The sequence below is a fragment of the Schistocerca gregaria genome, chromosome 2 (genome assembly GCF_023897955.1).
Source record: "Schistocerca gregaria isolate iqSchGreg1 chromosome 2, iqSchGreg1.2, whole genome shotgun sequence".
NCBI lineage: Eukaryota > Metazoa > Arthropoda > Insecta > Orthoptera > Acrididae > Schistocerca > Schistocerca gregaria.
This window is the reverse complement of record NC_064921.1, coordinates 580782231-581070588: the sequence shown is the minus strand read 5'-3', so window position 1 is coordinate 581070588 and position 288358 is coordinate 580782231. Positions and strand designations below refer to the sequence as shown.

At 41.7% G+C, this 288358-nt stretch overlaps 1 protein-coding gene and 1 non-coding gene across 2 annotated transcripts; one reads left to right on the top strand and one right to left on the bottom strand.

The window, feature by feature from the left end:
• Positions 1 to 2299: 2299 nt before the first annotated feature.
• Trnas-cga (transfer RNA serine (anticodon CGA)) lies at positions 2300 to 2373 on the bottom strand. Its single transcript has one exon. It is a non-coding gene; the product is annotated as a tRNA-Ser (tRNA).
• A 43940-nt stretch (positions 2374 to 46313) lies between these two features.
• LOC126333259 (uncharacterized) lies at positions 46314 to 268936 on the top strand. The gene is made up of 3 exons (XM_049996725.1): positions 46314 to 46431; positions 141277 to 141612; positions 264140 to 268936. The coding sequence occupies exon 3, from the start codon at positions 264154 to 264156 to the stop codon at positions 267025 to 267027; it is 2874 nt and encodes a 957-aa protein (XP_049852682.1). The 5' UTR covers positions 46314 to 46431; positions 141277 to 141612; positions 264140 to 264153; the 3' UTR covers positions 267028 to 268936.
• Positions 268937 to 288358: the final 19422 nt, after the last annotated feature.

Sequence of the window (288358 nt, the reverse complement as noted above, 5' to 3'; positions counted from 1 at the left end):
AATTTCCTATCTCGAAGCCCATTCTTTCTAATATCTTCATCCTCCCGACGTATAATAACTGCATCATATGCTGCAATTTTGACAACTGTAGCAGATGCAGAAGTGTTTTTAGAGACTCATTTGGATTTTGGGTTTTGCCATGAAGACATTTAGAGATTCATTTGGATTTTGGGTTTTGCCACGGACACACTTTTTGAGAAGTACAGGATCGGCCATAGATGATCTATAAAACCAAAGAGTATGTATCACGGCCTTCTAGATGTATCTCGCACACGTTTGGTTGAAAGTAATGCACCAAATCGTTGTTCACTGAGCTGGTACTGAAGTACTGCTTCAAAACGTGGGCACGGTAGGGAGGCCGCGTCACACTTTTAATTAATTTTTAGGCACTTCGGATGCTATTTCAACATTGAAACTTTGGAAACTTATTGTCCATGAGTTGAACTAACAAATAAAAAATAAATCGAATATTGACATTTTTGGTCAATTTCATCAATGTACCCCCCTAAACGTCTCTATGAAGCGTTTAGTAGACTGAGGGCAGCACACCTTACACTAAGTGCGGAGAAATGCCATTTCGCTGAGACACAAGTAACTTATCTTTGGCGTAATTTCAGTCAAGATGCACTGAGTACGGATCCTCGACTTACTTCCGTCGTACGTTATTTATTAACAGCACAAACTACTAAACAGTTAGAGCCATTCGTTGGGTTACGCAAGCGTTATCGCAAGTTCACTTTAAGGCGTACGCGGAAAGTGCACGACCATTAATAAACTGGTATGAAAAAGCGTTAGTTTTCAGTGGACGTCACAACGCCAAAAAGCGTTTGAGAAACTCAAGGAGATATTAATATCAGATTCTGGGTTAATATTTCCTGACGTTGAACAGGATTTCATACTTGCATGTGATGCAGGCACCAACGCTTTGGACTGTGTTCTAAGTCAGAATGTTGATGGAAAAGAATATCTGGTGGTATATGCGTCCAGACAATTGAGTAAGGTAGAAACTAATTATTCAGCAGCTGAAAAAGGAATATTATCAGTTATACACAGGATCTCTTATTTTCATTGCTACTTGTACGGTCGTAAATTCGAAGTAGGTACAGACTACGTATCTTTAAAACGGTTATTAAGGTTAAAGCCAGACAGACTGGATACAGGCACAAGAAGCTGACTGTGAAAGTCAATCGTTTCGAACACAGCCTCAGTTTGAAGCGCACGAAGGCTCGCTATGCAGATCCACAAAGTGCGGACCTCACACTGTAGTGCTGAGACTGGAAGTATTAAGTCCAGCACACGACCGTATATTATAGGGTCACGGAGGAAAAAGAACAACTGACAGATGTGTAGCTGAAAGATATTGGTGGAAAACGCGTCACAGTGATGTAGAACAATATGTAAGGAACTTCATCCCATTTGCACAACGAGCATATTTGAGTCATCAGAAAATTCATTTACAACAACTATCAGAAGCTGACAAACCATTATCTTTGTGAAACATCCTCGGACCTTTTAATAGAACACAAGCGGGTAATAAATATGCTCTTACGATATTAGATCATTTTTCACGGTGTTTACTTATGGTAGCCTTTCCTGATCAAAAGGCAAGTACAGTAGCACAGGCTATTGTAAACAACTAGTTATTAAATTTAGTGTGCTATACACCATTATTATGGACCGACGCAGTAATTTTTCATCAGTCATAATGAAACAGCTATATTGCTTATTAAAAATTAAGAAGTTACACAACAGCCCATTCCATCCTCAAATAAATGAACAGACAGAATGCGTCCACCATATGTTATCCAAAATCATAAGACATTATGTGGATATTATTGGAATATATATTTAAGTTTTGTCGTCTGAGCATATAATTCAAAATTTCATACCGGAACTGGCCTCTCGCCGTATGGGGTGGTGTTGGGGCGAAAAATGCCATCATCTTCTTGATATAGTTCAACTTAAACTGGGTCCACACGGCGAATCAAAGAAGAATTTTGGAAATAAGTTGAAAGAAATTTGGCAAAGAGTAAAGTGTGCCAATACTAAATCTTTAAGAAGCAAGAAGGTATTAGGCAACGGGAGAGCAAACTGCACAATACAGGATAGGACACTGGGTATTACTACTAATCCGTACACCCCAAAGGGCAAAACGAAAATTTTTTAACGAAATACCATAGGCCTTAACAAGTTATCGAAATGACTTCGCCAGTCGAGGTCAAATCCCAGTTGCCAACTAGAACTTCTATAGTACCTGTAAGGAGAGTCAGACCGAAACTTCCTGGCAGATTAATACTGTGTGCCGGGCCGAGACTCGAACTCGGGACCTTTGCCTTTCGCGGGCAAGTGCTCTACCACTGAGCTACCCAAGCACGACTCACGCCAGTTCCTCACAGCACTTACCCGCAAAAGGCAAAGGTCCCGAGCACGAGTCTCGCTCCGGCACACAGCTTTAATCTGCCAGGAAGTTTCATATCAGCGCACACTCCGCTGCAGAGTGGATATACTCATTCTGAGAGTCAGGCCGTTTAAAGCTGAGATTGAGGCAGTGCCACAGATTCCTTCAACCCTTGCGGAAAAAGCAGAAATACAAAGGAAACAGATACATCAGAGAAACATATGTTACGCACTTGGATCTAGAAGTAAATAGCGTACGTTTTGGGATAAAATGCACATACTGTATTTGGTTATTACATAGGTTAATCATAATTTTCTTTACTTGTCATGTTCTGTGTCTATTTCTTTGTATAAAAGATGGAGACGATTTATGGTTCTTCCCTGTGTCTCTGGTGTCGTGCCGAGATGCTGACCAGGAAACTTACTCTGAGCATAGTGCTAGTTGCAGAGGTGATGTGATGCGGAATCAGCCGCTATACGACGGAATTTTATTTTAGAGGCAATCAGATGTTCTTCTAAGAGTCACAGACGGACAGACGCGTTTACATTTAGCATTTGGCAAGTAAGGAAAGGTGTATGAAGACTGCAAGATAGGTTTACAGCTTTACAAAAGGAAGTAGAGGCAGGAGGCTTTTTTGTAAGGTAAACAGAACGATTATCAGGAGTTAAAACTGTCATACAAGAAACTGAGGACTCAGCTGCAGCAGATAACAGAAATTGTAATACAAACTTTAACACGTAAAAACGTGGTTGGTTAGATGCAGGAGGGAAACTGTTAAAAACTGTGTTCGCAACAGCGGATAACGAGGATCCCAAGAATTTAAAGAGTTCGACTGAAAATAAACAAGAGCTAGCAGAAGGTACAAAAGCAAAAGAAGATTATCACACAACACGTATACGGAACATGAAGCAAGGAATACTCATTTTACTAAAGCAATGCGAAACTTAACAACAGAATTAGAACAATATGCGCATAACACCAGTAATGTCTTAAATAAGTGATCTAGAAAATATACAAACACCTGAAGTATTGTTAGTTTCTAGATGGGGAGATGCTCATGTCGCCGTGTCTGTAGCAGATTTCAAAGATTGTATAGGAGAAAGTGTTATTATTTTTCTAACAAGAGTGATACAGGCGAACAACCAATCATGTGAAATACAGTAGCTTTTGGGGAAAATGGAAGCAGGACAGTGAGAGAAAATAGTCTTAGCGCCTCGGACAAAACTTCATAAAATGGGGATCACTGGTTGTAATCCATATTTTCACCAGAAACGCCATAATCACTTTCTATAGAAACGAGAAACTAACTGAGATAGTGAAACTAGAATTACAAGACAATAGATTGTTAATTAATAGAACTACGTGTGAGATAGCAGGAAGGCAATTTCACCTTCCACCTACCATCATGGGCACAACAATGATTAATGTCTGCTGATCAGTGTTGTATTGACCGGAAGAACCACCACATATCTTATCTAATCAAAACCTAACTTTTGTTAACGATACCTTACATTCAGCTCTGCGAAAATCAATAGACGAATTAATAACTTCAGAAAAAGGACAAATTTCAGTCAAATATTGCAATCCCGTGAAACAATATCACGATAAATGTAGACAAAGCACAATTAACGACAGTTTACTAAGGACAAGCATAATATTGGTTCTAGTATTAATTTGTGCAACTTAATTTTGTGAAAAGCGTATGATATCTCATTCAAATGAGGCAACCAGTCATCAGATACATGTAGAGTGGATATGTACCAAAAATAAGTACTAGAAGAAGAAAATGTAAATAAAGTAGTTAGCCAGAGGAATAATACAAAATATATTAATGAAGTTAACTAAGGTCCAGGACTCTGGTTGTGAAGCAACACAGGAAACAGTTTTAAACTAGAATGAGACATCATTCTGGAAACATACCCCATCTTTACGAAGTAAATAACATATTATTAATGCAAATTATGTTTGAGTGATGTCCTTAGGTTAGATAGGTTTAAGTAGTTCTAAGTTCTGGGGACTGATGACCATAGATTTTAAGTCCCATAGTGCTCAGAGCCATTTGAACAATGCTCTGTTTGACGCAATGCCCAGGCGTATCAATGCCGTTATTACGGCCAGAGGTGGTTGTTCCGGGTACTGATTTCTCAGGATCTATGCACCCAAATTGCGTGAAAATGTAATCACATGTCAGTTCTAGTATAATATATTTCTCGAATGAATACCCGTTTGTCATCTGCATTTCTTCTTGGTGTAGCAATTTTAATGGCCAGGACTGTATAAGGCAGGTATCAGCTAAGTAGCAATAAGTGAAACAGATAAAATTCGGGGCTAATTTTCTTAAAGAGGAGGGATGTGTTATGGCACAGAATAGTAAGGGGCTGAAAATTAGAATATTTTATAAGACGCATCCACGTTGCCACAAGAAAGTGTGGTCGCACTAGAGGCGGAGACAGATCCAGATCCGGCCGAAGTGGCCGAGCGGTTCTAGGCGCTTCAGTCTAGAACCGCGCGACCGAAACGGTCGCAGGTTCGAATCCTGCCTCTGGCATGGATGTGTGTGATATCCTTAGGTTAGTTAGGTTTTAAGTAGTTCTAACTTCTAGGGGACTGATGACCTCAGAAGTTAAGTCCCATAGTGCTCAGAGCCATCTGAACCATTTTTCAACTAACTGACCATGAGGAAAAATCTGATGTTTCGATACTAGTGGACGTAATTTATAAATAGCCTTTAATTTTGGCTATCAATAACTGAATTTGCTTCAGCAAGCACTTTTACCACACGTACCCTCAGCCCCTCAATTACACTGCAAACACAATCAAGCTGCTTCGCCACAACGAAGTAGCTAAAGCACGCACGTGATCTGTCCTTATTAAAGAAAGGTAATCCGGAGTGTACAGGGAACAACACGTCAGCTTCACTGCTGTGAGCGTTCACAAAAATATTGAATCAATCATGACGGATAGACTAACACACTACATGAATACATACAACCTTATAAAAAGAAGCACAGTTTTTGTTTCCAAGTGGCTGAGGTTTTGTTTTTCCAAGTGGCTGAGGTGCAATACCGGTCATTACGGAATATTTGCGGGCATGTGTAGAGGTGAGAAATGCATGTATGTGAGACAGAGACGAATGGGGTACGTATCTAGCGACAATACGGGCCCATGGTGACTGGCAACGGCGAAGATCATGGGCTGTTGAACATCTTACGGAAAGAACTGAAGGACGGTAAAACGAAAACAAGGTGATGCACGTCCACACCTCATTAAAGACCGTGGAGGTCGGGGATTTTCCCGCTCTGTGAAGCGGCATACGAGGAGATCTGTGGCGGGTTTGACGAAAGAGTGCAGTGTTGGTGCAGACACAAGTGTTTCGGAGCACAGCTTCAGCGTGTACCGTTGATCACGGGTTTGCGCAGCAAACTACTCCTCCATGTTCCCAAGCTGGCCCAACGATATCGTCATTTACGATAGCGGCGGGCACGACGGTGGATCAATGGAAAAGCCTCGCCTGCATCACTTTTTGATTGCAACCATGTACGTGATTGTGTCCTGCTGCGTCGTCATCCAGCTGGAAGGGCGATCGAAACATGCACCGCACCACGACACAAGCCGGTGAGGGCAATGAGGATATTCGCTTAATCTTCCATGGTGTAACAGAAGGCGCCCTGGCAACTTTGAACAGCGTAAACATTATCGTGGACCATCGGCATCCCTTCATGCTTGTTAACTTCTCGGACGGCAATGGAATCTTCCAGTATACACTCCTGGAAATTGAAATAAGAACACCGTGAATTCATTGTCCCAGGAAGGGGAAACTTTATTGACACATTCCTGGGGTCACATACATCACATGATCACACTGACAGAACCACAGGCACATAGACACAGGCAACAGAGCATGCACAATGTCGGCACTAGTACAGTGTATATCCACCTTTCGCAGCAATGCAGGCTGCTATTCTCCCATGGAGACGATCATAGAGATGCTGGATGTAGTCCTGTGGAACGGCTTGCCATGCCATTTCCACCTGGCGCCTCAGTTGGACCAGCGTTCGTGCTGGACGTGCAGACCGCGTGAGACGACGCTTCATCCAGTCCCAAACATGCTCAATGGGGGACAGATCCGGAGATCTTGCTGGCCAGGGTAGTTGACTTACACCTTCTAGAGCACGTTGGGTGGCACGGGATACATGCGGACGTGCATGGTCCTGTTGGAACAGCAAGTTCCCTTGCCGGTCTAGGAATGGTAGAACGATGGGTTCGATGACGGTTTGGATGTACCGTGCACTATTCAGTGTCCCCTCGGCGATCACCAGAGGTGTACGGCCAGTGTAGGAGATCTCTCCCCACACCATGATGCCGGGTGTTGGCCCTGTGTGCCTCGGTCGTATGCAGTCCTGTTTGTGGCGCTCACCTGCACGGCGCCAAACACGCATACGACCATCATTGGCACCAAGGCAGAAGCGACTCTCATCGCTGAAGACGACACGTCTCCATTCGTCCCTCCATTCACGCCTGTCGCGACACCACTGGAGGCGGGCTGCACGATGTTGGGGCGTGAGCTGAAGACGGGCTATCGGTGTGCAGGACCGTAGCGCAGCTTCATGGAGACGGTTGCGAATGGTCCTCGCCGATACCCCAGGAGCAACAGTGTCCCTAATTTGCTGGGAAGTGGCGGTGCGGTCCCCTACGGCACTGCGTAGGATCCTACGGTCTTGGCGTGCATCCGTACGTCGCTGCGGTCCGGTCCCAGGTCGACGGGCACGTGCACCTTCCGCCGACCACTGGTGACAACATCGATGTACTGTGGAGACCTCACGCCCCACGTGTTGAGCAATTCGGCGGTACGTCCACCCGGCCTCCCGCATGCCCACTATACGCCCTCGCTCAAAGTCCGTCAACTGCACATACGGTTCACGTCCACGCTGTCGCGGCATGCTACCAGTGTTAAAGACTGCGATGGAGCTCCGTATGCCACGGCAAACTGGTTGACACTGACGGCGGCGGTGCACAAATGCTGCGCAGCTAGCGCCATTCGACGGCCAACACCGCGGTTCCTGGTGTGTCCGCTGTGCCGTGCGTGTGATCATTGCTTGTACAGCCCTCTCGCAGTGTCCGGAGCAAGTATGGTGGGTCTGACACACCGGTGTCAATGTGTTCTTTTTTCCATTTCCAGGAGTGTAACTTGCCCCGTCAGAAGGTTGGTTCAAATGGCTATGAGCACTATGGGACTTAACTTCTGACGTCATCAGTTCAAAAATAGCTCTGAACACTATGGGACTTAACATATATGGTCATTAGTCCCCTAGAACTTAGAACTACTTAAACCTAACTAACCTAAGGACATCACACACATCCATGCCCGAGGCAGGATTCGAACCAGCGACCATAGCAGTCCCGCGATTCCGAACTGCAGCGCCTAGAACCGCAAGACCACCGCGGCCAGCCTAGACGTGTCACTAGTCATAAAATGTTTCCTGTCTGTATGTATTGAAGAAATCGCCAGGTCCTACAACTTATGCAACTGAAAGCCTCCGTAACGATTAATAAGATCTTCCGCTGTTCGTATTTCCACCGATTCCTTACTAATTGAATCCTAGAATGACCTGTTCGAGACCAAGACATTCGTGACAGAATATTCCATTTAATGTTCTGTGGAGTTACAAAGCTAACTTACTGAACTGCGAAAGGCGAGTGTAGCGATCATATTCAACGCATGCTTGACGCACAACGCGGGTCGTCCGACCAATGTAGTCTTTGCCACTCTGGTAAGGTATGCTGTGGATTCCACCCTTCCATTGTCTCAAACCGTCCTTTACCGAACCAATTATTTTGACATGACATTTCCTTCAGATTCTGCCTAATTTCGGCGAAATATGGCCGGCATATGGAGGGATCACCCTGGACTTGAACAGCTCCTTCTCCTCTTGATCTTGAGGCTGGTCACGCTTCTTCCTCCGCAAAACTGTGCTGGTCTGATGTGGAGACTATCCATTATCTTTGAACACAGATTGTAATTGTTCCAGCTCCTTTTTAAGGCTGTCACCATCAGACACAACATGTGCCGGTGCACAAACGTTCGAAGGACGCATATAGGTTGAGATGCGTGGCAGACACATGCATACAAATACAGATCTGTTTGTGGTGGACCAGTGGTAAAGGTAATGCCCTTATGATCCACCACTTTCCGACTGACCAAGACACTCTGAAACGGCCAACAACGGCCCTTCTTCCCTTCTGCATTACATTTATGTTTTCGTCTTCTTTAAAGGCAAAGTGAGAAGATGAAGCGGTAGGCCATCATAGAGCCTATGCCCACAGTCATGTATTTTTTGACTTTCAGTTGTTAAAAAACAGAGGATTTTTTCTGGAACCAGTAGGAGGAAGGAAGAATTCGCGCTCCGCTAGTGAACGAGTGAGAAGCACGCCATTTTTAGCGAGTAATTGTAGACCGCCATTTTGGGGTCGCTATGAATAAGTGAGGAGTATGTAGTTCATATGTGCACCGTTTAGAAAAATACAGTGTTGTTTTATTAACAGAAAGGTCGTGTGAGTTGTTATTTCAAATAGTACAATAATTACAAGAAGTGAAGCCCACCTGTGTACTTTGGAAAATTACGAAGATCCGATAAGCTTAATGGGAACACGGCCAAGACTTCAAAGGTGAACACGGTGACCAAACGTAGCATTATAAAGAATGGTAAGCACAAATCTACAGCGGAGAAAGAAATACTTCGCCCTGCAAAATAATATGAACTAATACGAACTTATTTCCAGGCATAGCTCAGCTTATTGTGCTTGTCACTCATGCCGAAATATTAATCTCATTAATTCAATACATTTTAAAAAGCCACGCATTTCAACATTTTATTATTAACTATTCCATTATTTTGTTATATTATAAAGTGGCGACAGGTGACAGGAACGATACGTATGGGCAAAAATGTGAGTACAAGTATTGTTAGGAAAATGAATATACATGTATGTTAACAATTTCTTTATGTACGCTGATGACGTGACGGAGACGGTGTTGTGATATTGAAGAAATACTATCGAAAGGAAATAATAAATACAGTAGAGGGAAGAAGGCGACAATGCCAAGAGCACACAACAAAGCTCAATAGAGGAAGTACCATTTACAAGACAACAATCAGGTAGGACCGCGCACTGCATATAGAGACTGCGTTGCCTGTAGACCTATTAGAAGATCCATCCACCTATTCCCTAAAATCCAGAACCTAAAGCTTCAGAGATTAACGCTATTGTAGTCAAGTAGAGATAATGACATTTCATTATTAGTACGGAAAATATATTGATTGAAGAACAGTTGAGACTACAATTACATACAACTGTATATGCATTTTTTCGCGTGAGAAGTAGCACGGAAGTAAAAACTTAAAAAAGAAAATTTTTATTTTGATAACTGCAGTGGTATAAAGATTTCTATAATGGAGGGTCAAAACAATAAGGAAATGTCATTCCAAAATCAGAATGCCAATGTAGTGGACATACATTTGCAAAATGCAACAATGAGTGGTTTGGAACCGTTTAGCGGTGATTATTTGGATGCTGGGCGCGACATTCCATTGTAGCATTCGACGCCCGTGAATACAGAACATCTAATTACAAGCAATACGTTAATTACAGTAGACTAACTAATGGCACCTCGAGGCAAGAGAATATTTTAAATGAGAGCAGTACGCGTAGTACGGACGCAGATGCTGACAGGCGTAGGCCGGAAGTGAATAGGGAAGATATGCAAGCATTATTTCGAGCCTTAACAGAAACCATACAAACAAGCGCGAATGCAATGGAAGCAGACATAAATTCAAAAATATCGGGTTTAGAGACTAAAATGTCAAGTTTACAAACGAAACAAGCAGACATGACCACAGTAAAGTCCGAGATCGGGAAGGTTAATACAAACATGACACACATTTCAGACGAAGTTCACACAGCAGATTTCACAAATCTCCACGGAGGTGGATAGGAAAATTAATGAACAAGTATAAATTTCGGTTCACGATATGGGTGAGAAATTAAAAGGCATAATGGGCGAAAAATTTGAAACAGTAACACACACGTATCGACAAGCGCTATATGGAATTAGAGAATCCCAAGAGAATTTACAGGCAATGCAAAAGAATACGCAGGTCAACTTAGACAATGTACAATCAGAAGTAGCGAAACTACATTCTTGCTGTGACGACCTGCCAGAAAATGTAGAAAAAAAATCACATTGGAGGTAGGATTACTCAAGTTAGAACACAAGAGGATCAACTCTGACATTGTGCAGCTTTATGAATCAGTAAAGAACAATGAAAAGGACGATAATATGACGTTCGCAGAAAAATGCGTACGTGAACAGCGTACCTATGTGGAAGCGGTAAAGGAAGTAATGGGGGGGGGGGGGGGGGGGACAAGGAAGAAGAAATCTTAAAACGCGTAGGACTTGATATCAGACAGTTAGAACAACGGTTAAGACACGAAATAGTTAAACAAACTACGGTAATATCATCGCCGGGGGCGGTAAATGGAGCTATAAACAGCCATACGCCGGTGAGAGAAATCAGTGGCGCGGACAACAATGCCCAACCTATGCCGTGCGACCGCATGTCGATGCGCGACGCGAGCAGCGGGCAAATCTTTGCTGAAAGTAATATACCATCACCGCAAGGAAATGCTGTTTCGCTGTGCTGGACAGCGCTGTTAATGGATGCGAGGTTAATAAAACATTGACAGTTTCCCGTATTCTCAAATGAGAAAAAGCGAACGCACCAGATAGTGTTTGTCCGAGCCTTTAGAAATGTACTGCCCAGGACTTGGACAGAAGCTCAAAAGATTAAATACACTCCTGGAAATTGAAATAAGAACACCGTGAATTCATTGTCCCAGGAAGGGGAAACTTTATTGACACATTCCTGGGGTCACATACATCACATGATCACACTGATAGAACCACAGGCACATAGACACAGGCAACAGAGCATGCACAATGTCGGCACTAGTACAGTGTATATCCACCTTTTGCAGCAATGCAGGCTGCTATTCTCCAATGGAGACAATCGTAGAGATGCTGGATGTAGTCCTGTGGAACGGCTTGCCATGCCATTTCCACCTGGCGCCTCAGTTGGACCAGCGTTCGTGCTGGACGTGCAGACCGCGTGAGACGACGCTTCATCCAGTCCCAAACATGCTCAATGGGGGACAGATCCGGAGCTCTTGCTGGCCAGGGTAGTTGACTTACATCTTCTAGAGCACGTTGGGTGGCACGGGATACATGCGGACGTGCATGGTCCTGTTGGAACAGCAAGTTCCCTTGCCGGTCTAGGAATGGTAGAACGATGGGTTCGATGACGGTTTGGATGTACCGTGCACTATTCAGTGTCCCCTCGACGATCACCAGAGGTGTACGGCCAGTGTAGGAGATCGCTCCCCACACCATGATGCCGGGTGTTGGCCCTGTGTGCCTCGGTCGTATGCAGTCCTGTTTGTGGCGCTCACCTGCACGGTGCCAAACACGCATACGACCATCATTGGCACCAAGGCAGAAGCGACTCTCATAGCTGAAGACGACACGTCACCATTCGTACCTCCATTCACGCCTGTCGCGACACCACTGGAGGCGGGCTGCATGATGTTGGGGCGTGAGCGGAAGACGGCCTAACAGTGTGCGGGACCGTAGCCCAGCTTCATGGAGACGGTTGCGAATGGTCCTCGCCGATACCCCAGGAGCAACAGTGTCCCTAATTTGCTGGGAAGTGACGGTGCGGTCCCCTACGGCACTGCGTAGGATCCTACGGTCTTGGCGTGCATCCGTACGTCGCTGCGGTCCGGTCCCAGGTCGACGGGCACGTGCACCTTCCGCCGACCACTGGCGACAACATCGATGTACTGTGGAGACCTCACGCCCTACGTGTTGAGCAATTCGGCGGTACGTCCACCCGGCCTCCCGCATGTCCACTATACGCCCTCGCTCAAAGTCCGTCAACTGCACATACGGTTCACGTCCACGCTGTCGCGGCATGCTACCAGTGTTAAAGACTGCGATGGAGCTACGTATGCCACGGCAAACTGGTTGACACTGACGGCGGCGGTGCACAAATGCTGCGCAGCTAGCGCCATTCGACGGCCAACACCGCGGTTCCTGGTGTGTCCGCTGTGCCGTGCGTGTGATCATTGCTTGCACAGCCCTCTCGCAGTGTCCGGAGCAAGTATGGTGGGTTTGACACACCGGTGTCAATGTGTTCTTTTTTCCATTTCCAGGAGTGTATGTAGTTGGACACACCGAGGGTGGTGCCCTTTTGTGGATTACGGAGATGTCAGAACTTTGCGATACATATGATCAGTTTGAGAATGCATTTTTAGATAAATACTGGTCAACAGCTATCCAGGAGAGGTTATGACTAGAGGTATTTAATCCAGTAGCATATCATTCAAAATTCTGGGGGCTAAGAAGCTATTTTGAAAAATACCTAAACAAGACCCGTTACTGGAATAATCCGATATCTCATGTCGATGTACTGAGAATTTTAAAGAACAAAGTACCTGCAAATGTTAGGGAAAAATTAATAACTGTTCCCGAATATGATCTCGAGTATTTTCTTTCAGTGCTCGACTCAATAGATCTGATTCATGAGGATGGGCAAGCCACGCCTCGTTATCGTAACGGTAATGGGCACAACCCAAACGGTAACGGCAATTGCTTTGGAAATTATAACGGTCGTGTGCGTATGAATGAATGGCATCCGTATGCACCGCAGCGCCACAACGGAAATCCGTACAATCGGTCTACCCATCAGCCACAGGGTGACCGACGGTACGAAACTAAATATCAGCCCCATAGGTATGGTAATGGCCGAACAATAGAAATTCGAGGGAAAACTTCGACAATAGGCGACAAGGAAATGCAAATTTCCAGGAACGGAATATGCAACACAGGGATCCGAGAGATAACAGGCAGCCCGTACAGTCAAAACGAAACAACAGGAACACGAACTGGCGAGCACGCGAACATACGGTAAACATAATAGAAGTGACGGCATAAAATGAAACAATACCTTTACCGGCCCCAGGAAATAATAATCGAGCGTGACTAGAGGAAGAAGGTAATGAACTGCCAGTGTGCCACAGTACTAATATGAGCGACTTAAACACTAAAACGAACCGATACGGGAAGGAGGAAGCAGACACTGACCTACACATACAGCATATCCAGAATCTATTTGTAAGGTATGATAAGGACGCAGAAATGAAAGAAGACTTGTTTATCGAAGAGAAAGAAACAACACGCAAGGTAAGTGAAATTATTCAAGCAACAATAAAGGTAAAGGTGGGACACATAGATGTACTAGTTGTTTTGGATACTGGCGCGTCGACAAACCTAATGTCTACTAGCTTGTTCAAAGAGATAGCGAGGGAAGTAAATGTTCCCACACTACCTGTAGAGAACTGTGAGATCGTAACGGCGATGGGAAGTAAATCTAAAGTTATAAAATTACAGGCCAGTATACCCATTAGCATATGTGGTGTGATTTTGCAGTGTCTTTTCTTGTTGGTAGATAAACTTATAGTGAACTGTTCATTATTATTTTACCGCACACTTGGTATGAAGTTGTCAAGAAGGTAGGAGGTTTGTCGCTCTTTGACAAGTAAACCGACTGGCTCTCGGTTCCTCTCCAGCTAGAGGGTACAATATTTATATTTCCGGTGCCCTCTCCCTCTTCTACTATCCTGTTTAGCCAATAAGAAATGTTCAATCTTCTTCTACTATCTAACATGCAGAGAGTGAGATGCAGCCTAGTGAAAAGAAATTTTCCTTGTATTTTGATATTGATTTAATTCACTGCGCGCGAGCTTTAAGCGAGAGGCATCAGCGATGAAGTGTACTGAGCCGTGCTGCCGCGCTTAAAGCAGAGCGTACTTCAACAATTATATACGAAGCGGCTAACAGCTGATCGTAGGGGCCAAGTAGGCAAAAAGTTTAGAAGCGTAGATACACTGCTCACAGCGACGGAAACCATTTTAGAATTTAAGCAAATCGGCATTCACGACGCGTAACCAACTGGACAAAATAGGAGCTATAGGGAATGGAGTACCTATCAGCTAATTAATGTGACGTAAATCAAACACACACACATGACTTAACAGACATTTATTCCAAAGTCATAGGCTATACTCTAAGGAGCTCTACGTTTAAGAGTGTATCATTAGTTTAAGCATACGTAGTTTTAAGAAAATGAGCGCTTTACCGCAACTAAACTATAAGGAGCGTAGAATACGCTAAATTTTTGAACTTAAGATATGCTATTGAATGTACTTAGCAAGAAATAAGTATAAGTATTCAAAGTAGAAGAGAATGTACAAAGGAAATGACTCACTGATGTTACTTGCTATTAATTACACGACACCTTATAGTATAAGCAGCAAAATAAAGCTGTGAACGTGGATTGAACAACACGCGGGAGATAAGCTAAGTAAATACATAAACCAACCAATACGCACAAAACGTAATTACATAAACTTAAAACAAAATAACTGAGCTAAGTATTGCATGTTCAAAAAAGCTATGTGGAGAAATAAATGAAATTTCACTGCTGTATAATATTTTGAAGTACAGAGAGTGTGATAGGTTTTATTAGATTCGATTGACGGTATTAATTAGTTAATCTACGTTTGTGGTGACGTACCGTGCATGGAGTGAATCTAGGAAGAGAGTGAAAGTGTATTAGAGTAATATGAGTTTATTTATATTTGCGGGTATAAATAAATAGGGCAGTGGTTCTAGTGTGAGAACTCTGTAGGTAGTACATGAGTACACACTCCTGGAAATGGAAAAAAGAACACATTGACACCGGTGTGTCAGACCCACCATACCTGCTCCGGACATTGCGAGAGGGCTGTACAAGCAATGATCACACGCACGGCACAGCGGACACATCAGGAACCGCGGTGTTGGCCGTCGAATGGCGCTAGCTGCGCAGCATTTGTGCACCGCCGCCGTCAGTGTCAGCCAGTTTGCCGTGGCATACGGAGCTCCATCGCAGTCTTTAACACTGGTAGCATGCCGCGACAGCGTGGACGTGAACCGTATGTGCAGTTGACGGACTTTGAGCGAGGGCGTATAGTGGGCATGCGGGAGGCCGGGTGGACGTACCGCCGAATTGCTCAACACGTGGGGCGTGAGGTCTCCACAGTACATCGATGTTGTCACCAGTGGTCGGCGGAAGGTGCACGTGCCCGTCGACCTGGGACCGGACCGCAGCGACGCACGGATGCACGCCAAGACCGTAGGATCTTACGCAGTGCCGTAGGGGACCGCACCGCCACTTCCCAGCAAATTAGGGACACTGTTGCTCCTGGGGTATCGGCGAGGACCATTCGCAACCGTCTCCATGAAGCTGGGCTACGGTCCCGCACACCGTTAGGCCGTCTTCCGCTCACGCCCCAACATCGTGCAGCCCGCCTCCAGTGGTGTCGCGACAGGCGTGAATGGAGGGACGAATGGAGACGTGTCGTCTTCAGCCATGAGAGTCGCTTCTGCCTTGGTGCCAATGATGGTCGTATGCGTGTTTGGCGCCGTGCAGGTGAGCGCCACAATCAGGGCTGCATACGACCGAGGCACACAGGGCCAACACCCGGCATCATGGTGTGGGGAGCGATCTCCTACACTGGCCGTACACCTCTGGTGACCGTCGAGGGGACACTGAATAGTGCACGGTACACCCAAACCGTCATCGAACCCATCGTTCTACCATTCCTAGACCGGCAAGGGAACTTGCTGTTCCAACAGGACAATGCACGTCCGCATGTATCCCGTGCCACCCAACGTGCTCTAGAAGGTGTAAGTCAACTACCCTGGCCAGCAAGATCTCCGGATCTGTCCCCCATTGAGCATGTTTGGGACTGGATGAAGCGTCGTCTCACGCGGTCTGCACGTCCAGCACGAACGCTGGTCCAACTGAGGCGCCAGGTGGAAATGGCACGGCAAGCCGTTCCACAGGACTACATCCAGCATCTCTACGGTCGTCTCCGTGAGAGAATAGCAGCCTGCATTGCTGCGAAAGGTGGATATACACTGTACTAGTGCCGACATTGTGCATGCTCTGTTGCCTGTGTCTATGTGCCTGTGATTCTGTCAGTGTGATCATGTGATGTATGTGACCCCAGGAATGTGTCAATAAAGTTTCCCCTTCCTGGGACAATGAATTCACGGTGTTCTTAATTCAATTTCCAGGAGTGTAAATGGCGATTTATGTGGAATATTTTTAATGAATAATTATATGGGTATACGGCGATGAATATGAAGATTAATATTACAAGGGTACCTAGGAAAGGGCCACGAAGCCGACGTAAGAAAGAATACACTCATCATCATCATCATCATCATCATCATTTAAGACGGATTATGCCTTTCAGCGTTCAGTCTGGAGCATAGCCCCCTTATAAAATTCCTCCATGTTCCCCTATTCAATGCTGACATTGGTGCCTCTTCTGATGTTAAACCTATTACTTCAAAATCATTCTTAACCGAATCCAGGTACCTTCTCCTTGGTCTGCCCCGACTCCTCCTATCTTCTACTGCTGAACCCATGAGTCTCTTGGGTAACCTTGCTTCTCGCATGCGTGTAACATGACCCCACCATCTAAGCCTGTTCGCCCTGACTGCTACATCTATAGAGTTCATTCCCAGTTTTTCTTTGATTTCCTCATTGTGGACACCCTCCTGCCATTGTTCCCATCTACTAGTACCTGCAATCATCCTAGCTACTTTCATATCCGTAACCTCAACATTGTTGATAAGGTAACCTGAATCCACCCAGCTTTCGCTCCCATAAAACAAAGTTGGTCGAAAGATTGATCGGTGCACAGATAACGTAGTCTTTGTACTGACTTCCTTCTTGCAGAAGAGAGTAGATCGTAGCTGAGCGCTCACTGCATTGGCTATGCTACATCTCGCTTCCAGTTCTTTCACTATGTTGCCATCCTGTGAGAAAATGTATCGTAAGTACTTGAAACCGTCCACCTGTTCTATCTTTGTTCCTCCTGTTTGGCACTCAATCCGTTTATATTTCTTTCCCACTGACATTACTTTCGTTTTGGAGATGCTAATCTTCATACCATAGTCCTTACATTTCTGATCTAGCTCTGAAATATTTCTTTGCAAACTTTCAATCGAATCTGCCATCACAACTAAGTCATCCGCAAATGCACGACTGCATATTTTGTGTTCACATATCTTAATCTCACCCAGCCAGTCTATTGTTTTCAACATATGATCCATATATAATATGAACAATAGTGGAGACAGGTTGCAGCCTTGTCTTACCCCTGAAACTACTCTGAACCATGAACCCAATTTACCGTCAACTCTAACTGCTGCCTGACTCTGACTATCCATGTAAAGACCTTTAATTGCTTGCAAAAGTTTGCCTCCTATTCCATAATCTCGTAGAACAGACAATAACTTCCTCCTAGGAACCCGGTCATATGCCTTTTCTAGATCTATAAAGCATAGATACAATTCCCTGTTCCACTCATAACACTTCTCCATTATTTGCCGTAAGCTAAAGATCTGGTCCTGACAACCTCTAAGAGGCCTCAACCCACATTGATTTTCATCCAATTGGTCCTCAACTAATACTCGCACTTTCCTTTCAACAATACCTGAGAAGATTTTACCCACAACGCTGATAAAAGAAATAGCTCTGTAGTTACAGTCTTTTCTGTTTCCATGTTTACAGATTGGTGTGATTACTGCTTTTGTCCAGTCTGATGGAACCTGTCCCGACTCCCAGGCCATTTCAATTATCCTGTGTAGCCATTTAAGACCTGCCATTCCACTGTATTTGATGAGTTCTGACTTAATTTCATCCACCCCAGCTGCTTTATTGCACTACAATCTATTGACCATTTTCTCCACTTCCTCAAATGTGACCCTATTTCCGTCATCATTCCTATCCCATTCTACCTAGAAATTTGAAACATTACTGATCGTATTTTCACCTACATTGAGCAACTCTTCAAAATATTCCCTCCATCTGCCCAAGGCATCCACAGGATTCACCAGCAGTTTTCCTGTCCTGTCCAAAATACTTGTCATTTCCTTCTTACCTCCCTTTCGAAGACTGCTAATTACACTCCAGAATGGTTTTCCAGCATCTTGACCCATAGTCTCCAACCTGTTTCCAAAGTCTTCCCAAGATTTATTCTTGGCTGCTGCAATTATCTGTTTGGCTTTGTTTCTTTCTTCAACGTAACTTTCTCTGTCTACCTGAGTTCTAGTATGTAGATACGCCTTCTTTTTCCTTTTACAGGGTTCCTTGACTGTGTCATTCCACCATGCTGTTTGCTTCATCCTACTTTTACACGCTACTGTTCCAAGACATTCTTTAGCCACTTCTAATACTGTGTCCCTGTACCTTGTCCATTCCTTTTCCAAAGACTCTAATTGACTACATTCAACTAACTGGTACCTTCCTGAGATCGCTGTCATGTACTTGTGCCTGATTTCCTTATCCTTAAGTTTCTCCACTCTTATCCTCCTACACATGGACCTCACCTCCTGCACTTTCGGTCTCACAATCCCAATTTCACTGAAGATTAAATAATGATCAGTGTCATCAAAGAATCCCCTGAATACACGTGTGTCCCTCACAGCCTTCCTGAATTCCTGATCTGTTATTATGTAGTCAATGACAGATTTGGTTCCCCTGCCTTCCCAAGTATACCGGTGAATGTTCTTATGTTTAAAAAAGGAGTTTGTGATTACTAAGCCCATACTGGCACAGAAATCCAAGAGTTACTTCTCGTTCCTATTGGCCTCCATATCCTCTCCAAATTTACCCATAACCTTTTCATACCCTTCTGTTCGATTTCCAATCCTGGCATTAAAATCCCCCATGAGCAGAACACTGTCCTTGTCCTTTACACTAACAACTACATCACTGAGTGCCTCATAAAAACTATCGATCGTATCTTGATCTGTCCCTTCACAATGCGAATATACTGACACAATCCTAATTTTCTTGCTAGGCACTGTCAAATCTATCCACATCAGTCGTTCGTTTACATACCTTATTGCAACTACGCTGGGTTCCATTTATTTCCTGATGTAAAGCCCTACACCCCATTGTGCTATTCCTGCTTTGACTCCTGACAGGTACACCTTGTATTCTCCCACTTCCTCTTCTTTGACACCCCTTACCCGAATGTCACTAACAGCTAAAACGTCCAGCCCCATCTTACTTGCAGCCTCTGCCAGCTCTACCTTCTTCCCTGAGTAGCTCTCATTGATATTAATAGCTCCCGATCTCATTACCATTTGTTTGCCAAGTCGTATCTTAGGAGTCCCTGGTTTGTCAGTTAGAGGTGGGACTCCGTCACCTACCAAAGGTCCGAGGCATTTTGCTCTGATTGTTGCCAGCATCATATTTAAAGTACCAGGGAAGCAGGTTGCTAGCCTTACTTGCCCCGAGTCCCATTGGGTTTTACCCCCAACGGTTGAGGGACTAACCGGTGGATTTGGTAGTCTTTGCCGTATGAGCACAAAGGTGACCACGACTCAGAATATGTCCGAGATGCCCAGCCTTCTTCCAAAGTAACTGGTATCCCGACTGTCAGGACCACATACTTAGCCACTCATACGTTGCCCGTGGTTCATGAACTAGGACATGACTACAGGAACCCACACCATGAACCACTAATACACTATATAGTTTTAAGTCTTAGAATGAACGGTTGTATGAGTGTGGAAAGCAAAGTATGATGATGTATCAGTCATGTATTTTTTTGACTTTCAGTTGTTAAAAAACAACGGATTTTTCTGGTACCATTAGGAGGAAGGAAGGATTCGCGCTCAGCTAGTGAACGAGAGAGAAGCACGCCATTTTTAGCGAGTAGTTGTAGACCGCCATTTTGGGGTCGCTATGGATAAGTGAGGAGTATGTAGTTCATATGTGCACCGTTTAGAAAAATACAGTATTGTTTTATTAACAGAATGGTCGTGTGAGTTGTTATTTCAAATAGTACAATAATTACAAGAAGTGAAGCCCACCTGTGTACTTTGGAAAATTACGAAGATCCGATAAGCTTAATGGGAACACGGCCAAGACTTCAAAGGTGAACACGGCGACCAAACGTAGCATTATAAAGAATGGTAAGCACAAATCTACAGCGGAGAAATAAACTACTTCACCCTGCAAAATAATATGAACTAATACGAACTTATTTCCAGGCATAGCTCAGCTTATTGTGCTTGTCATTCATGCCGAAAAATTAATCTCATTAATTCAATACATTTTAAAAAGCCACACATTTCAACATTTTATTATCATCTATTCCATTATTTTATTATATTATACTTCCCACGTAAATTTGATATTTTCGTGGACTGAATGTAGGTACTGCAGAAAGCGCTACAGTTCGTTGTCACCATGGGACCACATTACGAAAGTATCATCTACACATCGCCAGATGACTTTTGGTTTAAATTCTACCGAAGCAGGTGCCCTCTCCTCAAAGTTTTCAATATAAAAGTTTGTTACCAGATGGGAGAGAGGATTACCCGTGGCAGCACCATCAATTCGTTCAAAAATCCACTGTTGCGTAAAAAGTAGGTTAAGAAATTGGCGTGACGAATAGGTAGCTACAGGCAATAAGTGGAGAATGCCATTAATCTGCATCTACATATATCATCTATGTGCTTCACAAGTCAATGCATAACGTCTTAGCTCCAATGTCCTGCGTTAAATATTAAACCTCTCTTCAGTGTCTCATCAAGTAGGGCACATGACACTGTTGATGATGGTTCGTACGTCAGATGGGAATGTTAACCTCGGCAGCCTCCATGGTGCTCTCCGAGAGGAATAGGTTATGTGCCATCACCAGGTTTCATACCCTTCCTTCTCTCATCACCATCACCGTCATCATCATCATCAACATCATCATCATCGTGACCACAGAACACAAACAGAACACTACCCTATACACGTATTCATTACGTTCTCCTTCACTCCACAACTTTTCTTACGATACAACTGCCACATATCTGCACGTGGTGGAACCAATGTGTGCAGAGGAAGAACACACTTTGTGATAGTCGTCTGAACCCACCCCGTCGGATTACCAGCCAGCAATGCCATACGAACCGGTGCGTGGAATGTCGGAAATTTGAGCGCGGTAGGGAAGCCAGAGATCTGAAAGGGAAATGCTAAGGCTCAATCTAGATATAGTGAAGGTGAGTGAAATGAAATCGAAAGAAGAAAGGATGTCTGATCAGATAAGTACAGAGTAACAACAACAGCAGCAGGAAATGGTATAATAAGAGTAGGATTCGTTATGAATAGGAGGGTAAGGCAGAGAATGAGTTACTGTCAACCTTTCAGAGATACGATCGTTCTCATCAGAATCGACAGCAGACCAACACCGACAGTAATAGTTGAGGAGCACATGTCGACTTCACAAGCATAAGATGAAGAGATAGAAAAAGTATAAGAGAATATTGACTGGGTAATCCATTACGTAAAGGGAGAGGAAAATCTAATAGTCGTAGAGGATTGGAATGCGGTTGTAGGGGAAGGAGTAGAAGAAATGGTTACACGAGAATATAGGCTTGGTAGCAGATTTGAGAGAGGAGGAAAACTAATTGAGTTCTGCAATAAATTTGAGCTGGTAATAGCGAATATTCTTTTCAAGAATCACGAGAGAAGCTGTTACACTTGGAAAAGGCAGGGAGATACGAGAACATTTCAGTTAGATTACATCATGGTCGGGCAGAGAGTCTGAAGTCAAATATTGCGCTGTAGCAGATACAGACTCACATCGGAATTTAGTAATGGTAAAGATAAGGTTGAAGTCTGAGAGAGTAGTCAGAGAGAATCAGTGCTCACAGAAATGAATACGGAAATATCAAAGAATGAAGAGATACACTTGAAGTTCTCTGAGGCTATAAGTACTGCGATAACGAATAGTTCAGTAGGCAGGTGAGATAAAGAGGAACGGAGATCTCTATAACGGGCATACGCAGAACTTGGAAAGAGAAAATAGGTACAAGTAAGGTAAATGCAAACAAACCATTGGTAACGGAAGAAATACTTCGGCTGATCGACAACAAACGGAAGTACAAAAATGTTCAAAGAAATTCAAGTATAGAGAAATACAAGTCATTTAGGAATGAAATAAATAGGAAGTGCAGGGCAGCTGCAGGTTGTAAGGCGAAATGGCTGCACGAAAAAGAGGGAAGAAATCGAAAACAAATTATTGTGGGAAGGACTGACACAGCATTTAGAAAAGTCGAACTACCATCGGTGAAATTAAAAGCAAAGATGGTAACATTAAGAGCGCAATGAGAATTCCACTGGTAAATGCAGAGGAGAGAGCGAATAGTTGGAAGCGATACACTGAAGCCCTCTATGAAGAGGAGGACGTGTCAGATGATGTGATTAAAAAAGAACCAGTAGTCGATAGGAAAGAGACAGGGGATCCTGTATTAGCACCAAAATTTAAAAAAAAGCGTTGGAAGACTTCAGATCAAATTATATAGGTAGATAACATTCCATCGAAATTTCTAAAATCATTGAGGGAACTAGTCACAAAAGAACTATTCACGTCGGTATGGAGAATATATGAGACTGGCGAGATACCATCAGACATTTGGAAAACCATCAACCTCACAATTCTGAAGATTGCAAGAGCTGACAACTGTGAGAATTATTGCACAATCAGCTTAAAAGATCATGTATACAAGTTGCTGACGAGAACAACATGCGGAAGAAGAGGAAAGAAAACTGAGGATCTGTTAAATGAAGATCAGTTTTCCTTTACGAAAGGTAGAGCCATCAGAGAGTCAGTTTTACCGTTGCGGTTGATGATAGAAGCAAGACTGAAGAAAAATAGAAATACATGCCCAGGCTTTGTTGACCTGGAAAGCGCGTTCGACCATGTAAATTGGTGCAAGATGTTTGAAATTCTGAGGACAACATGGGTAAGCTATAGGGAAAGACAGATGATGTGCAATACGTGCAAGAACCAAGAGTGAAAAATAAGAATGGAATCCAAGAATGAAGTCATCTGATTAAAAAGGCTGTGGGACAGGGATATAGCCTTTTACCCTTACTGTTCAGTCTGTACGGCGTAGAAACAATGACGGAAATAAAAGAAAGGTTTACGAGAGGGGTTAAAATTCAAGGTGAAAGGATATCAATGATAAGATTCTCTGATTACGTTGCTATCTTCAGTGAAAGTGAAGAAGAATTACAGGACCTGTTGAACGAAATGAGCTGTCTTTTGAGAGTGGAATTTGGTTTGAGAGTAAATCAAAGAAAGACGAAAGTAATAAGAAGTAGTAGGAATGAGAACAACGAAAAGCTTAACATCACAACTGGTTATCACGAAGTACATGAAGTTAAGGAATTCTGCTACCTAGGCAACAAAATAACTCATGACGGGCAGAGCAGTGAGGAGACAGAGAGAATTCTACAAGTATCAAACCTCGGCCATAATTTGAGGAAGAAATTTCTGAGAACGTATGTTTGGAGCACAGAATTGTATGGTAGTGAAACATATGGGAAAACTGAGAATCGATGCACTTAGGATGTGGTGTTACAGTAGTATATTGAAAATTAGGTGGACTGATACGGTAAGGAATGAGGAGGTTGTTCGCAGAATAGGCGAAAAGAGAAATATATAGAAAACCGACAAGAAGAAGGGACAGTGTGATAGGACATCTGTTCAGACTTCAGAGAATAACTTCCACGATACTAGAACGAGCTGCAGACGGTAAAAACTGTAGAAGAAGACGGAGATTGGAATACATGCATCAAATAGTTGAGGACGTAGAGGAATCTTTACCAATTTCTTTAATGAATTTTTCGCGCGAAGGTTTCTAAATGACTATTATTTAACAAGGGTAGTTAGATATAGAGGGACAATTGTTTCAGGGTTGAAGAAAGAAACTTTTAAACCAAAGTGTGAGATTTTCAAACTTGGTGGTGATATCATTCTGGTTACCTGTATGGCAGTTACGATTTCATCAAGTAATGGGGAAAGTTAACAAAGCAAGTTCGAAAGTAGACGTGCACAAGAATTTCAGTAAGATTAAAATAAAGTATAGTCAAAATGTCGAAAAGGAATTTGTGTAAGTTAACTATGACGTCATAGAACCAGTTGAGTTTCGTGTTCACTGCAATTAAAAACAATGACTCGACAGCCGTAAAGAATGCAAACAGAAGAATAAATAAGTCCTGGACAGCTGTTAGTAAACTAGGAAGCGGTATTGAGTTCCCACCACAATGTATTACTGCCAAAAGACATGGACTATCAACGCGAAAACTATTCAGAAACTGAAGCAAGCAGTGGGAGATGTGTGATGTGAGTTAGTGACCTCATGCCCTCATCACCGCATCCAACGCCGCCATTAACAAAGGATGAGACGGTGGTCGGTCGGGTCCGATTGGCCTGTCTGAGGCCAGAACGCCGAACTTCGCCTTTGTCTTAGCAGTCGATTGGGAAATATACGGTTACCCTCATTTCTTACGCAGTGAACTTATATTCTGTCTCCGAATTTAAACTGTTTTGTATTCCTGAAATCCTGATTATAATGTCACTTGTTTACGCTAAAGAATTGTAAAGTTGTCGAGGGTACGGAGAAAACACTCACTGTGCATAAGTAGTTCTTCTGAACAACACAAGCACTGCAATATCATATTAATGCACCGACACCAGGCAGCGACTTTCAGTTAAAATATCCTCCTTGTACGGGAACTAAAAATGTGTGTGAGAGTTCAGATCATGACACAGGAACAACAAAATATGGAAGTTAGGATCTGGCCGTGAGTCATGCACGGATAGCCCAAATAGTTTAGGCGAACGCTCGCGTAAAGTGGGAAATCGGGTTAGAGCCCAGGTCCATCACAAATTTTCATTGTCGTCATTCAGCTATACACCTGATGTTTGTACGTTTTCACATATTCGAGCACATTTCATAGAAGTAAAAAAGGTTTTCGCTTCAGGTACTCACATACTTAGGTGCAATCTTGACGAGCATTAGTTCCTGCTACCGATACGTGGAGCCCGGACGACGACAATTCGTTCGTTTTGGCTGGCTTAATCTTGACGTGAAAGTGAGAAAAACAAAAAATCGAACGATGAACCGTGATGTGTGAGATAAAGAATCATTAATGAAAGGGAAAACTTATCCCATATTGAGCTACACTACGAGTTGAGTATATACGAGGTTTGTCCAGGAAGTAAGTTCCGAGCAGTCGCGAAATAGAAACCACTGGGAAAATCCGGTAAAGCTTTGCACAGATGAGTTGAGCAGTGTCTCTAGTATGCCCGTCTACCGTGTCGAGTCGCTATTTTCAGTTTTGAGTGAACAGTGAGCACGTAAAGATGCGTAGGGAATAGCGTCTCCCGCCAAGTATGAGGGCCTGGTTAGAGATTTCGCCTGTGTCATGCAGCCCACATAACACAACTGTCGAGCAGTTTCTTCATGCTAATTCTTGGCCGCACACTACAGGGGCAATGAAGAAGTTCCTGCAGCGTTTCCGATGGGAAGTGTTTGATCACTCACAATACAGTCCGTAATTGGTTACCCCTGAGTCTCATCTCTGCCCACAAGAACCGCTGGCTATGAAGACAAAATTTTTCCACACACAATGAGCTGCAGACCAGTGCAGATAACTAGCCAAAAGCATAGGGGGCTGCTTTCTATGACGAGGATATTGGAAAATTGATATAACACTACGACAAAACTCGAGGTTGGTGCGGCGACTATGTAGAGAAGTTGGTGGAAGGTATATCTAACCGTTGCAAATAAAACGTTTCTGGTTTTCACTGTGGTTTCCATTTCGCGACCGATCGGAAGTTACTTTCTGGGCAACCCTCGTATTTACACGTTTGGTATAATTATTTCAGGATCAATGGAGAAACGTATTTATCACTCGACACACCATTTATTACAAGCAGGATACAATTACAGGAGAAGCTATATTACATCACACCAAAAACTGACAGAAATATTGTGGTTGCTCAGGAGTTGAAGGGGCTACGAAATTCTCCATCACACACCTGTAATATGCGAGTGTTGACCCATGAACGTATCTTCATCCTGACCCTGATTAACAAATACCTTCCATTTCTTTACTTCTTGTAGTTGGGTCGGTGAGAAATGGCCTTAGGTTAGTTAGGTTTAAGTAGTTCTAAGTCTAGGGGACTGATGACCTCAGACGTTAAGTCCCATGGTGCTTAGTGCCATTTGAATTTCAATGTTTTTGAAACAAGGTATTTTCACATACTCGAATAAACACTTCAAGCCATTTGCAAACGAATATCTTCGCATCGCTCGACTGTGAGTCACTACGAAGATTTCCTCAGAAATGTCGTTTCCTTGTGCAAACCAGAAAATTGTCAGTACACTTATTCAAGCAGGTGGACAATAGTATGCTTGCATCATCTTGTATAACTGAAAAACGATCAAACCTCGAAAATTATGAAAACTCCTAACGCTTGTATGAGTTTAACCTCCACCAAAGTGCTTTATTAGGCATGTTTATCAAAATTGTTGTTACGTGTGTGCTTACCTTTATGTTGGATTATATTGTAGCTCACTGATTAATTTAACAGATGTTTACTATTCATATTTTACGAATCCACTATCTTAACAATACCTTTTACAGCGATTTGTAAAATATACTGAGTTTTCGTCCGTTAGCAGTATACATTGCTAACCGCCTAATCCGATTATGCTTCATGGCTCGTGGTTCGTACCCTGTTACTGGATGCCTATTTAACGGCTTCCACGGGCAACAAAAATTTGATATTAAATATGTACTATTATATAAATAGAAGTCACTGTTTAATGTTCTTACCTAAAATCTCAAAAATTTCTCATGTATGTACGTGTGTATGTCCGGGATCTCCCCTCAAAACAAATTTGGCACAGAAACAAAATTAGGCCTCACGTGCATAACACTTTGGGAGTAGTATTCCCCTGCTTCATTGATATGTATTGCAGGGGCAACACATATCGATGAGTGCGGCGGGGGGCAGGTTGAGATGGATGGACAAAGAGAGGGGAGGAGAAAATAGACAGAGAGAGGGGACGGGATGATGTAATGAATGTAACGAAATGCACTGACAGCCGGGAGGCCCCATTCGGGGAAGTTCGTCCGCTGGGTTGCAAGTCTTATTTCAGGTGACGTCACTTTTGGCGACTTGCGCGTCGGCGATAGTGAGATTATGATGACAACACAACAAGCTGTCCACTGTCAGAGGAAATCACCTACCCGACCAGGAAAAGAACCTGGGCCCGCTACATGGTAGGCAAACACTTTACCATGTAAGACGTGTATATTTCTATTGTCTATTGTCAAACCACAACTTATGAAAGATGTTTATATTTTATTAATAGGATTAAGTAGGAATAATTAATATTGGTCATGTGGGAAATAATTGTGGTAGCAGGGAATATTTGCACCAAAGTATTGTTGATATAATTTTAAAAAGGGCGGGGGAAACCGCGTACGGCTACATTTTAAGAAAAGAGAGGGAAAGACCGCGCATTGATACATTTTGTAATGGTAGTAGGGATTGTCTGCACCAGAAAGCATTGTTGGCAATAGAGACCGCACTTTAGCGTTCGTAGGAAGTCAGTAGTAGGAGAGAAGTGAAGCGAGTCGGTAGTAGTTCTGAAGCGAGAGGTTGAGAGGAGCGGTGTGCCTGCCAGCCACAAGCTATGATTTACAAGAGATTATAAACGGATGTACAGAGACATCAGCTAACTATTATAATAAGAGGAACTAATATTATTGAATTAATTATTTGAGAAACTCAAGTCTACTGATGGTATGTTTGCGCATCGCTAGTTGTAAGATTATTGTATAAAGTAAGTCTCATTTGAACGTTTGTAAAATCATTTCATTCAGAATATAATTAACTTTTGCCAGCAATATTGCATTTCTAATTATAATCCATCCCAAAAACCATAGACGTAAAACTCTGCAAAATTTTATTGTTGTCAAGAAAAATTTTAACTATAAATTACGTAACTTCAGTCAAATTAATTAAAGAATGACGTCAGCTTCGCTATTAAAGAATATCGTCAGGTTTGGTAATAAATACAGCCACTTATTATGAAAGCCCACCAGCAGCTAATAGAGTCTTGTAAAACAGAGTAAGTATATTCATGTCGCAGTTCGATGTAGCACTCAGATGGCGATCCAGTAACAGTAAAAAAGGTAAGGAACAGTTTTGGGTTATTGCAGATAACGTCTGAGGGCCACACGACGACGACACATTCTATGTTTCGTCGAAATAATCCGAAAATCACTTTTAAAAAGCAGCAATTAAATTTGTATGTGAAGATTGAGAAACAGAATAAATTTCAAAGGGAAGATTTCATTTGTTATTATTAAGCAAGAGATAGAAATCCTAAGGGAAGGTTTCATAGTTTATTGTAAAAGGGAAGGTTATCATCAACAAAAGAGGTATAGAGGAGACGGGACGGTTTCAACCACTCAGATAGAGATAGGCCGGGGGGGGGGGGGGGGGGGGGGTATAGGAGCGTAACGGACAGGTGGAAAAGGAAGATGGGGAGACAGTGGTGGAATCAGAGAAGAGGGGCAGGGAGAGGAGATGAAGAGACAGAGAGAGTGTCGAGGAGCAGACACACAGATAGAGGTGGTAGGACGAGGTTCATAGGCAACAAGGACGAAATTAGCTATTTGCGCTCCTAGGCAGAGAAACATAATTCTGCCCCTCATTTCGACATTACTTACTTCTGTACGTAACTGAATACTGCGACTGCTGCTGCTGCTGATAATACTAATAACTAAAAATACATGCGTTTTGGATGCACCATACTCAAGTGAGGCAAAGCTGTTTATGTAGTGCTTTCTTTGGAGCAAATTCGTCAATCACATCTTTATAGTATAGTTGCTGTATTCTGTACGAATTCATGGAGAGGAAGGCAAGACTGTGGACTCTGTCCTGTGACGTGGATGACCGCAAATAATTCTTGGGTCGAAACCTCCTGGCAGATTAAAACTGTGTGCCGGACCGAGACTCCAACTCGGGACCTTTGCCTTTCGGGGGCAAGTGCTCTACCATCTGAACTACCCAAGCACGACTAACGCCCCATCCTCACAGCTTTTACTTCTGTCAGTACCTCGTCTCCTACCTTGCCCACGAAAGGCAAAGGTCGCGAATTCGAGCCTCGGTCCGGCACACAGTTTTAATCTGCCAGGAAGTTTCATATCAGCGCACACTCCGCTGCAGAGTGAAAATTTCATTCTGGAAACATCCCGAGGCTGTGGCTAAGCCAAGTCTCCGCAATATCCCTTCTTTCAGGAGTGCTAGTTCTGCAAGGTTCGCAAGAGAGCTTCTGTAAAGTTTGGAAGCTAGGAGACGAGGTACTGGCAGAAGTAAAGCTGTGAGGATGGGGCGTTAGTCGTGCTTGGGTAGCTCAGTTGGTAGAGCACCTGCCCGCGAAAGGCAAAGGTGCCGAGTTCGAGTCTCGGTCCGGCACACAGTTTTAATCTGCCAGGAAGTTTCAAATCAGCGCACACTCCACTGCAGAGTGAAAATCTCATTCTGGGAATTCTTGAGTCTTTTGAGGAGTGGGAAAGACTGTTCGGTTACAGCGGACGACAAAAGTATTCTTAATGTAATCCTAGGAAACAGTTCTTGAACGTGGTTTTCACACAACACTATGCTTATGGAGGGTTTTGTTTCGTTGCTCTTCACATATGCTTTAAAATGAATAATATCATTACTGAAAAATTCTGATAACTCGTCTTCGTAATGCTGTTGTAGTTCTGTATCTCACATCAATAGTTCAGTCTTGTCTCGTCCCAAAAAATTAGTTAGAAACTAAAGTTGCTATAAAACTCTTCCAACGATTTTTTTTTCTTTTCCCTAATTCAGATCTCCATCTGTCTACAATAACCAGAAATGTATTCGCCCAAAAATCTTCCTTTCCTTCAAAAGTAGGATGAAGCTCGGCTGCTTCGTAAACTTCCAGTTTTCTTGACTTTTTCCTTTTAGTGACTGTTTTGTGCTTATTTATCTTACTCTTTTTGATATCAGCGTTTTCATATGTATCGTAATAGACCGTCCCAGCATGACTAGGCGTTGTGTGATGTCCTTAGGTTACTTAGGTTTAAGTAGTTCTAAGTTCTAGGGGACTGATGACCATAGATGTTAAGTCCCATAGTGCTCAGAGCCAAAAGACCGTCCCAGCGTCAGTGTCAACACTTTCCAATAGTTCATTTGTAGCATTAACTCTCTTCGACATCGTTGACCAAAAAGTTACCACCTTACATATTGGTGAAGGCTTTTAAGTTTCATCATCCTGAATAACTTCCAAAGCTGATATTATTTCTAACCACTTGTCATTGAGACTATAGGAGGCATTGTAACGCCCTGACCAGCGTCTTTCTGCAGGTCGTTTTACGGAGGGTGAACTGTTTAATTTCGAGAGCAAAATATACCAAAGGCTTGTAGGACCAGAGAAGAAAGTGTAAATTTGTTGAAGAAACAGAGAAACGAAGCCACTTGAGGGAAACAATCCCACACGCAATCCTGTTAAGGAAGTGAGCTGCACACGGAATGCACACAGAAAGAGGGTTGATTTGTTTTGCTTGGAGACCAAAGCAAGTAGCAGCCGTATTGCTGGAAGTGTCGTATGACTGGCCGCTGCATAACTAAATATCCAAATCATATGTACTTAATACACTTAGTAGTGAATCATCTAATTCTCCTGATTTGTGCCTTGAATATACACCTTTAAGGGGAAATACATGTTTTTAAATACCTTGTAACAAAAGACAGATGATCCACATGGGTCCACATGGGTCTTTCTCTTCATCTACGGGATACTTCACTACTTCTGTCAGAACTAATATAAACTCTTCACAAGTTTGAAAAGAAGGGAATGATGTGCTCCCTTTTCCTTTCTTTCCTAAAATTTCGATGTGTTTTGCTAGAAAAGCATCGAATTCCACTATCAGCTTTAGTGTTATCTCGAAAATTCCGCAATGTGTTGATCCAAACCTATAGATGTGACCAACCTCCGATCTACGATATTTCCGAATCGGGGCAAGAACTTCATAGTGGCGGCCCCACGCCCTCGAGCTTTTGAGATAGGACGTCAAAAGTAGAAATTAAAACATTTTTCAAAAATGTTCATTTTATAGCGCACATCTTTCCGACCAGTACATATATGTTCCAGGAAATCCAGGAAATGTTGCTTGTTTGGTTGGTTTGGGGGATCGGACCAAACAGCGAGGTCATTGGTCCCATCGGATTAGCGAAGGAAGTCGGCCATGCCCTTTCAAAGGAACCATCCCAGCATGCGTATGAAACGATTCAGGGAAATCACGGAAAACTTAAATCAGGATGGCTGGACGCAGGTTTAAACCGTCGTCCTCCCGAATACGAGTCCAGTGTGCTAACCACGGCGCCACGTCACTCAGTTAATGAAATGTAAGACATATTATTCAGTCTTAAGTGTAGCAAAGTGCAGTGCCACGCCTCTTCACACAGCATTCTTCTATCACATGTCATTGTATTTCGCTCTGTGGAATTCAAACGTATATATTTTGTGATAAAAGCCATCAAATCTCTATGTAGGACAGTGGAAATTAAAATGTCCTGTGATGCCTCTCCTGCTCCCAGTCGGCCGGTTGACGTCCTATCCCCACCTTTAAAAAAAAAAAAAAAAAAACTTACAATTAATACTGGATGGGGTTATTTGTGACCGGGAGAATAGGAACTCTTCACAAAATTTGTACTCATTATTGCCTATTAGCTAATAACTTTCTCTTTTATGTGACATAAAATTAAATATAGAAAACCTAAAACCAGTAAAGCTAATAGACAAACAAGCAAGACAGTACACATTTCTTCATTCCTTACGTCGCAGCATTTTTTTCTCTCAAATCTTGCTGCAGCTTTACACGGAGTGCTTTCCTTTCTGCGAAAGAATCTTTTACCTCATCAAAATTCGTCAAACGTTTTGCTATATGAAAAATTAAAATGTCCTTGTCTACTAGTGATAAAGCTGTTAATACGAATAGTACCCAAGACTGGTGTGGTTTCTGGTTTTGGTTACGTGTATTTTTCACTGTCTGCAAGATAAAACGAAACAGGCCTTTCTAATATTGCAGCAATTGTAGCTCACGCCAAATAAGCGAGATTGTTTTGGCACAAATGGTCATTTTTATGTACCTCATTTTCACAAATAACACGACAGAACTTAATTCACGAAGTAGAAATATCAAATGCCCGTTAGGACTACTATAAGCAAGAAGTTTTATGTCAGGAAATTGTTTCACATTTCATTCGTACGCTCCAATTTGTAAAGCATGAGATAGAAACGTAATACAAATTTTAAATCGTCATTTTCTTCAAAGTAATTTGTGTGATATCCCTATGTCTTCTCCTTCCTCGTTCCAACAAACAGTCTTGTCATCACTAATTCTGTAACTTATCCTCCGATTAACTTCACTAACCCTTCCAGAATCACAGGTACAGTTATCCCGCGTTTATTCTCCGGTTAGGCGTTATGATGTGTTCGTACAACGCGTTTTCTACGCTGTTCCGAGAATAGAACAGCGGCTACTAACTTGGGACTGTACAATTGCCCCTTATTAGTGTAGCAATCTGGAAAAAAAATTTCTGTCAAAATTTCATTTTCTTGGATACACAGAAAAGATAATAAGTAATCTTTCTTATCTGTTGTTCCTTTTATTATTTTATTTCCACTCTGGCAATCTGAATCTATAGATTTCGCTAATAATTATAACAACGCTGATCATTTGGGCAACCAGTCAACTATTACATAAACGAACACCGATTGTCGTTCAGCCGCAAACAGCGATTGGCATTCTCCCTTTCGGATTTATTCGTCTCACCTCGCATAGTCCCGACTCCTTCCATCTGCGCTAAACTTTATTATTTATAAATGCGATGGGGATTCCCCTAGCACAGACATCACGTACCTATGCACGCATTCAAAAATCAGCTTATGATTCGTTCAGAAATCAACTTACAATGTGTTCAAAAACCAACTGGAATACGTTTTAAAATCATATGAATAATCGAGACCGACGTGCGATGGATGCTAGGCGCTTTGTAAAACAAGGTTTTTTTCCTTCAATAATATGAATTTGATGCCCCCTGAAATAGCCGCCTGGGGCAGATATCCCGGTCTGCTCTCACCCCCTCCCCCCCCCCCCCCCTCACACCTAGATCCGGGCCTAGATGTGATCGTAAATGTAAAGAAAGATATAGAAAAGTTCTTGAACACTGAAGCTACTCGTTTTAGAACGTCTCTCTCATATTTTAGTTCTGTATCAAGTTGAGATGTTAGTTTCTTTTCTATTCTCCCTCTGGTTTCAAAAGTTAACACACGTTTTCTCTGTTCAGGCAAAATTTCATGGACAGTACATAGAGACTTACCGTTTTTACACTACTTAATCCCTCATTAGGGTTCGCAAACTGTGATTTTCCATTAAACAATAAACATGGGACACAAAGTACAACAGCCTTGCTATGAGAGCTTGTTGTTTCTCGCCATGTCTCATGGTTCTGAAAAAGAACGTTATTTAAGTTCCTCGGCAAGTCTGTATATTGCATGCATGAATTACTGAATCACAATCCATATTCTGTGCCACATAATATCTTTTAGCTATCTGTTCGCGTAGGAATTAATGTATTACACAGTTCGTACGATCGTCAGAAACTGGATCACTAGTATTATTCGCTTTTTATGCGGCATGTGAGTCCACTGAAATGACTAATTCTACTCCTTGATTATTCTTTGTAATCCCGGAAATGCTTGGCTTAGATAAACCACACGCTGCACTGCTTTTGGTTCAGTTCACTACATTATTTCAATCTGATGTTTTTAGACTGTAAACTTGCTGACTGTGTTTGATTTTTAAATAGCGCATCTATTTTTGCACCCTTTTCGCAATTTCCTCTTTCCTTATTGCTTTCTCTTTCGGGAGTTTCCGTTATTTAGAAGCGCTTTAACCTTCTTCTAGGCTCGCTCATTTTAATTAATATTGAAATACACATAGCTGTCTAAGTACTAAACAAATCAAACTGAACTGCCAGCCAGTCGGGAGTCAACTAGAACAACTGGCAATTTCTGTACGTAGTGGGGAGCGGGCGTGGCAATTACGATAAGAAATGAAATGATAGTATAGCATTATTGCCCGGGAGGCCCCATGCGGGGAAGTTCGGCCGCCGTATCGCAAGTTCTTTTTACTTGACGCCACTTCAGCGACTTGGGTGCGTCAATGATGATGAAGAACACTCAACACCCAGTCATAACGAGACAGAGAAAATCCCTGACCCCGCCGGCAATCGAACCCGGGATGCCGTGCGCGGGAAGCGAGGACGCTATTGCAAGACCACGAGCTGCGGACGTAATTACGATGATAAATAATCACTCGCGCTTCCGTCACTTACTGTGAATACTTTTATTCTAGTAGCGTATGCACAATGCATGTAGCATAGAGCGCGTACTATAGAGAACTGATCTGGCACAGCTGTTCTTGCTGCGGGAGGGCAGCGATATTAGATATTATTAGGGAGGGGGGGGGGGGGGGGGGGGGGAGAGCCAGTGGTTCTACGTCCCCACATTTTCTTTAATTTGACGGGGCATTGTTGAGTGTCGACACTGGCTACTTCTATGACAGTGTTAGCGGCGTCTCCCGTCAAAAGCTGAATAGCGAGCAGCAAGATTTACCTTCATAACGCAGACCACATGAAAGGCCACGACACTGAATAAAGTGACCAATGGTCACACTGGCTTGACGTAGTGTCATTTCTAAAATAAAACCTGTCCTTTCTCGTTGACTGACCGCATCGTTCACGAAATTTAAACCGCTTGTTACCACTGTTATTCATATCCTTTTCATTGTGAATAAAGCTATCATTCTCTTTTCAGGGTTTGTTAACAAAATGTTTTAAGAAAACAGTGGCAGCTCAGGCTGCGTCCACAATGGACGCCACTTCGCACGGCGTGTTCTTGACCGATTCACTTCTAATTTTTACACCAGGTTCTAATAGACATTTGGACACACGTGGGATTTTTTTAAACAACAACTTAGAAGTTTTTCTGTTAAAACCGTCTGCGAAGAAGAAAATTCTGTGCTGTGCTCTGAAAATGCCAGGTTTAGTTTTCTTTCCCACAGTCACTCTTAACCACGTTATCAGGGTATTTGAACCATTAGACAAATGGTTTCTGCCATATATATTCTTTCTTATCACGTATAATTTTGTACAAAAATTTCGTACAGAAGAACGTACAGAACAAAGTAGGAAAGTTGTGTCAAGCGCTTATTGGCTTATGGTCAGGTACTACTGTGGAATATGCATCATCTGAAACTTTTTAATCCAACCCATTCGCAGATTACGATCAGAAAAATTACTGTTAATATTCTTACATATCCAGCAGCTTGAGAGGTCTCCCTCAAACTCTTACGCCGATGATCCCAATCGATTTACCTACTCATTTTAAGCTACTTCAATTTCCTGTCAAGTTTTGTTTGCAATAACAATAAACAAGGCTTTATACACTCCTGGAAATTGAAATAAGAACACCGTGAATTCATTGTCCCAGGAAGGGGAAATTTTATTGACACATTCCTGGGGTCACATACATCACATGATCACACTGACAGAACCACAGGCACATAGACACAGGCAACAGAGCATGCACAATGTCGGCACTAGTACAGTGTATATCCACCTTCCGCAGCAATGCAGGCTGCTATTCTCCCATGGAGACGATCGTAGAGATGCTGGATGTAGTCCTGTGGAACGGCTTGCCATGCCATTTCCACCTGGCGCCTCAGTTGGACCAGCGTTCGTGCTGGACGTGCAGACCACGTGAGACGACGCTTCATCCAGTCCCAAACATGCTCAATGGGGGACAGATCCGGAGATCTTGCTGGCCAGGGTAGTTGACTTACACCTTCTAGAGGACGTTGGGTGGCACGGGATACATGCGGACGTGCATTGTCCTGTTGGAACGGCAAGTTCCCTTGCCGGCCTGGGAATGGTAGAACGATGGTTCGATGACGGTTTGGATGTACCTTGCACTATTCAGTGTCCCCTCGACGATCACCAGAGGTGTACGGCCAGTGTAGGAGATCGCTCTCCACACCATGATGCCGGGTGTTGGCCCTGTGTGCCTCGGTCGTATGCAGTCCTGATTGTGGCGCTCACCTGCACGGCGCCAAACACGCATACGACCATCATTGGCACCAAGACAGAAGCGACTCTCATCGCTGAAGACGACACGTCTCCATTCGTCCCTCCATTCACGCCTGTCGCGACACCACTGGAGGCGGGCTGCACGATGTTGGGGCGTGAGCGGAAGACGGCCTAACGGTGTGCGGGACCTTAGCCCAGCTTCATGGAGACGGTTGCGAATGGTCCTCGCCGATACCCCAGGAGCAACAGTGTCCCTAATTTGCTGGGAAGTGGCGGTGCGGTCCCCTACGGCACTGCGTAGGATCCTACGGTCTTGGCGTGCATCCGTGCGTCGCTGCGGTCCGGTCCCAGGTCGACCGACACGTGCACTTTCTGCCGACCACTGGCGACAACATCGATGTACTGTGGAGACCTCACTCCCCACGTGTTGAGCAATTCGGCGGTACGCCCACCCGGCCTCCCGCATGCCCACTATACGCCCTCGCTCAAAGTCCGTCAACTGCACATACGGTTCACGTCCACGCTGTCGCGGCATGCTACCAGTGTTAAAGACTGCGATGGAGCTCCGTATGCCACGGCAAACTGGTTGACACTGACGGCGGCGGTGCACAAATGCTGCGCAGCTAGCGCCATTCGACGGCCAACACCTCGGTTCCTGGTGTGTCCGCTGTGCCGTGCGTGTGATCATTGCTTGTACAGCCCTCTCGCAGTGTCCGGAGCAAGTATGGTGGGTCTGACACACCGGTGTCAATGTGTTCTTTTTTCCATTTCCAGGAGTGTATCAGAGAGAGGGGAAGAGGAAATGGACAGAGAGGGGGTAGAGACAGAAGGTGGACAGAGAGGGACGGAAGGAGGTGATTAAAAGAGAGAGAGGGAGAAGGCGAAGATGGACAAAGAGAGGAGAAGGAGGAGGTGGACAAAGAAAAAGGAGTGGGAGACAGATAAAGAGAGAGGGAGAAGGAGAAAGGGTATATCCAACTCCAATACATATTTAACAATAATTTTGAAGCATTGCCGAGTTCTCTAGTATTCCTAGTAATTTTTCACTAATGAGGAGAACATGTCGCCTTGAAGATAACAGCGATCCAAAGTCAGACGGTGTGTAGAAGTCAAAAGAGTCTATGATCGCAAATATTAGTTTTGTTCAGTGGCAGAGCTTAGTCGTTATCATCTTCTTCAGATTGATATTCACACCAGAGCCCCCATAATGAAATAGACTTTACTGAGGATACTGGTGCACCAGTCTCGAGACAATCATAACGACTCAAACTGGTCACTGAATAAAATAACATTTTTTAAATCTTAGAATGTTTGGTGTTTACATATTACTGACGGAATTTAAAAATTTAATATTCTGTCATGATCTACTCAGTGAGAGATATAATCTTATGTTCAAGGTTGAACAAAGGAAGACAAGAATTAGAAACTGTTTATCTGTCCTCGAGCAGCACAGCTCACTACGCTAATTACCCCGACTATATTAATCCAGTATTTGAGAATGATAGCATTCAGCGATTTCCAACACACTTTAAAGGTAATTTCAAGCCTTTATGACACTTACTTTCGTTGACATCCTACACAAAATTACGAAAGGAAGGAAACCTTATCACTTAACACATTTTCGCTGTTCTTGCAGTAAATTTCAGCATTGACCATGACGTTTTAATTTACAACTTCTTTACTACTGACTATTCACAACACATTTTGTTAATGGTATCCACATATACTACTGAATGTACACGCAAAGCATATCATTGCACTAGACACAGTTCAGGAAATACGACGTCGTAAACATTGAGCTGCGGGAAAAACTAGCTTTTGCTTAATAAGGACTTAAGCATCAGCCACGACCTTGTAATTTATTACACATATACCAATAATTCTTAGATGGGTAGATCACATAACTAATGAGGAAGTAATGAACAGGATTGGGGAGAAGAGAAGTTTGTGGCACAACTTGACCAGAAGAAGGGATCGGTTGGTAGGACATCAAGGGATCACCAATTTAGTATTGGAGGGCAGCGTGAAGGGTAAAAATCGTAGAGGGAGACCAAGAGATGAATACACTAAGCAGATTCAGAAGGATGTCGGTTGCAGTAGGTACTGGGAGATGAAGAAGCTTGCACAGGATAGAGTAGCATGGAGAGCTGCATCAAACCAGTCTCAGGACTGAAGACAACAACAACAACAACTAATAATTCTACGGAAAACACACTTTGCAGATAGTATATACTGTATATATTACTGTAAAAGTAATATAATTGGTAAATCGCAGACTTAACTTCTTTACTACTGACTATTCACAACACATTTTGTTAATGGTATCCACATATACTACTGAATGTACACGCAAAGCATATCATTGCACTAGACACAGTTCAGGAAATACGACGTCGTAAACATTGAGCTGCGGGAAAAACTAGCTTTTGCTTTATAAGGATTTAAGCATCAGCCTAAGATTTACCATCACGGTGTGGTGAAAGTCCGAAATTTCCATTATATGCATAGATTTCGAACTTTTACCAAGAAACAATGATCAATCTTACGATTTACCAATGTACCGGGTGATCAAAACGTCAGTATAAATTTGAAAAACTTAATAAACCACGGAATAATGTAGATAGAGACACACATGCTTGGATTGACATGGGGTTTTATTAGAACAAACAAAAAAGCTCACAAAATGTCCGACAGATGGAGCTGGACAGCAAAACGTCAGTACTGCGCATAACAATCGTGTATAAGAGGAGCTGTAATGAGAGAGCCAGATGCGCCATCAGTCGCAGCATGTTAACGTTACCTGAAAAGGCGCTTTTAGTGAAGCTGTATTATCAGAATGGGGAATGTGCTAGTTCAGCGTTACGATCCTATCGCCAGAGGAAGGCGATTCGAACGGGTAAAGGTCCGTTGACAAATGCAGCTCTGGCGAGAATGATTTCGAAGTTCGAAGCCACGGGTTGTTTAGACGATAGACCCCGTAGACAGTACAGGAAGAAATGGAGACTGTAGCGGGTTCGTCTATGCACGGGGAAGTCAGCGCTCGTGCAGTCGCACGTCGCACCGGCATTCCATACACTACTGTTTGATTGGCACTTAGGCACTATCCGTACAAAATCCATCGGCATCATGAATTGTTACCTGGCGACTTAGTGAACCGGACGGAATTTGTGGTGTGGGCGTTTCAAAAGATGGCGGAAGATGACGACTGGTTGAGTAACGTGCTGTGGACCGACGAAGCTCATTTTACGCTTCGAGGGTCTGTCAACGTCCACAACCGCAGAATTTGGGCTACCGAAAATCCTAGAACTGTCGTGGAAACTCCATTGCACGACGAGAAAGTCACGGTATGGGTTGGATTTACCACATCTACCGTTATCGGGCCTTTTTTCTTCGAGGAAATGCGTGATTCCGGTTTTGTAACTGCTACCGTGGCCGGTGAGAGGTACGCCGATATGTTACAGAGTCGCATCATCCCCAGCCTGGCTGATGAACACCTACTGGAACGTACGATGTTTATGCAGGATGGCGCTCCACCCCATATTGCTAGACGTGTGAAAGATCTCTTGCGCGCGTCGCTCTGCCGCCACTTTCGTCATGCTTCGCCTCAGTCGGTGCGATTATTGGCTTTGGGGTTACCTGAAGTCGCAAGTGTATCGTGATCGACCGACATCTTTAGGGATGCTGAAAGACAACATCCGACGCCAATGCCTCACCATAACTCCGGACATGCTTTACAGTGCTGTTCACAACATTATTCCTCGACTACAGCTCTTGCTGAGGAATGATGGTGGACATATTGATCATTTCCTGTAACGAACATCATCTTTGCTTTGTCTTACTTTGTTATGCTAATTATTGCTATTCTGATCAGATGAAGCGCCATCTGTTGGACATTTTTAGAACTTTTGTATTTTTTTGGTTCTAATAAAACCCCATGTCATTCCAAGCATGTGCGTCGCTTTGTACTTCTCTATCTACATTATTCCGTGATTTATTCAGTTTTAAAATTTATACTGACTTTTTGATCAACCGGTATACTGGTAAACGCTGGATCGAAGGCTCCCACCTCCGTCGTGCAGGTTCAAACAAGTTTCATCGTTACCAGTTTTGTGCTCAGATAAGTTACTTTGATGGCAGTTGTGAGTTCTCAGTCCGCCCACCGCTGTGCAGTATCAGTCAGTGTCGATCATCGTGCTTATGGTCTATTTGCGACTCGTTTGAGTGGTGTTCCTTCTTCAGCTTTTAATCAGAATGAGTGATGTTATGCGTAACAGATCGTACGAACTTTCAAATGAATCAGTGAATAACAAGAAGGGCAACAATTTTTATGTAACTGCTGAGCAATATAATATCTGTTAATTGAAGTGAAAAATGCAAACATCGTTTCCAATAAAAAAAATCTGTTCATTACAGACGTCTGAAGCGATATGATGTTCTCAACATCGGAGGTGAAGAGAAACTCATAGCGCCAGTGTCTGCTCGAAAAGAAGACATTCATTATTACTTTCGTTTTGATGAACTATTTAAATACTGCATGAGACCTACATTGCTATAGGCCATGGCGGCCGAGGCTCATGATTTGAACTGAATCATAAGTACAAGAATGTGACTGTTGAATCAATCGTTACTTATTTGAGATTATGTGAACCATGCCAGAAAAAGCAAAAAACATTGAAAAGTGGTGTTGCACTGAAACCAATCATACACTATGAAGTGAATACATTGTGACAAATTGACTTAATCGACATGCATGCAAAACCAGACAATAGGTAAAAGTTCGTACTTCTATACCAAGATAATTTGATAAAATTTGTTGTCCTCAACACACTAACTTCGAAAAGGGCTAATGAAGTAGTATATCATCTTTTGGCCATTTTTACCACCTTTGGTGCCGTATGTGTCCTTCATTCTGATAATGGTAGACAGTTTCGTAACCAAGTCATTCAAAGATTATGAAGGTTGTGGAGTGATATAAAGATACTCCATGGGAAGCCGAGGCACAGCCGGTCTCAGGGATCAGTCGAGAAAGCAAGTCAAGACGTCGAAAATACGTTATCAACTTGGATGGAAAGAGATGAAAGTTCAGAATGGTCTGAATGGCAAGCAATGAAAAAATAGGGCTTATCATGAAGGGATCAGGTGTTTACCTTACGAAGCCATGTTTGGGGTTCCAATGAAAATGAGCATTGTGACCGCAGTTTTTCCATGTAATTTAATAAAAAATATAAACACTGAAGAAGACTTCTAAACAATGTTAAACGCCACTTCCACTGACGCACAGAAAATTGAAAATAACGGCCAAGGAACTGATGCCGGTGGATCAAGTACTAGAACAGAAGGAACGGAGGTAGAAAGTGAGCCTGCAGCAGGTGAGGAAGCACCAGACACACAGGATTTAACGACAGTTAACGAGACACTGGCAGCAGCTGATGGTTGTGACGAGAGGCTGACAAACTCCAACAGTGTTAATAAAGTGAAACGGATCCGAGAAGCTGCCAAACAAGGTCTTCAATTGCAGGCAAAGAAAATGAAAGCAGCCTCGTGTAACAAAATTCCTAAACCTTTAGTTGGACAGAATGTGAGAATTAAAGTACCAGATGTAGACAGGGCAAAAATTGACGAAAGATCTAAAGAAGCAGTAGTGATAAATATTCATATGACGAATTTTATCAACTTGGTACCAAAGCTGGTAAACTGAAGTTATTGGGCACTAGGAATCAATTTACATTGTGCAAGGAAAATTTTATCAACATTGAAGAAGTAGCGAGAGAAGAAATTAGTCTACGAGAAGTGGTTGCCAAACAATCTTTTGTTGGTGGACAAGGGTTCAAAAAGTGCAGTTGCTTAAAAAAGTTTTCAACTAAAAATGCTTGTATAAATCTTCCTCTATATTATGTAATTCGAAATGCCACAATAGTGAGCCTTCTTCTAACAAAAATTAACGTTCACAAGGTTACATTTTTTGCAACATTTTTCACTACTATGGAATATTGCTCATTATAATCACATTTGAATGCAAGAATGATTAAAATGCATAAATTTACAATAAATACAAACGATTTCAGTAAACTGCCAAGCTGATTTTTTTAATGGATATGGTTTACCATACCAACTTAATGGGTACATCCTAAGATTTACCAACGTCTCTTGGTAAAAGTTCTAAATCTATTCATGTAATAAGACAATTCGAACTTTGGTAAGTCTTAGGTTTCACCAGTTAATTCTATGATTTACCAATATTCTTACTTTTACAGTAACATATACATACACAACTGAATGTACCTCAAAAATGATAGTACTGTACGGCACATAGTTCTACAGATGTGACGTAATAAACTCTAAGATGTGTGAAAAACTAGCTTTTACTTAAAAAGGAATGCAAATTAGATGGTCTTTATCATTCAATGTCTCATAACGAGAGCAGAACTTGCAATAGACTTTAAACATAATTTCAAACCTTCATGAAACTGTTTCTTGTTACTCGTTAACACCCCCCCCCACCCCCGACCCCCCCCCCCACCCCCACCCCCACCCCCCACACACGCACACACAAAATGATGAAAAGAAACAATTATCTCTAATTATACTTTCGCTGTCCTTGGATCGAAACTTCAGCATCAGGCATGGCGTTTTAATTTATTACTCCTTCTCCGCTAACTACATTCGGAACATTTGCGGACGGTATCCCCACACATCACAGAATGTACCTCTAGTATGATATCATTGTACGACGCGTACTTCCCGGCCGAGGTGGCCGAGCGGTTATAGCCGGCACGGTAACTCAGCGTGTTCGGTCAGAGGCTTAACCGACCTCTGTAATAAAAGAAAAAAACTGAGTTAATGGATCAACGACGAAATGAAACGTGTGTCTTGCGACGTCCGCCCCGAGCAGATACAAAGAACGAAGACGAACAAAATCAGATTAAAAAAAAAAACAAAAAAGGTTCTAGGAGCTTCAGTCCTGCTACGGTCGCAGGTTCGAATCTGCCTCGGGCATGGATGTGCGTGATGTCCTTAGGTTAGTTAGGTTTAGGTAGTTCTAAGTCTAGGGGACTAATAACCTCAGATGTCCCATAGTGCTCGGAGCCATTTTAACCACTTTTTTACGCGTACTTCAGGATATATTTACGTTGTAAAAGGGGAATGCACGAAAAACTAGCTTTTTCTTAATATGGAGCACATATTATGTAGACAATATTAATCCAGCGCTACCGACTTCCAACAAAGTCTATACGTGACTTCAGATCTTTTTTAAATCTTGACTTACTTGCATGCTAGCCGTCAAATGTTTCTATGTTTCGATACAGTGTATCGATACGTGGAACTTTTTCATTGTTTCTGAACTGCTGTGGTTCACTGATTCGAAACAGTGGTGTTTCATTCCGCCCCTGTTTCGCATAACCGCACCAAATTCGATCTCGAGCCAGACACAGAAACTGTATCGTTGTTTCAAAATAAGGCTGTATCAGTCCATCTGCGCTTGGAACGAACTAATTGTATCGAAACAGTGATGTTTGATTCCGCTCTGTGTCGTAAGAGATTCGGGCTCGGCACAGATACTGAAACACAACATAACACTTCATGAAACACTTTCAAGAGTGCCAAAATCGTTTTGACAAGCAATAGAATGAAGCTTAAGACATCCGAAAATAAGGCTTCGTTTCTAGCTGACTGTCCTGTTACGAAATGGTGTAACATCTGCTTTATAAACACTAACCAAACAATAAAACAACGCCTACTAATCACATTCAAAATAATAAATATGTGTAAAACATTCAATTAAATTACACTTTTTTATAACATACGCTTCTCTTTTCATGTACAGTAATTTTATTAAGAAACGCAAGTCAGCCTACAACATTTTGAATAAAAAAAGGCGTAGAGTGACAGTTATTAGATATATACATAAATTTGATCTAGGTATAATTGCAAGCAATCTGTTTGACATGTCACTGATAGTGTAAAGTACATAGAATGTTGTTTTAATAAAGGACAAAAAAATAGTGTAATGGTGAACGGCAAGGGCTGGGAAGCATGGTGACTTTATAGTAACGGTTCGAAACACCTTGAAAGACAAAATTTTTTCTGTTATATTTTGTTATTTATTCGAATTATTTGGCGTTATTTATGAGTCTATGGTCACTGTGCCCATTATCCACAGTGATTCCCTTTGTGTGCATGGAAATTAGCAGGATACTAACGGAATGTGGTAATCACAGTAGCACATCCGTTGTATCTGCAGTTTGCTCCTACCTCCAGTTCCGTTCGTGCTATGGCTGTCCTCAGCCAATTGAAAAGTATGAAAGTCACACAACATGAAAGCAGCGCATTTGCTGCAGGAAATACGAAACTACCAAGACGCCCAAGTGATAGTTTCATACTATCTGCGAAATGATTAGCGCTCTCGCACCTCATTTGTGTTTATATGGACATAGATGGCAGTCATAAGAGTCGAGGGGCATGAAAGGGAAGCAGTGTTTGGGAAAGGAGTGAGACAGGGTTGTAGCCTCTCCCCGATGTTATTCAATCTGTATATTGAGCAAGCAGTAAAGGAAACAAAAGAAAAATTTGGAGTAGGTATTAAAATTCATGGAGAAGAAGTAAAAACTTTGAGGTTCGCCGATGACATTGTAACAGAGACGGCAAAGGACTTGGAAGAGCAGTTGAACGGAATGGACAGTGTCTTGAAAGGAGGATATAAGATGAACATCAACAAAAGCAAAACGAGGATAATGGAATGTAGTCAAATTAAATCGGGTGATGCTGAGGGAATTAGATTAGGAAATGAGACACTTAAAGTAGTAAAGGAGTTTTGCTATTTAGGAAGTAAAATAACTGATGATGGTCGAAGTAGAGAGGATATAAAATGTAGACTGGCAATGGGAAGGAAAGCGTTTCTGAAGAAGAGAAATTTGTTAACATCGAATATAGATTTAAGTGTCAGGAAGTCATTTCTGAAAATATTTGTTTGGAGTGTAGCCATGTATGGAAGTGAAACATGGATGATAACTAGTTTGGACAAGAAGAGAATAGAAGCTTTCGAAATGTGGTGCTACAGAAGAATACTGAAGATAAGGTGGATAGATCACGTAACTAATGAGGAGGTATTGAATAGGATTGGGGAGAAGAGAAGTTTGTGGCACAACTTGACTAGAAGAAGGGATCGGTTGGTAGGACATGTTTTGAGGCATCAAGGGATCACAAATTTAGCATTGGAGGGCAGTGTGGAGGGTAAAAATCGTAGAGGGAGACCGAGAGATGAGTACACTAAGCAGATTCAGAAGGATGTAGGTTGCAGTAGGTACTGGGAGATGAAGAAGCTTGCACAGGATAGAGTAGCATGGAGAGCTGCATCAAACCAGTCTCAGGACTGAAGACCACAACAACAACAATAACAACCTATACAGTAGACATTCAAGACGATAAAATTTGTAGGTTTATTAGATTACAAAACACAAACTGTTTCACTGTTTCGAAACAGCGTATCGAAACATTACATTGTAGTGTTTCATTTGTTTCGAAACAGTTAAGTGTTTCAGTTTGCCCATCTCTACCCACCACTGTTGCTTTCATGGAAGTTCCTTTTCTGCGCTACAGATGGCAGCACTCCGACAGTAGCGCCTCTTGCAGCGCTGTGAGGAATCACGACGATCTGAATCTCCGTGTGCGGCTGAGAAGCGTCACTTGCCGACGGCAGCTGGGCCAAGAAGCAGGCGTGTGTAACGTCCATCCAAACACCTATTCCGAAGCTCGAGAACAACTCTGAGCAGAGAGGAGCGCGTCTGCATCCCTACTGTGAGGTAGGTTGCGGCACGCTCTACGTACAGTAAGTTGTTTTGTGGGAGTTGAGCGAAAAAACCACGTATTTTACCGCGTTTTTTTCAATAAGCATACAGAGACAGTATTTTCATAACAAAGCACTTCTTGAAACATATGGTGCATTATACGTTTTCGCTATAAGTGTTTTTAAACAACTTGACAAAAATCTTTCAGATATGTTGATAGTACAGCTTAAAATTAGTTGTCACTATTTACTATTACAGCAAAAATGTTAATTAAAAATAACTTAAAACCTAAGTGACAAAAATAATGTTGTCAAAGGCAGCGACGCGGTGAAAAACTGGATTCATTGTGTTGGAAGTACGTTTCTGAGAGGCACTTTCATTGAATCCATTGATCTCTGCGTTCTAATACTGGCATTTAACACACTATGATAGTAATGGATTTTACTAGGTAACTTCCATGGCTGGCAATTTAGATGTTATCAACAACATGGTGACTTCTGAAAAATAAATTGTAGCAAAGTAAAGAATAATTTCTGTCTTGTGAATGTATATATGTTTTCAGATACTGCAATAAAGTGTTTATTTGTGCACAGGTGAATACTAATCCATCCTGTTTATTTGATCTTACAACTGTGCAACTGTGTCACGACTATATTATCGAAAATTTCTTGCACATTATTGCAATGTTCGCTATAAGTACTTCCCAGTACCAGTCCACTACCTGTAAAAAGATGCACCCCAGTATTTTCGGGCAAAATGCACTTCAGACATACACTTAGTGGTGATGGGAATGGTGAACCTCACTTTTCACGAAATCTGTTGAGAACCGAAATTTAAACGAAACGATGATAGAAAAATAAACTTTTTTCACTGAGTTATGAAAGCTTATCATATTTTATTCATATTTGGTGTAAAATGCAAGAGACCTAGTAATTGTGAAATTATTACTTGCACGTCATTTTAAGGCGAAGATGACTACAGCTTCGAAATATTTTGAAAAGCTATGATTTGGTTCAGTAGCTGTAGGTCATTTTATTAAAATTACGCTTCGACCAAACGACAGACAATCATCAGGCACGAAAAAAACAAAATGAAAAACGACATGTACTATAATTAATGGATGCAATTTCTTGCAATTAGTGTCAGTTTTTAATACTTGACAGTGGTTTGTTTGACCGTAACTGGTAGTTTTAATAAAATGACATTCAGGTATTGTACTAAATCATGATTTTCTCAAAAAATATTATGTATGAAAATTGTTTTCCTAAGAAGTTGTTTGGTCTGTTGAACTGATTATAGCAACAAGTTGAATGCCTCTTATGGAGAGAAACTGTGACTCAGTGCAGTGCTTAAAATACCTTTTACAGTTGTAAGGAGAAAAGAAAAATCTCTTCTTACACTTCATATTTAAAAGGCAAGTGTTTTTTTTTTTGTAAATGTAGCATTAAAAAGCTTATTTTACATTATAACCAAATTTTTGTTTAGAATTTCAAAAAAATTACATTTTTATCTGTTTTCGCCATTTTATAAATGATTTACTTTTTCTTTGTGATCAGCTGTAATTTAAAATTTTTCATTGCCAGCTAGAAGAATGGTACTTCAACTGACTCGCCAAGAGTCTTTTGGGAATGCACGATTATCAAAACTGCCCTAGGTACTGCAATAAAGTGGGAGGTCGTATTCAGTAAGCCTGCCGTCGCATGTTGAGCATATTTTACAGCAAACCAAAAGCATAGAGCTAAGTATATCAAGTACGCTGCAAAATATTTGTTTCTTCCCTTACGAGTTTCTGAAGTCGTTCTGAGAGGTCTGTTCAAATACACACTGGACAATTTCCGTTTCGTCAAATTAAAACTCTCTTCGTTTTCTGTGGCTTCAGATTCACAATTAAGTTAGTCCATATAGCTAATTTTCCCCCAAAAAACTCTGATGCAACTTCTTCCCGAAAGATGCCTGTATATTAGACCTGTCATTATAGATATGTTACAAGTTGAACACAGTACGCAAAAAATAGGATTATTCAAAGATATGTCAATTTCTATGGCACTTGCCACCAAGCAGTAACTTGTCGTCTGTGACACGTTTCCATACTTTACATGTAACACAGCGAGCTGTCCTCTGCAAAGTCTCCTGTTTTATCCGTCGTCTCTAAACATACGATGAGCCACTAGATTGCAAATAAAACGTATTGTCTTCAAAATAAGTTGATACTGATTTATATCTTTTGTTGTTGTTGTGGTTTAGTCCGAAAGCTAATTTGATGGAGCTCAACAAGTTACTCTATGTCTGAGTGTTGGAAGGATAGAAAAAGTAAACTGTTTATTACTTCAAATGTAAACACCATAATTGTTAATACCTATGTCCCACTATGGGACAAGACGAGCAATGCCTTCATGGAAAAATGTTTACGGTTGCGTACGGAACCTAGATTGTTTCCGGACGTGACCCTCTTTGTCCGAAGCAAATCAACGGTCACGAACATCTTTCTTGAGGGATCAATAATATATAAATCGCTAGTGAAATGATCGGGACTGCATGGAGGACGTGTAATGGCCCACATGTTGCCAAGGTTGATTCGACTACGCTGTAAAAGTTTCACTGGGAAGTCCTTACACATCCTGCATACAGTCGCGATCTCTACCCATACAATTTCCATAGTTTTGAGCCCTCAAGAAAGTCACTCGTAACCGTCGATTTGCTTCGGACAAAGAGGGGCATGCTTCAGTACTATCATGGCCTAGGCAACCGCAAACATTTCCCTATGACGGATTTGACCGTCTTTCTCAAAGTGGGGTAATGTATTAACATTTATGATGATTACGTTTGGAAAAATAAACAGGTTACTTACTTTTTCGATCTGTCTCGTTTTCATTTGACTGCCCCTAATGGATAGCAACAGCTATGCGTAGATGAGGTGACTTACATTGGATAGAGTAGTTCGTTGAGCTGCACCAAACTAGTATTCGGACTAGACCACAGATGGCCTTTGCAGTCTGGTCCCTTCAACCCTCACAAACCAACCAACCAACCAACCAACCAACCAACTAGATCATAGGAGCAATAAACAGATATAAATCAGTTTCGGAACTTCCTGTTCGTGACACTGGAGCAGATAGACTGGATGTATTTCCAGGTTAAGTATTTAAAATGCGGCATTGGGTTTATTGTGAATACGACTTTTTTCCAAGGCAATTCGTTTTATGTGCAATCTAGTGGCTCTTCGTATATCTATAAAAGATACGACGGATGAAAGAAAAGACTATGTAGATGACAGTAGCTATGTTACGTGTAAGCTATGAAAACGTGTCACAGATGACGAGTTATTGCTTGGTGCAAAGTGTCACAAAAATATTTCTGTATCCATTAATGAAAATGGGAATTTGTTATTCCTTTTGACGGCATGGTCCTTAGTGACAGTGGGACAAGAGAAGCCATTACGTCGTAGGCGTAGCTCCAAAGAACTTACAGACTTTTGGGAACGTAGATGAGGGTGTCAGCATCAGAATTTAACCCCGATACACGCGATTTATTGTCGAATGAACTAGCCCTATATCGTGCCACTGATGTACATTAAATTCACTTATCTTCCAATTACCATATTTCGATAAAGTCCCGACCTTTCCCCAACCAATTATTAGATTCACACTCGGTACAAAAAACGGTCATGCAAACGGATGTGAACACCGTAAACAAGATGCGCGACAGAGCCAATTCAGTCGATCGCCAGCGTCGCACCTGTTGCCATCGAATCAAACGGGGAACCCCACTAGTCAATAGTCTGGGAGAACATATTCGAAGTTGAAAATGCCACCAATAGAAAGCAATTAAAGGGCAAAGTTCTTTATAGACAATCACGCCAAGTGGTTGCAAATGTCTACCAATTTAAGAAGAAAGAAGTTCTGCTAGTTGCATCATTGAAACTTAAATCCACATTGAAACGAGTGGCCGAAAGAATTGGTGTATCGTTCACTTCCGTTCGGCGATTCAAGAAAGAGATGAAGAGAGCCCAGATAGGTGAATTCTCGATTCAACGACTCATAATGAAAGGTTCAGTAGATCTTGCAAGGCCAGTTTAGACAATTTTAATGAGGAAGTAGTTCGCCGCTCGGTGAATAATTTCTACGTTATAGATAAAAAGAACACCCACTGTAGAGGACAGTCGTGAAAAGGTACACAGTTCAATAACTTTTGAGGTATATATAAACGCACTTTGTAAAATACTTCTCACTCTGGATTTACACTGAATCGCCAAAGAAACTGGTGTAGGCATGCGTTTTCAAAAAAAGAGATACGTAAACTGGCAGAATACGGCGCTGCCATCGGCAACGCCTGTATACGACAAGTGTCTGGCGCAGTTGTTAGATCGGTTATTGCTGCTACAATGGCAGGTTACCAAGATGTGAGTCCGAAAGCGCTGTTAACAATCGGCACACGGACGATAGGATGCAGCGTCTCCGAGGTAGCGATGAAGTGGGGATTTTCCCGTACGATCATTATACGAATGTATCGTGAATATCAGGAATCTGGTAAAACATCAAATCTCCATCATCGCTGCAGCCGGAAATAAATCCTGCAAGAATGGGACCAACGAGGCGACTGAAGAGAATCGTTCAACGTGACAGGAGTGCAATCCTTCCGCAAATTGCTGCAGATTTCATTGCTGGGCCATCAACAAGTGTCACCTTGCGAGCCATTCAACGAAACATCGTCGATATGGGCTTTCGGAGCCGAAGGCCGACTCGTGTACGCTTGATGACTCCACGACACAAAGCTTTACGCCACGCTTTGGCCCATCAACGCCGACATTAGACTGTTGATGACTGGCAACATATTGCCTGGTCAGAAGAGTCTCGTTTCAAATTGTATCGAGCAGATCGGCGTGTACGGGTGTGGAGACAACCTCATGAATCCATGGATCCTGCATTTCAGCAGGGGACTGTTAAAGCTGGCAGAGGCTCTGTAATGGTGTGAGCTTGTGCAGTTGGAGTGATATGGGACCCCTGGTACGTCTAGATGAGACTCTGACAGGTGACACGTACGCAAGAACCCTGTCTGATCACCTGCATGCACTCATGCGTATTGTGCATTCCGACGGACTTGGACAATTCCAGCAGAACAAAGCGACAGCACACAAGTCGAGGCTTGCTACAGAGTGGATCCTGGAACACTCTTCGGAGTTTAAATTCTTCCGGTGTCGACCAGTCATGAACGCTATTGAGCCTATCTGGGATGCCTTGCAACGTTCTGTTCAGAAGAGATCTCCACCCTCTCGTACTCTTACGCATTTATGGACAGTCCTGCAGGATTCATGGTGTCAGTTCCCTCCAGCACTGCTTCAGACATTAGTCGAGTCCATGCCACGTCGTGGTGGGGCACTTCTGGGTGCGCGCGGGGGCCCTACACTATATTAGGCAGGTGTACCAATTTCTTTGGCTCCTTAGTGTAGATGGAAGAAGACAGTGAACAACCGAAAAGTTTTCCAGGAACAAAGTAGTATCAGAGCAAAACGAATTGCTTACCTAACAACTATCCTAGGGTATAGATATGAGTGTCACCCATTCGTCTCTATGGCCGAGACATATGCACAATTATTACACAGCATCGTACGTATGGAGTCATATTTCCGTACAGGGTCTGCTGAAACTTGTTTCGGAAGAACTCTGAATTATTATCGATGCTGGCAGTAAGGACGACTCTTTAGCTAACGCCTACGTCAGGTTAAATCTTGCCAGAAAGCAGAGGGTTATTAGAACGACATGGACTTCTCAAAATACGATACGTGGCTCAGGGAGAGATCAAACCTCATCTATTACCTCATGCTATTCTCGTTAGAGATAACGCCCCTTACCACAATAAGCAACTGACTCGTGCTCCATCAAACTCCACGAGGAGGAAATGATGTCCTAGTTAACAGAAAAGGGGACTCCTGTCCACAAGGACATGCTGAGACCCAGTTGTATTCATTGGTCAATAAGAACAAACCAGGGCACGTCATTTATAAAAACAGACAGTATATTAACTGAACGTGGTCATGCTGTGTTGCACGTTGCTCCATACCAGCCAGAATTGAATCCTGTAGACTGATGTGGGCAGGACTCAGAATGGTGTTTCTGAACACAATGTGGTATTCAGAATCGACACATCATTCACACTTATAGATTATCAGATTGCTGCTAATACAAAAGAAGACTCGAAGACACGCTATGAGCACGTAAATAAAACTGAAGAGCTTTATATTTCAAGAGAAGGTTTGTTTACTGGACCAAGTGCTGGAGCTGATCGTAAATGTGGGAAGTGTACAGTGTCGAATTGTGGTAGTCATAATGATAGAAGTAACAATGATTCCGCAAGTAAAGATGAGGGTGAATGAATTGACATTGCCTGGGGAAGTGGAGAGACACAGCTTCTGAAAATGAGGAAACGTAGGGTGGAGCATTTTCTAAATGTGTTTTATATGTGGAAATAATGACAGTGAAAGATCGATATGATTATGTCTAACGACGAACTGTATTATTTACAATGTGTAATTGTATCTGCTTTGGTCTTAAGATCTGTGAACGACTTCTCAACAGTGAAGCTACTACTTACGACCAAACTGTACATTTCAGATGGCCATGTTTGTAAAATAAACCTTCAAACATTTTCGTACGTATGCTCGTGACGCCTCTAAACCCTATGCTCGTACGCTACACTGCAATACTTCTTCCCCTTTGCTGCATTTCTCTTTCTGCGGACATGATTTTCCTGTGTTTCAAGAATTTAAACATGGCTGAAACAGCAACTGTTGAAATTCTTCTCGGTAAACGATAAAAGCCAGCCAGTTGCAGGATAAAGATTTATTAAAATTCTTGACCACGGTTTCGCTATATCTAAATACATCTGAACAGGAAGACACCTTAATCAGCAAAAACTTAGCATCAGAACTGAAAAAAAACTATGGCTTAAGTAACTGTAAAATTACCAGAATATTACAAGCACAAAAACTTTTATTCGCTTACTAAAAAATCACATCCTGCTGTGGAGATACATCAAAATATTGTGCCAAAGGCGTCGTCGTAGTTAAAACATCATCTCCATTTATACAACATAATTATGGACAGAGGGTTGATGCGAATACACCACAGCATCGTTACCTCGCCTGTGAACTAACGTGAAGAGGGTGTGAAAGCCACAGGGCACACAGTTTCACCGAGAGAGGGCACTTGTGGTGCTAATTCAAACCTTCTGTCTCAATAAATAAAACATATCAGAACCATTTAAAACATCTACGTAAACAGAAAATATGAAACCAATTTTACCTGTGTCCTAGTGGCAAGCAGATGAAGCTTGCGCTAAGGAACACGTCTAACGAGACAGGGCACTAGTGTTATGCGAGAGAATCTCGCGTAACTTAAAAAAAGGTAAAACACGTACCAGCGAAAACAACCAAATTGTTAAAGTAAACCGAAACCATCTGTCTTTGTGAATAAGAACATAACAGAGTCATTTAACCACACATACACATCGAAAGCCACAAACATCAAACATCAAACATCAAAAATACGTAAAATCCGAACAAGGCAGGAAAAGCGCATCTCACCAGCATAAACAGGCAAGAAAACTAACTTCTAGTCAGCCAGACTATATTACATTAGAGCAAGGACAGCTCTGAAACTATGTAAAAAAAAGTTTTTGTTTCTAAGCTGCACCTGTTCATTAAGAATAAAACCATCTTTTTGAGACAGATGCTTGAAAGTCTCTAATTCTTCGAGCAGGTCAAGTTTGTAACCCTTACTCGCTTCGTGAAGCAATTCTACGCCATCCAGTTTACGTGGCGTATGCTGTAAGAGCCATAGATGTTCAGCAAACGTCGAATTATATACGTATTCGTCATTTTTACCTAGCATGCGTTCTTTATACCTTACTTTAATAGCTCTACCTGTCTGTCCAATGTAATAATTTGGGCAGTCGTTACAAGTAATTTTGTGAACTCCGGATTTAGTGCCATGTTCTTCCCTTGCCTCAATAGTATGAATCACTCTTTGTTTCAGGCTATTATTTACGGAAAAGGCAACTCTGTAACCGTATTGTTTCTGTAGAAGTCTCCTTATCTTATATGCCCTGTGTTTGCATGAAGTGTACGTAGGTGTTGACTAGAGCATTGCCCACTTCACTCTCGGTCCTTGCGTTCTGTACTATCACGGGTTTGTGTCGTAGAACAGTGATAAATTGCAGTACAGGCAGATTTACCGACGGTGAGTCGGCCGATGTGCACCTCGCGTATAAATTTATTTAATGCAGAGGCAGCTAGAATGGGGCTCACGAACGGTGCCCTGGCACGAGTGACAGCGTTCAGTCTTACTGCACACATTCCACATCGCCACACCACGGAGTCTGAGCGCAACGGGGGGAAGGTGGAAACTGCGAATGCGCCGCATTTAAAGGGCTGTGCGGGCCCAACGCTCACGTTTTTGTTTCATATTCCACCTATCTCTACAACACAGATAACAAACAAAAGAAATTTTCAGTATTATTTATTATCTTTGGCGCATTCACAGATTTTCGCCCTCACGTTGCCGCATACTCGTGATTTATTTACTTTCATAATCGAAAAAGGTCTGTCAATCGAAATATTGTAGCACTTTTGCAACCTTATTATGGAGACGTCTAAACCGTACCTGAAGAAAGAAGTCTTGGACAGCTTTAACGTAAAAGCATTTGTATCAAAATGGGAACTACCTTACAGGTTAATCAGTTTCATCTGCACATGCACAGGGGCACTTTCAAATGAAATGGCAGACGGTCCTGGAAACAGCACGAAAACTGATATAAGTCTGGCAGTGTCCTGAAAATATTTAGGAAACTATACTTAAAATTATTTCAAGGCCACTATGAGTAATTCATCAAATCTCTCGTTTTCTTTAACGGCAGTTAGATTAGGGAAGTGGACCGTGTTTGTCAGAATGTGTCCCTTCTGTAACTCGATTTTCTTTTTAAATGCATCCCCAACAAATCAGAAAGAAGTTTTTTCTCACGTTGCAGTGTCATGTTGTGGGCTGTGTGCAGTCAAGTCCACTTAAAATACGAGATCTATAGTCCATGCTGGATGTTCAAAGTTTCTTTCCTGCACTCTTTTTTCTTTCATAAATTCAACAATACCGAGTTTTAAATCGAAAATCGTTCCAGTCATGTCCCTTGACTTAACCAACGTACTCTGCAGTAATATATAAAGTCTCCATACTCTTCGTTGAGTTTCGTCGAAAACCGTTGCAACTGACGTTGGAATAATGTATGAGATTTCAAAAAATTTGCTGTTGACACCACCAGCAAATTTAACGCTAAGTGCTTCTTGATGTACAGCAAAATGAGTGCTGTCTGTCGATCGTTCAAATTTTTCACTCTTTCATTGTCAACTAAATCTTTAAATTCTTTTTGCATCTTATTGGACTATCGTTTCATAGAAAATTTGCCGTACCTGTCGCCTATGTGACCATAATTATCGAAAATTCTCATGTCTCTCTCTTCTGTTCTTCCCAATCATTTTTAACTTTTAACTGATGAGATGAATTTTCTGTAATTGTATCTGGCACTCCAATGTTTAAACTGAGATTTAGGGGACAAAGCATTTGAAATTATTCATTTAAGTTATATAACATTTATTTTGTAATAATTTTAGTGTTGTTTAAATACTCCATGTTGATTTTATTGCACTAAATAAAGCTTGCAGTATTTTACTTATCACACAAAATCAAATATTTTTGTAGTTTTTTTAAATGGTACATATAAAGAGACTGACAAATTGTTGGAGAAGCGAACTTTACATCGTGAAAAATTATTTTATCTCTGTGGGAGATAAATTTTCACTTAAAACTAAATTACAGTATTTGAATTTGAAAATGAAAACTACACTAGATAGGACAAAAAGGAAGTCAGCAAAAAAGACGTTCACTGCTGGGATCTATATTTTCCTTTACTGCCACTCAGAACACGTTTGATGTTAACACTGTTAACACTGTTGATGTGTTTTACTGGAGAAATAAGAAGGTGCCAACACCATTGTCCTGAATTTCTTCTTCTGAATTATACTCTCGTTCGTCAGCAGACTTGTGATCAGTAGCTATTACAAAATTGTCGTCTTTTACGTCAACTTCTTGATGTATACCACTGACTTGTTCCTCTGTTCACTGATTACTAACTTCATCAAACTTAGGATCGTTAAAATTGACACATTACTGCAAAACACGTTTTGTCCAATACGAAGAAAACACATACTGTGCGTGCGCAAAATGCCGTGGCCGTTAGATGCGCAGTCGGCTGGGGAAGCGTGGGCAGAGGGCAGCAGTGGAGGAGGGTCGCTCAGAGCGCTGCAGGGAAAACGCCGATCGCTGGAGCTTAAGTGCCGTCTCAACTGAAGCCGACCGTTCCATTTTTTTCAACAAAAAAAAACGAAGGTGGCTTGAAAAGTTCTCGGGAAGGAATAGAAAAAAAGTACTTAAAACAGTGAAACATTTTATTCTTTTTCAGTCTAGTCTCCTTGTAGATTAATACACGTGGTCCAACGATGTTCCAGTGCCTTGATCCCATCTCCAAAATGAATTTCCTCCAGGCATGCAAAACATTTGTCAATTCCAGCCATCAGTTCTTCTTTTGAAGTGAATCTTCGTCCACCAAGAAAACTTTTCAGCTTTGGGAAGAGATGGAAGTCTGACGGAGCCATATCAGGTTAATAAGGCGGATGTGGCAACAATTCATACCTTAGTTCGCGTGATTTCGCCATGGCGACGGCACATGTGTGCGGGGGCGCATTGTCTTGTGGCGGCACCCATCTTGCAGATAATTTTTTCATTTCTAATTCTTCAGTTAAAATGTGATATACCCTTTCAGATGACATCTGACAAGCGTGAGTAATTTCACGCACTTTCAATCGGCGATCCTCCATGACTATTTTGTGCACTTTTGCAATTATTCCTGAAGTAGTGACACATCGTGGCCGACCACTGCGCTGATCATCTTCATTTGTCTGCTTGGGAACAGCTGATTACGAAAGAGCAGAGTTCCCCAGTGTATTCTGGAAATCGCCATGAATGTCCATTGCTTTCATACCTTTCTTTACGAAGTACTTAATCACTGCTCGAATCTCTTCTTCCATCTTCGCAAATCACTACGCGGTAATAACAACAGAGCAACGTCACGGCCACAGCTCTCTTCCAAGAACACTGACGTGGCATGTGTTTACAGGCAACGGTCCAATGAATGTCAGATTAACAACTCATTGCGCTAGCGCTTACCTCTCATGGTGACTCTGAGAACTTTTCAAACCACCCTCGTATTGAACTCTTCCAAGCCCATACTTGCATGGTGACCATTCAAATTGATCTACTGTAAACTCTTCTTTCGTTAGTATCTAAAAAGAATTCTTCCGTAAATGTAACGATTGATTTTCGCCTGGCTCGTTAACCATTTGTAACTTTCACAGAAGCGTCCTGAGTGGTGCATTTTGAGTAAAAACTACACATTTCTCTTGTAGCTATGTAAAAATTTTCTTCTTTTGCTAAAACACAGCGGAGTTTACACAGTCTCTCCTCACTAAGATGTGAAGACACAATTACAGGAGATTTCTGAAATAGTGGTTTATTAAGTTTATTGAGGAACGTAGGAAAAGTAAAGTCAGTAGCTTATGAAAAGGCATGGCCTCTGTACAAAAGAACTGTAACATCTCCACATATGTTGTTCCAAAATCCATAGCATTTTTCGTTTCACCAGCTATCAGTGGCCCTTCAAAATCACATTCTGTCGTCGAAAGAGTCTGAAGTTACTAGAATAAGACGGTAGATAAGGAAGTTTTACACAATAACAATATGGTAAAATACTCTCCTCTTTGCGTGCTATCATTTTCCAAAATCTCATTTGGAAATCTGAAACCGTTTGTGGAATATGAGCAATGTTGTGGATATTTCACTCTGGTCTTATCGTTGGCGCGGCGCGATCGCAAATAAGTGTGTTACATCATATCGGTTTTCTGGAGATGGGTGGAAATTCAATATGTTATCTAAATTTCGTACACAACATATTACGTAATATGCACCAAACGCAAACTCATAGCGATCTCTACTTCCAATTGCACACTTTTCCGAATATCGCGCGATATCTTACTTTCACGTAAATATCACAATTTCTATGACCGTTAACGAAATGATAGGAACATCATCATGAACAATAGATATAAAGCTATAAGTAAAGCAAAAGTGAATTTTTTTAACAGAATAATATCGTTTGAGAAAGATTGCAGGGTGCACGCCTTGGTTTTGTCATCGCAGAACGGCCTAAAGGTGAGAAATACTTATCGGCCTCCCCTTCCGAACAAACAAATGAACTCCCCCAGCACTTTGGACGAAAACTGCTCACTGCGTACCAGCTATCGTATACTGGGAGAGCTATAACTCACGAGCGGCGTTCTAGAGACCCCAACAAGTTTTTATGTATAATTTGTATACAAACATAATCCCTTCTATTCTGATTACAGTAGAATGATTAGCAGATATAGAGTTACTGACAGCCACCTCTTACAGAAAGAGGTTTGCATTGGATGCTTCTTGTCTTACTTACCTTACGGCCTTTCCCATTCCATTCCATAAACCTACGCCATGGACTGTAATCTCATTTTCTTCCTTTTTTAGTTTACGTAGCTGTCTGCGTGGTGTCCGCAGGAAACAAACGCGTTACGAAAACGTGGAGCCTGCGATTGAACGCCTAATTTGGACCGGAAGACCATCAAAACTTTACTCGTCATCCAGGAGGGACTGAGTAGGTGGGGCTGAGCCACTGAGGAGGCAACACGTTCTGTTTATGGGGCCAGTGAGTAATTCGACCAGCAAAATTAGGCAGGTGGAATCGGACAGCTCGGAGAAGAAACAGGATTCCTCTCTCATTCCCGTGCGGATTTACTTCGTTTCTCTCGGATGACACCCTATTTCCACGTTGAAAAACTCTGTAGAATCATAAACCAAAGGCCTAATTGGGAACAAACCACTACTTTAACATCCAGATAAACCTCCTCCTTCCTCTACACCCATAGGAAATTCAGAATATATTTCTACCAGAGTGAAACTTTTTCTTCTAGAAGACTTTTAGTCAAAAGTGACTAGAGAAATGACCACGTCCCACTACTAGAGCTAGCCATAATGATATGTCTCCAAATTTCGCTTGTCTGACGACGTTAGTACTTTACACTTTGAAATACTTGAATGCTTCCAGACAAGCAACGTGATTTTGAGTTGTCTATCCAGTTTCTTAACATACAATCCGCTCACTTACTCGCCGCATACATAAAATATTTGTGAATAATTAAATGGAACGGCTGTTTGTCTACTACAATGGTTGCAGCTGTACGCATTTACTCTTTCTCTATCCGTTTCGTTTTGATTTGATTGTCCCTTACAGCTAATGTTGTGTTGTGCTGTCAGTTAGGTCACTTACTGTTGCGACACGAATGATAAAATATATTTCCGTTCTATTGCGGAAACTACCTACAATTCAGTGAAGGAATTTTCATGAGTTGTTTAAGCATATGTGACATGTAGTCTCAGTTTTATTGACATAAACGCGTAGTACAACGTACAAAGGAATGTATGTAGTGGGTGGACTATGAGATAAATGTTTTACACATTCGTTTCGCAAGCTCTAATTCCACATCATAGTGTCACATGTTAATACTAGCATTTAAAAAGTTGTAATTATCAGTAGCTCGTGTAATTTGTATCACGATCTTACGAAATAGTGATAACAGTAATTACCTTTTAAAAATAACTTAGTTTCCTGACTGAAACACAACTGAACTCTGACGTTTTTACCCCTCACAAAATTTCATTTTACCCCTCAGGGGAACCCTTGCGTTGCACAGAGCTCAGACCTGGGTACGCTCTTGTATGAAATTATTGAGTGGAGCAACAATGGGCATGAACAAGACAGACACAACAATACAAAAACAGAAGGCGAAGACGTGTGACTTCTATCGAAGATCACGTTTCTTACGTGATCTGGGCTTCTATCCGCCTGAGGCTAGTAATTCTACGCAATTTACCTTTGATCCAGTCTCAAGCGGCACTTAAAAAGCAGCACGAGCGACGTTTCTCACAATCCAAAAGTGAAAGATATTCTCACATATATACTCTCTCCTTATTTTTCTTTTCTTCGTCTTCCCTTACGCCAGACTGCTTCTCTCATTTCATTTAACAGTTTTCATCTTTCCCTCGCATGCTCTATTTCTGTATTGTTTTGTCTGTCTTGTTATCTGTTGGATGGGAAAATTCAGTATCAAGCCTTTTCGCGGTTTTCGGAAGAGGTAGAGCACGTGCCCGAGCCTGATTTCATCCTTTTCCTTCTTTCTCTCTCTCGCTTACCGTCAACAAGACTCCTAACACTTCGTTGGAAAACAGTAATAGCAGTAACAAAACAAGACGATTATACAAAAAGGAAATTTTACGTTATTTTGACAGGTCAAGTAATTTTTATTGAATGCTGCACTACGCTTCAAGGAGACACAGATAAATAACACTAGTTTTAAACATAATCACCCAGTCTCTCTGCCATCCGGAGTGGCCGAGCGGTTCTAGGCGCTACAGTCTGGCACCGCGCGACCGTTACGGTCGCAGGTTCGAATCCTGCCTCGGGCATGGATGTGTGTGATGTCCTTAGGTTAGTTAGGTTTAAGTCCCACAGTGCTCAGAGCCATTTGAACCAGTCTCTCTAAACAACAGTTTCAGAACTTTCTACTAATCTTTTAGTTCCTCGTCGACAGAAATCTGCTCCTTGGTCGCAGAGCCATTCCAGAAGCGCTGTGTGAACGAACGTCCTCATCGTTGAAAAATTTCTTTCCCCAAGACGTTCTTTCAGCTTGCCGGAAAGACGGAAGTCGAACTGTGCAATATCTGGACTTCCTGATCAACATCACTCACGCCTGTGCGGTATTGGTCAAATTGATGGCATAGCTTCACTATGGCTATAAGACTCATTACATTTGCTCAGTATATAGCCAGAATTTCACGGTGAATCTGTGTGCAATTCAGACGTTTTCCTCACAAGAAACTAACTGTCTCGCATAATTCAGCTTTGTATACTTCTCCGGTTGTCGCGCCATTTCGCTGGCACACTGTGGTGCATCCGTTATCCATGTGTGGAATTTTGGAATTGGTCCCTAGGCTTACTCACTACTTAATCCAATTTAAACTAACTTACGCTAAGGACAACACACACACACACACACACACACACACACACACACACACACAGCGATACCCGAGGGAGGACTCCGACGGGGACAGGCGCGCGAACCGTGGCAAGGCGTCCAAGACCGCGTGGCTAGCCCGCGCGGCAACTGTCGTGAGGTCCAATGAGTGGGAACATTATGCCGTCAGTTGTCCTGTCCTTGTGAGCAAAATGTTTTTTGGCCTGCGTTGATGACCCGAAGGGGAATCGACCTGGAAGTTTTCATATTTCCTATCGCTCCAGTTTTTAGTTTTTATGTGTCAGTGAAGTCCAGTAATGTGGACAGTCCGCTGCAGTATATTGTTATAACTTATTATTTGTTACAGTCAGGGTTAAGATTTAATATAGGCGAGTACCTGTTTCGGACGTCAAGTTCCATCTTCGGACATTTTGAGCTTAGTTATAGGTTGATACGTCAACTTTATTACCATGTATCGCTGTCTGAGGATTAAGAGAGGACGACAAAGTTGATGTATCAAAATGTAACCAGTGTGAAAACATATGAAGACAGCCCTTAATCAACTACATAAAATCGGAGATGTAACTTGAAAATCATAGTTTTCCAATAGTTGCTGCTTGTCTCTATAAACATTTAGTCGAGATTGTGGTATGGACAGTAGAATGAAAATATGAATAAAAATTTTGGTATTGATTCCAAAATTCTAATGTTATTGTAAAGTATATTTAAATAACTAATTAAACCTAACTAACCTATGGACACCACACACATCCATGCGCCAGGCAGGATTCGAACCTGCGACTGTAGCGGTCGCTCGGCTCCAGACTGTAGCGCCTAGAAGCGCACGGTCACCCCGGCCGGCTCACATCAGTGATTATACACATAAACTCTAAAGCCATAAAAGGACCGACGCACTACGAAGAAATTAGCCGGATGGGACGGAAATGGGAAATTGTGAGGTACATGCACAGACGAAAAAGCGATTACAATTTCAGGAAAACCAGATGATTTATTCAAGACAAACAGCTTAAAAAATTGTCCAAGTCAGTAATGCGTTGGCCCACGTCTGTTCCTTATACAAACAGTAATTCGACTTGGCAATGATTGATAGAGTTGTTGGAAGTGCGCCTGAGGGATACCGTGCCAAACTCTGCAATTGGTCCATTAGATCATCAAAACCCGAGCTGGTTGGAAGATCCTGGCTGTATTGCTCCAAACTTTCTGGGACGAATTCCGAGGACCTTGTTGGCTGAGGCAGTGTCTGGCAAGCACGAAGACAAGCAATAGAAACTTTCGCCGTGTGCGGGTGGACATTATCTTGCTGAAAGGTAAGCTCAGGATGGCTTGTCATGATGGGCAGCAAAAGGGGGTGTAGAATATTGTCTAGGCAGCACTATGCTGGAAGGGTGCCGCGAATGCCAACCAAAGGACTCCACTACTGATTGTCGGGTTGTATATTGGGAGACAGTCTGGTTGGTATCCCACCACTGTGAGAGGAGTATCCAGACACGACTCTCCTGGTCATCAGGGTTCATTTCGAAACGAGACTCAACACTGAAGACAATTCTACTCCAGTCAATGAGATTTCAGGCCGATGACGTGCCTAGAGACGTCTCGGACAGCGGTCCGATACCAATCTGTCTGTCACCCGCCATACGGCCCCACACCCAGGAGTGATGATCTGGGGTGCCTTTTTTTTTCCATAGCAGAGCGCCTTTGGTTGTTATCCGCGCACCCTTGCAGCAGCACAGCGGTATGTCGACGATATTCTGCGCCCCGTTTTGTTGCCCTTCGTGGGAAGCAAACCTGGGCTTGCATTTCGCCAAGGTAAATCCTACCTACACACGACGAAAGTTTCCGCTGCTTGTCCCCGTGCCTGCCCAGCCCCAACTTGGACAGCGAGGTCACCGGATCTCTCCCAATTGAGAACGATTGGAGCATTATGAGCAGGGCCCTCCATCCACCTCGGAATTATGATGACCTAAAGCGCCAACTGGACAGGATTAGGCACGGTATCCCGCAGGAGGACATCCAAAGCCTATCAATCAATGGCAAGCCAAACAACCTCTTGCATAAGGGCCAAAGAGAGGCCAACGCGTTATTGACTTGGTCAACTTGTGTAGCTGTTTCTCTTGAATAATCATCTAATTTTTCTGAAATATCACAACTACCGATTTTAGTGCCAATGGGATACTTCCTTCATGGTGCTTCGTTTTTCTCCCCACCGCTGACAGTAGCATAGAGCGGCTGAATTTCAACTTTTGCTTTCTCTTCTTTGATGCCATTAATTATATCTCGCTATAATCTGAGGCAACAGTTGTGTCTTACATTTATGCGAACATTTTTATTTTTTATTTCTATTTATATTTTTATTTATTTATTAATTTTTTTTTGCTTTAGCATAAACTGTTGAGTGCAACGGCCTTGCCACAGTGGATACACCGGTTCCCGTAAGGTCACGACGTTAAGCGCTGTCGGGTGTGGTCGGCAGTTGGATGGTTGACCATTTTTCGGGGTGCACTCAGCCTCGTGATGCCAATTGAGGAGCTACTCGACCGATTAGTAGAGGCTTCGGTCAAGAATACCATCAGAACGACCGGGAGAGTGGTTTGCTGACCCCACGCCCCTCCTATCCGCATCCTCCATGAGGATGACACGGTGGTCGGATAGTCCCGATAGGCCACTCGTGGCCTGAAGACGTAGTGCTTTTTTTATAAACTGTTGAGTAGCATTATTATGAGGACTTGCTAGTACCCTTAAAAACTACCCAGCAGCATCTGGGCATATGGGGAATTGGTAGATTCGGTACTGACAGGTCTCTACAGTTGCCTGTGCCTACAGAGCTCTCTACAGCTGCTGAACAAAAGCTTAGCGGAGGAGTCACAGAGGCAACACAACTGAACTGGTTTCGTCAGTCTTCGGTTGTGTTATTAATGGGAATACCAGGATCTCTGTTTACCTGTATTTCACCAACGGCAGTGCATGACATTTTCACTGTTCTCCCCATCCAGTCACTGTCTTCAGCTGTCCTAAAGACAAAAGTTCATAAACTGTGTCTCTTACTTCATTACCAGTTTGCATTACTTCCTTTTCCATATGTTGATTTTATATTCTTTTTGCCTTATCATAATTGATTTTGAGACGTGATTGAAAATATGAAGTACTGCGTTCTTCCATTACATATATAAATAGGTGAAGAAATCGAGTAGTGTACGATTACACTATTGTGTAATGACTCTCTTACTTGAGATTTATTGCATCTCACAGCACACAATGTAGTTTTCCAGACTCTCTCGTCTAGATTATATTTCTCGTAAATTCTTAATTCGTTAAAAATAAAATATACAATATTTGCAATTACAGAGATGTATTAATATATCACAAGTTATTTCTTACACTTAAAAATTTGAAATTCGTCACTGGACAGTCGACATATTGAAGTATACCAGTGATTAACAATATTCTTTCTATTCTTTGTTATTTAATCACAGATTACGAATTTATGTTCCGCTAACAAATTCAAACGTTATGTATGATGCGGCAATTTTACACGAATCTCGTTGTTCATGATGTCATATCTCCTATACTGTAGTAGATATGTCGTTCTCACCCCCAGAGCGATTGTTGCCTAACAGTTTAGCAAGTGTGGTTGAAATCGGTCAAGTGGTTTAGGAGGCGACGTGAAACATACTCACATACGTATATCCATTTTTATAATACGTATGGACTGTGAAAAGTAATGGTCCCATAACACTCCCTTGGTATTCGGCCGAAGTTGCTTTTACGTCTGAGGATTTCTCTCCTTTGAGACTGGCATACTCTGTCCTCTTTGCTAAAACTCTTCAGGCCTATTATACAGCTGGTCTCGTATTCCCTGCGTTGATATTTCGTTCATCAGGCGGCAGTGCGGAACCGTATCGAACGCCCTCCGAAAGTCAGGGAACACGGTATCCGCCTGGGTGCCTGTACTTGCTGCTTTCGATTTCTACGTAGGAGATTTTCGGCTGCCAGAAATGTCATGACAAGTGAGCATAAAGCAAGTTCCAAAATTCTACACCGGACTGACGTCAGAGATAATAGATCTACTACCTTGTACGCCTGGTTCGACGATCCTTCTTGAAAACGGATATGATAAGCGCTTTTTTTCTATCAGTAGGAACGCTTCGCTCCTCCAGCGTCTTATCGTACACTGCCACTGGAAGAGGAGCTGATTCTTCCACGTAGACTGTGTACAATGGTATTTAACCTAAGAAAAAACTGTTTACGATTTTCTGTCAAGTCAGTGGATAGACGTTTACTTCCGAGTTCGTTGGATGCTTCCCGCGTGACTCTTCTTATAGTAACGTTTGGCTACGTTTAATTTACAGAAAAGTTCTCTTTGCTTTCATAACATTTTTCTTACATGGCTGTGGAAACATGCTATCGATTTGATGTGGAACAGGTCATTTTACACGACGAGTGTACGTGTTAGTTTTAACATCAAATAACATACTATTTTTCGAGTTGTACATGAATATGTTACTTTGCAACGACATTAAGTTTTTTTAACAGTTTACCCGTTTTTAAATAAAAAATCGTATATGGAATAGAAGATGTTGTCCAGAAGAAATGATTGTAGCTTACTTTTGAAATTTGCTTTGGTACGTGTCTGAAATTGAATGTTTTTGTACAAATGGTCAAACATTTTTGGTGATGCATATCGAACTTCTTTCTGAGCCACCGACATGTTTAAACATGGGTAATAGAAGTTATTTTTCTTTTGGTGTTGTAGTCGTGTAATATCATTGTTTTTGCCAAATTCACAGAACAGCGTAGCACAGAATTTTCTTTCTTGCACCCGTTGTAATAGAAAACCAATACATTGTTGTTTAAAAAAGTGTGGCACATTTACTTCTTTTTTTAAGCGATACTCTACATCCATATATGTTTGATAACAATCTCACACAACTACTTGTCTTTATACAGTGCTGCAGATTTTACTTATATACCATAAGTATTAAAAAATATGTGGCCCATATTTGTCCGAACGCTTATTAGCGTGTCATGTATAAATCAAAAAGATGAAGTAAATTGGTCTAGAACTTTTCGAGTTATTTACTAACAACATTATCCCTGCAAAAATTTGAACTACATCGGCAAGAACTTATCGAGATTTCTGGTAACAACGTTAAACACCGACTTGTTTTTATGTAGAAGTATACATTACAAGAATATGCTGTTATTGTTTGATTCTTGTTGGAATTTGATATGGCGTCTGTGTAAGGGTTCATCATCGCAAGGCAAACCATGTGTTCACGTTAACTACAAATCAGAGCTCACTTATGCGCTGTAACCATTCCATCACAGAGAAATTGTGCAGTAGGAACACGATACGATTGTGTAGTTCCAATGACTGGAAGAAGTAACTGCTTTTGATTAGATTAGATTAGTACTTGTTCCATAGATCATGAATACGACACTTCATAATGATGTGGAACGTGTCAGGTTAATAAAAGGTGTCTATACAAGATATTACATTACACAAAATATTAAATGACAGTTAATATTTTTAATTTTTTTGTGGGAGTCAGACTTTTGATGCTATTAGGTAAGTGACCAAAGACTTTTCTGGCAGCATAATTTTCCCCTCTTCTGAGCCAAAGTTAGATTTAACCTTGAGTAGTGAAGATCATCCTTTCTCCTAGTTTTGTAGCCATGTACACTGCTATTACTTTTGAATTCGATCGGATTGTTAATAACAAATTTCATAAGTGAATATATATATATTGTGCGGCTACAGTGAAGATCCCTAGCTCTTTAAATAAGTGTCTGCAGGATGATCTTGGATGAGCTCCAGCAATTATTCTGATTACACACTTTTGTGCAATGAACTCTCTTTTACTCAATGATGAGTTACCCCAGAATATGATGCCATAAGAAAGCAGAGAACGAAAATAGGCGTGGTAAGCAAATGAACTGAGATGTATATCGCCAAAATTTGCAATGACCCTAATAGCATAAGCAGCGGAACTCAAACGTTTCAGCAGATCTTCACTGTATTTTTTCCATTTCAACCCCTCATTAATGCATACACCTAGATATTTTGAATACTTTACCTTAGCTACCGATTTCTGATCGAAGTCTTTATTTATTAATGGTGTCTTTCCATTTACTCTGTGAAACTGTATATACTGTGTTTTGTCAAAGTTTAATAAGAGCCGATTTTCAGAGAACCACTTAAAGATTTTCTGAAAAACATCGTTTACAATTTCATCAGTTAATTCTTGTCTGTTTGGTGTGATAGCTATACTTGTATCACCGGCAAAAAGTATCAGCTTTGCATCTTCTTCGTACACTAAATTCAAGTGTCTTACTGAATCGTTACAGAAGAAATAAACAAATGCGATTTGTGCGGCGGCGTTTATTAAACACAGTATCACGGAATTAAAGTAGTTTGCTCAATGATAGCGGCACTCATTCGCGCAGCGGATCCAAATTTTGACCATGAGACGGGACAGTTTTACTATCACGGAAATCTAATGGACAAGTAAGCCCAGTTTCTTTAACAGTCAAATATCAAAAAGTGTTCTAGGCCAGAATAGTTCAGTATCTTTTTTTTGTCTACGAGTAGTTCTTTAGTAATGTGATGTCAATTTAGAAATTAATTTTAAGCTATGGTCTCCTCTCTCAAAGTACTTAGCCTGAAATGTGATGCTGTGATATTACCTGATGTACATTCAAGACACAAAAATTTTAAAAGTTTGTGAAATGTGTGGAAATTACGATTAGTTCACACACTCGTCTGGCAGTATTGGTGCCCATATAGCTTAAAAAACGTTCAAACGTCTGTGAATTCTAAGGTCCAAACTGCTGAGGTCATCGGTCACTAGACTTACACACTATTTAAACTAACTTTTACTAACAACAACACACATACCCATGCCCGAAGGAGGACTCGAACCTCCGGCGGGAGGGCCGCGCAATCCGTGACATGGCGCCTCTAACCACGTGGCCATTCCACGCGGCATATAGCTTATCACTGACATACAAATGAGAGCGATTCTATTCTCTACTTAGCTCGTGCAATTTTTTCCACTATCCCAAGAGGTATTTTAGGCAAGGAAACCTCTCTAACCCACTTAGAGTCACGCCATAGGAGTAAAATGAATAACCAACAGATCTTTCTCTGTATCCAAAGGAAGAACTACGAAAAATTTAATGATGATGACTTCATAATTTCTATGTTTAGTAGATTTGGGTATTACGCTCTACATTCCCATTTTCTTATTTTCATATAATTTTAATATACTTTCTTTAGTTGTTCTTTAACTGAAATTTTATACAGGATGTCCTGGGAGAAATGGATGACCGGATCACTGCAGATATAACACAACTCCGACACAGGAAGGATGAGATAGGTAATCAATCGTGTCATTTTCACAGGAACCATCCAAGCATTTGCCTTAATCGATATGTGGAAGCCACGGAAAACCTAAATTTGGACGGATGGACGGGGATTTCAGCTGTCGCCCTGCCGAATGCGGACCCAGTCTCGCAACCACTCTGCCATCTCAGTCAGTGTTAAGAGATACGGGCAAAGAAGCGAAAAGTGTGACGTAAGATATCATTCACGTGAAACAAGCAAGGGCTCCAAAATGCAAACCTTAAGAGGTATGAGCACTTCATCTTCGTTAGTGTGGAACAAATCTCTTCTACTGCACGCTCGTTGTTTTATATATTTTGTGAGGAGTTAGTATGGGCCAAAACCAGTAAAAAATTTCGAGTAAACATGGGCTCTGAAATGAACACATTAAGAGACTGGAGCACTTCTTCAGTATAAGAGATGTGTTTCACAGTAGGAAGATGAACAAGTCCTCGTAGCTCTTACGGCAAGTGCTTCAGAGCCCATTTTTACTAGACATTGTTGCTTCGAATGGTCGTTCCTGTCATAGCTAATTATGAAGGTGGAGTATCTGGCAGCACTTGAACTCGAATACAAAGTGATTAACTAATTGGTGACTTCTCTCAGGCTAAGCGACAAAGCCTATGCTTACTTCCTCGATAACAGGGTCTAAGATGAGCCTGAGAAAACGTCTCAGCGAGTGTTAATCTCAAAACAATAAGATTCGTGTTATCGTGCTAATAAATCCCGCGGAAAATGAACCCGGCAAAACACATTTCACACAAAAGGCTTCTCATGACGTCGCACAAAGAGTCAGCTGGTGTCAAACCTTGTGGATACGGGTGTTATCCAAGCGTTCCTACTACTCCGAAACACCTCTCGCTAATTGTTGCCATCTTAGAGTCTCAAGCAAAATTCATATTGCTGGAACGAGGTGCTCGACTGATCCTCAGGTAAACTAAGCATATCCAAAAATTACTTACATAAAACTACGGCCCCAAAAAAGATAATCATTTGTTTCTGACACATGATATCTTGGATGAAATTTGCACTCTACAGCGGAGTGTTCGCTGATATGAAACTTCCTGGCAGATTAAAACTGTGTGCCGGACCGAGACTCGAACTCGGGACCTCTGCCTTTCGCGAGCAAATTCTCTACCGACAGAGCTACTCAAGAACGACTCACGCCCCGTCCTCACAGCTTTAATTCCGCCAGTACCTCGTCTCCTATCTTCCAAACTTCACAGAAGCTCTCCTGCTAAACTTGCAGAACTAACACTCCTGGAAGAAAGGATATTGCACAGACATGGCTTAGCCACAGCCTGGGGGATGTTTCTAGAATGAAATTTTCACTCTACAGTGGAGTGTGCGCTAATATGAAAGTTCCTGGCAGATTAAAACTGTTCGAAGTTAGTAAAAGTAGTAATGCCGCAAACTATATTTAATTTTTATCTTTATCTGTAGAGTACTAAGTGCAGTAATCATCTCAGTTTATCATTTCCGAGAAAGAAAGTTAGAGAGTGGAGACTAAACTTGCTATTGTTTCTTCACAAACTGGGCAGCGAACTCTCTCTGTAAAAGTGTGAAACAAACATTAGCTTCACTTTATTACAGTTTTGGTACTTGTCGGCTTCATTTACCACTGGGAGTTGGTTTAAAATGTTTCTACACAAAACGTACGTCCCTGCAATAGGAAAGGGAAACAAGCTACAGAAGAAGGTAGAAACCCTGATCTGTAAACCACCGAGTCGTAATTTATTAATGAAACTCGTTCTGAGACCTCGGTACTGTTGTTGCTAAGATTATAGGGCAGGAAACTTCCAGAGTTGGAATTACGGATAAAAACTAGAAAAAAATGCCCAGTAAATATGAGCTCTAAAATGCTTATTTTAATGGCTATCAGCACTTGTTCAGTGGAAGAGATGTATTTCACGGTAACGAAGGTGAACAGTTATTCGTAGCATTTCGAAGCCCTCGTTTAATAGACTTTTTTTGTATGGAAAGCAAACAGCTAGCAGCAGAAGAGATGTGGTTTACAGTGCCGAAGATGAAAAAGTGCTCCTCGGTCTTAAGGAATGAATTTTAGAGCCATGATATGCAGATATTTTTTTCTTGTTTTGGCGCTTACCACTGCCTTTAAAAGCTGCTTATCCTACAATGTTAGCAACAACGGAGGTCTCAGAACGATTTTCACTCATAACTTTTGGTTCGGTCGTTTACAGAACACGGTTCCTTACCTAAAATTGATGTATTTATACTTCTTCATCATCACGGAATCACCTTACATAGTATAATTCTGGACGTTTTTTGTATTCCGTGCCAAACATCAACAAGCCTCGTATCACGGCATTTAGCCTTTTCACGAGCGGCAGTCAAATGAAAGCGAGACAAATGGAATAAGTAAGTAGGTTGTTTATTATTTCAAAAGTAAGCGTGGAAACTCATTATTTATCTCGCTGTAAGACGAGATGGTCAATGTTTGCGGTTACCTATGGAACCATGACTTTGCCCTGGCGTGCACCTCTTCTTCTGAAGCAGATCGACAGCGGGACCATATGTTGCCAAGGTTGTCTCGGCTACGTTGCAGAAGTTTCCCAGCGATACCCTTACACGTCCTCCATACAGATCCGATCTCTCCCCATGCGATTTCCATGTTGTTGGAGATGTAGATTCAAACATGTTATAGACTTACATGTATAGTCTGGCGATACACTTGATACCGATACAGGAACGCCCCCCTAAGCAAATAGTGTGTGATACTTAACGTAAACTGCTCCAACAGCACTCAATAATGAGGCTGCTCCGATGGTGTGAGTGCCAAAGCTCAAAGACAACTTAAGATCCCGCAGATACTTCAACCATGAGCAGACGCTTGGAACGCCAGTTTTAGCTGTGGTCCTGGTGTCGATGTCGTTGTGATCTTCAGTCCATATAGTGGTCTGATGCAGTTCTTCACGCTAGTCTATCCTGTCCATGTCTCTTCATCTGTCAGAATAACTATTGCAACCTACATCCCTTTGAACCTACCGACTACAGTCACTCTCGGTACCCTAAAAAAATGGCACTGAGCACTATGGGAATTAACAAAAAAATTGTTCAAATAGCTCTGAGAACTATGGGACTCAACTGCTGTGGTCATCAGTTCCCTAGAACTTAGAACTACTTAAACCTAACTAACCTAAGGACATCACACACAGCCATGCCCGAGGCAGGATTCGAACCTGCGACCGTAGCAGTCTCACGGTTCCGGACGGCGCGCCTAGAACCGCGAGTCCACCGCGGCCGGCTGGGACTAAACATCTGAGGTCATCAGTCCCCTAGACTTAGAACTACTTAAACCTAACTTAACCTAAGGACATCACACACATCCATGCCCGAGTCAGGATTCGAACTTGCGATCGTAGCAGCAGCGTGGTTCCAGACTGAAGAGCCTAGAACAGCTCGGCCAAAGCGGCTGGCTCGGTATCCTCTAAAATTTTTATTCTTCATACTTCCCTCTATTACAAAATTAACAAGCGCTTTACGCTCCAGAATGTGCCCTATCACGCGATACCTTTTTATGGTTAGGTTACACCATAAATTCCTTTTTGCCCTAATTAAGTTGACCTCCTCCTCATTAATAATTCTAATTACCCGTCTAACCTTCAGCATTTCTGTAGTAGCACATTTCAGAGGTTTCTAATCTCTTCTTACCTGATTTGTTTATCGTACATGCCCCTCTCCTGCACAAAGTTGCAGATACCTCGAAAAGGACTTCATAAATTTAAATTTATATTCGATATTAACAAATTTCTCCTTTCATAAAAGCTTTTCCATTCCGTTCACCTCTTCGAAGCCCTTTGCTGTCTTTGTCAGAATGGCAGTGTATAGGCAAACAGTTTCTGTCTTCTCCTTGAATTTTAGTCTCCTTTCCAAATTTCTCCTCCATTTTCTTTACTGGTCACTTAATGTACATATTAAATAATGTAAGGTATAGGGATCAATTCTGTCTCACTACTTTGTCAACTACTGCTTCCCTCTCGTATTCTTCGGTTCTTAGCACTTCACTCTGGTTGTTGTACAAGTTTTGAATAGCCTTACAATCAGAGTATTTTATCCATGCTATTTTCAAAATTTCAAAGAAACTGTACCAATGTACAGTGCCAAAAACATTTTTTAATCTACAAATGCTATAAGCATAGGCTTTCCTTCCTTTATCTTCTGTACTAAGACAAATCGTATGTGTTCCGGAACCCGAGTTGTATATTCTTCCACAAGGTCGGCTTCTACCACTTTTTCTAAACATCTGTATATAATGCGTTTTTGTATTTTCCAGTCATGCACTGTTAATTAGCTTCCTTTTGAACTAAAATTGTTTCTTTGCTCTTGAAATCTGCGGGTGTTTCGCCCGTATTTTCTCAGCAAGTGGAATAGTTTTGCCGTGGCTGGCTCTCCCAAGGATCTCAGATATTTTGAGGGAATGTCGTCTACTCCAGGTGCATTGGTTTGATTAGGTCTTTCAGTGCGGTTAATTAACCTCTAACGCTAGGAAAAATGCTCAGCCTCTATGTGTAGGAAAAAGAGTTGCTGACAGGCAGTTACGATATATGTATCCATTGGAAACGAGTAATGGCTGAACACCAACATACTCCAAGGACTGATTAAGTGTGTATACAAACAAGGTCTGGCAGGAACAGAGCTGTAACAGCTCTATGTACGATATAAAGTGGATAAAAGTAATTTTCATAAAATTATGTTCTACAAAAATTACATAAAATACAAATAACAGAACTAATAATACAAATGGTAATTATAAAATTTGTGACAGAATAATATGTTGTTGTTGTTGTTGTTGTTGTTGTTGTGGTCTTCAGTACTGAGACTGGTTTCCTGCAGCTCTCCATCCTACCCTATCCTGTGTACGCTTCTTCATCTCCCAGCACTTGCAGCAACCTACATCCTTCTGAATCTGCTTAGTGTATTTATCTCTTGGTCTCTCTCTACGACTTTTACCCTCCACACTGCCCTCCAATGCTACATTTGTTGATCCCTTGATGACTCAGAACATGTCCTACCACCCGATCTCTTCTTCTTGTCAAATTGTGCCACAAACTCCTCTTCTCCCCAGTTCTATTCAATACCTCCTCATTAGTCGTGTGATCCACCCATCTGATCTTCAGCATTCTTCTGTAGCACTACATTTCGAAAGCTTCAATTGTCTTCTTGTCTAAACTAGTTATCGTCCATGTTTCACTTCCATATATGGCCACACTCCATACAAATACTATCAGAAACGGCTTCCTGACACTTACATCTATACTCGGTCTTAACAAATTTCTCTTCTTCAGAAACGCTTTCCTTGCCATTGCCAGTCTACATTTTGTTCTCTACTTCGACCATCATCAGTTATTTTGCTGCACAAATAGCAAAACTCCTTTACTACTTTAAGTGTCTCATTTCCTAATCTTATTCCCTCAACATCACCCAACTTAATTCGACTACATTCCATAATATAAAAAGTATAAAAAATAAAATTTTGTATATTTTGCATTTCAGAACACCTGAGAGCATTCCAAGCGAGGGGAGTGGAAGCAACATTTTCTAGTATGGAAATCTGCTCCGACAACTTGTTCTCCATGAACTGCAGGACAATGCACAGCCAGTGGATGTCACAGGCAATGGGAGCGGCCGCGGAGAAAAGCGGCCATCCGGCGTACCAGCCGTTGCACGAACTCCGAATTCCCGTCGTGGACCACGCGTCTTCGTCACCACCGGCCGCCAGCAGTTTCCCGTCCATTGAGGACGAGGAAGCGCGCCACGGTCCCCTGAATGACTTCACTGGAGGAGCCTCACCTGCCAACAGTGAAATCCGCGCTACCTTCTCCATATTCCGCGAGTCAGTACCAAGAAACGAAGCCAGCCTCTTAGTGCGTTCACCTCGAAAAATGTCAGTGGACACAAGCTCAGATAACATCGCTCCACAAGCGGACCTCTCCTTTCAGAACACAATAGACCATAAGAGGGAGCCACCTTCTAGTCTCTATGGAGGACATGTTAGCCATCAGTTTTTCGGACTTCCTGTGCAGCCACGCCCACTGTCTAATACCGAGGCCGGCGACGTTGCAGATGTTTCTCCAGAATGCGAGAAGCCAACTGAGCCGCCCATGCCCAAAGGCAACAATGATGTCCTGAGCCACACAGATTCAGACTCAGAACTTGACGATTCTGACGACGGCGATGGCGACGGCGGCAGCACCCCTGTGCAATCGTCTAACCAGGGACGGCCAGGCTCACCCATCCGTCGTCCAACCTATACTCATTTGTCGGACGTTTCTAATGATTCAGTAGATGATGCAGGTGGGAAAAAACAACCAGCAGCTTCATACCCTAATCCCAAGACTTGGAAACCGATCGGGACTGCACATGGACAACCCTTACCTAATTTCAGCTATTTTTTTGCAAATCATCCCCGCCATACAAATGACACGCCCAGTACCGTTTCTACTGCAGTATTTGAAGAGTACGTTTTCAAGGTATTGACCCAGACACTGCCGAAAGCCAAGTTATCGAAACTCTTGTCGAGATTGCAAGCTCGACTGAACGACAATACTCCAAATATTAAATCGGGAAAGGCTTTCGTCCGTGAGCTTCACAGCTCCAACGTCGCACAGCCATCTGTCTCTCAAAAGTTCGGGAACATCAGTGAAGACAGAGGCCAATCCGTGACCAGAGAAGTAACTCGCGATGAACAGCACCTCAGAAGTCTCAACGACGAACATGAAACCGTAGATCATTCTCATGATGACGAAAAGAACGCGGGGGGATCGCAGGAGGAAAAGCAGCAGGCACCTGAGCAATCGTCACCGCCTGAGGAGCAACAGTTCCAGCAGAATGCCATCATCCAGCTACACGTCGACCAGATGCAGTCTGGAGAGCCTCGAGCGATGTATTCGCTACCAGAAAAGCCTCCTCCAATGGGCGCTGAGGCTTGCACACCTGCTGTACACAATTCTCCCAAGCCGGCAAAGGAATTAGTGTTACCAACTCATTTCAATGAAGTAGGTATGCGGTCAGCTGCATTATCAGAAGAGGCAGTCGTACAACTCCCACCACAGTCTCCCATGGAGCTCTGTTCACCTCAACCATTCTCCCATGTCCAGCATTGCAACACAGAAGAATCAGCTGAAAATGGACCATGGCCTGAGGTACCATCAGCGGAGTTAGTCTCAGGACTCCATGCACAACTGTCATCTTCCTCATATGATGATCCCATGGAGCCGATTTTTGTGGCTGAACCATCTTCGTTGTTCCCAGAACCTGTACCACAACACTCACCCCAATTGGAATCAGAGTCCATGCTGGGGACATCTCGAAGCGTGGTAGCGTTCTTCTCCCGCCAGACCCCTGCACAGCAGGATATGGGTGAAGAACATGTCAGGGCCTTCGAGAGGAAGAGCAGAGAACCATGGGACCACAAAGGTCTTCTGCGTTTTATTGCTCTCAATGCTTTTACCTTGCCTCATCATGTGTGGATTGAACGTGAAGAGGGGCAGCCAAGGCGGAGTATGCGCATTGCCATGAAGAAACAAGTCAAAACATGTGTAATACGTGAGAGACTGTCTTGAAATTCACCATCTGATCAGAGAAGTGGCTGATGATGAACTAGCATTGGCGCAGAAATCGCCAGTCATATTTTTGTCTGTAGCGTATTACCGAGATAATATGTGTGATTTGATATCAAATAATGCCAAAGAATGTAAACATGTGTTCAGATAGCTGATGTATTTACACTTAACGTTTCTAATTTAGTGGTAGACAGGTAAATGGGTAATAGCCACAATATGTGTGATGATCTGTGTGAATTAATTTTGTCACTGTTGTTTTCTAGACTTACACTGTAGCAGCTGCAGTTGTTTGCTCAGCTGCTAACTTGGAAAAAAGGAAGAAGACTTAAACGTATCATGCTTTTCATAATGTAATACACCACAGGTTATTACATTTTTAAAATGTATTGCAATTTTCTTGAGGTATATATATGTGACAATACTTATGCACAGTATTGTGTTTGATGCTATAATAATAAATATTTGTATGTTGTAAAATTGTTTTGGAATCATGTTCCCTCATTATACTCTTGTCCAGCGTAACTGTTAAGTGATCTTCTCTTTGGAAACAGTGATCTGGTGGCATCTCAGTTGTGAGGTGCTTCCACTCTACTGGAGCAGGCGTGGCAACTGATTTTGGTGTGATGGACATTTCTTTCAATCAATCATATGGTATATAACGTCTGTACAGCTTCCCGTCATCTCTTTCAAACACAACAGATATCAGAGGATTTGCTAGTCTCAAAGTTTCTCCTCCTTTTCAGTTTTTATGACAGATTACCTTCTGTCTTTTCACCTACCTGTGGAATATTTGAGGATATTGCGGATCTATGTATCTTTTCTGCTGATATCCCTGATTTCCCAAATTGTGGCTAACTTCCCGCTGTTTTATAGCCTGTGGACGGAAAGCTTCTAGTGCACAGGTACCAGAGTTCTAGGTTTCCTTGAAAATGAGCTCTGGTACTTGACCCTAACTCTTCATTTTGTGGCGTGTTTCGGTAATTGAGGAGTGTGTTTTATCTGTTGAATACATTGACAATAAACTATTGGTTGTTTGAACATACCGACCCAATTTGATAAAATTGAAATCCAATCCATCTCTCATACTGAAGTTAGGAAAATAACAAATTCACTCAAAAGTAAAAGCTCACGTGGAATTGATGACATTTCCAACAGAGTACAAAAAGCTTGTTCGCAACAGATAAGTAGGATTCTCAGCCACATACGTAGTATCTCACTGAACCAGGGCATTTTTCCATACTGAAATACGCTATTATTAAACCATTGCATAAAAATGGGGATAGGCCTGATGCTAACAGCTACCACCCAATCCCAGTTCTGACAGATTGACCCAAAATTAATAAGAAATAATGTATTTAATAGTCGCATTACATATTTGTAAAAATAATGTATTTAAGAGTCGCATTACATATTTGTAAAAATGAAGTACTAACAAAATGTCTGTCTCGTTTTCAGACAGCCTTTTCAACAGAAAATGCGGTATATGCATTCACCAATCAAATATTAAATGCTTTGAATAACTAAAAATCACCCTTTGGGATATTTTGTGATCTGTCAAAGGATTTTGACTGTGTGAATCATGAAATTCTTCTAGATAAGCTTAAGTATTGTGGTATGAGTCGGAGAGTGAGCAAATGGAGTAATTCATATTTAGCTGGAAGAATGCAGAAGGTCAAAATTAACAGTACAGATAGTCTGCAAATATCAGCAGTCCTCTAACTGGGGAGGTATAAAGAATGGTGCCTTGCAAGGTTTAGTCTTTGCCCCTTATTTTTCTTGTCATTGTTGTTGTGGTCTTCAGTCCTGAGACTGGTTTGATGCAGCTCTCCATGCTACTCTATCCTGTGCAAGCTTCTTCATCTCCCAGAACCCACTGCAACCCACATCCTTCTGAATCTGCTTAGTGTAGTCATCTCTTGGGCTCCCTCTACGATTTTTACCCTCCACGCTGCCCTCCAATACTAAATTGGTGATCCCTTGATGCCTCAGAACATGACCTACCAACCAATCCCTTCTTCTGGTCAAGTTGTGCCACAAACTTCTCTTCTCCCCAATCCTATTCAATGCTTCCTCATTAGTTATGTGATCTACCCATCTAATCTTCAGCATTCTTCTGTAGCACCACATTTCAAAAGCATCTATTCTCTTCTTGTCCAAACTATTTATCGTCCATGTTTAACTTCCATACATGGCTACACTCCATACAAATACATTCAGAACTGACTTCCTGACACTTAAATCTATACTCGATGTTAACAAATTTCTCTTCTTCAGAAACGCTTTCCTTGCCACTGCCAGTCTACATTTGTTATCCTCTCTACTTCGATTATCATCAGTTATTTTACTCCCCAAATAGTAAAACTTCTTTACTACTTTAAGTGTGTAATTTCGTAATCTAATTCCCTCAGCATCACCCGACTTAATTCGACTACATTCCATTATCCTCGTTTTGATTTTGTTGTTGTTCATCTTATATCCTCCTTTCAAGACACTATTCCAAATTTTTCTTTTGTTTCCTTTACTGCTTGCTCAATATACATATTGAATAACATCGGGGAGAGGCTACAATCCTGTCTTACTCCCTTCCCAACAACTGCTTCCCGTTCATGTCCCTCGCCTTTTATAACTGCCATCTGGTTTCTGTACAAATTGTAAATAGCCTTTCGCTCCCTGTATTTTACCCCTGTCACCTTTAGATTTTGAAAGAGAGTATTCCAGTCAACATTGTCAAAAGCTTTCTCTAAGTCTACAAATGCTAGAAACGTAGGTTTGCCTTTCCTTATTCTTTCTTCTAAGATAAGTCGTGAGGTCAGTATTGCCTCATGTGTTGCAGTATTTCAACGGAATCCAAACTGATCTTCCCTGAGGTCGACTTCTACTAGTTTTTCCATTCGTCTGTAAAGAATTTGCGTTAGTCTTTTGCAGCTGTGACTTATTAAACTAATAGTTCGGTAATTTTCACATCTGTCAACACCTGCTTTCTTTGGGATTGGAATTATTATATTCTTCTTGAAGTCTGAGGGTATTTCGCCTGTCTCATACATCTTGCTCACCACATGGTAGTTTTGTCAGGACTGGCTCTCCCAAGGCCGTCAGTAGTTCCAATGGAATGTTGTCTACTCTGTGGGCCTTATTTCGACTCAGGTCTTTCAGTGCTCTGTCAAACTCTTCATGCAGTATCGTATCTCCCATTTCATCTTCATCCACATCCTCTTCCATTTCCATAATATTGTCCTCAAGTACATCGCCCTTGTATAGACCCTCTATATACTCCTTCCACCTTTCTGCTTTCCCTTCTTTGCTTAGAACTGGGTTTCCATCTGAGATCTTGATGTTCATACAAGTGGTTCTCTTATCTCCAAAGATCTCTTTAAATTTTCCTGTTTCCAGTATCTATCTTACCCCTAGTGAGATAAGCCTCTTCATCCTTACATTTGTCCTCTAGCCATCCCTGCTTAGCCTTTCGCACTTCCTGTCGATCTCAGTTTTGAGACGTTTGTATTCCTTTTTGCCTGCTTCATTTACTGCATTTTTATATTTTCTCCTTCCATCAATTAAATTCAATATTTCTTCTGTTACGCAAGGGTTTCTACTAGTCCTCGTTTTTTTACTTATTTGACCCTCTGCTGCCTTCACTACTTCATCCCTCAAAGCTACCCATTCTTCTTCTACTGTATTTCTTTCCCCCATTCCTGTCAATTGGTTCCTCATGCTCTCCCTGAAACTCTGTATAACCTCTGGTTCTTTTAGTTTATCCATGTCCCATCTCCTTAAATTCCCACCTTTTTGCAGTTTCTTCAGTGTTAATCTACAGGTCATAAGCAATAGATTGTGATCAGAGTCCACATCTGCCCCTGGAAATGTCTTACAATTTAAAACCTGGTTCCTAAATCTCTGTCTTACCATTATATAATCTATCTGAAACCTTTTAGTATCTGCACGCTTCTTCCATGTATACAGCCTTCTTTTATGATTCTTGAACCAAGTGTTCCCTATGATTAAGTTGTGCTCTGTGTAAAATTCTACCAGACGGCTTCCTCTTTCATTTCTTTGCCCCAGTCGATATTCACCTACTACGTTTCCTTGTCTCCTTTTTCCTGCTACCGAATTCCAGTCACCCATAACTATTAAATTTTCATCTCCCTTCACTATCTGAATGATTTCTTTTATTTGATCGTACATTTCTTCAATTTCTTCGTCATCTGCAGAGCTAGTTGGCATATAAACTTGTACTACTGTAGTAGGTGTGGACTTCGTGTCTATCTTGGCCACAATAATGCGTTCACTATGCTGTTTGTAGTAGCTTACCTGCATTCCTATTTTCCTATTCATTATTAAACCTTTTCCTGCATTACCCCTATTTGATTTTGTGTTTATAGCCCTGTAGTCACCTGACCAGAAGTCATGTTCCTCCTGCCACCGAACTTCACTAATTCCCACTATATCTTACTTTTACCTATCCATTTCCCTTTTTAAATTTTCTAACCTACCTGCCCGATTAAGGGATCTGACATTCCACGCTCCGGTCTGTAGAACGCCAGTTTTCTTTCTCCTGATAATTTCTTAATATATATTAATGACTCGCCACTCTATTCACGAAGATGCAAAGCTAGTTCTGTTTGCTGATGATACAAGTTTAGTAACCACACCTAACAAACAAGAATCAGCTGAGGAAATTGTAAATAATGTCTTTCAGACTATCATTGTCATTCTCTTCAAATGAACCTTCACTATATTATGAGAAAACACAGCATATACAATTCTGTACAGTAGATGGCATAACATCATTGATAAATACAGACTAAGACTTCTTGCTAATGCAGAATACTCAAAATTTCTGGGTGTGTGCTTTGATGAGAAATTGAATTTGAAGGATCACATTGATGGTCTATTGAAATTGTTAGTTTCAGCTACTTATTCTCTTAGGGTTATTGCAAATTTTTTTATAAAGATACTAGTAAATTAGCGTACTATGCCTATTTTCATTCACGACTTTCGCATGGCATCATATTTTGGGGTAATTCATCAATAAGGGAAAAAGTTTTCATTGCAAAAAAACCTCATAATCACATCACCTGGCAGAATTTTCTTTAAGGCACTAAGGATATTCACAGTAATACCGGCCAGTGTGGCCGTGCGGTTCTAGGTGCTTCTGTCTGGATCCGCATGACCGGTATGGTCGCAGGTTCGAATCCTGCCTTGGGCATGGATGTGTGTGATTTCGTTAGGTTAGTTAGGTTTAAGTAGTTCTAAGTTCTAGGGGACTGATGACCTCAGAAATTAAGTCCTACAGTGCTCAGAACCATTTGAACCATATTCACAGTACCTTCACAATATATATATTCACACATGAAATTTGTTATTAATAACCCATCCCAATTCAAAAATAATAGTGAAGTGCATAGGTACAGTATTAGAAGAAAGAATTATCTTCACTCTTCAGGGTTACATCTGACACTGGTACAGAATATGGTGAATTATGCTGCCATAAAAGTCTTTTGTCATTTGCCAAATAGCATTAAAAGTCTGACAGATAGCCAGTCAACATTTAAAAATGACATCTCCTGAATGACACCTCCTCCAACTCAATAGATGAGTTGTTATATATGAAAAAGTAACAGTAAAAAAATTAATTATATTGTGTAAAGAAAACTTATGTTAAAGTGGCATGTTCACATCATTATGAAATGTTGTATTCATGACCTATGGAACAAGTATTAATGCAATGTAATGTATTCACCTATTTTGACAATCTTCAGATCAGGGTAGCGAGTATTATATTAAAATGTTTTATGTCCACACCTACGAGAATCATATCATATTTGGGTCTATAGAACGAAAACTAAATCTAATGTACTCTAATCAGTTCAGAAAGACCATCACTTTGAGGAAATCCAGGACTTTTAAGTCTGGTGATGAATGGTTTAAACAATTGGCTGATCCTTAAATTTCGTAGAACGGTCCTTTGTCTCTTTCAAACCTCTCAGGTATTCCAAATGAGCTGATCGAGTTACCTATTAAAAAATTCTTCAGTGGTAGTGTTCAGCATCTAACATAATTCAAAAAGTCTAGATTAACTGTACGCCATCAGTAAAGTTTCATGTTTTCAAATAAGATAAATCTGCAGGAAAAACTTGTCCCAACTAACCTTGTATTGATTTCACTATTCATGTATGTCATTTCATGAATGCAGTTGACATATATTACATCTTGATACAAAAATTCTTGATGTTATATATCACATTTTTCCAGTACACACATATTCCCTAGCTCTCTTGCAACAACTTTCTCTGCCAAGGTGTCCTTCATGGATTGATTTCATTTTCCTTTGAGTTAACTGTGCTGGTGTGAGTATCTTTTGTCCTCTGAAGAAAGTTCCAACAGCACAGCTAATCATTTCTTATGGCTCCAGGAAAGTGACAATTTTTGCGACATTTGCTCAATTGTATTTGAATATCTTTTCATTACTTGTGGTAGAAACAACTGCAATCCTTTATTTTTAAATTTAACTCCTTTCAGTTGAGTCTCGAATTGTTCACTAACTAGTAAAATCATCAGTATTTTTAGTTATACAATTTCTGCTTGATCTTCTTGGTCCTTGCAGTATCTACTTACAACATTGGATATTCATATATTGACACATATTAATACCAGATGTTGTAAGCAGAGACCCTTTAGTATAAACTAATTTAGGAGAATAGGACAAAATTTCAAAAAGTGTGAATTGTAGTCTTGCAGATACATCTTCCAGTGACTTTTTAAAATTGGTCTCCAGTGGTTTGTGGTCAGTTTCAATGTTCATCCTTTTTCCATGAGTATATTCACGAATTTTCTCATCTTCAAATTTAACTGAAATTGTCTCCTTTTCTGTTTGTGTATATAACTGTTGAGTTTTTGACAATGCATACACAACTGGTTGTTTGCCCAGAAATAGAAGAGTTCAAATAGCTCTTTGGTTACCATCAACTGGTAACTTCCCAGGTTCACTTATCACTAGCTTAGCGCACGCTGCTTCGCTGGGTTAACCTGTATGACTTGGATTGATTTTTATTTTTTTGTTGTTGTTTCGTTTCTCTTTAATCGAGTTTTTATGTTGTTCACAAATTGAAACAACTTCCAAACTTTGAACGTGAATTAAGGCCATAGAAGCATATCTATTTCGAAAGTACTTCTGACCAAAAAGCAAATCTGGTTGCTAGAGTCCAAGGTGTTTGATAAACATGCCTTTCGTGTTCTTATGGAGATATTTTGACACAAACTTTAATCCTATAACACATATTTCTTTATATCTAAGTAAGAACTGAAATACCAGCTTTCATAGATTTACCTTTAAAATTTTTTTAATGTAACGAAATTTTTTCTTAAAAAATTTCATGCTCTATTTCATTGCCTTAGGGGTTGAATTTTCATAAGCAGTGAAGCATGAATTTTTTCTGACTTATATGTTAAATTTCATATATGTAGCTTTAAAAAGTCTTTATTTGTTCATTAATAATGATTTATTTAGAAAAAAACTTTCACCAACTGCTTTAACACCTTAGTGGTTGAATTTCCACATTTTTCTTTATTTCTGATTAAGAAACCAAATATCAGTTTTCGTAGCTCTAGTTTCAAAATTGCCTTAATAGCTACATACTTGCAAAATGGCTTTGATACCCTATTTCAGCACCTTAGGGGGGAATTTCGAACAATTTCTTCGTAAATGATGTCTACAGTATAAGATCCACAACATCTCCAAATTTCGGGTTCTATCCTTAGTGGTTTAGGCTGGGCGATCATGAGTCACAAAATCAGTCTGGCCCTATTTCATGCCTTTAGGAGTTGAATTTTCAAGAACAATGAAACGTATTTTTTATGTCTCCCTGAGAAGCCGAATTCAAATTTTCATACATTTAGCTTTAGAAATGCTTTCATAGCGAAACCTTTTCACAAAACATCTCATCCCCCTATTTCCCCCCCCCCCCCCCTTATGGGCTCAAATTCGAAAAACATGAACACCCTTACCTATTTGTAACGGAGAAGTGCGATACCAGTGTTCATAGCTGTAGCTTTAAAAATACGTTACTAGTTCGTTAATAATGATATATTTTCAAAAACACATTTCACCCATTGTTTCACCCTCACAGGTATTGATTTTCCAAAATTGCTGAATCACGTATTTGTTTATTTCTGATCGAGAATCCAAATAGCAATTTTAGTAGGTGTAGCTTCAAAATGGTGTTAACAGCCGACTTTCTTCAAAAATCACTTCATCCCCACTAAAAACTTCATATTTGCCTGTTCCCAATCTTACAGAAGAGTGTGGCTTATCCGAAAACATTCGTTTGCTTGTATTACAGGTAAGTAGTTTTTTCTTGCTGAATCTGATTCTATGGTAATTGCTTCATGTGCTTTAATTCTAATTAAGACATTACATTGCACAGGTGTATCACGTTTGGATTTTGTATTATTTTTAAATAATACAGTTTCACATCAGTCCTTGTCAAAATTACTATCATTTATCAGAGCATTTATAAAAATTTAGGACTCTTTATTGGAAGATGAATTTCATTGACAGCTACATTTTTTCCTGTTTTTACTTTACTTTTTCATTTGTATACAAAATGGCCCATTTTGCAACAATTATGAAGTTTCCTTCAAAATGTGAACATTTATGAGCATGTTCAATGCTACCACACCTTGTACAATGTTTTATTATACTTACTTTTACATTAGCATACTTTTTCATCTTGTTTGTTAACGTAGCATTTATTATGTGTCTATATGTTCCGTTTCTGAGCTAATAATAGTCGTCTGCATCATGTTTTACAAATATCAATTACTTTATTTAATGTGAGAGCTGCCTGCATCAATAATATTTCTCTAATTTCATCACTACACATATTAGTGACGGTTTTGTCTCGCAGATTTTTACTCAATAAGTTGCACATTCGTAAGATTTACTTTCCTTAACGATAGTAGTGTAAAATTTGGCAAACGTTTTGCCAACTTTGTGTTGTATGGAGTTGGATAAGTACCTTTCAAACGTTACATTTACTTAAGGAATAAAGTAATCGTTGAACTTCTTCAATTCAGTATGGATGATTCATTCTTCACTGGCTCTGAATTCTAAATTATCATATACCAGCCGAAAAATGTTCGTGCCAAAGCATGAAAAGGGGAGAACCAGTTGCCTCCTTCCTCATTCCGCATTCCTTAGCAAAAGTTCTGTCACATGAACATATTTACGCTCTTTTAACACAGAATATTCTAAATTCTTTCATCCGGTCTCTATTCTTAGTAAAGCATTCATATTCAGCATTTCCCTCTCACTTCCATTGTCTATATAAGTATCTCCTACGCTCTCCTTTTTCTCCTGTTGGCATTTCATTCTGTATCTCTCTCTCCCACTGTCATTTAATCCCATTCTCTCTCTTCCTTATCACAGTCTCCTTCTACACTCTTTCTTTGTCTCCTGTCCACTGCCATTGTCTTTTTCCCATCTTTTCTCTCACACTGTCACAGCCTCTCTCTTTCTCGCTTACATTCTGCTGTCTTTCTCTTCAGTCCACCGTTGTTTCCCCTCTACAGTTTACGTAGGGATGATTTACCCAGGTTCTTGACGCCTAGACCAGGAAGCATTAACACGCTGGTATTGGGAAAGTGTAAAATTTGTTCATGTTAGTGTACACTCGCCTGGAAGGGGCAGTCCCGACCCCACCTCCCCCCCCCCCCCCCCCACTCAAATCTAAGCCTGGTCTCCGCCCTTCGCTCTTTTACAATTTCTCTGTCTCCTCTCCCTTTTGTACGCCCTGCTATCATCTCTGTCCATCTCTCTTTCTCTCTTACTGACACTCAAGAGCACACCTAGAAAGTGAACCAAACACACTGTTAGAACAGACAAGCATTTAGTGTAACAACGATAAACTAAACATATCAGCCGACAAAACAGTCTACATAATGCTTAAAGACAAACTACAAAGTAATCTCCAGATCAAACAAGACAAGACTTCCATAACACAAATAAAGACTCCTGTAGTATTCGACTAAACAGATGATAGCAAACTTCTGTAGCATGGTTCATAGTTTTAATACACTGCTGGCCACTAAAGTGGCAACGTTAAGAAGGACAGCAAATAATGAAATATTACTTACTACGTGAATAATGCAGAAAGAAGATCTTGTGGTATACAGGGTGCAACATTACTACTTAGAGCTTTTACCTCTGGCAGCAAAAATGACTAACCCAATTGGACATTGAGTTCAGCTAAGTTTGGACAACAGATTGAACACGTAATTCCATGCTGCATCAAGTCTGACTCCCAATCATCTGTAGTGGTAACGCGCTTTTCTCAGAAACTCATAATAAGATGTCTTCTGTGGTTAAGAAATCTGGAGAACGTGCTGGCCACGGCAACAATCAGTGACTCTCTGCCTCGATGTGTCCGATTCTACAGTCCCGTGGTTTGAACACACTTTCGATAGAGCGCGCAAAAAGTTTCTTACGTCAGTTCTAGCCAGTGCAGGCTTTCCACGTGACTTCCTCGATGCAGTTTTGCGCCTCTTATGTGTAGCATTATCCTATGCACTGGTAAATGGACGTACGTTGGGTCCCTTTGCCAGTCCGGCATTCGGTTCGCAAGGTAGCCAACTCTCCATGATTTTTTACGTGATCGCACTGGAACCACTATTAGGAAGGCTGAAACGCAGACATACAGGGATTACGTTCAAGGGACACACTTTTCACTGCAGAGCGTATGCCGATGACCTCCTCCTGTTGCTCCGTGCCTGAATGGGTCAAGCGTTGTGGGTTGGTGGCGAGAAGCCACATGAATGTAGCTAAGTCAGCGGCGATGAATATTGGAAGGGGACTCCAGAAGGACTGCACCCCTCTCAAAGGATGTGATCAGATAGTTGGTCATTACATTTACAAGGGACGCGCATTGCTTGGCTGCCACGAACTACAGACGTCTACTGCAGGAGATACGAAGTCTGCCAGAACCTAGTTCAACACATGGACCTCCTGCAGTTTGTCGAGTATATTAACCTTCACGTGGTTGACAAGTTGATACACGTGGCTCTTCTCCCACTACCGACAGTGATGGCACACAGACTGCAGGCAGAGTTTGGATATTACTTACTGCTGGTTCAAAAAATGGTTCAAATGGCTCTGAGCACTATGGGACTCAACTGCTGTGGTCATCAGTCTCCTAGAACTTAGAACTACTTAAACCTAACTAACCTAAGGACATCACACACTCCATGCCCGAGGCAGGATTCGAACCTGCGACCGTAGCAGTCGCACGGTTCCGGACTGCGCGCTTAGAACCGCGAGACCACCGCGGCCGGCACTTACTGCTGGATTCATATTTAAAGTCTGCTACAACACCCTCACCCTCCCTCTGCATGATGGTGGACTGGGACTCATAAGCGCATGAGTGAGGACTACAGCCTTATATTTTTGCACAATGGCAAGACTGTGGACCCATCAACATAATTATTTCCCTCATGGTCAGTCTCTTAGGAGAACTGATACTGGCATCCGTCGTGCTACTCTTATGACTGCGCACATCACACCCTCTCTTTCACACTTCTGGGCATTCATACTCGAATATATTTGTGTGCACACCGATCTCCCTCACTACTCGAGCACCGAAGATGAGAGATATCTATTGTTTGCTGCTGAATCTAGGACTCGCAATGTAATTGAGAATAAAACCCCAACCACACTACGGCCGGTGAAGTCCAAGAGTCCTTCCTGCCTACATGGGTACGAGCAATGTGGTACCATTTAGGCAACCGGAAATACGTGACGAGACACAGGCTGCACACTATCGAGCTGACGGATTCTCCGCTCTGCAAGGATTTCCACCTCCTGGACACCGATGAGCACCATTTAACATGTGGAACAGCGTTTTACGTATGGCTGCTGTTACAGAAGATCCTCCCATGTTAACCTTCGCACCCCACCTCTCACAACTGACCTCGAACTCCTATTCCCGGACGTTACCTACTTCCAGACCGGAAAAAACTCACACTCTCACATAGTTTAAAGACAGGTCTATTTACTACTCATTCCGCGGTGATGAGAAGATGGTTCTTGAATGTTGTTAACATCTCCTAAGGTAATCATAGCTCACCTAAGCACACTCCTCACTATCAACAGCCCTTCAAAAATTATTTGCGCAGCGTCTTCCTAAACCCAGGCTTGGACTTTGATACGAGGCAAAATGTTTATCGACTTGATATCAATAAACGTTGTCCGCAGATGGGGAGCGCACTTGTGATGGCGTGTAGGATTGTTTTTCATCATTATTTTGATTTCCTTTGTGGTCGTTGTTTAAGGGCTATAGCTGCAGCAATTTCCATGCTTATATGTTCTTAGATTTTTCTGAGTTCACATTTGTGTTGGAAAATGGACGCACGAAGTAAATGTGATTAAATTTTATTTCTTGCTGAGTTGATTAAAAAACGGTTGGTAGAGCGCTTTCCCACGAAAGGCAAAAGTTCATAGTTCGAGACTCGGTCTGGCACTTCAACAACAGATTTAAAAAATAGGAAAAAAGAAGGAACTAAAAAAGAATGAAAATGTGGTCAGTTGTCTGACAAGTGGGAGGTCCGGGTTCGATTGCCGACTGGGAGATTTTATCCACTTGGGGACTGGGTGTTGTGCTGTCGTTATAATCACTTCATCAACATCGACGTGCATTTCACTGAAGTGGTGTCAAATGAAAACACTTCAACTTACGCCCAAACCTCCGGATGTCAGACACTCAGATTGCTACCATACGTTGTATGCTGGCAGAGTATCAACCAAATCTCCGATTTAGTTCGTACTATGTGCTGTCGTGCACAAGAACGGGCGTAAACGTACATTAAAAGTAACACTAGAAGTACAGAGTTCAGGAAAAGCACAACTGTATGTAACTAATATGTGTAGCTTCCGTAGGGAAATTGGTAGGGCGTCGTACTAAGGGTCCTGTGTTTACACCCCCCATGTCAATCAGAACACGACCCCTATCTGTACAAATGTACTCTATACATTTGCTACTTTCAACTAACGAAGCAAAGCAGACTGTCAAAAGACGTTTGCTACAAACTCGGAAAAGTACATTTACATTTAAGGAAAATGTTCTCCCATATAACTGTTTCACGTGTGAACAGTTAAAAAAATGGTCATCAGTGGGGTTTGAAAATGGGGACTTTTGACACGGTACCTAGGCTCTACAAACTCACCCACGCAAGCTCTGCGGTACTATCATTCACAGACACGCCTTTCCTGTGCTTCGTACTTATGGTGTTACTGCTAATTACCGTTTACGCATATTCTACTGGACGACAGTACACAACATGAACTAACACAACATATGGTACCGATCTGAGTGTCAGACATCTGGAGGTTTGGGTGTTGGTTGATGTTGGGGGTCTCCTAGCCAATAATGTCTTTTGATAATTTTATTTTTGTATCTAAATACGGCAGGACAGGACGAGCAACATACGGTCTAGCACTATCTTGTTGAAAGATGACGTAACAGTGAGCTCTAAGACGGGGCCAAATTATCAACAAACCAGACGTGATGGCGTTGTACACCTAACGGTATCTTACGCCATCAGGCCAAGTGCTTGGACCATATGACATTGACAGATGCAATCTGGCAACGTTCGATGATCTCGAATCCCCTACACACGGATAATTCATCGTAATTCTGTATACAGAATTCTGAAAAAATGCTGTGTTGGGAGTCGTGTGTCCAGTGTTGACGTCAGGTACTGAGCTGTCGGCGCGGGCCCCTCTGCTACTCCACCGAGAAAAGCCGTGACTGTGCTAGCCGTGCTGTCAGTCTGTGGTGCTCCTGACGTCGTTGTACTGTAGCCGTAGATACTTGTTTTCCTACAACCAAACACCTTTCCTGACCTGAAGTTGGAGGCGTGGCGGTATGTCGACTTAACAATAAGTCTGTTTTTTGGGGTGGAATTGTATGAAGAGACTGAAATCCTAAACAAATTTTGAACTCATAATTGTAATATCAGTGATACTGTATCGTAAAGTAACAAAAACTATCAATACAGATCGCAAATGGCTTTTACTTTCATAATATGCTAACCAGCTTCAGCCTTGTAGAGACCATCATCAGACCAGTAATGTCACCATTGGCGACGTGTGGAGACGATGTGAGGAGCTGTTTTAAGTGCAAGAAGCACCTGCCGTCATTTACTCAATGAACGGGGTACATCATGTAACCAATGAGGAGGTACTGAACAGAACTGGGAAGAGAAAATTGTGGCATAACTTGACTGACGGAAGGGATTGGCTGATAGGATCCAGTAGAAGCCATCAAGGTATCACCAAATTAAAACTGGATAAAAGCCTGAGGGATAAAAGCTGTGGAGTGAGACCGTGAGATGAATACAGTGAGCGTATTCAAAACGATATAGGTTGCAGTAGTTATTCGGAGATGATGAGTCTCGCACAGGATAGACTAGCGTGAAGAACTGCATCGAACCAGTCTTCAGACTGAAGACCGCAACATTTATAGCTGTACTGTGGGATTTTACAAAGTGAGAGGTAAAGCTATGATTAAGAAAGAGTTGAAGCGCTGGGGAAAAATAGTTTTCTGCGTGAATTTCTGTACCAGGGAAAGTGCTGGAAAATTTTGTCTCGGGGGAAAATTTTTTCTCGGGGGTCGGTGAAAGTTGACAGAGGAACAGCTTCAGCCCATTTAGAGTAGTGATAGAAATCACGGTGGAATTTTTCTTCCCCGAGTGGAAGATGGATGTTTAAGTAATTACCGGTAAAAATGTAAAAGAATCAGCAGACACAATTGAATCTGGGAGAAAATTATTGCAAAGAACATTGGATAACGTAGAAGATCTACTAGTGGTTTGCAAATGTAGATGCAGATTCAAGGCTACATCCCCCATATTCAGTATTTTAATAGATTCAGTCTATTATTGCCATTTAGTAGGTTGAAGAGATAGTTAATCTCTACAACTATAACATGCTATGATTTTACTTAGAGGAAATACATGGTAATTCAAAACGGTTGGTGCAAAACAGAACAACGTTAATTCCTCCCCTGCTGAAATGAAAAAGGCAACACGTAATGCGGCACACTGACTGACGATCTCCATACGTTTGTTTCTCACATGGCTGCCGGTCACTGTATTCCTCGCTCTCTCTGCCGAAAATACAATTGCTTATTCGGATGATTATGAGGAATTGCATGTGAGCGTCATGGGTGACACGGAAAATATCTAGAAAGGCAGTCCCTTTGGTTCCAAGTGTGTGGCAACAACAAATATTCCATTGTACACGTCGAAAACATTTGAAGGTGGATGACTGAGTAGCCTCTGTGTATCATCATTCTCAGATTGGCCGTCCCAGAATTCTATTAGAATGCCGTTCAGACGTTCAGGAACATTCCTGTGGAAACAGGGCACCCATCTCATGAAATTCGGAACGAGGAACACGTACTCGGATAGGTGGAGTCAGCAACGAGACTCTCTGTAAACAATGAAGGCCGTTATTAGTCGTGTGTGCCCATCGCTCACAAGGGTTCAGTTTCTGGTGCGTCATTTAAGGAGTCCACATAAAATATGTGTAACATCCTGCTGAACAAAATCAGCGCTTTTGATAATTAGTACATTACTGCACAGATACGCATGAAACAGTTTTTATGACCATCGATCACTATGTTTCACTGGGGATCCAGTAAGTCATTTATAGTAAAGAATAAATCCACTTTAAATTTGATTAGAACTTTTAAAACAGCGCTGTGTTTGGCACTGGTTGAAGAACTGACCTAGTCCTAGTTGCATGTCAAAGGAAGCGACATTACATGACAAATATTTAAGGAAATAAATATATGTTAAGTTCTGAGGTACCGTTTGCATACCATGAAAGCCTCAGCAGCCCTCTAATGACCAAGTTTCAAAATGACAACGAGTAAGGAAGTCCTACTCACATTATCAAGTACTCCACCATTTAATGACGTGGTTTCGACATTCCTTCTAATAACGTCTGGTAACATATTTGATGGTTCGGTTTTAGTTGATAGTATGTCTCTGACTTGTACTCCTACACACGGCCGCGTTTCACAGTCTCTTACAGGTTACTAGATACTTCCAGCAAGATTTCTACGGCAATTTTAGAAAAGAGTACAATATCTGACTGGCATTGTTTCACAAAGAACTTCTTACATTTTGCTTCTTTAGCTCTCCTTAATCGTTACCAAAACTTTTTTAATCAAGATCTAGTGTAAGTGTACTAGTGTGAATCTGCAACAAATAGTCTGTTTTCGACAAAATTTCTTAAATTCCCCTCGACTGTGGTTCTGAATTCTAACCATCGCTCGTATCAATGATAAAAACAAACTAGAGTTCGGATCAAAGCTACTTAGTGGCTGTTTACCTCGTACTACATGAAATACCAAAGCTCAAAGCTTCATCACATCTTCGTGATGTAGACCCACACAACGTTATCTCAGTACTGGAAGGTCGCTTTACTATCAGACACAACGTCCATAATTTTACAATTGCATATTTATTTACTTTGCATATAACTTAAATCATTTCTAGTGATACATAATCATCTCGAAGAGTCTTTCCTTTCTTCATATCGCAAATGGGTAGAGATAGTAGATACTTACAAAGTTTCATCATGTTCATTAGTAGCCATCAGTTTCCGATCTATATTTTCAACTGCACAAATATTTATAGAAATCTACAAAAATCTCAATAGTATCTTTTTTAGATGCTATGCCATTAGACTGCATGTCTGCGTAGCTGAGTTCATTTTGTCTCGGTGAAATCATTTCTGCTCTGTTTCCTTCACTTCTTCACCTGAACTTACAAAGTTACTCAGCCCAATAAGCTATTCAGAACCTCTGCCTACGCTGAAGCTACGTATGATTTGATTCGATCTGGGAAAGCTGTCTCAAAGACATGTATGCCTTGACATTATTAGTGCTGTATCCAGACTCCTAGGGTTCAAAATGGTTCAAATGGCTCTGAGCACTATGGCACTTAACACCTGTGGTCATCAGTCCCCTAGAACTTAGAACTACTTAAACCTAACTAACCTAAGGACATCACACATATCCATTTTTTCAGGTGTGGGTGTAGCCACTAAAAAGAAACAAGTTCTAGGCTACAATGTCTGTACTGTGTTATCACTTTGGTGACACAAATGCTACTACTAAGTCCACGCTGACACACAGTTACTGACGTAAAATCAAAATAACTGCACTATGCTGTTCATTCACACAGCACATTCTCTCACTAGCCAGCGACCTGCTGTCCAAACAACCACAACTTCAGCAACCAACTAATAAACAGTTCTAAAGTCCACACGATCTTCATCAATTTAGTATACTAGAAAAATACTACACAGTTCACCACTGTATCTGAAATAGTAATTCATTGTATGCTAGGCTGAATTTTTGCTCACGGCATAAAGTCACCATTTTTACTATAAATCCAAAATCTCCCGAAAGCGTAATTTACGAAGTATCTCACCAGTATCCAAACAGTTCAAAAAAATAAAAATAAAAAAACTACTACAGCGAGAGGAATGTATGCCTTTACATTATTAGTGCTGTATCCAGACCCCTAGGGTTCAAAATGGTTCAAATGGCTCTGAGCACTATGGCACTTAACACCTGTGGTCATCAGTCCCCTAGAACTTAGAACTACTTAAACCTAACTTACCTAAGGACATCACACATATCCATGCCCGACGCAGGATTCGAACCTGCGACCGTAGCGGTCACGCGGTTCCAAACTGAAGCGCCTAGAACCTCACGGCCACACCGGCCGGCGACTCCTAGGGACAAATGCAGGCCAGACTCTCTCGCTTCCAGAAGAAGCTAACTTCAAACTCAAAACAACGCCACCTTTACTCGTCTTAAGGACAGAAGTGAAAAATTTGCTTCTAAACCAGCTAAACTGATCACTTTACAATAAGCATGTCATGTCATGTATGTGGGCTCACTGCACGATTACGCAACACGCTACATCCGCTCATTTTTCATTAATCTGTACTACGGCACTATATAAAGACGAGTTGTAGTTTAAAAATCTAGAAAAGATTTTTGAACAATACGATGATCGGACGGATCTAAGCTACACAATTTATATACACTCCTGGAAATGGAAAAAAGAACACATTGACACCGGTGTGTCAGACCCACCATACTTGCTCCGGACACTGCGAGAGGGCTGTACAAGCAATGATCACACGCACGGCACAGCGGACATACCAGGAACCGCGGTGTTGGCCGTCGAATGGCGCTAGCTGCGCAGCATTTGTGCACCGCCGCCGTCAGTGTCAGCCAGTTTGCCGTGGCATACGGAGCTCCATCGCAGTCTTTAACACTGGTAGCATGCCGCGACAGCGTGGACGTGAACCGTATGTGCAATTGACGGACTTTGAGCGAGGGCGTATAGTGGGCACGCGGGAGGCCGGGTGGACGTACCGCCGAATTGCTCAACACGTGGGGCGTGAGGTCTCCACAGTACATCGATGTTGTCGCCAGTGGTCGGCGGAAGGTGCACGTGCCCGTCGACGTGGGACCGGACCGCAGCGACGCACGGATGCACGCCAAGACCGTAGGATCCTACGCAGTGCCGTAGGGGACCGCACCGCCACTTCCCAGCAAATTAGGGACACTGTTGCTCCTGGGGTATCGGCGAGGACCATTCGCAACCGTCTCCATGAAGCTGGGCTACGGTCCCGCACACCGTTAGGCCGTCTTCCGCTCACGCCCCAACATCGTGCAGCCCGCCTCCAGTGGTGTCGCGACAGGCGTGAATGGAGGGACGAATGGAGACGTGTCGTCTTTAGCGATGAGAGTCGCTTCTGCCTTGGTGCCAATGATGGTCGTATGCGTGTTTGGCGCCGTGCAGGTGAGCGCCACAATCAGGACTGCATACGACCGAGGCACACAGGGCCAACACCCGGCATCATGGTGTGGGGAGCGATCTTCTACACTGGCCGTAAACCTCTGGTGATCGTCGAGGGGACACTGAATAATGCACGGTACATCCAAATCGTCATCGAACCCATCGTTCTACCATTCCTAGACCGGCAAGGGAACTTGCTGTTCCAACAGGACAATGCACGTCCGCATGTATCCAGTGCCACCCAACGTGCTCTAGAAGGTGTAAGTCAACTACCCTGGCCAGCAAGAACTCCGGATCTGTCCCCCATTGAGCATGTTTGGGACTGGATGAAGCGTCGTCTCACGCGGTCTGCACGTCCAGCACGAACGCTGGTCCAACTGAGGCGCCAGGTGGAAATGGCATGGCAAGCCGTTCCACAGGACTACATCCAGCATCTCTACGATCGTCTCCATGGGAGAATAGCAACCTGCATTGCTGCGAAAGGTGGATATACATTGTACTAGTGCCGACATTGTGCATGCTCTGTTGCCTGTGTCTATGTGCCTGTTGTTCTGTCAGTGTGATCATGTGATGTATCTGCCCCCAGGAATGTGTCAATAAAGTTTCCCCTTCCTGGGACTATGAATTCACGGTGTTCTTTTTTCAATTTCCAGTAGTGTAGTTTTACAAATAAAATAGTGTTGAATTAGTTATTTAGCAGCTAAGTTTTTAATTAGATTATTTCTCTGACATATTCATAAAAATAGAGCAACATATCGGGAGGCTGCTAATCTTGGGAGACAATAAATTACACTACTCGCCATTAAAATTGCTTCACCACGAAGATGACGTGCTACAGACGAAAAATTTAACCGACAGGAAGAAGATGCTGTGATATTCAAATGATTAGCTTTTCAGAGCCTTCACACAAGGTTGGCGCTGGTGGCGACACCTTTAACGTGCTGAGATGAGGAAAGTTTCCACCCGATTTCCCACACACAACCAGCCGAGCAACTGGCTTGTCACAATACGCCAGTCACTACTCTTGATGAACTGTGGTATCATGTTGAAGCTGCATGGGCTGCTGTAGCTGTACATGCCATCCAAGCTCTGTTTGACTCAATGCCTAGGCGTATCAAGACCGTTATTACGGCCAGAGGTGGTTGTTCTGGGTACTGATCTCTCAGGATCTATGCACCCAAATTGCGTGTAAATGTAATCACATGTCAGTTCTAGTGTAATATATTTGTACAATGAATACCCGTTTATCACCTGCATTTCTTCTTGGTGTAGCAATTTTAATGGCCAGTAGTGTATATCTTAGGTAGTTTGGAATATCTCCGAAATTATTTCATGTGAAGAACAAACCATTATTATTCTGAAAGATTACTTAAAATTTCATGGCGACTGGTGTACTGGAGATGATGACTTCATTAGCTCACTGGTTGGTGTGGGATTTCCCCGGTCTGCAAAGAGAGAACAGACGTGACGGGACATGCCTGCATTACGAGCTCAGGGCACGCCAGAGGGCGCACTCCAGAACGGCGAGCAGCATCTTGCAGCTTCCTGTACTCCTGCACTGCTGACAAAGCGAAAGTTACTTCCTACATTGTCGATAAAACGGAATACTTTCTTCTGTGCAATGACACGATTGTAGGGATAAAGCTACATATCTTACAAACAGAAAATTGCACAGCATGCTGGACGAAACATTAGTCGGAGATAGTGCAGTTGCAACAGAGCTATAGTGGGCAGTAACAGAACTATGATCTAAAACTAGATTTTCTTGGTCACGGTACCAGTCGGAAGCCAATAATTCCTAAACCGAAAGCGCGATGGTTTTAATTTGTGGAGCAGTGGAACGAGGTTTCGCGGAATTATCAATTAGAGCAGTTAATCTGCCATTCGGATAGATAGGTGCGAATGAGGTATGCGTCTGGCCGCTGGTATTAACATAAGTACATTGTGGCTATAATGAAAATCCGTAAATATGATGTGCTGATCTGGGTCTTTTTTGTGTTTGGTCGCTGGCAAATTTAAGTAGCTATGTACCAAAATATTTTAGGCAATACCGTTTTTCCTACATTGTGGACACAAATTGGATCATTACTTTGTTTGTATAAGGAAGGTTGTGCATTTGCTGGCATAGTCTGGCCAAGCCACAACACGACTCACACAGGGTTAACTGAGGCATAGACTACATGCCAGATAAACTCGTCCAGTAACACAGTATCAACTACTAACCATGCTATATGATAATTACAAACAATTTCACCTATAAAAGCTCCACAACCTAATGAAAAATTTTCTCTGAAGTGTGATAACATTAAGTGCAGCAAAATCAGCTGCTATGCAAGCTCCCTCCTTGTTAAGTCTGCAATCACAACACAGTTAGGACGATGAGGGGACATCATGTAGTGAAACCGCAGTGATATCTGAGAGTTCTCAAAGGATGTTTTGTAGGGCCTCTGTTGCTCTTAATCTTTATAAACGATTAAGGAGACAATCGGAAAAACCTTCTCAGATTGTTTGCAAATGACGCTGCCGTTTATCGTCTAGTACAGTCATCAGAAGGTCAACATGAACTGCAAAATTATTTAGATAAGATATTTGCAGGTATAAAAGTGACTATTGACGGTGAATAAGGAAAATGTATGATTCTGTGTACGAGTACCAAAAAGATTTCGTTAAATTTTAGTCACGCGAAAAATCATACAAATTCAAAGGTTACAAAGTCAACTAAATACCCATGCTTTATAATTATGAACAATTTAAATTGGAATCATTCAGTACAAATGTTGTGGTAAAGGCGAACCAAAATCTGCGTTTTGTTGGCAGAACGCTTAGAAGATGCAAAAATCTACTGCAGAGATCACTTGTTCGTCCTCTTCTGGAGTACTGTGGCGTAGCTGGGTAGTTTGGCACCCTTTCGGAGTTTTGACATATCATTTCCGTCCCCCCTCCCCCCCCCCCAACATCCTCGCAAAGACATGAAACAGTTTTCTGAGAGAAAGCAATTTTTTGATAGAGATGGTCAAGTAAGCAAGATATAATGTTTACTCTTCTTAACACTTTTCAAGAATGGAAACAAATAAGGGAAACGCAATTTTATAAATGGCACAGCTTAACTGATTATTAATGAAGCAGCACAAACACCAAAGATCTTCTTAATGGTAAATGGTTTTCATATGCAGCTTAGAAGCTCTTCGCTTTTAATTTTTCTGCTGCAAATTTTGAAATTACACCATCAAAATCCAGTCATCGGCAACATTATTTACAATTGATAAAATTGCCAAACTACCGAGTCGAGTTTGCCTCACAGTGGACTTAAAATAATTCTTAATTAATTTACGATTTGAAATACCCCTCTCACATGGCGCTGCTGAAACGCACAAAGTTAAGCAAAGTCGTAACGCGAAAATGAGGTTTGGAAGAGATTCAGAAAATTCATATTCAGCTCCAAATTCTAAGAATTGTGAAGATATCGGATCAAGAACTCTTCTCTTGAACTTTCGCAGCTTGCGGAAACATTCTTAGCCGCTAAGTTTCTGCAAGGATGCCACCGCAAAAAATCTCGTTGTAATTGTCAGCTATGCTTTTTAAGATCGTGGAAAGTTCCACCTCTGAGGTTTCAATGAGATTGCTAGAGTCTATAACAGCAAATCCATAATCTCTCTAATTGCAAACCCGCTCCAATGAGTGTCAGGAATGAAATGGCAGTTGAATTTTTTTTTATAACTCATACCACAGAAGAATGTCTCGTCAAAAGACCCACGAAGCCGGTAGGCGGTGCGGACCCACTCCACCCCCCCCCCACCCCCCGCCCATTTGCTATCAGTTATGTTATTGTCTTTAAGCAGATGGAAGGCATCAGATTGCTTTTTCCCATGTGCCGTTTGAGAACGGATTGCCGAGAAACATGGAAGTTAATCTGTGAACTGTGTGCCAAATACTTAAGTATGAATTACAGAGTAATCTTGTTGATGTAGATACAAATCAGGTAATTTAGTGCCACAGTGGACTGATCCATTTGAGAAAGATCTTCTGGACCTTCCTCATTTAGTCGCTACTCAAACATTTCCTTTCCTCCCTCCAGTTGATGTCAGCATCGATGCTCTCGGCAGCTGAGTTTATCACAAAAAAAGTAAAAACATAAGTGTCTCGAAACCTGGAAGAAAATCCAGAGAGATTCTGGTCGTATGCGAAGTATGTTAGTGGCAAGAAACAATCAATGCCTTCTGTGCGTGATAGCAATGCAGATACTATCGAAGACAGTGCTGCCAAAGCAGAGTTACTAAACACAGCCTTTCGAAATACCTTCACAAAAGAAGACGAATTAAATATTCCAGAATTCGAATCAGTAACAGATGCTGACATGAGTAAAGTAGAAGTAAATATCCTCGGAGTAGTGAAACAACTTAAATCACGTAATAAAACTAGTCTACTGGTCCAGCCAGTATACCAATTAGGCCCCTTTCGGAGTATGCTGATGCATTAGCTCCATACTTAAAACAATCATGTACAACCGTTCGCTCGACGAAAGATCCGTACTCAAAGACTGGAAAGTTGCGCAGTTCACACCAATTTTCCAGGAAGTTAGTAGGAGCAATCCACTTCATTACAGGCCCATGTCGATACGCAGCAGGATTTTGGAACATATATTGTGTTTGAACATTATGAATTAACTCGAAGAAAACTGTCTGTTGACATATAGTCAACATGGGTTTAGAAAGCATCGTTTTTGTAAAACACAACTAGCTCTTTATTCACATGAAGTGTTGAGTGCTATTACTAAGGGATTTAAGATCAATTCCGTATTTCTGGATTTCCGGAAGGCTTTTGACACTGTACCACACAAGCGGCTTGTAGTGAAATTGCGAGATTATGGAATATCGTCTCAGTTATGTGACTGGATCTGTGATTTCCTGTCAGAGAGGTCACAGTTCGTAGTAACTGACGGAAAGTCATCGAGTAAAACAGAAGTGATTTCTGAGGTGCCCCAAGGTAGTGTTATAGGCCCTTTGCTTTTCCTTATCTATATTAATGATGATGGCGAAAATCTGAGTAGCCGTCTTAGGTTGTTTGAAGATGACGCTGTTGTTTATCGACTAATAAAGTCATCAGAAGATCAAAACAAATTGCAAAACGATTTAGAAAAGATACCTGAATGGTGCGAAAATTGGCAGTTGACCGTAAATAACGAAAAGTTTGAGGTCATCTACATGAGTGCTGAAAGGAATCAGTTAGACTTCGGTTACACGATGAATCAGTGTAATCTAAAGGCCGTAAATTCAACTAAATACCTAGGTATTACAATTACGAACAACTTAAATTGGAAGGAACACACAGAAAATGTTGAGGGGAAGGCTAACCAAAGACTCTGTTTTATTGGCAGGACAATTAGAAAATGTAACAGATTTACTAAGGAGGCAGCGTACACTACGCTTGTCCGTCCTCTTTTAGAATACTGCTGCACAGTGTGCGATCCTTACCAGATAGGACTGACGGAGCCCATCCAAAAAGTTCAAAGAAGGGCAGCACGTTTTGTATTATCACGAAATATGGGAGAGAGTGTCACAGAAATGATACAGGATTTAGGCTGGACATCATTAAAACAAAGGCGTTTTTCGTTGGGGCAGAATCCTCTCACGAAATTTTAGTTGCCAATTTTCTCCTTCAAATCCGAAAATAAGGCGACGATCTACGTAGGGAGAAACGATTATCATAATAAAATAAGAGAAATCAGAGCCCGCACGGAAAGATATAGATGTTCGTTTCTTCCGTGCGCTGCTCGAGATTGGAATAATAGAGAATTCTTGTGAAGGTGGTTCGATGAAGCCTCTGCCAGGCACTTAAATATGATTTGCAGAGTATCGGTGTAGATGTAGGTGAACAACACACTAAGACTACCATGAAAGAATAACAGCTCCACAAAACGCTCAGGATGAACTAGGCAATCGTATACAAACAAAGCAGCAGACGCCAAGAAAGACTGGCACTGCGCGTGCGCAACTTCTGCGACTTGTCAAGTGTATCCGGAAAAAGCTATATACAAAATGTCTGTGCGACTTGTTTAAGTGGCCAGGTCTGCATACTCGTTGTGTGAACTTCTGTCTGAGATGATGTACTGCGACACGTCAAACTGACATAACGCTTATACGAGATGAGATGCATGTATTCCATTGTAAACGTACCTTTACATGTTCAACACTCATCATCCACTTTTTGGTTATTTCCCGACATTTGATGTCTTATGTGTGCGCAACTTCTGCGACTTGTCAAGTGTATCCGGAAAAAGCTATATACAAAATGTCTGTGCGAATTGTATAAGTGGCCAGGTCTGCATACACGTTGTGTGAACTTCTGTCTGAGATGATGCACTGCGACACGTCAAACTGACATAACGCTTATACGAGATGAGATGCATGTATTCCATTGTAAACGTACCTTTACATGTTCAACACTCATCATCCACTTTTTGGTTATTTCCCGACATTTGATGTCTTATAGTAAATCACCTGTCTTCATTTGCATCGCTTCGGAGATTTTTGAACGTTAACAATAATCACTCTGTAAAAGAGTTGGGCTGCAGAATCAGTTTGCAAACAAAGTGTAAACGAGCATGAAATGTCTACGGAGGTCGTTTGAAATAACTCCAAAGAGTACAGAAATTCAAAGTAATGTTCGAAGAAATAAAATGAAACTAGAGTATACCTGTAATAAACGTAATTTTCTCCATTTCCGTAGGTGTATAGTGACGTCCTAACGTACTGTGGTTCCATTGTATGACGTGTGAAGATGTTTGCTAGCTCTCCTCGCTATCACGATTACCTAACTGCCCTCAACGGACATTGTAAGACATGATGCGACATCATTTTGTCCGTTTGACATTACAGAAAACACCCCTGGTCCTAAGTGCTTACTTCAAAGCAAAAGAACTACTGTGGAATCCGTTCATTCAATCTGCAACTGCTGATAAGGATAAAAAATTTGTTGCGTTATGTGCGAAAGAGAAGTTCAATTAGTCGGGACACATTGACCGTTTTCTGTATCTTTATTATATTTTTCTTCATCAGTTGCGAAAGGTATCACGTCTGATTTCGACTTATTAGCAAATTATTATCGCATAAAGTCGAATATTCAGGTACGTCCAATCCATCCAAGTGTTCCTTACTTTTTCGTACTGAATTACATTTTGCAATTTAGAAACAGAGCATGTGATTTGAAAATTTTAAAGGATAGTTCGTACGTATTGACAATGGAAACCGAGTTGGGCGGGCATTTCTCAGACATCATCTAGACAACTTACCCATGTATCCGTGCCGAGCCGAGATTTGTATACACGTGGTAGTCGTATTCATCAACAAATATTCAAGTTAGCAATCGAATCAAATAACAGTACCAGGACTCAGTGGACCGTTAATTAACAATAATTTTGAAGATTACGTGTTACTGGCGGGATGTTAACGCCTGTGTCTGAACTTCACGAACACTCACACTTGACACTATACAGAATAAAAATAATTTTCACTAATTGATGTACGTCATTCGTGTGAATTTGGAATGAGTGGAGATTGTGTCTCAGGAAGGTGTCAAGTGAATTTTTATATGCTTTTTGGAACAGGTATACTTTTCGTTTATTTTTGGAGGATTTGGGGATTACAGTATTCCATCTCGCTACGACTACCCTGTGTTCACTAATCCCGTATCGGTTATGATGCTCGTTATTAACTCAGGATTATTTGTTGCTAAGTGGTCAAGTGTGTTTTCACAACCGTTTACTATTCACGTGGGCTCATGAACTAACTACTCGAAGTAATTTTCAGAGAATGCGTTTAGCACAATTTCGGATGATATTTTATGCGTACCTCCGAAATAAAAGATATATTTTCGCCAATATATCGAGGGTAAATTAAAGTTACCACCAACTATAATCGTATGAGTCAGGTACGTGTTTGAAATCAAACTCAAGTTTTCTTTGAACCTTTCAGCAACTGTATCATCTGAATTGGGAGGTCGGTAAAAGGATCCAATTATTATTTTATTCCGGTCGCCAACAATGACCTCTGCCCATACTAACTCACAGGAAGTATCTACTTCAATTTTGTTACAAGTTACACTACTTCTAACAGCAACAAACACGCCACCGTCAACCGTGTATAGCCTATCCTTTCGGAACGCCGTTAGGTTCTTCGCAAAAATTTCGGCTGACGTTATATCCGACTTTAGCCAGCTTTCAATATCTATATCGATTTGAGTATCAGTGGTTTCTATTAGCGCTTGGAGCTCTGGTACTTTCGCAACACAGCTACGACAATTTACAACTATTAGACCAATCGTTCCTGTAACTACGTTCTTCCTGTGTTCGGCCTGCAGCCTTTGTGACTGAAGCATTATTCGTATTGATTTTGGAAATGAGTCATCAGCAGAGATGAACTGTTGGATGAAACAGAACAGTCTTCATTTTATTGAAACAACACGCTTACATCTCGATATTTGGGATGTGAAGTCCATGGATTAGAAAATTCCCAAAAAAAGTTTGACAAATGCGAAGAGATTGCACAAGAATTTAATGTGTCTAGGAAACAGTGCAAAGATAAATGACACAACATAAAAGTCAGTACATTTGGGAGCTGGCTAAACTAAAAAGTATCAGAAGAACTGGCTGCAGTGCTAGTAATGTGTAACACTTCACTTAGTCCTCATTTTCTGAAGAACAGTTATACACCACTCTCTTATTGGAGCACTCAGGGTGTTTTATCAGTAAGTAAATTTGTTACATTATTTTGCATTTTACATTATATTGCCGCTATGTTACACAAGTACAATATTACGTAATTACAAATCTTACAATAATAGCATTACATGAAGAAATTATTTTCCGTACTGCCCTGAATACTACAGAAGAAATCAGGATATTCTTTCCTTTATCATTTAACAGTGACGTTCTTCTATCAGTCCTCTGCAGTGGTTCCTTGAAACTAGGAGTCTCCATTCAAGACCCAGGTATTAAGTTCCATTCATCTCCTTCGCTATCATATGTTCCTGGTGGTATGTAAGTTTGAGATTTACTGTTTTGAAGGAAATTGTGCATAAACACATAAGCCAGTGACACCAGCATAGCTTTTTGCGGACTAAGCAGTATTTGTTTCCTCACAATTCTGAAAACAGAGCTTATAATACCAAACACATTTTCAATAATTCTTCTTGCTCTAAACAGTCTATACTTATAAGTATGTTGCCAACTCTCTTGCAGAACTGGAAATGATTTAACGATATTTTCTTCCAAGCCAAAGGCTTGTCATGAAGGTTTATGGAACAGGCTTATTTCTGCCTGGAAGAGGAGCCCTTGGTGGTATACGTAGCGTTTTGTTCTCTGACGTACTGTAAAATGTGTGTCTTTAAGCACGCCACCATCTGAAATCCGCCCTTGCGTGCCAACATCAGCATAAATTATTTTATAATTAGTGTCAGCAATCGCTAGCAAAACGATGCTGAAGCGGTCTTCATACTTAAAATACACTGTTTCACTTCTGGGTGGTGCCAGTCTCATTGCATCTCCCATCCACAGATCCCAAACACCTGGGGAAATTCCATATTTGTTCGTACACTTCGGCAATTTTCAACCATTTCTTTTCACTAGCAGGAAACTGGAAAGAAAACTGTTACTTTTAATTTCATATGCATATGGACTCTCCCAAAAAAAGAATGCTTTAATATCTGTTGATTATAATATATGTAATGTATAGCTCGCTTTGCCTTAGAAATACGTTATATATTTGAAAGATCATCGAAGTCTCACCCACAGAAGAAGGAGGAGAAATTATTTTCCCTTTAGAAGAACATGGGGTGGGTAATTTTACATTTGAAGAAATTGTGGAAGTTGAAACAGTTCCACTTGACAGCGCAGAGAACCAGGAAATCGTACGTGCAAGTGGCAGTGCATGTGCAACTCAAAATCCAAGCGAAGTGGTAGCTCAAGTGGCCACAAAAGATCAAGAAATCAAGTGGAAGAAGACAGACAAGGTTGGATACAACTATTAAAGAAAGCGGAGAAATGTTAGCTACAGGAAACTGGACCAATTTACCATTTAGGAGAATTAGTTACCAAAAAATTAAGATTTTTGTTTGAAAATGACCATACAAGAAAAATGTCCATGTTCAAAAATAGAATATACACATGTTTGGAGGAGGAAAATGAAGAATTGATTAATGTGGTGACTGACAGTAATGTATAGATTACGTTATTATTCTTAGACTTACATAGTTTAACAGCAAGGTTTTTATATAGTGGATCACTAGGTTAACTGAAGTGAAACGGAAACATAAAAGTGATACAATAACTGCCTTGTTCGTATTTGCTATACCCAGCGACAAACTGCAGTCTACTTAATACGCAAATTTCAGAATTCTTACGGTTTTCCTCCAATATATTTCGATTTTGTACTAACGCAAACTGCTATCCACGAATTTTGTGTTTTAATGAGATAAAAAAAATGAAATACAAATTAATATTGTTCAATATGTTCACTATCACGAAAGTGTTTTCAGAAATTTGATACTGTATTGCTGACTGAAGTGATCCATTTGTTTTAAATCACTTAAATGTATCTCATTGTTAGTAAAATCTGGGGAATTTGTAGGGCAAGGTATGTGTGCCAGGTGTACAAAAATTAATAAGAGTAAGTTAAAGAATTGTACAACATAGTATATATTCTTATATTATTATTATTATATATTTTTACAAATTAGGAATTTAATAACATCTGTCCTGCCTTTACTTCCTGCGATAAAACTTGCACAATGGCCTCACAAACCCGAATAATATTGCATATTGAGCTTTTTGATGTTCTATGTAGGTACATTAAAGTGCAAAAAGGAATCCTCAGTGACCAAAAATCTGAGGGTCACTGCCAATTGATTCTCTGATGGAATGACTTCCCAACAATTCGTTTTGGTTCTAGACAGAAGAGCAGCCACAAGAGACAACAAACTATTGAAATCCATGCTCATCCTAACATAAATTTTGAAACAGGCCCCTTCTTAAAAGAGTTAACTCTTGAACGAGTATTGTGTAACCTCCATGGGTAACGCGTCTGCGAAAAAACTCTCGTTGCCACCACCTGCGGTTCCTCTGCCTTTCTTTCCTCTCTTCACCCAAAAGAGCAAGCACACCAGCATATAAAAATCTGTAGTCTTCCACACAGTTTTGGAAAGCCATCGCAAACTTCGAGCAGCTCTGCACCACCAAACGCACTGATACAAATCAGCAGGTGCAAACGAACGATCATACATGTATGACTTGCACGTAGCGAGCTCATACACGTCACAATACGTTTCCTGAGGACGTGTATACACGTCGCACACACTTGTGTCGATACAAATCCCAGATGTAAAAATACTTTAACTTCGCCAGATGACGTGCAGCGGTTGAGCCTGTTGGTCTGTCGAACCTGATCACATCAACCCAAACCAAGTAATCGCTCCATACCTAAGTCAGCGACTTTAGTGCGTGTGGTTCAGGATTCGAGTCTTGCTGCTGGCGAGCAGTATTTTTTCATTGCGTTAGACAGTTGTGTCTTTGCATTTAGCAAGATTTCTTATTTGCTGGTCTCGCGATCCCCACTGGTTTATTGCGAAGAATAGTACAACAAAAACTTGCCGTATTGTGTCACAAGAAAATGAGTATAAGCTTCCGAATCTCGTCGTTACCAGTAAATGGCCCAAGTCTCCTTTACTAAATAATGTCTGTAAACAAAAAGGAAGGGGAAAAGGAAAGAAACACAGAACACGAATGGCTTTTGCTTGGTTGCAGCAAGGTCGGTAATTTTGTAACTTCTATATTTACAACATATCACATCTGCTAAAGCTGTTCGAATTTTGCACCATTATGCAGCAATGTACCGCACTGCGCCTACCGACGTGTGTAGGACTGACAAGGCCATCCGCTGGACGTGGGCCGAGGTACGTCATCCAATGCCACATGTTCAACATTTTTCATCTAGTTTTAGGGTATTTCCCGACATTTGCATGTGTTTTACACTAAACCAACCTTCGCTGTTGCGTCTACCTCGCTTTGGGTCTCTTTAAACGTTAATAAGAATGATGGAGATACTTTTTTATCAAAAATCCCATGTTCGCTTGCTTATAATCTTAGAAATCAAATATTCTTCAACGAGTCCTTCGAAATTTGGAATCATCATTGCGTTCTAATACACGTGTGATTTATATACATGCTAAAGCGCTAGATACTGAGTATATATAGATGCAATTTGTAGGTTTAGGCTCGTTTTGTTATAAGAAGAGATAAAGATATTTTAAACATTTTAAGGAAAAATTGAGATGGACTTTCTTTTCTTAGAATAGTTTAAGAAATATTTATTTTTTCTTACAATAAAATGAGACTCAACCTACAAATTGTATCTACTTTCCAAATTTCCTTTCAACTCATTCATCTCAATCTTTACTTTCTTTCAGCTCATTTACATCAATTTCAGAATAATAAAAAAGTAAATAATCGGGGAAATGACCTATGTATATATATATATATATATATATATATATATATATATATATATATATATATATATAAAATTTTTATATGTCAGTAGTAAGTGGGAACAATGAGTGCACTTGGATGCTAGTGCACAGTGAGTGTGAGTAATAATATTAATAATAATAATAACAACAAAAAGTCAATTTAACTAAAAATTTCTAATCATATAATTCATTATTATTACTTTTCATTTTTTTTAAATCTATTGTATCTCAATGTTACCTATCCATCCTGAAAAAATTAAAATTCCAACTAGTTATTAACTTCAAATTCCTGTCTGGTAAAAGAACATTAAACTCATTACTAAGTCCCACACAAAGTTTTTCTCCACATCAAGTATCAAAATATTTATGCCCAGTAATGTTATACAAAACATTTACTTATAGCACACTAATTTCTTAAGCAAATCAGGAATACTTACATTATTGAGCTTTCTGAGTAGGGGCTCCATCTGTAAAACAAAATTTTATTAATGGAATTTAAATTTTATAAATAGAAATCTCAGGAACCAACAACAAAAACATGCAAAAGTTTATACTATGGAAGTAATAACAGAAATAATATCTAATAAACCTGAAGTTCACCTTTTAACTTTTTAAAGATGAGGAAGAAGAAGAGATCCCAGATTTTGATTTTGATGATGATGAAGAAGATGATTACAGCAGCAGTGTGTAGCATCCATCTACCTTATTTTCCAAAGCATAAGTTTTATCATCATGAGGGCTCAATAGTTTTTAATATACCTTGAGTTGTTTGATGCTTCATATTAAATTCATTGTTCTGTATTGTTCAGTATTATTAAAGAAACAACCTTTATAATCTCTTACTTTAAGTTTATTTTTAAACACACACTTCTTGACTGCTTTTGATTTTTTCTCTTCCTTGTCACCAACTTTATAAGCATGCATTTGCGCTATCAAACCACACAATTCTCCTGTTATCTTTCCATTAAAATCATCTTTCATTTTTCCTACAACTAGTATGTTTATTTATGGATTATTGTATATATTATATGTTGGATAGTCATTAGTATCAAAACTATCAATCATTAATTTCATGTCTTCACATAAAATTTCAGTCGATGTTTTCTAGATATAACTGTTCATATCCCCACAGCAAAGTTCAATACTTTCACCATATTTTGGTTTCATACCACTATAGTGAATTCATACATCAGTTCTTTACATAAATCAAGTGCACTCATGATAATGTAAACTGCTTTATTAAACATAAGTTTAGTTTTATTCATGTGAATCACAGCAAGATTTTCATGAAATGTTGTTCTTCCTTTGAAGTTTGGTTTTGCCACAAGTCTCCATCTAAAACTAATTTTATATCCACTCTGTTGTTAATATGTTCCATCTTTTTTTTCAAATATTGAATGATTCATCAATGTTGTTCTTTGCTTTCATCTTCAATTCTGCATTCAAATATATATATTGTTTCAACCAATCAGATTGTTTAAATTTTAAAATTCTGTGTATTTTTGTTATCTTCACTCCTAGAGACAGATACTGCTTAATATTTCTATATTAAATGACGTAATTATTTGTGTCATCTAGAGCAGTCAACAACTAACTTAGTTTCAGGCAAACTTTGATTCTTTGGATACTAATGTTATATCTTTTATGTAAATCATGCACTTCTCTAGGATATTCTAGATCAGCTTCAGATATGAATCCATTTTTTTTACAATAGAAAGACCCTGGGTTAACACAGTCAAATCTAGCATATGATAAATATTGACTCATAGCATGGCCATACAGATTGTTTGTATCTAAGTACGCTAACTAATTTCATATGTTTTTGTGTCATAATCTTTGATATATTTCTTACTTACTTCACACTCTTTTACACCACTGGGATACTTGACCTCTTGTTACTTTTTCTACCATTAGAAGAGGATCACAATAATTCTAGTGCTTGTCCAGTCATTTTTAGCATTCTATAGTAAGATAAACCAGGTGCAGTAAAACACCAAGTTGCATCCAAATCGTATGCATTTATGAAAGTTTTTCTAACCTTTTCAAAAACATCAACCCACAAGAAACATCAGTTTTAGATATAGATCACATATTTACCAAGATATTTGAGAGAAAATTTTTCCCAAACCAATTTTGTGTGTTTGTAATCTTTATCACTTACTTCACAATCATTCAGTTTATTCCAAGATTCTTATCTCTATAGAAACTATGTTTCTTCAAATTTCTTCAAACTATGAATGTGGTCACATCGACAGACATCTTTCTTCATTACTAGATTGACTAGATTTTCCGAAAGAATCTTTTTAATATTCGTCATTTGACTCTTTTTCAAATCTGATGAAAGTTTGTCAAGGGTTGAAGCCATGAATCTAAAAGTATCAACGAACTTCATCCTGGAATTTTCTGTGTTCGTCTGATAATTCATGGAACAATCTAAGCAGGGGAAAAGTTTTAAATTTCACATGTTTGATCAATGGTTCTGATATATTACATTAGGGTTCCATATCTGTAATTGGCTGCTAGATCATTTACTTGTTTATTAGACATTATGAAAGTGCCACTGGTGTGTCTATTTTACAAAACCGCTATTACCGATGGACTGATTTCAGGGGAGATCCATTAATTATGTGAACTCTAAATGAGGTTGTGGGAGGTATTCAGAAAAATCTCACCAAATCTCATTTGAAGAGAGGGGGGGGGATGAAAATTATAAAATTAATCCTGAGCATAGACAAAATTACAGTGCCCTCCTGCTTTATGGCCTACCTGAACTGTAATGAATGACTTACACATGTATATGCCTGAGATTCCTCAATATGAAACAAATGCCACACAACTGTCAGCTTTCATTTGGAGAGTTCTGTGCTATGCCTATCGACATCACTGAATTTCAGTCACTGAGACATTAGTGATACTCTGCAACTTACATGAAGCCCATGTTACTGTGCTCGACATTAGTTTCTTTCAGAATTTTGACTGTGCCTATGTTAAGTGGCATACCGACAAATCGAAGCGCACATGCCAGCAAGAAGTTAATCGTTTGTGGGAGGAAGCTAAGTTGAAGTTCATCAAGAAATCTCCTAGTGATCATATACATCAAGAGTCTGAAAAGCTGTATAATGATACGGTTCAAAGTAACTAAGGATTCAATGATATTTAGTGCATGTAAATCATAAATAAAAAGTCTAGTTTAATACCATTTTCGTGCAGCTTTTTTGCCAGTCTGTGTCTCTCTCTGTGTGTCCGAATACTGCTAAGGGTTGGCATTTTAAAACAGTTTTTTAACATGTGGTAAAAAGACCGTTCAATACACCTTCTCAATGAAACATATTTTTATTAGTTTTAATCGATGCTTAAGACAAAATTACAGAATTTCATGTTTAGCATGTTTAGGTAGTTTTACCTGACGATGGAGGAAACCTCACGTGAGGGAGAGGGAGTCCACTACAACTAGCCAAATCTCACAAAGGGAGGAGGGACTGTCCAAATTTTAAAGAATCAACCTCATGTAATTAATGGACACATTATTAGGCTGCTATTACGCTAAGCAATTTTCTTTTACGAAGTGTAATAAATAACTTTGTCATAGTTAGGCTATGGTCAAATTTTCTTGGATCAAATCTAGCGTCTCGGCTTCGATTTGATAGTACAAAGCGCCTGACTTCTGTTTGTTGCATACAGAATTTTAACAGCTCGGAGCGCTAGCATCGTTGCAGTGGACATCTGATGTATATCAATGTGACTTCAGAAATCTACACTACTGGCCATTGAAATTGCTACACGAAGAAGAAATGCAAATGATAAACGGGTATTCATTGGACAAATATATTATAGTAGACCTGACATGTGATTACATTTTCACGCAATTTGGGTGTATAGATCCTGAGAAATCAGTGCCCAGAACAACCACCTCTGGCCGTAATAACGGCCTTGATACGCCTGGGCATTGAATCAATCACAGCTTGGATGGTGTGCACAGGTACAGCAGCCCATGCACCTTCAACACGATACCACAGTTCGTCAAGAGTAGTGACTGGCGTATTGTGACGAGCCAGTTGGTGGGCCACCATTGACCAGACGTTTTCAATTGGTGAGAGATCTGGAGAATGTGCTGGCCAGGGCAGCAGTAGAACATTTTCTGTATCCAGAAAGGCCCGTACAGGACCTGCAACATGCGGTCGTGCATTATCCTGCTGAAATGTAGGGTTTCGCAGGGATCGAATGAAGGGTAGAGCCACGGGTCATAACACATCTGAAATGTAACGTCCACTGTTCAAAGTACCATCAGTGCGAACGAGAGGTGACCGAGACGTGTAACCAATCGCACCCCTTACCATCACGCCGGGTGTTACGCCAGTATGGCGATGACGAATACACGCTTCCAATGTGCGTTCACCGCGATGTCGCCAAACACGGATGCGACCATCACGATGCTAAGTCTACAGACGTTAAAGTAACCTCTGGCGTGCCACAGGGGAGTGTTATGGGACCATTGCTTTTCACAATATATATGAATGACCTAGTAGATAGTGTCGGAAGTTCCATGCGGCTTTTCGCGGATGATACTGTAGTATACAGAGAAGTTGCAGCATTAGAAAATTGTAGCGAAATGCAGTAAGATCTGCAGTGGATAGGCACTTGGTGCAGGGAGTGGCAACTGACCCTTAATATAGACAAATGTAATGTATTGCGAATACATAGAAAGAAGGATCCTTTATTGTATGACTTAACAAACTCAAGTGGCAGACTCTGCTAGAGAGGCGCTCTGCATCGCGGTGTAGCTTGCTCGCCAGGTTTCGAGAGGGTGCGTTTCTGGATGAGGTATCGAATATATTGCTTCCCCCTACTTTTACCTCCCGAGGAGATCACGAATTTACATTCGTGATTAGAGAGATTAGAGCGCGCACGGAGGCTTTCAGACAGTCGTTCTTCCCGCGAACCATACGCGACTGGAACAGGAAAGGGAGGTAATGACAGTGGCACGTAAAGTGCCCTCAGCCACACACCTTTGGGTGGCTTACGGAGTAAAAATGTAGATGTAGATGTAGATGCTGCAAACAGAACCTGGATTCATCCGAAAAAATGACGTTTTGCCATTCGTGCACCCAGGTTCGTCGTTGAGTACACCATCGCAGCCGCTCCTGTCTGTGATGCAGCGTCAAGGGTAACCGAAGGCATGGTCTCGAGCTGATAGTCCATGCTGCTGCAAACGTCGTCGAACTGTTCGTTCAGATGGTTGGCGTTTTGCAAACGTCCCCATCTGTTGACTCAGGGACTCCGTGACTGCACGATCCGTTACAGCCATGTGGATAAGATGCCTGTCATCTCGACTGCTAGTGATACGAGGCCGTTGTGATCCAGCACGGCGTTCCACATTACCCTCTTGAAGCCACCGATTCCATATTCTGTTAACAGTCATTGGATCTCGACCAACCCGAGCAGCAATGTCGCGATACTATAAACCGCAATCGCGATAGGCTAAAATGCGACCTTCATCAAAGTCGGAAACGTGATGGTACGCATTTCTCCGACTTACAAGGTGCATCACAACAACATTTCACCAGACAACGCCGGTCAACTGCTGTTTGTGTATGAGAAATCGATTGGAAACTTTCCTCATGTCAGCACGTTGTTGGTGTCGCCACCGGCGCCAACCTTGTGTGAATGCTCTGAAAAGCTAATCATTTGCATATCACAGCATCTTCTTCCTGTCGGTTAAATTTCTCGTCTGTAGCACGTTATCTTCGTGGTGTAGCGATTTTAATGGCCAGTAGTGTATATGGAGCGTCGCATCTACAACGAAATTGATAGAAAAGCTGCGGAGACCGTTAGCCGTGAAATACGGCCAGAATGTGCCCTCTAGGATATGAAGGAGAAAATCTACAACTTTTGTTGAAATGAAAATATTTCTTGGTGGCTGTACTGTGTACTAAACAATTAGTTTTCTTCATGCATTCCTGATGTAGTGCTTTGTAAATAGTTTTATACGTTTTCAATATTATTTTCATCATATGTGCTCTCGGATATTAGAGTGCTACACCATAAACTTGAATACCCGTGGCTTTCTGCTGTTGCAAAAAATCGCAGAATAACGATAGATCTGGCTTTTAAGATGTAGCATTTCTGATGTGAGTTAACAGCTTCGTAATAGGAGGAACCAATTTCTTGAGCACATATTGGAAGGTACTTTCGTCTATTCGCAGGTAATTTTCATACGACGTTAAGTCTCGACTTGCAGCTCCCGTAACAGATATTGTTGCATGGTTTATCATCTCGCCGTATAACACACCCACAGCATCATCCAGGTACTTTTGTTTTTTTGTTGTCTTTTACTCCTGTTCCAAATGTAAAATACGATGCAGCTGTCGTAGACGCAACTGCAGAGCACAGTAATAAGCCGTTGTTGGCCATTCTGAAGAGCTGTGATGTCAAATATCTTTGACGAAGAAAATTTGATGGCAATGTGTTACCCCTATTTGCGCCACGCCAGATATATTTGTCAATAGAAATATGACGAATATTTGGTCACATTTCATTGTCAAAGGAAACTCGGTAGTGTAGTGCCGGACTTAGGTTCACACTTCTTTATCTTCAGATTCAGTCCACCCCGTAATGTCTATTTCAGCAGGTCCTAGTGCGTGAGTAGTTTCGATGCAGTGACACCTTCGCATTCCCACTTATTTCGCTATGGCTGTTTCTCCAGTGAAGTGTTGAAGAATATCCCCGAGATAGCACTATTTCCCGTCTGGTCCATTTTTTAAATCATATGCCTTGCCTTTTCGCTCTCCTTTCATCGTGCGAGCTTTTATTATCAGAATCAACTGTTGGTTTTTCATGTCTGCCTCATGATGGACACACGATCTGTAGTTGACATTCGTGCAGGCAGCCATTTTCGATTTTCTCCAGTCTTCATGTTAGTAACAAGTAAGGTGGTGCTGAGGTAAGAAACTGTACTCGCATCCGGAACGACGGCAGTCCATATCCCTGTCCGCCCATCTAGATTTAGATTCTTCCGTGGATTCCCTAAGTCACCTAAGAAAACTTCCGGGACGGTTTCTTTCAGAGAAAAATAGACATCTTCTGGTTTCCGTTCTCAATACTTCTTCGTTTCCTGCTCGTAGTCCTCCTGTGATGATCTCGACGTTCACGGGAAGTTTAATCTTAATACTCCTACGTCCTCACATCTTCCTTCTTGGTGAAATGATTCATGCTTTCTGTAGTATACTGTAAACGCCTGATTCATTAAATAATCGAACAGCCATGTATGAAACGGATTCACACACCTGGTTGCTTTACAAACAAATAAGCGTGTAAAATATTTGACGTTGAGCATGTAAGAAGAAAAAGTTTCTAAAAGGTTTTGAAATTATGTTTCAAGTTTGCTACAAGTGCTCTTATCATGAAGACGTGGATGAATGTAACGTAGGTGATTTGTGATCCATCTTAAGCAAAAGCTAGAATTTCTCGCATCTGACGTCAGATCTCCTGAGCTATGCTCCACACAATTTCATAATTGTGTAGGTACAATCAGCGGTGTACGTGGATACTGTCTGGAAACTGCATTGGGAATGGAATCGATAGTAAAGAAGTTATAAATTAAAACATCATATCTCGTGATGAAGTTTTCCCGCATGAACAGTGAAAATGTAATAAGCGAAAACTTCTTCCCTGTCGCCATTTTTCGGGAATTGTCAATGAGAAAAAGGTCTTTAAAGGTTTAAAGATCTGTGTAAAGTTTGCTGGACGTCGCTAGGGGCTCTCATTCTGTATACAACGCGGGTCGCCTAAAACTTACACCGAAAATACTGCGTAAATGGAAAGTGCTGTTGACGTGCGGTTGTCACAGAACTGACTGCTAGTCAAGGGATCGTACCGTTGTAATAAACTTATAAAGTGTATTTCTGTGCAAAGATACATTTTTTAAACGGAACAGCGCAATAAAAGAAGATTAAATAAGAATGTTAGTGGTGTTTGGTGTAGGAATCTAGTGCGAGTAGTTTAAAAGGTATTGTAGTTTGAAAAATTCCAAAGCGACACTTCTACAATACCTGTGGCAGCACACACTAAAGACTAACACAAGAGTATACACTAGTTATGTGGATTCTCACCAGTAACGAGACAATCTGGTATGGAACGACTGTCGCACATGTGCTAACATTTCAACGGAAATTTCCGAGCAGGCTGCATAATACGCCGTTGCACATCATCGTGTGTAATTGATGTGACCTTATAGATAGCATCTTTCAGCTTTCCCCACAGAAAAGAGTCTACAAGCGTCGAATCCAGGGAACGGATTTGGAAAAAATTCTTAAAGACATGATGTAGTAGTTCGCGCACTGTGGGCTGGACAGCCATCAATCATGTTGGTATCACATGTTTCTCCTAGTCTGCAGGGGAACGTCGATTCGTGGAACATGGTCTGTTAGCAGGCAGCGGCACTTGTGCGCGTTCGGTGTTCCCTCTATGAAAAACGGGCCTATGAGCCGATGTTTCACTATCCCACACCTCATGTTTGCCCTCAATGCACGCTGACGGTCCACCTGACGATGCCAAAGGGGGTTGTCGGCAAACCAATGTTGATTGTTATGTATAAAGGCTGAAGCGGCGAGTGAAAATTTGTACCTAGGCTGGGAATCGAACCAGGGTCTGCTGTTTACTACACAGGCGCGTTAGCCACAAAACCACGTTGGCACAGCGCTTCACACAACCGCCGCACAGATAACCCTGCCACATCCCTCTCCTCGATCCAAATTCTCATTGTCACCCAAGTCTACTTTAAATTCCCTGCTTACACACGAACGTACTTGCCGAGGCTCTCCATGTTCTGGTACATCACCTCAGTATCGATTGTAAATGGCGATCCAGCCTGAAACGCACGTACATGAAATAACACAATTACAGAGGCTTTATTCGGTTCATATCGAACCTCAGCAGTTCTGTTCGTGCATAACGGGGAATTTAAGGCAGACTGGGGAGGCAGTGAAAATTCGGATCAGGGAGGGAGGCGCGTAAGGGTACTCTGTGCAGCTGTGTGAACAACTGTGCAAAGGTGGCTTAGTGGATAACGCGACTACCTCGTAAACAACAGCCCCGGTTTCGAGTCCCTGCCTTGGTAGAAATTTTCACTCGCCACTTCACCCTACATACAGAAAAATCATATCTGTATGAGACCAGTGAAGTCTCTGAAATTGAGTCATTTCATTTGTCCATGTACAGAAGTCAACACGATTTTCATAATCGTTTTCATGCAGGTCTTGATGGAGGGATATGATATAGGGATGGAACCTATGTCCATGGAGAATATGTAGGACATATGCGTGACTTGTGCCTCTTCCTGATGCAACTGCGCTTCGGCTAAATAGTGAATCAACTGCAACAGCAACAAGAACATTAATTTCCCCTCTTCTATCGTCACTTATTCCCTTCTGTTATGTTCTCTAGGTGTTACACTTCCATTTTCACTTATCTCGTTGAAGAAACTGTTACATAACACATAGATGGTAGACCGCTATTGGGATATCTTGCCCTATATACCATACAAGGAAGAACTGCATCCTTCCTACACTCTCCATACACTAAGAACATGTCGGCTTTTCTGCATTGACAAATCCCACCGTCTGCATTCTACCTACAGCTTGGACAGTTCCCCACTAACTGACCAGAAAGTCGCAATGCAGTCAACGAGCTCACAAGGACATTGTAAAGAAACTCAACATAGTACCTGGCAACGACACTGTAAAGAAACTCAACATAGTACCTGGCAACTACTCGCACTAGATTCCTACACCAAACACCACTGACATTCTTACTTAATCTTCTTTAATGGCGCTGTTCCGTTTAAAAAATGTATCTTTGCACAAAAATATACTTTCTAAGTTTATTACAACAGTGCGATCCCCTGACTAGCAGTCGGTTCTGTGACAACCGCACGTCAACAGCACTTTCCATTTACGCAGTATTTTGGGTGTAAGTTTTAGGTGACGCCGCAAATACGGCGTTATATAAAACGTAAGACAGAACTGATTTTGACTGTCTTGTATTACAGTACAGTGCACGTGGCGGAGGTAAGATAATCGTCCACTTGCTGGAGCTGACAGTAAACAAATGGAAACACAAAGAAAATGCACATCGGTCATTCAGTCAACCATCCTGAGTTAAAACTAGAATATACTAATACCTTCAGCTGCTGACGGGCGTTGATATATATCAACAGGGACAGGTTAAAATCAGTGCCGCGACCGGGACTCAAACCCGGGATCTCCTGTTTACATGGCACACGCTCTATCCACCTTTCTTTCCCATTTTGTTCATTGTTGATCGTTGTGTGTGGTCGTTACGGACGTCACATAACATCCGTTGAAGTTCGTTGTTGATCCTTTCACTCAGTTTTTTTATTACAGAGGCCAACCAGCTCTCTGACCGAACACGCTGAGCTACAGTGCCGGCTTTTTTTCTTGTTCGCTTTCGTTCGTTGCATCTGCTCGGGGCGGACGTCGTAAGACATTCGTTTAAGTTCGTTGTTGATCGATTAACTCAGTTTTTTATTAGAGAGGGCAGCTGACTCTCTGACCGAACACGCTGTACACCTGAGCCACCGAGGGAAGTGAGAGTAGTGCGATTGCAGGGACTACACCGCGCACGCCTCCCGCGAGATCCACAAAAAAATGGTTCAAATGGCTCTGAGCACTATGGGACTTAACATCTATGGTCATCAGTCCCCTAGAGCTTAGAACTACTTGAACCTAACTAACCTAAGGACAATACACAACACCCAGCCATCACGACGCAGAAAAAATCCCTGACTCCGCCGGGAATCGAACCCAGGAACTCGGGCGCGGGAAGCGAGAACGCTACAGCATGACCACGAGATGCGGGCTCGAGACCCCCATTCTCACCTTATATGTCCACAGACTACATTCGTAGTGTCCCTTCCCGACATACTTATTACTCGTGGAAGACATTCTTACCAAGTCCCGTAAGAGTTCGGGTAATATGTGTGCATCCGCATATAGTTCTGGCAATACCGGCCATGACCTTCTGCTTCTATGCGGATGCACACATATTACCCGAACTCTGACGGGACTTGGTAAGAATGTCTTCCACGAGTAATGAGTGTGTTGGGTAGGGTCACTACGAATGTAGTGTGTGGACATATAAGGTGAGAATGTGGGTCTCACGGAAGGTGTGCGCGAGACAGTCCGTGCTATCGTACTTCTCTCTGTGCCCTCGGTGGTTCAGATGCCCCGGCACGGTAGCTCAGCGTGTTCGGTCAGAGAGCTGCGTGCTCTCTGTAGAGAGAGAGAGAGAGAGAGAGAGAGAAAAAAAAAAAAAAAAAAAAAAAAAAAAAAAACTGAGTCAAGGAATCAAAGAAAGTCTTGCGTGGATGTCTTGTGACGTCCGCCCAAACCAAAAACAACGAACCATATAGAAAAAAATGGATAGAGCGTGTGCCATGTAGCAGGAGATCCCGGGTTCGAGCCCCTGTCGAGGCACGCATTTTCGCCTGTCCCCGTTGATATATGTCAACGCCCGTCAGCAGCTGAAGGTATTAATATACTCTAACTTCGTACTAGACGGCTGCATGTCCAAAGGAAGAGACACCATATCATATACGTATGTATCATGAATTAAGGCTTGTGAAAGTCTAATGTTCACCAACGAAGAGAAGATAGAGACGTTGCTTATCGAAGAAGAAAGTGAGTTAACTGTAATTACATAATTTTTCTTATTTTTAATGTGGGTATACATACCACAGTGTTGTAGTACTTTTAAACGATATTATGTTGTGTACAGTAAAGGCAGCCCTGCTTCAAAAATACTTTCCTTTTGTTGCGGTTGAAGACAGGCGTAATGTTACTCAGCCAGAGGAATTCCATCTCCTGACAAGAACCCAGCTTCCCGACGGATGCTTTCTCTACTTCTTGTGACGCTTCACAAGTCAATGCATTCATCGGATAGCTCGCACGAAGGAAGACTCCCAAGTTACTGTTCTCGCTTTTGTTACAGTCAGTCCACACGTCAACACGCGGCAGCTCGAAGAGGAGACAGACATTCCTACAACCATTGTACACTGCACTCGAATGGGTTACCCAGTTCCAGTCTTTTTATGTACACCTCAACAGTGTTACCAGACGTCATCTTTTACACGGACACGTCCTCTTTTTTGGATTGGATTGGATTGTTTGGAGGAAGAGACCAAACAGCGAGGTCATCGGATTAGGGAAGGAAGTCGGCCGTGCCCTTTCAAAGGAACCATCCCAGCATTTGCCTGGAGCAATTTAGGGAAATCACGGAAAACCTAAATCAGGATGACCGGACGCGGGATTTAACCGTCGTCCTCCCGAATGCGAGTCCAGTGTGCTATCACTGCGACACTTCGCTCGGTCCTCTTTTGGACTTTAAAAATGGTCCAGGTGGGTTTTTAGGAAAAATAGGGGAACGTTATCTTTTAGAGCTATAAAACTGTTTCAACTTCAAAGTGCGGAAATACAGCCGTCTGAACCCTTACAACTGAAAACATAAAAGAACTGAACCTTTCTTCAACAACGTGGTACTTTTGTAGACTTTTCTTTTTTCTCTATCGCGTCCGCGCCATACCGCACCGATCTCAAGTTACTATTTCAGAGCAACTGAAATAACAGGCGTGACAATTATCGTGAAATAAGAGCTGCGAGGTGGCCATTTAAAAGCATTACGTATGTAACAATGCAAGATGCCCCGGCTTCTAATAATTTCAAATCGGAATGATTATTTTCATGTGCTCTACTCTCAGTTGCTTGTTGGTTGTTGTGAAATAAGCAGTGTTAATGATTGTGTGACGAATTAAAAAAACGCTTTCCTGACTTCAGGCTGAGGAGAATCAATATCATGGGAGAATGTCAATCTGATACATTCGGTCCGCAGCTCGTGGTCGTGCGGTAGCGTTCTCGTTTCCCACGCCCCGGTTCCCGGGTTCGATTCCCGGCGGGGTCAGGGATTTTCTTTGCCTCGTGATGTCTGGGTGTTGTGTGATGTCCTTAGGTTAGATAGGTTTAAGTAGTTCTAGGGGACTTATGACCATAGATGTTAAGTCCCATAGTGCTCAGAGCCATTTTTTTATACATTCGTCTCAGTTGCTAATAAAGATAAGGTTTATTATTTTGCAGCAGTTTGTATGTAAAATAGCGTACTACGACATTGGAAATTCACCTATACTAGTTCAACGTTTCTTGTACGGAATAACTTACAGTACGGTATATAATTATTATTTTGCAGGGGTGTTGGTCCTACAAGACCACCAAAGCAATGGTAAACACGAACCGCAGCTTTCGTACTGCTGTACTTTCGTCCAAAGTTGGGGGACTTCTTTGCAAAAACGGATTCCAAACTTAGTGATCTGACCCATGCAGCAGAATGCAACCTATATTTTCTCGCGGTCAAATAACATCGAAGTTTTAAATTAACAGAACCTACAAAAAAAATTGCAGAAATTTTTATTCCAACACTGAAATATAGCTAAACAAATGTCGCGTGCTCGCACTAAAACAGAAGCAACTGTTAACTCTGTATTGTCTCCTCAGTCTGTTAATGTACCTACTGCTGCTTTAGAGGGTATTTCGTATTTCATATTGTAACATATGGCAGTAACTATTTTTCTGTGAAGCTATATCCAATTCTAATTCAATACTATGACATTAAATGTGGGGGAACTCAAACAAAGGTGATAGAACTAAAAAGCACTCCAAATCAAAAATCTGAAAGATTCCATCTTACCTATGCGATACTCTTAGAAGTAGAGGTATTAATAAAAAATGTGTTGCTTTTCCCCGGGACAATACGAATAGAAATTTTTGTGGAATTAGTGGAAACGTTAAGAGGTCGAGAAATAATGTTCTCGCTCACCTGAAAAACAATTTAAATGATAGATTACTAAGAGCAGCCTGCCCTGCTCATGTTGTATTCAGTATGCTATTGATGCACAGATTGTATTAGATGTTGATTCCGTAGTATTAAAATATTTCATTATTTTTCTATTTACACAGTATGCAGTGAAAGTCTTAAAGGACTTTTGTGAATTCTTAGATGTACAATATAGGCAACTACTGAATCATTCTAAGACCAAGTGGCTGCATGTTTTCCCTTTTCTTACAAGGCATATTGAAATGTGCCCTGCGCTGAAATCTTATTTCGTTTTTCAGGATGCAATTCCAATTTTGATTAAAATGCTTATTTCAGGATGAGTTTAGAGAAGCACAGTTATGGTTTATCCGTTTACTTATGTCATTATTTCACCATAATATTTTAGCCCTAGAAAATGACAAAAATTCACGTGTACAAATGATATATACGTTCTTGAGAGTGCGTTGAATGTTCAAGAAAGACAAATCAAGAATTTTTTTCATTTACATCTATGTGATTGCTCTGCTGTTCACAATTAAGTCCCTGGAAGAGGGTTCAACGAACCACCTTCAAGTTGTCTCTCTATCGCTCCACTCTCGAACGGCGCGCGGGAAAAACGAGCACTTAAATTTTTCTGAGCGAGTAGTGATTTCTCTTATTTTTTTGTGATGATCATTTCTCCCTATGTAGGTGGGTGCCAACAGAATGTTTTCGCAGTTGGAAGAGAAAACTGGTGATTGAAATTTCACGAGAAGATCCCGTCGCAATGAAAAACGCCTTTGTTTTAATGATTGCCACTCCACGTACCATGTCCGTGGCACTATCTCTCCTATTTCGCGATAATAGAAAACGAGCTGCCCTTCCTTGAACTTTTTCGATGTCATCGGTCAGCCCCTCCTGATGCGGATCCCACACCGCACAGCAGTACTCTAGTATAGGGCGGACAGGTATAGTGTAAGTAATGTCTTTAGTAGATCTGTTGCGCCTTCTAATGAATCGCAGTCTTTGGTTTGCTCTACCCACAACATTATCTATATAATCGTTCCAATTTAAGTTATTTGTAATTGTAATACATAAGTATTTAGTTGAATTTATAGCCATCAGATTTGTGTCACTTATCGCGTAATCGAAATTTACCGGATTTCTTTCAGTATTCATGTGAATAACTTCACACTTTTGTTTCTTCAGGGTTAATTGCCACTTTTCGCGTCACACAAATATCTTATCTAAATCATTTTGCAATTCGTTTTGGTCATCTGATGACTGTACAATATGGTAAATGACAGCATCAGCTGCAAGTAATCTAAGAGGGCTACTGACATTGTCTCCTTTGTAGTTAATATAGGTCGGGAACAACAGAGGGTCTATAACACTTCCTTGGGGAACACCGGAAATTACTTATGTTTTAATCGATGGCTTTCCGTCTATTCCAGGAACTGTGACCTTTCTGACAGGAAATCACGATCCAGTCGCACAACTGAAATGATATTCCATAGGCACGCAGTATGGTTAGAAGACGCTTGTGAGGAACGCTGTCGAAAGCCTTCTGGAAATCTAAGAATATGGAATTAATTTGACCTCCCCTCTCGATAGCACTCATTACTTCATGAGTATAAAGAACTAGTTGTGTTTCGCAAGAACAATATTTTCTGAATCCGTACTGACTATGTGTCAAAACATGGTTCACAAGGCTTTAAGCACTATGGGACTTAACATCAGAGGTCATCAGTCCCCTAGACTTAGAACTACTTAAACCTAACTAACCTAAGGACATCACACACATCCATGCCCGAGGCAGGATTCGAACTTGCGATATTAGCAGCAGCGTGGTTCCGGACTGAAACGCCTAGAACCGCTCGGTCACAGCGGCCGGCTGACTATGTGTCAATAAATCGTTTTCTTCGAGGTACTTCATAATTTTTGAAAGCAGTATATGTTCCAAAACCCTATTGCAAATCGATGTTAGAGATATGGGCCTGTAATTCAGCGGATTATTCCTGCTTCTCTTTTTGGGTATTGGCGTGACTTGAGCAATTTTCCAGTATTTAGGTATGGATCTTTCTGTGAGTGAGCGGTTGCATATAATTGCTAAATATGGAGCTATTGTATCAGTATAGTCTGAGAGGAACCTGACTGGTATACAATCTGGACCGGAAGCCTTGCCTTTATTAGGTGATTTAAGCTGCTTTGCTACACCGAGGATATCTACTTACATGTTTCTCATCTTGGCTGTTATTCTTGATTGGAATTCAGGAATATTTACTTCGTCTTCTTTGATGAAGGAGTTTCGGAAAACCGTGTTTAAAAACTCTGCTATTATGGCACTGACATCAGTGACTTCACCGTTGTAATCGCGCAGTGAAGGCACTGACTGCGTCTTGCCACTGGTGTGCTTTATGTATGACCAGAATCTCTTTGGGTTTTCTGCCAGATCCCGAGACAGAGTTTCATTGTGGAAATTATTAAAAGCATCTCGCATTGAAGCACGAGCTATATTTCGAACTTCTGCAAAATTCTGCCAATCTTGGGGATTTTGTGTTCTTTTAAATTTGGTATTCTTTTTTCGCTGCTTCTGCCACAGCAGTCTGACCCGTTTTGTGTGCCACGGGGGATCAGTACCATCACATATCAATTTATGTGGTATATATCTCTCAACTGCCGTCGATACTATCTCTTTGAAATCATTCCACATCTTTTCTACGGTTATGGGTAGTCCGGAAGAAGTGGAGACTGTCTCTTAAAAAGGCGTTCAGGGCATTTTTATCAGCTTAAATAGACGTGCTTGGGGTTTCTTTTTGATGGTTGTGGGTGTTACGGTATTCAGCCTTGCAGCAACTGCCTTGTGGATGCTAATCCCTGTATTCGTCATGATTCTCCCTATCTGTCCAGGATTATTTCCTGCAAAGAAGTAAAGTACGCTTTCGAAACCATTTACGCTTCGAGTGGTCTCATGAACTAATTGTTCAAAATAATTCTCTGAGAAAGTATTGAGTACAATTTCGGATGAAGATTTAAGCCTACCGCCGGCTTTAAACCTGTAATTTTTCCAGCATGTCGAGGGTAGATTCAAGTCACCACCGACTATAATTGTATGAGTGGCGTACCTATTTGAAATGAGACTCGAGTTTTCTTCTAACTGTTCAGAAACCTCACCTTCTCAGTTGGGGGGGGGGGGGGGGGGGGTCAGTAAAACGATCCAGTTAATAGTTTAGCCTCATTTCTGATATAAGCTCTAACCATACTATTTAGCAGGAACTATCTACTTCAATTTCACTACAACGTAAACTACTTCTGACAGCAATAAATACTCCACCACCAACTGTATTTAATCTGTCCTTTCTGAACACTGTTGGGTCGTTTGAAAAAATTTCGGCTGATCTTATTTCCGGCTTTAGCCAGCTTTTCGTACCTATAACTATTTGAGCTTCAGTGCTTTCTGTTAGGGCTTGGAGCTCTGGTTCTTTCTCAACACAGCTATGACATTTTACAACTACAATACCGATCTTTTGTACAACTACCTTACTGTGTTTTACCTGCCCCTTTTTAGACGGATGCCCTTTTTGTGCTTTCCTCAGACCGTCTAACCTAAAAGACTGCCCAGTCTCTTCCACACAGCCCCCGCTACCAGTGTAGCCTCTTCCTGTGTGTAATGGGCTCCTGACCTATTAAGCGGAGCCCGGAAACCCACCACCCAATGGCTGCAGCCCACACGGTCACAGAACCGCCTGAGCCTGTGATTCAGACCCTCCCCTCGGCTCTGCAGCAAAGGACCACAGTCGGTTCTGTCGACGATGCTGCAGATGGTGAGCTCCGCCTTAATCTCGCAAGCAAGACTGGCAGTCTTTACCATTTCCGCTAGCCGCCCAAAACCAGAGAGAATCTCCTCCGATACAAAGCGACACAGTCCATTGGTACCGACATGGGCCACTATACTGAAAATCAAACATTTACAGCTCCAAACTTACTTTTATTTTGAAATAGTTCCTTTCGCCGATGTTAGGCATCATCAGAATATCTAACAGGAAAAAGAAGGCTAATTAAATAAGTATTATATAAACGTTATAAGGCTACCAACACTGTATGTCAACGACATTCACATAAAATCGTTTGGATGAAAATCTGGCCGTCATAATAACTAAAAGGAACTGTGGGAAGCTAGACGGAATATTTCGGAAATCATCCAACAGCTGCAACAGAAACGAGGTCAGACAAACCGATAAAGGAAATCAACGCACGATTCCAAATACCTTTGGACTGTTACAGAAGCAAACGGAGCACAATGTAGAGGCATGCGTACAGCATGTTGGCTTGGATACCAATCAGGTGGGATTACTGAAGACGTATGGCCGAATACAGCCGCGCTAATACAACGAAAGCACAGCAGATGGCGCTAGCCTCTTAGGTTACGGACAGGGCTCATATGAAACTGAATAACCTAGTATTAATAAGAAGGATTAAATTAATTAAAAATTTCATTTTTCATTTATCCGTAAGTACCAACGGAAAGGGCTTCCACAGAGGCCAAACTGTAAACATCCTGTTGGAAAGCTGAAATGTAAAGAACTCACTACGCAGGACGTAAGACGGATCCATCAAAAATTCTACGAACAAAATAACCGAAAATGGCAGAGAAACTACATTCGACAGCATGTCACTGAGTCATCTCCTCGAACATCTAAGCTTACAGCAGACAAAGTATCAAGAAAGCAACTAATTACGGAGTTTGTACCTCCAAACAACGTGAAGGAGTTTCTATAAACATCAGGGTTTCCAGAGCGGCTTTCATGGGGATTTTGCAGATAAAAAAATGGACTCAACAAAATTTGTCAGAGTATAATGAACGATTCCTCACCTGCAATTGCTGAAAGAAGAGCAGGTGAGAGAAGAACGAAGTTGTATAAAGATACCAAAAATGCAGTTGTCCAACACAATGAACAATTCAAGCCGATCGAAAGTCACTGCTCTAGATGAAAAATGCTACACTGTCAATATTTGCCCAGTGAATTAAATGTAAAAATAATGTGGGAAATGTTCTGTGACAAACATCCTGATCTGGACATAAAGTACGACTACTACCGGACAATATTCTGCAATAACTTCAATACTGGCTTCGGAGCACCTTATATGCTCGTCCCTACAAAGCATGACTTCCTTGGAAAAAAAACAGCCAATGTAAAAGAAAAACGTGGGACATCATCTTACAGCTCACAAAGGTTGAAGTGATGTTTTTTATGAAAGACTGGAGGAAGACATCGAAGGTAAACTAATTTTAAGTTATGACTGCTAGAAAAATTAAGTCCTTCCAAAAGTCCCAGATCAGGCGGCTTATTGTTCCAGACAGCTATACTCACAATTTCACGGTTTGCCGAGGATCCTCTACGAGCAGTCAGACGAAAGACAATGTGACCTTGTGTGTTTGGCTGGGGAGCGAATTTGCAAAGGGGTCGAATCAGATTGCTTCACCTATTCGTGACCAAATTCTTAACACAATTTGCATGGTGTCACCAAACCCGGCCTCTTATCGGATGGATGCGGTAGGCACAACAAGAATACAACAATGATTGGGATGTTGATATACTGGTTCCTGTACGCTGCTCCAGTACATGTAGAGAGCGTTGAAGTGTGGTTCCCGATCGTCGGTCATTCTTTTATACACCATGATAGAGTTTTTGGAAACATGGAGACAAAATTTTTAAAATTGAGCGTAATCGAAAACCCTGCAGTATATGTCGGCATAATGGAAATGTTTGCCACAGTGGTGCATTTGGGATCGGACGACTGCAGAGTGGAGACTGGAATAAGATCGCCACTGACGTCATCAAAGCTCCTGGATCATGGCACTTCCAGTTTGAAAAGTCGAAGAGAATTATCATCACGAAGACAGAAAACATAAATTTATGTCTTGTGCAAGTAGAAGCATTCTTCAATTTTGAAAGTGGAAAGCCGAAATCTGTTCTTGAAAGAGGGAAACGTATCACGAAAGAAACTCTTCCTGAAGACATTCCAAACGGCGTCCCACTGAAAAAAAGCTAAAATTACGGACGTCAAGCGGCTGTTACAACTACACTGCGGCGAGGCATGGCCCGAGGAGGAAAAGTTAAAATTCTACACTGATATTTTTGAGCAGCAGAAGATCATGGAAACAGAAGAATGTCAAAACGGCGAGGATGAAGGATTTGATTTTGAGCTCTTAGATGACGACGATTCCCCGAACATAGCTTAAACGCTGTATACTTCATTTTACCTTGAGATCGTTTCATGCAATATTTCATTTTCCCAAGATTTGTTTCCAAAGATTACTCACTTTCATGACAGGTATTAAGACTGAATTCAGTGATGAAATCTGAGTAATATTTATATTGTACGTTGTAGTAGTTCATGTTACGCCATGTAAAGGTTTCAATCTTTTTAAATACAGGGTTTACATAAAGTCCGGGAACACTTTCAATTATTTATTGCACAAGAACTAAACATCGTACAGATGTCATACAAATTGCATTTTGAAAAGAAACTCTGGAAGTTAGTTTTACAAACATTCGATATGCGAACCGTGAGTGACACGGCAGACGCTAATACGGAAATCGAATTCTTGCCGTACCCGTCCCAGCATGGCATCGTCGATTGTGGCAGTCGCTTCCCCCATTCTCTCCCGGAGGTCTGGTATATCACGTGGTAGGGGCAGTACATACACCAGATCTTTAATGTGTCCCCACAGTAAAAATTCACACGGAGTGAACTCTGGTGATCGGGGAGGTAATTTCATGAAACAGCTCCCTCCGCACATTAACTCGCCATGTTTGCGACTAGCGCTGACTATCGGCAAATTACCAAACTACGCTGTGGCGGTATACATAAAAAACTTTCAGGGTTTCTCTTAAAATGACTGATGTATGACATCTGCACAATGTTAGATTCTTTTGCAATAAACAATTGAAAGTGTTCTCTGACATTACGTACACCCTGTATTTTAAATTAAACAGTATTTCAGCACTTTCTTCGTTTAATTTTCCCCCTTTTGCATTATTTTAGTATACTACTGTAGTCTACCATTCTTACCGCCATAGCCAGATAAACATTGGAATTAATTTTTCGCCCGGTTTTGGAACTGACTGCTTTCCATCATGGCCGCCGATGGGGTTGCAGAAGCGGCTAACTGGCCCATTCGGTTGCAAAACGGGATAAGTACAAATTTTTACATAAAAATACTAATAAGGGGCTCCAGACTGTAGCGCCTAGAACCGCACAGCCACTCCGGTCGGCAGATAGAAATATACTCAATCTTGTGTACGTTAAGGAAATGATAAAAAAGGTTTTTATGATAAATAATTGGAAGACAAAAAACTACTTTCAGAAATTTGGTCATCAAATAAATACCTGAGTACTTCAGAGAATAATGATGCAGTTGGAGATGACTATATTACTACTGATGATTTTTATAATCTGTATTAAGATTTGCCACTAATTATTATATCGTGGAATGATTAATTTCAGTCCCAGAATGTTATGTTTCAGTTCCACTCCTAAGTATGATTAAATAATAATTAACAAAAGCTTTCACATGGCCACACCCCTATTATTTCTTCCTTGCGTTGTTTTCTTCCAGTTCCTTGCAGTTACAATGCCGGGAATATTTCGGTGTTTATCAGATCCAAAGTCTGTGAATGGTCCGCCTGCGCAGCGTAGCGGTAGCGTTACCGCATACCACGCAAGGGGCCCCGGGACTGGGTGTTGTTTGTCTTTCATCGTGATTTTCGTCATCATTGACTTGCAAGTCGCCGAAGTGGTGTCATCTAAAAAGGGCTTGCGATACGGCGGCAGAACTTCGTCGAAAGGGGCCTCCCGGCCAACAATGCCATCCGATCATTTCATTTTTTTTAGTGTGTGAATGGAAAAACACCCTGAAAGGAAAAGCATGCCCCATGATAACATTTGTTTCCACAAATTCCGAAGAAATTGCAGTGTACGACGCTTGTTTAGTTTTTAACTGTGCTAAATTTGGCAGACTGTGGACTGTACATGGGTTAGGATTTGATCTTGGAGCTTTCAAACTGTTGATATTGAAGGAAATCGATAACAGAAGAATTGTTGCAGCTGACATTATTGTTACTCAGTATGAAAATCAGGTAAACCTAATAGGAAAGGTAAAGAAAAGACTGTTCGCACGAGTTCATCCAGATAATGTAAGGCCTAATACAGACACCGTCAAATCTTTGTTTGAGGTTTGCCGTAACTTGCATTTTTGGCAACTTTACGTACCTTTTCCTCACAAACCACTGACATTATGGTACTTAAATTTAGCATGCAATTAATCAAGACTGTAGTGAAATATTCTGTAGAAGGAATTATCATTTACTACAATAGTAAGGCTTTTATGTAAGAGGCACCCCTAAAATTTAGTTTTCTTTTCACAGAAATTAGGTAAACTGTAAAAATATAGCAAAAGAAGATGTCAATATTGTATTTCACTGATATTTTTAATAATGTATTTCAAACTTGGTTCAAAACTACATTAATTTCGTCCTGACAGATTTTGCAGAAAAGGAACATTTGTACTCACCTTGTTGAAAAATATTCAGCTGTATATAATTGAAAACGTGCGTAAGCATAAAAACGTATGTATTTATCCAAACAACATTCCTTAACAGCTGTGCCAAGTTCAGTTACATTGCCTTGAAAACTGTGGACTTTATAAGGTTTTCTTCGAAGTATTGAACTTCGCATATGTCCCCCCTTTTGCCACTTAGGTAAATGTCGAGTAATATATAACACTTTCACAAATTTTTGTATGAATCTGGAAGTGTCCTGTTTTTTGAAGACTGAAGAATTGTATGGGAATGATTTCCAGAATCTGTCAACGGACACATCAGCAAATCCTTGACAATCATACATTCCACTACTTTGTTCATTTTACCGATGAACGTTCCTTCTCAAATAAAGGGAGGTGAGTACAAAGAACAAATATTATTGGTGCCACGAAAATTCAAAACGGCCTAGGTTAACATCAGTGGCTATGTAGAGGAAGTGTCTGACGTGTATTGCTTGGTGCTACAAGTATTGGCCCATATTTCATCAACGGCAACCTAAAGGGCAGCGCATATGCCAACTTTCTCACACGAATTCTTCATTGCCCCCTGGATGAACTGCCGCTAAGAACCAGAATCCTAATGTGATAGCAAGAGGATGTATGTCCCGCATGTAATGCCTTGTGCGCACATCGTGTTCTGAATAACCGGTCTACATTTTCCTTGTGTTTTTATGTGTTTACTGTAAGTTCCAGCAAGTGAACGAGTTACGTTACCCCGGGTACCTCCACTGTGTGCTAATACAGTAAAGTCAAAGTCAGTTTTGTGTTCTTGTTGTTGTTGTGGTCTTCAGTCCTAAGATTGGTTTGATGCAGTTCTTAAAGCTACCTTATCCTGTGCAAGCCTCTTCATCTCCGAAAAACTACTGCAACATTCCATCTCTACTAGTCAGATTGTACCTCAATTTTCTCTTCTCCCCAAGTCCATTCAGTACCTCCTCATTAGTTATGTGATCTACCCATCTAATCAGCATTCCTTTGTAGGACTACATTTCAAAAGTTTCTATTCTTTTTTTGTCTAAACTGTTTATTGTCCATGTTTCACTTCCATACATGGCTACACTCCGCACAAATACTTTCAGAAAAGACTTACTGACACTTAAATCTATACTCGATGTTAAAAAACTTGTCTTCTTCAGAAACGTTTTTCAGGCCAATGCCAGAATCTTCTGTACTTCGGCCATCACCAGTTATTTTGCTGCCCAAAGCAAAACTCATCTACTAATTTAAATGCGTCTTTTCCTAATGTAATCCCCTCAGCATCACCTGATTTAATTGGATTAAATTTCATTATCCTCGTTTTGCTCTTGATGGTCATCTCATGCCCGCCTTCCCAGACGCTGTCCATTCCGTTCAAATGTTCTTCCAAGTCTTTTGCTGTCTCTGGCAAAATTACAACGTTATCGGCAAATCACAAAGTTTTTCGTTCTTCTTCGTTCCCTTCTGATTCATACGTCCAATTTTTCATTGGTTTCCTTTATTGCTTGTTCAATGTACAGATTGAATAACATCGGGGATATGCTACAAGCCTGTCTCACTACCTTCTCAAGCACTGCTTCCCTTTCACGCTCCTCGACTCTTATAACTGCCATCTGGTTTCTGCATAAACTGTAAATAGCTTTTCGCTCCCAGTATTTTACCCCTGGTACCCCCAGAATTTCAAAGAGGGTATTGCAGTCAACATTTCCAAAATATTTCTCTAAGTCTATAAACGCTATAAACATTGGTTTGCCTTTCTTTAACCTATCTTCTAAGAGAAGTCCTCGGGAGGTTCGAGTCCTCTCTCGGGCATGGGTGTTTGTGTTTGTCCTTAGGATAATTTAGGTTAAGTAGTGTGTAAGTTTAGGGACTGATGACCTTAGCAGTTAAGTCCGATACGATTTCACACAAGTCCTCCGGACATTGTTGCCTCGCGTGTTCCTATGTGCTGTGTTACGTTTTTAATAATGTGAATTGTACACTGTTATACGTACTTGAACAGCTCTTAAGCAGAGGAAGTGGAATATCGAGTAAAAAATATGGGATGCTATTTCAAAAATCAGTACGGCTGTTCTTACTGAATGAAGCTGCAGGAAAGGCTACCAAGCTAGCAATGCCCTTGGTAGTTAAACAACATTTACTTTATGCGTTTTGTCAACGCCCACACCGAGGCGGATGCACCGGTTTCCGTCAGATGACCAAGGTTAAAGCACCGTCGATCGTGGCCAGCACTTGGATAGGTTAACGTCCAGCTTCGCCGCGTAATGTTTTTTTTTTTTTCCTTTCCCTTTGCCCTATGTCAGTGGGGATAGGAGGGATGGGGTGGTGGCACAAGGTCCCTGATCAGCGGTCTTTACGCCAATCTCCTGAGCTAAATTCCAAACATATCCGCAGTATCTCCCGAAGTGAGTGCATGAGACGCTGTTAAGGTGACCCGTCCGTCGGACGGGGACGTTAAGGTCGATGGGCGCTTCGGTACTCTTCGACAGGAGAAGTCTGTGTGGTAGCACTGGGATTCACACTCTCCCTTCTCTCATCATCTCCAGCACGAACACCACGCTAAGTACACACACAGACCATATAGTCAACTAAACTTATGGAGTACCCCACCTAAAAGTTTAACTATTTTTCTACTTTGCCGATTTGTACCGAATTTTAAAAATATGTCTGTCATATAAAATATAGCAATACGCAAGTTCGAAGTCGAGAACTTCACTGGATTTTGAGTTATAAATTTTAATATTATTTTAATGGCAATTTTGAAAATCAACTTTTGGTACTCAAACGTCAGTTTTGGCACACCAGAATTTTTAGGTACATTCACAAGACATGTACAAAAGTTCTAGCAACTAATTTTATCAGAAATGCTATTAATTTACGACCGGCATTTTTTTCAATTTTCAAATTTTAATTTTCTTTAATTTTCGGTATATAACTGTGATAATAAGATAGATAAAGTAAATTTTCGATAATATTTGTGCGTAGAAGAATGCAAATACCCCAAAACTACTTCCTGCAAAAATTTACTGAGACTAGTTAATATTTAGGATAAAACTTGGCATTGAACTTAAAAAACAAACTTAAGGGCAAATGGAGCTTAAAATTTTATTAAAATTTGAGTGCTAGTACAAGACACATACCCTTTGTAACATCATAGATTAAGGGTCGACCTGCTACGGCAATCGCACAACTTGCGTAGGGGGCCGCTAGACGCCGCCACGAGCGCTAAGAGTGCACTGCGGTCGCAGGCGCGCGTGTTGCTTAGGGGCCGCGAGGTGCTGCCACGAGCGCAGCCGTATGTAAGTGTCGACGGAGTTCGGCCAGCTCTCATTTTGTTGGCATCTCATTTTTGCCTATTCTCTTATTTGCTTAATTGCTTAGCTCTTATTCGTTTATGGCCCATGTTATTGTGCTCTCTTTCAGCCATTCTGATTGTTTTGATTTACTACAAATTGAGAAGTGCCCATTTTGGCATTTCACTTTTGCATATCTCTCATTTTGATAATAATTCGCTCCTTAGCTTTTTAAAGTTGAATTGATTAACATTGTCTCATGCACTGTTTGTCCATCTCAGCCTGTTCATATTTTGATGTTCTTTAAATACTGTAATAATTATCGGAAGCATTTCTTCCCTTAAACTTGTGTAAAGTATTCTCGGTGTAGAATTTGTTCTATGACAAAGATGTAAGGTTTTGAATATAAATTATATACGAAACTGTGCTTCAAAAGGAATTTTTTCAGTTTGTACTACATCAGACGACAATTTTGAGATATGAGGGAGAAATTTGAGGGGCGAACACATGGAAAAAGTCTTAAGTGATCCCCTTTAAAAATAAAAATTTGTGTGACACTGAAAGACGTGACACTATAGGCACCGAATATATATATTATACGTCACACCCTTAAAATTCACTAGCAGTATACGTTTTGTCTTCCTGCTCCTGTAAGGCTTCTTATAATATGAAAACCACGGTAGCCTTCTTCCCGAATTTTTCCTTCTCCAGGAAGTATCTTGTGGACTGCTTGGTCGGTCATAGGACTCTAAATAAGGACTAGGAGGGTGACGAAAGAGGGCTGGGATTCCTGTTTTCTTCGGCCTTCAAACATCCCAGACTCAACTGAGAGACGGCTTCTACAAGACACAAAACTACCTTTCTTTTTGTTGGGAAACTTCGATCAAATGGCACTGAACAAATTTTCATTTGCATTTTGCGTTTTGCCATTGCAGTACCTTGCCAGAAGTGCATCAGATGCAAGTACCTAATAGACTGGAACTAACGTGATCACTCTGGCAATTATCAGTGTGCCACGGCCCCTCGCGCAGTCCACAAACCAAATATTTCCTAGACGTACTTGTAATTCTAATACAGCCAAATCATTTTGAGGTCTAAGAGTAAACACTCCAAAGATGTGAAATAACCATTAAAATTAAAAAAAACTGATGTTTTAGGGTGGAGTTTCGCCTTAACAGTTACATTTACAAAAAATGCTCCCATACTTCGCGAAGGGAAGGTGCCTGCAGGCGCGGACGATCCAATTAGGCTTTTGAACTATACTTCATACGTTTCTATTTGGGTTGTAGACAAAAAGCTATGGGGATAATCAAAGTAATTCCCACATCGTTTACAGTTAGATAACAGTGTTTGATTTACAGTTTTACGTATTTAGTCGCTCAACAACACTCACTATTCAGGGTTGTAGACTCGTTCGCCGTCTTGACTCTAATGTCACCTCAAATATTCTCCAGGGGTAGTCATAAAGTTTCAATTATCATCACAAAAAACTCATGCTGTGACCATGAAATTTTCTGATGCTGTCAGTCCCCTCCTACATATTGACCTTTTAATGCACCACATTTTTCTCAACGATGCGTGGCGTGGCAGAGACCTTGGTTGTGCCAGTCTGCAGGTAACGTTCCACCTCATCTCGTCGGAAAATTGGAAATGCCTGACGCACAATGGTTTCCTCACCCGAGGAAAGAGGGAGATGTCAATAGGTGCCACGACACGAGTATAAGCAGGGCGAAGTTGGATTTGGTTGCCCAAAGAAGCAGACTGTGTGATGTGAAGAATGAGTTGGCGCGTTTGCGTCGAGCAAAAACACTCCCTCGACAGCTTCCGACGACAGGCTTTCGGAATGTTGATAAGAGATTTCGATAGTACACTCCCGTAACGGTTCTCCCCTTACGAGCATAATGTTAGCTCCATACCATAGAATTCTCGAAAAACATCCAGAATTTCATTTTCCGATTATGGTTGGCTCTTCACTTTCGTCAGCGATGGTGAGTCCTCTGGTTTCCACTTGGGTTGCTCTTTTGTCTAGGGGACAAAGTGAAAAGCGAGCAGTAAGAATAAAATGTAATGTTCACCAACGGACGTCATGTAGACATCTGTTCAAGGCGCTAGGCGATTTAACTGAGACGTTACAATACATAGAGGGTGTTTCAAAAATACACCGATAAACCTCAAGATGGTGTAGAAGGTGTCTTGAGGAACCAAATGAGGATAGGAACACGTTTCCGAAAACGTCATCCAACGATGACGATCCCCCATTCGGATCACCTGAGGGGGGGGGGGGGGACTGCTCATGAGGACGTCGTCATCAGGAGAAAAAAACAATAATTTCATCATAGCTAACACTTGGTTTAAGAATCATGAGAGCAGGTTGTGTATGTGAAAGGGACCTGGAGACACTGGAAGGTTTCAGATTCACTATACACGCATAAAAAAAAAAAAATTGCATCATCTCGCTTCTGAGAGTGCTGGAACCTGTACAGAAAACTGGAATAGAGATCAACATAAACATCATTTCCACCCTTTTTAGTGCTCATGAAAACCACACAGGGCATGTTGTACCACCATACAGCGAGACCTTCGGAGGTGGTGGTCCAGATTGCTGTACACAGGTTCCTCTAATACCTAGAAGCACGTCCTCTTGCACTGATGCATGCCTGTATTTGTCGTGGCATACTATCCACAAGTCCATCAAGGCACTGTTGGTCCAGATTGTCCCACTCCTCAATGGCGATCCGGAGTAAATCCCTCAGAGTGCTTGGTGGGTCATGTTGTCCATAAACATCCCTTTTCAATCTATCCCAGGCATGTTCGATATGATTCATGTCTGGGGAACATGCTGGCCACTCTGGTCGAGCGATGTTGTTATCCTGAATGAAGCCATCCCAAGATGTGCACGATTGGGGCGCGAGTAGTCGTCCATGGAGACGAATACATCACCAATATGCTGCCGATATGGTTCCACTATCGGTCGTAGGGTGGCATTCACGTATCGTACAGTCGTCACGGCGCCTTCCATGACCACCAGCAGCGTACGTCGGCCCCACATACTGACACTCCAAAACAGCAGAGAACCTCCACCTTGCTGCACTCGCAGGACAGTGTGTCTAAGGTGCTCAGCATGACCGAGATGCCTCCAAACACGTCTCCGACTATTATCTCGTTGTAGGCGTACGCGACACTCATCGGTGAAGAGTACGTGATGCCAATCCAACGGTATGTTGATGGGCCCATCCGTACCGCGCTGCATGGTGTCGTTGTTGCAAAAATGGACCTCGCCATGGACGTTGGGAGTGAAGTTGCGCGTCATGCAGCCTACTGCGCACAGTTTGAGTCGAAACACAACGTCCTGTGGCTGCACGAAAAGCATTATTCTACATGATGGCGTTGCTGTCAGGGCTCCTCCGAGCTATAATCCGTAGGTAGCGGTCATCCACTGCAGTATTAGTCCTTTGGTAGCCTGAGAGAGACATGTCATTTACAGTCCCTATCTCCCTGTATCTCCTCCACGTCCGAACAACATCGTTTTGGTTCACTCCGAGCCGCCTGGACACTTCCCTTGTTGAGAGCCCTTCCTGGCAGAAATTAAGAATACGGACGCGATCAAACCGCGGTATTGACCGTCTAGGCATGGTTGAACTACAGACAACACGAGTCGTGTACCTCCTTCCTGGTGGAATGACTGGAACTGATAGGCTGTCGGACCCCCTCCGTCTAATAGGAGAAGCTCATGCATGTTTGTTTACATGTCTCGGCGGATTTAGTGACATCTCTGAACAGTCAAAGGGCCTGTGTCTGTGATACAATATCTACACTCAACGTCTATCTTCAGGAGTTCTGAGAACCAGGTTGATGCTAAACTTTTTTTGATGTGTATATAATCGTTAGACAGAGATTTAGGAACCAGGTATGAATCGTGAGACATCTCCAGTGGCAGACGTGGACTCTGCAAACAATTTATTGGTTATGAAGTACAGATTAAAACTGAAGAAACTGCAGAAATGCAGGAATTTAAGGAGATGGGACCTGGATAAACTGAAAGAACCAGAGGTGGTAGAGGGTTTCAGGGGGAGCATTAGGGACCGATTGACAAGAACAGGGGAAATGAGTACAGAAGAAGAATGGGTAGCTTTGAGAGTTGAAATAGTGAAGGCAGCAGAGGATCAAGTTGGTAAAAAGACGAGGGCTGGTAGAAATCTTTGGGTAACACAAGAGATACTGAATTTAATCGGTGAAAGCAGAAAATACAGAAATGTAATAAATGAAGCTGGCGCAAGGGAATACAAACGTCTAAAAAATGAAATCGACAGGAAGTGCAAAATGGCTAAGCAGGAATGGCTAGAGGACAAATGTAAGGATGTGGAAGCATACATCGCTAGAGGTAAGATATAATGTCTACAGAAAAATTAAAGAGACCTTTGGAGAAAAGAGAACCACCTATATGAATACCAAGAGCTCAGATGCAAAACCAAGTCCTAAGCAAAGAAGGGAAAGCAGGAAGGTGGAACGAGTGTATAGAGGGTCTACACAAGGGAGATGCAATTGAGGACAATATTATGGAAATGGAAGAGGACGTAGAGGAAGATGGGAAGGGAGATACGATACTATGTGAATAATTTGACAAAACCCTGAAAGACCTAAGTCAAAACTAGGCCCCGGGAGTAGACAACATTCCGTTAGAGCAGCTGATAGCCTTGGGAGAGGCAGCCATGACAAAACTCTTCCATCCTTGTGAGCAAGATGTACGAGACAGGCGGAATACCCTCAGACTTCAAAAAGAGTATAATAATCCCATTTCCAAAGAAATTAGGTGCTGACAGAAATGAAAAATTACCGAACTTACAGTTTAATAAGTCACGGCTGCAAAATACGCACAAGTATCATTTACAGAAGAATGGAAAAAGTTGTAGAAGCCGACACCGGGGAAGATCAGTTTGAATTCAGGAGAAATGTAGGAACACGCTAGGCAACACTGACCCTACGAATCTAATGGAAAATTGGTTAAGGAAAGCCAAATATACGTATGTAGCATTGGTAGACTTATAGAAGTCTTTTGACAATGTTGAATGGAATTCAAATTCTAAAGGTGGCAGGGCTAAAATACAGAGAGCACAAGGCTATTTACAATTTGTACAGAAACCAGATGACAATTATAAGAGTTGAGGGGCACGAAAGGGAAGCAGTGGTTGAAAAGGGAGTGAGACATGGTAGTAGCCTGTCCCAATGTTATTCAATCTGTATAATGAGCAAGCAGTAAAGGAAACAAAAGAAAAATTTGGAATGGCAATTAAAGCCTAGGGAGAAGAAAAAAAGCTATGAGGTTTGCCGATGATATTGCAATTTTTGCAGAGGCAGTTAGGAACTTGGAAGAGCAGTTGAACGTAATGGACAGTATCTTGAAAGAAGGATATAAGATGAACATCAACAAAAGCAAAACAAGGATAATGGAATGTGGTCGAGTTAAATCATGTGATGCTGAGGAAATTAGATTAGGAATTGAGAGACATTTAAATTTGAAAATGAGTTTCGCAATTTGGGAAGCAAAATAACTGATGATAGTCGAAGTGGGGAAGATATAAAATGCAGACTGGCAATGGCAAGGAAAGCGTTACTCAAGAAGAGAAATTTGTTAACGTCGAGTATAGATTTAAGTGTCAGGAAGTCCATTCTGAAAGTATTTGTATGGAGTGTAGCCATGTATGGAAGTGAAACATGCACGATGAATAGTTTACACAAGAAGAGAATAGAAGCTTTTGAAAAGTGGTGCTACAGAAGAATGCTGAAGAGTAGATGGGTAGATCACGTAACTGATGGGGAGGTACTCAACAGAATTGGGGAGAAGAGAAATTTCTGGTAAAACTTGACCAAAAGAAGGGATCGGTTGGTAGAACACATTCTGAGACATCAAGGGATCACCAGTTTAGTACTGGAGGGAAGCGTGTGGGGTAAAAATCGTAGAAGGAGACCAACATATGAATAAAAAGTATATTCAGAGGGATGTAGGCTGCAGTAGTAACTCGGAGATGAAGATGCGTCCACAGGATAGAGTAGCATGGAGAGCTGCATCAGATTAGTCTTCGGACTGCAGATCACAACAACAACAACAAGATATATGAGAGCAATTGTTCAATAGAGGAGATATATTTCATAGCAGCGAAGATGAACAACTTCTCGTTGCTTTTAACGTATGGTTTTAGAGGCCAACATGTAACTAACTAAACCCAGGACTTGTCCACGGTGATAGACGGCTAAGGATATAGATCTACAGTGTACTCCCCAAGCCACCTAACGGTGTGTGGCGAAGGGTACTCTGGTACAACTTACTGATCTCCTCCCCCATCCCTTCCCTGTTCCACTCGAGAACGGCGCATAAGAAGAATGGCTGCCGGTAAGCCTCTGTATTAGCTCTTAATTTCTCGCTTTTTTTTGCGTGGTCATTTCACGAGATGTATGTGTGAGGAAGTTCTATGTTGTCCTACTCTTACCGGAAATCGTTCACTCGGAATTTAAATAGCGAACCTCTCCGTGTAACGTCTGTCGGAGTTTGTTGAGCACCTCTGTAACGGTCTCACGCCGATTAAACGATCCCGTGACGAAAGCACCGCTTGTCGTTGAACGTTCTCTATCTCTTCTATCAGTCCTGCTTGCTAAGGATCCCTTATAGATGTACAATACTGAAGTACCGGTCCAACAAGCGCCTTGTAAGCCACTTCCTTCGTGGATTTGTTACATTTCCTTAATATTCTTCCTGTGAATCTCAGTCTGGCATCAGTTTTAAACACCGGAAGCGTATTCACCAACCAACCGCTGGCCATACGATGGTGCTCTGGTATAATGGTGCTCTGTTGTACACTTTTAGTAGCTCAGTATGGATTGTTGCAGCGTTGTTTCCCCTTCAAACGCAGAAAACGAATTGCCGCAGAACACCTTACTTTCTCTTCGCAGTGCTACGGTACAGAGGCACGGGTATTTATAAGAGGCCGGCCAGGGTGGCCGAACGGTTCTAGGCACTACAGTCTGGAGCCGCGCGACTGTTACGGCCGCAGGTTCGAATCTTGCCTCGGGCATGGATGTGTGTGATGTCCTTAGGTTAGTTACGTTTAAGTAGTTCTAAGTTCTAGGGGACTGATGACCTTAGAAGTTAAGTCCCATAGTGCTCAGAGCCATTTGAACCATTTATATGTGTACAAGAACTGCAGAAATATACATATAAAAATTAATTAAATTATGATTGCCCTCACAGCTGCTATATTCTCAGCCTTCTTTCCATTATTTTAAGTGACAACAAAACATGCTCAGATATCTTTGTTTATTAATTTGGCACTAACCGTCATTTCTTACAGATCCTATTTCGTTATCAAAAGTAAATTAACTTCAGAGTCTTCACTTTCTTTGTCTAGACTTCGCAGAAGTACTCGTTTCTTATCGCGTTGGCTACAAGCATACTGAACATTTTGCGAAAGCTTCTCCTTTCTAGCGAAATTGTGGTTTGTCCTGTTTAGCGAAATAGTGAACGATTGTTCTTGTATTCTATATTCAAGATTCCTCGGCAAGGACCAGGGAGAAAGGTCTCGTGCCTGGGTAGCGCCTGCACGGAGCTGCAACCAGGCAGCCACTGCTCGGCCCCACCAGTAGGAGAGCCTTGGCCGATAGCGGGCGGCAGCGATTGCGACTGCAGCGCCCCAGGCGGCCGGTGCAGGAAACGGCGGCTTGCAGTAGCGGCAACGACGTGCACCTCATTCGACGCATAGCAGCCGCCTACAGCAGCCACTTGTTGCAGCCAATTGGGGAGACCTGCGCCAGGCCAACGCAGATTCCAGGGCGTACGAAGAGCTGCGAGCACAGCCGCTGTCCGTGCTCCTGCAACTGTAGTTGAGGTAGGTTGTGGCAAGAGCAGCCACCGGGTCACGGTCGCGCCGCGCCGCGCCCTCGCTGCGAATCTCCTATCGGTTTTCTGAACCGCCCTGCAAACTCGCACTGTTGCGCGCCTTTGCGTTATGAGATGTTCGTTATAATCACCTTACTGCATAAGTGTAATAATGTTGTTGAGGTAAAACTAAGCAGATATGCAAGTTTTAAATCGCAAAGTAATGTAAATTTTATTTTTCCTTTTTAAAGCAAAAGTGTTTCGGAGCTACAGCTCCTGTTTTCAGTGACTGTCGCTGATGGCTTTGGGCATTCCATTTTCTTCAGTTTATACTCTCGCAGTAAATGAACGACTGTGTTCAGCGCTGATGGTATTGCAAGAAAAACGTGTCAGACGAATTAACTAACAAATACGGTGTTAATGCAAAGCCTGTTTGCTTTCGTCTTGGGAACTTCGTCCGACAAATTTCTTTAATTTTTTTTATACAAACAGAATTTGGCCACAAAATGTACATCTGCATCACTCAAAAACATAATCATTCGCCTAAAAATCTCAAATGGTGTTGTAGCCCTGAAACTAGTTCCATTCAAATAGGTAAAATTTGTGCGTGTCTGTTTAAAATGTCGTGTTACTAGCGCAAATATCCTTGACGTGTAAGCTGCAGTGAAAGATAGCTCTTAATGTGACACATTACAGATTTTAAACTGTATTTCCTTCCAGTACTTGGCCCTAATTAATTCTTTCTGCTGTGGCTTTAGAAATGCCCCGTGTTTAACGAAACGCTACATCAGATTTACTGTGGACCGAAAAAATTAGACGTACGTTTTACCTCATAATTCACTAAAACAAGGAACAGTATTTGTTCTTCAGGGCGAGAAGTCGTGCCATATCCAGATATATTAAGACCTACAAAGCTTTCATTGAATTATAATTTTAATACTGAACTCTCTCTCTCTCTCTCTCTCTGTGTCTATCTGTCTGTCTCTCTTGCTCGTTCTTCTTCGCTGATCTTGAAACAGTGTATCCGTTTTCTTATTTTTATTTCTGCTGTTTTTCCTTCTTTTCAAAGGTCACTTTTTAACACAAGTGATACCACATGATAAACTGAACTTTCTTGGTCATTCAGCGGTGGTCGTTGTTTCGTGTTACAATCTCTATAGTCCATGCAAGTGTTTTCTTTTAGAAATATTTTTTGTGGTTTAACAACCTTTTATGATGAGTACCGCTACCCAGTACTGAAATACATTATTTCTCACGTAAGAAAATCACACGTCTTGAATTTTCATCGGACAGAGGAATTACAATATCACTTTCCAAACAAAATCACTTTCCAAACGCGGGTGACTGCCAAACTATTATTCAGAGCAAATGAATCTGACTGCATGTAGATAAGTAGGTATACAGGTTAGCAAATTGTAAAAATGAATTTTCATTCCGAAGTAATTTGCACGTAGCGTAGTAACTGTCTTTAATCCAAATGCGTATATGGATCAACATTGTGTATAACAAGACTGTTCACTCATTTTTTATTTTACTTATATTTTGAGACTATTGTCTATTTATTCGACCTTCATCACGTGATATCACAAGCATCTTGACGAGGACCTTAACATCAAAAGCGATTGTTAAATGTAAAGTGGAACATTCACAATATGGGGTTTCCCGTTGATAAATACGAAATTATTCCCCCAAGGAGCGAAGAAAATGTACTTCAACGATATATATGTGAACAGTTCGTTCATTCTACGACAGGAATACGTGTAAGAGCATCCTTATAGAAAATTATAGTTTGGGCGTATCTTACGTCTGAAAAATTAGCACACATGGTCAGACGGAGTATGAACGCCTAGAGTGCTGGTTTTCGAGACGGAGATGTGAACCAGACTCAGATCGAAACTACCCATCGTCACATGATTCTGGAAGACGGCCGTCCTGAGAGCGGCTTTCAAGCGGTTTTGCACAGCCTTACCTTACAGTTTCTGGTGGAGGGTACTTTGTGCACACTGCCGCTTCCGCCTTTTCCCGTTCCAATCGCTTATCCCCGGGAAGTACGATTGCAAGACTCCGCGTGAGATCGAATCTCTCTGATGTTGTCTAATGGTCTTTTCGTGAGACATCCGTAGGAGGCAGGACTATGTTGCTTGACTCTTCTAGGAAAGTACGCTCTCGGAACTTTTACTAGTAGACCACACCGCGATGCAGTTGGCTAAATGTCTCTTGAGTTGGCTGAATATCTCTGTGACGTTTTCGCGCTTACTAAATGAACCTTTAACGAAGCGTGCAGTTCTTCGTTGGATCTTATCTACTTCCTCTATCAGTCCTATCCAATACGGATCCCAGATGACGAGCAATATTTAAGTATTGGTCGAACAATACTTCCTTTCTTGATCTACTACGTTTTCTGCGTATTCTTCCAACGTATCTCAGCCGCATCTAATTCTGTAGGGTCATTTCATTTCATAGATTATGGAAGTAGTTGCTTACAGTGATTGTTCTTCGTGTATGGAATATACAGTAAAGGTGCTTTCTGTCTATGTTACCTAGTGTTTTAGGTATGTTTACGTTAGGGCTCAACTTCCACTCCCTGCAACAACTGTCTATCATCTGTAGGCCTTCCTGCATTTCACTCCAATCCTTCAGCGCTGCGATTCCTCTGTATTCAACAGCATCGTCCGCGAAAAGCCTCATGGAACTTCTGACGTTACTCGCTAGGTCAATCATATACCGTGTGTTAAGGATACAGGTTCAGATATTGTGATCATTGATACCTAAATACGTACCCACTTGAATGTGTAAGTTGATTTTAGGGTTTCGTACTTAAGTCGGTAAAAACGGAATCCTTACAGGATCACTTTGTTGTACGTCTGTCTGTCTTTTCAATACGCTTTTTCGTAGACGTATCAAATTGAAATTCGTGACATATATTAACATCTACGCTACCATGGCGATGTAAAAAAGTGACGCTTGTAACTCAATACAAAACGATATGGCCATGTCACATATTTAGATACTCGAAACCTTACTCACTAAACCTACAGTGTATTTCCCGCTAGTCTAGTCATGAAATTTGCCGAGGTGCAAGATTTCACACTACAATCGAAGGAAAAAAATTAAAAACTGTTAATTTGTAATTATATCACACGAAAAAATATTTCTTTTGCCATTTGTTATCCGACTTCAAACTTGAAATTAAAACATTCTCGAAAGTCTTGGAATCCATGGGACCGAAATCTTGTCAGTAGCAATGCCGTAACAGGCAAAAATCATCAGGATTTTCGATTCCCGGAATAGAAGGATTGCCTATATAAATAATTACGTTTGTACAGAACACCCAAGTGCGCGAGTTGTAAAAGGACCTTGGCAAATTTATTCTCTGCTTCTAACAGTCTTCCTGCAAACACTTCTCGTAATTTCGTACCTGATGTTCTCTGCACAGCCGTAACTGCATCAGGAAGTGAACTGTGCCTGTCAGTACAGACTAACCGTTTTGTGTCCACACGTCCACACTTCATCACCTAAGCTGCTGCTCAGGGGAAAATAAGGACTGATAATGGCTTGCTCTTGCCTGGAGTACCCAGAGGTACTAACCAGCCTAAAAACGTATTAAATATGGAGAAGGGATCTGTTCTTTCGGACATGTCCCGAAAGAACAGATACCATCTCCATATATAGTTAAGGTTAACTGGCCGTTGATCTTCTTCTTCTGTGCGGAAGCACACACATTGCCGGAACTCTTACGGGGCTCGGTCAGATTGTCTGCCGCGAGTAATGAGTGTAGTGGGCAGGGGCACTACGAATGTAGTGTGCCGACAGTATGTTGGGAATGTGGGTCTCACGTGGAGCGTGCAAGAGATAAATCACTGCAGTCGCTCTATCCTCTGTGCCCTCGGTGGCTAAGATGGATAGAGCGTCTGCCATGTAAGCAGCAGATCCCGGGTTCGAGTCCCGGTCGGGACACACATTTTCAACTGTCTCCGTTGATGTATATCAACGCCTGTCGACAGTGTAGGGTCTTGATTTAATTATCATTTCTAAAAACATACTACTCGTAATAGCTGTAATTATTAGTCTGTAAATGAAGTAAATACTGATGTAATGTTGTTCAGTACGCTTCCCTCAGCCACCAATAAAATATTTGCACTTATGCCCCTAACATCGTGTGTATTGTGAAAAGTAACGGTACCATAACAGTCCCTTGGGGGACACCCGAAGTCACTATAACGTCTGGAGATTTCTCTCCGTTCAGAACGACACTCGGACGAGACACTCAAGAATACTGATTACGCGTCTAGGATCTGTATCTAACATGAGTAACAGGGGTGTACTAAACGCACACAAAGAAGAAGAACGCGAATTGTCACAGGGTTGTTTCTTGTTTGGGAGTGCGTCTCGGGAATACTGAAAATTCTGGATTGGCAGATCCCTGAAGACGGACACCAAATTTACATTGAACGCCTGCTTACAAAGTGTAAGGAACCAGCATCGGGTAAAGAATCTAGCAGTGTAATACAGTCCACTAGGCACGAGCCCTTAGGGACCGCGAAAACAAGATTAGACTTGCTACAGGATACACAGAGGCGTTTAAGTGGCCTTCTTTGCGCGCTCCATACGCAAAAGGAACGGCGAGAACCTCAGTATTTCGTAGAATAGTAAGTACACTCTTCCACGCGATGCGAAATGGTTTGAAGAGTACCGCTTCATGATCATGACACGCCAGCTGTTAAAGCCGCACAATGAAGTTTAAACGATTTACAGACGGTTCTTCTTTGAAAATTAATTTTCTTTCATAACATTTATTGTTAAAATGACAAAATATAAATGTTATTTAGTTTTGTGGGTGATCTTTTGTAACAATCTTTTTTTTTATGGAATGATAAGCAACTCTCAGTACATCGCGAGTGCTATCTATAACTCTGTCTTAGACAAAAGATTATTATCTACACTGATGACAAACACTTCTTACAGAATGTGCTTCCTCTCCCCGCCATCACTTGCTTCACCCACACTCTTCAGTCCCTGTTTAAAATCAACCAAGTTAAAATGTGTGCGCTATATATACTGTTTGCAAATCACTTGATTGTTGGACTCCTTACTTTCAGAACTGGCAGTAGCTGGAAGAGTCCAAGCTTCCAATGCAATATGTCTGATGACAGCCAGTAATTATTATTATTATTATTATTACTATTGTTATTATATTGTGTAGGTCATACAGCAGCGCAGCAGCTATTGCATAGTTACTGTTCAGATGTATAGTCAATTTGTTCGTTTATTGATGTGAAGAGAATAATGAAGCAACTGCTGTTCTATTGCGAGAACTATGTTAACTCGACGAAGGCATATTCATGAAATATTTAAGTCTTTGTTTTATACTGGTATATGCCTCAATTTTACTGTCGCAGATGAGTGGTAAAAAGTACATGTGGTTTTAATGGAGCAGATAAGAAAGATTAGTTTCAAAAGCTGTAGACCCCACCCCCCGCATGTGTCACGCCTTAATGCAATATTTGGGAAAAAATGCAATTATTAGTAACTTATGCAATCAACATTACAGTCTTACAAAATACTGATTATAGTAACGATATTTTAGAAAAATAATTTAGTATCAGGACTGAAACACAATTAAACCAGCTGCTTTTACCCGTCAGAAAATTTCATTTCACCCCTCATCAGAAGGATGTAAAAAAGGAAAAAGAATTTTAGAAAAGAACTGTTCCTGGAGCTGCAATATAATTCCTCCCTCACTCCTCGCGTCGCTTCTCAAAGCCCCAACGAAAAGCTGTATTAAAACGTTCTGCATCCAACAATGAATAGCCGGTAACTGTGGAAAAGAGAGTGAGTGTGGTCCGTTCGTAAAGTAATAACATTCGACTTATGCATAACCTCCCGTTTGCTAAATACTGAAGCTCAGGCAGGTAATAGTACAAATTGATATTGTGCCATTTGGAAAGTTATGAAGAAAGGAAGAAAGAGAGAAGTTCTCATTAATGAACTAAGTAACATACTTACGTACGCCATAAAGGGTCTCTGTTTATGAAATGTTAAGAGAAACAATCATTTCTCCTATAATCCATTCGCCAGTGGAACAGGAGAAGGAAACACCCCTATAATGTACCAAGGACGCTCCACGATACGCTGTAGAACTGCTTGCCCGATATTTTGGGAAGTGTGGTATAATAGCAGTTAAATATTTTTATAACAAAAAACTCACTTTTTGTAAATAGTCATCATCCATGACTATACATTTCTGCCAAGTTCCAATTTTTTTCATCCCAAAGAATAGATATGTTTTGTCGAAACCGAAGATTCACAGAAACCATAACATCGTAGTTTCCAGAATGAGATTTTCACTCTGCAGCAGAGTGTGCGCTGATGTGAAACTTCCTGCCAGATTAAAACTGTGTGCCGGACTGACACTCGAACATTGTAGTTTGATACAAATTTCTAACCAGCGAGTTCAATAATCAAGTTTGTGTTATGAGGCAAATTCAATGAATCAAAAATACTTACGGGGATGCTGGCGTGGTATCTGTGCGACACGTCGCTCCTGTGTTGATAAGGCGTTGTTCTTGAACAAGTAAACACACTATTGCCTGTTGTGAATGCCCGAGTCAGGGATATAGACGGAAGGGTGTAAATAACACCGCAGGCGTAGAGACGCAGGCACAGAAACACTACCTAGTTGGTCTGTGCGATCCAGCGCCAGCATCAGAGTGTTAACCTCAGATATGCCTAAAATAAGAAAATATATCGTGGTAGGATGTTCGCTAACTAGACGAACAATATGGTGAACTTCATAAGTAATTACTTTTTAACGTTTATGACATCGAATTTGCTATTTTTAAATGGGATTATTTACATTTCTTCAGTGGCGCTGGCAAGAGTGTTGGAGTACGTCAACTGAGTAACGTATGTGGAACATGATGAAGTAGTAAGAACATTGCAGCGCGGCAAACCACTGTCAGGACGAGAGATCCAAATATCTGCTCTACTTTACAAGCTGAAATCAGAGGCATTATAGTCCAGTCAACAAGGAAAATTTTGGGAAGAAATTAGTGTAGTCGTAAATTTTAGCACAGTGCTGGGAGTGTTATGAACAACGTACTAAGAATCCTGCCAGTGGGGTGTGGGCGTTGGGGGGAGTTGGGTGTAAAAGTCACTTTTTATGGTTTTATCGAGTAACTCGAGATCCGCGGCTTCTAACGAAAATGTTACCGATATAAAATTAAACTACATTAAATTTCCGACAAAAAAGTTTGTATTCATTTTTTTTTCTCTAGTACTAACAGTTTCTGCGTTCAGGGAATGGAAAAACCGCAGATTATTAAAAATATTGTTCTAACAGTATAAAATTAATGTTCATTTTTAAATGAAATGGGTTAAAAGCAATTATTGTATGTGTATATCACATCTTAAGTGGAGCAGAGCCGTATTAAGGGATATATCGTGTTTTGTGTTCCGGGAGGTGTAGGAGAGCATTGGGAAGGGATTTTTTTTTTTTTGGGGGGGGGGGGGGGTTAGAAGTGCAAAGGAAGGTAGGTCGCCGGATTGCTTTTATGCACTTCCCTTCTTCATAAGGCAGCAGATTGAAAGTCGAGCAGGTGCTTCCCCGTTGTGCCTATCTCATTACGTCACAAGAAGCAACAACAGGGTGTTTCACCAAGTTATGTAGCCCCTCTAAATTGCGCCTTAGGCGCAGACATGACCAGGGAGTGTCTATTTTGCACAAAATGCGTTAACACTACATGGAATTCAAATCTGAGTTAACTAATAAAACAACACAGATAATGCACATCAACATAACCTACGTAAATGTCTGCAAGGCTAGAGGAGAAATTGATTTTTAATCATCCTGTATGGCATCTGTTGTGTTCTTCCGTGAAACGCAGCTTCCCTTACCATGGGCGGTGGTCGCTTTTCAATTTATGGGCAGACTATCCTTCACTGGCAGTTCCTGTATAGTAATTTTGTGTATGTATCCAATATAACTTACTCTCATGTTAATATAGTGAGCCACTTTTTGCAGTTGCTATGTGAGCTATTATGTAAAATACGTTACCGTGTGTTTAATTTTTAGGTGTGATGTTGTCAGTAACGTACGTAGTGTTGGCGGGAAACTGATTGGTTTGGTAAACGTGGCGCAAAGCTGCTGTATATCGTTGCATAGTTGACAGCGTATTTTAAAGCCATGTAATTATGTTTTAGTCATTTGGTCGTGAATTAATAAATGATCAAAAAATTACTGTTGGTCTGTCATATTAACTGTGTTACGGTAGGCTGCATAAATCTTCTCCATTTCGGATCAGCTGGCTCTGGTAGAGTGAACGGCAGTGATTGGAGCCACATACAACCCACCCACAGTATATCTTCCAAGGTGGGTGTGAATATATTCTGATGGAATGGGGCTGGTATGATTGAATCTCGAACAGTGATCTGCTGTAATGCATTGATTTACTTACGTTGAAGTGCCTGAAATCGTACGTTGAAATGCCTTAAGTTGTACAACACCTAGGTGACTTACTCGTGATGCACAGGGAGACAATTTAAGTCTCTGGGTCTCTTCAAATTTTGAGAGATGTGGCTACGGTGATCGATTTGATACCGCTCATGCTGCGAAAAGTATTCCAGACAGAGATAATGAAGACAGTGAAATGAACATTGTCGAATACATATTGATTGTATATTCCACTTTGGACAGGCTTTTGAGTATGGTAGACAACTCACAGCTCCAGCTGTTGAGTTTTTTTTACATAATAGTTCATTTAACAACTGCAAATAAGTACATAATGAACTGAAAATAGCACTACTACATAAATATGAGCGCAGTGAAGTTGTTTTGTCAGACACTGGACAGGAAGTGCCAGGGAGGCATGGACTGTAAACTGAGAAGCGAGCAACGCTCATGGTGGGGAAGTTGCCTTTCCCGGAAGAACATTACAGCTCCCGTATAGGATGACTAAGAAGGATTTTCTCCTCTAGGTCACAGTGTGCAGAGATTTATTTAGATTCTATCCATATGCATTACCTGCGTTTTGTTATTAGTAATTCATATCTGAATTCCATGCAGTGTTAACGCATTTTGTGAAAACTAAACGCTCCTCGGTTATGTCTGCGCCCTGCATCTCGAATGATTCGTAAGACACACTGACGAGGACCTGCGTAATTTTGTGGAAGACGCTGCAGTTGCTACTTGTCACGCAGTGGCGTAGACAGAATGGGGAAGTTTTAAATCTGCAGCCCTATGAAGGAGGGGAAGCGCATGAGAACAATCCGGCAACCTATCTTCCGTCACGTTTCTACCCACGCATCTGCCCCCTTCACCCTGATACACACCCAGAACATAAGTTATCCCTAAACAGGCTGTACTGCACTTAGTTGTGGGACACACATTTGATACATGTTTCTAAAACACGTAATTTAAGAATAAACAATTTTATACCAATAGAACAATATTCTAAATAATCACCCATTTTTCCATCCACTGAACGCGGAGACTATTAATATTAGAAGAAAAAAAAATTAATGCAGCCTGGTTGTAGGAATATAATAGAACTTAATTTCGTAACGGGAAACATTTTCGCTAGAAGCCGTTGTTTTCGAGTTACTCGAGAAAAACATAAAACAATGACCTTTAAACTCACCCCCACCTCTCCGCTCACACAACACCGGGCAGGATTTTTCGTATGCTCTACAGCACACTCCAAGTTCTGTGCAAAAATTTGCGACTAATCGACCTCTGTTGCTTTTCGTTGACGGTGCTATGAGGAAGTTCGTGTGAGAATACACAGTTAAGGAAAGAATGTGGACCACCAGCATCCGTTCGTGCCTGGTATCTTCCCATCAGGAGAACTGCTGATGTCACGAGGACAGATTTTAAAAAAGATAGGAAACGTACGACAAAATTACAACTCAAATGCGGAAGAGTGTTTAAACGGAGCGGATGTCGATTGTGAGATGTAGAACCTGGCAGTTACATTCGCGTTGCCACAGCCGGTAGTGGAGCCTGAGGCGGAATTGATAAATTGGTTTGCGGAAAACACGATTTGGGTGCCCATGGAAGTGCAGTGTCAGTGGGAGAAGTTGGTTCACTACGGTGGTCTCGTGCTCACGTAATGCGCAGTACTGCGGCGACGCATATGGGAACACGGTTTGGTTTTACTGACACTAACGTAATGCTGTGCTAGGCAGTGCCAGTAGGAACCTTTGCGATCTCATCTCTGGAAAGGCCCAGTTTGAGATGAACTCAATATATATCGCGTATACTAAGAACATGCTGCAGTAACAAGAGGTCACCTGTCGTTCTTTGCTGACGATAGAGCTCGTTGCACAAGCAGTCATACGTTAAAATATATTGCTCGCAAACTACAAGAACATTTAGCAGACATCTAGAAACGACCACTGCACTGAAAAGTTTCAAAAAAGCTAAAGCCATGTTTTACATAAACAAGACTGAAAGAAGACAATAGTCGTTACAAGTGGAACATCGCTGTCACGGAAAATTATCGCAACGTTTTTAGGACTAGTCATTGATTCAAATTTAACATAAAAATTTGATTGCTTCTGTAACGAAGGAAATGCACTATTACAAGTCCATTTCTAACTCAGTTGGCAATATTTATTCAGGGCTAGTTTTCTGACTATTTATTCAGTATAAAAGATCTTTGGTCTCCAGTGGTTTCGACTGAGAGTAGTAATATAATTACGATTCATTCTGTTTGTTGCACCGATCACCTATTTTTCTATGAAAATATCTTCACAACAGTGAAACTTCTTGTAGTACTGAATCACCAAGGTGTACAGCATAAAACATAGTGTAATGCAACAACCCTCAAATGTAACACTGTTCTGTGATGTGATTGTTCAGCCGTCGCTTTTACATAACTTTCAATGAATCCATGTTGAAGGTTCATATCGGCCAATTCTACATCAGTAAACCAATACGTACTTCAGTGTATCATTGTTAACGTACAACGAACATTGCCGAAGAAACCAGGCCCGTGACAGAAGCGACCAGTACTGGAAGCAAGCTTCAGAGCGAAGACAAAAGTGGGCTTTTGTCAACAGCAGGCACCGCCAGTGAATGTCACAATTTCCTTTTCAAACAAGACGCACAGAGCGTGTCGTCGACATTTGCGCTGTTATGCTTCTGCTGATAGCTGTTTTAAGGAGACTAAACTTGTTATGTCATCACCTTCCTACTCTCTCTCCCCGTTCCCCTCCCTGCCAGGACGGAATCAGTGAACCGCCTCTGTTGCGTCTCCAGTAAATTTTGTATACAAGGGTGATAAAGTTTTCTTTTTTGTGTAGCGTGTATCTAAGGCGGGACGTGAGTGTCAGCCTGATACTCACCTAGTGCAGAGGTTCCCAACCTTTCTGAGACGATAGCCCTGACTGCAAGCAGATAATGAGGCTCCGTGCACGATCAAATATTTTGTCAATCTCAACGACCGCGTAAAGTGCTGTTTGACGTATTTGTCAAATATAGAGGGTATTATCCGTATTTGTCAAATATAGAGCACATTTACAAGTATTTGCCAGGAATTGTGGTAGGCCGGCCGGTGTGGCCGAGCGGTTCTAGCCGCTTCAGTCTGGAACCGCGCGACCGCTACGGTTGCAGGTTCGAATCCTGCCTCGGGCATGGATGTATGTTATGTCCTTAAATTAGTTAGGTTTAAGTAGTTCTAAGTCCTAGGTGACTGATGACGTCAGATGTTAAGTCCCATAGTGCTCAGAACCATTTGAACCATTTGAATTTTGGTGGACGGACAATTTGACAAGATGGCGGACGCCGTCACTGTCGCTGTTTCCCGTGTATCGTCAGTTTACATAACTATGGAAACTGCGAACAAGGATGAAAAGAAAATAGCACTAACAATTAGCAGTATGCTAGAGGTGGCGCATCTTTCCTAGCCACTTATTATGCAGCAAGGACTTCGAAGAAAATCAGTATCGTACGCGTAACACACAAGGAAGAAGTGCAACGAAATAAAAAAAAATCTAAGTTCTCTGGTTCTTCCACAGGCAATGTGGCTTATATGTTCCCATGTTGTGGTATTTTAATGAACTGTCGTTGAGGGCACCAAGTAGAAGGAAATAAATTTTCGCATATTTGTATCTTCTTTTTCAATGTGGCGGCCAAGCAATTCTTCAACAAGTTATTAAAAGTTTCACTGTCCATCCGTAAGAAGTTGATGTAATCATCAGGTTCTGAGTGTTGCAGTTCCTTTAACAGGTCTTCTCGTGTATATTTCTCTTTCATTTTAAACCATTCCCCGGAACAGTGTCTCGTTTTCTTCTTCTTCTTCTTCTTCTTCTTCTTCTTAAGCATCGTGCCAGAGTCAGTACTGAAATGCTTTACCTGCATTTTTAATGTGTCAGAATACAGTATACACAAAAAAGTCTGCTTCAAAAGTAAGATGAAATTTACAAGCTACGTTGCTGCATGTTCAGTTTTGTTTGACATATCAGTGTCTAGATAAGAGCGCATTTGACAAACAAATTTGCTCTTCCATGAGGGTCTTAACAAGTTATTGAAAGGTTCATCGTCCAGCCGAAGAAAGTTGATGTAATTATCGGCTCTGAGAGTAATGTTACGTTTAGCAAAATCTGTCTCATTTTGAGCCATTCCCTGGACCAGCATCTTGTTTCTTTAATCTTCTTTAAACAGTGTGTCAAAGTCAACGCCAGATATGCGTAGTCTACTTTTTGACCATTCTCACTGCTGTCAAAATACTCATGACCAAGAACGGCGTCTGCTTCGAAGTAAAGTTAAACTGACAAACTTTTGTCGTACGTGTACGGACTTCTTTGACAAATCACCGACCACACTAGACCGAATAGAAAAACGAATTTGCAACCCCTGCCCGCACGATCATCAATATTAGAACCTAACTAAACTTCAGAATGAAAAAGAATTTTCTCTCTGAATAGCTTTATTTTTAAAATAACGAAAGATAAATGATTATTTCATTAAACCACGAACTAAGGAGCCAATGAGATCGTTAGTACTGCTCTTTTCTAACAACATTTTTTATAGAATGATGAATCAATTATATTCGTAAACCACCAGATTACTGGACTGTTTCCTTCCTAAGTGGCAAACACTGGAAAACTTCGGGCTGAGAATGCTTTGTATGTCACCATTACCATTAACCCTCTCTCAGGCGCCATTCTGGGACTACGTTGATCAGGCGCAAGGGGTCTGACAGGCACAGACTTTGAAATCAGCTACTATTTCATATTTTCACCTTCAGTAACGTAAACATAATCAGTGTATCTCATGGGAATGTGTACAAACAGATTATATGAACATGGATGCCAAAAAAACTTTTTTTTTTTTGAGTCATTCGTCTGATGAATTGCTCTCCTGTACTAACATCTTCATCTCAGCTTAGGGCTTGCAATGTACGTCCTCAATTATTTGCTGGATGTATTCCAATCTCTATCTTTCTCTACAGTTTTCGCCCTCTACAACTTCCTCTAGTACCACGAAAGTCATTTCTTGATGACTTAACAGGTACCCCATCATCCTGTCCCTTCTCCTTGTCAGTGTTTTCCATATATTCCTCTCCTATCCGATTCTGCGCAGGACCTCCTCATTTCTTAGCGTATCAGTTCACGTAATTTTCAACACGCTTCTGTAGCACCACATCTCAAATGCATCGATTCTCTTCTCTTCCGGTTTTCCCACAGGCCATATTTCACTACCATACAATGCTGTGCTGCGTACATTCTCACAAATTTCTTCCTCAAATTAATGCCTAGGTTATATAATAGTAGATTTGCCTTGGCCTGGAATGCCCTTTATGCCAGTGCTAGTCTGGTTTTGATGTCCTCCTTGCTCCGTCCGTCATTGGTTATTTTGCTGCTTAGGTAACAAAATTTCTTAACTTCCTCTACTTCATGACCATGAATCCTGATGTTAAGTTTCTTGCTGTTCTCATTTCTGCTACTTCTCAATAGTTTCGTCTTTCTTCGATGTACTATCAGTACATTGTATTTACACATTAGACTGTTTATTCTATTCAGGAGATGATGTAATTCTTTTTTACTTTCACTGAGGATAGCAATTTCATCAGCGAATCTTATATCCTTTCATCTTAAATATTAATTCCACTCCTGAACCTTTATTTTATTTTCATTACTGCTTCTCAGATGTACAGATTGAACACAGTAGGTGGGGGGGGGGGGGGGGCAACATTCCTGTCTTACACCCTTTTTAACCTGAGCACATCGTTCTTGGGTGTCCACTGTTATTATTCCCTCTTGGCTCTTGTACATACTGTACATTACCCGTCTCTCCCTATAGCATACCCCTGTTTCACTCAGAATGTCGAACATTTTACTTCTTTTTACGTTGTCGAACGCTTTTTCCAGGTAGACAAATCCTATGAGCGTGTCTTGATTTTTCTTTAGTCTTGCTTCCAATCCATTATCAACCGCAACGTAAGAATTGCCTCTCTGGTTCCTTTACCTTTCCTAAAGCCAAGCTGGTAGCCTTCTAATACATCGTCAATTTTCTTTTCCATTCTTAGAATATTATTCTTGTCAGCAGCTTGGATGCATGAACTGATTAGCTGATTGTGCGATAATTCTCGCACTTGTCAGCTCATGCAGACTTCGGAATTGTGTGGATGATATTTTTCTGAAAGTCAGATGGTAAGTCACCATACTCGTACATTGAACACACCAACGTGAATAGTTGTTTTGTTGCCATTTCCTCAATGATTTTGGAAGTTCTGATGGAATGTTATCAATCCCTCCTGTTTTATTTGATCATAAGTCCTTCAAAGCACTCTTAAATTCTGATGCTAATACTTGATCCCCTATATCTTCTAAATAAGAATTCCCATGATAAATTCAGAGGAGAGAGCGAGTAGGTGGAAACAGTACACTGAAGGTCTCTATGAGGGGGGTAGATTTGTCTGATCTGATAGAAGAAGAAAAGCTTTTTATTAAATACAAAAGAAAAAAAATATATAAATGAGCGTAATTTTGAATGCACCGCCGGATAGTTATGGTTTTCAGTACATAAGTTTTATTAAACAGTCAATTTATGCCAAATAACTCCGATTTTAAGTCACTATTTTGGTGCTGGTGCCTTTCACACTCACTCAGAAGAACAGAGAACAGAGAAGCAAAGTTGGCAGACCATATTTGCATAAGACAAGCAGATCGCGTTGTGGCAGTTTTTACATTCGTAGTTTGACATCATTCTGCGACCCATTTCTGTTGTGCACGTAATGCATCTACGTCTTTTGGGATGCGGGAGAGGTGATGATTTCTCTCTGTCTTCTGTGGGTATAAATCTTTTGAGTCGGCTTTGCAAGCTGGAGAGGATTCCAATCTTCTTCATACTTCTTCTGAGTAGCTCTCGAAGAACATGTTGATGTGTCAGCGATTTTAGGTACAGTCCTTCAAACAGTTTCTCCAATTGATTTGCAAGGTAAATAACCTGGGAGTTGATACCTCCCCCATTTAACATTGTCAAAAAAATATCATCGTCAGCCAACTCTTTGTTTTTGCTCACACTGTAAGTAACACACATTTGATCTGCGGTGTCAACGATACCTTCTGTTGAATTGCAGAAAATGACTATCTCTGGTTTATTTTTCTCTCCAGATTCAAGATCAATGGCATTGTCATTCTGAAGCGAAGATACAAGTATCACTATTTTGTCCTGGCGTAGTATGTAAGAAACCAAAACCTCCCCATCTTTAAAGCCAAACATACTGCTGTACCGTGTCTTCCCTTTTACATCAAATGGTTCAAATGACTCTAAGCACTATGGGACTTAACATCTGAGGTCATCAGTCCCCTAGACTGAGGACTACTTAAACCTAACTATCCTATGGACATCACACATATCCATGCCCGAGGCAGGATTCGAACCTGTGACCGTAGCAGCGGCGCGGTTCCAGACTGAAGCGCCTAGAACCGCTTGGCTACTGCGGCCGGTCCTTTTACATAAATAAAATCTGATAGTAGTTATTTTTTATGTTTTCTGACAGTTCCAACGTACAACAGCTTTTTTGTCTTCAAATAGTCGATGATCTCAAAATCAGAAAACCAGCTATCAGCAGTGATATTTCAATCGGATCGAAATACGGACTTAGCCATTCTCTTGACAATGTCAGTTGGTTTGTTGCTGACACAGAAAGGAGCCACAGGCTGTAGCCCAACGTAGATCCCCATGTTCACTGTGTGTATCATTTTAACATCAACAAGAGCAACGTGTTTTATTCCACATTTGTTTGGTTTAGAGGGTGTGTACTGCCGAAAATCATATCTACCATGAAACCCAGGAAGCATTTCTTCTGTTATGATGTTATCGAACTTTTCGAAAACTTGAAGAATAGAGGCTGTCTAGCCATCCAAATTCTTTCTGACGGTCTCTGGTAGTTCGGTCGTCAGAAGAAGGCAACGTATCCGACTCTTAAACCGTCTGAGATTCATCACGAGACTGAATTTTTAACGCAGTCACCTTCAGTCCCACAAAGTTCCTACAGACTTTGACTATTCCCTCTGTATGGACCTGCTCGGTACAACAAACTAATAAACGCTCTTAGTTCAGTTACATCTGCGGAAATGATGTCTCTTTCTCTGTAGAAACGATCCTTGATAGTGTCAGCGTATTGATTTGTGCGTTTGACGATGGTGTCAGGGATGTCATCAGTGAATAAAGTAGTCCAACATTCAATTGCATTTTAGTGTTTTTTGATTTCCTATGACTCCAGGGAGATAAGTGACCGTGCTGTGAAATCCCATATGTTGTCTTTTCCCAGTTGCCTGTTTGGCTAACATAGTCTTCTATCTCTTCCTAGATAAAAGTGTCTAGTGTTGTTGTCTCTTCCTCCTTCTTCTTCAGCATTTTGTAGTGTAATTCTTACGATCTGCAAAGCCCGGTGTGCGTGACTTGTCCTTCTGTATGTGAGCACAGTGAAGACAGATGGCGTTCTGCAGTTCACTAAAATGGCTCTGAGCACTATGGGACTTAACTTCTGAAGTCGTCAGTTCCCTAGAACTGTGTAGCGGGCAAAGCTTGATAGGGCTTGCACGTACTTACACAACAGGCAACACTAGGAGCATGTGGCGCTGGAGAATAGACTATTTTCATATGTTAAAAACATGACCATGACTCGGATTGTTGTTATTCTAATTGATTGTAACAATTAATTTGCATTCACTGTCAATATTCACACAAAATATGTTATTTTTATGAAAGTAAAGCTTAAAAATCATTAAACAGCAAGATTTAGCCCTGTGATCGAAAACGCTCCGTTATTGGCTCGGCTCGGCTCCAGATTGTAGCGCCTAGAACCGCACGGCCACTCCGGCCGGCCTCAAAAGTTAATCACAAAGTTGTTTCAGCCGATGGAAATGGATGACATGTGGCAGGGGAATGTGCTTTCAACGGACGAGACACATTTTACTGTGCACGGTGCCGTGGATGCACAGAACTGTCGCGTATGGGTTTCTGCTCCGCCCCATGCGGTGCAGCAACATCCAATGCACTGAGCTTACGTCACTGCGGCGTGGTTTCACATTCATTCTCGATCCGGTTTTCTTCGGGAAGACACCTTGTCCGACTGTTTCGTGTACAAAGACAACGCCACGGTATAAGGACCGTTTTGTGCAGCATGTGATTCCAGCTTTGCAAGAACGCGTCTGTGTCCACACCACTACATTCACGCTAGATGGGGGGACGCCACGCGTCGCTTGCGTGCTGAAGATTTGCTTTGATAAAGCTTCGGCACCGACCCTGCCACCTCTAGACAGTTTCAAGATGTATGGCCTTAACGACCGCTCGATCTAAATTCGGGTGCTATCTAGTTATGGAGATATGTGAAAGATCTTATCTATCACAGATGTCCAAATGGCTCTGAGCACTATGGGACCTAACATCTGCGTCATCAGTCCCCTAGAACTTAGAACTACTTGAACCCAAATAACCTAAGGACACCACACACATCCATGCCAGAGGCAGGTATTCGAAACTGCGACCGTAGCGGTCGCGCAATTCCAGACTGTAGCGCCTAGAAACGCTCTGCCACCGCGGCCGGCTTTTCGCTAGGAGTTTAATTTCGTTGAATGATGCTATCCACCGTTATATCAGTGGGAGAGAATATTTCGAAGGTAAGTTAATTTTACCTCTACAATGCAAAAACATTTTCAAGTAAGCTAGTGAACTTGCGCATCGATTTTGGTGGCAATTTGCCGGTGCAGTACAACCACATTTCACGCGTCTTCTCATTCTATGGAACACTCAAAAACTTCTTTTCAGGAGTTTTGATAGATGTAACCGTACACTGTGGTGCTACACCCACTTTGTAAAACATTTTCCGAAACGCGAATTCCAAAACAAAACATCACTGTGAATTAGTATTACGACAGAAGGAGCAGCGAGCTAGGGAGTGACGTAACAGGTATCACACGAGTCGAGCGCTTTAGAGGGATTTCAAATTATTTGAATTTCATTTCCGTTTTTATAAAAGAATACTGAAGTTCAGAAGGAAAAAAAGCATGTTAGAAGTGGTTGTTGTTGTTGTTGTGGTCTTCAGTCTAGAGGCTAGTTTGATGCAGCTCTCCATGCTACTCTATCCTGTGCACGCTTCTTCATCACCCACTGCCTACTGCACACTAATCCTTCTGTATCTGCGTAGTGTATTCATCTCTTGGGCTCCCTCTGCGATTTTTACCCTCCACGCTGCCCTCAAATACTAAATTGGTGAGCCCTTGATGCCTCAGCCGGCCATGGTGGCCAAGCAGTTCTAGGCGCTACACTCTGGAACCGCATGACCGCTACGGTCGCAGGTTCGAATCCTGTCTCGGGTATGGATGTGTGTGAAGTCCTTAGGTTAGTTTGGTTTAAGTAGTTCTATGTTGTAGGAGACTGAAGACCTCAGCAGTTAAGTCTCATAGGGCTCAGAGCCATTTGAACCATTAGAGCCCTGATGCCTCAGAACATGTCCTACCAAGCGATCCCTCCTTCTAATCAAGTTGTGCCACAAAATTCTCTTCTCCCCAGTTCTAGTCAATACTTCCTCATTAGTTATGTGATCTGCCCATCTAATCTTAAGCATTCTTCTATATCACCACATTTCGAAAGCTTCTATTCTCTTCTTGTCCAAACTATTTACCGTCCATATTTCACTTCCATGCATGGCTACACTCCGTACAAATACTTTCAGAAACGACTTCCGGACAGTTAAATCTATACTCGATGTTAACAAATTTCTCTTCTTCGGAAACGCTTTCCTTATCATTACCAGTTCGATAATTTTCACATCTGTCAACCCCTGCTTTCTTTGGGATTGGAATTATTATATTCTTCTTGAAGTCTGAGGGTATTTCACCTGCCTCATATATCTTGCTCACCAAATGGTAGAGTTTTGTTAGGACTATCTCTCCCAAGGCTGTCAGTAATTCTAATGGAATGTCGTCTACACTCAAGGCCTTGTTTCGATTTTGGTCTTTCAGTGCTAGTCAAACTCTTCACACAGTGTCATATCTCCCATTTCATCTTCATCTATATTCTCTTCCATTTCCATAATTTTGTCCTCAAGTACATCGCCCTTGTATAGCCCCTATACACTCCATTTACCTTTCTGCTTTCCCTTCTTTGCTTAGAACTAGGTTTCCATCCGAACTCTTGATATTCAAGCAAGTGGTTCCCTTTTCTCCAAAGATCTTCCTGTAGCCAGCATCTATCTTACCCCTAATGAGATATGCCTTTACATCCTTAAATTTGTCCTTTAGAAATCCCTACTTAGCCATTTTAGACTTCCTGTCGATATCATTTTTGAGACGTTTGTATTCCATTTTGCCTGCCTCATTTACTGCATTTTTATATTTTCTCCTTTCATCAATTAAATTCAATATTTTTTCTGTTACCCAAGGATTTCTACTAGCCCTCGTCTTTTTACCTACTTGATCCTATGCTGCCTTCACTATTTCATCCCTCAAAGCTACCCATTCTCCTTCTACTGTATTTCTTTCCCCCATTTCTGAAAATCGTTCCCTAATGCTCTCCCTGAGACTCTCTACAACCTCTGGCTCTGTCAGTTTATCCAGATCCCACCTCCTTAAATTCCCACGTTTTTGCAGTTTAGTTTTAATCTGCAGTTCATAACCAATAGATTGTGGTCGGAGTCCACATCTGCCCCTGGAAATGTCTTAATATTTAAGACCTGGTTCCTAAGTCTCTGTCTTACCATTATATAATCTATCTGAATCCTTCCAGTATCTCCAAGCCTCTTCCATGTATACAACCTTCTTTCATGATTCTTGAACCAAATGTTAGTTGTGATTAAGTTATGCTCTGTGCAAAATTGTACCAGTCGGCTTCCTCTTTCACTTCTTACCCACATTCTATATTCACCTTCCACGTTTCCTTCTCTTCCTTTTCCCAGTATCGAATTCCAGTCACCGATGACTATTACCTTTTCGTCTCCCTTCACTATCTGAATAATTTCTTTTATTCATCATACATATCATCAATATCTTCGTCATCTGCAGATCTAGTTGGCATATAAACTTTTACTACTCTGGTAGGCGTGGGCTTCTTGTCTATTTAGCCACAATAATGCGTTCACTTTTCTGTCTCTAGTAGCTTACCCGCAGTCCTATTTTTTTTATTCATTATTAAACCTACTTCTGCATTACCCTTATTTAATTTTGTATTTATAGCCCCGTATTAACCCGACCAGAAGTCCTGTTCCTCCTGCCACCGAACTTCACTAATTCCCACTATGTCTAACTTTAACCTATCCATTTCCATTTTTAAATTTTCTAACCTACCTGCCCAATTAAGGGATCTGACATTCCACTCTCCGTTCCGTAAAACGTCAGTTTTCTTTCTCCTGATAACAACGTCCCCGCCCGGAGATCCGAATGGGGGACTATTTTACCTCCGGAATATTTTACCCAAGAGGACGCCATCATCATTTAACCATACAGTAAAGCTGCATGACCTTGGGAAAAATTACGGCTGTAGTTTCCCCTTGCTTTCAGCCGTTCGCAGTACCAGCACAGCAATGCCGTTTCGGTTAGTGTTACAAGGCCAAATCAGTCAATCATCCAGACTTTTGCCCCTGCAACTACTGAAAATATAATTGCATAATCATTTAAGACAACTTCCAGAAACCAGTCAAATACCCTATCATTCACTTCGCTGAAACATCAGTGACAAGTGATACACTCCTGGAAATGGAAAAAAGAACACATTGACACCGGTGTGTCAGATCCACCATACTTGCTCCGGACACTGCGAGAGGGCTGTACAAGCAATGATCACACACACGGCACAGCGGACACACCAGGAACCGCGGTGTTGGCCGTCGAATGGCGCTAGCTGCGCAGCATTTGTGCACCGCCGCCGTCAGTGTCAGCCAGTTTGCCGTGGCATACGGAGCTCCATCGCAGTCTTTAACACTGATAGCATGCCGCGACAGCGTGGACGTGAACCGTATGTGCAGCTGACGGACTTTGAGCGAGGGCGTATAGTGGGCATGCGGGAGGCCGGGTGGACGTACCGCCGAATTGCTCAACACGTGGGGCGTGAGGTCTCCACAGTACATCGATGTTGTCGCCAGTGGTCGGCGGAAGGTGCACGTGCCCGTCGACCTGGGACCGGACCGCAGGCAGCGACGCACGGATGCACGCCAAGACCGTAGGATCCTACGCACTTCCGTAGGGGACCGTACCGCCACTTCCCAGCAAATTAGGGACACTGTTGCTCCTGGGGTATCGGCGAGGACCATTCGCAACCGTCTCCATGAAGCTGGGCTACGGTCCCGCACACCGTTAGGCCGTCTTCCACTCACGCCCCAACATCGTGCAGCCCGCCTCCAGTGGTGTCGCGACAGGCGTGAATGGAGGGACGAATGGAGACGTGTCGTCTTCAGCGATGAGAGTCGCTTCTGCCTTGGTGCCAATGATGGTCGTATGCGTGTTTGGCGCCGTGCAGGTGAGCGCCACAATCAGGACTGCATACGACCGAGGCACACAGGGCCAACACCCGACATCATGGTGTGGGGGAGCGATCTCCTACACTGGCCGTACACCTCTGGTGATCGTCGAGGGGACACTGAATAGTGCACGGTACATCCAAACCTTCATCGAACCCATCGTTCTACCATTCCTGACCGGCAAGGGAACTTGCTGTTCCAACAGGACAATGCACGTCCGCATGTATCCCGTGCCACCCAACGTGCTCTAAAAGGTGTAAGTCAACTACCCTGACCAGCAAGATCTCCGGATCTGTCCCCCATTGAGCATGTTTTTGGACTGGATGAAGCGTCGTCTCACACGGTCTGCACGTCCAGCACGAACGCTGGCCCAACTGAGGCGCCAGGTGGAAATGGCATGGCAAGCCGTTCCACTGGACTACATCCAGCATCTCTACGATCGTCTCCATGGGAGAATAGCAGCCTGCATTGCTGCGAAAGGTGGATATACACTGTACTAGTGCCGACATTGTGCATGCTCTGTTGCCTGTGTCTATGTGCCTGTGGTTCTGTCAGTGTGATCATGTGATGTATCTGACCCCAGGAATGTGGCAATAAAGTTTCCCCTTCCTGGGACAATGAATTCACGGTGTTCTTATTTCAATTTCCAGGAGTGTATTATATCGAAGTACGTGCAACATCTCCTGGGTCTACCATTTTACTGCGCATGTTGTAAGAATAAACTTGGTATCAATATTAGACTACGTATTCTTCCGCGTTGGCTGGAATCTCCTTGAATTTACTTTCACGTTGATCGGAAACTACTCTGTCTCGAGTATAGTCAAGTACGATAATAAGAATACATTTTATGCTGTGTGTTACGCGCACGTCCACTAAGCGATGCCAGCAAGTGTGGCCGAGCGGTTCTAGGTGCTTCAGTCTGGAACCGCGCTGCTGCTACCGTCACAGGTTCGATTCCTGCCTCGGGTATGGATGTGTGTGATGTCTTTAGGTTAGTTAGGTTATAAGTTCTAAAGGACTGATGACATCAGATGTTGAGTCCCATAGTGCTTAGAGCCATTTTTGACTAAGCGATGATACGGAGCAACAGCTTTAACGGCACATTTATCTTTGATAGCACTGGCTAGCCGTGTGGTCCAAGTAACCCGTTAAGACGTAAAAGGAGATGAGCACACAGACAATATACTTCGAATGTAATTTAGCTTTTAAACAGAATTAAATAATATAATTTTATGGAAAATTCCGGCAAAACGCTTCTTGGGTTGTCAACGGGAAACATAATATGCTCTCGTTCTTAGCTATCATATTATTGCAATGAAAAACAAGAGCAATAAAAGTTCCCAACTTAAACACAGGGTAATTTTTCTGCGTAAGCCAGATGTGACGTAAAAGCGTATAGCGGGAATTTCACTGTATAGTTAAGTATTGAAGAAAGTAGCACTTACGATAAGTCGTCTGATAATTTCTGAACTCCTTCCATGTCCGAATGCAAGGAGTACATTTGAGTACTTGACCTGTCATTTTCTACGTTGATAACGAGGTGATCGACCACGAAACCACCCAAAAAACACCTCACCGTTTAGTTCCATAACCCCCCCCCCCCCCTCCTCAATCTATCATTCAAGCAAAAACTACGTTTTCTTCTCTTCTTTTATGGCGAGCTATTCCGCATTTCGCCAGCGTTCAGCAGTGATGTATGACAAAGCTTCGTACATTAGTTCCAGTACGTCTGGCAGTTATTTCTCACTAGAGATCCCTCCGCTTGGTTTCGGATCAATTCAGGTTTGGTACAGATAGCAGGGGTACGGTGCTAACTGTAAAAATGCGGTTGTACGGTGTGGTCGATGCGGTGAAAATTTTTGTTTCCTGTGTTGTGCGACGTTTATCACTCTTGCTTGAGTGAGACCCCATCTGTGGTACAAAACAGTGGCCGTTTTGTTAACGAAAACAATCCTTATTAACACTCTTTTGTAAATATCGATAGGTGAGAATTTATATTTGCAAAGAAAACTGGAATTTTGAGGCGCTATGTAATTAGAAACAAGAAGACATGGATTTTTCATAAAAATGATGACTCAGTATGTTTCAACTAGCACATACTTAGTGAATCTGACATTTAAATGGTGTCGTTATTGGAACTGAACAAAGGAAAGAAAGGCCACATCTACATGTGAACCCACGAACCACCAGATATTCATTTTTCAGACTCCAGCGTTATCTATTACGTCACGCATCTCATGTCAGTGAATACCTTACTTTAGTAAATACCGTTTCTCAAAAAATTTCAAAGCTGATTTTCTCTGTAATCTTGTGATAATCATTTTGAACAAATTGTTTGTCGCCATTTTTAACGGTGTTCTGCGCTAGTGCTTAACTACGAAGAAGGAAGCAGTGTGAGCCATTTTCACAGTACTTGTTAACGGCCCGACACTCTGAACACAACTAGCATTTACAGAACTGTGGCCGTGCAGAATTTTTTAAATACAAACTACATAGCTAAAGTGATGGCTGTATCGTAAAGTTTAATTTACAGTGACATAATAGTACGATGTCTAATACGCAAGTGACCTACTTCCAATACCGTAACAACGCCGTTCTACATGTGCACCGGCTGCTAACCAGTCATTGCGTTTGTGTTTGTTTACATCAGATTTATTCTTATGGTGAACTAAGTATAATCTTTTCGCTAATATTTTTCCGTACGTGATGTTTAGCAAGAAAGGGGTTATGTCTAATTACGTATTCTATCGCTTTGGTCACGTCAGCTCAATTTCTTTAACAAACTTTTGTTCCTTATGTATTTTAGAACTTCTTCATTGCCTTTCTTGATTCTTAGTTTTCTAATCATCAACATTTTTGTTGCTTCCGGGTTATCTGTCTTTCTTTGTCTATAGTACAGTTTTCACTACAACACTCCTGAATTCTTCCTTGTCTTATTGACTATGTGGTTGTTTGTTAACCAATTTCTTTTGTTGTGGAAGATGCGCTTAGGGAATGCTCTTCTTTTACTTTCAGAAATACTTTTGCTATCTTCAGAAATGATGTTTTCAATGTGAAAAAAATGTTTCACTTGATCATCAGTTTCTAAGTTACCCAGTCTTACATTTCTACTAGTTGTTATGTGTCTCTTGCTTAACTACTTTCTCTACTTTGCCCTTACCTTCAGACGGTATTATTTGAGACGAAGTGCTAGAACACGTAGCATCATGTTCGCGTCCTTTTCTGAGTATGTATTTGTACTGTACTGCTTGGAGCACGGGTCCTAGAAACGACGGAGAGGCTTCGTCCCGCCGTACACAACCTCACAACAGGCTACAGCAGTCCACTCATCCACTCACCCCACCCCACATCGAACCCAGGGTTATTGTGCGGTTCGGCCCCAGTGAACCCCCCCCCCCCCCTCCTCTCACCACCACCACCACCACCACCACCACCACCCGCCCCTCGCCAACACTCATTACGATTCCGTGAGTGTTGGTCATCAGAATGGGACTGGTAGGGTTAACAGCAGAAATATAACAGATCGAAAGACGAGCAGCACGTTTGGTCTCGTTTTCTTTAGTAACGGCGAGAAGTACGTTCAGGAAAGAGAACACTACTTGCATCTCGCTAACAGGCCACGAAGAAAAAATTGGAGAAATTCACGTTCATACAGAGACTTACTGTCAGTCATTCTTCCCGCAAACTGACTGCGATTGTAGCAGAGAAATACGGAAAAAATAATAGTACACATATTACCCTCTGCCACTAACTGTAAGATGCCTTGTGGATTATGGACACACAGCGGTTGTAAACAGTGATTTAATAATTACACATTCAGAGCTTCTCCCTTGTAAATAAAGTCTTTCAACGAAGAAGTATGTCAAAGTTAAGAAGACGGTTTTTTTTATTGTGTTCTAAATGATCAGTGTAAATTTATAAACTAATTTAGACCCAATAGTTGTATAAAAACAGTATTTTACACTGCTTGCACAAGAATGAGAAATGTCATCTGCCTGTTCGTATTATACAAAAACATTTGATTTCTGTATTTCTTACGATTTTTGCATTAATAGTTTTTAAATCTGAGTTTTTACATGTGTTTCTTTATAGTGATGTGTGGCTCTCTCACGTAACATACTAAAATGATAATTTTTTATCATTTGTGTATATTTTTTACTATGGAATTGCTATAGATGTTATCTGACGACTGACGTACAGCGGTTGTAGGAGATGATTTAAGAATTACTCATACATATACTGCAACCTCAGCAGCGATTAATGTTTTCGCTCCTTTCATGCAGCTTTGTAGTCACGGCTCTTGGTCGTTTCGTGTTGTACCTAGTTACGACCTATACCTGAAGCGCTGTTATTCGTTTATGTTGCCTTTATTTGTTCAGAGAAACCTTGATAGCCTCTATGGACAATATAGTTCTCTGAAACGAAAGTTGGGGCCGACTATAAAGAGAAGTTAAACACTTGTACAATTTTACAATGTTAACCATCACGGACAGACTTTTCTCACAGAGATACTGCATTACAACTGGGGCAGACGGTCGAATTCCTTCCATAATTTTCCGTTCAGATTCCAGTGTGATGACGCTTAATGCAGCTGTTGCCCTTACCCCAACAATTTCTCATGTATTGTCTCACTTACTCAAGCAACACTATGTCTTCTTCCTTCTCAGGACAATAACTCTACACTTTTACAACTTCAACAGGAATTAGATCGATAAACGTCATGCTCTCTCTGTGAGAAGGGATCGTTTAAGTCGTAAATTCCAGCTTTTCTCCCTCTTTGGTTTAAGAATATTTTTCTGCACTTCTCTGAATAGGAGATTAACTAGTTGGTGCCTTCCGTCAATTTCTGCATCATCGCAAGGAAGTGCTTTGTCTTTCTTTAAATCAGATGAATCCCGTGAAAGAGGTTTTTTGCTTTTTTTTTGTCATTCCGTTCCCATATAGCCTGGCGGTTATTCTAGCCAGTGAGTTACAGCTCGCTGGTTCAGCAGGGATGTTAACATAATTTTGCATTATTTTATAAAGTCTCTATGCACATCAAAATTAAATTAATAGAAACTTTTTGACTCTAAGTGAAGGCACTACGTGAATTCTTAAAATCAGGGGTCTCTGAAGTACGGCCTGCTGGACGCATCCGCTCCGCGAATGGATTCAATCACGCCCGCGCTTGAGCGGAAATTTTTCGGAGTATCGCGTGATTCTTTCCGCTCGTTTAACTTTAAAAGCGACCACTAAGAATATTGCCTTCGCTTATTCATAAATAATGGAGATGTCAGCAGGGGCGCCCTGCCTGCAGGGACTGCGACTTTCTGGCTGTGTTACTATTTCAAGTGTTCTTTCTTTCGAATGTGTATGCATTATCTTCGTTGGAACTAGAAAGAGAAACCTAGATCGTAATTGTCGTGTATTTAGTACAAAGTGGGCCGGGAAACATTTCATTACAGAGAAAGACAACAAACCAATGTGTGTTGTCGTTAACGAAGTTCTTGCGGTTCTTAAGGAATACAGTATTCTCACCACTACGATAAAAAGCTTGATGCACAATTCGATAAGTTAAAGGTCAAGGTACATGAACATAAACTCAAAAACTCAAATGTGGACTTTGTTTTCAACAAAATATATTTTGAAAAAGGGTTTAGGAAAATGATACCATTACAAAACTTGTTGTTGTTGTTGTGGTCTTCAGTCCTGAAACTGGTTTGATGCAGCTCTCCATGCTACTCTATCCTGTGCAAGCTTCTTCATCTCCCAGTACCTACTGCAACCTACGTCCTTCTGAATCTGCTTAGTGTATTCATCTCTTGGTCTCCCCCTACGATTTTTACCCTCCGTCCAGCCCTCCAATACCAAATTGGTGATCCCTTGATGCCTCAGAACATGTCCTACCAACCGATCCCTTCTTCTGGTCAAGTTGTGCCACAAACTTCTCTTCTCCCCAATCCTATTCAATACTTCCTCATTAGTTATGTGATCTACTCATCTAATCTTCAGCACCACATTTCAAAAGCTTCTATTCTCTTCTTGTCCAAACTATTTATAGTCCATGTTTCACATCCATACATGGCTACACTCCATACAAATACTTTCAGAAACGACTTCCTGACACTTAAATCTATACTCGATGTTAACAAATTTCTGTTCTTCAGAAACGCTTTCCTTGCCATTGCCAGTCTACATTTTGTATCCTCCCTACTTCGACCATCATCAGTTATTTTCCTCCTCAAATAGCTAAACTCCTTTACTACTTTAAGTGTCTCATTTCCTAATCTAATTCCTTCAGCATCACCCGATTTAATTTGACTACATTCCACTATCCTCGTTTTGCTTTTGTTGATGGTCATCTTATATCCTCCTTTCAAGACACTATCCATTCCGTTCAACTGCTCTTCCCAGTCCTTTGCTGTCTCTGACAGAATTACGATGTCATCGGCGAACCTCAGAATTTTTATTTCTACTCCATGGATTTTAATACTCCGAATTTTTCTTTTGTTTCCTTTACTGCTTGCTCAATATAGAGATTGAATAACATAGGGGATAGGCTACAACCCTGTCTTACTCCCTTCCCCACCACTGCCTCCCTTTCATGCCCCTCAACTCTTATAACTGCCATCTGGTTTCTGTACAAATTGTAAATAGCCTTTCGCTCCCTGTATTTTACCCCTGCCACCTTCAGAATTCGAAAGAGAGTATTCCAGTCAACATTGTCATAAGCTTTCTCTAAGTCTACAAATGCTAGAAACGTAGGTTTGCCTTTTCTTAATCTATCTTCTAAGATAAGCCGTAGGGTCAGTATTGCCTCACGTGTTCCAACACTTCTACGGAATCCAAACTGATCTTCCCCGAGGTCGGCTACTACCAGTTTTTCCATTCGACTGTAAAGAACTCGCGTTAGTATTTTACAGCTGTGACTTATTAAACTGATAGTTCGGTAATTTTCACATCTGTCAACACCTGCTTTCTTTGGGATTGGAATTATTACATTCTTCTTGAAGTCTGAGGGTATTTCGCCTGTCTCATACATCTTGCTCACCACATGGTAGAGTTTTGTCAGGACTGGCTCTCCCAAGGCCGTCAGTAGTTCCAATGGAATGTTGTCGACTCCGGGGGCCTTGTTTCGACTCAGGTCTTTCAGTGCTCTGTCAAACTCTTCACGCAGTATCGTATCTCCCATTTCATCTTCATCTACATCCTTTTCCATTTCCAAAATATTGTCCTAAAGTACATCGCCCTTGTATAGACCCTCTATATACTCCTTCCACCTTTCCGCCTTCCCTTCTTTGCCTAGAACTGGGTTTCCATCTGAGCTCTTGATATTCATACAAGTGGCTCTCTTTTCTCCAAAGGTCTCTTTAATTTTCCTGTAGGCAGTATCTATCTTACCTCTAGTGAGATAAGCCTCTACATCCTTACATTTGTCCTCTAGCCATCCCTGCTTAGCCATTTTGCACTTCCTGTCGATCTCATTTTTGAGACGTTTGTATTCCTTTTTGCCTGCTTCATTGACTGCATTTTTATATTTTCTCCTTTCATCAATTAAATTCAATATTTCTTCTGTTACCCAAGGATTTCTACTAGCCCTAGTCTTTTTACCTACTTGATCCTCTGCTGCCTTCACTACTTCATCCCTCAAAGCTACCCATTCTTCTTCTGTTGTATTTCTTTCTCGCATTCCTGTCAATTGCTCCCTTATGCTCTCCTTGAAACTCCGTACAACCTCTGGTTCTTTTAGTTTATCCAGGTCCCATCTCCTTAAATTCCCACCTTTTTGCAGTTTCTTCAGTTTTAATCTACAGGTCATAACCAATAGATTGTGGTCAGAGTCCACATCTGCCCCTGGAAATGTCTTACAATTTAAAACCTGGTTCCTAAATCTCTGTCGTACCATTATATAATCTATCTGAAACCTGTCAGTATCTCCAGGCTTCTTCCATGTATACAGCCTTCTTTTATGATTCTTGAACCAAGTGTTACCTATGATTAAGTTGTGCTCTGTGCAAAATTCTACCAGGCGGCTTCCTCTTTCATTTCTTTGCCCCAGTCCATATTGACCTACTACGTTTCCTTCTCTCCCTTTTCCTACTACCGAATTCCAGTCACCCATGACTATTAAATTTTCGTCACCCTTCACTATCTGAATAATTTCTTTTATTTGATCATACACTTCTTCAATTTCTTCGTCATCTGCAGAGCTAGTTGGCATATAAACTTGTACTACTGTAGTAGGTGTGGGCTTCGTATCTATCTTGGCCACAATAATGCGTTCACTATGCTGTTTGTAGTAGCTTACCCGCATTCCTATTTTCCTATTCATTATTAAACCTACTCCTGCATTACCCCTATTTGATTTTGTGTTTATAACCCTGTAGTCACCTGACCAGAAGTCTTGTTCCTCTTGCCACCTAACTTCACTAATTCCCACTATATCTAACTTTAACCTATCCATTTCCCTTTTTAAATTTTCTAACCTACCTGCCCGATTAAGGGATCTGACATTCCACGCTCCGACCCGTAGAACGCCAGTTTTCTTTCTCCTGATAACGACATCCTCTTGAGTAGTCCCCGCCCGGAGATCCGAATGGGGGACTATTTTACCTCCGGAATATTTTACCCAAGAGGATTCCATCATCATTTAATCATACAGTAAAGCTGCATGCCCTCGGGAAAAATTACGGCCGTAGTTTCCCCTTGCTTTCAGCCGTTCGCAGTACCAGCACAGCAAGGCCGTTTTGGTTAATGTTGCAAGGCCAGATCAGTTAATCATCCAGACTGTTGCCCCTGCAACTACTGAAAAGGCTGCTGCCCCTCTTCAGGAACCACACGTTTTTCTGGCCTCTCAACATATACCCCTCCGTTGTGGTTGCACCTACGGTACGGCTATCTGTATCGCTGAGGCACGCAAGCCTCCCCACCAGCGGCAAGGTCCATGGTTCATGGGGGCGGATTACAAAAGTAAGTTTACGAATTACCAATGATGTCTCCAAACAAGGCAAGCAATTCTCGGTGTTCATTACATAAAACATGTACATTTTAATCACAGCTGAAAAACTCCTTTCTGACAAAAATGAACAATCTAAGCTTCAGCAAATACAGTGAAGCGTCGTGCTGCGGATATTTCTTTTAATTTACCAAATCAGTCACGAGAAAAGGCGTTTAAGTGTGCTAGTTACTCAGCAACCGTCAATGAATCTAAGCACATCTCTGATACTGAGCGACTCTTATCGTTATTTAAAGGTGTTAATGCAGACTCCGAAGTTACTGAAGAACTAGGATCAGAGTTTCTTGCATGGTGCAACAATAGGTTACGGTAGCTTTCAAGGGGCACAGTTAACTGTAGCTGAAAAGTACAACTGTCCTCCTACGCGGGTGAAATGTGTTGCATAAATGCAGGTTTCGTTGAAAGACTAAACAGAGACTGTGAATCCAGTTGCGTTACCGAACCCTTGACATTACATTACGTTCTTCATCAGGAAGCACTTTGTGCATAGTCAGCGGATAATTGGGCATCTACCGTTTGATGGAGAACGTAATTTCTGCTCTCAACTTCACGCGATGTCAAGGATTTAAAACACCGTCAATTCAAGTCTTTCGTAGATGAGACAGAATCTTTGTCAAGTTATCTCTATACTACGTGGATATAAGGTGGTCAACCTGTGGAAAAATTTTGTGAAGCTTTTTTTCTTTGACAACGGAGACTGAAATATTTCATGGTAAGAAAACTAGTACTTTGGAAGTCTTATCGAACAAAGAATTGCCACGGAAAATAGTTTTCGTGACTGATGTTGGCGTCGAATGAACTAAATAGTAAACTTCAAGGACAGGACAATAATATTTGTGACCTTCGCACACGTGTTAAAGCTTGGAGGCAACAGCTGGTGCTTTCCGAACACAACGTCAGACAAAATTTTCTCTAACTTTGTCAATTGCCAGTCGTTGAATGGGGAGCATCGCTGATGATTTCCACTCTTGTTTACCGATCCGAAGAAAGAATTCTTTTCGAGGTTCTCAGATTTAGATATTCATTCCGAGGAAATCCGAATTTTTCGGAACCCGTATTCTTGTGAACTGAAAGATGTTCAGGCAGGAAATGGAAGTGGCTGATATGCAAGCTGATGACAGCGTGGAGGGCAAGTTTTTGTAAAATTAAAAGTTTCTTCTGAAAGAAAATCAAGAGGATCAAAGACTTCGCCCAAAGTTTGTTATTTGCAGTTGATACCCCCTACCGCTGTGAAGAAACATTTCCTTTACTGAAGTTTACCAATTCTGAATAAAGGGGAAACCCGAGTGATGAACGTTTATGAGGCATTTTGTTCATACAACATAGCCAAAATCTGAGAAAATTTTGATTCTAGAGAGAAATTTCCCGCTAAGTGTACTAAAGAGCACAAAATGTATGTTAGGCTTTTACTGAATATTTTATTAGTGAACAACAAATTTCGTTATAGTTTCCTTCTTTAATTTGTAAGAAAATATTTTATCTGGCCACAACGCGAGATTCAAAACTTGATATGTGGCTCTCATGATGATCCGTGCACTAAATTCGTTTCGTCCCTACAAAAGTTGATTAAGACATCTTGAAAATACTGCTGAGCTTACTTTATGGCTAAGTTTCCGAATAACAATTTTTTAAAAAATCGCCTAAAGCAAGGCGAATGTTTCTTATGCCTCCTATTTTAAACTGACTCTCAGATAAATATGATCCATTAGTACGAAATCTTCTGGTCTGAAATAACGTGATATATTCTTGAGGATCAAACAAGAGACAGCATAAAGAACTGCAACATTATGAAGAATAACTATGTCATTTCAAAGGGCAATCAAATAAAACTACGAATACGAACAGTATAGACTTCGAGGGGGATAGGGGTTGTGTAGAGATAATGAACGGTAGATGGAACTGAAATTCTGTGGAAATCTGTTCAGGGTGGATGCAACCCTACTAACGAAGCAGATTTTCAACATACTAAGCAAGAGGCCTACGATCTGGGATAAATTGTTCAAGGAAGTGAAAAAGGGCGTCAACGGCACTGGAGTGAATCAGGAAGCAATTTCTACCCGATCTTACTACAATTCACTGATCAGCGACTTGATCGGCTTTGACTATGGGCAAATCAGAACATCGGTTGGACAGAAGAGAGAATACAGCTGGTCGGAGAAGCAATGCAACGCTTTCTGGCTGCAAAGAAGGCTTCCAGAAACGGCTTACAGTTACTTGAAATTATTTAGTCGGGGAAAATAAATTCAAAAGACAATATTTTCCACGTAAATGACAGTTGAAATTGTAGTTGTTTTTGAAGAACAAAAACTTTTACCTTGGCACCAGCTCATTTATTTGCAAGTAGGAATATAGCTAGGTGGTGCAGCAATGCATTTCGCTCGTTCGTCATGTCCCTCGAGCAGAGATGGCGATAACAAAGGAACAAAAGCCGTTTCTCGTTCCCCGTTTCCAACAAATATAATTCAGTCACAACTGATTTCAAGCCCCACGGGATAATGGGTCGGTCTCCAAAGTTGTCTGGAAGCACAGCATATGATTGTTATCATTATTATTATATCGGGTAGCTAGAATTAAACTGACGGTGTTGCGAGTGCCTCACACCGGATTGAATACATCACAGGACGCTGAAACATTGTAGGTATGTACATTAATCTGTGCGCTACTGGAGTATGCTGAAAATAATAGTTACACTTTCTGCTACCAAGTGAAAAAATGGCGCTGTGAGCAGTCAGAATGTGAAATGTTTACAGTTTTTATTATTCTTTGACAATGTCAACGGTGGTAGATATGCGATGTGTTGATTTAAAACATGTGTGCATAAAAATCCTATGTCAAGATCGCAATTATTACTTACGGTTTACCGGTTAAGGCTCATTACTGAACCATCTTCAGACCAGTTGAAAATGTTGTTCAGTGTGTGACACTCATTAGACATCGTCGTATTTTTTTTAGAAATAAGTCGCCCTAGTTAAATAAAAAATCCCAATGTGAAAATCGTAGTTAGTCATGTAAACTGAGAAAGACAATCACTACATTAGTCAGTTAACATGACCAGCTAAGATTTTCACTGTAGGATTTTTTTATTTGAGTAGGACGACTTATCTCTAAAAAATACGACGATATGTAAGGAGTGGCACACGCTGAACAAGTTTTAGATGGCTCTGAAGGCGGCTCGGTAGTGAGCCGAAATCAATAACCAGTAAAGAAAAATTGCCATCTTGACGTAGGATTTTTATTCACATATGTTTCCTGCTCAGACGTCAATACGCTGTTTGTCGCTTGACGACACGTGTCGGCTTCTTCTGTAAAGTGGCTGTTGGTGTAAAAGGTTAAAAAGGTTAAAGTATTCTGTAAGAAACGCAATGGCTATTGTGAAGAAAGACCGTGGACTGTTGGAAAAGTTGTTTTATCAGAACGGCAGCAATAGCAGACCTACATTGCGGGAATATCGCCGACTGAAACAGCTGCGAAGAAACCTCATGTCAATAAATGGGCTAAAGAACATGAAAGGGAAATCTGAGGAAACAGGTGAATTAGCCGGTGCAGCGGGGAGACTGAGGCTGCCCATTCCCGTGGAAGTTGTTTATGTAGTTGCTGTAGCTATGGTCGATCGTGCAGTACAGGTCTCACATACTGCAGCCACTGCTTGAGCTGTGTCACGGGAGTTGTCTCTGCCGTGGTCAATAGTTCGAAAGATTGCGGCGCATTTTATATTGGTACCTCTGCAAGGGGGGCCTTGCCCCCGGAGTAGACAACATTCCATTAGAACTACTGACGGCCTTGGGACAACCAGTCCTGACAAAACTCTACCAGCCGGTGAGCAAGATGTATGAGACAGGCGAAATACCCTCAGACTTCAAGAAGAATATAATAATTCCAATCCCAAAGAAAGCAGGTGCTGACAGATGTGAAAATTACCGAACTATCAGTTTAATAAGCCACGGCTGCAAAATACTAACGCGAATTCTTTACAGACGAATGGAAAAACTGGTAGATGCAGACCTCGGGGAAGATCAGTTTGGATTCCGTAGACATACTGGAACACGTGAGGCAATACTGACCTTACGACTTATCTTAGAAGAAAGATTAAGAAAAGGCAAACCTACGTTTCTAGCATTTGTAGACTTAAAGAAGGCTTTTGACAATGTTGACTGGAATACTCTTTTTCAAATTCTAAAGGTGGCAGGGGTAAAATACAGGGAGCGAAAGGCTATTTATAATTTGTACAGAAACCAGATGGCAGTCATAAGAGTCGAGGGGCATGAAAGGGAAGCAGTGGTTGGGAAAGGAGTGAGACAGGGTTGTAGCCTCTCCCCGATGTTATTCAATCTGTATATTGAGCAAGCAGTAAAGGAAACAAAAGAAAAATTTGGAGTAGGTATTAAAATTCATGGAGACGAAGTAAAAACTTTGAGGTTCGCCGATGACATTTTAATTCTGTCAGAGACGGCAAAGGACTTGGAAGAGCAGTTGAACGGAATGGACAGTGTCTTGAAAGGAGGATATAAGATGAACATTAACAAAAGCAAAACGAGGATAATGGAATGTAGTCAAATTAAATCGGGTGATGCTGAGGGAATTAGATTAGGAAATGAGACACTAAAGTAGTAAAGGAGTTTTGCTATTTAGGAAGTAAAATAACTGATGATGGTCGAAGTAGAGAGGATATAAAATGTAGACTGGCAATGGCAAGGAAAGAGTTTCTGAAGAAGAGAAATTTGTTAACATCGAATATAGATTTATGTATCAGGAAGTCGTTTCTGAAAGTATTTGTTTGGAGTGTAGCCATGTATGGAAGTGAAACATGGACGATAACTAGTTTGGACAAGAAGAGAATAGAAGCTTTCGAAATGTGGTGCTACAGAAGAATACTGAAGATAAGGTGGATAGAGCACGTAACTAATGAGGAGGTATTGAATAGGATTGGGGAGAAGAGAAGTTTGTGGCACAACTTGACTAGAAGAAGGGATCGGTTGGTAGGACATGTTTTGAGGCGTCAAGGGATCACAAATTTAGCATTGGAGGGCAGCGTGGAGGGTAAAAATCGTAGAGGGAGACCGAGAGATGAGTACACTAAGCAGATTCAGAAGGATGTAGGTTGCAGTAGGTACTGGGAGATGAAGCAGCTTGCACAGGATAGAGTAGCATGGAGAGCTGCATCAAACCAGTCTCAGGACTGAAGACAACAACAACAACACCTGTGCAAGATTTAGAATGTGAACCAAATGATGCCCCAAGATACGCTGCAACGCTCTGACATTGCCCTTCGTATTTTTGGTACGCATGGAAATGGATGACGTGTGGCCGGGGAATATTCTTTGAGCGGAAGAGACACATTTTACTCTTCACGGTGCCGTGAATGCACAGAACTGTCGCGTATGGGGCTCTACTCTGCCCCATGCGGTGCAGCAACATCCAATGCACTGAACTTACGTCACTGCGGTGTGGTTTAACAACCTCCTTCATTCTCGATGCGGTTTTCTTCGGGAAGACACCTTGTCGGACTATTTCGTGTACAAAGACATCACCACATTATAACGACCGTTTTGTGCAACATGTGATTCAAGCATTGCAGGAACGCGACTGTGTCCACACCACTACGGTCATGCAAGATGGGGCGACAGCAAACGTCGCTTGCGTGCTGAGGATTTGGTTTGAGATAGCTTCGGTAGCGACCCTGTCACCTCAATATAGTTTCAAGATGTATGACCTTAAAGATGGCTCGACCTAAATTCGTGTGCATTCTAGTTATGGGGCTATATGAAAGATCGTATCTACCACGGATGTATCACGACTCTTTAGCTGAAGGATAGCAAAAGACGTGATATCGCCCTAATTACACCGGATATGCTGCGACCAACTGTCGAGCATGCCGTGCTATGCATGCAGCATGCTGCTGAGTCTCGAGACCATACTGAACACGTGTTGCAACTTGTGACCAAGTCGCAATAAACGTATCAGGACCATCGTTACCACGTGTTTTGTCTTTTCTCCCTATTTCCTGCACCCACAGCACATTCTGACTACTTACAGTGCCATATTTTCACATATTCCGCGAGCACACCTGTTAACGAACATGCCTACGATGTTTCAGCGTCCTGCGATGCATACAGCCCGCACTGCTGCAATTGGAACATCGATAACTGAACCACAAGCACCAAGAGTGCGAACTCTGTCCATTTGTCTCCCCTTCCAACCGCTTCCGGAATAGCAATAGCGGGAAATGCATTTATCCCCAGCCATGTTCACGAAAGTGTGGGACGAGTTTGACTAATGTCAGGATTTTTGTCGTGCGTCCTTTGGATGGCACAATACCCGTTTGTGGAAAATAAATGAAAAGTTTGATTGTAAGCCTAATTCTAAAATGCAGACCTAGGTAGTAGGTGTATGCATGTAAAAACGGATCTTTGTGAAATCAGGTGGTTCTTTTGAATATAAAACTGTGTAATCCTGTGTCTAAGTTAAAATCCACCCCAACCTCATATCAAGATTCATGTAGAAGTTGTATTCTTCTCAAATAGGATGAATGTTTCAGCAGGCCACCGTATGATGCGACCAGAAATCTTCGGAATTGGTCTGGTCCGCAAGCCCCAACAGCTTTCTGTAACACCTTGTTTTGACAGCCTTCGTAATCGCAAAAATAAGTTCCCCAGCGTTAGTGGACTGTTGTAAATAGTGGAGGAGGAAATATTATTGATGACTTGGTTCAAATGGTGCAAATGGCTCTGAGCACTATGGGACTTAACACCTGAGGTCATGAGTCCCCTAGAACTTAGAACTACTTAAACCTAACTAACCTGAGGACATCACACACATCCATGCCCGAGGCAGGATTCGAACCTGCGACTGTAGCAGTCGCGCTGTTCCGGACTGAAGCACCTTGAACCGCTCAGCCACAGCGGTCGGCTATTGATGACTAAAGTCTCTGTTACATGTATCTGTTGTTTTTAAACGTATGGAAAAACGCTACATACTTATAGTGATTTGAACCAGAATGCCCACATGGCTTCAATTAAGACAGGAAAATTGAACTTGTCTTTACACTTAGTACACATTACAGGACACACAACATTTATGAATTATCCACAGAGCACAGAAGCACCAGACAGACAGCCATAGTAACGAAGCGAGACAAACTTACGCGTATAACTATTGCGGAACGCCTCTTAGGAAAACTGGGGTTAACTGAAGCATAAAACATACCGTATAAGAACACCACAGCACAGTGGGTAACTCCAACTAGCATCTCGTACAGTCTGCACATTAAGATGCTCACCAAGAGATTCCAAATATCTGAGCATTTCCACTTTGACTGCAGTTCCCACAGGCACCAAACAGCAGACGTAATACCAACAGCCGGCCGCGGTGGTCTCGCGGTTCTAGGCGCGCAGTCCGGAACCGTGCGACTGCTACGGTCGCAGGTTCGAATCCTGCCTCGGGCATGGATGTGTGTGACATCCTTAGGTTAGTTAGGTTTAAGTAGTTCTAAGTTCTAGGGGACTAATGACCACAGTAGTTGAGTCCCATAGTGCTCAGAGATATTTGAACCATTTTTAATACCAACATCTTTTTCCACCAGATATTTGTGTAGCCTCTCCCACGCGTGTAAATAGACAGATGGGCAAGGAAGGTTTTGGCTGAATGTGTTATTCCATTTATACAGTTGCTTGCAGCGTCCATGGCCCAGTAACAGCCATCCTCCTGTCACCGCTCGGCAGCAACTCACACGGAGCTGATACGGGGTGGCGTTAAGCCGTTGCGGCGGATCACGTGCGCGCCCCCTGGCGGGAAACTAAGCAGGCCGTTGCTTAGCTACGGGTAAAGAGGTCAAACCGCGCTTTCGATTACAGATCGGAGGCGCGCACGACTCATCTTACGAGCGTAATCTGTTAGCACCACGCCATGGAAGCCCCAGAAAACATTCACGATCACCTTGCTCTACAGTGCTTGGATCTTTCTCATTTTTAGCTGTGGTGAATCCACAGGCTTCCATGTCTCGCGTTGCTCATTTGCCTTGTTGTCACAGTGTAACATGCAGCAGTCGCCGGCCGCTGTGTTCGAGCGGTTCTAAGCGCTTCAGTCCGGAACCACGCGACTGCTGCGGCCGCAGGTTCGAATCCTGGCTCGGGCGAGGATGTGTGTGATGTCCTTAGGTTAGTTAGATTTAAGTAGTTCTAAGTTCTAGGGGACTGATGACCTCAGAAGTGAAGTCCCAAGTGCTTAGAGCCATTTGAACCATTTTTTTTCGATTTGTTCAGAAGTAGATTCGAAAACTAGCGGTCGTCCACGGTGATCAGGTGGCTTTAGCTCAGTAGCGATGAGGTGGCGCAGTGGTTAACACACTGGACTCGCAGTCGGGAGGACGACGGTTCAAAGCCTCATCCGGTAATCGACATTTAGGTTTCCCATTATTGCCTTAAGTCGCCCCGGGCAGAAGGCGGGCCAGTTCCGTTGAAAATGGTACGGCCGATTTATTTTCCCATACTTTAGTAATCTGAGCCTGTGCTCCGTCTCTGATGAGTGCGCTGTCGATGGGACATTAAACTCTACAATCTTCCATCATTCCTTCGGTCTTCGTCATTCAGACTTTTTCCGTCACAATAAATGCGTCTGCGCCACCTGACGAATGATGTGTATGTTGCCGTACACTTTCACCGATGCAGCATTCTTGCAGCGTTGTTGCTTTGCAAATGCAGGAAACAACCGCACGGTACTGACTCACACTGTCAGTGGGTTGCTCCGTTTTGTTTTCGCTCAAGAGGCCCTGTAGTGTACTGCGGCGCGGGGATTTCAATGTACAGTAGGGATGCAGAAAGGGATGTAACTACAAACAAATATAAAATTAATTCTACAACATTATTGTATCGAGGTGGAAATTAGAATTTCGATTATCCTTGGTATCTACAGTATATAATCTTCTCCATTCTTCTGTAATAACATATTTCAAAAGACTGTATTCTCTCTGACAACTATCGTTTGCTGCCCAATTTCACTCCTATATGCGTTACAATCCAAACAAATACTTCCAGTTAACATCACCATGATGTTCTTTGTTTTAAAAATGCTCTTTCTTTCTGTTGTCAGTCTGCATCTCATATACTACTCACTTCGACCTCCGTCAGTTAATTTACCACCCAAATAGCGAAACTTGTGTCTGAGCTACTCTAATTCGTTAAGGAGTGCCTGGTTTAACACTAGTACATTCTATTACACTCCTTTTATTTTGTTGAAGAACGGACTATAACATATTGTCATTCTGAATATTCTATTTTCTTACTTTCTTATGAAACGGCCTCACCTTTGATGTCTTCACTTTTGTATTTATTCGTTAATACAGGGTGTCCGGGTTAAACATATTACAATATGAAATTTGGTAACTTGAGACATAATTGATATATTTATTGGCGCTTTGCTTCTTTCGCGGAGCTAAAATTTTTTGCGCTGATACAACATCGTTTTCGGCGAGAGCATAGACTGCGATCAAATGCGATGTTCCCACTCTCAAAAGAATCAAGAAATAGGACAAGTCCCTTCGGGAAACTGGGAGTGTCCTTTCTATGGCGGGCCACCACGCCAAGTACGCAATTCCAGAGACTATTGTTGACTAAATCCGTATGCCCTTCCAGGGGCCACTCTGAAGTCTTGTAGATCGTACTGTTGGCTAGAGGTGGAAGTCAATGCAGAAGATTTCATCCGTGAAACTGAAAAAAATCCATCAGTAAGCAATATTGAGTGCAAGGAATATTCAGATAAACTACAGAAAATTAAAGATTTCACCGGACGTAGGAGGCAAACGTTTTTTCAGAGAAGACGACAATTGACGAATGTCACATTTCTTCCCGTCTGTGTCTGGTCTGTTGACATGTCATGTACCACGCAAGTACTTTGATTGACTTCAAATCTGTCGCGCTCACGAATAAAACTGTGCAACACACAGTAAGTTTTTATAATATCTTCAGCAAATTCTGAAGATATAGTGGAAGGTCAATCAAAAATTACGTTCAACATATCATACAGCCCTACAGAGATTGTATCTGAAAACTATTAGAAAAGAAGTTGTCTCTGTATTAACGCAGTAAGAATGATGACATCTTTAATCACAAACGATAGAAACAGGAAATTATCCACAATCTTCATATGACTGCTTGCTTTGAGCAAAATTTGGTTTCATTGTCAACTAACTTCTTGTGAAGCAAGGAGTTCTTGATCACAGATCAGTCTGGCGATCGTCTATTTGCTTCAGCGTCAGTGAACGTTAGTCTGTGGTGGGAATCACACGTGGCCGGCAACAATATCGAGAAAATGTTTTTGTTGCTGTAATAAAGCGACCCACAGTCAGCTGCCTTCACAAGATGTATACGTGTACTTACTAAACGTAAACATAGTCCTTAGTTTGCCGTAATACGAGGTTCATTTAATAGCGCTATTAGCTAATTTCGACTAAGCGTCACCTGTAACAGCAACATGGAAATGCACTACATTGTCCGCATACTCTGCTACGTATAAATAACACTTTACTCACACCGTATTAAAATAAAACATTACTGTACAAATTTCTTACTAACATTTGTAACATCTGTATTTCATGTCATTTTCAAATCACTCTTCACTTCAAGTAAAAAGTAGCCACATTCCGTCATTTTACGAAAGGATCCACACTACAGTGACACCTTTTAAGATCGTCTTCTGAACTTTGCTCTTTGTACAACAAAATGGTAACCAACAGGAGCTGATAATTTCTTTTCACAGATACGTATTCATCCAAAGACTTTAAGAACCTCGATATATATTCTGGCGTGCCGGACTTAGTTGATGTCATGTGTAACAAACAGTCTGGGAGCAAAGAATACATTAAGGACATACAATTTTACATAAAATATTGTATACAGTACATGGCTTAACCCCACACAAACTACATTAATTTAAACGTCATACCAAAAAATATGTATATGAAGCGTGTACAAATTTCCTCAAATAACTGGAACAGTCTACTGCTACTGCATCAATTGCTGGCGTACCAGGCACAACGACTGCCTTATATCGTAAGTCATCAGTGTCTGATGGCTATTTCTAGACACACAGAAGCCAGACCTGACTATTTGTTCACAAAGATAACTCACAGAATATTTTTATTTTATTTTAAGTAACAACCAATATACGATGCCAGAAAGGATGGCAACCAAATGTCACCTGCGTCATAAAAGATATCAATCACTATTGTGAACATCAAGTACTCCATGAGTTACAGTGTATGATAGATTCATAATATAAAATACATTAATAAACCATGGGATCGGTTCAATATAAAGAGAAACAACGTTTGAAATAACTATAACAAGAGGAGAAAGAAGCTCAAAATACGAAGGGTTATGTGGGCGGCAACATAAAGTAAACAAACACCAAAACATAAAACTCGTGTAAATCAATATCATACTCCTAAAGGAAGAGCAGTTGGTTATAATATGTATTCAACATTCGCTACATTATGCATTATTGGATATGTAGGAATTCCAAAACAATGATCTCACTATCCTATACATGCCTCTAATATTGAGCAAATACATGCTAACGCATCATCTTCTTTGAAGAAAGATATATGCTAACCAATAATAGAATTAAGACGGGAACATGTATAAATTATTCTATGACGCACATCAAGTAAATTATGAGCTCATACACATTACTTAATTAAGAATAAAAAAGGTGTCAACAATTGTAAAATGTAGGGAGGGGCAGCAAATAAACAACACTTGCATATCGAAGCGAAAAAGCCATTGCTGTATGCTAAATGGAATAGAGACATTACAAGTATACTGTTCTCTTAATATACATACATTATAAGGTTGTACAAGTATAAAAATACTTTGGGAGCCTTCAGTGCAATATATTTACTATTTGCAGCCGCCAAGCAGTGTGGTAAATTGGTTTCCTTTTTGGTAAACCTTTTAACTACTACTCCTAGGGGCACGCAGGACTTATTTTTGGGTTACCTCTTTCTGATTTTGTTAATCACTGAGAAAAGTAAAGAGATGCAACCTGTTCATCACATTCCAACCGAAACACGGCGGCGCGGCAGATCAAAGCGGCGATAGAGGGGCCGCTTCTACTTCCAGTAGCGCAGTGCCGTGTAAAGGCCCTCAGGGCCCCGTCATATAGAGAAGCGCTTCTCTGCAGCGCACACAGCCTTCCGGCGTCACTGCGTAGCGCGGCACTACTAGAAAGAGAAGCGGCTCCTCTATCGCCGCTTCGATCTGCCGCGGCGCCGTGTTTCGATTCCGTCTTGGAATGTGATGAGCAGAATGCTTGAACATCTGCTAAAACGGAAACCAATTTACTCTACTAAGTGGCGACTACCGAAGGTAAATATATATGTGTCATTGCTGAATGTGGGTCAATTTACTACAACAACAAAATCTTTTTATCTATGTTGTTACTCTACATGTGTGATTCCCACCACAGTCTAATGTTCACTGACTTTGGAGCAAACACAAGATTACCAAACTGATGTGTGTTCAAGAATTCGTCACTTCACAAGACGTTAATTGACAATGAAACTGAATATACTCAAAGCAGACAGTTGTATAAAGGCTATGATTACTTTCCCCTTGTCATCGTTATTGATTAACGTTTCGGTATCTTTCTTACTCTATTCGGACACAATTTCTTTTCTAAGAGTTTTCAGATACAGTTTCTATAGGGATATAAGACACAATGAATGTACTGTCAGCATTCTTGCCACAGAGTGCAGAATTTCAGCTTTCCATTGTATCTCCAGAATTTGCCGAAGATACTGTAAAGACTTGCTGGCTGTTGCACATATTTGGTCGTGATTGGGACAGATACAGATTTGAAGACACTTTGCATACTTGTGTGTTACATGACAGATCCAACACAAGCGGGAAGAAACCGTCTTCTTCTCTAAAGAACCTTTGCCCATTTTCTGAAGTTCATCTGAATATTCCTCACACGCCATGTTGCATGTCGATGAATGTTTTTCAGTTTCACACGAGAAATCTTCTATTGACGTCCAAATAGCCAGCAGTATGACCTTCACGACCGTACTGCCAGATAACAGTAAGCAGCAATCCCAATACGTCACGAGTAGGGTTGCAAGATCGAACTGACAAAATTACCAAACATTCTCCGGCTGAGTTGAGGGCTGGCGGTGAACACAATAAAACACTCAGTGAACATTAAAAGTTGCGTTTATTACTGCTTGTTACAGCTTACATCAAATTTTGGTTATTTTTAATTCTGTAGAAAAGTCGTTGTATGTTGCAAACTTCAAATGACAACGAAAGCTTTATTCTGCTTTTACCACATCGACACTCAGGTCGTTTCTAGAACCAGAGCATAAATGGTTCATGTCAACCAAGACCCTTTCAAACAGACATTGCTGCATGGAACCAACATTGTCCTTTTGATAATTTTGCAAATCAGTAAGTAAATTAATGATGTGAATGGAATTCAAAAAATACGGAACCGCTCATATTTCAGTACTGAACACCGAACAGAGGACTGAAATACCGAACAGATCGGTAAAAAAACCGAATATGTGACAACTCATATCACGAGCCGATTGTTGACATGCGGCATTACCCGCTGCTTGGCCGATTAGCAGTGCCTTCGACTGGCGTCGTGTGAAGGCCGCCTTTGGAAGCAACGTTCCGCCAGCGGTTGCCCAGTGCCGCCTCTGCGCCACAGAAGCGCCGTGATATGCGTGCCTGAAGGCACCCGTTTAAACCAAAGCTTCGCCAGTGGAAGCGCCACCGAGGAGCGAGTCTTGGTTTCGTACTAAAGGGCTTTAAAGACCCCCACAAACAATCAAACATTTTGTTCAAAAATGTTCAAATGTGTGTGAATTCCTAAGGGACTAAACTGCATAGGTCATCGGTCCCTAGACTTACACACTACTTAAACTAACTTATACTAAGAACAACACACACACTCATAGCCCGAGGGAGGACTCGAACCTCCGGCTGGAGTGGCCGCGCAGCGCGTAAAAGAATGCCTCAAACATTTTGTCAAACTTAAAAAATGATTGCCAAATATTTGACTGTGTACGGTGTTGTTTGACTAGCTTAGATCATGTTTGACGTTATTACGAAAAAATTTAACTGATAGAAAGTTTGACAAGATGACGGACGTTGTTTGTGCCAATGACACGCCGCATATGTTTAGTTACAAATTGTTTTATTACAATTTATCTCACTGTATCGTGACCTTCTACAACTATGCAAAGTACGATCGAGGACAAACACAAAACAGTAGCCGACCAGAGTGGCCGAGCGGTTCTAGGCGCTTCAGTCTGGAACAGCGCGACCGCTGCGGTCGCAGGTTCGAATCCTGCCTTGGGCATGGATGTGTGTGATGTCCTTAGGTTAGTTAGGTTTAAGTAGTTCTAAGTCTAGGGGACTGATGACCCCAGATGTTAAGTCTCACAGTGCTCAGAGCCATTTGAATCATTTTAATTACGAAAACGATAAAGGTATCACATCTTTCTCAGCCATACGTTACGCAGGAAGAGGTTTTGAGTTATCAGTATTTTACGCAAAACATGCAAGCTGGAGGGCAATGAAGTGGAATAAATCGAAGTTCTACGGTTCTTTCACGGACGATGCGCTGAGTATGTTCCCACGTTGTGATATTTTAATGAAATGTCATTAGAGGACCAAGTAGAACAGAAATTTTTGCATACAGTCTCCTTTCTTATTGCGAGGACGAATTGTTTAACGTTTCACTGTCCATCCACACTCAAGGTTCTGATTGTAACATTTCCACTAAAAGGTTTTCATGTGTATTTTTCTCATTTTAAACCATTTCCTGGACCAGTGTCTTGTTTTCGTACTCGTTAAACGTAGTGCCACAGTCAATGTTAGAATACTTTATCTGCATTTGTAGCCATTCCCTCTAGGGCCAAAATCCAGCACACAGGAAAAGCGTCTACTTCAAAAGTAAATTTTCTTGGTATGTGTAACGCTTGTTTTATACATCACCTGCTAGATAAGAATGAATTTGACAGAGAAGTTTCCTGTTTTGAGAGGCCCTTAACGAGTTTTTGAAAGTTTCATTGTCGATTCGAAGACAGTTGATGTGATCATCATGGCTGACAGTGATATTTCCTTTAGCAGATTTTCGTGGGTTAATTTCTCATTTAAAGCCATTCCCTGGACCAGCGTCTTGTTTTTTTCATCTTCTTCTTCTTTTTTAAACACAGTACCAAAGTCAATGCCACGACTACTTCATAAGCATTTGTGTCCACTCTCACTACTGTCAAAATACTCACGAGCACGAACAGTTTCTTCTTCTAAAGTGAGGTTACGTTGACAAAACTTGTTTGTACGTGTACGGGCTTGTTTGGCAAATCCGTGGCTAGATGAGAGGACTTTGGTCAAACACCTCTGATTGGTTACAGGGGCATCTGGAGCGTGTCTGCCTTGTGAAGTTTAAACAATGCTACGTGCAACCGCTATAGTTTGTTCATTGTTACTTCACAAACCTCACAAACACTCAGTACACGAAAGAAACAGCAGCTAAAGCAGTGAGTGTAAGCTGGTGTATCCGTACATAAGAAGGCAGCATAGGCGTCCGCAGAAGAGGAGGGAAGGGAGCACTTGTCGCGTCCTGGAATCTGGCAACAAGCTTTTTATTCATTACAGAATTCTGGGAGAGATTATAAGTGACTCTACTGAACTGTAGGTGCTGAGCCCGAGGCGAAATGCTGTGACTCTTTATCAGTCTCTGTACGACATCCGTATCATGGAATTGGGAAATTGTGCCCAGTCCTAGAGTCTGGCTAAAATTACTTGATAGATGACGTCTGTCACTTGCCACTTCGCCTGCCGGCTACAAGTCGCTTGTACTTAACACAGAAACATTGCGGGCTACGCCACAAGTGTTGTTAAGATGTACTGTGGAGCTATGTTGGTAGCGGCCGCTGCGAGGTGTGTCGGAAATGCGAGATGCCCTTTCGACAGCAGATTTTAAATGACCACCAACAGAACTGCAGCAGACGATACAGATTGTAGCCCGAATTGAAACGCATGTCTCAACCTAACCACAACATAATTATGAGCAATATAAACGGTCAATGACCAACGGCAGAACTAAAATCACCATAACCTTGTTCTACTAGGAAATTCAGGCCAGAAAAATTTCAGTTTCGGTGCTAAAAAGCGATCTGTAATTTCTCACTGTTGTTTCTGTGGTTTTCAGTCCAGAGACTGGTTTGATGCAGCTCTCCATGCTACTCTATCCTGCGCAAGCTTCTTCATCTCCCAGTACCTACTGCAACCTACATCTTTCTGAATCTGTTTAGTGTATTCATCTCCTGGTCTCGCTACACGATTTTCACCCTCCACGCTGCCCTCCAATACTAAATTGGTGATCCCTTGATGCCTCAGAATATACCCTACCAACCGATCCTTTCTTCGAGTCAAGTTGTGTCACAAATTTCTCTTCTCTCCAATTCTATTCAGTACCTCCTCAATAGTTCAGCATTCTTCTGTAGCACCACATTTTAAAAACGTATATTCTCTTCTTATCTAAACTATTTATCGTCCACGTTTCACTTCCATACATGGCTACACTCCATACAAATACTTTCAGAAACGACTTCCTGACACTTAAATCTATACTCGATGTTAACAAACTTCTCTTCTTCATAAACGCTTTCCTTGCCATTACCAGCCTACATTTTATATCCTCTCTACTTCGACCATCAGCAGTTACTTTACTCCCCAAATAGCAAAACTCATTTACTACTTTAAGCGTCTCATTTCCTAATCTAATCCCCGCACCATCACCCAACTTAATTCGACTACATTCCATTATACTCCTTTTGCTTTTGTTGATGTTCATCTTATATTCTCCTTTCAAGACATAGTCCATTACGTTCAGTTGCTCTTCCAGATCCATTGCTGTCTCTGACAGAATTACTGCGTCATCGGCGAACCTCGATGTTTTTGTTTCTTCTCCATGGATTTTAATTCCTAATCCGAATTTTTGTTTTGTTTCCTTTACTGCTTGCTCAATATACAGATTGAATAACGTCGGGAATTGGCTAAAACCCTGTCTCACTCCCTTCCCAATCACTGCTTCTCTTTCATGTCCCTCGACTCTTATAACTGCCCTCTGGTTTCTGTACAAATTGTAAATAGCCTTTCGCTCCTTGTATTTTACCCCTGTCACCTTCAGAATTCGAAAGAGAGTATTCCAGTCAACATTGTCAAAAGCTTCTCTAAGTCTACAAATGATAGAAACGTAGGTTTGCTTTTCCTTAATCTATTTTCTAAGATACGTCGTTGGGTTAGTATTGCCTCAGGTGCTCCATCATTTCTACGGAATCCAAACTGATCTTCCCGGAGGTTGGTTTCTACCAGTTTTTCTATTCGTCTGCAAAGAATGCGTTTAATATTTTGCAGCAGTATTAAACTGATAGATCGGTAATTTTCACATCTGTCAACACCTGCTTTCTTTGGGATTGGAATTATTATATTCTTCTTGAAGTCTGAGGATATTTCGCTTGTCTCATACATCTTGCTCACCAGATGGTAAAGTTTTATCAGGGCTGGCTCTACCAAAGCCGTCAGTAATTCCAATGGTATGTTGTCTACTGCCGTGTCCTTGTTTCGGCTTAGCTCTTTCAGTGCTCTGTCAAACTCTTCACACAGTATCATATCTCCTACTTCATCTTCATCTACATTCTCTTCCATTTCTATAGTATTGTTTTCAAGAACATCGCCCTTATATAGACCCTCTATATACTCCTTCCACCTTTCTGTTTCCCTTCTGTGCTTAGAACTGAGTTTCCATCTGAACTCTTGATGTTCATACAAGTGGTTCTCTGATCTCCAAAGGTCTCTTTGCTACCGTCACTATTTCATCTATGAAAGCCACTCATTCTTCTTCTACTGTATTTCTTTCTCACTGTCATTCATTAATTACCTGAAACTGTCCTTGCAGTGGCTACGCGATCTGCCGCTTTACCAACCGTTGAGCAATCCTGTTTGGCAGTTGGTTTTAGGTTTTAGACGATACTGGCGGCTTCTAAATAAAAAATGATACAATAAGGGCAAAAAATTCAATATGATAATGAAAACGACACGGCGAAATATTACAAATTTAAAAAATATATGTCAATCCGTTAAATGAATAATAATAATAATAATAATAATAATCAAAATATCCACGGGTGTACTGCCGGTCTATAGTGTCCAACGGGCACAATATTTCGGCGATCAAACATGTCGCCATGATGGCGACATGTTTGATCGCCGAAATATTGTGCCCGTTGGACACTATAGACCGGCAGTACACCTGTGGATATTTTGATTATCAAATACGCCGGGAGCAACTCAAGAATCACAATAATAATAATAATAATAATGTAAGTCTTTTGATTAGATTTACAAATAAAAAATTCTCTGCCCTTCACCAGTTTAGAACCGAAGTTTTTTGATTAGATTTAGAAACAACAAAATTCTTTGTCCTTCACCAGTTTCGAACCTACATCTTCTACACAACCAGTTAATACGCTACGGTTCACATGGTTCAAATGGCTCTGAGCACTATGGGACTTAACATCTGTGGTCATCATTCCCCTAGAACTTAGAACTACTTAAACCTAACTAACCTAAGGACATCACACACATCCATGCCCGAGGCAGGATTCTAACCTGCGACCGTAGCGGTCACGCGGTTCCAGACTGAAGGGCCTAGAACCGCACGGCCACACCGGCCGGCTTAATGCGCTACGGTACGGTACTGCCATGGATGCAGTTATTACATTCCTGACTCGTATTCCAGCAGCAACGATGATTTGAGCCTTCAAAAATTTGATTGCACGTAACGTCGTGCGAAACTTTCCTAATATAAGTCCATCTCTGTGATTATTAACAGTATGTATCACGCTGAATTGCTTCTTGTGCGAAGGATTGTAGTAGTGTTTGGTTAGTGCTGCGTATAAAACGCACGAGCGCGTGTGGTGTGTGTGTGTGTGTCTGTCTGTCTGTGTGTTGGTGAGTGATACAGTGTGTGTGTGTGTGTGTGTGTGTGTGTGTGTGTGTGTGGTGTTTTATGATTATCATGTGTGACGAAATACGGAATTAAAGGGCCTGATCTAGGATTCATGATACCAACACAACATGAAAGTAATCTGGACAAGGTGAACTGATCAATTGTTGTGGCAGTTCGGCAACGGCGAACGGTTCGGGCGTGACGTTGAGCGCTCTGATTGGACGTGAGGTGTCAAATATTAAGTAATTTTAGTGAGACTATAGATGCGGTGGTGATTTCGATGCTGTTCTGCAGCCAAGATGTATGTGAAACTTTACATTATAGTGGCGAAACAGTGTGCCAAATTATTTCTTCGTCACTTCCTCGTGGAACCCTTATCGAACTCCAGATTGCCCTGGCGCGAGAGTCCACAGAGCAGCATATACATGCCAGCAGAAGGCCTATGTGTACCCGTCATCCGCCTCCCAAAATCTCGTTTGCTGCACATTGGAAACGCAACAGCAGTTGACCGTTTTCTGTGGACGAAAGAGACGCTTTGTGGCTTGCTGAGTATAAATTCAGTTTTCACACAGCAGGACTACTGTAATGTAGGTGTTTATTTTGATATTTAATCTTAGGAGTTAAATACATCGGTCGGAAAACGACAATACCGCTGTCTGCGATAGCAGAAAAGAAATAAAGTGTGAAAAAGACGTTCTCTGCAGGGAGCGGGACCTCCTCAAACTTGAGGGCTGGCTTTTTTTTCCTGTCCTAGGCTATTAAACGTCTATTCTACCCGACGATTTGAGGTTGGTTTTCGGAGACTTTTCACATTCATCCAGTCGAATCACGGTCCTTGATTACCGTTTTTCCAACCAGCTCAAAAAATGTTGTTTTCATAACAAGTTTTATTCAGTTCTACGTCAGTCATCGTTGAAGATCGAAAACATGAAAGTAATGTAATAAATCCAGATGTAAAGTTTCATAATAAAAGAAAGTGCTATCTATAAACCTAGATGCTATCAACTTTGAGTAAGTAGTTTTAATGTTTATTCCGAGTTTCTTCGCCTCGTAGAACATTAATGGGGCACTTGTTGGTAATTTTTGTTGATATCCAACAGGATTTTCTCAAACTACCAGAATTTTTATATTTCAGATTTTTAATTTCAGTGTGAGCCTAACATTGTAGAATAGTAATAAATATTTTGTGCCTATTTTCTACCTGTGTCTAAGCCATTGGTTACCCTGGACGTTATCATGTATGATATACTTTTAGATTGTTGCATACCAAAAGATTGCATGCACTATTGAAGTATGCATATTACTGACGTGTTAGAGCAATATACCTCACAAGTACTTGTTGAATAATAATCAGTCGTTTGAAGTGCTGTACAGTTAGTAATGGCCGCTATCGACAGGGGATCTCAAGTTGATTCCGTATTTCTAGATTTCCGGAAAGCTTTTGACACCGTTCCTCACAAGCGACTTCTAATCAAGTTGCGGAGCTATGGGGTATCGTCTCAGTTGTGCGACTGGATTCGTGATTTCCTGTCAGGAAGGTCGCAGTTCGTAGTAATAGACGGCAAATCATCGAGTAAAACTGAAGTGATATCAGGTGTTCCCCAGGGAAGCGTCCTGGGACCTCTACTGTTCCTCATCTATATAAATGACCTGGCTGACAATCTGAGCAGTTCTCTTAGACTGTCCGCAGATGATGCTGTAATTTACCGTCTAGTAAGGTCATCCGAAGACCAGTATCAGCTGCAAAGCGATTTAGAAAAGATTGCTGTATGGTGTGTCAGGTGGCAGTTGACGCTAAATAACGAAAAGTGTGAGATGATCCACATGAGTTCCAAAAGAACTCCGTTGGAATTTGATTACTCGATAAATAGTACAATTCTCAAGGCTGTCAATTCAACTAAGTACCTGGGTGTTAAAATTACGAACAACTTCAGTTGGAAGGACCACATAGATAATATTGTCGGGAAGGCGAGCCAAAGGTTGCGTTTCATTGGCAGGACACTTAGCAGATGCAACAAGTCCACTAACGAGACAGCTTACACTACACTCGTTCGTCCTCTGTTAGAATATTGCTGCGCGGTGTGGGATCCTTACCAGGTGGGATTGACGGAGGACATCGAAAGGGTGCAAAAAAGGGCAGCTCGTTTTGTATTATCGCGTTATAGGGGAGAGAGTGTGGCAGATATGATACACGAGTTGGGATGGAAGTCATTACAGCATAGACGTTTTTCGTCGCGGCGAGACCTTTTTACGAAATTTCAGTCACCAATTTTCTCTTCCGAATGCGAAAATATTTTGTTGAGCCCAACCTACATAGGTAGGAATGATCATCAAAATAAAATAAGAGAAATCAGAGCTCGAACAGAAAGGTTTAGGTGTTCGTTTTTCCCGCTCGCTGTTCGGGAGTGGAATAGTAGAGAGATAGTATGATTGTGGTTCGATGAACCCTCTGCCAAGCACTTAAATGTGAATTGCAGAGTAGTCATGTAGATGTAGATGTAGTTTTGCATACCTTCTGTCAAAATTAGAGCTGCTTGGGGCATGACACCTTTCCAAATTCAACGAATGAGTTACCGTACATGAAAAACGGCAAGTTTAGAATTTTGCCCCTCATGGATAAAGTTTTGTGGACTCACTGTTGGTTTCATGTGACAGATACGAGTGTTCCCCTCAAAACAGCAACGAATAATTACTATGCAACTCGTCTACATCAGCTGCGTGAAAATTAAAAACCTATGATTAAAAAATAAGAAGTAATCTTTTTATCACAGCAAAAATGATTTTTCGGAAGGATATGCGAATTCTGTGTACAACCACCCTATTCACCACATGTAGTAGTACCTTCTGACATCCCCCTATTCTCTCGTCTGAAGAAATTTGGTCTTGTAAAACTCAAGAGTCCACTGATACGATTATGACAGCCGTAGATGGATGTTTTGCAGACCTTTCAGTCACGCACTTCAGCAGTGGGAAGTTGGGCGAAGTTGGTCAAAACGCGTTGATCGTTATGGGAGACCCCGAGGATAAATAAATGATTTTTTGACATAAAAAGCTCAATTCTTTCAATCAACCGCACAACATTTCTTTTTGTCAATTAGATCTCCCTCAGTAACTGTGTTTTGACTCTCACGGGCAGTTCTAAATCTTCCAAATGGTTTTTCTTTCACAGTTTTGCTATTTCATTTTGGCATGTATTTCTTACGTCATGTAAATCTTTGACCCATTTATACAATTCAGTTTCAGATTTTACAAAACGGAACTGTCTTTGCACACAGCTCGACTTTAAACGTCTTCTCCCTCTTGACTCTAACGCCATTACCGTACACGTTTCGTTCGGTCTAGAAGTATACTGTGTTTTTGTTCTGGACTTTTATTAGCACAACAACCATAGTTCGAACCACAACTCACAGAATCGTCAGAGTTATTTCTGTTTCTTCTAAAGTTTCCACAATTCCGAACCAAATTTCGGCATCGTTCGAATGAATGTCCATGAAATTAACCAACAACTAACACATACGTAGGTCCTCAGGAGAAGTAGGTAATTTCGAGGAAATACCACGTTTTCATCCTTCATCTTTGCAAGGTTGACATCATCAACTGGAATCCATTGTATTGTTAAATTCTGGAACCTCCACAAAGACAAATGCTGTTTGCTAGCATATACAAAGAAAACAAAGAAAATTTTATTTGTGTTTGAAATTTTATGGGACTTAACTGCTAAGGTCATCAGTGTCTAAGTTTACACACTATTTAACCCCCGCCTGGACCAGCCGCACAGTCCATGACTGCAGCGCCAGACCACTCGGCTAATCCCGCGCGGCCAAAGAAAATTAATTCAGTTTTATCTCCAACGTAGCGATCCGAAAAAGACAACTGTTATTATCATCATGTATAGTTGCAGATTCAAGAGACTAGTAACTGCGAACATCTGAGTCAGAGAAACTATTAAGGCAAAACTGAAATTCACTAAACAAACTACGATGACATTGTGCCGTGTTATCTGTTTACCAAGACGCCATCTGCCACAGCTACGGCAGGGGTGTACGTACATTCCTCCAGCCACCTGGCAAATCAAGAATTTGACAGCTTCCAACATCATTTTTAAGTGCTTGCAGTAATTCTCAGCAGCTAAAATTCTGATACAATGTTTCTTTCAGTGTATTCTTCCTGCACAAATACCTTTTACTGCCTAGCGTCAGAAAATTGGTAAACAGTGTTGTCTGTTGCAGCTCGAATAATAAAATCTTGACTATCTTGACCTGCACAGGTGATCCTCGTTAATATTAATAAGAAGCGAGCAGAGTTCCAGGGATACACATTTTCTGCGTGACAGCCGGTTTCCTTCAAAATAACGTCATCAGGTTACCACGCCAACAGTCACCATGACAAGTTGTGCCTGTGTCACGGCTTACAAAGTCTAGTTATCTTATATAGTGTTACATAAGGTAGCTAGATTCCTTGAGTCATGATGTTGGCACAACTTTGCGAGGATTTGTTTTGAATACTGTTGACAGGGCAACCTTTTGAAAGAAACTGCTCGCGGCGTAATAAACGTGGGTGGTGGTTTCTTATTAATATTAACAAACAGTATAACTGTGTGACTAACAGACGCTAGGGGCAGGGGCGGTGTTGTCTGTCACACGGCATTCCACGTGCTCGTGTGATCAATATCACTCCGCGTTTAGCCTTCCCCTCCGTCCGCGCTGTATAAGTACTCCGCCCCGCCTGGCAGTTGGCGTTGCGTGGCTCTGCACGTGCCTGGGAAGCAGGCAATACAGCGAGCACGTGGAGCGCGAGAGAAACACCTGCGATAGGATAGGGCCTGGCCCTGTTACACAATCCGCTCAAAGGTTAATCACAAATTTGTTTCAACCGATTTGTATGGTCTTTCCCATTAATTTTGTATAGTGTTAATGTTATTGATGTAGTCTCCAGACCGAAGACTGGTCTGAAGGAGTTCTTCACGCTGGTCTATCTTGTACTAGCCTCCGTCTCTACTGAAGTACTGCAATCGACATCCATCTGAACCTGCCTGCTGCATACTAATCTCTGCTTCCTGATACGACTTTTATCCTCCACACTTGTGTCGGTTGCCGAATAGACGATTCCTTCGTGCCTCGAGATATGTCCTGTCCGTTCCTTCTCTTAGTCAGATTTTGTCACAAATGCCTTTTCGCCATTCTGATTTAGTACCTCATCGTTACTCTCCGGAGCTACCCATCCAATCTTCAGCATTCTTCTGTAGTACCACATTCAAAAAATTTTTCTTCTTGTGTGGACTGTTAATAGTCCACGTTTCACTTCCGCGCTAAGCAATTGGAAATTTGGAAATTGGTGGTAAGGTCTTATGGGACCAAACTTTCGCAGGTCATCGGTCCCTAAGCTAACGCACTACTTAATCTAACTTAAACTAACTTACGCTAAGGACAACACATACACACCCATGAGCGAGGGAGGACTCGAACCCCCGACAGGGGGGGGGGGGGGGGGGTGACATGAAGCCTTAGACAGCACGGCTACCCCGCGCGGCCCGCGCTAAGCTACATAATGCTGACATTTAACCACTGAGCCACCAAGTCACCATGATAAAAGGTGCACGCTAAAAAAAAAGACGCTCTACGAAGAACTTACCCGTGGTCGTAAATGGGTAGATGCCATGTACATGTACAGACAAATAAATAAAATTTTAGAAAAATGTGATGATTTATTCGAGAAAAAGAGCTTCACAACTTGAGTCATAATGCGTTGGTCCACCTCTGACCCTTATTTTAGCCGCCACCAGGCTTGAAATGGACTGATAGAATTGTTGAATGTCCTCCTAAGTAATATCGTGCCAAATTCTGTCCCATTGGCGCGTCAGGTTTCCAAAATCTCGAGGTGGTTGACCTTGCTGACCAAGGTAGCTTTTGGCAAACTCGAAGAGAAGCAGTAGAAACTGTCGCCATGTGTGAGCGGGTATTATCTTGCTGAAGAGTAAACCGAGGATGGCTTACCAAGAAAGGCAACAAAAAGGCCTCGCCCAAACAGCGGCGGGATAGCAACCTGACTGCCGCGTACCATACGGTTCGACAACCAGGAGTGATGATCCAGGGTGACTTTCAATTTCGTAGCAGGACCCCTTTGGTTTTCATCAGCGGCATCCTTACAGCATAGCGTTGCGCTCCGTGACAAGCTATCCTGAGCTTACGTTACAGCAGGATAATGCCTGCCGGTACAAAGCGACAGTTTCTACTGCTTGTCTTGGTGCTTGCCAACCCCTGGAGGGGCAAGGTCGCCAGACCTCTCCCCCACTGAGGACGTTTGGAGCATTTTGGGCACGGCCTTCCAATCAGCTAGGGATTTCGGCTATCTAACTCGTCAGTTGGTCAGAATTTGGCACTATATCCATCTGGAGGACATCGAACAACTCTGTGAGCCAATAGAAAGCCAAATAGCTGCTTGCGTAAGGGCCACAGGTGTACCAACGCGTTTTCGAGTTGTTCAGTCTGTGAAGCTCTTTCTTCTCAATATGTCATCCAGTTTTTCTGAAAGTGTTGTTTGTATACTTACATTGCATCCACCGATTTGCGGCATTCAATTAATTATTTCGTGGTGCAATATTTTTTTTTCTTAGAGTGTATTTCCCTTACACTGTCTGACCTACGTGACGGTGATAAGAGTTACCTGAATGGTCTTTCCCAGTAAATCGCTGAGAGATATTGAAGTAAATTTCATTAGAAAAATGCATGCCAAGCTTCTTTCCCTCACGGGGCATCTTTTGACGTTACCTGTGCAACGGAAAATACTTTCAAGATGATTGTAACCCTCTAGAATCCAGCTACAGTACATTCATTTCTTTGGAAATGCGTAAATATACGTAGAAGTTGGCTGCGACTAGCGCATCTCGGGCCAAACAGCAAAATTTCTTTGGAGCCACAACATGATCCATGAAATCCTGTCGTGGTTATCGTCATACGCTGCTGCTCTCTTTCATCCATGAGTAGTTACCTGACCAGCGTAATAATAGTTAAAGGTTTTGTACAGCTGTGTTTCCCAAACAGTTTTCTGCAGAACTCAGATGTTCCGCTGTAAATGAACAAGTGCTCCGCAATAAACTATTCGTAATACGGCGATTTTTCCGACATTTAGACCACATCAGTTTTCTTAAAGGAATTGTTATGATTTCTCTGTTATTAAACATGATTTAAAACTGAAATAATCAATGAAAAAACAAGAGTTTTTCATTTTTTAAAATCTCGTTAAAGTTAGAAATAAACGAGGTGTTCCATCAAAGTACCAGGATTAGCAATGAGTTCTCGAGAGGAAAGCTTTGGAAACTCCTCGGGTACAGGAAGGGAAATGAAACAAAGAAATACCCAAGATGATAACTCATAAATATGGTTGCCCTACCTACAAGTATGTCTACCTCTAGCGTAGGTCAAGAAATAAACTGCGTGCTTGTACAATATTGTCAGTGTAATGAGCAAATAGTGGCACAAAGTCCAACCATTAACACAAGCGCAAGTATGCACAAGCGGGTACAACCGCTGGTAGAGAAAACGGCATTTGTATTAGGGAGAGTTAAACAATCTTTTTCTTAAAACAAGGTGGCATTTTCCAGTTTTGTTATGTTAATATTATTTGTTCACAACTACTTTCGACCTTCTGAGCCATTCACGAGTGATTTTGTGGTTCCGTTTAAAGTCACTGCCATTTCAGTACAACCACAAAACCACTTGAGAATGGCGTAGTGGGTTGACACTAGTAGTGAACAAATAAAATTTATATAGCAAAAGTGGAAAATGTCACATTCTTTTAATAAATTCATTGCTTTTGAACCGCTCTGAAGCAAATGCGGGGTGATTGAAAAAAAAGGACAGATTTCAATTGTTTGTGACAGACAAACTATGAAAGACAGAAACACATTACACTGGGTACAGGGAGGTTCAGAGTTTGATGTTCGCACAGACACTCAACATCTGCAAAATGCGAATCAACAGGTCCCCGTTTATTTAATCGACAGCCTCGACAATTCTAATTGTGAGCTGTTGAAGAGTAGCTGCCATAGGTGGTGCAAAGTCTGTCTTTTACGTATCCCCACAAAAAATGGCAAGGTATGAGGTCTAGTGACCTTTGGGCTAAAAGCAATAAACAAGATCTTGCTGTCCATCTCCTCCAATCTAACGTTGTGGGATGGTGTTGCTAACATAACGCCGCACCAGACGGTGAAACTGGGGCGTGCCGTCGCCTCCATAACAATGAAATCATTGGAATCTTCGTGAAGTAGAGGAAGCAACCAATTTTACAGCATGTCCAGGTATGACATTCCTGCCGCGGTTTCCTCTGCAAAAAAGAAAGGTTCCTAAACCTTGTGTACAGGTACGGCACAATACATTCAGTTTCCGTGAGTCTCATTCACGTTCTAAGGCGACGCCAGGACATAGTGACCCCAAATCCTTATATTATCAGAGTGTATACGCTCCTGGACCACCGTGAAATCCGGGAAAAACCCAGAGCCGGCCGTGCTTGCCGAGCGGTTTTAGGCGCTTCAGTGTGGAACCGCGCGACCGCTACGGTCGCAGGCTCGAATCCTGCCTCGGGCATGGATGTGTCTGATATTCTTAGGTTACTTAGGTTTAAGTAGTCCTCAGTCTAGGGGACTGATGACCTCAGCTGTTAAGTCCCGTAGTGCTCAGAGCCATTTGAACCATTTTGAAAACCCCTGGATCTTTTTTAGTATTCCCGGAATTTTGCGTTGTTTTAGTCTTCAGTTATATTTTTGTGATTTTGACTGGTAAGAAATGATAAATGTGCCAAAGGCTTTTGGGAGAAGACTGTTTATTACTTCACACCAATAAACTGCTGCCGACGAGCGTGACGTCACAACTGTTTACATTAAGTTCGTTTCAGCAGTTGCCCGCGGGTTCACACGAATGCGCAGTTGAGTTGAGTATGGGCAGTGGCTTCTCACGATTCCGGCTAGTTGAAGTGTGGCTGTTAGCTGTATCAGAAGTAGCAGCAAGCAGCCAGAAGGTACCCGGAAATATTCTTCTGGCGCGCCCAAGCTGCCAAATTCGCGCATGCGTACATCAGTCTGAATTGTAGTTAGGAGGGGGCGAGTCTCCACGTAACCTGCGCTTACGTTTAGTAATTTTGCTGCTTCCTCTTCGTTTACACTTCTCGTATAAAATGAAAACAAAATAGATTTCTGTGGTTGGGAGCTATGAAGAGAATTAAAACGTATTCACATAATTACGGAAGGCTACCATATGTTATTAGCTTGTTTTCAGATTTTTTTTATTTCCAAAGCAGAACAACGAAGTTATTTTTGTTGGTTTGCTACATAAATGTGGCTTTTATTAATCTTTTCCCCAGACGCTTTCAAGTGCACATTTTCATTTTCTGGCACGTATCGCATTATGCCACAATAATGAACAAAACATGAGATAATACAGTAGTGGTACTCCAAGAAAATTTTTATCCCGAAAGCCTCACTGAACAGCTTATCAGGTTGTGGCCCACTTCATTGTGAACCTGGACGTATAATTTGCGCTTTAAGCCGAATTATGTATTTTAGTATGGTTTGCGAAATTCCCGATATTCTTGGAGTATCCTGTTTCTGTTATGAGGTCATGTAAGATCTCTTAATACTATTATGTAGGAGCATATGATCTTACTACGCCATCGTAGCTGCCCATGAGCAGTAAGGCCTGTTTTCTGGCTCTCTCTGTCAACTGCTGAAACGAAGCTATCTCTTACAGGTCGCTGGAAAATATTGCGAATGGTGCTTTGAAAAGCGTTAGTTTCAAAGTAAATTCCCTTTTATGCTAGGTGAATTATGTTACGTGTGTCAATGCGCAATGAATTTCTTAAATCACAGAGCGTTCGACTCTCAATGAAAATTTAACAAACTGAGGATCAAGCACTTAGATGAAATTCGAGCCCAGAAGACCAGACATGGTCATTTTACTGGGAGCCCAGAAGACCAGACATGGTCATTTTACTGGCACATTAATGGGCTGTATCTTAAAGTGCAACAAACGCAAAAAACCTATATTATATGTGAAAACTTAGTTTTTCTTGTGGATAACTAATCTTCAAGACCAATATTATACGTGAAAGCTTAACTTTTTTGTAGCTACACTATGTACATTAATTTAAACCATTAAATTTTCATATTTGTGTGTTTACACTACTTAAGAGTGATGTTGCTATTGGCTGACTACGTCACGTGGTCCTATGTTCTTAATATATGTTGGCATTGGCTGGCGAGATCACGTGACATGAGCTATGTTTGGCATACATAAGCGCACGTTAATCTCGATTTCTGTGCTTTACAGACTAACGTACTGTGTCGAATCTATACTTTCGTAATACGAATGGAGCGTATCGTAATATGAAAATACGCAGCGTTATGTTCCTGCACATCACATATCTTTTTTCGTTCTCTGAAGTTCCATGCTAGTGTATAAAACCTTTACCAATCAAAGAACTGATATTTTTATAGCTCCAAGGGAAAGTATACTGTCACTTATATGGAAAAGAGTATTTTTCGCTTTGGAATAAGTGTATTTTTACGTGGAAAAAATTCCTTTTTAACCGGGAAATCCGGGAAAAATCCGGGAATTTTCTTTTCTTGTCCTCGTATACACCCTTATTATGGCAGTTTATTTAATCCGATAAATGAAACGTCGAGTCGTTCGGATAAAGTATGCTCTGCCATACGTGTTCAGAGCTCTTAAGGTATGCATTTTAGAGCCCATTTTTACGAGACGGTTTTGCTTCGAATGATCGTTCCTGTCATATCCCGGAATACTGACCATTCCACCTGGTGCAGGCTGTCTATCAAAGCACCGCTCTGACCCAAGCTTTACGCAAAACATGAATTGTGAGAAATTTTTAAGTGTAATACTAGAAGCAGGAGCTTGTTTCATCCTGAGAAAGGGAATATAAGGGATAAGTTCCTGAATCTGTGGTCTGAAACCATTGCTTCATAGGAAACCACAAGTTTCGAACAAATTTAATAATAATTTATAGAGCGTTACCATATATTATATATGCTTGTTATGCGGCTGTCTATCCATTTCAGCCTCATCTCTATCTTTACGTTGTGCAGCACATCATCTGCAACACAGCAAAAGCTGTATAGGAAATTTTAGGTCTAGATTATAACGTCAATAAATTATGTGTTCAAGCTAAATGATTCGTTATTAAAGCCATACTGACCACAGAACTTTTCTCCTGTGAGTGATTCCTCAAATTGTACTCAATGGTCAAGATGAAGGAAAGCTTGATGCCTGTTTAGTCTGAATGAGTATCAAACAAATAATTTAGAGGCTGTGTGCATACTTAATTTAATGAAAATTAAAATGAACTGTTGCAGCATTACCTCGCTGACTGGCGTTGACAGTATTATAAATCATAATACAGATTATTGTATCAAACACATAAAAAATATTAAATTCATGAGGGTGCAAACAGATTAGTGAATGGCTTTGTAAAAGCCCAGACTGGTAAGGTGGATTGAATTGCACGAACTGGCATTGGAATCGCAGTTAAGAAATAATTGAATATTTATTATCTGGTTATTTTATTCAAAGTACAAACAATATCAAATTTTAATCGCAAGGGAATGCTGGTGCCTCATACTTACCACACAATACAGCAAGCATCTCATGAACTGTGCCTCAACACGTGTAAAGTACGTAGGATAATTTCTAGGATGTGGTGTCTCTGAGCTACGTATTTGCAATATTTCAAATTACCATCATGAGCTGCTGGTAAAATTTTCTATTTACACAACCAGTTTCTGTCGACTGACCGACATAAATTCATAAAAGTGTTCACCGCATCATGTTATGTGAAATATAAAATCCTTATCGTCAGATGATACGGCTATGGATAAAACACTGCTAACACATCGTAAACAGTATACAGTGATCAGCTGTTCTGTCTGCGGTACATAGTATAAGCTCTTCACGCCGATTACATTTATAAAATGAATGAGCACACTAGCTGGCATAGTTTCCATAGATTGACAATGTAATTTGTATTACGTTACGACGCAACAGTGTCTAATTTATAGTTTTATCATTTGACGATAATGATTTTATACTTCCCCTAACATGAAGCGGAGAATACTTTTATGAATCTGATAAAGGTCCATCGACTGAAACTGGTAGCATAAATAAGGAAGTTTACCAACAGTTCAGGGCGCTAATACGGAATATTTGAAATATGTAGGATAAGTATAAGACGCAGTTAAATAGTGGCTCTGAGCACTATGGGACTTAACACTTGAGGTCATCAGTCCCCTAAAACTTAGAACTACTTAAACCAAATTAACCTAAGGTCATCACACACATCCATGCCAGAGGCAGGATTCGAACCTGCGACCGTAGCGGTCGCGCGGTTCCAGACTGGAGCGCCTAGAACAGCTAGGTCACAACGGCTGGCTAAAAGAAACAGTTCATCAAAGCATACGTACAGGTACATTCATACTAACAGTCGAAAGAGGCAGAAGAATAGAAACTGTAGGGATAATTCCATATACCAAATTTTACGCTGTGGGCCAGTAAGTAACTAGGTTTAATGGTCGACGGCATTATCAGAAGCTTAACATAGAAATTCCCTACTTCGGGAATACGATAAATACATAAACATCTGGAACATAAGTAATTTGACACACGGTGCAGGATTTAGAATAAACAAAAAAATTAAATACACTAACAACTATAAGATTCAGCAATAAACGAAGTCCTACTTCAGTAAACTCGTGTAAAAACATTCATATGTCGTTAAATACTACCAGAAACATATTCAGCGATAAGGTGCTTTTAATATTCAGAGCAAGCAAGAAGTGAACATTTTGTGTCGAAAATATCTTCACGGTTCGGGCAGGCACGTAGTCTAATTCATTCAAGAAAACATTGAACTCGCGAAAGATACTCGTATTAAATGAAATCACACTCACATGGATGGTTATTACAATGGCCACAGCAAAAGGACATGAATTACCAGAGCTGAGGGTCCAGTACATCACATAAGAAGCACGTTGATGCGATCACACGACCTCACACGCTATAAGAAACGCGAAACTCGCGAAATGATATGAACTCTAACGAGAAAAAAATAATTCTAGCATGAACATAAAGAGAATACGCAACGCATTCACCCATAATGGACACAAACTAACTGATATTAGACAGGTTGGCTAAAACGCCTACCATCGCTAAGATGCAGAACGACCGAGGGTCAAGACAAAGAAGCGGGATATTAACTAAACAAACACTGTCTTTTGCCTTGTTTCACTATCTTATTATACGTTACTGGACAACCTAGTTTTTGGGTTATAAGCCCATTTTCAAGTACATTACTGATTCCCAAAGATAATAATTCACAAATAAACATGATGACAAGGCAATGATAACCATCTCAACTTCTTAAGGTATCGATGCATAGCTTAAGAAGTTGAGATGATTATCTTTGCCTTGTCATCGTGTTTATGTGTGCATTATCTTCTTAGGGAATCAGTAACGTACTTGAAAAAGGGGTTATAATCCGAAACCTAGGTTGTGCAGTAACATTAGTATTAAAATTGTGAAACAAGGCAAAAACAGTGTTCGTTTAGTTAATTTACAATGTTTTACCAATGACTACAGTTGATGCAATTCAATTAGGATATTAATAAACATGGTGCCACTCTCTAACTGAAATAAATTATCCGTGTGGTTTGTAATGATTACACCCGACAAAAACGCATTGAAACCGCATACTAAACAAGTCTCACACATTTGGCCTTCCTAGATCCCACTACTGCAGAAGACCTGAAAGAACATCTTTACTTACCGAAGCTCCAGAGTACAGAGAGGCCCCACCCTCCCACACCGGAGTCCTCGCTAGCATAAGAAATGAGACGTGCCAGTTACCTGTACCAAGCTAAGCAATAGCTGTTGACCAATGACCACTAACGTTTCTTTGATTCAGCATAGCTCTACCAAAACTCTACACAGAAGCTGGCTAACTGCCAGTAAATAAATACATCTACATCTACATACATTCTCGCAGTCCACCATACGGTGCATGGCGGAGGGTACCTCGTACCATAACTAGCATCTTCTCTCCCTGTTCCACTCCCAAACAGAACAAGGGAAAAATTACTGCCTATATGCCTCTGTACGAGCCCTAATCTCTCCTATCTTATCTTTGTGGTCTTTCCGCGAAATGTAAGGTGGCGGAAATAAAATTGTACTGCAGTCAGCCTCAAATGCTGGTTCCCTAAATTTCCTCAGTAGAGATTCTCGAAAAGACCGCCTCCTTTCCTCTAGAGACTCCCACCCGAGTTCATGAAGCATTTCCGTAACACTCGCGTGATGATCAAACCTACCAATAACAAATCTAGCAGCCCGCCTCTGAATTGCATCTATGTCCTCCCTCAATCCGACCTGATTGGGATCCCAAACGCTCGAGCAGTACTCAAGAATAGGTCGTATTAGTGCTTTATAAGCGGTCTCCTTTACAGATGAACCACATCTTCCCAAAATTCTACCAATGAACCGAAGACGACTATCGCCTTCCCCACAACTGCCATTATATGCTTGTCCTACTTCATTTCGCTCTGCAATGTTACGCCCAAATATTTAATCGACGTGACTGTGTCAAGCGCTACACTACTAATGGAGTATTCAAACATTACAGGATTCTTTTTACTATTCATCTGCATTAATTTACATTTATCATTATTTAGAGTTAGCTGCCATTCTTTACACCAATCACAAATCCTGCCCAAATCATCTTCTATCCTCCTACAGTGACTCAACGACGACACCTTCCCGTACACCACAGCATCATCAGCAAACAGCCGCACATTGCTATCCACCCTATCCAAAAGGTCATTTATGTAGATAGAAAACAACAGCGGACCTACCACACTTTCCTGGGGCACTCCAGATGATGACCTCACCGCCGATGAACACTCACTATCGAGGACAACGTACTGGGTTCTATTTCTTAAGAAGTTTTCGAGCCACTCACATATTTGGAAACCAATCCCATATGGTCGTACCTTAGTTAAGAGTCTGCAGTGGGGCATCGAGTCAAACGCTTTCCGGAAATCAAGGAATATGGCATCCGTCTGATACCCTTCATCCATAGTTCGCAAGATACCATGTGAAAAAACGGCGAGTTGCGTTTCGCACGAGCGTTGCTTTCTAAAGCCGTGCTGATGCATGGACAGCAACTTCTCTGTCTCAAGGAAATTCATTATATTCGAACTGAGAATATGTTCGAGAATCCTGCAACAAACCGATGTTAAGGATATTGGTTTGTAATTTTGACGTACCGCCCTTCTGCCCATCTTATATACAGGCGTCACCTGCGCTTTTTTCCAGTCGCTCGGGACTTTACGTTGGGAAAGAGAGTCGCGATAAATGCAAGCCAAGTAAGGAGCCAATGCAGTAGATTACTCTTTGTAAAACCGAATTGGAATCTCATCAGGACATGGCGATTTATTTATTTTCAACCCATTCAGCTGCTTCACAACCCCAGGGATGTCTAACACTATGTCTTCCATACTCGAATCTGTACGAGACTCAAACGGCGGTATGTTTGTACGATCGTCCTGCGTGAAAGTTTTCTCAAAGGCTAAACTTAAAATATACATCGCATCCAAAAAAAAAAAAAAAAAAAAAAAAAAAAAAAAAAAACCATGCCCATGAATCAAAGCATTTTGAAGCTTCACACACAGACACTCACACATTCTCTCAGGCAGATGGAAGAAATGGTAGCGAAGGGAACGCAAAAATATAGCGTATATAATGGAAAAGGAGTGTGAATCATGAAAATCACAAGATCTGTTTAATGAAATGACGCTGCGGCTTTCAAAATAAACTGAGGACTGAAATGCTAAGCTCCTTGTCAGAACTGATTCTAATCTTACCTAACATAACCTAAGCTCCTGCCAAAAACTGACAGAGATCTGACGCACCCCGACCAAGGTGTCGGCCGATGTTGCAGGGCGTGCCGACGAGGCCTTGCGGCCCTTGCCGGTGCCGCTGTGAACGCAGCCTATATAATAACAGGGTCGAGCATTCCTGCTGGAGCTTTCTTTGCCGACTTCGAGTATGGATGTCGGAAGTGATATTGGTGAAATACACTCCTGGAAATTGAAATAAGAACACCGTGAATTCATTGTCCCAGGAAGGGGAAACTTTATTGACACATTCCTGGGGTCAGATACATCGCATGATCACACTGACAGAACCACAGGCACATAGACACAGGCAACAGAGCATGCACAATGTCGGCACTAGTACAGTGTACATCCACCTTTCGCAGCAACGCAGCCTGCTATTCTCCCATGGAGACGATCGTAGAGATGCTGGATGTAGTCCTGTGGAACGGCTTGCCATGCCATTTCCACCTGGCGCCTCAGTTGGACCAGCGTTCGTACTGGACGTGCTGACCGCGTGAGACGACGCTTCATCCAATCCCAAACATGCTCAATGGGGGACAGATCCGGAGATCTTGCTGGCCAGGGTAGTTGACTTACACCTTCTAGAGCACGTTGGGTGGCACGGGATACATGCGGACGTGCATTGTCCTGTTGGAACAGCAACTTCCCTTGCCGGTCTAGGAATGGTAGAACGATGGGTTCGATGACGGTTTGGATGTACCGCGCACTATTCAGTGTCCCCTCGACGATCACCAGAGGTGTACGGCCAGTGTAGGAGATCTCTCCCCACACCGTGATGCCGGGTGTTGGCCCTGTGTTCCTCGGTCGTATGCAGCCCTGATTGTGGCGCTCACCTGCACGGCGCCAAACACGCATACGACCATCATTGGCACCAAGGCAGAAGCGACTCTCATCGCTGAAGACGACACGTCTCCATTCGTCCCTCCATTCACGCCTGTCGCGACACCACTGGAGGCGGGCTGCACGATGTTGGGGCGTGAGCGGAAGACGGCCTAATGGTGTGCGGGACCGTAGCCCAGCTTCATGGAGACGGTTGCGAATGGTCCTCGCCGATACCCCAGGAGCAACAGTGTCCCTAATTTGCTGGGAAGTGGCGGTGCGGTCCCCTACGGCACTGCGTAGGATCCTACGGTCTTGGCGTGCATCCGTGCGTCGCTGCGGTCCGGTCCCAGGTCGACGGGCACGTGCACCTTCCGCCGACCACTGGCGACAACATCGATGTACTGTGGAGACCTCACACCCCACGTGTTGAGCAATTCGGCGGTACGTCCACCCGGCCTCCCGCATGCCCACTATACGCCCTCGCTCAAAGTCCGTCAACTGCACATACGGTTCACGTCCACGCTGTCGCGGCATGCTACCAGTGTTAAAGACTGCGATGGAGCTCCGTATGCCACGGCAAACTGGCTTACACTGACGGCGGCGGTGCACAAATGCTGCGCAGCTAGCGCCATTCGACGGCCAACACCGCGGTTCCTGGTGTGTCCGCTGTGCCGTGCGTGTGATCATTGCTTGTACAGCCCTCTCGCAGTGTCCGGAGCAAGTATGGTGGGTCTGACACACCCGTGTCAATGTGTTCTTTTTTCCATTTCCAGGAGTGTACTTGCGAGTCCTGCACTGCGAGGCCAGAAAGACACAAACCACCCCAATGAAGTTCGTTTTAGATACTTCTTGAAGCTAAATAAGAAATATATTCTGTCAACGACGAATTTTCAAGAGACTGCGAATGCTAAATTTAAAATATACATCGCATCAAAAAAAAAAAAAAAAAAAACATGCCCATGAATCAAAGCATTTTGAAGCTTCACACACAGACACTCACACACTCTCTCAAGTTTGATTTAGTCATTGCGGAAGCTTGGTTAAGTGACAGATTTGCTAGCTGTGAAATTGTTTCCCCTCGTAATATTCACTCCTCCCGTCTTTGAGAATTACCAGATTATGTAGATCCCCAATTAGAAACGCACTTGCAACATTGTTGTTCGAGCTCATGATAACCAAGCATCTAATCGACGCATTCCGACCAGCCGTTGTGGCCAAGCGGTTCTAGACGATTCAGTCCGTATCCACGCTGCTGCTACGGTTGCTGGCTCGAATCCTGCCTCGGGCATGGATGTGTGTGATGCCTTTAGATTAGTTAGGTTTTAGTAGTTCTGAGTTCTAGGGGTCTGATGATCTCAGAAGTTAAGTCTCATAGTGCTCAGAGCCATCTGAACTATTTTGAAGTTTCTAAGTCTAGAGGATTGATGACCACAGATGTTAAGTCCCATAGTGCTTGAAGCCATTTGAACGATTTGACGCCTTCCGTTGCGTATTAACAAACTGGGTATTAGTGGATAAGGTTAGTTTTCTATGACTGTCAAAATAAATGTTTAAGAACTCGTAATCAGCAACGAGCAGTCCTTGTGACACGATAGAATATGATGTTTGTTGTTTTTGAAAATAAAGCCAGAATGGCCAGAGCAAATAATTCAAATGCATGTTCCATCTGCTCTTTCTAAACAATTAGAAAAATTCAGCATATTGTACTACTCATACACTTTTGCTGGGAATCATCGACGTCTGCAACTTTAACTTTTGATATTTCTCCTACAACTTTATTTAGCTCGCTTATTATTTCTACTACAGTTGCCGGTTCAATGCGAAAATGAAACGCTTGCCTCACCAGTAGATCAGGGGTCGCCAACAAAATTTTCTCGAGGACTCCCTCATCGATCATGATTTGTACCTTGTCATATCACAGTATCAAGTACCTAAAAAAAGCCAAAAAGACTCTTTTTATACGTTTTCTATTTTTGGTACTTAGAAAAACATCGACATATTCATTATGGAAAAATCAGCTGCGAAGAAGCAGCCCGCGCAGTCTAACGGCATACAGCAGAACTATTTGGTTCTATGTAATTCTAGTTTTGCGCTAGAGTGTGCTAGTGTCAGTTGGCTCTAGGAAGACGCTAGACGCAGAAGTTAGTGTTCGTTAAAGCTCTGCTCATGCAGGAATCGTCCAAAACAAAACAAAAAAACTGGTATCGTACGAAATATATTTAATATATTTTTTATTCTAGTAGCATGTTGCGGACCCATCGCATACCTCGCGGGGAACCACTGCAGTAGACAAATACCTGACAAAAATCCATTAAAGTAAAAGCATTTTCCTAAAAATATTTCGTGTATTTGTAATCACGCACTGTGATTTTGAAGAGAAAAGTATTATTAATGAAATATTGTTTCGTTTTTCGGAAACAGCAGCACAAAATGAATGGAAAAATCTCACGTGATAAATTAAGGCTATCTTAGCTACCATTACAGAAGTCTACTGCATTGCGTAGCACTCGCTTTATGAAAGGTCCGCTACGGACGCCTGAAATAAGCTGTAGAGGCGGGCTTCGCTTCAGTCGCTGCTGTCTTCGACTCTATGCGTCCACATGATGATGATGAAGTCCCATACTCCGTAACAGAGCGTAGGGGACGATGCAGGAGACCCACACCGCCGTCCTAGGCAAGGTCGTAATGGAGGTGGTTTGCCGTTGCCTTCCTCCGCCTATACGGGGAATGAATGATGATGATGAAGACAACACAACAACACCCAGGCAGGTGAAAATCCCTTAAGCGTCAACATAAAGCATGTAAACGACCACCGGAATACCACAGGCCTCATTTACATGAACTTTTTACCTCGTTGTGATAAATACAACCACATTCTGAAATGTTTTATCATTCTCTCTGAAACATGCAGCGTATCTTATTCATGAGTGCACATCATGTAAAATGTGTTATAAATATCAGAGCTGTAAAAAAAAAATGTGTGTGAAATCTTATGGGACTTAACTGCTAAGGTCATCAGTCCCTACGCTTACACACTACTTAACCTAAATTATGCTACTGACAAACACACACACCCATGCCCGAGAGAGGACCCGAAACTCCGCCGGGACCAGCCGCACAGTCCATGTCTGCAGCGCCTTAAGCAGACGGCACACGGACCGTGCCATCGAACGTCAACGTTGAGCGTGCCGAGTTCACCGTGCTGCCGAACGCTCAGGAACCATGCGATTTGTGCATACGGTACGTGGGCCCCAACGTGGTATACGCGACCGCGACGCACTCCAGCGGCAGTTGTGGGATGTTTCTAATCGTAAATCACACTGTTTAGTCGACGTTAGCTCTATTAAAACGCACGTTTTCTCCATTGTCAATATCGTAGTCACGTTGTTCTGTATGTAATATCCACAAAAACTTCAATATCGATGTGCATGATTTAAGACAAAAAGGAAAGTACCATGTCCAGTCAATAAGGACACGGGCTTATAAAAGTTCCATTACAAACAGTGCGACACAAATTTGCAATAGTTCTCCACATAAGATAAACATTACTTTCAGCATTGCAGCGCGTCAGCAATCGTAATTATCTAAATAAATTATGAATAATCCGCCTCGATTGCGAAAATTCCCGGTGTTTACCCAGGTTTCAACGTGGATAACCACGCCTTCTACAGAACAAAATAAAAAACAGCTTGCCTAAATGGGCATAGTCAATTTCTAAAATAAACACCCACAACGGCAGGTCCGCATAAAATTTATTAACATTACACGGTACATCCGTACCAAGTCAGTAACACTACTTAACTGTGTGTGCTCTCCACTGCACTAAGGCCTCGCCGGCTGCTCCCCTGAGCGACTGTCGCAGAGATTGCCCTTAGTGCAGTGGAGAGCACACACAGTTAAGTAGTGTTATTGACTTGGTACGGATGTACCGTGTAATGTTAATAAATTTTATGGGGACCTGCCGTTGTGGGTGTTTATTTTAGAAATTGACTATGCCCATTTAGGCAAGCTGTTTTTTATTTTGTTCTGAAGAAGGCGTGGTTATCCACGTTGAAACCTGGGTAAACACCGGGAATTTTCGCAATCGAGGCGGATTATTCATAATTTATTAATATAAACATTACTGTATATTTCCCACATTCTGGTAAAACCCTTGAGTCATCCTTACTTGATCTCTGTTCCTACACGGCAGAAGAACCTTTAAAAGACGTGAATTACGAAACTCAAAAGAGAAAGGAACAAAATATCTTTATACAAGTAGCGCAAACTGTCTTGTAGATTAAGCCAACCGAACAAACTCACTCCTCAAAAGAAGGTGAACTTATATTTACGTAACATCAAATATGTAGTATATTCTTACATTAAACTAACAATAAAGCATCAAAACCTATTAAATACGCGAATCTTAATAAACAAATATTGTAGATTCGCGAACCCTCATTCCACCACCATTCTGGTTAAAAGATCGTTGACGATACTCACTACGCTAACGTGGCAACAACTGATGATGGGTGGACAATTCTGGTATGTTACCACGTGCTAAATGCTTTACTCGTAGCTATGTTACTACCAGAAATTTAATTATAGCAACTTGTACCAAGAACAATGGATTTTTTGGTGGATCCTCAGTGTGTCGCTACCTTCAAATACTCTCATAATACACAAGTTATAGTAATTCTTTTGCCACAAATATGACGTTTCTCATTATTTTGTTGCAACGAATCACAAAGTTAGTCAAGGGGTTTTCGAATGATTCTCAATTTGCTGGGGCTCAGAAACGGCATATATACGTGTAGGCTTGAACTGAATGTCAATATGGCGCCTCTCAGTTCTGTACTGAAGGGAGATGGCGTGCGTGTGACGTAGGTGGCGTTGTGCCATCTGATTGGTCAACGCTCAGACTCACGCTGAGAATATCAGACATATTAGATATTGCTCTGCACGTTCGGAAAGGCTCCCGAACGTGCTGTTCCACGTTATGACGTCAGAAACTCTGCACGCTCAACGCTCGGATGTGTGCCGACGGCTTTAAACTCAGAGTTGTCATATATTCATAATAATCTGACTCGGTAGTGTAACTTACCAACATAACCAGTATGTCTGGATTGTGAAGAAATTAAGATTTTTATATTAAAGTTTTAATGGCTTCCACCGTATAACGTTGGCGTGTGCTTTGTTTGCAATCTGCACTGACGCAGAGGCCGGCTTCGCCGCTTGTGGCGCTGCTATCGCGCCAAGTAGTCGCTCGACCACTGCCGGTTGCTTCCGACGTTGCCGGTCCGTTTACGATCGCCAAGGCGCGCGTCATTCCCTCTTAGCCCCGCACCCGTAATGTCGGCGGCACAACACATTTCCAAGGCAGTTATAGCCGCCTCAGGGCAAGCTCAATGGAATGTTCCGACAGTCAACTTAAATCGCTCCCACCAGCTTTCAGACTCTGTTGTTTTTCACTGTTTGCTCTCAGACAGTTCGTTTGTTTCTTTGACGTGGGTAAATAATAGGTTGTTTCGCAATGATTTACGCATACACCACTTTTACAAAAGCTACAGTCACATGACTTAAAATTTCTATAGCCCGAGAAGAAATAATTGCAAAAGTGTTGCCTCAAATGCAATTAAATTTACTGTGGAGTAAATAAAACGGCACAATTCAAACGTGAAATAAATGTTATAGAAATAGCATTTTTCTCGATTTTTTATAACATGACTGAAGAACACGAAACAAATATGTGTGTGTATCACATAACTAAAATACGATCGCTGGAATGTGATTACCTGGAGCACCTGTAAAACAATAACAGCGATATCTGATGTTCTTTCTGACGACCTCTGTGCTTGCAAAGCTGCTTCAGTTGATGCCAGACATGAAGCAGATTGGAAGACGGAAAATATGGTTGACATTTCCATGTACTGAATTGTTTGGTGTCTAAATATATTCGAACAGGAGTGAGACCTTGGTCGAGTGCTTTTGTCTTGCAGGATGAAATCATTACATACTGCACCGGTGTAAGAGAATACACAATCAAAAACAGAGACAAATCTCTTGAGCTGCACAGTAAAACGGAGAGACAAGATTTAGAACACCACACACGTACACACAGCCACTACCTTTTCCGTTAACATGTCTTTCACAGATCTTAAACAAGGCTGCGCAACAGCAACTATGTAATTCTGAAGAGATTGAAAAATCAGCCAACCAGTTGCAAATAAAGGTTTATTATCCCTTGAGCATTGTTTTGATATTTGTAAAAATATCTTCTTCTGAAGTACTGCTTCTGAAAATGGATACAGCAGTTACAAAATAATTTTTACAAACATAAGAAAATATTAATAGAAAAATATTTGCAAAGTAAACGTACTCACTTATTACATCACAGGATGGCACAATAGATTAGATGAAGTCCAGCGGCTCTTAGTCATAAACGAAATTGATGAAACAAGAATTATTGCAAGTCTTGGCTCAATGAATACTTATTAGTAAATGCCCACAGGTAGAGGCTCTTGTCAACACATCAATGTAATAGAAGTCACAGGATAAAATATTTGCGTAAGTTACTTATACCTTGTGTCAGAGACTAAAGCCAACTGCTACAAATATACAGGCTCAAGCAACCAGTAAAAATTGGGCTACAGAGAGCACTAAACACTTGTGCATAAGAACTGCTCCTTGGTTGTGTTGAACAACAGCTTTTTATAATACAGTAAGTAAGAAATTTCCTCTACAAGGCTATTAAAGTATAACAAATTTACAGGTGTACATTACGTATAAAATTATTAATACATTTGCTGACATAGTAATATTGTACATAAATTCAGCCGGCAGAAGGTGGAGTTCAGTTTACAGAAGATCACTGTTACAAATGCATGGGGAAAGAGGAGCAAATACAGCTAAATCAACCTCACTGACAGGAAAAAAATTCCGCTTAACACTACAAAAGCTTAAGCGTTAAGAAAAGTAGGAAAGCAGTGGCCGCTATATACATTCGCGTAAGCACTGGGTCTTGCTGGTGTTAAGTAGCGTAATTTTACATTAAAGCAATATGACAATTTCTTATAGAAGGACACTAACAAATGCAACAATTTTAGAGGTATACATTAAATATAAAATCTGTAATTCGTTTATGTAGCGCAGTGAAATGTCAGGAGCTCAACAGTAGAAAAAAACATATTTTGAGGAAAATGGTCCTGTTGGGTAAGAATATTGGGTAAGAATATTTACTTATTGATCATTCTCCAAGCGTGTTAGAAGAAACCATTGTTTTACGTAAAGAAAAAGGTTTGAAATTGGATTTATTATTAAACATTATGCCAAGGGAGGCGGTAACACTTTGAATGATCAAGTAAGCACTTCCTTGATCGATTTAGACCGCAGCTTACGGTCGCATAATATGTACATACGATCTACGCCAATGTCGGTAAACGTGCCGTTTTCCTCAAAATATATTTTTTGTGCTGTTGAGCTCCTGACATTTCCTATAACTGGGTTTCATTTTTCGTGGCCTTATCAATACATGTTCATGCAGTTGATATTCCAAAAAATGGTATTGGAATAGTTTAACAAAAGAGTCTCTTTTTCATGTTGTGATGTAACTATTTATGTCGTAATGTGACTTTATCCATTTATTATGCTCTCCACTGTTCTGGTAACAGAAGTAAGCTTTTTATCTGTTATCTTCTGCACACAAAAGCTATGGGCAATATCACTGTGCTACATAAATGTATTACAGATTTTATATTTAATGTATACCTCTAAAATTGTTGCATTTGTTAGTGTCCTTCTATAAGAAATTGTCATATTGCTTTAATGTAAAATTACGCTACTTAACACCAGCAAGACCCAGTGCTTACGCGCATGTATATAGCGGCCACTGCTTTCCTACTTTTCTTAACGCTTAAGCTTCCATAGCGTTAAGCGGAATTTTTTTCCTGTTAGTGAAGTTGTTTTAGCTTATATTTGCTCCTCGTTCCCCATGCATTTGTAACAGTGGTCTTTTGTAAACAGAACTCTACCTTCTGCACGCTGAATTCATGTGCAATATTACTCTGTCAGCAAATTTATTAATAATTTTATACGTAATGTACACCTGCGAAATTATTACATTTTAATACCCTTGTAGAGGAAATTTCTTACTTACTGTATTATAAAAAGCTGTTGTTCAACACAACCAAGGCGCAGTTCATACACGCATGTGTTTAGCGCCCTCTGTAGCCCAATTTTTACTCGTCACTTGAGCCTGCATATTGGTAGGAGTTGCCCTTACTCTCTGGCATATGGTACATGTAACTTACGCAAATATTTTATCCTGTGACGTCTATTACATTTATGTGTTGACAGGAGCCTCTACCTGCGGCCATTTACTAATGAGTAGTCATTAAGCCACGACTTGCAATAATTCGTGTTTCATCCTTTTCGTTTATGACAAAGACCTGCTGGACTTTATCTAATCTATTGTGCCATTATGTGATGTAATAAGTGAGTACGTTTACTTTGCAAATATTTTCTATTAATATTTTCTTATGTTTGCGAAAATTATTTTGTAACTGGTTCATTCATTTTTAGGGCCAATACTTCTGAAGAAGATAATTTTACAAATATCGCAACAATGGTCAAGGGATAACAAATCTTTATTTGCAATGTGGGTAGCTCCCTACCTCCCATCCTCTACATCTACAGAAAAGAGCTCTCACTTTTCAACCTGAACTGAAAATCAGTTACAAAGATAACGACATTATGTTTGCATCACAGAAGACGTGCCTGTTGGCGTACTAGTTACAAGCGCTCGCTTCCCTCACAAGTGGTTAGGCGTACATTACTGATAACTTTGCACATACGAATTTACTACTGCCGCGGCTTTTCTTGGAACCAGTAAAACTTATCTCCGTAATAATCAACACGTTGTCCGCTAGCACCAGTGGTGTGTAGCAGAGAAAGCTCTGTTAGTTCACGAAACCTATGTCGGTGTATAAAGTGTGGAGAAAATAACTCGATAATAAATGTGGGATCAGGATAGCGGACGCCTAACCAGATAATCACAGTTCGGAAATGAACTGTTGTGGAGGTTGTGAGATGACTTTCCTGCTAAACATTCTTCTGCATTCTGTCTCATAGTAGAAAATTTCTTCAGTGGCTGTAAAGATGGTATTACAGGCTAATTTCCAATAATATTCACCCGACAAGTTGTAATTAATGCGACTTTTCCACCTTTTGTTGTCTCTACAAGCAGAACGATGCCCAGTACAAGTTAACATACGTATCGGTTGTATTTACGGATAGATACTTCCCCATCCCTACGAAACAGTTTGATAGTGGTTTGACAGTCACAGAGTGCTTTTACATACGAAAGTTTGCAGTTGAATATCAAAGTTGGCTTTAGGTTACACAGTAAGATTTACGATGAGTCAATTGACACTCAACGTTAATACACTACTGACGATTAAAATTGCTACACAAAGAAGAAATGCTGATGATAAACGGGTATTCATTGGACAAATATATTATACTACAATTGACATGTGATTACATTTTCACGCAATTTGGGTGCAGATATCCTGAGAGATCAGTACGCAGAACAACCACCTCTGGCCCTAATAACGGCCTTGTTATGCCTGGGCATTGAGTCAAACAGAGCTTGGATGGCGTGTACAGGTACAGCTGCCCATTAGAGTAGTGACTGGCGTATTGCGACGAGCCAGTTGTTCGGCCATCGTTGACCAGACGTTTTCAATTGGTGAAAGATCTGGGGTATGTGCTGGCCAGGGCAGCAGTCGAACATTTTCTGTTTCCAGAATGGCCCGTACAGGACCTGCAACATGCGGTTGTGCATTATCCTGCTGAAATGTAGGGTTTCGCAGGGATAGAATGAAGGGTAGACCCACGGGTCGTAATACATCTCAATGTAACGTCCACTGCTCACGGTGCCGTCAATGCGAACAAGAGGTGACCAAGACGTGTAACTAATGGCACCCCATACCATTACGCCGGGTGATACGCCAGTATGGCGATTACGAATACACGCTTCCAATGTGCGTTCACCGCGATGTCGCCAAACACGGATGCGACCACCATTATGCTGTAAACAGAACCTGGATTCATCCGAAAAAATTGCGTTTTGCCATTCGTGCACCCAGGTTCGTCGTTGAGTACACCATCGCAGGCGCTCCTGTACATGATGCAGCGTCAAGGGTAACCGCAGCCATGGTCTGCGAGCTGATAGTCCATGCTGCTGCAAACGTCGTCGAACTGTTGGTGCAGATGGTTGTTGTCTTGCAAACGTCCCTATCTGTTGACTCAGGGATCGAGACGTGGCTGCACGATCCGTTACAGCCATGCGGATAAGATGCCTGTCATCTCGACTGCTAGTGATACGAGGCCGTTGGGATCCAGCACGGCGTTCCGTATTACCCTCTTGAACCTACCGATTCCATATTCTGCTAACATTCATTGGATCTCGATCAACGCGAAGAGCAATGTCGCGATACGATAAACGGCAATTGCGATGGGCTACAATCCGACCTTTATCAAAGTCGGAAACGTAATGGTACGCATTTATCCTCCTTACACGAGGCATCTCAACAACGTTTCACCAGGCTCTTTGAGTATGAGAAATCGGTTGGAAACTTTCATTATGTCAGCACGTTGTAGGAGTCGCCACCGGCTCCAACCTTATGTGAATGCTCCGAAAATCTAATTATTTGCATATCACAGCTTTTTCTTCCTGTCGGTTAAATTTCGCGTCTGTAGCACGTCATCCTCGTGGTGTAGCAATTTTAATGACCAGTGATGTACATTATAAGCAGACGGTAGGTCTGACGTATTGCACGATTGGTATTTAAGTGCGAACTAAACTTGGCCCAAAGAGGTTCACAAAAGTACGACAAATGCAATTAAATGACATTAATATTTTTATACATAGACTTTAAATACACGGTGTTAATGCGATTGCGTCTGACCATAGACTTTATAATATTACTACGGATACCGACAGAGATGTCGCTCGTTTACTAGCTCGTTCGGTACTGACTGCTTTTGGGTTGGGTTTCGTTTTATGAAGACTGGCATAGGAACATATTGTAACTTCAGAAACTACAAAACGGATAGGTTTGGTTTTGTTAATTTAGACGAGCTCCTAATTTAGGACAAATAGTTGGACTGCAAATTTTTACTATTTTAGGAAAATGCAAAAGATCTTGAAACCATTTTATGCTCCTCCGTTCGGAATAACGAATATACGTGTATAGGCGCCATTGTTAGATTTACAATCATTGATGCACATTTATAGAAATTCTTAATTAATGGCTTAATAAATTAGTGAAAGGTGTCACCTAATTCGGAAAAAATGGAGCAACAATATTAGAATGATAAAATACTGGAATCTTGCAGGTATAATGGTACAAATGGAAAAAGTAATTTTATGTGTATTCGATCTTTGACTACAGTTATCTCTCATATTAATGAGTTTCGGGGAAATCGAAGTGTCTTATCGCAAAGTATGAATGTTGGTCTTTGTGACGAGTGGTGTCAAATGTCCTTACTCGACTGGTTACCTCAATCAGAGTTCCCTGTCCCGAACTATAGTAGTCCTCAGTTGTTAGTAACTTTTAATAAACTCAGTTTTCTGTTAAATTAATTACACTAATATTACCTAGGACATAAAAATCCAGAGAGAAATGTTTTAATGTCGTACTGTACGCACGTGATCTAACAATAATTAAAGAAAATGAAGGTAATCTCCAAAGAGCCATCATCTCGATCTGTTGGCTTCTAAATATAGCATGCAAATCTCCATTATTAAAACCAAAGGTGGTCACCGCAAGCTGTAGCAGGTTACGATCGTATCATAAAAAATTGAGTCAAAAATGAAAAATTATACCTTATAATAAATGTCACCGTTTCTGCAAACGTCATTCAAGGGAAAATCTCCTATAATATCGAAAACCGCAGCAAATATTGGAATAGGTAACCCATTTTCAGTATCGGGGCTGTGACATTGACAAGAAGATCCTAAAATTTAACGCAATTTTTGGAACGATTAGAAATAAGCTACAAAAGCAAGCTACGTGAGTGACACAGATGAAATTTTACACAGTCACGGCAGTATACTACTCTCTATGGATTTGATATCTGGAGTCCAACACAAAACGTTATGAGGACCTTACAGGTTACGGAAATGAGTTTTCTCCGTTAGTGTTAAAGTGTGTACCTGAGAAGATGGCTTTAGTAGTGAAGACGTTAGGAATGAATTACAGGTTGATTCAGTGCATCTTCACATAAACGCATGATTAGAACATGTTGATAGAATGCCTGAAAACAGACTTTCGAAACAAACTCTTGACTACAGAGACAGGCGAGAGGGGAAGGCTGCAGAGGATAGGGCTGGACTTCTTTGACTGGACCAGGTGAATTACCTAATCCGCGAGCGTAGAGGAAGAGAAAGAAATCAGCGCATTGAACAGATAATCTTAGATAATGAATTTAAATGAGGCCAACTCTAATTAAAGTTTTATTAATTCTAATACGTATTATTCAAGTATGTCGTAGATATTAGAATAAATATTTAAAAATGAGTGAAAAAATAATTGTTAATAGGGGGCAAAAAGCAATTGGGAGGTACCAGTTTGCACTGTTTTAAGCAACGACCCTAAAGTGACAGACAATAAACGACGAGTGTGCAGAAGTATTTGCATTTAAACAAATTTCCTCAGCTAATACCTGTAATGTTAAAGGAAGCAGTTATTAATTAGATAAACAGAAGATAATGGGTTCAGCTGAATTGTCAAAATTAAGCAAACTAAGTTCCTGTTCACTGCTGGCTGCGTTACATGCGAATTTTCTGTTATGTTTACTGGGTAGAGCTTGACTATGAAATCAACTACTATAAAAGTACCGTAATGCTATTACTCTATTAAGATAACAAGCGGTACTGCAGAAAGAGCACTGCAACATCGTTGTCTACGGGATTGTGTTCATGTAAGGTGTAATGTTTTTACTACGAAATCTCAAGGACCCACGTCTTAAATTTTGTTAATTTAGCGTGGTAGGAGTAAGTCGAAGTGGAGAACAATTACACAAAACTAACTGTCCTGTCTGTAGAAGAATTCCTACCTGCAGGTCTTCTGTCCCCTGAATGTGGTAGCATCGTGGGTCGACCCTACAGCAGGTGTTTCCGCCAGAAATAATTACGAAGGGTGTTTCAGCTCTCCCTGACGATGTCGTTTTATGCAAACCACACTATATCTGTATTAGGAACTGTATCCGGAGAAGCGATAGGCATGTAACCGATATAAGTTCCTTTTCAGAGCTATGGGCGACTTTAGTAAACAGAATTATAGTGCGAAAAATACAATTTTGGATTGGCGATGAGTTACACGGTATTTTTGAACCACGATGTACCTTACTTCTGCCTCAATTATCCGTCTACAAAATTTGTACACTAGGTGTAAAGCGACTTCGTATACTTCACCAGGTGTTCTGCGACATGCAGACAGTGTGCATTGCATCTCCAGAGCGACCTGCCCAACAATATTGTTATGTCATATGGGGTTGCATAAAACGACATCAGGGCAGCTGAATTAACCTATATAATGAGGGACAGTGGGATGCCAAAAAACTCGTAAAATACAATAGGAAAATTATATTCAAAAGCAAATTTAAATGCGAGACTGCCTTGCTGCAGCATGAGACGGCTGCGAATCACAATTCTGGACTACTCGTCGGATAGACGGCAGAAAATAAAAGTAAGAAGAAAACAACAATCGATCCAGAAGTAGATGTTCGTCCAGTCCCGAGTAAGTTCTAATTAGTGAAACGTGCGAAACCATGGTAAGAGACGTACAGGAGATATTGTTTTTGAGCATGAGAGAAGAAAGATTCGAATAGATATGGCGGCAAGCCATTACATACAAAGATTGATGTGCAGGCAGCTCACCAAGGAAGCTGCGAGCGCACGTGATTGGAGCGGTCGAAGTAATCGAGTGGATATTATCGCGACGCGGAAAGAATTCTACTGATGTGTTTTTACGGAAGATGAACCCGGAATAATGCAACCCAGTTCACGTTAACTAAACGAAAAAGCGACTTCCATACTACCGATGTAACAACACTGTTGTGAGTCTGCTACCTAATAGGCTCGGTTTAAAGTCTGGATAAGAAAATCACCATGCTCCATTCCTTCGTGCAATTCTGATTTAGTCAGAGAACTAGAGAAAATGGACAACATGAATTTACGCACCGTTGATGAAAATGGTAATGATGTTTCCATTAAAGAGATAGTCGAAGGTCTATGGTGCTTGACTGACCCAACTGAGCTTCAGGGTTCAGTAACTGCCGTGTGTTAATTTTTTTTTTTTTATTTTCGTCGACGTGGAAATGCGTTGGTGTATACGACCGAAAATGTCTACAACAGACAAGTCGTCCGGTCATAGATGTTTAGTACTACCCGTACGAATCCGAGGCAGGTCACTAGTTATGCACGGTGTAACGGCTACAAGTGCAGTTGCTTTGATATGTGGCCACTTAATACGCACACATATCAGGGTGTTGGTTGTTCTTCCTCTACGTCGAACATTCTTACCACAGACAGGTCACAAACTTCACGACGTGATGTTTCCTGCACAGTCGTAAACGCACCACTAGGTGGGCTCGTCCTGTTGCACAGATTGACCGTTTACCGCCCTCGCGTCCACACTTCAACACCTGACCTGGAAAAATAAGCATTAATGGCTTGTTCTTGCCGTACGTACTTGGAGGTACTAACCAACTTAAAATTAGTTATGTTGTTCAGCACACCGTCCTCAGTGAACAATAGAAATATCTGCACTCACACCATTTACATCCTGTACATACTGGTTATTTCAGTCTTATATCATACGTCTGGAAGTGATACATCACGACAGGGGTAACAACATTTTGTTAGAGATAAAATGTTCAGTGACGTTTCCCAGCACTACTTGTCGTTTTATTGAACTTGCCAGCCCGGAGATGAAGAGATTTCACAGAACTAGTAGGGTCTACTAATGAGGTGTGCTGCATTTGTATAGCACTCACCCCATAAACTGATAGAGTGATTTTCTAACAAGAAAACCTTAAGCGTGGGTGGCTCAGACCTCTCGGCATATCCCATTTCGTGCCAGGCAGATGCCTCAATGATTAGCAACACACGTTACACACGAACGCTGCTGAATGCCTACACTTTGCCATCTCTCAGGGCACAACTGGTTATAAAAGACTAGTAAATCCATGATTCCTTAACGAATCGAACTACCATATATAAAAAAGCTTCCAATCTCTGATTACTTTACAAATGAGTTAATGTATTAAACATTTGACGTTATACGTGAGGCAAAGTTTAGAAAAGGTTTGTAATTGTGTTTAAAGTCACTTTATTTTACAGGTTCTTCTTGATCGCACAAACTTTTACACTTCACTATTACCGGTTTGGGCTACTGCCATCTTCAGATCAGCTACAAACAAGAATAGTGTGACAGGTTGCTTACGCTAAAACTATAAAAGTCCTGGCGCTACATAATAAAGATAAAGAGTGTTTACATGGTCAACAGCCACGTATACCACCCATACATACCACAAAATATTCTGATGTAGTATGAATTTTAATCATCACATTTGCGATACTGGTTAATCATATGCCCTTGCTATAGTGCCCACTGCTGGCCTCAGTTTGCTTGTATAAATACTAGACGCATTCTGACCATCACCAGAGCTTACTGTGTACCTACTTCTTTAGTTTGACGTCGATACTAAATCAGAATAATTTATGGTATGTATGGCTGGTATACATGGCTGCTAATCATGCAAAGACTTTTTATCTTTCTTATTTAGCCCCAGGACTTTAATAGATTTAGCGTAAGCAAACTGAACACACTGTTTTTGTTTGTAACAGATCTGAAGATGGTAGTAGCCGAAACCGGTAATCGCGAAGTGTAAGTCTGTGTGACCAAGAAGGAACTGTAAAATAAAGTGTCAAAAATATGATCACGGAGTCGTTTTCAGACTTTGTCTTCAATTGATATGTGAATTCAAAGTCACTAATCGCTCCCGTTATCAAACCGTACATGAATGTACTTTGTGGCCTTTCCGCGAAATGCAAGTTGGCGGCAGTAAAATTTTACCGCAGTCAGCCTCAAATGTTGCTGCTCTAAATTTACACAGTAACCATTCACGAAAAGACCGCCTCCTTTCCTCTAGAGACTCCCACCCGAGTTCCTGAAGCATTTCCGTAACCCTCGCGTGATGATCAAACCTGCCAGTAACAAATCTAGCAGCCCGCCTCTGAATTGCATCTAAGTCCTCCCTCAATCCGACCTGACAGGGATTCCAAACGCTCGAGCAGTACTCAAGAATAAGTGGTATAAGTGTTTTATAAGTCGTCTCCTTTACAGATGAACCACATCTTCCCAAAATTCTACCAATGAACCGAAGACGACTATCCGCCTTCCCCACAACTGACATTACATGCTTGTTCCACTTCATATCGCTCTGCAGAATTACGCCAAAATATTTAATCGACGTGGCTGTGTCAAGCCCTGCACTACTAATGGAGTACTCAAACATTACAGGGTTCTTTTTACTATTCATCTACATTAATTTACATTTTCTATATTTAGAGTTAGCTGCCATTCTTTACACCAATCACAAATGCTGTCCAAGTCATCTTGTATCCTCCTACAGTCATTCAACGACGACACCTTCCCGTACACTACAGCATCATTAGCAAACAGCCGCACATTGCTATCCACCCTATCCAAAAGATCATTTATCCAGATATAAAACAACAGCGGACCCATCACACTTCCCTGGGGCACTCCAGATGATACCCTCACCTCCGATGAACACTCACCATCGAGGGCAACGTACTGGGTTCTATTACATAAGAAGTCTTCGAGCCACTCACATATTTGGGAACCAATCCCATATGCTCGTACCTTAGTTAGGAGTCTGCAGTGGGGCACCGAGTCAAACGCTTTCCGGAAGTCAAGGAATATGCCATCCGTCTGATACCCTTCACCCATGGTTCGCAAGATATCATGTGAAAACAGAGCGAGTTGCCTTTCGCAGGAGCGATGCTTTCTGAAGCCGTGGTGATGCATGGACAGCAACTTCTCTGTCCCAAGGAAATTCATTATATTAGAACTGAGAATATGTTCGAGAATCCAGCAATAAACCGATGTTAAGGATATTGGTCTGTAATTTTGACGATCCGTCCGTCTACCCTTCTTATATACAGGCGTCACCTGTGCTTTTTTGCCAGTCGCTCGGGACTTTACGTTGGGAAAGAGATTCGCGATAAATGCAAGCCAAGTAAGGAGCCAATGCAGTAGAATACTCTCTGTAAAACCAAACTGGAATCCCATCTGGACGTGGCGATTTATTTATTTTCAACCCATTCAGCTGCTTCACAACCCCAGGGATGTCTATCACTATGTCCTCCATACGGGAACCTGTACGAGACTGAAACGGCGGTATGTTTGTACGATCGTCCTGCGTGAAAGATTTCTCAAATGCTAAATTTAAAATTTCAGTTTTCGTTTTGCTGTCTTCCGTTGGCAGACCAGACTGATAAGTGAGTGACTGGATGGAATCCTTCGACCCGCTTACCGATTTTACGTAAGACCAAAATTTCCTTCGGTTTTCAGCAAGATCTTTTGCTAAGGTGTGACGGTGGTAGTGGTTGAATGCTTCACGCATCGCTCTTTTTACAGCAACACGAATCTCTACTAACTTTTTCCTGTCCTCATTCTCCCGATCTTTCTTGTGCCGCGAGTGCAACTGTCTTTGCTTCCTGAGCATTCTCCGAATTGCACTGTTAAACCACGGTGGGTCTTTTCTGTCCGTAACCTACCTTTTCGGCACATACTTCTCCAATACGTGATTCACAATCTGTTTAAAATTTGCCCATAATTCTTCCACGTCCATCGTACCGGAAGTAAATGAAGTCGATTCATTTACTAAGTGGGATGCTAACAACTGCTTATCTGCTCTTCCTAGTAAGAATACTCTCCTAGCCTTCTTGACCGACTTTTTAACTTTCGTAACCATAGTCGTAATGCCAACATCATGATCACTAATCCCTGTCTCAACAATGACACCGTCAATGAGGTCCGGTCTGTTCGTGGCTTCCCGATCTAAAATATTTCCATTACGCGTTGGCTGTCGATTTAGCTGCTCAAGACAGTTTTCGGATAATGTGTTCAAAAGTAATTCACACGACGGCTTGTCTGTATCACCTGTAATGAATCCACAGACATCCTAGTCTATACTAGGTAGATTGAAGTCGCCTTCGACAAATATAGCAGGATCCGGTTACTTCTGGGATACAGAGTGTAGGCTCCCTTTGAATGATTCTCGAGCTGTCACGGTAGAACCTGGTGGCCGCTAATAACACCCAAAAATTAGCATAATTTCTCCTAGCCCTGTTAAACGTGTCCAGATAACTTCACAATCACATTCTACTACGACCTCAGTAGACACAATATTTTTGTCAACTGCAATGAAGACATCACCTCCTACGGTGTCTAATCTGTCTTTCCGATACACGTTCCAACCCTCACTAAATATTTCAGAACTTCCTATCTCAGGGTTCAGCCAGGTCTCAGTCCCGAGAATAATTTGCGCGCCACACACTTCCTGGCGGGCAGTCAATTCAGGAACGTTATTCTGAACACACTGAAAATTTACTGCTAATATCTTGATAGCTGAAGTGTCTTTACACTGAGCGCGTCCTGATTTCTCTGCCTGCACGTCGACTGGTGAGTGTTCATCAGGACACCTCGCACTACTGCCTAGCCTGAAAAAGCCCCATGTGCACGCCACAAGTACTCTGCTACCCGAGTAGCCGCTTCCTTTGTGTAGTGCACCCCTGACGTTCAGTGGTATACGTAGATATTTTCTGCTAAATCATACAGTAAGTAGTGAAGAAGTAACAGACGAAAAGTCATCGAGTAAAACAGAAGTAATGTTATAGTGTTATAAGCCCTCTATTATTCATGACCTATATTAACGACGTCATCTGTGCAATTCCTCAGAACGTTGCAAGTGTTTGACGTGGTCATAACAGAGTTAAGTAAAGTTCTGAGTACATTACGTCGGAACTAAGTGGATTCGAACATGAGAAAATTGTTGGTGCCTTTTGGTGGGTATTTTCGTACCCCAGGTAGCCAAAGTGTTTGGCGTTTCTAGAGGCACAATATCGAAGATTTGTATTGCATACAGGGAAAGCGGAAAAACAGCAACCACTAAGTCACAACGTGGACAATAGTACATGTTGAGTGACAGAGTTATTGAAGAGGATTCAGAGAACGAAAGGGCGAGCTGGAAGTGCAAAAGCGCTAATGAGTGATGAAAATGCCTGTTTCAGGAAAACGTGGTGGCAAAAAAATGGTTCAAATGGCTCTGAGCACTATGGGGCTTAACATCTGAGGTCATCATTCCCCTAGACTTAGAATTACTTAAACCTAACTAACCTAAGGACATCACACACATCCATGCCCGAGGCAGGATTCGAACCTGCGACCGTACCAGCAGCGCGGTTCCGGACTGAAGCGCCTAGAACCGTTCGGACAAAGTCACAAAACCTGGACTATGGAGGAATGGAAGAAAATAATTTGGAAGGACGTGTCTTGTTGCACACCGTTTCTAATTTCTGACCGAGCTAATGTTCCAAATGTGAAACATGGCAGGGATTCGATGATGATATGGGCAGCCATATTGTGGTATCCCGTGGACCTCAAGATCGCAAGATGGAGCAAGATTATGTGACGATTTTGGCTGATCAGGTCCATCCCATGGTACAGTGTTTGTTCCCCAATGGTGATGCTGTGTTTCAAGACGACACGACTCCCATTCAGGCAGTTCACTTCGTCGAGGACTGGTTTTTTGGCCACGAGGAATTACTGATCCTTTGTAATATACTTTGGAGAATAGGGTACATGATTACTATCTTCCTCGTATCGTATTTACATGAACTTGCCAGTATTTTGCAGGAAGAGTGGTATGAGATTGTCTTAAAAACTATAGAGGACCCGTATTTATCAATTTCAAAACGACAGCATACTCTTTACAATACCAGCGGTTTTCCTCCATTGTTGTATGCATGGTAATATGTTGTTCTTTTTCCATGTTTTTGTCCACGTGAGTACGCATTTATGCTCCATTGAGCAAGCTAATGTTAACCATCTTCTGTGAATAATTCGAACGTATGCAGACCGATAACGCCGAAACCACCGATATCTCGACAGGTAACCATCCCTTTCATTTTAAGGCGTTTTCCTAGTCGTGCCATGAACATGACAGCAGTTTACGTGTCGAAATACTGGAGTATTTGACGAATTTATTTAGCCGCATTCTAGCGAGGAATACAACGGCTGGGGAAAGCTTAACTTCTTCTTGGGCAAAGGGTTGAACACTATAGTCTGAATACTTCACAGTCTACATACTCCTAATCAATAAAAGCCAGGAAGTTCTCATGTACACTGTATCAACTGATATATTGACAAAAAACTTTTTTAAACTACGAGTCTTTAAAACCAAGACAGATCATTACTTTACTTTGTTTCAAAGCCTACACCGTAATACCATCTGCTACCTGAGTCCATGTCCAAACCATCTAATTGTAAAATTAGGATGATATGTTCAAGACTTTTGTCCATCTTCACCACTCTGTGAAAGTCTTATTTCTGAAAGTTTTCAGCGTGACACACAGTGTGCCCACGCTGAAGGGGGATGCTGTCTATTGCTTCACGCACCTGCCCTTCGATGTCTGTTATCTTTAATGTTTTTCTTTTTCTTTCATGTAGCTTGTAGCCTGTGCGCAAATTAGTTCTATTCGATTATACTAACAAGTAACATATGGTTAAACGCAAAACTGTCTTACCACATTCAAATGCAAGAAAGTCAAATTTCTACATTCTGTGGCGCGACTTTTATAAACTAACGAGCTGCAGGAGTTTTGCACGGTTCTGGCTTATATTGTCCGGAATATTTTTATTTTTCAGCCGGAGCACAATACCGCGCTTCCTGGTGCTCGTACTTGGTCATTTCTCTCTAACAGCTGAATGATAACTGGCGCGGTAATTGCAATGACCGACTTCGAAGCTAGGTATGGCAAGAATTATTCAGTGAATCACTTTTGAAACTGGCAGTGTTCATTTCCCAATGGTAGTCACTACAGTATTTCTTACACCTAAATACAAGTTTACTCTCAGGAACCAAATCAGAAGAAGAGCCAGCATGCAGAGTAACTATCCGAGAACCTTTTTCCTAAGGGAACTTTAAAACAGTCATTACCATCACTCATTTTCCAGCAGGTGTTCATTGAATGATTTTGATTCACTAACGTTTCATCAAGGTAATACACTGAGAGTTCCTCCTTCTTTTGTATCGTGCATCTTTATAAAGGACGTTCTTTGTGCTGCTTCTATGTCGCATATTTCAATTAAGAACTCTCTTCTTAACATATTTCAAACTTACATATTTTAAAATTCTTTGCATTGACGCAGCGCTACCCTTTGAAGCCAGTTTTCTCAGCCATAATTGTAACAAGGTTTTGTGATCTTGGGTATTGCCTTCTTATACACTTTTCAAAGACGGAGCGCTTTAGAAAATCGTTGTCAAAATCATCTATTTGTGTTACAGGTTTCTTGCGATTTCGATGTTTTTCAGGCGACACGAAAACAAATTTTCCGGAGGTTTCTACAGCTCCGACACTTCTGTTTACTGTTCTCTATACAGTTTTCTGGCCTATACGTTCCCGTTCTTGACTCTTCAAGATGTCAAAAATAGAAGTATCGCTTTCTGATTCACACTCGAAGAAGTTATAAATGACGGACATAAACCTCCTCGACTGCTTGTGAAGCATTTACGTCTACATGATTACTCTGAAATTCACAATTAAGTGCCTGGTAGAGCGTTCATAGGATCACCTTCAAGCTATTTCTCTAACGTTCCCCTCTCGGACAGCGCGCAGAAAACACGAACGCTCTAATCTTCCCGTGCGGGCTCTAATTTCTCTTATTTCATTATAATGATCTTTCCTCCCTATGTAGGTGAGAGTGCCAACAAAGTATTTTCGTACTCTGAGGTGTAAGTTGGCGACTGAAGTTTCATGAGAAATTCCTGCCACAACGAAAACCGGCTATCTTTTGATGATTGCCACCTCAGTTCGCGTATCATATCTATTGCAGTCTCTCCCCTATTTCGCGACAATACAAAATGAGCTGCCCTTGTTTGATCTTTTTCGATCAGTCCTATTTGCTGTGGATCCCACACCTGACAGCAATACCCCTGAAGAGGGCGGAAAAGCATAGCGTAAGTAGTCTCTTTGTAGCCTTTAGCACTTTAGTGTTCTACCAAAACTTAGGTTTGCTTCCCACTCAACATTTTCCAAGTGATAGTTGAATTTTAAGTTATATGTAGTTGCAATCACAAAGTATAGAGGTGAACTTACCGCCTTTAGAATCGCGTGTTTTACCCTGTAAACCGAATTTAGCGGATTCCTTTAAGTACTTATGTGAATGACTTCCTATTTTTTTTATTATTGAGAGTCAATTGTCACTTTTCTCACCATACAGGTATCTCGTCTAAGTCGTTTTCTAATTTTCTTTAATCTCTGATGACTTTATAAGACGGTAAATTACCGCATCATTTGCAAACAGTGTAAGAGGGCTGGCCAGATTGTCTCGTAAATCGTTTATTACATCAGGAATAGAGGAGGGCCTATAACACTCCTTGCAAATGCCAGATATTATTTCTGTTTTACTAGATGATTCTCCGTGCGATTGCTACATACAGTGATCTTTCTGATAGGAACTCACGAATCCAGTCGCACATTTAAGACACTACTGAATACGCAGGCAATTTAATTAAAGTTGCTTGTGTGGAACTTCACATTTATTGCCGTCACATGACGTTTTCATTTTGAAATCATACTAAAATGTTTACAGATTCACAGCTATACCGCTACAAGAAAGTGACATCGACATCTGAATGAATAATTTTTTCACTCTGTGAATGAAACAGCATTGTCGGAAAATACGGCAACGGTGCAGTTTAGTTGTAACTCTTGGCTAGCCGCTCGGAAAGAGAATGAATCTTATTGGCTGCTAGAAGTTAATGGTGGGGGATGCGCAGAACGCCTGAGAATAGGGCAGCCTTCCAAAATGACGTGAGCTATAGAAACACTGGATCTACACCTGAAGTTATGGTCTGAGGTGCGATTTCGTATGACAGCAGGAGCACTTCCGTGATTATCTCACGCATCCTGACTGCAAAACTGTACGTCAATTTGGATATTCGATCTGCTGTGCTGCCATTCATTAACACCATTGTAACGGGTGTTTCCAACAGGATAACGCTCGCCCACATACCGCTATTGTTACCCAACATGCTCTACAGAGTGGCCTGCTCTACCACCAGATCAGTTCCCAGTCTTGAACTTATGGGACACCACCAGACGACAATTCCAGCGGCATCCACAAACAGCATTAACCGTGCCTGTACTGACCGAGCAAGTGCAACAAGCATGCAACGTTCCATCCCACAAACTGACGTCCAGCAACTCTATAACAAGTGAATGCACACTTGCATGTGTGCATTCAAACATTCTGGTGGATACACCGGTTTAATAACGTACCAGCATTTCACAGTTGCAGTGACGCATCTCGCGCTTACATGAACCTCAGATCTTGCATTGTTAATCACTTAAATATGTTACCTAGATAAATGTATTCCAGAAATTTAATTATTCTACATTAATTATCTTTCGGTGCAGGGACTTTTTCCGTCAGTGTACTTACTTATGCTCGCGGACTGTGTACTTACTTAAGCCCGCGGAGTGGCTCGTCAGGTGACGCTACACCAGGGCTCATAGGACGTAAAGTCAAAACTATATAGAGTCCGTAACGTTAAAGTTTGTTGGATAACGCAACAATATGAACGGCATCTCCTTCCGGACACGCTACGCCAACAAATTATGCCTTCAAATTCGCGTTTTTGAAAGTTCATTCACGTCCATCCCATCTACAGATGTTTACATTTATTTACGTGTCATAAACATGGTTTCTTTACTTACGACGTTTTGCAATAGCTGTCTTAAAAACTTCGATTGCAAAATTCTGCAGCGTCGTTAGAAAAAAAATGTTCACGACACGTAAATAAATATTAACATCTGAAAATCGAGTGCCAAGCATCTTGAAACGTCGTCGTGGAAAAACAAGAGCCAAAAAAAGCAAGTGGTTGCAGCTGTTTAAATTAGCTTCAGTTTCAACATTTGCAGTGTTTTTATACGTCTACAATCGGCAAAAATTAGTAAGTAATTTTAATACAAAATACAAACAAATTACCCGCAATGAGACAGGCAGTCCTAGTCCATGAGGGCTATTAGTAAGAATTTTTAAATTATTTGTTCACAAATACCTTTGATAACTGATCCCAAAGGCCAGGATTGTTTCTGTAACACTAAATAAATTAAGCCGTCATTTCTTCGTTCACTTTAAAAAGTTTGAAAGCCTAGATCGCTTGAACTTAGTATACATCGGCCGCATTATACGGAAATCAAACTGGAAAAATATGAACAGCAGAATGGCGAATATCTGAAAATGCTTCACAGGGGAGTACAATGCGAGAGCCCCTCTCCCTCTCATGAATTTCTGAAATCAACTGCTCGCAACCTGTTGCCCACCCGTGCTGTATACAGGACTTCATAGGCAACATAAATTTTGCAGTGGATTTTAAACTTACTTCCCGAGAAGTTTAAACATAGCTCAGAACTAGGTACAGTACAATAATAACCCACTACCGTGTCTGGTGTGTATCACTGCTAGTTCCCCCTTTTCATGTTACTCTTGCGAATGTTTGGAGGTAAGAACGGTTGTTGGTTAAGTCCTCTTGTGAGCTCAGTTCTCCCTAATGTTTACCTCAGAGGTCTTTTCGTAGGAAGACGCCATATTGGTTGACACAGACGAATAGAAACTGAGAGAATCCTGAAATTTACCACAACTCTCTTTTGAAATCTCATCCAAACGTTTGAAGTCCGTTGAAAAATTTGACACACACAAGACTAAAAAGCAGAACGTAATTACTTACATAATTTTTAAAAAATATAACACGTTTTAAAACTGAATAAAAAGTATAAAATAATTTCTCATATACCCGTACCGTTTCCTAACCCCTTATATAGAGACCTGAAAAGTTGTGCTCTTGGAATTTTTAATAACTATGAAAATTCTCGTAGAATTTAAAACGAAATTCGTAGAGCACATGCAATACGTAATTGATGCATGAACAGTTCACCTCCTTACCGTTATATATTGCACGTACACACGTTTACCGTTTAAAATTGTCCAAGTTACATTAAAAAGTTTTTTATTCAAATTATTATTGTCTTGTTGTGTTCCATACACTACAATACTTATACATAGCTGCGTACAATGGGAAGCTTCGTTCCGGTGAGAACTCCTACACTCCCAAGAGTTTCAGTCCAACAAATAACTCAGGAATACTTTTTAACGGTACGAGGGAGGTATTACCAAGTGGAAGTTTTACGTGGGGGCGTGATGCTTGCCTAGAGAGTTACGTCGATAAGTACGTTTCCAGTGACGAGTGGTTTTTAGTACACAGTTTTAATACACCAGGAAAGAGAAAGGTTTGTTTCGCACACAATACGGTCACTTCTCCATTCTCTGTATTCCACAATAATAAAAGGAAGTGTTTATCTTCATGTTAGTAATACATTTTAGGTGAATCTGTAACCACAACAGTAAGGGCAATTATGTCTTACACAGCATGTGACAAATTACATCACTTTCCGAAATCATTTGTACCAAAACATTGACAAAACTACATATGTAAGATACAAGTGAAAATGATTAAAAGACAAATTTCAGCAGGAAATCTTACGAACAGACTTCAAATAAAATGAAAAATAACTTTGCGCAGTGACATGCAAACGCCATGCAAACCGTTCAAATAGTGGAATGAGAGCTAAAGACCCTGCGAATGGTATTAAAATATTGAATCTGCTTATTGTTTACTTATTTAAGGAATACTTACGCTGAGTCTATCTTAATTTTTTTTATCCACGCTAGAAGCATTGTCGCCAGCCAGTGTTAAGTTTCTTGCTCAATGCAGTCGTAGTTGATGATAGTAGAACCATGGAAAGATCAAGAGAATAATTGAGATTAACGACCCGTTGGCGGCGTGGTAGTCATGTACAGAACCCAACTTGTGACCGAAGTAGCATGAGGAAACAACCGGACGTTTGATTTTCAAGCAATCATCCCGACGTTAGCCTTATTATAGAGAAACCACAACAAAAAATAAACCAGGATGACCGGAAGTTCATTTGAATACAACTCCTCAACCGGTACGCCACCTACCTCGGTAGAAGTGGGAAAATGCAGTTAATTATTGTAGGTATTTGTCTGTAGCACTGAAGCTGTGCGTTTCCAGAAATGATGCACTATTCTGAACACGATGAAATAGGAGCTGTAAGTAACGATAGAAATTAAAACAAAACGGTGTTTGTTTGATAAGATATACAGGAACACACATACAAACACATAAGTGAAAATGTGCCTTGCAATGTTGCAAATCAAGTCGGTGAATCAGAAACGAATTTATGACAATATCGGAGATAAACAGTACCTGAGAACGAGGAAGATTGGGAGTCCCTCATCCTGCTTAACTCACAGTGTTTGGGTACCACTGGTTCCTGTATCATACGTAATAACAACACCTTCTCACTCCATTAAAAATAAAGAAATACGTTTAATGCATAGAATATTAACCACTTCCGTAACAGAACACACTGTTCGCCTTCTGTCAGTATAGACAGTGTTGATCTTGTATCAGGCGGGCATGTAACGCTCCACCTCTGATGTCAGTAACACCAGAAGAGAGATGCCACTTGATTGTATGGAATTAATGCAGTAAAATGGAATGATCGTATGGCAGTACTGGCTGGAAGTACCCTAGTGGGGATTTTCCTGGCCGGTAATCGACCCGGGAATCCCCTGATACGCAAACCACTAGACCACGAGATGTGAACACTAGCGCAGTCAGATTGGCAAACGTGGAGATGTGACAGGATGACAGAAGGAAGCTACAGTGTTTGCTCGTGCTCATGAAGAGGCTGTGCATGAAACTGCCCAATTTTATTTATTTATTGGCATCTGGTTACACCTACGTAGCCAGTCGATATTAAAAGTGCTACGTATCCTTTGAAGATGTCAATCCATCTTTTCTATAATTACCGAAGAATTTAAAATACAAAAGATCAATGACATGATGAGTAACTCATGCTTAAAACCAATAGCCTTTTTTGTTACTAGACAGATTTCGAACAAATCGAAATAAACACACACACACGCACACGCACGCACAAAGTTGCCCGATTACCTGGTATACCAATACGGACTCTCCAACCTGTTTACAAGACATGGTGCACCACTCGCAGCCATGAAACACGGCTTAAGCACAGCAGTCGTAAAGAAATGATTACCAACAGAGACTGGAGGCGAGTGTCCCGCCTTGTTAGTAACAACCGACTTCAAGAGAGACAGGAGTTGCTGCTGTGACTGAATAACAGTTTCCGAACAAACACTGCAAAGCGAATGCATTCAATTGAGTTTTGTATGTTCGGGGCTACTTAATGGTAAGCCATATCAGGTAAATTCTAGAGGAGACATACACTGAGATGACAAAAGTCATGGGATAAGCGGCTACGAGCCCAAATAATTCATTAAAAATGGTGGCTAGGTTTTCTCACCCTCACCGCCTATAATGTCACTTCTCCCTCCACCTGCTGGACATAGTGTTCTTTTTTTTTTGTCAGAAAGAGGTCAGTTAGGCTACGCCTAACGCCCCCCACCCCTCCCCCCCACTCCTATAACATCAACCAACCCCCTCCACCCCTTCCCCCACTTCTGAATTGACAGGAAAAGACTTAGTCTGTGCTGAGCTATAGGAGAGTAGGGACGTAACGTATTTCCTTATTTATTTATTTTGGCTGGAAATGTGTCCTTAGTGGTGTTATTTTCCACAATCCGTCACCCCCGGCGCAAAATTTCTTCCAAACCCTCTCCCTCCCACCCCCCCCCCCCCCACCCCCCACCACTTCCGCACTACCACTTATCGAGTTTCTGCTGCTTTATTGGAGGCACTGTCAGCAAAAATTTCAGAGTGTTAGTTCTACTGTGGTGTTCATCTCTTTTCTGAAACGCTGAGTGGGATTCGTTTATTTTCGCTGCTGCTGTCAGGAATGTTAAGGCACTTACTTTTATTTTCCTCACTTTTCGAAGCACTGTTCTATAATAGAAATCATACACTGTTGTCCAAGCACAGATGGGAAAATCAGAACAATGGCATATCTAAAAGTTCATGACATATTTCGAAATCCACAACAGGTCGTGAAAAAACACAAAAGCACAGTAGATCAGATGTCTGAGATCTCTTAGAATTCGAGTCACTGTCCCACAGGTGAGAAAAATTGCTGGAATTTTCGACGACCTACAACTGCTGGTGGTAGCGCTCTAAAGCCACAATGGCGGATGGGGGACAGCATGCTACCTCTCTGAACCAGAGGAGGATAGTCTGTCTGGACTTGTCTCTGAACACTTGAAAATGAAGACATCATGTGACTCTCTGACATCATAGAACTATCCATAGATGCTTTATTCTGCCCCTGTCTTGTTCGAACCAGTTTGTAGAGACTCTTTCACCTGCCAAAATGCTGCTCCCGGTGGGGAAGCACTCTCTGCCACTTTCTAAATTTGGACAAATTACGAGAATTTCAGCGGAAAACTATTTTTATACCGATCGAAAAGCATACAGCAGTCATATTGCACTGACAGTTAAACCCCGCAAAAGTGGTCCACAGGTCACGAAGTGCAGAAACTATAGCAAAAGGCCCTTAGTCAGTCATATTGCTCTGCTACTGTCGAGAACCTTTCGCCGTGAAACCGGTCTAGAACCAGGCTGAACCACCACAGCGATTGAACCACTATACCACATCGCTGTAGTAAACGTTATTCGTATTCTACACGATACAAAATCATCTCTTCTGCAGCCTGCATATGGTTGTCGATCACGAGACACTCATACATATATCGCAAAAACACACAGATCTCAAAAAGAGAAGCACATTCACTGTATATTGTCGCAGTGCTAGATATCCCCCACGAGGTCGGTCTGTTATTCACAGCCTCCAGTAGTGACGAGACAGCTGCAACTCTGCGCACGCTCTGGCTTGATGAGTGATTGGGGCACCCATTGCAGACAGCGGCCACTCACTGAACTGGTGTACAAAGGCTGGGCTGGCTCCTGTAGTGCAAAGGTATCTGCGAATGGTACTGTTTCCGGTCTGGCCTGCTTGGTACCACGGTTTCTGCAATGAGTTGCGACAATATCCAGACTCTGGGATTACAAGAATATTTACTTTCTGAGCTCTGTCGATGAGAAATGCTTGACAAATTAAAATTAATTTACTGATCCCGAAACCGAGATCAGCTGCAATACCCTACTTTACACGCCAAAAACGATGATATTAGCAACACTTCTATACTGAAATCATCGAGTAGCATAAGAACATTTTCAGGATTTCTTCTACTTTCACATGGTTTGTCGGAATATCGCACCATTTACTCGATTCTTTCCAATATCATCTACTTAGCAGTATCTTACCGATCGTTAGCAGAGTATAATTCCGAAGATAGAGAGTGGAAATTATATTTACAGATAGCCAAAACTTCAGTTATGCCATTGCGTGGGATGTGCTGCAAACTATTGAGTAACTAGAAACGTATCTCGTTTGCAAAGGTTTCCACGTGAAAACTCGAAAACTGAGGAAACTAGTAGTTCCACTCATATTTTTTAACGAGTATCGATTTCAATGACATAACAGATTCCAGATCATTCTTGTACTTTACAAAGTCAACTAAGGTTTTAACACTCGTAATCGAATGTGTTTCTCAGGTCTAGACAACAAGCAAGTGTCTCTTCCATTGATGTTTCACCATTCTGATGCAAACAGCATATCGGAATTGATAACCTCTCAATCAAATAAAGACAGGAATTGTGTGTAATGGCAGTATACCTCACAGTCGAAAAAGAGGCATTGGATCTCTCGGTCCAGTTGGACTGGCGACACCAAGAGAAAGAGTTGTAGTTACTTGTTTCCGTGCAGTCTCCACCCCGAAAAGAAGTGTGACATCGTGGATCACACCACCTCACAGTCGCCGTCCGCTGGTGGCCGAGCTGTTCTAGGCGCTTCAGTCAGGAACCGCGCGACCGCTACGGTCGCAGGTTCAAATCCTGCCTCGGGCATGGATGTGTGTGATGTTCTTAGGTTAGTTAGGTTTAAGCAGTTCTGAGTTCTAAGGGACTGATGATCTCAAATGTTAAGTCTCATAGCGCTCAGAGCCATTTGAACAACTTCACAGTCGAACAAGTGTTTCTCGAACTTTCTTGCAAAGTTTGAATCTTATTGGTTTCTGAAAATAATCTTTTCTGTTCACACGACAGCCGTATCAAACGCTCAGAGGCAGGAGAGACTTCTTACCACGACCGCCAAGCAGTCAGTTGGTCAATTTACATGGGGTGAATAATCGTCCAGCGCAAACATTCGCCATATTTAATTTTCTCGAATTTTCACAAATAAAATCGAAGAATTAACAACACATGCGACCGTGAAGGCTACCCACCACATATCGACTATTAGTTCGCTATTCACCCACCCAGAGGGCGACACGGTTAGGTCAACTGCACCCCAGTACACTGCGCGACCAGTTCGCGAGGCTCAACAGTGGCTTGCGTCTTAAGCCGGATACGTCCATTCATTCCGGCCACCGGTTACCGCCGCCAGTCGTCTGGGTGCGAAGCAGAAAACCAGCCACATATTTATCTGTGTAAATATAATGAAATATTATGATCACAGTGCCAATGTGGTGACATTCGACCATGAGCGAAGTATCGGAAATAGCTCCTCCTGATGACTGGAAATACCAATTTCCCACGTAAATCTATACCCTCCTTATGACTGGACATAATTTTCCATGTAAATCCTTTCATACCACTATCAATGCGCTAAATCGCAATATTCCATGGCACATCAATACTCCCTAACCCACATGATTTTCTTTGCAGATATCTTGACACTGACCACAGTAACTTTACAGTCCAACACATACACATTTCAGACTAGCAGTGAAATTATCGTTTATATGCCTATAGCGTCCGAAAAAAATTAAGGTATGGCACCACTCACACCGCTAGGTGTCTTGATTCTTCTCAGTTCTAGGAAATTATTTTACATTTAGGTCTTCCAGCCAGTCAGATTCCTGAATACACTGCAGGTATTTTCAGTCAGCGCTTCTGGAAAGTGCTGCATCCCACCAAGACTCTCTCAAATAAGTGTTGTAAAGCACAGGCGTCTGGTACAATGTACTAATCAATAGCTCTTCCGCGGACGAGAGGGTTGGAAAGACATCACCGATGTGTGTTGTTGTACAGCAACGTACATCGCAGTCGGCAGTCCAAAAAGAACATGTGAGCATCTACACTCATGCTCATAAATTAAGGATAATGCTGATACATGGTGAAGCAAAGCTCTGATGGACGGTCTACGGGTTTAAATCACCTCGGAGTATGACCATGCGGTTCATCTGACCTGCGGTCGTCGCACCTTGTCGCTGGCAGCAGTCAAATGGTTCAAATGGCTCTGAGCTCTATGGGAATTAATATCTGAGGTCATGAGTCCCCTAGAACTTAGAACTACTTAAACCTAACTAACCTAAGGACATAACACACATCCATGCTCGAGGCAGGATTCCAACCTGCGACCGTAGCAGTTGCGCGGTTCCGGACTGAAGCGCCTAGAACCGCTCGGCCACCGATGCCGGCTGGCAGCAGTCCACATACGCAGAGGTGTGTTGGTGCATGTCAGAGTACGGTGCAGCGAGTCAGTGCGCAGACGTTTTCAGACGTACTAATGGCAACTGTCTCTTGAAAACGGCTCAAAGAACACATATTGATGACTTTATGAGGGGCAGAATACTAGGGCGACTGGAGGCTAGTCAAACACAGCAGGTCGTAGCACGGGCCCTCCACGTGCCACAAAGTGTGATCTCAAGATTATGGCAACGATTCCAGCAGACAGGAAGCGTGTCCAGGCGCTACAGTACGGGACGTCCACAGTGTACAACACCACAAGAAGACAGATATCTCACCATCAGTGCCCGCAGACGGCCACGGAGTACTGAAGTTAGCCTAGCTCGGGACCTTACAGCAGCCACTGGAACAGTTGTCTCCAGACACACAGTCTACAGACGACTGAATAGACATGGTTTATTCGACCAGAGACCTGCAAGGTGCATTCCACTGAGCCCTGATCACAGGAGAGCCCGTAAAGCCTGGTGTCAAGAACACAGTACATGGTCATTGGAACAGCGGTCCTAGGTTATGTTCACGGACAGGACCAGGTATAGTCTGAACAGTGATTCTCGATGGGATTTTATCTGGTGTGAACCAGGAACCAGATACCAACCCCTCAATGTCCTTGAAAGGGACCTGTATGGAGGTCGTGGTTTGATGGGGTGGGGTGGGATTATGATTGGTGCACGTACACCTCTGCATGTCTTCGACAGAGGAACTGTAACAGGTCAGGTGTATCGGGACGTCATTTTGCACCAGTATGTCCGCCTTTTCAGGGGTGCAGTGGGTCCGACCTTCCTCCTGATAGATGATAACGCAATTCCCCACCGAGCTGCCATCGTGGATGAAGCTATTAGGCGAATGGAGTGGCCTGCCTGTTCTCCAGAGCACGTCTAGGATGCTCTCGGTCGACGTATCGCTGCACGTTTTCAAACCCCTAGGACACTTCAGGAGCTCCGACAGGCACGGTTGCAAGAATGGGAGGCTATAACCCAGCAGCTGCTCGACCACATCATCCAGAATATGCCAACCCATTGTGCGGCCTTTGTACATGTACATGATGATCATATCCCATATTGATGTCGGGGTACATGTGCAGGAAACAGTGGCGTTTTGTAGCACATGTGTTTCGGACGGTTTTCTCAACTTATCACCAATACTGTGGACTTATAGATTTGTGTCGTGTGTGTTCCCCATGTGCCTAAGCTATTAGTGCCAGTATTGTGTAGTGCCACGTTGTGTGGCACCACATTCTGCAATTATCCTTAATTTATGAGCATGAGAGCCAAGGAGAGGACGTTCTGTGTATCCATGATGTTACAGCCATATTGCCTCTAACGGTCTCTACAGATTGGTTAGAACAAGACAGGGGCAGAACAAGGCATCTGTGGAAAATTCCATGAGTCAGAGAGCCATTTGATCTTTTCGTTGTTCAAGTGTTCACAGACAAGTCCAGGTAGACCAGCCTCCTCTAGTTCGGACGGATGAGATGCTGTCCCCCAACCACAATTGTGGCTTTAAAGTATCACCAGACCAGCAGTGGTAGGACATCGAAAATTCCAACCATTTTTCTCGTCTGTAGGCCAAACATATGGAGGTCGGGGTGTGCAAGATCCAGGCTGTAGGATGGATAAGGAAGGACAGTCCAATGAAGTTTTGTTAGGACTAGCAACAGCGAAGCCCAGCTGCGCAGTGAGGTGCTTGATTGTGACACGTCGATCACCTCGAATGAGACTGTCCGCACGTTCCAACATGCAGCAGTCACAGCTGTGTGAGTCCGGTTGGCACGCGGGGGGTAGGACAGGTCTCGGCGACCTTGTTGCGATGATGGCAGACGCTCCACCGTGCTTTTCTTCACTGCCAGGTCCACATAGACATTTTGCAAGCGCCTATGAATATCTATGGCGCTCTAGTTTTCCGCCAAAAGAAACTCAATGACAGCTCTCTGCTTGCAACGGACCTCCATTACAGACGCCATTTTGATGGCTACATACAACGCCGCCACCTGAACTTCATTAAACTATAGGGGCTGAAGTGGGAATATGCCACGATGTCCCACAACAAACCCGTATTTTTCCACCGACACTGGCCGAGAAAAAATATTTTTGCATTGCTTGTGGAATGCCCCTCGCCGGTGTCCTGTATTTACACTACTGGCCATTAAAACTGCTACACCAAGAGAAAAATGCAGATGATAAACGGGTATTCATTGGACAAATATATTATACTAGAACTGACATGCAATTACATTTTTACGCAATTTGGGTGCATAGATCCTGAGAAAGCAGTACCCAGAACAACCACCTCTGGCCGTAATAGGGGCCTTGATACTCCTGGGCATTGAGTCAAACAGAGCTTGGATGGCGTGTACAGCTACAGCTGCCAATGCAGCTTCAACACGATACCACTCTTCATCAAGAGTAGTGACTGGCGTATTGTGACGAGCCAGTTGCTCGCCCACCATTGACCAGACGTTTTCAATTGGTGAGAGACCTGGAGAATGTGCTGGACAGGGCAGCAGTCGAACATTTTCTGTATCCAGAAAGGCCCGTACAGAACCTGCAACATGCGGCCGTGCATTATCCTGCTGAAATGTAGGGTTTCGCAGGGATAAAATGAAGGTTAGAGCCGCAGGTCGTAACACATCTGAAATGTAACGTCCACTGTTCACGGTGCCGTCAATGCGAACAAGAGGTGACCGAGACTTGTAACCAATGGCAACCCATACTATTACGCCGGGTGATACGCCAGTATGGCGATGACGAATACTCGCTTCCAATGTGCATTCACCGCTATGTCGCGAAACTCAGATGCGACTATCATGATGCTGTAAACAGAACCTGGATTCATCCGAAATTATGACGTTTTCTTCCATACGTGCACCCAGGTTCGTCGTTGAGTACACCATCGCAGGCGCTCCTGTACATGATGGAGCGTCAAGGGTAACCGCAGCCATGGTAACCGAGCTGATAGTCCATGCTGCTGCAAACGTCGTCGAACGGTTCGTGCAGATGGTTGTTGTCTTGCAAACGTCCCTATCTGTTGACTCAGGGATCGAGACGTGGCTGCACGATCCGTTACAGCCATGCGGATAAGATGCCTGTCATCTCGACTGCTAGTGATACGAGGCCGTTGGGATCCAGCACGGCGTTCCGTATTACCCTCTTGAACCTACCGATTCCATATTCTGCTAACAGTCATTGGATCTCTATCAACGCGAAGAGCAATGTCGCGATACGATAAACGGCAATTGCGATGGGCTACAATCCGATCTTTATCAAAGTCGGAAACGTAATGGTACGCATTTATCCTCCTTACACGAGGAATCTCAACAACGTTTCACCAGGCTCTTTGAGTATGAGAAATCGGTTGGAAACTTTCATTATGTCAGCACGTTGTAGGAGTCGCCACCGGCGCCAACCTTATGTGAATGCTCCGAAAATCTAATTATTTGCATATCACAGCTTTTTCTTCCTGTCGGTTAAATTTCGCGTCTGTAGCACGTCATCTTCGTGGTGTAGCAATTTTAATGGCCAGTAGTGTATGTTTTAACAATCGGTAAAACGTATAGTTGTATAATTATTAGATCAAATCAATTCTTGAAACCTGTGTAGTGAAGTTTGTTTTAAAAATATACCGAACTTGGTGGCACAATGTGTAAGAAGACGCCATACTATTTTAACTTCCATTATACGGCTCAGAGGCTATGATTTCAAATACTTCTAAGATATATTATCTTTGGGTAAGTGTAGTTCTGTGCTCTACAAATTAGGCTGTACGGGTACGTACCTGTACGAGTGTACATGTTTAGCTTAGCACATAAATATCTACTTACTCAGAGCACAAGGTAAACTTGAACCACTCCACGTCAAAATTCTCAACGATCTATCGAACTTGTTGTGTACAACAGCTAGATAGAAGCTAATACACATTCTTTCTAACAGGCGATGTCACCATGCAGAAGATTTGCTATATATGTCAGTGGTACAATTTAAAAAGTGGTACAATTCATTAAGACTCACCCCTATTCGTCATGAAGACAGGGCCAGAAGGGATCACCGAGAAGCTTAAAATAAACGTTCTGGTTAATGTTCACGATAATCGTAATGAATATGGGAGTAACCTAGTCATGGTGCAAGGAACATTACATAACCACTTTCGATATGATTGGGGAGTCTGGAAGCACGGTGGCTTGTACCGTTTGAAATGAAGCAGTTAGACGACTGCACCCACACTACGAGCTTCCATTCAAGTGTTGTCCACTTTCTGTGTCGTTTGGCCCACTGAAGACGTGCAACTTTCCGTACCGCTGTCAGCAACGGATGTTTGCAAAACACTGGAACTACGAAACAGGCGTTCGGGAATAGATAACTATAAACCACACACTCAGCAATATTAAGATTTCTACGCTTTCCGTATCTGCTAGAGGAGGACGAGCGATTGATGTAGTAGAATTTGAAGGAACTAAGAGAAGGAAGCACACGCTTCTGTTGTTGTGTATTGCACCAAAACACAGCATGCCGGTTTTGTGTTAAAGTGTGGTATGCCACAGCACGATACCGTCTTCCAGAGGAAAAAGCGTGAACTATTTCGATAAAAAATTGAAGTGTGGAACCGATACGGAAGGCGACTGTTTTGATGGTTAATCCTCGTGTAATAATAGAGCTGTAGCTGTATATTATGGGCCAAATTCATGTGATATTGCATCGCCGTGAGAGGTTAACATCAACAAAATGTAATCACGTGGCCAACCGCATTACAGCATGTTACTAAAAATGTTCAAAATGTGTGTGAAATCTTATGGGACTTAACTGCTAAGGTCATCAGTTCCTAAGCTTACACACTACTTAACCTAAAAGGACAAACACACACACCCATGCCCGAGGGAGGACTCGAACCTCCCCCGGGACCAGCCGCACAGTACGACTGCAGCGCCTAAGACCGCTGGGCTAATTCCGCGCGGCACAGCATGTTACTATACGACTTATCATGACAGCGTGATACATGTAGCATTCTTTAATAATACAAATATTTAATGGTACCATTAACTATAGGAAAATTTCTTAAATATTTATCTGGAGCACATTAACCGTAAGCCATAGTTATACTTGTGATGAGCATCACTTGAAGACCGTTATGGAGTTATAGTGGCTTCTTAATTTGCTCTATTGTTCAGTGTAGTTTCGTAGCGTTATACTATTAGTAATTTTTGCATTTTGACTTCGAAATGAATTTCTGACGGCTGTCAATCGTCAACGGTGTCTGTTTATCCAGATACGCAAGTAAATATTACAAGCCGAAGCGCGTTAAGACGATAACACTATAGGTCTCGATTTCTCATAGTCTCATTCTCACAGCTACAGAATACAGAGAACAGATGCCAGCATTTAGTGATAAATGTAGGATTCTGTGCTATACTAATGGAAGTTTGGGTCGGTCTGGGAGGTGTGCACGGATAACCTAATGGTTAAGGCGACTGCTCGCGATAGCGGTAAATTTGAGTGCGAGTCCCGATCCGGCTCAAATTTTCATATGTCACAAATGGATGGTTTTCCACATTTACCGAATTTATTTGGAAGTGTTTTAAGACGGATGGGCTTTCTACCTTCAACAGTGTCTGTTTATTGAGACATGCAAGTGGAAATTTTGCATTTTTTGTTTCTTCTGTAAGAAGGAAGACTTAACTCTTAACATGAAAAAAGAAATACAACAACGGATGGATCTCATATTAACTTTTAGAAGTCGTATAGTGTTCGTTTGTTATGCCTTGAATTCTGAGCCGGCCAGAATACCCGAGCGGTTCTAGGCGCTACAGTCTGGAACTGCACGACCGCTGCGGTCGCAGGTTAGAATCCTGCCTCTGGCATGGATGTGTGTGATGTCCTTAGGTTAGTTAGGTTTAAGTAGTTCTAAGTTCTAGGAGACTGATGACAACAGCAGTTAAGTCCTATAGTGCTCAGAGCCATTTGAACCATTTCGAATTCTGATTCAGTTTTCCTTAAGCTCGCTGTTCACGGAGACTTCAGTGAAATTCATGATGAGAAGCTAGACTGTTATTCTCAGACATCATGGATGATGTTCTTAACACCGATATATCGTACCCCAATTCGTATATGGCATAAGGAGCAATATGACGCGATATATCTGCTTCGCTATAAACCTGTGGTGCATTATGGATGTTACTTATCCCTGACTAAGTAAGAAGCCACAGAACAGCTTGATGAATCTGAATTAATTGTTGGCAGTATCTTACATTACGCTGAGAACAGCGTTAATTGTGACAACTGACGCCATATGTTGGCACTGAAACTTCGGTGGTACACAAAGACATGCTGCAAAATTACTTATAATTTTTTTCACTGTGTGGAGCAGTTCAAAATTTTCTGTTCAAGCGACAACAATACCAGAATGTGTACAGTAACTTATAACATAATAAATGTACCTCTGTTGCCAATTAATTGCTTTATGAAACTTTTCAACATTCATATACACTGAGGTACCAAAAGTCATTGGTCAGTGGTACAGATGGCAGTATTATCACGTACACAAGGTATAAAAGGGCAGTGCATTGTCAGAGCTGTCATTTGTGGTCAAGTGGTTCTTGTGAAAACGTTTCCGACGTGATTATGGCCGCAGACTTTGAACCCGGAGTAGCAGTTGGAGCTAGACGCAAGGGACATTCCATTACGGAAATGCTTTGGGAATTCAATATTCCGAGATGCACCGCGTCAAGGGTGTGCCAAGAATACAACATTCCAGGCATCACCTCTCACCAAGGACAACGCAATGGCCGACGGGCTTCACTTAACGATCGACAGCTGCAGCGTTTGTGTAAAGTTGTCAGTGCTAACAGACAAGCAACACTGGCTGAAGTAACCGAACAAATCAATGTGGTACGTGGACGGACGTATTCGTTAGGTCAGTGCTAACGAAATTTGGCGTTAATGGGCTGTGGTAGGAGATGACCGACAAGAGTGCCTTTGCTAACAGCACGAGATTGTCTTCAGCGCCTCTCCTGGGCTCATATTAATTGGACACTGGATACTGGAGTCCGAGGGTTCGAGTGTGGCGCAGACCCCACGCAGCCATGGATCCAGGTCGTCAAGAAGGCACTGTGCAAGATGATAGTGGCTGCATAATAGTGCGGGGTGTGTTTGGATGGAGCGGACTGGTCTTCTGGTCCAACTGAACCGATCATTGAATGGGAATGGTCATGTTCGGCTACTTGGAGACCATTTGCTGCCATTGATGGGCTTCACATTCCCAAAGAACAATGGACTTTTTATGCTCATGTAACCGGGCAAAAATTGTCTGCAAATGGTATGAATAACATTCTGTACAGTTCGAGCAAATCATTTGGCCACCCGTATTGCCCGACATGAATCCCATCAAACATTTATGGGACATGATCGAGAGGTCAGTTGTGCGCAAAATCCTGCACTGGCAACACCTTCGCAATTATGGACGGCTATGGAGGCAGCGAGGCTAAATATACCCGCATGGGACATCCGATGGCATGTCGAGCCCATGCCACATGTAGTTGCCGCACTACACAGAAGGTGGTGGTCTGACAGCATAATATGACGTCACATCCCCCTCCACCATCTGGAAATGGCGGGAAATTTTTGGAGGGAAATAGGTCTTTCGACTACCTTCACTAACCTAACTCCCCTCAGCCACTCCTCCACTCCTATGACATCACCCACCCCGTTCAATCCCTCCCTACTTGTGAATCGGCGGAAAAAAAGGTTCAAATGGTTCTGAGCACTATGGGACTTAACTTCTGAGGTCATCAGTCCCCTAGAACTTAGAACTACTTAAACCTGACTAACCTAAGGACATCACACACATCCATGTCCGAGGCAGGATTCGAACCTGCGACCGTAGCAGTCGCGCGGTTCCAGACTGTAGCGCCTAGAACCGCTCGGCCACCCCGGCCGGCTCGGCGGGAAAGGACTTAGTATGTCTGAGCTGCAGGTGAGGAAGGACATAAGGTATTTATTTTGGCGGGAAATGTCTTCTTGGTGGCGTTATCCTGCTGGTGGATTGTCCTCCACATTCTGTTGTCTCCAGCGCACGTTCCGCCACTACTTTTTCCGATCGCAGATGTGTACGTTTGCCTCGAAGTTTGAAGACACACTGCCCTAGTCCTCAAAAACGCCCTAAGAGAGTGCTCAAAACTATACTGCAGCAACTCCCACCGCACTTCCCCCCCCCCCCCCTCCCTCCCCTATTTTTCAAGCTTCAGCTGCTTTTTGAGCCACTGTCAGACAGGAAAAAAATTGCAGAGTACTACAACTACTGTGATGCTCATCGCTGTTGTAGTCGCTGCAGTCCGGAACCGTGCGACTGCTACGGTCGCAGGTTCGAATCCTGCCTCGGGCATGGACGTGTGTGATGTCTTTAGGTTAGTTAGGTTTAAGTAGTTCTAAGTTCTAGGGGACTCATGACCACGGATGATAAGTCCCATAGTGCTCAGAGCCATTTGAACCATTTTTTTTGCTCATCGCTTTTCTGAAACGCTTAGTGGATTAGTTTATTTTTGCTGCTGGAGTCAGGGATGTTAAGGGGGGTAGGACGTCAACCGGGCTGGCTTGAAGCAGAAGAGGCACCAGAGGACATCTTAATTTCCACTGTCTATACTCTTACAAGTAAATTCATAAAACTTTGTCAGCATGACCAGGAAGGATTCATGATTCACACTCGTAGCAGCGGAAGTTCAAAAACAAGACAAAATAATTTTTTTTACATGTGAAATTTCATCCATTTTTCACTTACTATTGGCTTCATTTGTTGCTATAGGTACACTTTTCTTCATAAGTAAGCGAGACTGTTCGATGAATTTTGCACAGCATACAAACCATACTTACAGGTGTCTGAAACTCTAGAATCTATTTAATTTATGAAAAATTGAATGAGCTGTTACGTTTTGAAATTTTTGAGAAAAATCAAATTTTGTAATTAATTATCTCATTTTTTACTACAGTTTTTAATAGATTTGGAAAATTCTAGAGTTTCATACACCTGTAAGTATGGTTTGTATGCTGTGCAAAATTCATCAAAGAATCTCTTTTACGTGTGAAGAAAAATGTACCTATAGCATCAAATGCAGCCAACAGTAAGTGAAAAAATGATGAAATTGCATATCTAAAAAAAATTATTTTGCTATGTTTTTGCACTTCCACTGCTATGAGTGTGAATTCTGAATCCTTCCTGGTCATGCTGACAAAGTTTTATGAATTTATTTGTAAAAGTATAGACAGTAGAAAATAAAATGTCTTGTGGTGCCTCTCCTGCTCCAAGTCGGCCCGTTTAACGTCCTACCCCTTTTAAGACACTTATTTTTTTCCTCATTTTTAGAAGCACCGTTCTACAATGGGAAACGCAAACTGGTGTCAAAGCAAGGACGGGAAAATCGGAACATCTGCATGTCTAAAAGTTTATGACACATTTCGAAACCCACAACAGGTCGTGAAAGAAGGAAACACAGAGACGCAGCAGATCGAATGTCTAAAAGATTCTCTTAGAATTCGAAACACTGTCCTACGACAGTACTTGGATGATGGCGAGGTTATTGATGCAGCTAAACGTGGCTCCGACGTCGGTCACTAGTCTGGAACCATACGGCCATAAAGGTCCTCCCAACGAGGCCCACGAGAAAGAAAGGCCGTGGTGCTTACGTCACAGCACGTGACACTGTACGTCTTACGAGTACCACCTGCCATCTATGTTGGGGTGGGAGTAACTATTTCAGAAGAGTTTAACAATTCTTGACTGCGCGTTTGAATGCATGCAAGCTCTCGACAATACATAGCAAAGTTAAGACCTCCAGGGGTTACCGTTTCAATTAAATATTGCTTTCCCATGGGTCCTGTTCGGAGCCGAGCGTTCATCAAGTGTGGCAGACAAACCGACTAGGTGAAGTCGCAAGTTCGTAGCAGGCCGTATTTCTTGTGCACCCTGCTCCCAGTAAAGTGGAGTGAGGCCGTCGCATTGAACGGAGATTATGTTGAAAAAATAGGGGTTTGTATTCAGAAGACTGGAGAATAATGTGTTGTATTGGAATCTTGAATAAAATCAACTTGGATTCAGAAAAAAAAAATGTTGCATTACTCACTGAACGACCCTCGTAATTCAGGTTACATATCGACGATTGAATTTCTTACATTTTATAATTTCAGTCACAAGACGAAACAGATAATGTTAAATCTATAATTACCGTCTTCAAATATTGTCTCACTGCATTTCATGTGCTGCATCATTTTATTGAAACACTTAAACGTAAGACATTTTATTTGGCAGTCTAGCAAATAAATAAAATGTGGGTACGAAATTTATCGACTTTGTAGTCGGGATAAAAACGTTGTTCTTTAGCTACTAGAGCCCCAGTGACGGAGTTAGAGTTAATTAGAAAATACAAATATTTCTGTGGGTATTTTTATTAATAGTTGCAAGGTTGCCAATTTTCTTAGAAAATTATCTTTTTTTTTCAGCTAGGGCCCCCTAAGATATTTGGTTTCTGGTCCCAAGGACACATTGAGAGAGCTATTAATGCTTTCCAAAATGTATACAGTGGTTTAAACGAAATGTCGAGGATGTACGGCGTTCCGAAGCCCACTTTGAAGAGAAGCCTGGAGAATAAAAACGTGATGAATCCAGAATGAGATTTTCACTCTGCAGCGGAGTGTGCGCTGATATGAAACTTCCTGGCAGATTAAAACTATGTGCCCGACCGAGACTCGAACTCGGGACCCTTGCCTTTCGCGGGCAAGTGCTCTACCATCTGAGCTACCGAAGCACGACTCACGCCCGGTACTCACAGCTTTACTTCTGCCAGTATCCGTCTCCTACCTTCCAAACTTTACAGAAGCTCTCCTGCGAACCTTGCAGAACTAGCACTCCTGAAAGAAAGGATATTGCGGAGACATGGCTTAGCCACAGCCTGGGGGATGTTTCCAGAATGAGATTTTCACTCTGCAGCGGTGTGTGCGCTGATATGAAACTTCCTGGCAGATTAAAACTGTGTGCCCGACCGAAACTCGAACTCGGGACCTTTGCCTTTCGCGGGCAAGTGCTCTACCATCTGAGCTACCGAAGCACGACTCACGCCCGGTACTCACAGCTTTACTTCTGCCAGTATCCGTCTCCTACCTTCCAAACTTTACAGAAGCTCTCCTGCGAACCTTGCAGAACTAGCACTCCTGAAAGAAAGGATATTGCGGAGACATGGCTTAGCCACAGCCTGGGGGATGTTTCCAGAATGAGATTTTCACTCTGCAGCGGAGTGTGCGCTGATATGAAACTTCCTGGCAGATTAAAACTGTGTGCCTGACCGAGACTCGAACTCGGGACCTTTGCCTTTCGCGGGCAAGTGCTCTACCGGGCGTGAGTCGTGCTTCGGTATCTCAGATGGTAGAGCACTTGCCCGCGAAAGGCAAAGGTCCCGAGTTCGAGTCTCGGTCGGGCACACAGTTTTAATCTGCCAGGAAGTTTCATATCAGCGCACACTCCGCTGCAGAGTGAAAATCTCATTCTGGAAACATCCCCCAGGCTGTGGCTAAGCCATGTCTCCGCAATATCCTTTCTTTCAGGAGTGCTAGTTCTGCAAGGTTCGCAGGAGAGCTTCTGTAAAGTTTGGAAGGTAGGAGACGGATACTGGCAGAAGTAAAGCTGTGAGTACCGGGCGTGAGTCGTGCTTCGGTAGCTCAGATGGTAGAGCACTTGCCCGCGAAAGGCAAAGGTCCCGAGTGCGAGTCTCGGTCGGTCACACAGTTTTAATCTGCCAGGAAGTTTCATATCAGCGCACACTCCGCTGCAGAGTGAAAATCTCATTCTGGAAACATCCCCCAGGCTGTGGCTAAGCCATGTCTCCGCAATATCCTTTCTTTCAGGAGTGCTAGTTCTGCAAGGTTCGCAGGAGAGCTTCTGTAAAGTTTGGAAGGTAGGAGACGGATACTGGCAGAAGTAAAGCTGTGAGTACCGGGCGTGAGTCGTGCTTTGGTAGCTCAGATGGTAGAGCACTTGCCCGCGAAAGGCAAAGGTCCCGAGTTCGAGTCTCGGTCGGGCACACAGTTTTAATCTGCCAGGAAGTTTCAAAAACGTGTTGATTTGACGAAATTTAGTTTTGTTACGCACCTACTTGTGGAGCTTACGGGCGAACTGCTGGGTGACATTCCGCTGCTTGAATCCCACATGTTTGGAAGTTCCCAAGCTGAAACGCAAAAGATAACCTTTGATTTGTCAGTAGTAAATAGGGTTACACATAGATTTTAAAGTAGGATGACAGGTAAACTATGGTATTATAGCTTCATATTCTGGCATCCTCAACGAACTCTGCACCAACCGCAAGTTTCTTCCTCAGTTAGAACATTTGGCTTTTCTCTACGATTCAGTGGACAAACATCGTTTTCAGGCTATGCAGATATTTAATATGAACGAAACCAGCCTATCCACAGTGCAGGGGCCGAAAAGATCGTTACAAGAAGAGGGAAACACCGAGTTCGGCAAATTCAGAAGTAAGGACAATGTGTTTCTTTTTTCGGTGCTGCTGGCGTGTATATGCCACCAGTGCAAGTATTAAAGAGAAAAGGAGTTCCTTATTATTTAAAACCTGGAGCTCCATCTGCCATCGATTAGGATGAGTAGCGATTTGGCGCACATGCAAGGGACAAATAAATCTATGAGTTGTAACTTTAGCCAGTAATAATGGTGTAATCATTCTTTGGCTGCCTCTGCACACCACTCACAGACTACAGCCTCTAGACTTTTTATTAGACGCGTGGTTTGAGGCGCCATGTCACGGATTGCGCAGCCCCTCCTGCCGGAAGTTCGAGTCCTCTCTCGGCCATGGGTGTTTGTGTTGCTCTTAGCATAACTTAAAGCAGTATGTAAGTCTGGGGACCGATGACCTCAGCAGTTTGGTCCCATAGGAAATCACACACACACACACACACACACACACACACACACACACACACATTTTATAATTTCGAAACCACTTGTAGCTTATTACAGCTACACAGTACATAGATGGCTTTGTTCAAACCCTAACAGAAATATTAGTCAGACAAGTATTGCTCAGCTTTTAGCAGAGTTATATGGTAGGACTGCAACCGAGGAAACAGCTATTAGTGACTTCTCCAAAACTGGAATCTGGCCATTAGTTCCACACATTTTTCGGGACTCGGACTTCGTGGCGACTAAATCCAATCCAGAACCAAAAGTTAGAAATGAGGAACGAGAAATGAGTGGACAGACAAGTTAAGAATTCTCATAAAAATGAGGAAAAACTAAAAAAAATCATGCATTCCTAAGTTCTTCACTTCCTGCAAAACAAGCCAGTAGTAGGAATGTCAGTAGGCCCATAAGATATCTCCCCTATCTCAACCCTACAAAAAAAGACACAGAAGTAGAGCAGTATCATCTGCTGTAGAGAACGTTGGTAGTCCTCAGAAGAGGTTCTTCCTTTACAATGAACCCGAGGAATACAAAAGTAGGCCTAACATAACTAAAATAACAGAAACCAACAGTGCCAATGAAAGGTGGCAATACATCTTCAACTTTACTCTAGAAATCAGCGAAGTTGAGCAGGAGGAAGATACGATTCAATCCCTTAAATGTTGCACATGGTTCCACAGCTTATTTGTGAAGGTACCTGCGAGGAAAAAAATATTTTATTGTGAGAGCTAAAACCCTGACTAAGTAGCTAATGTTGAAACTGTGAGTAGTGGAGCAAGAGGGTCTATCGTCCCAAATCCAATATGGCGGCCGTGACGCAAGTACTTGACGTTACGTGACGTCAGCTAATAACGCGATTGACGTCAACTGATGACACCAGTACCGTTGTCCAAAAATGGCTGAAAGATAGGTCAACTGGGCTACCTCCACTAAACTAAGTCACTCCATCGTAGCCGGGCGGTGTGGTCAAGTGGTTCTAGGCGCTACAGTCTGCAACCACGCGACCGCTACGATCGCAGGTTCCAATCTTGCTTCGGGCATGGATGTGTTAGTTAGGTTTAAGTAGTTCAAAGTTCTAGGGGACTGATGACCTCAGATGTTAAGTCCCATACTGCTCAGAGTCATTTGAACCAATTTGAACTCCATCGTACGAACTCACGAGAAGTTTGAATTTTTGGCGGGAAGGTAGGACAGTTGAGCTACCTATACTAACCTAAGAAAACGGTGGTAAATAAAAGGCACTTGGACTACCTCCACTAACCTAAGTCACATCATCCTAGGAACTGGTCGGAAGTTTGAACTTTGATGAGGAGATAGGTCAATTGGGCTACCTCTACTAAGCTAAGAAAATAGAGGCAAAAAAACGGTACTCAGGATACCTGCTCTAGCCTAAGTCCCCTCCTCCTAGGAAATGGACGTAAGTGTTCTTTAAACAACTACAAGCAGTACCACCATCAATTTTATTAGCCATCCTCTTGGAAAATTTTGTTGAGCACAGTTGGTATGCAAAGGGGTTCGCTACGCTTCCGACTACCTAGTTTCAATCACTTTTCAAGGTCATCCAACCACATTTCCTACATACATCGAGGGACGTAGGTAACCTTGTTTATTACGCTGATACTAAACACTCACCCTGCCGGCGGTCTGGAGGGAGGGAAAACAGGCGTGAAAAACGATTCAGCCTGTTCTGGGCTGCTGGAGAGAGAAAGGAGTGCAGTCTATTTATTTTTTGTGTAATTTATTTAGCTACGAATTTCTCCTAATTTATTCATTATGCTCTTGCAGAACACTCGCCCTAATATGCTTGGAGTCACACTATCACGTTTACAGATCTCGAAAGTACTCCTAAGTAATGCATTACGCTGATGTGCAGAGACAAAAACAAATTGTAAATTACGAGGTCGTGCAGTGGCTAGCACAGTAGAGTCACATTCGGAAGACGCTGACAACGTTTAAACACCTGAAAATAATTCAACGCACAAACACTCAGTTCAAATGAAACTTATCAACCCATCGAACTCTGATTCTACTGGGTGGAAAACGTAACACGTGGAAATTCTCCAGATGCGGGAAACTGACCCAAATGCTCATCGTAATTACATAATTAATCACAAAGGTCGGTCCTACTTACACTACTATATGGATAGCGCTGCAAAAGGACGGCTTAAAATCGCAAAACAAACTATACAACTCACCCTATCATGCTTTAATTACACAACGATATGCATAGCACTGCACAAGAGCCGCAATACTTCGCAGAAAACTGACAAATCGTTTCTCCTGTTTAGGAAAGAAATTATACAGTTCGAAACCAGCGACAGGAACTCTCAAACTCTACACTACACCTACAAGCTAGGGGAAGAATATTCGACTCACTAGATCCTGCAGTTCGACTGAGATGAGTTCAAAAAAGTCTATTAGCTACAAGCATATACCATCTGTCCCTGTTTGACGTCACAGTTCACTACACACGCCTACAAAAAAATTACCCTAATCGAAGCCAGTGGGAGATCCTCGTCTGAAAAGACTGCCTTCTCATCCGTATACAATCACAAACTGCGTGATCGATCTACTACGCTAACAGTCTCACGGCACCTGCCTCACCGAAATGCCTCGCCACGAAAGACCCTCTTTCCCCTTCAAGTGCATCCTGCTCGTCCCTAATACCTACGAAACACAGCTGGCACAGCCCCACAACGGCTCGCGTTCACAGACTTTCTTTTTACGTCACGTAGTACACTCGAGCAGGGCCGGACGATAGTCAACGTTCAGCGTTCGATTATTTTATTTATTTAACAACAACTTCGCTCCTATAATAAAGCAAAACATTTCTGATCACAACAAATGTCCTATTTTTCACGAAAATAGACAAAGTTCAGTTTTATGAGCAAATATCTCTGAACACATTTACATCTAAACCGATATTTCCACTCACGAATACAGATTTCCGTGATTTCGCAGATTCCAAATCACGCCCTATAATTTACCAAGTCAAATAACGTCCTTCTCATATCTAGACAACCGGCAAACGTGTCTTCCACCTGTTAGATGCACGCTCCACAATCGACCTCCTCTCAGCTAAATAAAGAAGTCAAATGCGAAGAAGCACTCGACCGAACAATTTACAAGATAACAGAATAAAGTCCCAGCACAAACCCACATCCGTATTCAATCTTGTCAAATTACCACTTGATCACGAAAGCTGTGCAGCACATTTCTAAGTATTAGTTGGCTAATCGGCCATCTAGACGACTACACAGTTAAGTCAAATACATTACCGCAACAGCCCTCTCCGTTCAGATGGCCTCTCACTGTCAGCAGGAAACTTGAAGTTAGCGATAGGTGCTTCTGAGGTACTGCAACCCCCTGTGTATACATTTGTTTGACAGATGTGGTAGCCAGCCTATGTGGCCGAGCGGTTCTAGGCGCTCAAGTCCGCAACCTTGCTGCTGCTATGATCGCAGATTCGAATCCTGTGTCGGGCAAGGATGTGTGTGCTGTTCTTAGGTTAGTTAGGTTTAAGTAGTTCTAAATCTAGGGGACTGATGACCTCAGGTGTTAAGTCCCATTGTGCTTAGAGCCATTTGAACGATTTTTGAACAGGTGTGCTGCTTATAGATTTAGTGGTAGAATGACTTGTAATCTTCGAATGTTGGTAGATGCTCGAATGCATTTACCCTTTTTTCTTGTAAGAGGCTTTCCCTGTTAGTAACGGTAATTTTATACATAGGGCTGATGCACGCATAGTATAATTTCTGAAGGGTAATCGGATGTGAACAGTGGTCGCTATACATCACTGGAAAGCTATATTGTGCTCCTAACACAAAGAAAATTGTTTTAAGAAACTAGTTTTTTTTCGTTTTACTGTTCGATGAGATAGTTTATCCTAGAGAAACTGAGAAGAAGAATGTATGTCATGCGCTTGAAGTATATTTCTTACATTGGAATATTAACGGGGCTACATTCCATACGTGTGATAGGTTGGAAACTTAAGCGATCTAACGTTATAGCCAGTTTCAAGTGATGAACGCTGCAGCCTTACGAGTGCGTGTGTTTATTTTCTCTCTCTTAACACTAACTTCCAGCTACTGATCCTAGACTCTAGAATAATAGTTTGAAATTGTTGGCTTGGTTGATTTACGTAAAAATGCCTCGAACTCTATCCGTCTGATGCTCCATTACGCATAAAAAATCACCCTTTCCTAGTTATTTTTCTTCTTGACGGTCTGCTGTTAGATCACAACACTTTCAAATCTGTTACTGTACATTGATAAAGAGTGCTAACCTCCTCGACATTGACGCATCTCGAGAAATCTTGTACACTTGGATGTGCGAGGACTCAGCGAGCTCCATCCATTCACGAGACGTGAAATGTAGCTGACTACTTCTGGTCGGGTGAATATTAAATAGCTAGCAGTGGCGCAGGCCGGGTTTCTCGATGACAGCATAAGACTGTGCGAATGCTCTGTGACTTCCATCTGCATAGACATAGATCGTAAATTAAGCAATGTGCTGTAGGTGTTAGAAATATGTAGGGTACTGTCTAATACACTTTAATGATTTATGTTTTAGAGAATTAACAATGAACGGTCGTACAGCATAGTCATATATCCAGATTCGAAAAGTGGAGAAGGGGTGGTTTCACTATGATACTGAAATTGGTAAACATGCTTTCACATGACTGGTCGGGGTTGAAATTAATTTAGAATTGGTAAAATTCTTCATATAATCAATTTAATGCTTATTATTTCAGTAGATCATCGGTGTCTTTTTCGTCCACTTGCACGTTGTTGGTTACCACACAATGATTGACTGACAACCCTTGTTCGAGTTGGGGAAGCAGTTTTGTTGTAGGGCGACACCTTCCGGGGGATGCTAACACTGGATCAGTAACCGCGTGTATGATAGCAATATGAGGAATAAGTCGAAACAGGATGCATAGCATTCAGATTCGAACTGTAGTTTGCAAACCCACGCGAATGCATTACAACTATTCCAATTTCGTTATCTTGTAAGTTAATTTTATTTAAAAATCATTGAGTGTGTGTTTTAGTAACAGCAGTAAAAAAGTTAGTTGCGCTGTGCAAAGTCTAGAGGTGTCCCAACTGATTTATCTAACCTCCAAAAATCAAACGTCCTGTAAAGGGAGGTTTGGTAGGGAGGTGCACCACTCTCCCGTGGTCTTGGATAGTGGTATTCCCGTCATCAGCTGATGACAATTGCGTCACTGCGGGAGGTCTCATTTTCTGCGATAGACTGTTTTAATGTCAGTTTAGAACTTGAGACAAACCTCGAAGTCAAAATCGGATACTGCATTTCTAGCGTATAGCGTAGCAATAGAGATCTGAAAAGCTAGTGTACATTTCTTCCGATGTCATCCACTGCTTGCGATCCTTCTTATTCAAGCATCGCCTGTAGCCCAGTGGATATATTATGGAACCTCTGACATGGCATAGAGAGAGAGAATGCTTTACATATACTGGATAATGATGTAGCCGCCGTGGGTTGAGGAGGTTGAAAATACAGGTTTAATAATACGTTTCTTAGCCGAATAATATTCTTAACTGGGAGCATCTGGTTTATAAAGTATGTGCTTGTATTCTGATATGTTTGTAAAGGATATGACTATGTCCAGTGGTAAGGAAGCCTTGGATTTGATGTGGAATACTGTGATAGCAAAGGGGAGTGTATGTCAAGTGATAAGAAGGGTACAGATATTTCTATTTCCAGAGCCATAAGCAGAGTGTATTACGGATACTTAGCTCACTGTCGAATGTCATTCAATTATAGTTATAGCGATCAAATATATATGTGTTCGATTTGGTTGGATGTTCTGTCCATGTGGGGCCTGTGGTGGGGATGATTCAAGTTTCCTGCTGACAGTGAGAGGCCATCTGAACGGAGAGGGCTGTTGCGGTAATGTATTTGACTTAACTGTGTAGTCGTCTAGATGGCCGATTAGCCAACTAATACTTAGAAATGTGCTGCACAGCTTTCGTGATCAAGTGGTAATTTGACAAGATTGAATACGGATGTGGGTTTGTGCTGGGACTTTATTCTGTTATCTTGTAAATTGTTCGGTCGAGTGCTTCTTCGCATTTGACTTCTTTATTTAGCTGAGAGGAGGTCGATTGTGGAGCGTGCATCTAACAGGTGGAAGACACGTTTGCCGGTTGTCTAGATATGAGAAGGACGTTATTTGACTTGGTAAATTATAGGGCGTGATTTGGAATCTGCGAAATCACGGAAATCTGTATTCGTGAGTGGAAATATCGGTTTAGATGTAAATGTGTTCAGAGAGGTTATGAGTTTCTAAATCGAACGTGTGAAACTATATAGATATTTGCTCATAAAACTGAACTTTGTCTATTTTCGTGAAAAATAGGACATTTGTTGTGAACAGAAATGTTTTGCTTTATTATAGGAGCGAAGTTCCTGTTAAATAAATAAAATAATCGAACGCTGAACGTTGACTATCGTCCGGCCCTGCTCGAGTGTACTACGTGACGTAAAAAGAAAGTCTGTGAACGCGAGCCGTTGTGGGGCTGTGCCAGCTGTGTTTCGTAGGTATTAGGGACGAGCAGGATGCACTTGAAGGGGAAAGAGGGTCTTTCGTGGCGAGGCATTTCGGTGAGGCAGGTGCCGTGAGACTGTTAGCGTAGTAGATCGATCACGCAGTTTGTGATTGTATACGGATGAGAAGGCAGTCTTTTCAGACGAGGATCTCCCACTGGCTTCGATTAGGGTAATTTTTTTGTAGGCGTGTGTAGTGAACTGTGACGTCAAACAGGGACAGATGGTATATGCTTGTAGCTAATAGACTTTTTTGAACTCATCTCAGTCGAACTGCAGGATCTAGTGAGTCGAATATTCATCCCCTAGCTTGTAGGTGTAGTGTAGAGTTTGAGAGTTCCTGTCGCTGGTTTCGAACTGTATAATTTCTTTCCCAAACAGGAGAAACGATTTGTCAGTTTTCTGCGAAGTATTGCGGCTCTTGTTCAGTGCTATCCATATAGTTGTGTAAGTAGGACCGACCTTTGTGATTAATTATGTAATTAGGATGAGCATTTGGGTCAGTTTCCCGCATCTGGAGAGTTTCCACGCGTTACGTTTTCCACCCAGTAGAATCAGAGTTCGATGGGTTGATTAGGTTCATTTGAACTGAGTGTTTGTGCGTTGAATTATTTTCAGGTGTTTAAACGTTGTCAGCGTCTTCCGAATGTGACTCTACTGTGCTAGCCACTGCACGACCTCGTAATTTACAAGTTGTTTTTGTCTCTGCACATCAGCGTAAAACATTATTTAGGAGTACTTTCGAGATCTGTAAACTGGATAGTGTGACTCCAAGCATGTTAGGGCGAGTGTTTTGCAAGAGCGTAATGAATAAATTAGGAGAAATTCGTAGCTAAATAAATTACACAAAAAATAAATAGACTGCACTCCTTTCTCTCTCCAGCAGCCCAGAACAGGCTGAATCGTTTTTCACACCTGTTTTCCCTCCCTCCAGACCGCCGGCAGGGTGAGTGTTTAGTATCAGCGTAATAAACAAGGTTGCCTACGTCCCTCGATGTATGTAGGAAATGTGGTTGGATGACCTTGAAAAGTGGTTGAAATTAGGTAGTCGGAAGCGTAGCGAACCCCTTTGCATACCAACTGTGCTCAACAAAATTTTCCAAGAGGATGGCTAACAAAATTGATGGTGGTACTGCTTGTAATTGTTTAAAGAAAAACTTACGTCCAGTTCCTAGGAGGAGGGGACTTAGGTTAGAGCAGGTATCCTGAGTACTGTTTTTTTGCCTCTATTTTCTTAGCTTAGTAGAGGTAGCCCAATTGACCTATCTCCTCATCAAAGTTCAGACTTCCGGCCAGTTCCTAGGACGATGTGACTTAGGTTAGTGGAGGTAGTCCAAGTGCCCTTTCTTTCCCACCATTTTCTTAGGTTAGTATAGGTAGCTCAACTGTCCTACCTTGCCACCAAAAATTCAAATTTCTTGTGAGTTCGTAGGATGGAGTGACTTAGGTTAGTGGATGTAGCCAGCTGACTGTCTTTGGCCTGTCTTATGTATAGGTTTAACAGTTGTATATTTTAACCTTTCTGAAAAAATTATCTGTGTCAGTGGTGCATTTCACACACCATTGATGACATTATTTATTATGTTTCCAGAATTCTGTTTGAAATTCTGTCAACATCTCATGAGCTTTTGTTTTTTAGAATTTTTATAACTCTATTAATTTCAGTGAACAATGTTAGTGCTACTGCCCCGCTAAATCCCCCGATCTCATAACAAAAGTTCAAATGTGTGTGAAATCTTATGGGACTTAACTGCTAAGGTCACCAGTCCCTAAGCTTACACACTACTTAACCTAAATTATCCTAAGGACAAACACACACGTCCGTGCCCGAGGGAGGACTCGAACCTCCCCTGGGACCAGCCACACAGTCCATGACTGCAGCGCCTAAGACCGCTCGGGTAATCCCGCGCGGCAACTTGTCAGCCGCCCCACAATTTGGTAACTTCATGGGATCTAATTATAGATGAGTGGCTGCAGTTGGATATGATACTCTTGCAGAAACTTGTGGACCATCTACCAGAACAGAGACCATGCATAAAAATTAGTGGGAAAGAACGCACATTTGCAAGGGCGTTCTCGTGTGCAAACGTTGCATTATTGCGCAAGCAGCCTGCTATGCATCCCCTTCTTTGCTCGGACGTTTGTGCTCTATTTCGTGTGATTAAATGTCAACAGAAAAAGAAAACACAAAGGGACTGTGGTACGAAAATTATCTAGTGCGAGAAATACCAAATGACGGCAAAATTTTCTTTCAAAATTTAATGAAGTCACAACGAGATTTGAAATTTTCTGACTGGGGCAGCAGAAATGTTGGCAATAACATTTAAGTAGCTGGTAACTGGCGACTTACATACCAATTTGAACTATTTATTTCGCATTTGAAAACAAGACATTTCAGTCATTATTTCTGAAACTGAGAAATACTCAACGAAGATTCCTAGTTGTTACGTAAAGTCTAATAGACTTCCAATAAGTCATTTGTATTTTATTTTATAAAAAAGTTATTTAAACAACTTCGATCATAAATTATTATATATATGTTGCTATCCTTGGACTCAACTAATTGGGGAGGGTCACAAATCCCAGAACCCACTAGAATAGAGGCTGCATTTTCCAGTTTTGTATTTTTTGCATCATTAATGTCCATTTCAGTTTCTAGTTATTTGTTGAGGAGTTGCACAAATACCCCTTATTTTCTTTCGTTCAGATCTCACGCCCCCTCAAGTGCTGTGCTGTTAAGTCTCTAACAGTCAACAGTTTTCTTACACACTTCTCACACATTTATAGTGTGCTTCTTCTCATATTTACTGCTTCGAGACTTATCTTATTCTTTACAGTAATCTGAAGGGACATTTCTTATACAGGGTGAGTCACCTAACATTACCGCTGGGTATATTTCGTAAATCACATCAAATACTGACGAATCGATTCCACAGACAGAACGTGAGGAGAGGGGCTAGTGTAATTGGTTAATACAAACCATACAAAAATGCACGGAAGTATGTTTTTAACACAAACCTACGTTTTTTTAAGTGGAACCCCGTTAGTTTTGTTAGCACATCTGAACATATAAACAAATACGTAATCAGTGCCGTTTGTTGCATTGTAAAATGTTAATTACATCCGGAGATATTGTAACCTAAAGTTAACGCTTGAGTACCACTCCACCGCTGTTCGATCGTGTGTATCGGAGAGCACCGAATTACGTAGGGATCCAAAGGGAACGGTGATGGACCTTAGGTACAGAAGAGACTGAAACAGCACATTACGTCCACATGCTAACACCTTTTTCTGGTCTTTTTCACTGACGCACATGTACATTACCATGAGGGGTGAGGTACACGTACACACGTGCTTTCCGTTTTCAATTACAGAATGGAATAGAGTGTGTCCCGACATGTCAGGCCAATAGATGTTCATTGTGGTGGCCATCATTTGATGCACACAATTGCAGTCTCTGGCGTAATGAATGTCGTACACGCCGCAGTCCATCTGGTGTAGTGTCGCCGCAGGCTGCCACAATACGTTGTTTCATATCCTCTGGGGTTGTAGGCACATCACGGTACACATTCTCAACTTTAGGTTACAAAATCTCCGGATGTAATTAACATTTTACAAAGCAACAAACGGCACTAATTACGTATTTGTTTATATGTTCAGATGTGCTAACAAAACTAACGGGGTTCCACTTAAATAAACGTAGGTTTGTTTTAAAAAACATACTTTAGTGCATTTTTTATGGTTTGTATCAACCAATTACACTAGCCCCTCTCCTCACGTTCGGTGTGTGGAATCGATTCGTCAGTATTTGACGTGGTTTACGAATTATATCCAGCGGTAACGTTAGGTGTTCACCCTGTATACAGTAATATGATAGCATATTTCTTATATAATACTAGATGCTCAAGGTATCACATATTAAATATTTATTTACAAAATTTTGAGGAGTCGCTTTTAGTATGACTTCCTTTTATCTCTCATCATCTATAAATTTCAGCGTGCTGTCTTTGGAGTCAAGAGACATTGCACATAAATCACCTTAAAGCATAACCTCAGCACACAGCTCAACACAAATGGGCCCCAGTAACCTGTCGTCTGCTAAACAGCGCGAGAGATTTTCATCTAACCTGGGAAGCAATGCATTATAAGGCACCCTTTCGAATTCTAACAAATGCTTATCCGTGTTTGCGCTGGTGGAAATGTAAACGCATGCGCAAAGCTGAACAGAAAAAAGACATCGTGTAGCCGCATCTTAACATCAGTTGTCGTGTCAGTATAACAAAGTGTATCATTAATATGCTGTTCATGTTTGGTGTTTCAGGACACACATCGCCTATGCTGGGATCCAGATCGGACGCGGTCCCTTCAAACAAGGAGGAGGACTTGGACGAGCTGTTGTTGTTGTTCCGCGAGACGGCGGGCAGCGAGTGGCCCTCGGAGGCCCGCGACTTTGGAGCGGACGACACGGGAGTTCTGGCCTACCGCAGCAGGTGGCGGGCGCCCCGGTGCGACAAGGACGCCGAAGACGCGTCGACGTACGAGCCAGATTCCACCACAGACGACGGGGAAGGCAGCGGAACGTCTCCGCTCAACATCAGCGCCAGTGAGTCTGTGTTCAGCAATCAACTTCGCGCCACCGTCTCCATACTAAACGGTCGACCTCAACAGGACACCGAGATGTCAGCTGCATGGACTTCTTGTCCTCCAGTGGCCGGGAGCTCTGCACCCAGTACACGAAATTCGACGTATGCTACCCCTTTTCCTAGTACAGAAAATGCCAGTTGCCCACTGCAGATGCTGGATGATCTAAACAGAGCACACTCTTCCCGCAACGGCTCTGACTTCGACATTCCCATCGCTGGAAGCAGCACCCAAACATCGTCCATATCCGTATGCTACATGCCACCTTCCCTGATTGCCAATACAGTTAGTGGTGGAGGTGAATTTTTCGAAAATGATCAGCCAACTGATTTATCACTGCCAAAAATAGTGCCGAGAGATGTGGAACCTGTACATGCAACAGCAAAAGATTCCAATGACGACCATCCAGCAGATTTTCCGACATCCAAAAAACTGCCAAATGTTTCTAATAAGTTAAAGGACGAAGTCCATGGCAATCAGCGACCTCCTACACCGTGTCCTGCTCCTAACATGAGGGAGAACCACCAACATCAGCAAACACTACCACCAGGACATCCTTCATTTGTAGTAATGGGTCCGCCAAACGTTTCATATCAATATCACGAATCCAGTGCAGTGATGGTTGGAGAAGATGGAAGTTTTATGGTTTTGCACAGCATAGTAGTCCCTCCACCTGTTACCCCACTGGTATTCCCCGTATGGCAACCTGAAATGTGTGAGAGAAGTTCTAACGTCCTGAATGAGGAGATTGTGGTATATGAGTTCAGTGATGTGTCTGATGAAGATGAGCTCGAACAGAACCACCGACCAAAAATCATCGAGATACAAGATGGGCAAGCTGTGCAAAGCGAACTATTGGCAATAGAGTACCATGCTGTGAAAAATGAACCATTGGAAGAAGATGGCGAGGCTCTGCGAAATGAACTATTGGCAATAGATTACCAGCCTCTGAACAATGAACCACTTCAAGAAGATGGTGAAGCTGTGCAAAACGAACTACTGGCAATAGATTACCAAGCTGTGCAAAATGAACCAGTGGGAAAAAGTTCAGAAAACAGTGATGCAGAATGTGCTGCTGCAGGAAAAGAAATTATGCATGATGAGAATAATGATGAAAAAGATGGTGCAGAAAACAGACATTCACAAAATGGGGACCAGTTGCAGGAGCAGAAAGAAGTAAACCAGTCATGTACTGACCAACCACAGTCTGGGCCATCGGGAGTTGTGCTCATTAAGGGTTTGCAATTGTCATCATCACCCACAGAGGCAGCAGCATCATTTAAACACCTGGGCATACCATCTGAACAAATAATTTTGCCAGTTGCACAGTCACAACTACGGCTGACGTCTCCACCTGGGGAATCGTCTTCACCAACAGTAAAATCAACTTCATCCACTATCAATAAACCTCCAGAACAATCGCAGCCTCTAAATGAGCTGCAACACACTGAGCAGCCACAAGTGGCACGATCATCTTTACAGGCTACCTCGCCATCTATACAGATTCCTATTTTGTCCAATGATCTGTATAACTCACCTGAAGCAAATCGACCATTACTTTTGCAACCAGTTCCAGCTTATGTACAGCAAAACGCATCACCTCCACACTTGTTACAAAAACAGTCTAACCCTCTACACCCGCCATTATGTGGGTCTCCAGGACCTGATGGACTGATGGTACAGATATCACCACCAGCTGTGCAAGCAAGCACATCATCAGGAAGATCAGATTTGTCATCTGCTCGAAAGTCGTCAATCAAGACAAATCCATCATGTACTTCCGTATCGAAGGACCATGCAGTCAAGAATGTGAACTCTCTGACATTGTCTGGCAAGCTTATGCCCATACAGCTTGCACTGGCTCACTCACCACTGGTACAGCCGGCAGCATCACCAATGACAAATGAGTTGCCACTAGATCAAGCTGAGCACCAGCCAGTACCATCTGTTTCCATCACTACAGTGTGTGATAAATCACTAGAGCCATCTATGCAACTGCTTGTTTCGCCAGTTCCATCCCCAACGCAGAAAAAAAGGGATCAAGTCTCTGATGACGGTACATCAGCTACACAGCTGTCATCAGCTTCAACATTGAGCCCAACTAATCCATCTTCACAAGCAAATTCCTCACAGCCTCCCACTGCTAGTCCACCTGCTGGGAGGCATCAGGTCCAGTCTCCAGCTAAGGCGGTGGGGCAAGACTCTCCTCTGCAGTTACCGGAATTTTCATCACCAGAGCATCAGGTCCAATCACCACCTACGGCTGTGGGGCAAGACTCTCCGCTGCAGTTACCTGAATTTTCAATATCATTACTGTATCCTCGCTCACCTAAACTGAGTGGAGTAGCGACAAAATCTAAAGCGATTGCAAAGAGAAGCAGAGAGCCATGGGACCATAAAGGTCTATTCAGTTTTGTTGTTTCCTTTGCTTTTAGCTTGCCACGCCACATTTGGACTCAGCGGAGAGAAGGTGAGCCTAGACGAAGTGTTCGGATTGCTGAAAAGCTGAAGGCCAAAAGATATTTCCTGCGCCCAAGATTCCCTGCTAAGAGAGGAACTGGTGAATGAAGTGTCTGATAGCATACTAAAATATACATGAAGTGTGTGTGCATTTCTGTTGCTCATGCTAAAGTGAACAGTTGTTATTCCTAAGAGATGTCACATGAGGTTTCTGTCATTGCAAAACAATTATTGTATGTGTGACTTGTGTTGTGAGTTTGTCTTATATTAAGTTTACAGTGCTTCACCTGTGTTGTGCTGCACGCAATACTCTTGACCTGCCCCATTTGTGTATGTGTGCATGGGAAGAAAACGTAATGAATCGATTCAGGGGTGTGCGTAAATAATATTATTGACATGACACTTTCTGTGAAAAATTTAATCTTTTATTTTGTGATAACACATTGGTTGTGACTTTCTTTCATATTTGGAACTAATATTATTAATAAAGAAAATAGACTGAGCATACTGTTGTAATATAACTTAAATATATTTGACAATCAATAAAATATAAGTTATAATTTTTTACTTAGCATAAAATTCTCATACGTTATTGATTTCCATTTTCAGTATTGGTATGATTGAGCTTATACATTAGGCTTTATTTGGAAATCATGGCTATGAGTGAATTACAGGTACATATGTCACCTGCTTTATTCATTCAGCTTATTAGTGGATCAGAGATACTGGTCTCCATGCCACATTTGGTAATGCTCCTGTGTGTGGTGCTGTTTAGTGTGGAGCTATCTGGTTTGAATCCTGGAACTGAAAGAAATTTCCATCATTAGAATTTGGCTGACAAGGGAAAGACAGATGGAGGCATAAAGGTCACTACCACCACACTTTGTACAAAAAGACCTAGTTTAAGTTCCAAATCTCTCTAAGATGTATCATTAATGTTGTCATTGTATGAGGACTTTAGCTGAGGCAGTAGTTCTTTTATGTGAGAGGAACAGGTTATGTGATGCTAGCAGTTCCCTTTTATAGCTGTCCTGCCATCATCGACAACAACAACAACACAAAAGTGCAACATTACAGCCTACACGACTCATCACATATACCAAAAATACATGTCTGACCCCATAATGAAGCAAACAGCTTGCACCATGTAATGAACCACACAGAAAGTAAGGTACTTTCCATGTTTTAAAGTTGCATTGTTGCAACATGTTTTATGATCTTGCAGGAATCATCAAAAAAGCAATAGACGTTTCTGAGTGAGGTAATATTACTTGCAATAATACCACTTATATATCAAAACAATGAGTCAGTTAATGGACACTATTTCCATAGTGTAGATGGTGAAACACTATGGATGAGGTTTATAAGATCTGCTTGTATTAGGGAAGAATGCGTAAAGCAGCTCTGAATTGTTATAAAAGTCTCGTTCAAGCAGAAATTAGAGCAATTCCCATACATGTTAGTTGCCAGATATAGCAAATTCTGCAATGTGATTTTATTTTTGAGCTTAACAATACTGTCTAAAAATACATGGAATGGGACAATATATTGATCATTAAACAACTGATGTAATGAGTTTATCCATAATACATACGCAGTCCTACTCAGTGACAGTGTACTGGTTGTTGCAAGTATATAATTGTTAATTTATGCTAGTGGTGAATGTATGAAGACTGATACAATGTTAAATATGAAATTTTCTAAAAATAAAATGGTGTTGTTGCACTAAATTGTAATTTCATTTAAACTGCTGTAATCTAATTATTTACTGCAATGTGTACTAAAGTGCAAAATGTTTGTATGTTTTTAATTAAATTTTCTAAAAATAAAATGGTGTTGTTGCACTAAATTGTAATTTCATATAAACTGCTGTAATCTAATGATTTACTGCAATGTGTACTATAGTGCAAAATGTTTATATGTTTTTAATTAGACTGTTTTAACAGTTTTCTGTATATTTTATGTTTTTTAAGTGTATTAAATGTAGCAGATCAGTGAATAAAACAGAATTCTCACATTGCTGTGCTTCCTTGTAGTAATCACACTTGGTAGCAGTGATCTGAATGAACTGGTTTGCCTTGAACTTTTCCTGAAAATGCTGGTAATGTTTTATACAGTGTCTCTTCCATGTCAGTTTCCAGTCAGATTATCTGATTGTATTTTACCTTCATCCAAAATACTTATTGGAATCTTCTGTAGTGTAACATATCTATTACTTTCATTTTCCATTCTTGATTCCAAGGGAACACAACTCATATCCATGACCCTCCTAAAATATCTCATAGTATTTGTTCATGACTCGTATCTGGTTTCAACTCTCCTGACAACACCTATTGGTATTTATTGGTTTGTGGCTATTGTTTCAGTAGATTATGTTGCTTCTAAAAAGTTTGTTTTGCCTCAGCAACTCTTTTTTAATATACGTTGGACTAATGTTGTTTGCTACTGTGCTGTCCAAATAACACATTGCATTTACTTGTTTTACAAAAGTGTTTCAGAATTTTGATGTTTGCTTTGATATTTACTTTATCTGGTGCAAATATTTCAGTTTTGTTGTATGAAACAGCACTTTTGCTCAATACACTAAAATAATCTCAAAAAGTGAAATGAAATTACCGCCAATTTTGAGCCTTCTGTTTTTTTTTAGTTATACTACTGTATTGTCTGTATCAGTATATTAAGTAGGCAGGTTCAGAGAGGGCAGTACTGTTTTTATACTTTTGAGTATTTTCATACCTTTTGTATACTCTGCTTTTTGTAAACATTCTTTTCCAACCTTTGATCTCTCCAGTTCTATTATATAATTATTACTGCCTTCCACTTCCAAAACGCAAATTTCGTCTTCTGAAAGATATCAGTCTTTGTTGCTACTTTATCTTTAACAGCCTTCAGTTAAATCTTTAAGAATATAATATTACAGGCAGGTTCCTATAGTTTGAGCAATGATTAATGTTTTCATTTTACATTATGGTGATACCTTAATTTCATAAGATCTACCAAAAATTCAAATTGCTTCATTAATCTTTTCTTTTGTCTTATCATCAAGGTATATTGTATAGGCATTTTGTCTGGGTGTTTAAGTATTCCAAGGTGACGTGCTTTACATAAATTGTTCTTTTTTATTGTTATTATAGTCATACTTCTCTGGAGGTGTTAACAATTTTCTTCATACAGTTCCAGAATACACACTCCTGAGACAAAAAAAAAAGACGTACCATGAAGCAGTTACCCAAATGGCATGTAAACTGGGTGATTTACATGTACAGACAAACAAATGATTACAATTTCAGAAAAATTGGATGATTTATTCAAGAGAAAGAACTTCAGAAATTGAGCAAGTCAATAACACATCACTCCATCTCTGGCCCTTATACAAGCAGCAATCCGCCTTGTCACTGATTGACAGAGTTGTTGGATTCCTTCCTTAGGGATGTCATGCCAAGTTCTGTCCAATTGACACATTATATCGTCAAAATCCCGAGCTGTTTGGAGAGCACTGTCCATAATGCTCAAACCTGTCTGGCCAAATTGTGGTTTGGCAAGCACGAAGACGAGCAGTAGAAATTCGTCTTGTACAGGTGGGCATTATCTTGCTGAAATGTAACTCCAGGATAGCTTGCCATGGAGGACTACAAAACATGGTGCGAAATAACGCAGATATACCACTGTGCCATGGGGTTGCCATGGATGACAGCCAAAGGGGTCCTTCGATGAAATCAAATGGTACTACAGACCAAGGATACTGGTTGTAGGGCCGTTTGGTGGGTGACAGGTTGGTATTCCACCTCTAACACTTGTTCGCTGGTCACTGAGGCTCCGTTAGATGTGCGACCCATCATTGAAGACAATTCTACTGTAGTCAATGAGATAGGCCAAAAACGTGTCTGGAGAGGCCGTAGACAATGGCAGGATACCAGTCACATTGTCGCCAACCATACGGCCTGACAGCCTGGAATGTTGGTTGAGGGTGCAATTACTTTTAACTGTAGGACCACTTTGGTTTGTCATCTGTGGCACTCTTACAGCACAACGCTATGTGGTCGATATGCTTGTTTTTCCCGCTTCATGGCAATCCATCCTGGCTATCCATTTCAGCAAGACAATGCCCACTCACACACATGGCGAGAGTTTCCGCTGCTTGTCTTCGTGCTTGCCAACTCTACCTCAGGCCGCAAGGTCATTGGATGTGTCCCTAATTGAGAATGTTTGTAGCCTTGTGGGAAGGTCTGTACAAACAACTCAGTACTTTGACACTCTATCGTACCAATCTGGCAGAATTGTTCACCATATCACTCAGGAGGTGATCCTACTGTTTTTATTAATCAATGCCAAGCCGAATAATTGCCTGCATAAGAGCTGGGCCAACATACCATTAACATGCTCAATTTGTGAAGCTCTTTCTCTTGAATACATCATACAATTTTTCTGAAATGTAATCATCTGTTTGTCTGTAAATGTACAACGAATCTACCGAATTCCGTCCCATTTGATTAATGCTTTCGTGGTGCATCGTTTATTTTTTTCTTAAGAGTGTATAATCTCTCCTACAGATCCACATTTTTATTTGCAGTGTTTTACACAATTATCTTTTACTGTGATACTGTAGCTCTGAACACTGTACTTGTTCCCTGTCGTTCGGCCTTCTGCAACTTCACTAGTTATTTGTATCTTATACTTATCTTTTGCTGAAGAGTACTTCAGTACCATTTTAACTTTTTTGTAACTAGAGCAGTATATATTCTTCCAGCTCTATTTCACTGTCTTACACTATTCAATATTTTTTTGTGTCAAATGATCTTTGTGGTTCAATATTCTTTTCTTGAATGTTCCATATTGTTTTGGTAATTCATTCTGTTAGTGTATCAAGATTATGGTCTGTTGTTCATGCTGTCTGTCAGAGTCCTGTATTCCCTTATTGTGTCATGATTTACGTCTTTCTACACAAAATATATGTTGACTTTTTATTAATGTAGTGTTAAATAAAAGACTCGATTTAATTTTGTTCCTGTTTCTTTATTTAGATGGAATTCAGTTTACGTGCTGTTGCTGTTATCTCCTGGTGATTTCCATGTATGTGGTTAACTGTGAGGAGCTACAATTCATGTTTTGTTACTGCCATTTCACAATTGCTACAACATTCTAATCCCTGTACCTCCACAGTTACTATTTCCTTGCTGCAACATTCTAATCCCTGTACCTCCACAGTTACTATTTCCTTAATAATTTTTCCATTTAGCTTTACAAATTTTTTGTTGCCTAAGGAATTGTTAGTCTCCTGTTATCTTGAAAATATTGTTTTTTGTTTCAAGTAATTATTTAATTTGGTCATAAATGCATCAGTCATACAGTTTAAGGAGGAGTTACAAGAGAATGTTACAGTGCCATTATACTAACGGCAAGAACACCTCTGCACTCACGTGAAGGTAAAAAATATATTTATCTTAATACGAATAGCGGACTAGGTAGATGTAGTTGGTCAGGACATGGATGAAACAAATTTTATGCGACACATTAGACGAATTCATGATAAATAAAATTACACTCCTGCAATTCCACCAGAAAACAAATTCATTTCATCCAATATGGTATCTTATAAAAGATGTGTACACAGAAGTTAACAAGTCAGAACAACTAAACGGAAATTGGTATTTTAAACCTAAAGGTGTAAGTTACTGTTCAGTACGTCAAATTGACAGTTTCGACAATTCACTATTTAGTTATATTTATTTGGTTATGTATTTGTTAGTATAAATAAGTCAGCTGCATCGCAGGCAGCGAAGTACATTCTCAACTTACCAGCAGAATGGATTAACTATTGACTTTAACGTGAAGTCTTTCACAGTCGCATTTTTTCTCAGTATTTAACAGCTGGTGATCAAACAGTAGGTTACAGCTCCATTGAAGCTGTCAGCAGACACTGTACTTTAACGCACATCGTAAAATTAAGACATCTCTATGCTTGAGTCTTGGTGCGCCTTTAAGCTAGGTAGAAAGTGAAGTAGGAATAGTAATTGTAATTTTATCACTGCATGTAGAACTCTGCTCTGCGAACACAGAACCTTAGTACGACTGCAAATTCTTGTCTTCTGCCATGTTAGCCAAAACGTTTCCAATAGTCTGTGCATCAAGAGGTATTATTTCTTTATTTCTTGTTACAAACCTGATTTTATTGATTTTAACGGTGTCTGAAGCACAGAACTATCAGATTAGCACAATATTTCAATAAGTGATTCGATAACTTTCACATAACAAGATTAATTAGTTCCCTCACACGAGCTGAGAATTCTGCGATTAGTCTTGCAATTTTCTTCCTGTAAATGGATAGAGATAACTATGACTAATTTATTAATTAAAATTCAGAAGATGTATTTTCTGTGTGTATCCAACAGAACGAAAAGTCATTTGCAACATTATTCCAGAAATCCATGACATGCCATACTGTACACATCTCCTTGCACAGGTTTATTCATAAGTACCTCCAGAGTTTCAGAAGGCAACTTCGCTAAAGCTGTAAGACATTCTTAAAATACGTCGAATGTATTCACAGTTGCGAATACAAGGGAGTGACGACAATGAATGGATTCCCCACTTAAAGTGAGCAGTTGCCTTAACCCCGCACAGCGAGATCAAAACTTCAATATGTCGTCCTTCCTGCGTCATAACCTGTACTTGTACACACACTGTATGATTCCCATACAGGGTAGAGCATCTTAATTGAAAATTCCTCCCTGGTATCGGCGGATGTAAAACAGAGACATATCAAATCAAACAACAGAACATCTCTCCAAGGTTTTAACTGGTATTACAGGTGCTTGCTTGAGAGAGATGGGGTTGAGGGGGAGGAAGGGGTGCGGGGAAGGAACAGCATGTGCTTGCTATTGATTGACATTGCTGCTGCTCCTATGATAGCTTTGGAAAACTATTTATTAGGTTGTCTATCTCCAGGCACGAACCAACTTTATGCGACAGTACACTGCGGATGATTTCTCTATGTCGTCTGCTGATACTCCTGTCGCTATGCCATAGCGCGTATTATGAATCCAAACCTGGAACAGATGTTCTATTCATTTTTCTTCGCGCAGTCGTCTTCTGAAACCCCAGAGGTATTTACGAATAATCCCATACACACATGTAATATCCATAAGTGCAGATTATATTTCTGCTGCAACTAGTAGCACAGTTTTCCACGATAATGGAATGAATTAGTAAGGCATAAGTGAAGATAAAGCAAAATCTATTTTCTAATCACTCTATCAAAGTCCTTATCACACTTTAATTTTGAAATCATTGACTACATGTATACACCTCAAATCACTATGAAGAGCATAACAGGATACATCTCATTCTACCAGTTACAAGGGCTTTCTCCTGTTCCGATAATTCATGGATCACGAGAAGAACGATCGCTTAAAAGACTCTGCTTGCAGTAATTAATCTAACTTCGTCTTCGCGATGCCCAAGGGAGCGATATATAGGCGGTTGTAGTATATTCTTAGATTAGTCACTTAAAGTTGGGTCTAGAAACTTTATAACTAGGTTTGCTTGCGATAGTTTGCACCTCTGCACGAGTGTCTGGCAGTTCAGTTCTTTCAGTATCTTCCTCCAATGGGCAGAACAAACCTGTGATTGTTCGTGCTGCCCTTCTTTGTATCTGTTAACATCCTGTGTTAGTACTCTTTGGTAAGTTGTCTATGCAATTGACGAATATTGTAGGATGTGTTTCATGAGTCTGTTGTAAGTAGTGTCCTTTGTAGAGTACGTCTCCCTATTGTTCTACCAATGAAGCACAGTCTGCACCGGTTTTACCTATGACTGAGACTAGAAATAGTGTGAGCTTACCGGTTCCAACTGTTACTGACTGTAGACATAGGATACTATGTGTTTTCGTTTTGTGAAGTGCACAATTTTAGATTTCTAAACATTTAAAGTAACTTGTCAGTTTTTGCACCACTTTGAAATTTTATCAAGATTTGAGTAGTTGTGCAGCTTCTTTCAGACAGTATTTCATTATAAATAACGACACCATCAACGAAAATACAGAAGTTAATACTGTCTGCAAGGCCATGAAAATGCAACATGGACAGCAAGGGTCTCAGCACACTCCTCTGGGGCACATCTGAATTTATTTCTACACCTGCTCATCGCTCTTCATCCAAACTACAACAGAAATGTAATTGTATTTTGCGCTAGTTTGAACTCAGTTTGTTTCTCTCCAGGAATCTGGTACAATGGCTGTAATACTCTCGTGAGGGTAGAGCCAGCAAGTATTTTCCTTTAATTTTTAGTGGTACATGATGACCGCCGTGTACTTAGGCAACAAATGAAAGATGAGGATCTTTGGTCGGTGTGCTTACACGGCTGCAGTTCGACAGTGATGTTACATAGGGAGCACTATTTTTCATCAGATACGTGCACCCAATGAAATTCTTCCATCCAAAAACTTCGCACAGTCATCCAGTTTGTCCAATCAAGATAAGGCTTACGGACCAGATCGTCCAATCATAGGAAGCCTCAGTTACTTTGTAGTGACAACACAGTTACCATACGCACGCCCACGTGATGTGAACTGTGATGTATACCACGACAGCAAACATCTACATCTACATCTACTTGGATACTATGCAAATCACATTCAAGTGTCACCTTCACAATTCTCTATTATTCCAATCTCGTATAGCGCGGAAAGCATGAACATCTATATCTTTCCGTGTGATCTCTGATTTCCCTTATTTTATCGTGGTGATCGTTCCTCCCTATGTAGGTCGGTGTCAACAAAATATTTTCGCATTCGGAGAAGAAAGTTGGTGATTGGAATTTCGTGAGAAGATTCCATCGCAACGAAAAAAGCCTTTTTTTTTTGACGATTTCCAGCCCAAATCCTGTATCATTTCTGTGACCCTCTCTCCCATATTTCACGATAGTACAAAACGTGCTGCCTTTCTTTGAACTTTTTCGATATACTCCGTCAGTCCTACCAGGTAAGGGTTCCACACTGCGCAGCAGTATTCTAAAAGAGGACGGACAAGCGTAGTGTAGGCAGTATCCTTAGTAGGTCTGTTACATTTTCTAAGTGTCCTGCCAATATAGTAGGTCTGTTACATTTTCTAAGTGTCCTGCCAATATAACGCAGCCTTAGGTTAGCCTTCCCCACAACATTTTCTATGTGTACTTTCCAATTAAAGTTGTTCGCAATTGGAATGGTTAGGTATTTAGTTGAATTTATGGCTTTTAGATTAGACTGATTTATCGTGTAACGGAAGTTTAACGAATTTCTTTTCGCACTCGTGTGGATGACCTCACATTTTTTGTTACTTAGGGTCAATTGCCACTTTTCGCACCATTCTAAATCGTTTTGCAGTTTGTTTTGATCTTATGATGACTGTATTAGTCGATAAACGACAGCATCATCTGCAAACAACCGAAGATGGGTGCTCAGATTGTCTCCCAAATCGTTTATATAGATAAGGAACAACAAAGGGACTATAACACCACTTCTGTTTTACTCGATGACTTTCTGTCAATTACTACCAACTGTGACCTGTCTGACAGGAACTCACAAATCCAGTCACATAACTGAGACGATATTCCATAAGCACGCAATTTTACTACAAGCCACTTTTGTGGTACAGTTTCAAAAGCCTTCCGGAAATCCAGGAATACGGAATCGATCTGAAATCCCTTGTCAATAGTACTCAGCCCTTCATGTGAATAAAGAGTTAGTTGTGTTTCACAAGAAAGATGTTTTCTAAACCCATGTTGACTGTGTGTCAATAGACAGTTTCTTCGAGGTAATTCATAATTTTCGATCACAATATACACTCCTGGAAATTGAAATAAGAACACCGTGAATTCATTGTCCCAGGAAGGGGAAACTTTATTGACACATTCCTGGGGTCAGATACATCTCATGATCACACTGACAGAACCACAGGCACATAGACACAGGCAACAGAGCATGCACAATGTCGGCACTAGTACAGTGTATATCCACCTTTCGCAGTAATGCAGGCTGCTATTCTCCCATGGAGACGATCGTAGAGATGCTGGATGTAGTCCTGTGGAACGGCTTGCCATGCCATTTCCACCTGGCGCCTCAGTTGGACCAGCGTTCGTGCTGGACGTGCAGACCGCGTGAGACGACGCTTCATCCAGTCCCAAACGTGCTCAATGGGGGACAGATCCGGAGATCTTGCTGGCCAGGGTAGTTGACTTACACCTTCTAGAGCACGTTGGGTGGCACGGGATACATGCGGACGTGCATTGTCCTGTTGGAACAGCAAGTCCCCTTGCCGGTCTAGGAATGGTAGAACGATGGGTTCGATGACGGTTTGGATGTACCGTGCACTATTCAGTGTCCCCTCGACGATCACCAGAGGTGTACGGCCAGTGTAGGAGATCGCTCCCCACACCATGATGCCGGGTGTTGGCCCTGTGTGCCTCGGTCGTATGCAGTCCTGATTGTGGTGCTCACCTGCACGGCGCCAAACACGCATACGACCATCATTGGCATCACTGGAGGCGGGCTGCACGATGTTGGGGCGTGAGCGGAAGACGGCCTAACGGTGTGCGGGACCGTAGCCCAGCTTCATGGAGACGGTTGCGAATGGTCCTCGCCGATACCCCAGGAGCAACAGTGTCCCTAATTTGCTGGGAAGTGGCGGTGCGGTCCCCTACGGCACTGCGTAGGATCCTACGGTCTTGGCGTGCATCCGTGCGTCGCTGCGGTCCGGTCCCAGGTCGACGGGCACATGCACCTTCCGCCGACCACTGGCGACAACATCGATGTACTGTGGAGACCTCACGCCCCACGTGTTGAGCAATTCGATGGTATGTCCACCCGGCCTCCCGCATACCCACTATACGCCCTCGCTCAAAGTCCGTCAACTGCACATATGGTTCACGTCCACGCTGTCGCGGCATGCTACCAGTGTTAAAGACTGCGATGGAGTTCCGTATGCCATGGCAAACTGGCTGACACTGAAGGCGGCGGTGCACAAATGCTGCGCAGCTAGCGCCATTCGACGGCCAACACCGCGGTTCCTGGAGTGTCCGCTGTGCCGTGCGTGTGATCATTGCTTGTACAGCCCTCTCGCAGTGTCCGGAGCAAGTATGTTGGGTCTGACACACTGGTGCCAATGTGTTCTTTTTTCCATTTCCAGGAGTGTATGTTCTTAAACCCTGCTGCATATCGACGTTAACGATATGGGCCTGTAATTTAGTGCATTACTCCTACTACCTTTCTTGAATATTGGTGTGACCTGTGAAACTTTACAGTCTTTGGATACGGATCTTTCGTCGAGCGAACGGTTGTATATGACTGTTAAGTATGAAGTATCAGCATATACTCCGAAAGGAACCTAATAGGTATACAGTCTGAACCAGAAGACTTGCTTTTATTAAGTGATTTGAGTTGCTTCACTACTCCGAGGACATTTACTTCTACATTACTCATGTTGGCAGCTGTTCTCGATTCGAATTGTGGAATATTTACTTTGTCTTCTTTTGTGAAAGCATTTCGGAAGGCAGTGTTTAGTAAATCAGCTTCGGCAGCACTGTCTTCTATAGTATCTCCATTGTTATCGCGCAGAGAAGGCATTGACTGTTTCTTGCCACTAACATATTTCACATACGACCAGAATCTCTTTGGATTTTCTGCCAGGTTTCGAGGCAAAGTTTCGTTGTGGGAACTGTTACAGGTGTCTTGCATTGAACGTTGCGCTAAGTTCGAGCTTCAGTAAAGGATCGCCAATCTTGGGGCTTTTGGCATGTTTGTTTCGTTGTATCTGCAACAGTGTTCTAACCCGTTTTGTGTACCAAGGAGGATCAGCTCCGTCGTTTGTTAGTTTATTTGGTATAAACCTCTCAATTGCTGCTAATACTATTTCTTTGAATTCAAGCCACATTTGGTCTAAACTGACATTATTAATTTGGAGTGAGTGGAGATTGTCTCTCAGGAAGGCGCCAAGTGAATTTTTATCTGCTTTTTTGAATAGGTATATTTTTCGCTTATTTTCCGAGGATTTGGGGATTACAGTATTCAATCTCGCTACGACAACCCTGTGTTTACTAATCCCTGTATCGGTTTTGATGCTGGTTATTAACTCAGGATTATTTGTTACTAAGAGGTCACGTGTGTTTTCACAACCGTTTACTATTTGCGGGGGCTCATGCACCAACTGATCGAAATAATTTTCAGAGAATGAGTTTAACACAATTTCGGATGATATTTTATGTGTACCTCCGGAATTAAACATGTATTTTTGGCAACATATCGAGGGTAAATTAAAGTCACCACCAACTATTACTGTATGAGTCGGGTACGTGTTTGAAATCAAACTCAAGATTTCTTTGAACATTCCAGCAACTGTATCATCTGAACTGGGAGGTCGGTAAAAGGATCCAATTGTTATTTTATTCCGGTTGCCAACAATGACCTCTGTCCATACTAGCTCACAGGAAGTATCTACTTCAATTTCGCGAAAAGTTAAACTACTTCTAACAGCAACAAACACGCCTCTGCCAACCGTGTTTACCCTATCCTTTCGGAACACCGTTAGGTTCTTCGCAAAAATTTCGGCTGAGCATATATCCGGCTTTAGCCAGCTTCCACTGCCTATAACGATTTGAGCATCAGTGCTTTCTATTAGCGCTTGGAGATCTGGTACTTTCCCAACACAGCTACGACAATTTACAACTGTTATACCAGTGGTTCCTGTATCTACGTTCCTCCTGTGTTCAGCCTGCACACTTTGTGCCTGAAGCCCTTCTTGTGTTTTCCAGAGACCCTCTAACCTAAAAAAACCGCCCAGTCCACGCCACACAGCCCCTGGTACCCGTGTAGCCGCCTCCTGCGTATAGTGGACACCTGACCTATTCAGCGGAACCCGAAACCCGACCACCCTTTGGCGCAAGTCGAGGAATCTGCAGCCTACACGATCACAGAAGCGCCTGAACCTCTGATTCAGACCCTCCACTCGGGCCTGCACCAGAGATCCGCAGTCGGTCCTGTCGACTATGCTGCAAATGGTCAGCTCTGCTTTCATCTCGCAAGCAAGACTGGCAGCCTTTACCACTTCTGTTAGCCGCTCGAAACCAGAGAGAACCTCTTCTGATCCAAAGCGACACACATCATTGGCACCGACGTGTGCCAACACATGCAGTCGGCTGCACCCTGTGCTCTTCATGGCATCCGGGAGGACCCTTTCCACATATGGAATGACTCCACCCAGTATGCACACGGAGTGCACATTGGATTTCATACCCTTCTTGTTAGCCACGTCCCTAAGGGGCCCCATGACGCACCTAATGTTGGAGCTCCCAACAGCCAATAATCCCACCCTCTGCGATTGCCCGGATCTGTTTCCTCTGAAACCGGACAGGCGACAGCATCTTTCTCAGCGACAGTGTCAGCCACAGACAGCACCTGGAACCTATTTGTCAGACAAACTGGGGAGGCCTTATGTGCGGCCGCCTGGGAAGTCTTTCGCCACCTGCTTAGCCCCAGGGCGGCGTCCCACTCGACCACAGGTGAGGGGTCAGCCTCAGTGCGAGCAGTAACTGGGTTGGCCACTGGTGAGGACCAATCGGAGGACTCTGGCGTGCTGGACGTCCGTTGGATGCCCATGGCAGGCCAGCAACAGTGGTGCCCATCCATTCCAGCCTCAAGCTGTGTAACCGAAGCCATCACAGCTTGAAGCTGAGAGTGAAGTGTCACCAACTTGGCTCGCATCTGCACGCAACAATCGCAGTCCGTGTCCATACTAAGGACCATGAAAAACTAAACCATGCAGATAAACGGATTATCAGCACGAGCTGCGCAACTCTACTCTAGAGCCTCACGAAAACGCATGAACGGTGTCTAGTAAAACGCAGATATTCAAGAACTTAACTACCGAAGCACTCTAGTGAAACTAAATAATTTGACCCTGATTTGGAACTTGTAAGAAGTCACAAATCGGTTTACTTTCTGACGCAATCGAAAACACGAGAACCGTGGCTACTAGATTTTAAATTTACACGCAGAAACTCAAGAAACCTAACTATTAAAGCACACAGATGATATAATAAAATTCGCTCGTGGTTAGGAACTCGTAAAAGTCACAACACTCAAGAAACTTAACTATTAAAGCACATTCCATTCTTCTGTATATTATTCTTATAAGCAGCTTCGATGCATGAGCTGTTAAGCTGATTGTGCGATAATTCTCGCACTTGTCAGCTCTTGCCGTCTTCGGAATTGTGTGGATGATGCTTTTCCGAAAGTCAGATGGTATGTCGCCAGAGTCATATATTCTACACACCAACGTGAATAGTCGTTTTGTTGCCACTTCCCCTAATGATTTAAGAAATTCTGATGGAATGTTATCTATCCCTTCTGCCTTATTTGACCGTAAGTCCTCCAAAGCTCTTTTAAATTCCGATTCTAATACTGGATCCCCTATCTCTTCTAAATCGACTCCTGTTTCTTCTTGTATCACATCATACAAATCTTCACCCTCATGGAGGCTTTCGATGTATTCTTTCCACCTATATGCTCTCTCCTCTGCATTTAACAGTGGAATTCCCGTTGCACTCTTAATGTTACCACCGTTGCTTTTAATGTCACCAAAGGTTGTTTTGACTTTCCTGTATGCTGAGTCTGTCCTTCCAACAATCATATCTTTTTCGATGTCTTCACATTTTTCCTGCAGCCATTTCGTCTTAGCTTCCCTGCACTTCCTATTTATTTCATTCCTCAGCGACTCTTATTTCTGTATTCAGAGGAGTACTGAGCTATAATTTTTGAGTGTAAGGTTCTTAGGAAAATACTTGGAGATGTAAAGCTTTTGCAGGAATAGTAGCCCCTCTCCAGTTCGTCACATCTGGTAACTACTGCCACGTTTACACTGAAATTTGTGAAATCCACTCTGTTGTTATGTTATTATATGCTCAAGAAGTCATCTTTCAGCCTGTCTGTATTTTTCACTTTCATGCATTGACAGTGACTCCTGATTCCCTAAGAGCCTAAAAAATCTTTTGTATTAGAATAACATGTTCTGAATAGGTGGCAATGGTAATCAAAACATCATAAAAAAATACAGTGACTTTCTGGAGAAGCTAGGTGACAAGGATTTTACCTGCCTGAACTGAGATATAAGCCGAACCAAAAATCTTTAAACTGGTAGCTGCTACTGGCGAAAACGAAAGCACTGTATTTGCTATAATTTCCTTCCAGTGAAATGTGACTGTAGGAAGACCTTAAGTCTATGCTGCTCAGGAACAGTACACCACCCTGATATCTCTGACAAGGTACTAATATTGTTTTCCACTTGGCATTGTGATAACAACTACTGGTTTGACACATGGATTTCTCGAAGGTTCAGTGATTCCGCAAAGCAACACCCAGTTTAGTTATTTTGAAAGAGATGATCTTTTTGAATAGGGAATAGAACACGACAACAGATCAAAGGGTTTATGGGGCAAACCATCAAGTTAACATTTGTACCAGTTGATTATCCCAGGTTACTCGTCCAAATCATCAATGAAATCGGCCAGAGCTAGTTGCAAATCAGCTTCATGTTGGTCATTGTATAATTTGAGCCAAATACTTTATTACCTTTGTCTGTTCCTGAGTTATCATTTCTGCTCTTGTCAGATCTGCTGAGATGCTTGTGTATGGATTTGGTCTCCACCATCTATATTCATATTTCGGCTGCAGCCAATAATTCTACATTTATGGCATGGCCTCCTAGCTGTCAAATCAAGTTTCCAATATAAACTACGACATTGGCACCCACTTTGAAATCTGCCACTTACTTGTCCTTGCATCTGTGTATATTTTAGTGCATCACCCAAGTATTGCGTTTGGTGTTCTGGCCATCCTCTTCCAGGTAGTCCACAGTATAAATCGCAATTAACCATTCATCCACATTATTATCAAGGGCAGCTTAGACCATTGATACATATAGTGCACGCCAATATCTGTGCTGTGTCACAGATTAAAGCCAACAAAGTCACATGACACACAGTGCGTAAGCGAGTTCCTGTCATGCATTGTGCAAATTTGATCCCACAGGTAAAGTTTTTCTCATTTATAGCTAAATTCATGTATTGCATTTTAACACTTAAACGACTTGCTGTATTGGTATTACACATGTAGTAGTACAGTTATCATAATTTATCTGAAATTACCAATATTATGTGACGTTTATTGTTTATATGTTTGGCCAGCCGAAAAGGTGATACCTTTTTTGGTTTATTGTGAGTGGTATGGTTCACCACTGGCTGTCAACACCGCGAGCGTCGACCTCAGCAATTAGTTTTCCGATGATTTTGTCAATAATATGTGTGAGATGTTTTATTATGCTTCTATACTAAATTACACTCATTTCTGTCTATAATGCCCTGTTTTTAAACAAAATAAGCGCTTATGTTTCATTACTTTTGTTTAAAATAGCACAGATTTCGAAAAATTATCGATATAAGGACCACCATGAAGGAATTAACGGAATGGAACGGAAATCGGTAGGTGTGATGTTTGTGTAGAGACACTCATATGATTACTATTTCACAAATATTGGATGATTTATTCAGGAGAATGAGCTTCACAAATTGAGCAAGACAATAACGTGTCGGTCCACTTCTGGCCCTTATGCAAGCAGTTATTCGGAGTAGCATTGACTGATAGGTTTGTTGGGTATCCTCTTCATGGACATCACGCCATATTCTGTCCAACTGGCGCATCAGAGCGTCAAAATCCCGAGAGGTAGGGTTTCGCAAGCATGAAGACCAGCAGAAAATAGAACCTCTCGCCATGTCTGGGCGGACATTATCTTTCTGAGTTATAAGCCCCATCCAATTCAAAAAACTTCTTCGTGATGCATCTTTTTTTCTTTTTTTTTCTTAGGGTGTATTAGTAAACGTTGGTTGTACAGACATCTCTCGTAGTACGTGAGACACGAAACTTCTATTAACATTTTGTTGTCACATCATCTTCGACATTCATCGAATTTTAAGTCTGATGTCCAAATGAACAAAGCATCCAGAAATCCACATGTAATGTGGAACTAACCACTAGATGCAACGAGAGACGTTGTTAGTAGAGAAGCAAACTGGATTGGTCAGGAGAGATGGTAATTGGACGTCACCTGAGTAACAAATCCATCAGGGACATTTCAATCCATCTAAAGCTGCCCACGTCGGGTGCTGGTGATATATGACTGTGAAATGAAAATGCGGAGGAACAGCCATAGCTAAACTAACACCAGGCGAAGCTCATATAGTGGCAGACAGAGACTGTCGAGAATTGTGGAGGGTGGTTATAAATGTCACGTGAAATCAGGAGAAGGAATCACTAGTCAGTTCCAAAGTGCTCCCAGCAGTCCAGCTAGTACAATGACTGTGTGTAGGGGATTGCAAAGAACAAGGTACAATGGTTGGACAGTTTCTCATAGAGCACACCTTTCTCTAGTCATTGCTAAGCGACGCTTTATGTGCGTAAAGAGAGACAGAAACGAGTGATTTGGAGTGCTGCACACGCTATACCTTGTGGGAATCCGATAGTAGGATTTGGATTTGGCGAATGCCTGGAAAACGGTGCTTGCCATCATACGTAATGCCAATAGTGAAGTAAGGAGGAGGTGATGTTACGGTATGAGACTTTTTTTTCGTGAATAGGGTGTGGTCCCATCATTGCATTTAATAAAACGCTGAGTGCGGAATGCCGGCCGCGGTGGTCTCGCGGTTAAGGCGCTCAGTCCGGAAAAGTGTGACTGCTACGGTCGCAGGTTCGAATCCTGCTCGGGCATGGATGTGTGTGATGTCCTTAGGTTGGTTAGGTTTAAGTAGTTCAAAGTCTAGAGGACTGATGACCACAGATGTTAAGTCCCATAGTGCTCAGAGCCATTTGAACCATTTTTTTGAGTGTGGAATGATATGAATACATTTTACAGCATTGTGTACTGTATATAGTACAAAAGATTTCAGAGATGATTGTATCAGTATGATAATGTATCCAGCCTGCCACAGAACAGCGTCTAGGAAGCAATGGCCTGTGGACATAAAACATCCCTAAAACGGACCGGCTTTCCTAGAGTCCCGAACTGAACCCAAGGGAACACTTCTGGGATGAGCTAAAACACTGAGTTCACTCCAGACCCCTGCGTCCAATTCAGCTACCTTCCCTGGTTTCGGCTTGTGGGGAAGAATAGTCTGCTGTTCCTCTACAGACATTAAGACTCCTCGTTGAATAGCTCCTTATCAAAATTCTAACTATCGTACAGGCAGTCGGCCGTGGTGACCGAGCGGTTCTAGGAGCTTCAATCCGGAACCGCGCGACGGCTACGGTCGCAGGTTCGAATCCTGTCTCGGGCATTGATGTGTGTGACGTCCTTAGGTTAGTTACGTTTAAGTAGTTATAAGTTCTAGTAGACTGATGACCTCCGATGTTAAGTCCCATAGCCATTTAAACCATTTGAACCAATTCGTACAGACAAAGGGTAGACCTGTTGTTGTTGTTGTTGTCTTCAGTCCTGAGACTGGTTTGATGCAGCTCTCCATGCTACTCTATCCTGTGCAAGCTGCTTCATCTCCCAGTACCTACTGCAACCTACATCCTTCTGAATCTGCTTGGTGTACTCATCTCTCGGTCTCCCTCTACGATTTTTACCCTCCACGCTGCCCTCCAATGCTAAATTTGTGATCCCTTGATGCCTCAAAACATGTCCTACCAACCGATCCCTTCTTCTAGTCAAGTTGTGCCACAAACTTCTCTTCTCCCCAATCCTATTCAATACCTCCTCATTAGTTACGTGATCTATCCACCTTATCTTCAGTATTCTTCTGTAGCACCACATTTCGAAAGCTTCTATTCTCTTCTTGTCCAAACTAGTTATCGTCCATGTTTCACTTCCATACATGGCTACACTCCAAACAAATACTTTCAGAAAGGACTTCCTGATACATAAATCTATATTCGATGTTAACAAATTTCTCTTCTTCAGAAACGCTTTCCTTGCCATTGCCAGTCTACATTTTATATCCTCTCTACTTCGACCATCATCAGTTATTTTACTTCCTAAATAGCAAAACTCCTTTACTACTTTAAGTGCCTCATTTCCTAATCTAATTCCCTCAGCATCACCCGATTTAATTTGACTACATTCCATTATCCTCGTTTTGCTTTTGTTAATGTTCATCTTATATCCTCCTTTCAAGACACTGTCCATTCCGTTCAACTGCTCTTCCAAGTCCTTTGCCGTCTCTGACAGAATTACAATGTCATCGGCGAACCTCAAAGTTTTTACTTCGTCTCCATGAATTTTAATACCTACTCCAAATTTTTCTTTTGTTTCCTTTACTGCTTGCTCAATATACAGATTGAATAACATCGGGGAGAGGCTACAGCCCTGTCTCACTCCTTTCCCAACCACTGCTTCCCTTTCATGCCCCTCGACTCTTATTACTGCCATCTGGTTTCTGTACAAATTATAAATAGCCTTTCGCTCCCTGTATTTTACCCCTGCCACCTTTAGAATTTGAAAAAGACTATTCCAGTCAACATTGTCAAAAGCTTTCTCTAAGTCTACAAATGCTAGAAACGTAGGTTTGCCTTTTCTTAATCTTTCTTCTAAGATAAGTCGTAAGGTCAGTATTGCCTCACGTGTTCCAACATTTCTACGGAATCCAAACTGATCTTCCCCGAGGTCTGCATCTATCAGTTTTTCCATTCGTCTGTAAAGAATTCGCGTTAGTATTTTGCAGCCGTGGCTTATTAAACTGATAGTTCGGTAATTTTCACATCTGTCAGCACCTGCTTTCTTTGGGATTGGAATTATTATATTCTTCTTGAAGTCTGAGGGTATTTCGCCTGTCTCATACATCTTGCTCACCAGCTGGTAGAGTTTTGTCATTACTGGCTCTCCCAAGGCCGTCAGTAGTTCTAATGGAATGTTGTCTACTCCGGGGGCCTTGTTTCGACTCAGGTCTTTAGACCTATGCCATATTAATGTCCGCTAACAGGTGTCCAGGTACTTTTGATCAGATAGTGTAGGGTATGCACTGTCTTTTGAGTCTGTAATGTGTCTCATTTAGACCATACGCGTTTCGATTTACTTCAAAGCATCTTCAGCGGTCACTATAAGAATGGTGTTTTCCTTACAAATCCTTTTGCTAAGATCGTAAACAGTCCTTGGGCTTAAAGTACATGTTAGTGCCGATACAAAATGGGAGCTCTGGTACGATAAATGGCACTTTACGAAGCAATCACAAGAAAAGACAGCTAAATACACTATAAAAACCAATGACTATATAAAATTTGTAGAACAATAAAAAATAATGCGAATACAATGGAATAAAGGCAGACTTCATACACAGATTCAGACTAACCATTTAAATATTAGCATGCAGTGGAGGAAACCCGTCATATACACGAGAAACTATAGGTGAGCAGACAAAGGCTATGACCACCATCTTATGAAAAATGGCTCTGAGAACTATGGGACTTAACTTCTAAGGTCATCAGTCGCCTAGAACTTAGAACTACTTAACCTAACTAACCTAAGGACATCACACACATCCATGCCCGAGCAGGATTCGAACCTGCGACCGTGGCGGTCACGCAGTTACAGACTGTAGCGCCTAGAACCGCTCGGCCATCCCGGACGGCCCACCATCTTATGACTCCACATGTTCGCATCACGTTAGCCGCTACAAGAAAATATTTCCACGCTCAAAAGATGAGATTTGATGTTGCGAAGCTGGATAATGAAAGTAGCAGATAAACGTTTATACTAGATCTGAGGAACCGGTTTGAGGACCTTTGCGTACATGAAAAAAAGGGCTTCGATAAACACTGGGAGAAGGTGCAAATAGCCTTTAGAGGCACAACTGAAAAAAACTGCTGGCTTCAGGAACCCAAGAAGTAAGGAATGGTTGTCAGAAACAACTTGGAATCGTACTGAACAACAGAAAGAAGTAAAACTAAAATTGAACAGTAGGAAGACAGGGCACCAGAAGATTAAATAACATGAGAAATATAAATCTGAAGAAAAGGAGATGAAAATATGTTTTAAGACTGATCGCGGAAAATGGGTCTCAGAATTAGTTGAGAAGACATCTGCTCGACAACGATGCTGCACAACTTTCAAGATGGCGTGTGCACTTATTAGAGATGCCAAATAAAGACAGTAGGGGAGAGTCTGAACAAGAAAGGGGACCCAAAGATGAAGATAATCTTGAAAATAGCTCGGAGCCACCTTCAAAGGAAGAGATCGAGACAGTAGCCAAGCAGCTAGAAAATAGAAAGATCCCAGGGGCAGATGACATTCAACCACTGACACACACACAGCCACGGATCTTTTTCGCTCTTGTTCGGAACATGGAGAGCGTGCAACAGGAGTGGATAGAACTCCTCATCAAATTTCCTACCAAATTCAGAGGAATCACCCTTCCCTTGCTTCCA

Coding starts and splice junctions, on each gene's coding strand:
- LOC126333259 (XM_049996725.1), top strand. CDS start 264,154: ATGCTGGGATCCAGATCGGACGCGGTCCCTTCAAACAAGGAGGAGGAC.